Raw genomic sequence first — 288358 nt, 5'->3', positions numbered from 1 at the left:
GAGGGCTGTGGTATAGAGAGGGGACTAGGGTAGAGAGAGAGGGGACTGGGGTAGAGAGAGAGGGCTGAGGTAGAGAGAGAGGGCTGGGGTAGAGAGAGAGGGCTGGGGTAGATTGAGAGGGCAGGGGTAGATTGAGAGGGCTGGGGTAGAGAGAGGGGACTGGGGTAGAGCGAGATAGCTGGGGTAGGGAGAAGGGACTGGGGTAGAGCGAGATGGCTGGGGTAGATTGAGAGGGCTGGGGTAGATTGAGAGGGCTGGGGTAGATTGAGAGGGCTGGGGAGATTGAGAGGGCTGGGGTAGATTGAGAGGGCTGTGGTATAGAGAGGGGACTAGGGTAGAGAGAGGGGACTGGGGTAGAGAGAGAGGGCTGAGGTAGAGAGAGAGAATACTGGGGTAGAGAGACGGCTGGGGTAGAGAGAGAGGGCTGAGGTAGAGAGAGAGGGCTGGGGTAGAGAGAGAGGTCTGGGGTAGATTGAGAGGGCAGGGGTAGATTGAGAGGGCTGGGGTAGAGAGAGAATACTGGGGTAGAGAGAGGGCTGGGGTAGAGAGAGAGGGCTGAGGTAGAGAGAGAGGGCTGGGGTAGAGAGAGAGGTCTGGGGTAGATTGAGAGGGCAGGGGTAGATTGAGAGGGCTGGGGTAGAGAGAGGGGACTGGGGTAGAGAGAGGGGGCTGGGGTAGATTGAGAGAGCTGGGGTAAATTGTGAGGGCTGGGGTAGAGAGATAGGGCTGGGGTAGAGACAGGGGGGTCTGGGGTATAGAGAGATATGTGGTATAGAACGATAGAGGACTGAAGTAGAGAGAGAGAGAGAGAGAGAGAGAGAGGGCTGGGGTAGAGAGAGAGAGAGGGCTGGGGTAGAGAGAGAGAGAGAGGTCTGGGGTAGAGAGAGCGAGGGCTGAGGTAGAGAGAGCGAGGGCTGGGTAAATAGAGAGAGGACTGGGATAGAGAGATAGAGAGATGACTGGGGTAGAGAGAGAGAGAGGGGATTGGGGTGGGGAGAGAGAGAGAGAGAGAGAGAGAGAGAGAGAGAGAGGACTGGGGTGGAGAGAAAGAGGTCTGGGATAGATTGAGAGGTCTGGGGTAAAGAGAGAGGACTGGGGTAGAGGGAGAGGTCTGTGGGATAGAGAGAGAGAGAGAGAAAGAGGACTGAGGTATATAGAGAGCGGGCTGGGGTAGAGATAGAAGGGACAGGGGTGGAGAGAGATAGAGGACTGAAGTAGAGAGAGGACTGGGTAGAGAGAGGGGACTGGGGTAGAGAGAGGGGACTGGGGTAGAGAGAGGGGGCTAGGGTAGAGAGAGAGAGTGCTGGGGTAGAGAGAGGACTGGGGTAGAGAGAGAGGGCTAGGGTTGAGAGAGAGGGCTGGGGTAGAGAGAGTGAGCTGGGGTAGAGGGAGTGGACTGGGGTAGAGAGAGTGAGCTGGGGTAGAGAGAGTGGGCTGGGGTAGAGAGAGTAAGCTGGGGTAGAGAGCGAGAGAGGACTGGGGTAGAGAGAGTGGCTTGGGGTAGAGAGAGTGAGCCGGGGTAAAGAGAGTGGACTGGGGTAGAGAGAGAGGGATGGGATAGAGAGAGAGTACTGGGGTAGAGAGATAGAGATGGGATAGAGAGAGAAGACTGGGGTAGAGAGAGTAGACTGGGGTAGAGAGAGAAGACTGGGGTAGAGAGAGAAGACTGGGGTAGAGAGCGAGGGCTGGGTTAGAGAGAGGGCTGGGGTAGAGAGAGAAGACTGGGGTAGAGAGAGAGAGGGCTGGGGTAGAGAGAGAGGGCTGGGGTAGAGAGAGGGGACTGGGGTAGAGCGAGATCGCTGGGGTAGGGATAGAAGACTGGGGTAGAGAGAGAGGACTGGGGTAGAGAGAGAGGGCTGGGGTAGAGAAAGGGGACTGGGGTAGAGAGAGAAGACTGGGGTAGAGAGAGAAGACTGGGGTAGAGAGAGAAGACTGGGGTAGAGAGCGAGGGCTGGGGTAGAGAGAGGAGATTGGGGTAGAGAGAGAAGACTGGGGTAGAGAGAGAAGACTGGGTTAGAGAGAGGGCTGGGGTAGAGAGAGAAGACTGGGGTAGAGAGAGAGGGCTGGGGTAGAGAGAGAGGGCTGGGGTAGAGAGAGGGGACTGGGGTAGAGCGAGATCGCTGGGGTAGGGATAGAAGACTGGGGTAGAGAGAGAGGACTGGTGTAGAGAGAGAGGGCTGGGGTAGAGAAAGGGGACTGGGGTAGAGAGAGAAGACTGGGGTAGAGAGAGAAGACTGGGGTAGAGAGAGAAGACTGGGGTAGAGAGCGAGGGCTGGGGTAGAGAGGAGATTGGGGTAGAGAGAGAAGACTGGGGTAGAGAGAGAAGACTGGGTTAGAGAGAGGGCTGGGGTAGAGAGAGAAGACTGGGGTAGAGAGAGAGGGCTGGGGTAGAGAGAGAGGGCTGGGGTAGAGAGAGGGGACTGGGGTAGAGCGAGATCGCTGGGGTAGGGATAGAAGACTGGGGTAGAGAGAGAGGACTGGGGTAGAGAGAGAGGGCTGGGGTAGAGAAAGGGGACTGGGGTAGAGAGAGAAGACTGGGGTAGAGAGAGAAGACTGGGGTAGAGAGAGAAGACTGGGGTAGAGAGAGAAGACTGGGGTAGAGAGCGAGGGCTGGGGTAGAGAGAGGAGATTGGGGTAGAGAGAGAAGACTGGGGTAGAGAGAGAAGACTGGGTTAGAGAGAGGGCTGGGGTAGAGAGAGAGGGATGGGATAGAGAGAGAGAGAGTACTGGGGTAGAGAGATAGAGATGGGATGGAGAGAGAAGACTGGGGTAGAGAGAGTAGACTGGGGTAGAGAGAGAAGACTGGGGTAGAGAGAGAAGACTGGGGTAGAGAGCGAGGGCTGGGGTAGAGAGAGGAGATTGGGGTAGAGAGAGAAGACTGGGGTAGAGAGAGAAGACTGGGTTAGAGAGAGGGCTGGGGTAGAGAGAGAAGACTGGGGTAGAGAGAGAGGGCTGGGGTAGAGAGAGAGGGCTGGGGTAGAGAGAGGGGACTGGGGTAGAGCGAGATCGCTGGGGTAGGGATAGAAGACTGGGGTAGAGAGAGAGGACTGGTGTAGAGAGAGAGGGCTGGGGTAGAGAAAGGGGACTGGGGTAGAGAGAGAAGACTGGGGTAGAGAGAGAAGACTGGGGTAGAGAGAGAAGACTGGGGTAGAGAGCGAGGGCTGGGGTAGAGAGGAGATTGGGGTAGAGAGAGAAGACTGGGGTAGAGAGAGAAGACTGGGTTAGAGAGAGCGCTGGGGTAGAGAGAGAAGACTGGGGTAGAGAGAGAGGGCTGGGGTAGAGAGAGACGGCTGGGGTAGAGAGAGAGGGCTGGGGTAGAGAGAGGGGACTGGGGTAGAGAGAGAAGACTGGGGTAGAGAGAGAAGACTGGGGTAGAGAGAGAAGACTGGGGTAGAGAGCGAGGGCTGGGGTAGAGAGAGGAGATTGGGGTAGAGAGAGAAGACTGGGGTAGAGAGCGAGGGCTGGGGTAGAGAGAGGAGATTGGGGTAGAGAGAGAAGACTGGGGTAGAGAGAGAAGACTGGGTTAGAGAGAGGGCTGGGGTAGAGAGAGAAGACTGGGGAAGAGAGAGAGGGCTGGGGTAGAGAGAGACGGCTGGGGTAGAGAGATAGGGCTGGGGTAGAGAGAGGGGACTGGGGTAGAGCGAGATCGCTGGGGTAGGGATAGAAGACTGGGGTAGAGAGAGAGGACAGGGGTAGAGAGAGAGGGCTGGGGTACAGCAGGTCATATTTCCTGTGGCTGAGCCCGAGCTTCAGTAATCCCAGAGGAAATGAATCGGCTCAGGGAAGGACCAGGGGGATCTTATTGTATGGTGCACCTGCATCACTAGCTACATAACTACACTGAATACTGTACATACCAGCTCGTTGAACAATCAAACATTTTCACCCACTTTTTGGGGGGAGAATATAAATATTTGTTTAACCCAAATGCCTTTAGCAGTCATTCAGTGATCTTAACTGCTATGGTAATTACACATACTTTTGGAATTGGGGGTCAATTTGGACAGAGTAAAGGTTTTTTAGTTCAAATGAGTCACAAGCCCTTCATAGTGTGTGTATGTTACATGAAAGGCATTGCCTAATTATTTCATCATGCCTTTTTATTCATATTTAATGTAGATTAATTTTACCCCCCAAAAACAGTCATTTGTGAAAGTTGGCTGGAGATACTATAAACAGTCATTAGTGAGAGTTGGCTAAAGATACCATAAACAGTCATTAGTGAGAGTTGGCTAGAGATACTATAAACAGTCATTAGTGAGAGTTGGCTAGAGATACTATAAACAGTCATTAGTGAGAGTTGGCTAGAGATACTATAAACAGTCATTTGTGAGAGTTGGCTAGAGATACTATAAACAGTCATTAGTGAGAGTTGGCTAGAGATACCATAAACAGTCAGTAGTGGAGTTGGCTGGAGATACTATAAACAGTCAGTAGTGAGAGTTGGCTAGAGATACTATAAACAGTCATTAGTGAGAGTTGGCTGCAGATACTATAAACAGTCATTAGTGAGAGTTGGCTAGAGATACTATAAACAGTCATTAGTGAGAGTTGGCTGGAGATACTATAAACAGTCATTAGTGAGAGTTGGCTGGAGATACTGTAAACAGTCATTAGTGAGAGTTGTCTAGAGATACTATAAACAGTCAGTAGTGAGAGTTGGCTAGAGATACTATAAACAGTCATTAGTGAGAGTTGGCTAGAGATACTATAAACAGTCATTAGTGAGAGTTGGCTAGAGATACTATAAACAGTCATTAGTGAGAGTTGGCTGGAGATACTGTAAACAGTCATTCGTGAGAGTTGGCTAGAGATACTATAAACAGTCATTAGTGAGAGTTGGCTAGAGATACTATAAACAGTCATTAGTGAGAGTTGGCTAGAGATACTATAAACAGTCATTAGTGAGAGTTGGCTAGAGATACTATAAACAGTCATTAGTGAGAGTTGGCTAGAGATACTATAAACAGTCATTTGTGAGAGTTGGCTAGAGATACTATAAACAGTCATTAGTGAGAGTTGGCTAGAGATACCATAAACAGTCAGTAGTGGGAGTTGGCTGGAGATACTATAAACAGTCAGTAGTGAGAGTTGGCTAGAGATACTATAAACAGTCATTAGTGAGAGTTGGCTGGAGATACTATAAACAGTCATTAGTGAGAGTTGGCTAGAGATACTATAAACAGTCATTAGTGAGAGTTGGCTGGAGATACTATAAACAGTCATTAGTGAGAGTTGGCTGGAGATACTGTAAACAGTCATTCGTGAGAGTTGGCTAGAGATACTATAAACAGTCATTAGTGAGAGTTGGCTAGAGATACTATAAACAGTCATTAGTGAGAGTTGGCTAGAGATACTATAAACAGTCATTAGTGAGAGTTGGCTAGAGATACTATAAACAGTCATTAGTGAGAGTTGGCTAGAGATACTATAAACAGTCATTAGTGAGAGTTGGCTAGAGATACTATAAACAGTCATTAGTGAGAGTTGGCTAGAGATACTATAAACAGTCATTAGTGAGAGTTGGCTGGAGATACTAGAAACAGTCAGTAATGAGAGTTGGCTAGAGATACTATAAACAGTCATTAGTGAGAGTTGGCTAGAGATACTAGAAACAGTCATTAGTGAGAGTTGGCTGGAGATACTATAAACAGTCAGTAATGAGAGTTGGCTAGAGATACTATAAACAGTCATTAGTGAGAGTTGGCTGGAGATACTATAAACAGTCATTAGTGAGAGTTGGCTGGAGATACTATAAACAGTCATTAGTGAGAGTTGGCTGGAGATACTATAAACAGTCAGTAATGAGAGTTGGCTAGAGATACTATAAACAGTCATTAGTGAGAGTTGGCTGGAGATACTATAAACAGTCAGTAATGAGAGTTGGCTGGAGATACTATAAACAGTCATTAGTGAGAGTTGGCTAGAGATACTATAAACAGTCATTAGTGAGAGTTGGCTAGAGATACTATAAACAGTCATTAGTGAGAGTTGGCTAGAGATACTATAAACAGTCATTAGTGAGAGTTGGCTAGAGATACTATAAACAGTCATTAGTGAGAGTTGGCTAGAGATACTATAAACAGTCATTAGTGAGAGTTGGCTGGAGATACTGTAAACAGTCAGTAATGAGAGTTGGCTGGAGATACTATAAACAGTCATTAGTGAGAGTTGGCTAGATACACTATAAACAGTCAGTAGTGAGAGTTGGCTGGAGATACTGTAAACAGTCAGTAGTGAGAGTTGGCTGGAGATACTATAAACAGTCAGTAGTGAGAGTTGGCTTTAGATACTGTAAACAGTCATTCGTGAGAGTTGGCTAGAGATACCATAAACAGTCATTAGTGAGAGTTGGCTTGAGATACTATAAACAGTCATTAGTGAGAGTTGGCTAGATATACCATAAACAGTCATTAGTGAGAGTTGGCTAGGTATACTGTAAACAGTCATTTGTGAGAGTTGGCTAGAGATACCATAAACAGTCATTAGTGAGAGTTGGCTAGAAACACTGTAAACAGTCAGTAGTGAGAGTTGGCTGGAGATACTATAAACAGTCATTAGTGAGAGTTGGCTAGAGATACCATAAATAGTCATTAGTGAGAGTTGGCTAGAGATACTAGAAACATTCATTAGTGAAACTAGAGATTAGAAACATTAGTGAGAGTTGGCTAGAGATACTAGAAACAGTCATTAGTGAGAGTTGGCTAGAGATACTAGAAACAGTCAGTAGTGAGAGTTGGCTAGAGATACTAGAAACAGTCAGTAGTGAGAGTTGGCTAGAGATACTAGAAACAGTCATTAGTGAGAGTTGGCTAGAGATACTAGAAACAGTCAGTAGTGAGAGTTGGCTAGAGATACTATAAACAGTCAGTAGTGAGAGTTGGCTAGAGATACTAGAAACAGTCAGTAGTGAGAGTTGGCTAGAGATACTATAAACAGTCAGTAGTGAGAGTTGGCTAGAGATACTAGAAACAGTCAGTGGTGAGAGTTGGCTAGAGATACTAGAAACAGTCATTAGTGAGAGTTGGCTAGAGATACTATAAACATTCAGTAGTGAGAGTTGGCTAGAGATACTAGAAACAGTCATTAGTGAGAGTTGGCTAGAGATACTAGAAACAGTCAGTAGTGAGAGTTGGCTAGAGATACCATAAACAGTCATTAGTGAGAGTTGGCTAGAGATACTATAAACAGTCATTTGTGAGAGTTGGCTAGAGATACTAGAAACAGTCATTAGTGAGAGTTGGCTAGAGATACTAGAAACAGTCAGTAGTGAGAGTTGGCTAGAGATACTATAAACAGTCATTAGTGAGAGTTGGCTAGAGATACTAGAAACAGTCAGTAGTGAGAGTTGGCTAGAGATACCATAAACAGTCATTAGTGAGAGTTGGCTGGAGATACTAGAAACAGTCATTAGTGAGAGTTGGCTAGAGATACCATAAACAGTCATTAGTGAGAGTTGGCTAGAGATACTGTAAACAGTCAGTAGTGAGAGTTGGCTGAGAGATACTATAAACAGTCATTAGTGAGAGTTGGCTAGAGATACCATAAACAGTCATTAGTGAGAGTTGGCTAGAGATACTAGAAACATTCATTAGTGAGAGTTGGCTAGAGATACTATAAACATTCAGTAGTGAGAGTTGGCTAGAGATACCATAAACAGTCATTAGTGAGAGTTGGCTAGAAACACTGTAAACAGTCAGTAGTGAGAGTTGGCTGGAGATACTATAAACAGTCATTAGTGAGAGTTGGCTGGAGATACCATAAACAGTCATTAGTGAGAGTTGGCTGGAGATACTGTAAACAGTCATTCATAAACAGTCATTAGTGAGAGTTGGCTAGAGATACCATAAACAGTCATTAGTGAGAGTTGGCTTGAGATACTATAAACAGTCATTAGTGAGAGTTGGCTAGATATACCATAAACAGTCATTAGTGAGAGTTGGCTAGGTATACTGTAAACAGTCATTTGTGAGAGTTGGCTAGAGATACCATAAACAGTCATTAGTGAGAGTTGGCTAGAAACACTGTAAACAGTCAGTAGTGAGAGTTGGCTAGAGATACTATAAACAGTCATTAGTGAGAGTTGGCTAGAGATACTATAAACAGTCATTAGTGAGAGTTGGCTAGAGATACTAGAAACAGTCAGTCATGAGAGTTGGCTAGAGATACCATAAACAGTCATTAGTGAGAGTTGGCTGGAGATACTATAAACAGTCATTAGTGAGAGTTGGCTAGAGATACTATAAACAGTCATTAGTGAGAGTTGGCTAGAGATACTAGAAACTGTAAACAGTCAGTAGTGAGAGTTGGCTGGAGATACTATAAACAGTCATTAGTGAGAGTTGGCTAGAGATACCATAAACAGTCATTAGTGAGAGTTGGCTGTAAACAGTCAGTAGTGAGAGTTGGCTGGAGATACTATAAACAGTCATTAGTGAGAGTTGGCTAGAGATAAACAGTCAGTAGTGAGAGTTGGCTAGAGATATAAACAGTCATTAGTGAGAGTTGGCTAGAGATACTATAAACAGTCATTAGTGAGAGTTGAGCTAGAAACAGATTATGAGAGTTGGCTGGAGATACTATAAACAGTCATTAGTGAGAGTTGGCTAGAGATACTATAAACAGTCATTAGTGAGAGTTGGCTAGAGATACCATAAACAGTCATTAGTGAGAGTTGGCTAGAAACACTGTAAACAGTCAGTAGTGAGAGTTGGCTGGAGATACTATAAACAGTCATTAGTGAGAGTTGGCTGGAGATACCATAAACAGTCATTAGTGAGAGTTGGCTTTAGATACTGTAAACAGTCATTCGTGAGAGTTGGCTAGAGATACCATAAACAGTCATTAGTGAGAGTTGGCTTGAGATACTATAAACAGTCATTAGTGAGAGTTGGCTAGATATACCATAAACAGTCATTAGTGAGAGTTGGCTAGGTATACTGTAAACAGTCATTTGTGAGAGTTGGCTAGAGATACCATAAACAGTCATTAGTGAGAGTTGGCTAGAAACACTGTAAACAGTCAGTAGTGAGAGTTGGCTGGAGATACTATAAACAGTCATTAGTGAGAGTTGGCTAGAGATACTATAAACAGTCATTAGTGAGAGTTGGCTAGAGATACTAGAAACAGTCAGTAGTGAGAGTTGGCTAGAGATACCATAAACAGTCATTAGTGAGAGTTGGCTGGAGATACTAGAAACAGTCATTAGTGAGAGTTGGCTAGAGATACCATAAACAGTCATTAGTGAGAGTTGGCTAGAAACACTGTAAACAGTCAGTAGTGAGAGTTGGCTGGAGATACTATAAACAGTCATTAGTGAGAGTTGGCTAGAGATACCATAAACAGTCATTAGTGAGAGTTGGCTAGAGATACTAGAAACATTCATTAGTGAGAGTTGGCTAGAGATACTATAAACAGTCATTAGTGAGAGTTTGAGATACTATAAACAGTCAGATGAGAGTTGGCTAGAGATACTATAAACAGTCATTAAGAGTTGGCTAGAGATACTATAAACAGTCATTAGTGAGAGTTGGCTAGAGATACTATAAACAGTCATTATGAGAGTTGGCTAGAGATACTATAAACAGTCATTAGTGAGAGTTGGCTAGAGATACCATAAACAGTCATTAGTGAGAGTTGGCTAGAGATACTATAAACAGTCATTAGTGAGAGTTGGCTGGAGATACTATAAACAGTCATTAGTGAGAGTTGGCTAGAGATACTATAAACAGTCATTAGTGAGAGTTGGCTGGAGATACTATAAACAGTCATTAGTGAGAGTTGGCTAGAGATACTATAAACAGTCATTAGTGAGAGTTGGCTAGAGATACTATAAACAGTCATTAGTGAGAGTTGGCTAGAGTAAACAGTCATTAGTGAGAGTTGGCTAGAGATACTATAAACAGTCATTAGTGAGAGTTGGCTAGAGATACTATAAACAGTCATTAGTGAGAGTTGGCTGAGATACTATAAACAGTCATTAGTGAGAGTTGGCTGGAGATACTGTAAACAGTCATTAGTGAGAGTTGGCTGGAGATACTATAAACAGTCATTAGTGAGAGTTGGCTAGAGATACTATAAACAGTCAGTAGTGAGAGTTGGCTGGAGATACTGTAAACAGTCATTAGTGAGAGTTGGCTGGAGATACTATAAACAGTCTAGTGAAGTTGGCAGATACTGTAAACAGTCATTAGTGAGAGTTGGCTAGAGATACCATAAACAGTCATTAGTGAGAGTTGGCTTGAGATACTATAAACAGTCATTAGTGAGAGTTGGCTAGAGATACCATAAACAGTCATTAGTGAGAGTTGGCTTGTGAGATAGACTATAAACAGTCATTAGTGAGAGTTGGCTAGAGATACTATAAACAGTCATTAGTGAGAGTTGGCTAGAGATACTCATTAAACAGTCATTAGTGAGAGTTGGCTAGAGATACTATAAACAGTCATTAGTGAGAGTTGGCTAGAGATACTATAAACATTCAGTAGTGAGAGTTGGCTAGAGATACTAGAAACAGTCATTAGTGAGAGTTGGCTAGAGATACTATAAACAGTCAGTAGTGAGAGTTGGCTAGAGATACTAGAAACAGTCAGTAGTGAGAGTTGGCTAGAGATACTAGAAACAGTCATTAGTGAGAGTTGGCTAGAGATACTAGAAACAGTCATTAGTGAGAGTTGGCTAGAGATACATAAACAGTCATTAGTGAGAGTTGGCTAGAGATACTAGAAACAGTCATTAGTGAGAGTTGGCTAGAGATACTATAAACAGTCAGTAGTGAGAGTTGGCTAGAGATACTAGAAACAGTCAGTAGTGAGAGTTGGCTAGAGATACTAGAAACAGTCATTAGTGAGAGTTGGCTAGAGATACTATAAACAGTCATAGAGATACTAGAAACAGTCATTAGTGAGAGTTGGCTAGAGATACTATAAACAGTCAGTAGTGAGAGTTGGCTGGAGATACTGTAAACAGTCATTAGTGAGAGTTGGCTAGAGATACCATAAACAGTCATTAGTGAGAGTTGGCTTGAGATACTGTAAACAGTCATTAGTGAGAGTTGGCTAGAGATACCATAAACAGTCATTAGTGAGAGTTGGCTTGAGATACTATAAACAGTCATTAGTGAGAGTTGGCTAGATATACCATAAACAGTCATTAGTGAGAGTTGGCTAGAGATACTGTAAACAGTCATTTGTGAGAGTTGGCTAGAGATACCATAAACAGTCATTAGTGAGAGTTGGCTAGAAACACTGTAAACAGTCAGTAGTGAGAGTTGGCTGGAGATACTATAAACAGTCATTAGTGAGAGTTGGCTAGAGATACTATAAACAGTCATTAGTGAGAGTTCTAGAGATACTAGAAACAGTCATTAGTGAGAGTTGGCTAGAGATACTATAAACAGTCATAGTGAGAGTGAGAGATTAGAAACAGTCTAGTGAGAGTTACTAGAGATACTAGAAACAGTCATTAGTGAGAGTTGGCTAGAGATACCATAAACAGATGAGACTAGAGAAAGTAAACAGTCATTAGTGAGAGTTGGCTAGAGATACTATAAACAGTCATTAGTGAGAGTTGGCTAGAGATACCATAAACAGTCATTAGTGAGAGTTGGCTAGAGATACTAGAAACATTCATTAGTGAGAGTTGGCTAGAGATACTAGAAACAGTCATTAGTGAGAGTTGGCTAGAGATACTAGAAACAGTCAGTAGTGAGAGTTGGCTAGAGATACTAGAAACAGTCATTAGTGAGAGTTGGCTAGAGATACTAGAAACAGTCATTAGTGAGAGTTGGCTAGAGATACTATAAACAGTCATTAGTGAGAGTTGGCTAGAGATACTAGAAACAGTCATTAGTGAGAGTTGGCTAGAGATACTAGAAACAGTCATTAGTGAGAGTTGGCTAGAGATACTAGAAACAGTCATTAGTGAGAGTTGGCTAGAGATACTATAAACAGTCAGTAGTGAGAGTTGGCTAGAGATACTAGAAACAGTCAGTAGTGAGAGTTGGCTAGAGATACTATAAACAGTCATTAGTGAGAGTTGGCTAGAGATACTAGAAACAGTCATTAGTGAGAGTTGGCTAGAGATACTATAAACAGTCATTAGTGAGAGTTGGCTAGAGATACTATAAACAGTCAGTAGTGAGAGTTGGCTAGAGATACTAGAAACAGTCATTAGTGAGAGTTGGCTAGAGATACTAGAAACAGTCATTAGTGAGAGTTGGCTAGAGATACCATAAACAGTCATTAGTGAGAGTTGGCTAGAGATACTATAAACATTCAGTAGTGAGAGTTGGCTAGAGATACTAGAAACAGTCATTAGTGAGAGTTGGCTGGAGATACTAGAAACAGGCATTAGTGAGAGTTGGCTAGAGATACTAGAAACAGTCATTAGTGAGAGTTGGCTAGAGATACTAGAAACAGTCATTAGTGAGAGTTGGCTAGAGATACTATAAACAGTCATTAGTGAGAGTTGGCTAGAGATACTAGTAAACAGTCATTAGTGAGAGTTGGCTAGAGATACTAGAAACAGTCATTAGTGAGAGTTGGCTAGAGATACTAGAAACAGTCAGTAGTGAGAGTTGGCTAGAGATACTATAAACAGTCAGTAGTGAGAGTTGGCTAGAGATACTATAAACAGTCAGTAGTGAGAGTTGGCTAGAGATACTAGAAACAGTCATTAGTGAGAGTTGGCTAGAGATACTATAAACAGTCATTAGTGAGAGTCATTAGTGAGAGTTGGCTAGAGATACTATAAACATTCATTAGTGAGAGTTGGCTAGAGATACTAGAAACAGTCATTAGTGAGAGTTGGCTAGAGATACTAGAAACAGTCATTAGTGAGAGTTGGCTAGAGATACTATAAACAGTCATTAGTGAGAGTTGGCTAGAGATACTATAAACAGTCATTAGTGAGAGTTGGCTGGAGATACTATAAACAGTCATTAGTGAGTTGGCTGGAGTATAAACAGTCATTAGTGAGAGTTGGCTAGAGATACTATAAACAGTCATTAGTGAGAGTTGGCTAGAGATACTATAAACAGTCATTAGTGAGAGTTGGCTAGAGATACTATAAACAGTCATTAGTGAGAGTTGGCTAGAGATACTATAAACAGTCATTAGTTAGTTGAGAGTTAAACAGTCATTAGTGAGAGTTGGCTAGAGATACTATAAACAGTCATTAGTGAGAGTTGGCTAGAGATACTATAAACAGTCATTAGTGAGAGTTGGCTGGAGATACTATAAACAGTCATTAGTGAGAGTTGGCTAGAGATACTATAAACAGTCATTAGTGAGAGTTGGCTAGAGATACTATAAACAGTCATTAGTGAGAGTTGGCTAGAGATACTATAAACAGTCATTAGTGAGAGTTGGCTAGAGATAAACAGTCATTAAAGTTGGCTAGAGATACTATAAACAGTCATTAGTGAGAGTTGGCTAGAGATACTAGAAACAGTCATTAGTGAGAGTTGGCTAGAGATACTATAAACAGTCATTAGTGAGAGTTGGCTAGAGATACTAGAAACAGTCAGTAGTGAGAGTTGGCTAGAGATACCATAAACAGTCATTAGTGAGAGTTGGCTGGAGATACTATAAACAGTCATTAGTGAGAGTTGGCTAGAGATACCATAAACAGTCATTAGTGAGAGTTGGCTAGAAATACTGTAAACAGTCATTAGTGAGAGTTGGCTGGAGATACTATAAACAGTCATTAGTGAGAGTTGGCTAGAGATACAGTCATAAACAGTCATTAGTGAGAGTTGGCTAGAGATACTATAAACATTCATTAGTGAGAGTTGGCTAGAGATACTAGAAACAGTCATTAGTGAGAGTTGGCTAGAGATACTATAAACATTCAGTAGTGAGAGTTGGCTAGAGATACTAGAAACAGTCATTAGTGAGAGTTGGCTGGAGATACTATAAACATTCAGTAGTGAGAGTTGGCTAGAGATACTAGAAACAGTCATTAGTGAGAGTTGGCTAGAGATACTAGAAACAGTCAGTAGTGAGAGTTGGCTAGAGATACCATAAACAGTCATTAGTGAGAGTTGGCTAGAAACACTGTAAACAGTCAGTAGTGAGAGTTGGCTGGAGATACTATAAACAGTCATTAGTGAACTGGAGATACCATAAACAGTCATAGATAGTAAACAGAGAGTTGGCTAGAGATACTATAAACAGTCATTAGTGAGAGTTGGCTAGAGATACTATAAACAGTCATTAGTGAGAGTTGGCTAGAGAGATACTAGAGTATATAAACAGTCATTAGTGAGAGTTGGCTAGAGATACTATAAACAGTCATTAGTGAGAGTTGGCTAGAGATACTGTAAACAGTCAGTAGTGAGAGTTGGCTGGAGATACTATAAACAGTCATTAGTGAGAGTTGGCTAGAGATACTATAAACAGTCATTAGTGAGAGTTGGCTAGAGATACTAGAAACAGTCAGTAGTGAGAGTTGGCTAGAGATACCATAAACAGTCATTAGTGAGAGTTGGCTGGAGATACTATAAACAGTCATTAGTGAGAGTTGGCTAGAGATACCATAAACAGTCATTAGTGAGAAGAAACACTGTAAACAGTCATTAGTGAGAGTTGGCTGGAGATACTATAAACAGTCATTAGTGAGAGTTGGCTAGAGATACCATAAACAGTCATTAGTGAGAGTTGGCTAGAGATACTATAAACAGTCATTAGTGAGAGTTGGCTAGAGATACTATAAACAGTCATTAGTGAGAGTTGGCTAGAGATACTATAAACAGTCATTAGTGAGAGTTGGCTAGAGATACTATAAACAGTCAGTAGTGAGAGTTGGCTAGAGATACTAGAAACAGTCATTAGTGAGAGTTGGCTAGAGATACTAGAAACAGTCATTAGTGAGAGTTGGCTAGAGATACTATAAACAGTCAGTAGTGAGAGTTGGCTAGAGATACTAGAAACAGTCAGTAGTGAGAGTTGGCTAGAGATACTAGAAACAGTCATTAGTGAGAGTAGAGATACCATAAACAGTCATTAGTGAGAGTTGGCTAGAGATACTAGAAACAGTCATTAGTGAGAGTTGGCTAGAGATACTATAAACAGTCATTAGTGAGAGTTGGCTAGAGATACTAGAAACAGTCATTAGTGAGAGTTGGCTAGAGATAGTTGGCTGGAGATACTGTAAACAGTCATTAGTGAGAGTTGGCTAGAGATACTATAAACAGTCAGTAGTGAGAGTTGGCTTTAGATACTGTAAACAGTGAGAGTTGGCTAGAGATACTATAAACAGTCATTAGTGAGAGTTGGCTAGAGATACTATAAACAGTCATTAGTGAGAGTTGGCTAGATATACCATAAACAGTCATTAGTGAGAGTTGGCTAGAGATACTGTAAACAGTCATTTGTGAGAGTTGGCTAGAGATACCATAAACAGTCATTAGTGAGAGTTGGCTAGAAACACTGTAAACAGTCAGTAGTGAGAGTTGGCTGGAGATACTATAAACAGTCATTAGTGAGAGTTTAGAGATACCATAAACAGTCATTAGTGAGAGTTGGCTAGAGATACTAGAAACAGTCATTAGTGAGAGTTGGCTAGAGATACTATAAACAGTCATTAGTGAGAGTTGGCTAGAGATATAAACAGTCATTAGTGAGACTAGAGATACAGAAACAGTCAGTAGTGAGAGTTGGCTAGAGATACTATAAACAGTCATTAGTGAGAGTTGGCTAGAGATACTATAAACAGTCATTTAGTGAGAGTTGGCTAGTGAGAGTTGGCTAGAGATACTATAAACATTCAGTAGTGAGAGTTGGCTAGAGATACTAGAAACAGTCATTAGTGAGAGTTGGCTAGAGATACTATAAACAGTCAGTAGTGAGAGTTGGCTGGAGATACTGTAAACAGTCATTAGTGAGAGTTGGCTGGAGATACTATAAACAGTCATTAGTGAGAGTTGGCTGGAGATACTGTAAACAGTCATTAGTGAGAGTTGGCTAGAGATACTATAAACAGTCATTAGTGAGAGTTGGCTAGAGATACTATAAACAGTCATTAGTGAGAGTTGGCTAGAGATACTATAAACAGTCATTAGTGAGAGTTGGCTAGAGATACTATAAACAGTCATTAGTGAGAGTTGGCTAGAGATACTATAAACAGTCATTCGTGAGAGTTGGCTAGAAACACTGTAAACAGTCATTAGTGAGAGTTGGCTGGAGATACTATAAACAGTCATTAGTGAGAGTTGGCTAGAGATACCATAAACAGTCATTAGTGAGAGTTGGCTAGAGATACTAGAAACAGTCATTAGTGAGAGTTGGCTAGAGATACTATAAACAGTCATTAGTGAGAGTTGGCTAGAGATACTATAAACAGTCATTAGTGAGAGTTGGCTAGAGATACTATAAACAGTCATTAGTGAGAGTTGGCTAGAGATACTAGAAACAGTCAGTAGTGAGAGTTGGCTAGAGATACTAGAAACAGTCAGTAGTGAGAGTTGGCTAGAGATACTATAAACAGTCATTAGTGAGAGTTGGCTAGAGTAAACAGTTAGTGAGAGTTGGCTAGAGATACTATAAACAGTCATTAGTGAGAGTTGGCTAGAGATACCATAAACAGTCATTAGTGAGAGTTGGCTAGAGATACTATAAACATTCATTAGTGAGAGTTGGCTAGAGATACTATAAACATTCATTAGTGAGAGTTGGCTAGAGATACTATAAACATTCATTAGTGAGAGTTGGCTAGAGATACTATAAACAGTCAGTAGTGAACTGGAGTAAACAGTCATTAGTGAGAGTTGGCTGGAGATACTAAACAGTCAAACAGTTGGCTTTAGATACTGTAAACAGTCATTAGTGAGAGTTGGCTAGAGATACCATAAACAGTCATTAGTGAGAGTTGGCTTGAGATACTATAAACAGTCATTAGTGAGAGTTGGCTGGAGATACTATAAACAGTCATTAGTGAGAGTTGGCTGGAGATACTGTAAACAGTCATTAGTGAGAGTTGGCTAGAGATACCATAAACAGTCATTAGTGAGAGTTGGCTAGAAACACTGTAAACAGTCAGTAGTGAGAGTTGGCTGGAGATACTATAAACAGTCATTAGTGAGAGTTGGCTAGAGATACCATAAACAGTCATTAGTGAGAGTTGGCTAGAGATACTAGAAACATTCATTAGTGAGAGTTGGCTAGAGATACTATAAACATTCAGTAGTGAGAGTTGGCTAGAGATACTAGAAACAGTCATTAGTGAGAGTTGGCTAGAGATACTAGAAACAGTCAGTAGTGAGAGTTGGCTAGAGATACTAGAAACAGTCAGTAGTGAGAGTTGGCTAGAGATACTATAAACAGTCAGTAGTGAGAGTTGGCTAGAGATACTAGAAACAGTCAGTAGTGAGAGTTGGCTAGAGATACTAGAAACAGTCATTAGTGAGAGTTGGCATAAACAGTCATTAGTGAGAGTTGGCTAGAGATACTAGAAACAGTCATTAGTGAGAGTTGGCTAGAGATACTATAAACATTCAGTAGTGAGAGTTGGCTAGAGATACTAGAAACAGTCATTAGTGAGAGTTGGCTAGAGATACTAGAAACAGTCAGTAGTGAGAGTTGGCTAGAGATACCATAAACAGTCATTAGTGAGAGTTGGCTGGAGATACTATAAACAGTCATTAGTGAGAGTTGGCTAGAGATACTAGAAACAGTCAGTAGTGAGAGTTGGCTAGAGATACTATAAACAGTCATTAGTGAGAGTTGGCTAGAGATACTAGAAACAGTCATTAGTGAGAGTTGGCTAGAGATACTATAAACAGTCATTAGTGAGAGTTGGCTGGAGATACTAGAAACAGTCATTAGTGAGAGTTGGCTAGAGATACTAGAAACAGTCATTAGTGAGAGTTGGCTAGAGATACTAGAAACAGTCATTAGTGAGAGTTGGCTGGAGATACTATAAACAGTCATTAGTGAGAGTTGGCTAGAGATACTAGAAACAGTCATTAGTGAGAGTTGGCTAGAGATACTAGAAACAGTCATTAGTGAGAGTTGGCTAGAGATACTAGAAACAGTCATTAGTGAGAGTTGGCTAGAGATACTAGAAACAGTCATTAGTGAGAGTTGGCTAGAGATACTAGAAACAGTCATTAGTGAGAGTTGGCTAGAGATACTAGAAACAGTCATTAGTGAGAGTTGGCTAGAGATACTAGAAACAGTCAGTAGTGAGAGTTGGCTAGAGATACTAGAAACAGTCAGTAGTGAGAGTTGGCTAGAGATACTAGAAACAGTCATTAGTGAGAGTTGGCTAGAGATACTAGAAACAGTCATTAGTGAGAGTTGGCTAGAGATATAGAAACAGTCATTAGTGAGAGTTGGCTAGAGAACTAGAAACAGTCATTAGTGAGAGTTGGCTAGAGATACTAGAAACAGTCATTAGTGAGAGTTGGCTAGAGATACTAGAAACAGTCATTAGTGAGAGTTGGCTAGAGATACTAGAAACAGTCAGTAGTGAGAGTTGGCTAGAGATACTAGAAACAGTCAGTAGTGAGAGTTGGCTAGAGATACTATAAACAGTCATTAGTGAGAGTTGGCTAGAGATACTAGAAACAGTCATTAGTGAGAGTTGGCTAGAGATACTAGAAACAGTCATTAGTGAGAGTTGGCTAGAGATACTAGAAACAGTCATTAGTGAGAGTTGGCTAGAGATACTAGAAACAGTCATTAGTGAACTAGAGATACTGTAAACAGTCATTAGTGAGAGTTGGCTAGAGATACTATAAACAGTCATTAGTGAGAGTTGGCTAGAGATACTATAAACAGTCATTAGTGAGAGTTGGCTAGAGATACTAGAAACAGTCAGTAGTGAGAGTTGGCTAGAGATACCATAAACAGTCATTAGTGAGAGTTGGCTGGAGATACTATAAACAGTCATTAGTGAGAGTTGGCTAGAGATACTATAAACAGTCATTAGTGAGAGTTGGCTAGAGATACCATAAACAGTCATTAGTGAACAGAGATACTAGAAACATTCATTAGTGAGAGTTGGCTAGAGATACTATAAACATTCATTAGTGAGAGTTGGCTAGAGATACTATAAACAGTCATTAGTGAGAGTTGGCTAGAGATACTATAAACAGTCATTAGTGAGAGTTGGCTAGAGATACTAGAAACAGTCAGTAGTGAGAGTTGGCTAGAGATACTATAAACAGTCAGTAGTGAGAGTTGGCTAGAGATACTAGAAACAGTCAGTAGTGAGAGTTGGCTAGAGATACTAGAAACAGTCATTAGTGAGAGTTGGCTAGAGATACCATAAACAGTCATTAGTGAGAGTTGGCTAGAGATACTAGAAACATTCATTAGTGAGAGTTGGCTAGAGATACTATAAACAGTCAGTAGTGAGAGTTGGCTAGAGATACTAGAAACAGTCATTAGTGAGAGTTGGCTAGAGATACTAGAAACAGTCAGTAGTGAGAGTTGGCTAGAGATACCATAAACAGTCATTAGTGAGAGTTGGCTGGAGATACTATAAACAGTCATTAGTGAGAGTTGGCTAGAGATACTAGAAACAGTCAGTAGTGAGAGTTGGCTAGAGATACTATAAACAGTCATTAGTGAGAGTTGGCTAGAGATACTATAAACAGTCATTAGTGAGAGTTGGCTAGAGATACCATAAACAGTCATTAGTGAGAGTTGGCTGGAGATACTAGAAACAGTCATTAGTGAGAGTTGGCTAGAGATACTAGAAACAGTCATTAGTGAGAGTTGGCTAGAGATACTAGAAACAGTCATTAGTGAGAGTTGGCTAGAGATACTAGAAACAGTCAGTAGTGAGAGTTGGCTAGAGATACTAGAAACAGTCAGTAGTGAGAGTTGGCTAGAGATACTAGAAACAGTCATTAGTGAGAGTTGGCTAGAGATACTAGAAACAGTCAGTAGTGAGAGTTGGCTAGAGATACTAGAAACAGTCATTAGTGAGAGTTGGCTAGAGATACTGTAAACAGTCATTAGTGAGAGTTGGCTAGAGATACTAGAAACAGTCAGTAGTGAGAGTTGGCTAGAGATACTATAAACAGTCATTAGTGAGAGTTGGCTAGAGATACTAGAAACAGTCAGTAGTGAGAGTTGGCTAGAGATACCATAAACAGTCATTAGTGAGAGTTGGCTGGAGATACTATAAACAGTCATTAGTGAGAGTTGGCTAGAGATACTAGAAACAGTCAGTAGTGAGAGTTGGCTAGAGATACTAGAAACAGTCATTAGTGAGAGTTGGCTAGAGATACTAGAAACAGTCATTAGTGAGAGTTGGCTAGAGATACTGAAACAGTCATTAGTGAGAGTTGGCTAGAGATACTAGAAACAGTCATTAGTGAGAGTTGGCTAGAGATACTAGAAACAGTCATTAGTGAGAGTTGGCTAGAGATACTATAAACAGTCATTAGTGAGAGTTGGCTAGAGATACTATAAACAGTCATTAGTGAGAGTTGGCTAGAGATACCATAAACAGTCATTAGTGAGAGTTGGCTAGAGATACTAGAAACATTCATTAGTGAGAGTTGGCTAGAGATACTATAAACAGTCAGTAGTGAGAGTTGGCTAGAGATACTAGAAACAGTCATTAGTGAGAGTTGGCTAGAGATACTAGAATCAGTCAGTAGTGAGAGTTGGCTAGAGATACCATAAACAGTCATTAGTGAGAGTTGGCTGGAGATACTATAAACAGTCATTAGTGAGAGTTGGCTAGAGATACTAGAAACAGTCAGAGTGAGAGTTGGCTAGAGATACTATAAACAGTCATTAGTGAGAGTTGGCTAGAGATACTATAAACAGTCATTAGTGAGAGTTGGCTAGAGATACCATAAACAGTCATTAGTGAGAGTTGGCTGGAGATACTAGAAACAGTCATTAGTGAGAGTTGGCTAGAGATACTATAAACAGTCATTAGTGAGAGTTGGCTAGAGATATAGAAACAGTCAGTAGTGAACACTAGAAACAGTCATTAGTGAGAGTTGGCTAGAGATACTAGAAACAGTCAGTAGTGAGAGTTGGCTAGAGATACTAGAAACAGTCATTAGTGAGAGTTGGCTAGAGATACTAGAAACAGTCATTAGTGAGAGTTGGCTAGAGATACTAGAAACAGTCATTAGTGAGAGTTGGCTAGAGATACTGTAAACAGTCATTAGTGAGAGTTGGCTAGAGATACTAGAAACAGTCAGTAGTGAGAGTTGGCTAGAGATACTATAAACAGTCATTAGTGAGAGTTGGCTAGAGATACTAGAAACAGTCAGTAGTGAGAGTTGGCTAGAGATACCATAAACAGTCATTAGTGAGAGTTGGCTGGAGATACTATAAACAGTCATTAGTGAGAGTTGGCTAGAGATACTATAAACAGTCATTAGTGAGAGTTGGCTAGAGAGAAACAGTCATTAGTGAGAGTTGGCTAGAGATACTAGAAACAGTCATTAGTGAGAGTTGGCTAGAGATACTAGAAACAGTCATTAGTGAGAGTTGGCTAGAGATACTAGAAACAGTCATTAGTGAGAGTTGGCTAGAGATACTATAAACAGTCATTAGTGAGAGTTGGCTAGAGATACTATAAACAGTCATTAGTGAGAGTTGGCTAGAGATACTAGAAACAGTCAGTAGTGAGAGTTGGCTAGAGATACTAGAAACAGTCAGTAGTGAGAGTTGGCTAGAGATACTAGAAACAGTCATTAGTGAGAGTTGGCTAGAGATACTAGAAACAGTCATTAGTGAGAGTTGGCTAGAGATACTAGAAACAGTCAGTAGTGAGAGTTTGGTAGAGATACTAGAAACAGTCAGTAGTGAGAGTTGGCTAGAGATACCATGAACAGTCATTAGTGAGAGTTGGCTGGAGATACCATAAACAGTCATTAGTGAGAGTTGGCTGGAGATACTAGAAACATTCATTCGTGAGAGTTGGCTAGAGATACCATAAACAGTCATTAGTGAGAGTTGGCTGGAGATACTATAAACATTCATTCGTGAGAGTTGGCTAGAGATACCATAAACAGTCATTAGTGAGAGTTGGCTGGAGATACTATAAACATTAATTAGTGAGAGTTGGCTGGAGATACTATAAACAGTCAGTAGTGAGAGTTGGCTGGAGATACTATAAACAGTCATTCGTGAGAGTTGGCTGGAGATACTATAAACAGTCATTCGTGAGAGTTGGCTTTAGATACTGTAAACAGTCATTCGTGAGAGTTGGCTAGAGATACCATAAACAGTCATTAGTGAGAGTTGGCTTGAGATACTATAAACAGTCATTAGTGAGAGTTGGCTAGAGATACTATAAACAGTCATTAGTGAGAGTTGGCTAGAGATACCATAAACAGTCATTAGTGAGAGTTGGCTAGAGATACTATAAACAGTCATTAGTGAGAGTTGGCTAGAGATACTATAAACAGTCAGTAGTGAGAGTTGGCTAGAGATACTATAAACAGTCATTAGTGAGAGTTGGCTGGAGATACTATAAACAGTCATTAGTGAGAGTTGGCTAGAGATACTATAAACAGTCATTAGTGAGAGTTGGCTAGAGATACCATAAACAGTCATTAGTGAGAGTTGGCTAGAGATACTAGAAACATTCATTAGTGAGAGTTGGCTAGAGATACTATAAACATTCAGTAGTGAGAGTTGGCTAGAGATATAGAAACAGTCATTAAAGTTGGCTAGAGATACTAGAAACAGTCAGTAGTGAGAGTTGGCTAGAGATACTAGAAACAGTCAGTAGTGAGAGTTGGCTAGAGATACTAGAAACAGTCAGTAGTGAGAGTTGGCTAGAGATACTATAAACAGTCAGTAGTGAGAGTTGGCTAGAGATACTAGAAACAGTCAGTAGTGAGAGTTGGCTAGAGATACTAGAAACAGTCATTAGTGAGAGTTGGCTAGAGATACTATAAACAGTCATTAGTGAGAGTTGGCTAGAGATACTAGAAACATTCATTAGTGAGAGTTGGCTAGAGATACTATAAACATTCAGTAGTGAGAGTTGGCTAGAGATATTAGAAACAGTCATTAGTGAGATAGAGATACTAGAAACAGTCAGTAGTGAGAGTTGGCTAGAGATACTATAAACAGTCATTAGTGAGAGTTGGCTGGAGATACTATAAACAGTCATTAGTGAGAGTTGGCTAGAGATACTATAAACAGTCATTAGTGAGAGTTGGCTAGAGATACTATAAACAGTCATTAGTGAGAGTTGGCTAGAGATACTAGAAACAGTCATTAGTGAGAGTTGGCTAGAGATACCATAAACAGTCATTAGTGAGAGTTGGCAGAGATACTATAAACAGTCATTAGTGAGAGTTGGCTAGAGATACTAGAAACAGTCATTAGTGAGAGTTGGCTAGAGATACTAGAAACAGTCAGTAGTGAGAGTTGGCTAGAGATACTAGAAACAGTCAGTAGTGAGAGTTGGCTAGAGATACTAGAAACAGTCATTAGTGAGAGTTGGCTAGAGATACTATAAACAGTCATTAGTGAGAGTTGGCTAGAGATACTAGAAACAGTCATTAGTGAGAGTTGGCTAGAGATACTAGAAACAGTCATTAGTGAGAGTTGGCTAGAGATACTGTAAACAGTCATTAGTGAGAGTTGGCTAGAGATACTAGAAACAGTCAGTAGTGAGAGTTGGCTAGAGATACTATAAACAGTCATTAGTGAGAGTTGGCTAGAGATACTATAAACAGTCATTAGTGAGAGTTGGCTAGAGATACTATAAACAGTCATTAGTGAGAGTTGGCTGGAGATACTATAAACAGTCATTAGTGAGAGTTGGCTAGAGATACTATAAACAGTCATTAGTGAGAGTTGGCTAGAGATACTATAAACAGTCATTAGTGAGAGTTGGCTGGAGATACTATAAACAGTCATTAGTGAGAGTTGGCTAGAGATACTATAAACAGTCATTAGTGAGAGTTGGCTGGAGATACTATAAACAGTCATTAGTGAGAGTTGGCTAGAGATACTATAAACAGTCATTAGTGAGAGTTGGCTAGAGATACTATAAACAGTCATTAGTGAGAGTTGGCTAGAGATACTAGAAACAGTCATTAGTGAGAGTTGGCTAGAGATACTAGAAACAGTCATTAGTGAGAGTTGGCTAGAGATACTATAAACAGTCATTAGTGAGAGTTGGCTAGAGATACTAGAAACAGTCATTAGTGAGAGTTGGCTAGAGATACTATAAACAGTCATTAGTGAGAGTTTTAGAGATACTAGAAACAGTCAGTAGTGAGAGTTGGCTAGAGATACCAAACAGTCATTAGTGAGAGTTGGCTGGAGATACCATAAACAGTCATTAGTGAGAGTTGGCTGGAGATACTAGAAACAAACATTCATTAGTGAGAGTTGGCTAGAGATACCATAAACAGTCATTAGTGAGAGTTGGCTGGAGATACTATAAACAGTCATTAGTGAGAGTTGGCTAGAGATACCATAAACAGTCATTAGTGAGAGTTGGCTGGAATACTATAAACAGTCATTAGTGAGAGTTGGCTGGAGATACTATAAACAGTCAGTAGTGAGAGTTGGCTGGAGATACTATAAACAGTCATTAGTGAGAGTTGGCTGGAGATACTATAAACAGTCATTAGTGAGAGTTGGCTTTAGATACTGTAAACAGTCATTCGTGAGAGTTGGCTAGAGATACCATAAACAGTCATTAGTGAGAGTTGGCTTGAGATACTATAAACAGTCATTAGTGAGAGTTGGCTAGAGATACCATAAACAGTCATTAGTGAGAGTTGGCTTGAGATACCATAAACAGTCATTAGTGAGAGTTGGCTAGAGATACTATAAACCGTCATTAGTGAGAGTTGGCTAAAGATACTATAAACAGTCATAAGTGAGAGTTGGCTAGAGATACTATAAACAGTCATTAGTGAGAGTTGGCTAGAGATACTATAAACAGTCATTAGTGAGAGTTGGCTAGAGATACTATAAACAGTCAGTAGTGAGAGTTGGCTAGAGATACTATAAACAGTCATTAGTGAGAGTTGGCTGGAGATACTATAAACAGTCATTAGTGAGAGTTGGCTAGAGATACTAGAAACAGTCATTAGTGAGAGTTGGCTAGAGATACTATAAACAGTCATTAGTGAGAGTTGGCTAGAGATACTAGAAACAGTCATTAGTGAGAGTTGGCTAGAGATACCATAAACAGTCATTAGTGAGAGTTGGCTGGAGATACTAGAAACAGTCATTAGTGAGAGTTGGCTAGAGATACTAGAAACAGTCATTAGTGAGAGTTGGCTAGAGATACTAGAAACAGTCATTAGTGAGAGTTGGCTGGAGATACTAGAAACAGTCATTAGTGAGAGTTGGCTAGAGATACTAGAAACAGTCATTAGTGAGAGTTGGCTAGAGATACTAGAAACAGTCATTAGTGAGAGTTGGCTAGAGATACTAGAAACAGTCATTAGTGAGAGTTGGCTAGAGATACTAGAAACAGTCATTAGTGAGAGTTGGCTAGAGATACTAGAAACAGTCATTAGTGAGAGTTGGCTAGAGATACTAGAAACAGTCAGTAGTGAGAGTTGGCTAGAGATACTAGAAACAGTCAGTAGTGAGAGTTGGCTAGAGATACTAGAAACAGTCATTAGTGAGAGTTGGCTAGAGATACTATAAACAGTCATTAGTGAGAGTTGGCTAGAGATACCATAAACAGTCATTAGTGAGAGTTGGCTAGAGATACTATAAACAGTCATTAGTGAGAGTTGGCTGGAGATATAAACAGTCATTAGTGAGAGTTGGCTGGAGATACTATAAACAGTCATTAGTGAGAGTTGGCTAGAGATACTATAAACAGTCATTAGTGAGAGTTGGCTGGAGATACTATAAACAGTCATTAGTGAGAGTTGGCTGGAGATACTGTAAACAGTCATTAGTGAGAGTTGGCTAGAGATACTATAAACAGTCATTAGTGAGAGTTGGCTGGAGATAGTGTAAACAGTCATTAGTGAGAGTTGGCTGGAGATACTGTAAACAGTCATTAGTGAGAGTTGGCTAGAGATACTATAAACAGTCATTAGTGAGAGTTGGCTGGAGATAGTGTAAACAGTCATTAGTGAGAGTTGGCTAGAGATACTATAAACAGTCATTAGTGAGAGTTGGCTGGAGATAGTGTAAACAGTCATTAGTGAGAGTTGGCTGGAGATACTGTAAACAGTCATTAGTGAGAGTTGGCTGGAGATACTGTAAACAGTCATTAGTGAGAGTTGGCTAGAGATACTATAAACAGTCATTAGTGAGAGTTGACTGGAGATACTATAAACAGTCATTAGTGAGAGTTGGCTGGAGATAGTGTAAACAGTCATTAGTGAGAGTTGGCTAGAGATACTATAAACAGTCATTAGTGAGAGTTGGCTGGAGATAGTGTAAACAGTCATTAGTGAGAGTTGGCTGGAGATATAAACAGTCATTAGTGAGAGTTGGCTGGAGATACTGTAAACAGTCATTAGTGAGAGTTGGCTAGAGATACTATAAACAGTCATTAGTGAGAGTTGGCTAGAGATACTATAAACAGTCATTAGTGAGAGTTGGCTGGAGATACTGTAAACAGTCATTAGTGAGAGTTGGCTGGAGATACTGTAAACAGTCATTAGTGAGAGTTGGCTAGAGATACTAGAAACAGTCAGTAGTGAGAGTTTGGTAGAGATACTAGAAACAGTCAGTAGTGAGAGTTGGCTAGAGATACCATAAACAGTCATTAGTGAGAGTTGGCTGGAGATACCATAAACAGTCATTAGTGAGAGTTGGCTGGAGATACTAGAAACATTCATTCGTGAGAGTTGGCTAGAGATACCATAAACAGTCATTAGTGAGAGTTGGCTGGAGATACTATAAACATTCATTCGTGAGAGTTGGCTAGAGATACCATAAACAGTCATTAGTGAGAGTTGGCTGGAGATACTATAAACATTAATTAGTGAGAGTTGGCTGGAGATACTATAAACAGTCAGTAGTGAGAGTTGGCTGGAGATACTATAAACAGTCATTCGTGAGAGTTGGCTGGAGATACTATAAACAGTCATTCGTGAGAGTTGGCTTTAGATACTGTAAACAGTCATTCGTGAGAGTTGGCTAGAGATACCATAAACAGTCATTAGTGAGAGTTGGCTTGAGATACTATAAACAGTCATTAGTGAGAGTTGGCTAGGTATACCATAAACAGTCATTAGTGAGAGTTGGCTTGAGATACCATAAACAGTCATTAGTGAGAGGTGGCTAGAGATACTATAAACCGTCATTAGTGAGAGTTGGCTAAAGATACTATAAACCGTCATAAGTGAGAGTTGGCTAGAGATACTATAAACATTCATTAGTGAGAGTTGGCTAGAGATACTATAAACATTCATTAGTGAGAGTTGGCTAGAGATACTATAAACAGTCAGTAGTGAGAGTTGGCTAGAGATACTATAAACAGTCATTAGTGAGAGTTGGCTAGAGATACTAGAAACAGTCAGTAGTGAGAGTTGGCTAGAGATACCATAAACAGTCATTAGTGAGAGTTGGCTGGAGATTCTATAAACAGTCATTAGTGAGAGTTGGCTAGAGATACTAGAAACAGTCAGTAGTGAGAGTTGGCTAGAGATACTATAAACAGTCATTAGTGAGAGTTGGCTAGAGATACTAGAAACAGTCAGTAGTGAGAGTTGGCTAGAGATACCATAAACAGTCATTAGTGAGAGTTTGTCATGCAGGTGAAAGAGGACCCAAAAGCGACTTAACAGAAACAGAGTTTATTCAAGTCCAAACAGGGAATCAGACATCCTCTAGTCTGTAGAGAATAACAGGAGAAGCGGCCACAGACTGCAGGTCGCCTAGGGTATAGGCCGTAGTTGACAGAGACACCTGCTCATAGCATCTGATGAAGGCAAAAAACACGACAGGACAGGGGAAACACAATCACAGCACGGTGAATACTAAACAAGGAACCGAAACAGTCAAAGGAATAAGTAGGGACTCCAATCAGGGGAAAGGATCGGGAACAGGTGTGGGAAGACTAAATGATGATTAGGGGAATGATAGAGAGAAGAGAGAGCGAGAGAGTGAGAGAGGGAGGGGAGAGAGAGGGATAGAAAGAGGGAAAACAGTCATTAGACATGATAATAAATGACAAACATGACAGAGTTGGCTGGAGATACTAGAAACAGTCATTAGTAGAAACAGAGAGTTGGCTAGAGATACTAGAAACAGTCATTAGTGAGAGTTGGCTAGAGATACTAGAAACAGTCATTAGTGAGAGTTGGCTGGAGATACTAGAAACAGTCATTAGTGAGAGTTGGCTAGAGATACTAGTAAACAGTCATTAGTGAGAGTTGGCTAGTGAGATAGTGTAAACAGTCATTAGTGAGAGTTGGCTAGAGATACTATAAACAGTCATTAAACAGTAAACAGTCATTAGTGAGAGTTGGCTGGAGATACTGTAAACAGTCATTAGTGAGAGTTGGCTGGAGATACTGTAAACAGTCATTAGTGAGAGTTGGCTAGAGATACTATAAACAGTCATTAGTGAGAGTTGGCTAGAGATACTATAAACAGTCATTAGTGAGAGTTGGCTGGAGATACTGTAAACAGTCATTAGTGAGAGTTGGCTGGAGATACTGTAAACAGTCATTAGTGAGAGTTGGCTAGAGATACTAGAAACAGTCAGTAGTGAGAGTTTTGAGCTAGAAACAGTCAGTAGTGAGAGTTGGCTAGAGATACCATGAACAGTCATTAGTGAGAGTTGGCTGGAGATACCATAAACAGTCATTAGTGAGAGTTGGCTGGAGAAACTAGAAACATTCATTCGTGAGAGTTGGCTAGAGATAAACAGTCATTAGTGAGAGTTGGCTGGAGATACTATAAACAGTCATTAGTGAGAGTTGGCTAGAGATACCATAAACAGTCATTAGTGAGAGTTGGCTGGAGATACTATAAACAGTCATTAGTGAGAGTTGGCTGGAGATACTATAAACAGTCAGTAGTGAGAGTTGGCTGGAGATACTATAAACAGTCATTCGTGAGAGTTGGCTGGAGATACTATAAACAGTCATTCGTGAGAGTTGGCTTTAGATACTGTAAACAGTCATTAGTGAGAGTTGGCTTGAGATACCATAAACAGTCATTAGTGAGAGGTGGCTAGAGATACTATAAACCGTCATTAGTGAGAGTTGGCTAAAGATACTATAAACCGTCATAAGTGAGAGTTGGCTAGAGATACTATAAACATTCATTAGTGAGAGTTGGCTAGAGATACTATAAACATTCATTAGTGAGAGTTGGCTAGAGATACTAGAAACAGTCAGTAGTGAGAGTTGGCTAGAGATACCATAAACAGTCATTAGTGAGAGTTGGCTGGAGATACTATAAACAGTCATTAGTGAGAGTTGGCTAGAGATACTATAAACATTCATTAGTGAGAGTTGGCTAGAGATACTATAAACATGCATTAGTGAGAGTTGGCTAGAGATACTATAAACAGTCAGTAGTGAGAGTTGGCTAGAGATACCATAAACAGTCATTAGTGAGAGTTGGCTGGAGATACTATAAACAGTCATTAGTGAGAGTTGGCTAGAGATACTAGAAACAGTCAGTAGTGAGAGTTGGCTAGAGATACTATAAACAGTCATTAGTGAGAGTTGGCTAGAGATACTAGAAACAGTCAGTAGTGAGAGTTGGCTAGAGATACCATAAACAGTCATTAGTGAGAGTTGGCTGGAGATACTAGAAACAGTCATTAGTGAGAGTTGGCTAGAGATACTAGAAACAGTCATTAGTGAGAGTTGGCTAGAGATACTAGAAACAGTCATTAGTGAGAGTTGGCTGGAGATACTAGAAACAGTCATTAGTGAGAGTTGGCTAGAGATACTAGAAACAGTCATTAGTGAGAGTTGGCTAGAGATACTAGAAACAGTCATTAGTGAGAGTTGGCTAGAGATACTAGAAACAGTCATTAGTGAGAGTTGGCTAGAGATACTATAAACAGTCATTAGTGAGAGTTGGCTAGAGATACTAGAAACAGTCATTAGTGAGAGTTGGCTAGAGATACTAGAAACAGTCAGTAGTGAGAGTTGGCTAGAGATACTAGAAACAGTCAGTAGTGAGAGTTGGCTAGAGATACTAGAAACAGTCATTAGTGAGAGTTGGCTAGAGATACTATAAACAGTCATTAGTGAGAGTTGGCTAGATATACCATAAACAGTCATTAGTGAGAGTTGGCTAGAGATACTATAAACAGTCATTAGTGAGAGTTGGCTGGAGATAGTGTAAACAGTCATTAGTGAGAGTTGGCTGGAGATACTATAAACAGTCATTAGTGAGAGTTGGCTAGAGATACTATAAACAGTCATTAGTGAGAGTTGGCTGGAGATACTATAAACAGTCATTAGTGAGAGTTGGCTGGAGATACTGTAAACAGTCATTAGTGAGAGTTGGCTAGAGATACTATAAACAGTCATTAGTGAGAGTTGGCTGGAGATAGTGTAAACAGTCATTAGTGAGAGTTGGCTGGAGATACTGTAAACAGTCATTAGTGAGAGTTGGCTAGAGATACTATAAACAGTCATTAGTGAGAGTTGGCTGGAGATAGTGTAAACAGTCATTAGTGAGAGTTGGCTAGAGATACTATAAACAGTCATTAGTGAGAGTTGGCTGGAGATAGTGTAAACAGTCATTAGTGAGAGTTGGCTGGAGATACTGTAAACAGTCATTAGTGAGAGTTGGCTGGAGATACTGTAAACAGTCATTAGTGAGAGTTGGCTAGAGATACTATAAACAGTCATTAGTGAGAGTTGACTGGAGATACTATAAACAGTCATTAGTGAGAGTTGGCTGGAGATAGTGTAAACAGTCATTAGTGAGAGTTGGCTAGAGATACTATAAACAGTCATTAGTGAGAGTTGGCTGGAGATAGTGTAAACAGTCATTAGTGAGAGTTGGCTGGAGATACTGTAAACAGTCATTAGTGAGAGTTGGCTGGAGATACTGTAAACAGTCATTAGTGAGAGTTGGCTAGAGATACTATAAACAGTCATTAGTGAGAGTTGGCTAGAGATACTATAAACAGTCATTAGTGAGAGTTGGCTGGAGATACTGTAAACAGTCATTAGTGAGAGTTGGCTGGAGATACTGTAAACAGTCATTAGTGAGAGTTGGCTAGAGATACTAGAAACAGTCAGTAGTGAGAGTTTGGTAGAGATACTAGAAACAGTCAGTAGTGAGAGTTGGCTAGAGATACCATGAACAGTCATTAGTGAGAGTTGGCTGGAGATACCATAAACAGTCATTAGTGAGAGTTGGCTGGAGATACTAGAAACATTCATTCGTGAGAGTTGGCTAGAGATACCATAACAGTCATTAGTGAGAGTTGGCTGGAGATACTATAAACATTCATTCGTGAGAGTTGGCTAGAGATACCATAAACAGTCATTAGTGAGAGTTGGCTGGAGATACTATAAACAGTCATTAGTGAGAGTTGGCTGGAGATACTATAAACAGTCAGTAGTGAGAGTTGGCTGGAGATACTATAAACAGTCATTCGTGAGAGTTGGCTGGAGATACTATAAACAGTCATTCGTGAGAGTTGGCTTTAGATACTGTAAACAGTCATTCGTGAGAGTTGGCTAGAGATACCATAAACAGTCATTAGTGAGAGTTGGCTTGAGATACTATAAACAGTCATTAGTGAGAGTTGGCTAGGTATACCATAAACAGTCATTAGTGAGAGTTGGCTTGAGATACCATAAACAGTCATTAGTGAGAGGTGGCTAGAGATACTATAAACCGTCATTAGTGAGAGTTGGCTAAAGATACTATAAACCGTCATAAGTGAGAGTTGGCTAGAGATACTATAAACATTCATTAGTGAGAGTTGGCTAGAGATACTATAAACATTCATTAGTGAGAGTTGGCTAGAGATACTATAAACAGTCAGTAGTGAGAGTTGGCTAGAGATACTATAAACAGTCATTAGTGAGAGTTGGCTAGAGATACTATAAACAGTCAGTAGTGAGAGTTGGCTAGAGATACCATAAACAGTCATTAGTGAGAGTTGGCTGGAGATACTATAAACAGTCATTAGTGAGAGTTGGCTAGAGATACTAGAAACAGTCATTAGTGAGAGTTGGCTAGAGATACTATAAACAGTCATTAGTGAGAGTTGGCTAGAGATACTAGAAACAGTCAGTAGTGAGAGTTGGCTAGAGATACCATAAACAGTCATTAGTGAGAGTTTGTCATGCAGGTGGCTAACAGAAACAGAGTTTACTCCAAATAAACAGACATCTCTAGTCTGTAGAGGGGAATAACAGAGAAGCGGCCACAGACTGCAGGTCGCTTCGGGTAGGCGCAGGCCGTAGTTGACAGAGACACCTGCTCACACGCAGCATCTGATAAACAGTCATACTAGGTGAGAACACAAAGAATTGGCTCAGGGGAAAGGATCGGGAACAGGTGTGGGAAACTAAAGTGATTAGGGGAATAGTGAGAGTTGGCTGGAGATAGAAAGAGGGAAAGAACCTAATAAGACCAGCAGAGGGAAACGAATAGAATGGGGAGCACAGGGACGAGACATGATAATAAATGACAAACATGACAGAGTTGGCTGGAGATACTAGAAACAGTCATTAGTGAGAGTTGGCTAGAGATACTAGAAACAGTCATTAGTGAGAGTTGGCTAGAGATACTAGAAACAGTCATTAGTGAGAGTTGGCTGGAGATACTAGAAACAGTCATTAGTGAGAGTTGGCTAGAGATACTAGAAACAGTCATTAGTGAGAGTTGGCTAGAGATACTGTAAACAGTCATTAGTGAGAGTTGGCTGGAGATAGTGTAAACAGTCATTAGTGAGAGTTGGCTAGAGATACTATAAACAGTCATTAGTGAGAGTTGGCTGGAGATAGTGTAAACAGTCATTAGTGAGAGTTGGCTGGAGATACTGTAAACAGTCATTAGTGAGAGTTGGCTGGAGATACTGTAAACAGTCATTAGTGAGAGTTGGCTAGAGATACTATAAACAGTCATTAGTGAGAGTTGGCTAGAGATACTATAAACAGTCATTAGTGAGAGTTGGCTGGAGATACTGTAAACAGTCATTAGTGAGAGTTGGCTGGAGATACTGTAAACAGTCATTAGTGAGAGTTGGCTAGAGATACTAGAAACAGTCAGTAGTGAGAGTTGGCTAGAGATACTATAAACAGTCATTAGTGAGAGTTGGCTAGAGATACCATAAACAGTCATTAGTGAGAGTTGGCTGGAGATACATAAAACAGTTCTGGAGAAACTAGTGAGAGTTGGCTAGAGATACCATAAACAGTCATTAGTGAGAGTTGGCTGGAGATACTATAAACATTCATTCGTGAGAGTTGGCTAGAGATACCATAAACAGTCATTAGTGAGAGTTGGCTGGAGATACTATAAACATTAATTAGTGAGAGTTGGCTGGAGATACTATAAACAGTCAGTAGTGAGAGTTGGCTGGAGATACTATAAACAGTCATTCGTGAGAGTTGGCTGGAGATACTATAAACAGTCATTAGTGAGAGTTGGCTTTAGATACTGTAAACAGTCATTAGTGAGAGTTGGCTTGAGATACCATAAACAGTCATTAGTGAGAGTTGGCTAGAGATACTATAAACCGTCATTAAACAGTCTATAAATTAGTGAGAGTTGGCTAGAGATACTATAAACATTCATTAGTGAGAGTTGGCTAGAGATACTATAAACAGTCATTAGTGAGAGTTGGCTAGAGATACTATAAACAGTCATTAGTGAGAGTTGGCTAGAGATACCATAAACAGTCATTAGTGAGAGTTGGCTGGAGATACTATAAACAGTCATTAGTGAGAGTTGGCTAGAGATACTATAAACAGTCATTAGTGAGAGTTGGCTAGAGATACTATAAACAGTCATTAGTGAGAGTTGGCTAGAGATACTATAAACAGTCAGTAGTGAGAGTTGGCTAGAGATACCATAAACAGTCATTAGTGAGAGTTGGCTGGAGATACTATAAACAGTCATTGAGAGTTGAGAGATTAGAAACAGTCATTAGTGAGAGTTGGCTAGAGATACTAAACAGTCATTAGTGAGAGTTGGCTGGAGATACTAGAAACAGTCATTAGTGAGAGTTGGCTAGAGATACTATAAACAGTCATTAGTGAGAGTTGGCTAGAGATACTATAAACAGTCATTAGTGAGAGTTGGCTAGAGATACTAGAAACAGTCATTAGTGAGAGTTGGCTAGAGATACTAGAAACAGTCATTAGTGAGAGTTGGCTAGAGATACTATAAACAGTCATTAGTGAGAGTTGGCTAGAGATACTATAAACAGTCATTAGTGAGAGTTGGCTAGAGATACTATAAACAGTCATTAGTGAGAGTTGGCTGGAGATACTATAAACAGTCATTAGTGAGAGTTGGCTAGAGATACTATAAACAGTCATTAGTGAGAGTTGGCTAGATATACCATAAACAGTCATTAGTGAGAGTTGGCTAGAGATACTATAAACAGTCATTAGTGAGAGTTGTAAACAGTCATTAGTGAGAGTTGGCTAGAGATACTATAAACAGTCATTAGTGAGAGTTGGCTGGAGATACTATAAACAGTCATTAGTGAGAGTTGGCTAGAGATACTATAAACAGTCATTAGTGAGAGTTGGCTGGAGATACTATAAACAGTCATTAGTGAGAGTTGGCTGGAGATACTATAAACAGTCATTAGTGAGAGTTGGCTGGAGATACTGTAAACAGTCATTAGTGAGATTTGGCTGGAGATACTATAAACAGTCATTAGTGAGAGTTGGCTGGAGATACTATAAACAGTCATTAGTGAGAGTTGGCTGGAGATACTATAAACAGTCATTAGTGAGAGTTGGCTGGAGATACTATAAACAGTCATTAGTGAGAGTTGGCTGGAGATACTATAAACAGTCATTAGTGAGAGTTGGCTAGAGATACTATAAACAGTCATTAGTGAGAGTTGGCTGGAGATACTATAAACAGTCATTAGTGAGAGTTGGCTGGAGATACTGTAAACAGTCATTAGTGAGAGTTGGCTAGAGATACTATAAACAGTCATTAGTGAGAGTTGGCTGGAGATAGTGTAAACAGTCATTAGTGAGAGTTGGCTGGAGATACTGTAAACAGTCATTAGTGAGAGTTGGCTGGAGATACTGTAAACAGTCATTAGTGAGAGTTGGCTGGAGATACTGTAAACAGTCATTAGTGAGAGTTGGCTAGAGATACTATAAACAGTCATTAGTGAGAGTTGGCTGGAGATACTGTAAACAGTCATTAGTGAGAGTTGGCTGGAGATACTGTAAACAGTCATTAGTGAGAGTTGGCTGGAGATACTGTAAAGAGTCATTTGTGAGAGTTGGCTAGAGATACCATAAACAGTCATTAGTGAGAGTTGGCTGGAGCTGTAAACAGTCATTAGTGAGAGTTGGCTAGAGATACTATAAACAGTCATTAGTGAGAGTTGGCTGGAGATACTGTAAACAGTCATTAGTGAGAGTTGGCTGGAGATACTGTAAACAGTCATTAGTGAGAGTTGGCTGGAGATACTATAAACAGTCATTAGTGAGAGTTGGCTAGAGATACTATAAACAGTCATTAGTGAGAGTTGGCTGGAGATACTATAAACAGTCATTAGTGAGAGTTGGCTGGAGATACTGTAAACAGTCATTAGTGAGAGTTGGCTAGAGATACTATAAACAGTCATTAGTGAGAGTTGGCTAGAGATACTATAAACAGTCATTAGTGAGAGTTGGATAGAGATACTATAAACAGTCATTAGTGAGAGTTGGCTAGAGATACTATAAACAGTCATTAGTGAGAGTTGGCTAGAGATACTATAAACAGTCATTAGTGAGAGTTGGCTGGAGATACTATAAACAGTCATTAGTGAGAGTTGGCTGGAGATACTATAAACAGTCATTAGTGAGAGTTGGCTGGAGATACTGTAAACAGTCATTAGTGAGAGTTGGCTGGAGATACTGTAAACAGTCATTAGTGAGAGTTGGCTAGAGATACTATAAACAGTCATTAGTGAGAGTTGGCTAGAGATACTATAAACAGTCATTAGTGAGAGTTGGCTAGAGATACTATAAACAGTCATTAGTGAGAGTTGGCTAGAGATACTATAAACAGTCATTAGTGAGAGTTGGCTGGAGATACTGTAAACAGTCATTAGTGAGAGTTGGCTGGAGATACTGTAAACAGTCATTAGTGAGAGTTGGCTGGAGATACTATAAACAGTCATTAGTGAGAGTTGGCTAGAGATACTATAAACAGTCATTAGTGAGAGTTGGCTAGAGATACTATAAACGGGTAGATTTGTTGTTAGGGTGTTTATACTTCACAAAGAGAATGTATAATGATGATATCTGGAAGTGACTTCAGGCTTACTCTAAGTAGAATTCCTTTTTACACTCTTATTTACACTCTATTCTTCTTCTGCCTGTTTTGTTTACAACAAAGTTTCCTAAAAACAGCCCTCAGAACATAAATAATAAGTCCATTTTCCAACCTAAACATATTAAATATTCTTCCTTTGATCGACCAAATGTTTTAGTTTTATTTTCAGCATGGTTTACAGTGACACATTTCCCTCTAGACCAGTTGGAAAACATTACAAACAAGTACAACATAAAACATGCAATAACAAAATACTACAATGGCTCCAAACTGTAGCATTGAGGACAAGGCTGTGGCTGGGGCTCGGGCCCCCTGGTGCCCAGTAGAATGTTCATCCTCACAGTTGACACTAGGGCCATGAGGTCAGAGGTGGCTACTTAAAAGAAAGATACATGTTAAACATTGCACACATAATCCATTTGCAAATAATATCAGTGTATTTTACAGAATAGATTACTGGAAAATGATGTGACAGAAGCAATCAATACAAAAGTCCCATTAGCTGCATCCTACAGTAAGAACATGGACTGAAATCTACCAATTCTTCAACGTTTGAGAAAATACTGTCAGGTACTTGACAAATATAGAAGACACATGACATTAACAAGAATGACCACGTGTGAATCTCCAAGTGAGATGTTGGATAGGAGACTGTTCTGATTGTTGTTCTTGTTGTACTGAGGGGCACAAGGGGCATTTTATTTTCTGTCCGATAATTGAATTTCTTCCCCTCTGCTCTGCCAACTTGTGTTTTGGTGCGTAACCAGGGGCCTAGTGGTTTTCTGAGCCTCGCGGGAACAATTCCTATTATTTACTTGACTGTGACCCCGTATCGAGACCCCGAAAGTCTCTCATTCTCCAGGAATCCACTCCTGAAGTGAATATCTAATGGTGCCTTGTGTTTTTACTGGACTGTAATGAATGTTCCAATTACACTGAAGGTGATGGAGGCGATTTTCCTATGATATGACTGATTGCATCTGGCACACTCCATTTCACTATCTCCCTGCTATCTCCCTGCTTTCCAGGCACTCTTGCGGTCAGCCGGGGCTACAGGGAGGAAACTGAAGACCCACTTTAGTAATACACCCTCTCAATGCATTGCCAAACCACGATGCCGCCGAGGTGACTACAGAATTACGTGCTCCAAATAAATGGATTCATACTTGCAGAAATGTGTCAAATGACCTTTCCGCCGCTCATTACACACGGTGCACATTACGCCAGAGAAATGCTCCTTGTTTGGGTCCTTTGTCTCACCTGCGCTCTGCCACCTCTAGGGGGAATGGTAATTCATTGAAATCATTTCCATGTGTAAGGTTGTGCAGGTCCCTCTTCGCCGTGTGTCAATGGGTCGATAGGTATTTGGAGCGTACAGTGGAGGTGATAAGACCTGCAGTCACACTGTGTTAAATGATTGCCAAAGCACCGTAGAAAAGCCAACTCAAGGGCAGAGGAGTTTGAGGAGAGGCAGAGGCTCTGTCCTTCGCCGATGACATTCCCACCGCGGTGGCAATGGTCAGTACCCGCAGAAATTGAAATATTTTGGATCATTCAAGGCTGGGCACATTTTTCATTTGGACTTTTTTTTCTCCAATTATTTAAAGGTTGTCTGTGAGAATGGAACAGTCTCCTTGGAGGTGGTATCATCCTGGTTGACTGAATGTAGGGAGGGTATTTTACCCAGCCTGCTCTTTGCAGAAATGGAAAGAACTTTTGAAATGAAGGGTTTATCCTGATCAGAGGCTGGCTGCCAGAGAGAGCTGTGACTTTAAGAGGGGCCCATACATGCTGTTGATTAGTTTTACTGAGTGGATAGGCAGAGACCAATAAATTAAATATGAATAAATTAAAAATGTACTCTAGCAGAAAATTGCTTGGAAAACAACCACCTCCCCATTAAAATATGTATAGTAATGCCTTTTATGTGCTGTAACTTGGGATTAGATATCACTGTAAATTAACACGCCATCCAACCGTAGTCGAGAACCTTTCACTTTTAACAAGGACTTATAAAAAAGGCATTTACTCTAGTGTGTTCACTAATTCATTTGATATTCAAATGAGCGTATGTATTATAATTGCAAATATCCCAAATAAGAGTAGTTTAAAAAAGGAATAGTGTCAACAAAGATTGATGAGGCTTGCTTTGAAATTGCCATCTGTCTCAAATGTTTCCTTGAGGTGTGGTTTTTACGCCTTTCTTCTTTAGAAATCCAACCCACTGCTGTGACATCATGGTTTCCCCTCCTCCTTTGTCATTTTGAATATGTTTGTTTTGGTAAAATGGTTGCGTTGTAACACAGCAAGGGAGGACTCACACAGATGCAAACATTGAAGGGGATCAGGGACCTCAGCATGTGTGATGAGCTCCTACAGATAACGTCTCTGAAATGTTTCCATGACATTGTAGCTGCGTTACCTCATTAGCACAATGTCACGGCAGCAGAGAGGTGTGGTGTGAGGGAGGATGTTGTGTTTGGGGAGTGGATGGGGGGCTCAGCTGCAGGTATCAGGTCTCTGCAGATGAGCTGATTAATTAAAGGGAGCTCTATTAAGGTTATTGAGATGCAGCCCCCACCCCCTCCACCCTCATCTCTGCCTGGCAGTGAATAAAAGGGGTTCTAGCAGGGGGGGGCATCCTCTCCTCCTTTGACATTAGCGGTCCTACCCCCCCCCCCCCCCCCCCAAGAGTCTCACCACAGGTGCCATTTCCTCACCCCACCCTTCCACAGTGACACACTCTCTCCAGGCTGCAAAAGGGGCTGCAGGTTTTAATCCCTCCACTCGGGAGGCTGCTCGCACCCTCCCCCTGCTCCCATCTGTCAGGAGCACCACTGGAGACGGGGGCAGAGGGCGCATCCCTGGTTCCATCCCGCCGAATTTCTAATTTCCTTTGCCTCCATGCCTTGTCGCAAACTCACACCCCTAACCTAGCCCCCATACCTCCCTGTTCTGTGCACTCTCCTTCTCCCTCTCTGTACTTCTGCACAATCTGATAGAAGTTTGGTGCATCAAGAAATAAAAGCTTTTTTAATACATAAATGGATAATACTGATGAAGACATCAGACAACCAGTTTTCCTCCATGTTTTTCAATCTCTTTAAATGTTTTCTTCCCTGAGGTCTGTAGATGCACACACTTACTGCAGGTCACATTCCACAATTCAATTTGGATATTTTTTCCCATCTATATTGAATTAAAAGTCTGGCACAAGAAAATGAGGACCATATGCTGAAATCCCATCTCTGCTTCTGACAACACATTAGCCATACAGGAGGTTGTCTAAACAGACCTTATGCAAATTCAGTTCACAGGTCTAAAGGGAGGAGGGGTTTACAAACTGAATGAATCATTGTTATCTTCAATGCTTTTTTTCTCAGATCAGTGGATTATGCTGGGCGAAAACGTCCCTCTCAACATGCTATTTCCCTTAAATGAATCATCGAGACATCACAGCAAACATGCAGTTATTCACCACTGACAACTTACATACACCATCATAATTATTTAATGGCTCAATCAATCACACACGTATACGGCTGCATTCACACATGAAACCAGATAGCAGGCCATTCTAGCCAGCATCCACCTGTCAATTCTAGAAATTAACTCTGGAATCCACTACGGCTCCATCTGGTGCTTACATAAGTAGTATCAAGTCAATTGCAAATGTAATCCCACAATATATATTACAGTTTGGTGTTTTCCCATTTCCTTTTGCCCTTCAATTGTATTGATAATATACACTGAGTATACAAAACATTAAGGACACCTGCTCTTTCCAAGACACACTGACCAGCTGAAAGCTATGATCCCTTGATGTCACTTGGTAAATCCACTTCAGTGTAGGTAAAGAAGGATTTTTAAGCCTTGCGACATGGATTGTGTGTGTGCCATTCAGAGGGTGAATGGGCAAGACAAAATATTTAAGTGCCTTTGAACGGGGTATGGTAGTAAGCGGCAGGCCCACCGGTTTGTCTCAAGAACTGCAACACTGCTGGGTTTTTCACGCTCAACAGTTTCCTGTGTGTATCAAGAATGGTCCACCACCCAAAGAACATCCAGCCAACTTGACACAACTGTGGGAAGCATTGGAGTCAATATGGGCCAGCATCCCTGTGGAACACTTTCAACACCTTGTGGAGTCCATGCCCCCCAACTCAATATTAGGAAGGTATACTCAGTGAATACTATAAAATATATTTAATTTGTCATTCACTCTGTGCTCCCATGAAAGTTGTGTATCAAAACTAGGCTCTAAAACAACCTTTCCCTCCTGTAGCCAGTCATTCATTGCGGCATGCGGAACCATCCACCAGGCCAGGAAAGGCAAGCATGCCTACCTGGACAAAGCACGGGCAGCCTTTGATTAAAGGGAGCTATTTACAGTTTAAAGGCCGTGAACCAATCGTCAAAAAGGAAAAATGTGCCGTGTGCTTCACTTCAAAAGAGCTAATCCAACCACCACACACACACAGAGAGAAAGCCTCTGCTCAATCCGTGCTCCACTGTCTGCACACATTCACTTCAAGATGCAAATGGGTGGATTTGAAATACAGCCTCTGTGGGTTCTGCTTGACTACTTTAATGTTGTATCTATGCTGGGGATTATTCTCTCTACAGCAGAAAGACCTGTGCTTGAATGGCAGAGCCCTCAAAGTAGCTCCTGCTGCTTTAAATGGCCTCGCAAACGAGATTAGAGCCATGGTTGCCCTCAGTCCCAATCCCCTGCGTTTTGATGGCGTGTAACCAGCCTGTGTGCCACTGGCGGTCTGTATAGACACCAAGAGGGTCAACTGCATTCTGATGGTGTGTAACCAGCCTGTGTGACACTGGCGGTCTGTATAGACACCAAGAGGGTCAACTGCATTCTGATGGTGTGTAACCAGCCTGTGTAACACTGGCAGTCTGTATAGACACCAAGAGGGTCAACTGCATTCTGATGGTGTGTAACCAGCCTGTGTGCCACTGGCGGTCTGTATAGACACCAAGAGGGTCAACTGCAATTTGAGACTTTAGAAAGTGTGAGGTCAAAACAGAATAACAGAAAAGTTATCACAAAATCAGAACAAAAAATATATAATTTCTGATTATGTTTATTGAACACAAAATAATGGAGTTTCTGTACATTAGTTTCTTCTCATAATGCTTGGCAATCATCCTTAAATCATCCTAAGAACAGCTCAATGAAAAGAATAAACAGCAGACAAGCTTGCGCCCCTGGTCGCCACTGACTACTAATGAATGTTGGACTAGTTTTATGTTAATGACATTTGTGGAGAAAAACAAAGCACTTTGAAGATCTTTCATACCAAATTTGCCCGTTAGGATACTAAAAGAAATAGAAAAGTATACTTTTACAGTTCATAGAAAACACTAACAGCTACACAACCCAGTGAACCACTAATAAATCATGAATTAAACCCAACGGATTAAATAAGAGAGATGAACACTCCCTTTGAGTTTCCCCATCTACTTGTTAATGATTGTATTTTGAAACGACTCAGACCGTCAGTCAGTTTGATATGGAATATGCAAACAAAGTATGTAACTAAGCACAACAGAAACTACAGGTAACCTAAGAGGTCAGTAGAGACGCAACAGGGATAGTTTGAACAACAGGAATCAGGTGCTTTACAGTGAAATTGTTGCTAGGTCTTTGTGGGCCTCTGCCTTCCCTGGACCGGCCGCTGGTTTGGGAGCTGGACCCACTGGGGAAGAGGTTGGGCGGGTCTCACTCTTGTCCTGTGGGCTGAGACGATTTGCACTCGACTGCCTGGAGAGTTTGCCACCTGTAAGGGACTGCAAAGATAAGATACTCACATTCATCTCACACAAGGCCAACACAACAGGTTCACCTCTACAGAACAACATCTACTGGATCTGTCACTAGCTCAGCTCACCTTCTAGGTAAATCTGTCACCATCTAGTGGTGGGTGAATATCAACAGCACCAACATGATGGCCAAAAAGCATTAAAACGCCCACACTAGTGGAAATCCACTTTTTTTTAGCTGAAAGACAATTGCCAGAGCTTACTCCTGATGTTGCACAACGCTTGAAGTCAATAATTCATTGTTTTAGGCCAAAGAATAATATATTTGGGCTTGAAGTGACAAACCCAAATTTGCCCACAAATGACATGTCTTTTCCTATGAAATGACATGCATGTTCTTCTTAGCATACGTTTAGTTTCAGAGCTGGGTTTTATTTGAATGGTACCACCCACCAGCATGGCATTGATAATTAATCATAAACACCTGCAAAGTTTGCGAGTTGCGACTGAGCTGAGAAATATAATAGATCATTTATGAAAGATGCCAAAACTGGAGATAACAAGGCTCTACTTGTCTCTTCGCGCTCTAGCATCTCCTTGTGGTGCGCCGTGCACCTGCAGGCAGATTTCACCCGATGATATGATGTGTAGTCCTCCCATTGTGACTCAGGAAACTTTGCAGTTTATTAGGCTACATGATGATCAATGCTTGATTGCCATTTGACAAGTAAAAATATTCTTGCTCTTATCATGTAGACTAGACACTGTATTATTTTCATAGTATACTAGCTAGTATTTTAGTTGCGTCTTTACTATATTTAACTCTTATTTGATTTGTATTTAATGTAATATCTTATGTTGCTCTTGTCTATTACCGTTTTGTACTTTGTCATGCATTTAATTTAATTAATTTTGTGGACCCCAGGAAGAGTAGCTGCTGCTGCATGTGCATTAGCTAATAGGGATCCTAATAAACTAAACTAGACAACCCGCACAGCCTCCCCACACTATCTACAAGCTGTTGGCTTGAGCTCAGGTGCCAAACACAAAGTTGGCACATTTGCTATTTTACACAACGGTTTTTGTGACAAAAGTATTGGTAAAGTTGGAAATGAGATGGAAACACTTCAAAATTTTTGTATTTATTCGGTACATATACATTTAAATGAAAAACTACAGTGCCTTGCGAAAGTATTCGGCCCCCTTGAACTTTGCGACCTTTTGCCACATTTCAGGCTTCAAACATAAAGATATAAAACTGTATTTTTTTGTGAAGAATCAACAACAAGTGGGACACAATCATGAAGTGGAACGACATTTATTGGATATTTCAAACTTTTTTAACAAATCAAAAACTGAAAAATTGGGCGTGCAAAATTATTCAGCCCCTTTACTTTCAGTGCAGCAAACTCTCTCCAGAAGTTCAGTGAGGATCTCTGAATGATCCAATGTTGACCTAAATGACTAATGATGATAAATACAATCCACCTGTGTGTAATCAAGTCTCCGTATAAATGCACCTGCACTGTGATAGTCTCAGAGGTCCGTTAAAAGCGCAGAGAGCATCATGAAGAACAAGGAACACACCAGGCAGGTCCGAGATACTGTTGTGAAGAAGTTTAAAGCCGGATTTGGATACATACAAAAAGATTTCCCAAGCTTTAAACATCCCAAGGAGCACTGTGCAAGCGATAATATTGAAATGGAAGGAGTGTCAGACCACAGCAAATCTACCAAGACCTGGCCGTCCCTCTAAACTTTCAGCTCATACAAGGAGAAGACTGATCAGAGATGCAGCCAAGAGGCCCATGATCACTCTGGATGAACTGCAGAGATCTACAGCTGAGGTGGGACACTCTGTCCATAGGACAACAATCAGTCGTATATTGCACAAATCTGGCTTTTATGGAAGAGTGGCAAGAAGAAAGCCATTTCTTAAAGATATCCATAAAAAGTGTCGTTTGCCACAAGCCACCTGGGAGACACACCAAACATGTGGAAGAAGGTGCTCTGGTCAGATGAAACCAAAATTGAACTTTTTGGCAACAATGCAAAACGTTATGTTTGGCGTAAAAGCAACACAGCCCTGAACAACCCTGAACACACCATCCCCACTGTCAAACATGGTGGTGGCAGCATCATGGTTTGGGCCTGCTTTTCTTCAGCAGGGACAGGGAAGATGGTTAAAATTGATGGGAAGATGGATGGAGCCAAATACAGGACCATTCTGGAAGAAAACCTGATGGAGTCTGCAAAAGACCTGAGACTGGGACAGAGATTTGTCTTCCAACAAGACAATGATCCAAAACATAAAGCAAAATCTACAATGGAATGGTTCAAAAAATAAACATATCCAGGTGTTAGAATGGCCAAGTCAAAGTCCAGACCTGAATCCAATCGAATCTGTGGAAAGAACTGAAAACTGCTGTTCACAAATGCTCTCCATCCAACCTCACTGAGCTCGAGCTGTTTTGCAAGGAGGAATGGGAAAAAATGTCAGTCTCTCGATGTGCAAAACTGATAGACATACCCCAAGCGACTTACAGCTGTAATCTCAGCAAAAGGTGACGCTACAAAGTATTAACTTAAAGGGGCTGAATAATTTTGCACGCCCAATTTTTCAGTTTTTGATTTGTTAAAAAAGTTTGAAATATCCAATAAATGTTGTTCCACTTCATGATTGTGTCCCACTTGTTGTTGATTCTTCACAAAAAAATACAGTTTTATATCTTTATGTTTGAAGCCTGAAATGTGGCAAAAGGTCGCAAAGTTCAAGGAGGGCGAATACTTTCGCAAGGCACTGTATATTATGTGAGCACTATGTCCTCATTTATCTGAAACAAGTACATTTTGTGGATACATAACACAGCTGGTCAAATGTGCATATTTTCATGCAGATTCTAGAATATTCACGTGAAAATCTGTCTCCAATTGAATGGAAACCTACAGTGGCTTGTGAAGGTATTCACCCCAATTACTCTTGAGGTATGTCTCTATAAGCTTGGCGATCTAGCCACTGGGATTTTTTCCCATTATTCAAGGCAAAACTGCTCCAGCTCTTTCAAGTTGGATGGATTCCGCTGGTGTACAGAACTCTTTAAGTCATACCACAGATTCTCAATTAGATTGAGGTCTGGGCTTTGAATAGGCCATTCCAAGACATTTAAATGTTTCCCCTTAAACCACTCAAGTGTTGCTTTAGCAGTATACTTAGGGTCATTGTCCTGCTGGAAGGTGCACCTCCGTCCCAGGCTCAAATCTCTGGAAGACAAAACAGGTTTCCCTCAAGAATTTCCCTGTATTTAGTGCCATACATCATTCCTTCAATTCTGACCAGTACCTCAGTCCCTGACGATGAAAAACATCCCCACAGCATGATGCTGCCACCACGCTTCGCTTCACTGTGTTCTCGGGGTGATGAGGTGTTGGGTTTTTGCCAGACATAGCTTTTTCCTTGATGGCCAAAAAGCTCCATTTTAGCCTCATCTGAGTACCTTTTTCCATATGTTTGGAGAGTCTCCCCTATGCCTTTTGGCGAACACCAAACGTGTTTTGCTTATTGTTTTGTTTAATTAATAAATGCTCTTAAGGATACGCCCCTTTTCCCCCAAAATTGCCTTAAATTACATACCCAAATCTAACTGCCTGTAGCAAGGATATGCATATTCTTGTTACCATTTGAAAGGAAACACTTAAGTTTGTGGAAATGTGAAAGGAATGTAGTAGAATATAACACAATAGATCTGGTAAAAGATAATACAAAGAAGAAGAAAAAAACTGTTATTTTGTTTTTTTTTGTATCATCATCTTTGAAATGCAAGAGAAAAGCCATAATGTATTATTCCAGCCCAGGTGTAATTTAGATGTAGAGTATGTGCAAAGTTTTAGACTGGTCCAATGAACCATTGCATTTCTGTTTTAAAGTATAGCTTCCCAAATGTGCCTAATTTGTTTATTAATAACTTTATGTTCAAAATTGTGCACTCTCCTCAAACAATAGCATGGTATTCTTTCACTATAATAGCCTCCTACCAATATCAGATAAATGTTCTGTGGGAAATGTTCTGGTTACTCACAACCTCATGCTAATCGCATTAGTCTACGTTAGCCCAACCATCCCGTGGAAGGGACACTGATCCCAAAGAAGATTTAAGCAATGGCTTTTTTCTGGCCCCTCTTCCGTAAAGCCCAGCTCTGTGGAGTGTACGGCTTAAAGTGGTCCTATGGACAGATACTCCAATCTCCTCTGTGGAGCTTTGCAGCTCCTTCAGGGTTATCTTTGGTCTCTTTGTTGCCTCCCTGATTAATGCCCTCCTTGTCTTGTCTGTGAGTTTTGGTGGGCGGCCATCTCTTGGCAGGGTTGTTGTGGTGCCATATTCTTTCCATTTTTTAATCATGGATTTAAATGGTACTCAGTGGGATATTCAAAGTTTCTGATATTTTTATAACCCAACCTTGATCTGTACTTCTCCCCAAGTTTGTCCCTGACCTGTTTGGAGAACTCCTTGGTCTTCATGGTGCCACTTGCTTAGGAGTGTCCCAGACTCTGGGGCCTTTCAGAACAGGTGTATAAATATACAGAGATCATTTGACACTTAAATAAAGTACACCTGTGTGCAATCTAACTAATTATGTGACTTCTGAAGGTTATTGGTTGCACCAGATCTTATTTAGGGACTTCATAGCAAAGGGGGTGAACACATATGCATGCACCACTTTTCCATTTTGTAGAATTTTTTGAAAACAAGTCATTTTTTTCATTTCACCAATTTGGACTATTTTGTGTATGTCCATTGCATAAAATCCAAATAAAAATCGATTTAAATTACAGATTGTAATGCAACAAAATAGGAAAATTCCAAGGGGCTTGAATATGTTTGCAAGGCACTGTAGCTAGTGATTGTCAATTAGCCTATGTCAGCAAAACAGTTTCTCTCTGGCCAATGGCAAAATGAGTAGAATTGCATGAAATTAGTTATAAAATTGCAAAATCTTCTCTCCGCTCCATGGCAAAATGTGTTTAATTTAAGCAAACTTGCTTTATGGATGCGAATACATAAACCCACTAACTGCCGCCCCTCATGATGAGTTCAGATTTTTTGTGGCCCCCACCCTCAAAGTTGCCCATCCTTGCCCTACATGCTTATGACAAATCCATCTCCAGAACCAGCCATAGCCTAGCTGGCTAATCTTTTGAACAACAGATAACATTAGCTAGCTAGATAAAGTTAGCATGCTAGCTAGCTAGACTGACAGCCGTCAGAACCCTGCTTGTTGCTTTTCCCCACTCCACGTGGAAATCACCACAATGGTCCCACCCCCAATTCATTCATATGTATTAGCAGCCTATGTTATTTTTCGGAGGTGGAACCTAAACGACAATTTCCGCTATAGGACAGGAATTACGTTGAAATAGGGGTGGCATTGCCCTCTGGTGGGGGCCTTTAAAACTAAAAGCATTTTCTTTAACAAATCAACCCATTTAGAGTCAGATCTTATACATTCCAGGCTGTTTTGTGAAGACAAATAGAGATTTAGCTTGGCTTAATATAAAATACATGAATCAATGGCCCGTGTGACAAATTTGAAAAACAATTGAATGATGAAGAGTTGTAATCATCAGGCTGTCCTGGGAGCAGCTGACAGAGAGCTCGTTCAGCACGTCACTGACCACCTCACTCTCCTTCTCCTCTGGGTCATCCCGGTACAGACGCATCATCTCCAGCACGTTGGTGGGTGTGGCCAAAGTGTTGGTGTCACCCTGTAAGACACAGTACCACTACCTAATGTTAGATCCCCTCTAAAGGGTTAATATCACCACACTGCAATCAAACCCATAAACCAGGCTATGAGATACCAATTCCCAATCCCATCATGCAGCAATACCAGAGAGAGTCCTTCCTGTACTCATTATTGTTAATGTGAAATGTAGCTGTGTAGATCAGCCCCTTACCGTGGGGTTATCCAGCAGGTTATACAGTTATCCAGCATAGATCAGCCCCTTATCCAGGGGTTATCCAGCAGCTCATTGGCTGTGATGCGAAGGGGGGGGTTCAACTTTCAGGAGGCAACTCAACACTTTTTTGGCTGGTGAGATAAAACAATGTGACAGTCAGTACGCTATATTAAAGTCATGTAATAATAACCATTGTAAGAAGGACCTATCAGCTCAACCTGGATGTGGTCAAGTACCATGTGTCCTTAGAGTTCCATATCACCAGAGATGTTACAAATAGAAGTCAGAGAGGTTGAGAAGCAGTACTACTGTATGTCACCTGCATCACTGATAGAGTCCCAGATGGGTCCGACAAAGTGGAATTCTCCCTTCTTGATTATCTCAAAGAGTCTTTCCTCAGAGGTGGCGATGAATGGAGGTTCCCCACACAGCCTACAGGGAGACAGTCCTGTCAGTCACACAGCCTACGGGGAGGCAGACCTGTCAGTCACACAGCCTACGGGGAGGCAGACCTGTCAGTCACACAGCCTACGGGGAGGCAGACCTGTCAGTCACACAGCCTACGGGGAGGCAGACCTGTCAGTCACACAGCCTACGGGGAGGCAGACCTGTCAGTCACACAGCCTACGGGGAGGCAGACCTGTCAGTCACACAGCCTGCGGGGAGGCAGACCTGTCAGTCACACAGCCTGAGGGGAGGCAGACCTGTCAGTCACACAGCCTGCGGGGAGGCAGACCTGTCAGTCACACAGCCTGCGGGGAGGCAGTCCTGTCAGTCACACAGCCTACAGGGAGCCAGTCCTGTCAGTCACACAGCCTACAGGGAGCCAGTCTTGTAAGTCACACAGCCTACTGTCTTTCTGGTCTGTCTGTGTCTCTCCCTCTCACTGTAGCAGCTTTTCCTATACTGTGTACAGTTCGCCCAGTGACCGATCAACTAGTAGTATAGTTTTAGACAGACCTGTCAGTCACACAGCTTACAGTGAGACAGACCTGTCAGTCACACAGCTTACAGTGAGACAGTCTGTCAGTCACACAGCCTACAGTGAGACAGTCCGGTCAGTCACACAGGCTACGAGGAGGCAGACCGGTCAGTCACACAGGCTTCTAAAACTATACTACTAGTTGATCGGTCACAGGGCGAACTGTACACAGTATAGGAAAAGCTGCTACAGTGAGAGGGAGAGACACAGACAGACCAGAAAGACAGGAAGTGATAAAGGAGGGATGAGTGGGCGCATTGCTTACAGCATGTACATGATGACCCCAATACTCCACACATCACACTGCTGAATACTCATGAGCATTGATCACCTCAGGAGCTGAAACAGAGAGGAGAGGACCGGTTTTAACAGGACTACTCTAATATGATGTGATCTTTGTGTGTAGGAGCTGAGCGTGTCAGTCTTACCCATGTAGATAGGAGTCCCACAGGTGGCTTTCAGCAGGTTCTCACTGCCAACACCCCCCTTCTTCACTGACAACCCAAAGTCTGTCACCTGGGAGGAGAGAGGGCCGACAGCAGACACTGAAACACACGCAGGCCTACAGCATGCATCCATCTCATATCAAATCCTTTCTTGTTGGTGTTATTTATCAGACAAAACAAGGTTTACTTGAAGAGCAGCAATAACTGGGTCTCTCTATGTTAGATGAATAACAAATACGAGCTGTACATGCTGTATGGTCTCATGTAGTATATAATGGCAGGCAGGAGAAATACAGCAGGAGACAATATCCAGGAGAGATGACCTCCTCCTGACAGATAAAAGCCTTTTATACCGTGCCAGAACAACCCTGTCTTTCAGCAGTGTGTGTGTGATTTATGCTGCCGCCCTGCCTTGTTTGAGCCCGCGCTCCGGGTATCTGCTTCAGCCTGTGCTCCGTCAATGCACACAGCATGCTGGGCCCAGGCGGTAATTTTTCTTAAAAGATGCTCTTGATTCACCCTTTTGTACGGTGTGATATAAAGGGGAACCAAAGGGGGGTCTGTCATAATGAGGTAGCATTTAAAACCATTTAGGGGGAGAGTGGGAGAAAAAAAACACATCAGCAGCCTGTCCTTAAGTCCCCGCAGACTGGCTGGATGAGAAACAGCAGTGAAAGTTTTCCAGTTTGTGTCGCCGTCTCACCTTGATATTGATCATGTCATTATCATCACCATGATGATAACTCTTCACTAGAATGTTCTCCAGTTTCAGGTCCCGGTGAACTATGTCTGAAATACAAAAATGAAACCACCTTTACTATGTGAAGAACCAACCATAATGGCTTTCAAAAGGCCTTTAGCAGAGAGGACAAGTATGATGGTTAAAAGCAGTTAAATCTACCATGAGTAATTGTCCCCCACGATGAAATCGGGGAAGGGACTGTGGATCTGTCTCAGTCCGTCCGTACACCATCTCAGACAGCACTGGATGATTTTGACTAAACTTGGGTGAATGATTTGTCTTACCATAAAGATCTGGCATTTACGAAATGACACTGATTGGCTCAAGGCGGGAGCTATAGTAATTAACTGAAATGTGTGAGTCATACCAGAGAGGAAGAGGCGAAGCGAGAGGGATAAGTGGACCCAAAATCTGTCTTCTCCAACAGGTGGTGTTTAAAAAAAGAAAATGCTCACCAAGTAACAAGTTTTTGTATGGAGGTCAATTAGTGTCAAATTCTGTGACATAAAATGGAATGACTTTTTTGCTATGTGTGGCTAATTTGATCTAATATAAGTTTTGTTCTGCTTAGGTTGTTGCAAGTGTACTGATATAAGTAGGACACGTGACATCCCTGTATCATTCGTGGGGGACAACATGTTTAGTGTTGTCTTGTTTTCAACAGGTGACATCTCCACAACCTTAATCAATCATGGATGTCATCGAGCATTCCACTGGGAATGAGTTTGATTCACTGAGGAAGAGAGGGGTTCTGCCCCAGCTGAAGTCCCAGAGATTGTGACAAGAACAGCTACTTTATCCTCAGGAAAACCATGAGCGTCTTGCTAAATTCAAGCAATCCCTATGACAAATCTCTAGATATCAACCTACTTTTAAAAATGGTGAGCCACAAAGTATCAGTGGTCATTAAAGGAGATGTGCAGAATGGAGCAGAGGATTCGGAGACGTTTGAGAGAGTTATAACGGTTAGATTAGATGCTGCTGCTAGATTGACTTGATGGGATGGGAAATAAAGTGTCTTTGCACACATATTAGTTTTTGAGTAGTTCTCTCCCCCCTGGAGTCTTAAAGTTCAGCTCGGTTAAAGGGATTTTGTGAGAGGGGCGGAGCATGCTGACCTCTAATATATTGTTTCCTCTGCTCTAATGTTCATGTAGATTGAGCTCAGGAAGATATGGACTGAATAAAGACTCTGGGGTGTACAACAGTGGATGAACCTCTATATTTATATAGTAACAACAGCATGGTGAAGAACTAATAGTACAATGAACAAATGGTTCACAAAATTCATAGTAATATTCCACGGGACCAAATCGTTCTGTGCAAAATAAATGTATCATATCAATGTCTTTACTAAACAATTTGTCATATTTACTGTTCAAGAAGTAATGAATGTAAATGTTCATGCTGCTTATAAGGACAATTCCTCCACATTTTTACCTCATATTGATCATCTCCAGCACCAAACCAGTGTCTACATATCTGAAAACAGAGCGTTTATATTTCTTTCTACAAAACGTAGTGGTGCACCATTTTCAAATATGTACACACTGGTATTGTGCTGGAGACAATGAAAATGTGGTTCAAAAGTGGTGGAATGTCCCTTTAAGGCCACTACCTGTGACAGTCACTGCTAACCTTCAGCACCACATCCCCACTGGTATCATTAGTCGCCATAGAAGTGCGGCACGACAGCGCAGAGGGACTCTTAGTGTGAAAACACACCTATTAATCTGTATTCATCCCCAGCTCGTTGTAAATGAGTCATTAGCCCCATGTAATGGTGTCTCATTGCCAAGCAACGTCCTAAATTACCTCTAACTAGAGATTTCACCATCAGGAGGGGGGAAAACAGCATCTTTATATAAACCCCTCAGACTCAATTAAAAGGGCTACCGTTTTTGCCTGGTAGTTGTTCATTATTATCTCATTATTAGAATAAGCCAGGTTCTATAATGACTGGGAGCCATAACGTGGTATCATCTCCCTGATTATCACACGTCAATGAGGCCAAAGCAATTTGACTCGTTTGAGTATGATGTGACCGTGATATCACCAATTTGCACATTGTCACTGCACACAATTTACTCATACAACACATTGTCTGTACTGTTTGCATTAATGTTGGAATGATTTAATCAGTGCACCTAGATTAGTTTGTTATGTTTCATAAAGGTCAAAGAAGGCATAGTCTGATATTCTGCCTCTTACCCTTCCTTTATTGTTTCTTGAAATAAAGTTTCACTGTGTAAAATGTTCAAATGTAGATCCTTGTAACGATGTGAAACCTATAACTTTAGTCAGTCATATTACCCTTCTTATGCAGGTAGACGATGGCCTCAGCCAGGCTGTTGATGATGTGCCTGGTCTCCTCCTCTGTGAAGCGTGTGCTCTTCTGAAGGAGCTCCTTCAGCTCCCCTCCCTCACACAGCTCAGTAACCAGATACATCCTCTGGACACAAAGCACAGCACACAGACTGATAATGGCCCCCACAAATAGATCTGACCGGCCTCGCTCTCATTCATGGTGCTTACGCAATCGTCTGCACGCACACTACTGAGATATTGACTCCATTACTTCTAAGAAAGCATCCCCTACCTTTTGTGTTTCAAAGACTTCCTCCAGATGTATTATGTGTGCATGGTTCACACGTTTCAGGATGCTCACTTCCCGTACCAACAGTTTGACACCTGAACTTCCAGCCTGCATGGAGGGAAGAAGCTGAGTGAGTGCACTGAGGTGTGGGGCTGTTCTAGTAGCCATTAGACTGACTTTATAGTGTCTCTTTTCATCACTGCAGTCAACAAGCTGCCCATGGGAAACACTAATGTACTCACCTTCTCTTTGTTCACCTTCTTAATAACCCATTTCTTCCTTGTCTCGTTGTGGGTGGCTTCACAGATGACCCCAAAGCTACCTTGACCTAATTTCCTCCCAAATGAGCATATTTGCTATGGGGATAACAGAGGAACCATTAACAGAAAGGCAACCCACATCTGCTCTGTGAACTCAGTAAAACCATTCACAAGGAAATGTACCCTCAGCTTATGGGCTTGTTTAAGTATACGAGCTCGGATTTATTTCCCTGCTTCTATTGCAACATTATCTCAAGACCTGAATCCTAAAGTGGACCTTAATTTTCAAGCACTCAAAAAAGGAAAGTTTGCCCGTCTCTGGAGTTGCAGAATATAGTATTTCTAATCAAGTTACAAATGATTAAGTTGCTGCCGCAGTTCATTCAATCTCAGGTCTAATTAACTTGATCATTATCTCTGCGCATGCAAGGCTGAGCACTGCCTGCTGCAGATTTGGCAGAGAGAGCATCCGAAGCCCCGAGAGAGGGGGTGGAATCAGGAGCAAACTGGTGCAGATGGAGGCAGTATAGAGGTCAGCCGGTGTCACGTTCGTAATAAGGACGGGTGTCACGCCCTGACCTTAGTATTCTTTGTTTGCTTTATTATTTTGGTTAGGTCAGGGTGTGACATGGGTGATGTGTGTTTTTGTCTCATCTAGGGTGTTTGTACTGTCTAGGTTTTTTTGTAGATTTATGGGGTTGTTTCCATCTAGGTGTTTATATAGGTCTATGGTTGCCTAGATTGGTTCTCAATTAGAGGCAGGTGTTTATTGTTGTCTCTGATTGGGAACCATATTTAGGCAGCCATATTCTTTGGGTATTTTGTGGGTGATTGTTTCCGGTGTCAGTGTTTGTGCAACACGGGACTGTTTTGTTTCCATTTCACTTTGTATTTGTGTCATGTTCAGTCTTTTCTATTAAAACATGGACTCTTACCACGCTGCGTATTGGTCTGATCCTTGCTACACCTCTTCAGACGAAGAGGAGGAAATCCGTTACAACGGGACCAAGATGCAGCGTGTGAAGTCCCACATCTTTATTTCGGTGAAACTTCAAAAGAATAACCCAACAACGAAATGTGAAAGTAGTGGTGCACAAACACAGGTGTGAAAAATGGCTATCTAAATATGATCCCCAATTAGAGGCAACGATTACCAGCTGCCTCTAATTGGGAACCATACAAAACACCAACATAGAAATATTGAGCTAGAACACCCCCTAGTCACACTCTGACCTACTACACCATAGAGAACCAAGGGCTCTCTATGGTCTGGGCGTGACAGCCGGGGAGGGGTAGAGGGTGGTACTAGTGCCCCAGGGCAAGGGGGGGTGGTATCTAGGAATAAACATGGATGTGGTCTCTACCTACCTGGAGGTCAGCCTCATCCTCCATACGGGTGTGGGGCACCTTCCTCTCTGCACTGCTCACACGGGCAGTGTTCCACTGAGAAGCCATTTTCATGCCAGCTCCACAAACATCTGCTGGTGTCATCTACAGATGAGGAGCTTTATAGCTGGGTGAAGCACACACACAACACAGGGAAGGAATGGAAGGCAGACTGAGATGACCCCTTCTGGGGGTCATACAACATAAAAATGTACATTTTTACAGGATTATTTTAGCAGAGAAATAGGATTTTGCTCAGTTGATGTCCAACTCTTTAACATCATTATTATGACTGACGGTCAAGGAATTTGGGGTGACGGTTATTGGGCAGCCAAAGGACTGTGGTCACCGTTCCAATAGTGTTTTCCTCCACTCCTGACTGCATGTGTTGCCGTGCTGCAGGGAGGGGGCATTGCCTAGGCAACCAAATAATTGTTTGCTACAACACTTTGCTTGTTTCAGCAAGGAGCAACAAAGTTACATCACATTGTTAAGAATCCATGTTACCGCAGAAACCGACTCAACCGCACGAACGCCCGGCCTTCATTTAGCTGTTCGTTCCACACACAAAAAAAATAAAATGTAAACGGTTATTTTATTTAAATGACGGTTTTCATCCATAACTGTTGGATATGCAGTAATTGTGCCAGCCCTAATCACTATATAGGTCAGGGATGGGCAACTCCTGTCCTCTGGGGCCGGAGTCTGACGTGACGTCTGCTGGTTCTCTTTTGTCTAGCACTTAATTGCACACAGATACACCTGGGCAGTTTAACTCACATGACCTTAGGAGCCAGTCAGTTGGAGGGCGCCTCAGTAGGAGGCCTGACACTGTCACTGTGGTGACAGCTCTGCTACTTAAGGTAACTCAGATTCTTTCTCCCCCACTGTTTAGACCAGAGCAAGCTGCCGCAACACAGAACCCCAAAATGCTAAAGAGCACCTGGCAGCTTTTTTTATTAAGAGGATTAAAGTTGGGAAATACTAAGGTGAGACACTTGACATTGAAGAAAAGTAAAGGATTCAATCCGTTTCCACCTTATAGTACGCAATAAGACTTTTCATTTCAATTGATAGCATTCTAATACTTTCTAGAAGTGAGTTACTGTGGTGTACAATAACAAGCCTACTCTTTTAATCCATCCCAGGTTAATGTAATAGTATTATGAGTCCCCTAATTAGTCATACAATGATACAACTGTAAAATGTATTATTCCCAAATTAACCTTTGTTAATGGTAACAATGTTACAGTTTTCTTCTGGTGAAAGAGAGGCGGACCAAAATGCAGCATGGTTATCTTTATACATCTTTAATGAAAGATGAAAATAGAACAATATACAAAACAAGAAACATGAAAACCTAAAACAGCCCTATCTGGTGCAACAAAGACAGGAAACAATCACCCACGATATACTCAAAGAATATGGCTGCCTAAATATGGTTCACAATCAGAGACAATGATAAACACCTGCCTCTGATTGAGAACCACTCTAGGCAACCATAGAATTACCTAGAATACTATACTAAACACAATCCCACAAACTAAAAGACCCCTAGACAAAACAAACCACATAAATCACCCATGTCACACCCTGGCCTAACCCAAATAATAAAGAGAACACAGAATACTAAGACCAGGGCGTGACAAACAATTATATTCTTTGTTAAATCACAGAACACAACCATGGATATATTTCCCCCTGTCAATTGGTGTTTCCCCCTGTCAATTGGATAAACTACTTTGAAATGGAGACACCATTTAAATTGGCACACTTTGCCTACCTTTGTCTCGTCACCATTGATTTCTGACCAAACCGGTGTCTGAAGACAGGTTCATATTATTAACACTAAGCACAATTTACTTAGCTTGAAAAACGCTCTCCAAAGCCAAATTAAATGTAAAGCAATTATCAAGTGATGACTGGGAGCATTGGAGTGGATCCGCCACACGGACACCAATTAATTATTAACTGGGAAGCGGTGTCTTTAACCTCTTCACTCTGAGGCATTATCTTATCCCTGACAGGGCTCTCATAACAGGCCTGTCTCTCCCATTACCACCCGTCTATTTGCTAGTCAAAACCATTGTGACAGCCTCTGGAAATCCAAATCACCTCAATCACAGCTCATTTGTGGGAGAGGGAGGCATGTGATGAGTGTATCATAGGGAGGGACCAGTGTCTTGCTCTGCAGGTGCCTTAAGGAGGGTGTGCCTGCCGGACAGCCCGCCCAGTGGGGAGGAAATTAGATGTCAGGTCAGGGAGACGTCTGACCTTAAAATGGGTCACTACAGATCCACAGGTCTTGGATTGCTTTAAGCCAGAGGGGTCTTACAGTACTATCACATTCTTGGTTTAGCCAATCTCCCAATCATGTTTGAGTGATCTGCTAATAGTCTCATGAGAAGGATATTACTGTAATGGATTCTAAAAGAAACCTTACATGAGTGATATGTCAGCTTTCAGACTGATTGAACACAATGTACAGTACAGACTGGCTAAATAGAGAACATGCGTTAGATCTATCAGTAAGACCTGCCATAACGGCTCCATAAAAGATAGGCCCAAATATAATTTCATTTGATTGTAAGCATTTCCAAAATATCAGAATTACTGCGCTTGCTGTGGAATTGAGAATCTGAACAAACCATATACATGTATTACTCAGTACTAAAGCCTCTAATGGGGTAGTCAAGCCTGTGAATATTGCTTTAACCATAGGGCTTGACGGACATTCATTAAAATGTGAATTAGCATGACGAATGGTATAGGCAGCAGAGGCATGACTGCACTCAAAACTAATCAACAGCTCACTGAAACACTATTGGCACTTATGAAGCCCCAAATTACATATTTAGAGGCAAAAAAATCTGGATTAGACAAACTACATCTTTGCGTTAGCAGCTGCCTTCCTGCACTGAATCAGCGCCAGCAAAAGTGCCATGTATTGCAAAGGCCTAGCATGTATGTGAATGACAACAAGGCAACGCAGACTGTACTTACCAACCTGGAGCAGCCTCAAAGTGTTCCATGTTTACTGCTTCTCACAGCCCGTCAGACCTGAACACAATAGAGGCTTATTCTGTTATAATACACATTTAATCATCACTGAGTTATTTTACACTTCAAATAAGTTTCATGTTTCTAAGTTTATTCGCCACGTACACAGGATACAACAGGTGTAAAACAGTACAGTGAAATTCTTACCTTGAGAGCTCTTTCCCAACAATGCAGTGATAATAATATCATAGAAAATAAAATAAAAAGTACAAATTTAAAATCACACAAGAACTAAGATGTATTAAAGAAACACGAGAATGCAAGTATATTCAGGTCAGTGCCAGTACATTTTTCAATGTGCAGGTGTGTTTATACATAAGAAGTGACTGGTAGTAGGAATATATAAATACTTATGGTAATATACTAGTGGATGCAATATTAAAGAGCACATATTACAAGTTAGCCTATTAGAAATGGGGTTTTGAATGAGGGAAACAAACTTCTTACATAATTTCCGATGTGATTGATATCCTGCTTTGTGTGTACCCTTTTACGAGTGTACTAGCCTAACAGACTGAATAGAGGTTGGTCTCCACAATCTTCTAAAACAGCATCATCATAGGCTTGGTTCACACACAGAGATACAGTAGAATATATTAACACGTAGGCTATCCTACCAGACAGGAACCATATGCTTCCTCATGCTCGCCAGATCTCAGTAGAAAGTAATTATGGCAGATAGAATGTCATCAATCGATCTCTCTGCTTTTTCAATCCTCTCAAACATAACTGTCAGAACCCCATTAGAGTTTATTTACTGATTGTTTGTGGATGGAAATGCACATTGTTTCCCTTGACTGCAAGGGAGATGCAGTGTTTCAGCTTGGAATGCAAATTAAATGTGACATTGGAATGATGCCTGGACACACAAAGATAATTCCGGACCAGATAGATGTCTCCTCTATCTCGCTCTCCACCCCCTCCATCTATTTCTTCGACATTCACTGCCATCGCACTTTCATGGTCTGTGTGGCAACAGAAAGGTGTAGGCCTAAATAAAATCTATAGTTTTGATTCTTCCACAATTATTACACTGTAATAAACAAGAAAAAATGCCAGTTTTGAAATTAGGCTCCTAATCATTTTCATTCAGATGAAAGGGAAGTAGTGCCTGAACAGTCAGTCCATTTGCTAGGTAATCGTTAGCCTACATGTTGTTTTCTGTATAGGTGTAAATATGCTAAATAACGATGTTTGTTGAAGGTGAAAGTACAGCTCAAAAAGTAGGCAGACTATGAACAGGTGTTGCTTTGTAGCCACACTACAGCTAATTAAAACATTGGATAAGCACACACACACGCACACAACATGTGTGTATGCAATTAAAATGTAGACAGCAATCTTCCTTCCTTCAGCCAAAATATTTCATTCTCCTCATCTGCAACTTAATTATTTATTGACAGCTGGCTTTGATGACAAATGATAAACTTCACAGTACTAATGAAGCATGGAATTACATTACCTGATGAAGGAAGGCTTTGCATGTCTAGAATGACAATACTGAGGCAGTCTAGTTCACTAAATTATGGGATGAATAACATTATATAGACAGATTTAACTGATTGATGAGCAAATCACATTTCCTTTGTCAATGCCATGAGACTGTCAAACTATGGACTTTTAGGTTAATAAAAAAAAGAATAGTCTTGACTCAGCCACAAGCTCTCCTTGGTTACAATTGACTTCCTCTAAAAAGGTATGCCTTTGTGCAGTACAGTATCTGTGCTGAGTGTTGAGTGTGTTTATTGTTAAGAACTGTACCTGGAGGAGCAATCAGTCTGAACTGAAAGAACCATGGACCTGTCTTTGCCAAGCTGAACATTCAGACATCCAATATCTGCTTAAAATCATATACATCATACTGAATTACCTGACAGCTTCAATTGATGGGCACTTGAAAGCAATGTAAGGTGCCTTTAGTTCCTCCCCTCTGCAGCCATAAGTATGTAGCACCCTGTAAACAAGCCACTTAGTGGGCCCTCCATTAATTCCTTCTGTCTTCTCAGGTCATGTCTGATACTTCCTCTCAGTACCGAGCTTCCTCTCAGTACCGAGCTTCCTCTCAGTACCGAGCTTCCTCTCAGTACCGAGCTTCCTCTCAGTACCGAGCTTCCTCTCAGTACCGGGCTTCCTCTCAGTACTGGGCTTCCTCTCAGTACTAGGCTTCCTCTCTGTACTGGGCTTCCCCTCAGTACCGGGCTGCATTTTGTCGGTATTGGGCTGTTCAAGTATTCCCTCTGTCCCGGGCTGCCCCTCTGTCCCGAGATGCCCCTCTGTCCCGAGCTGCCCTGCTGTCCCGAGTTGCCCCTCTGTCCCGAGTTGCCCCTCTGTCCCGAGCTGCCCCTCTGTCCCGAGCTGCCCCTCGGTCCCGAGCTGCCCCATTATCCTAGGACGCGAAGGGGAGGAACTAGGACATTTATGGAGTGGGGTCCACGTCCCGAGCCAGAACCGCCACCATGGACAGACGCCCACCCGGACCCTCCCTATGCTCTTGAGGTGCGTCCCGGAGTCCGCACCTTAGGGGGGGGGGGGGTTCTGTCACGCCTTGGTCATTGTATCTTGTGTTTTTGTTATGTTTGGGTAGGCCAGGGTGTGACATGGGTTTATATGTTGTATTTCGTATTGGGGTTTGTATTAATTGGGAGTGTGTATTATTAGGGGTGTGTCTGATTAAGGGTTGGCTGCCTGAGGCGATTCCTAATTGGAGTCAGCTGATTCTCGTTGTCTCGGATTGGGAACCGTATTTAGGTAGCCTGAGTGCGCGTTGTATTTCGTGGGTGATTGTACCTGTCTCTGTGTTAGTCACCAGATAGGCTGTAATTAGTTTCACTCGTTTGTTGTTTTCTTCTTCAGTTATTTCATGTACCGCATTATCTTCATTAAAAGTCATGAGTAACCTACACGCTGCATTTCGGTCTGACTCTCTTCAAACAACAGACGAACTACGTTACATTTTGACTGTGCTTAGCTCCATTCTGTTAATTTTGTTATCCTGAAAAACAAATTCAGACCTTGACGATTACAAGCATACCCATAACATGATGCAGCCACCACTATGCTTGAAAATATGGAGAGTGGTACTTAGTAATGTGTTGTATTGGATTTGACCGAAACATAACACTTTGTTTTCAGGGCAAAAAGTGAATTGCTTCTCCATATTTTAACAATATTACTTTAGTGCCTTATTGCCCTCTCAGCTGAGGCAATTTTACACACATAAATACACGCAGAACAGGTAGCCTACATTCAATACAATACATGAGTTGAATCAAAACATGTTTTCCACCCTGGTTCATGAGTTAATGCTTGGAGTCTTCACAGATTGTGTGACATAAAACACCACCTTTCTTTCCTTACATTAATGACAGTGTTATTTGTGATTTTTAAGCATTTAACAATTTAATTAGAACATTGAACTTAAACCCTGTATGAATCATGAATCATGAAGAACTCGGAAAATGCAATGCAAGTATGCCTACGTAACATTACATTATGTTTCATCGCGAAGACAGTTATAGGTCTATGCCCTTGCAAAATCGAATGCTTCTAACTGAACTCTTCTAACCAAAAGAGTCACCTTACAGGCCTACTGTCATTAACGTATAGCCAGCCTTTTTGTTGTCTGGATTGGATGTGCATTGGTGTCTAGCTGTAGGCTAGTGATATTGTCGTCCATCAGCAGCTGATCCAGGAAAGAAAACAAATATTGATAAAAAATAAAAGGTAAATAAATGGTCTACTACTTCTGGCCACAGATGGCATGGAGAACACCAGTACCCGCGCGGACCTGAAAAACAACACAATGAGCGCTCTAAACAGCTGACTGACAAAAGCAAACAATGATAAATCAATGTTTAGATCTAATGCATTGGAATAAAGGCATAGGTCATTTTTTAAATTAATGACACATTGGAAAACAAATGGCAAAAATTAGGAAATGCCAGTGAAAATATATGCGTAAAGGAGCTCAGCTAAGGTCGAAATTCAGCAAATAAAATAATAATAATAAGCCATTTAGCAGACGCTTTTATCCAAAGCGACTTACAGTCATGTGTGCATACATTCTACGTATGGGTGGTCCCGGGGATCGAACCCACTACCCTGGCGTTACAAGCGCCATGCTCTACCAACTGAGCTACAGAAGGACCACAGCAGTACTGAGTGGACAGTGCCAAGCACATAGAAATATATTGGTTTAAACCATGGCAGAGAGGTGGGGGTGCTCGTTTAATTTGGAAGCTTTTATTTTCATATTTACCACTATCAAACCTATTTACCACTTAATTTGAAACAAATAGGAGAATGGTTCAATTTGCATTATTTAGAGACCACCCCCAAATTTGACTTTAATGGGAGCTGAGCCACCCCTGGTTCCCCCGTAATTTGCACCTTGTCTGTAACTGTTTTAATGTAACCATTGGCCTCGAGGGGAAATCCCTGAGCGGTTTCCTTCCTCTCTGGCAACTAAGTTAGGAAAGATGCCTGTATCGTTGTAGTGACTGGGTGTATTGATACACCATCAAAAGTGTCATTAATAACTTCACCACCATGCTCAAAGGGATATTCAATGTCTGCTTTTTTATATAAATGTTTTTTGATCTACCAATAGGTGCCTTTCTTTGTGAGGCAGTGGAAAACCTCCCTGGTCTTTGTGGTTGAATCTGTTTGAAATTCACTGCTCGACTGAATTTCGCACACAGAATGAGTCCATGCAACTTATTATGTGACTTAAGCAAATTTTTACTCTTGAAAACATTTAGGCTTGCCATAACAAGGGGGTTGAATACTTATTGAATCAATACATATCAGCTTTCCATTTGATTCATTTGTAAACATCAAAAAAAAAAACATTATTCCACTTTCCCATTATAGGGTATTGTGCATAGGCCAGTGACAAACAACTGAAAGTGTCTACAGGCCGGTGGCACATGCTTTACACAGGGGAACATGAATATCAATTTGCCTTGCATGCTCAGAGAACTCTACATGGTGCTAGGAGATAAGGCTCAACAAATTCAGAAGCAATTCTTGTTGGTTTAATCACAATATTGGCTAACCTCTGTATAACACTAGCCCAAGCTATAGGAACTGAACGAAAGCATCTTGAAAAAGATATATTCCACAGATTCTCAAATGACATCTCAAAGAGAAACATCTCAGAATGTAAACACTGCAAAATAATCTTAGCAAAACACCAACTAGTCTTAATAACCAAGTTTAAACTTCAGTCATTCATAATTTTTAAGTAAGAAAAGATGCCATAAGGCCTCAAACTATCCATGCAATAGGAATCAAAGGATGATAACAAAATGGAAATTAATTAGTTGGCTTTCTGAAGAATTTGGGAGGGATATACTCACCCGCAAGGATGGTGATCTTATCAAAGGTCGTCTGATATCATGTTGGTGCATTTCATTAAACCATACGTTAGAAGAACTCGGCTATGTGCTGTACTGTGTCACAGGCAGTCCTCTACTGGACTTAACATGTTATATTGGACTGTTTGTCTGACAACGCTATCCAGGTCCATCTATCATTATCACTGTATGTGTACAGTATGCAGTGACTTTTTTGACCTGAATGCCAAAACATTCAGGAGATAAAGGTACTCAAAATGACCCATTTTGTATACTCCACCATACCACCATATCACTAGAAAAGATAAAGGGTTGAGTTTGACATCATTTAAAAGCTTACAAAACACGGTTCTCAAACTATTTTATTATTTATTGAAAAAAAAAATAATAATAATAAAAAATAATGTAATGTTTAAGCATTTAACGTCAATTATCAAAAAATGTGTAAACTCTTAGACCTTCTCCTATTTGTTAAAAAAAATGGTAAATAGGTTTGACAGTGGTAAATATTAAAATAAAAGCTTCCAAATTAAACGAACACCCCAACCTCTCTACCATGGTTTAAACCAATATATTTCTATGTGAGTGGCACTGTCCACTCAGTACTGCTGGATTTCGGCCTTAGCTGAGCTCCTTTACGCATAGATTTTCACTGGTTCTTCCTAATTTTTTCCATTTGTTTTCCAATGTGTCACTGATAAAAAAAATATCCTATGCCTTTATTCAAATGGGTGGCAGTGGTTAGAGTGTTGGACTAGTGACCGGAAGGTTGCAAGTTCAAATCCCCGAGCTGACAAGATACAAATCTGTTGTTCTGCCCCTGAACAGGCAGTTAACCCACTGTTCCTAGGCCGTCATTGAAAATAATAATTTGTTCTTAACTGACTTGCCTAGTTAAATTAAAAAATGCATGTAAACTCAGATTTTTTTTAAATATTAGATTTGCATTTGTTATAGCTTGGACCCTACTTCACATCATCTGAGTTGATTGTGTTGTGCCCAGCATTGGTTGAAACACATAATGCTCTTGAATACAGGGTGGGTGTCATTTCAATCTTAGAAATAGAATGGACCTATCCCTTCAGACCATTGCAATTCCGCTGGTACAAAAGGTGAAATTAAAATGTCATTTAAATTTTTACTTTAATTACTATCACAAACATGTCCGCCGGTCCACCAACTGTCGAATGTCAACTTAGATGGTCATTTCTATTCTAAATGTATATGATTTCAATAGGTTTCCTACGGAGGATTGACAGTAAAATTGTAAACATATTCCCATTCAAGTCAACATTCTCTGATGTGTGGACCACCAACAATCTTTGTGGTTGAAATTTTAAATGTATTCCCATTTTAGTACATTTACCCATCATCAAACTTCATCATCAAACTTAGATGTCAAATAGGAGCTTAGCTACAACATATGTGAACATATGTGTTTTTTTGATAATTAACATTTAAAAAAAATAATAAAGAAAAACTTTTTTTTTTACAAGAAATTATCAAATAGTTGAACAACCCTGTTTGTAAGTTTTAAATTATATAAAATCTCAACTGTTTATCTTTTCCAGTGATTAAGACATGGATGTCTCATGGTATGGGGTATGGGGGGGGGTATGTAAAATGGGTCAACTTTGAGCACCTTTATCTTTTGAATGTTATGGCATTCAGGTCGAAAATGTCATATTATGAGCACTTCTACAACGGGCAAATATTTATAGATGGTTTCATTCAAACCAAATGGGGTGCTGTCAAAAGTGACTGAATTCAAATGTATTTACCCTATGGACAGCACCAGTGCCATATATTTACCCTATGGACAGCACCAGTGCCATATATTTACCCTATGGACAGCACCAGTGCCATATATTTACCCTATGGACAGCACCAGTGCCATATATTTACCCTATGGACAGCACCAGTGCCATATATTTACCCTATGGACAGCACCAGTGCCATATATTTACCCTATGGACAGCACCAGTGCCATATATTTACACTATGGACAGCACCAGTGCCATATATTTACACTATGGACAGCACCAGTGCCATATATTTACCCTATGGACAGCACCAGTGCCATATATTTACACTATGGACAGCACCAGTGCCATATATTTACACTATGGACAGCACCAGTGCCATATATTTACCCTATGGACAGCACCAGTGCCATATATTAAGAGAGTTTGGCCAGGTTTTAGAACGGCCGCCACGTTAGCGCCTTTATTCTGAAAATTGGTGATGTACCAATAAGAGAGAGACTCAGATAAATCCCTACGTCATGACCCGCTGTAAAACAAGCAAAACAGAGCAGCGAATTTGACAGACGTTTTTATTGATTAGCATTCGGGAAGTCCGTACTGTGTTGTGGTGTCAACAAATTGCATATACAGTATGCTCTCACTGCACATCTTCATAGGTTTGGAAAACTTTTAGAAAGAAACGGCACAATGCGGAAGCGTCAATTGTCACTTAGCAGCGGCTATGGAGGAGAAAGTGGCGCTTGCTGAACGTTCGGACAGAAACCGCATGCATTGGCCCAACTCTCTATATACAGTATGACTCTGGACAGCACTATCCTCTAGGCGGTGGGCCGAAGCATCGGATCTGCTTTAGTTTTGGAGATGATCGCCTTTTGGCGAGGGAGGAGCTGTTTTTTTTATTTATTTACAGATTGCGTATTTCATCAACACATTTCCGTTTGTTGGCAATGTTAATTCTTGCAATTGTTTTCAAAAAAATATGAACTTTTATATTCGTTAGCTGGACAGGCAAAGGCTGCCAAGTACTAAACAGTAAATCAATCAATACTCTTGCTATCCAAATCAAAATCAAATTTGATTTGTCACACAAATGGTTAGCAGATGTTAATGCGAGTGTAGCGAAATGCTTGTGCTTCTAGTTCCGACAATGCAGTAATAACCAACAAGTAATCTAACTAACAATTCCAAAACTACTGTCTTATACACAGTGTAAGGGGATAAGAAAATGTACATAAAAATATATGAATGAGTGATGGTACAGAGCAGCATAGGCAAGATACAGTAGATGGTATCGAGTACAGTATATACATATGAGATGAGTATGTAAACAAAGTGGCATAGTTAAAGTGGCTAGAGATACGTATTACGGATATGTATTACGTAAGGATGCAGTAGATGATATAGAGTACAGTATATACGTATGCATATGAGATGAATAATGTAGGGTATGTAACATTATATTAGGTAGCATTGTTTAAAGTGGCTAGTGATATATTTTACATAATTTCCCATCAATTCCCATTATTAAAGTGGCTGGAGTTGAGTCAGTGTGTTGGCAGCAGCCACTCAATGTTAGTGGTGGCTGTTTAACAGTCTGATGGCCTTGAGATAGAAGCTGTTTTTCAGTCTCTCGGTCCCAACTTTGATGCACCTGTACTGACCGTGCCTTCTGGATTATAGCGGGGTGAACAGGCAGTGGCTCGGGTGGTTGTTGTCCTTGATGATCTTTATGGCCTTCCTGTAACATCGGGTGGTGTAGGTGTCCTGGAGGGCAGGTAGTTTGCCCCCGGAGATGCGTTGTGCAGACCTCACTACCCTCTGGAGAGCCTTACGGTTGTGGGCGGAGCAGTTGCCGTACCAGGCGGTGATACAGCCTGCCAGGATGCTCTCGATTGTGCATCTGTAGAAGTTTGTGAGTGCTTTTGGTGACGAGCCAAATTTCTTCAGCCTCCTGAGGTTGAAGAGGCCCTGCTGCGCCTTCTTCATGATGCTGTCTGTGTGAGTGGACCAATTCAGTTTGTCTGTGATGTGTATGTCGAGGAACTTAAAACTTACTACCCTCTCCACTACTGTTCCATCGATGTGGATAGGGGGGTGTTCCCTCTGCTGTTTCCTGAAGTCCACAACCATCTGGTACCATCTCTGCTGATCACGCCTGCCAATCATGTTCTCTGTACCTAAGATACATAAACACAGCTGGTGACAGCTCAGAGATCTCTGTCCGACAAACTGCTATCAAGTCTTTTTAATATTTGTAATCTATTTAGTTATAGAAACATGATACCATCAATCTAAAATAACTCCCAACATTACTTAACCTTAGCAGTGTAGCTAGCTAGCTAAAATAAGCAGACCTGTTGCTAGTTGGCAGCAGCACATACTGTAGCGTTATCACTAGCATGCCATTCTGGGACAGGGAGCTTTAGCTATCATTATTCCAAGTAATAATTTAAGACTACAATACTTGTCCCATAGATTTTTGTAAAGCTAATAGAGTCATCAAGGCAGGACTCCCAAAAAATAAATGCCACATTATCCCTAGTCTCGTAAACCCGACCCTAGGCAAAAGCAGTGACTAGGGTCTGGTTTCAAGGGTGGACTCTTTTGACAGAGGAACTAAGTCACAACTATATCCACTTCAACAAAAACAAAACAAATGAGTAGCTAGCAAGATGGAAATCAGATGTTTCTTTTTATGAGTGCATTTCACAAGTGGTTAGTTTGCATCAACAACCACAACGTTCTGGCATGTCTTCCTCGTGATTTGTTGTGAGAGTCCCCAGATATATTTTCTTCCTTTATAGACGTAGGTAGTTACGTAGTTCTTCTATGCCAAAAGAGACCATCATTGAAACCAGACCCTAGTCACTGTGTTGCCTAGGGTTGGGATTTTGAGACTCCAACTAGGCCTATTGACAGGGTTAATGTAATAGGATGCAGAGCACCCTCCCTCTATCCTTACCCTAGTAGCCTAGTTATTGTCCATTTTTTGACTGTCAGGATGTTCATTTCTAGGTCCTAAACTGCTGTGATGATTTCTTTGATTCATTCATGTCTCCCATGACCTATTCAGCTCTCCTCTCCTGTGTCCTGCTCCCAGAGATCAACCAAGTGCTATTCACCAAGCATGGGCTCAGCTGACTCACTCACCTGTGAGGAGAACCATCCTGCTGCAGTTTGAACTAGCCCTGCCATCACTATTAGACATTGAGACCCTATATGCATTTGTCTGTTGTCTTTTCTTTCTGGGTTTTGTCTTACAGTCAATTAGAGTTGAAGAGCACCAACTACAGATACACATGCTTGTTAGGGAATCTCAAATACTCAATTCAATATAGAATCAGTTTGACGAGGTGAAAAACAGAATGTTTTACTATTGTAACATGCAGTGATGAGAACTCCATTGTCCCCGTCATGAACCCAGACTTTTGCCGTAGATGGTACAGTTATCGTCTCTGGACTACACAATCTTGAGATTGCATTCCGCTAAGGCACTTCTCTCTCTCTACATCGGTTGTCTACATTGGTGACCAGGGTGGTATCCTTTCGATACACCTATGGGGCCAGGGCACACAAGTGCTCCTAGAGAGAGGATGGCGGCGGGGGTGGGTGTACTGAAACATGTGTTGATGACAGATACTTCAAATACTGCCTGAGACAACTTTGCTATTTGTCTCCATACTCAAATGGTGAAACACTAAATGGGAAGTTCTTTGTTCTAATGTATAGGCATGAAAGGCATCACACTCAGTCATATTTAGTAGTAGAATAATGGATTGGCAAGCATTTGGTGCTGTGAAGGTTAGTAGGAAAGTAACCATTTAAACCAATCAATTCACATTCAATGGACATTTAGCATTTGAAACTCAAACATTCATTTCCCAACTGCTTTTTCTATAATCCTGGAGGCTCTTTATCATTCTCTAACATTGGGGCGGCAGGGTAGCCTAGTGGTTAGAGCGTTGGGCTAGTAACCGAACGGTTGCAAGTTCAAATCCCCAAGCTGACAAGATCAAAATCTGTCGTTCTGCCCCTGAACAAGGCAGTTAACCCACTGTTTCCTAGGCCGTCATTGAAAATAAGAATTTGTTCTTAACTGACTTGCCTAGTTAAATAAAGGTAATAAATTCTTCATACCTTATATTAAAATGCATTCAACATTATGCAAGGTTGTCTATGTGTAGGATATGCCATGTTGGCTAATATGCAGCTATAGTTTTTAAACCTCTATTCTAGCAGACATGACACACATAGTTCTATCTATACTTTTTGGGGGTTTATGCAAATGATATGACTGAATGTTTATTTAACCCTCAGACTCATGGGATTTGGCCTGTATGTTTCTTACAGAAGAAATATGGAAAGCATATGCATAACCATGGAAGCAATGAAAAGGGAACAGTTTAGAGATTATGGGAAAAGTATGACTAAAGGTGAGGACACAACAGTTCACCTGACAAGACTGAATCCAAACATAAAACTTGATTTTATGTGCATTTTAGATTTACTGTTCATTGCCACAGTTAAATATTCTGGATACATTCAGTAACATAATAATATTACTGGAAAGGTTGGGTTAGGTGCAACATCTATATGTACACAGTTGCTAAGTCATTTCAATGAATTTTAATGAGTTAAAGAAGTCTTCAACTATAAAGGTGTTATTTTGAGCTCTCCTAGCTGTGCCGATGAGGAACTAGAGCAAGCTCACATGTGGTTGTTTTGTTTGTAAAACAGTCCTGCGACCTCGCCTTTACATAATTACTGTTCACGCAATCCAAAAAGAGTCCATTATAAATTGCAACCTGGGTAGGGTGGGCATCATTTGAAAGCTTATTGTATTGCCAACATGACTAGGAAATTTATAAAATATGATCTCACGGTGTTGTGTTTATCACAGTCCAAAATGCATACACCTATGCACAGCAGTGTCCTAGAATATTGGACCATTGGCTTTCATACTTTGAATTCTCAGTGCAGCTCAAGAAATTTCTCTAACTGTCAACACATTCAAATGAAGAGGACCCGTACCAGAACTGCTTTTGTTGAGAATTGTGGGGAGGGAGGTGCTCGATCAGGCTGTGCGTTTCCAGTGTGTGGTGGTCTCAGAGCAGTGTAGCTATGTCACACAGGGCACTGGACTATAGCGCCTCAACATCAGTAGACTATGATTTACGCTTTACGCTTTCTCAAGGCAATTCAGAGAAGCAGATGGTCATTTTGGTGCACATAGAATGCAGTCCTAAGTGTATTTAGATGTGTGAGCCGCTGCAAACTTTCTTCACAATACAACAAACATAGTCTTATTCTGTTCAAGACAAGCCAAGGTACAACACCATGTCATCTTCTAACAGTACATCAAACATAGTGATCATAAACAGTGACACTGTATATTACATGAGTTTTATGATATGGAAATGTGAAGTGCACATTTGGACTCGCGGATATTTGGCTTGCTTGTATGACATCAAAGCAGTATTTATTATAATCCTCGACGTCTCATCTTTCAAAGAAAATAGAGCCCTTGTAATATAAAGCATTTTCCTCACTCAGACAACAAAACATTTGCAAAAGTTGCCCAATCAGTGGGAGGGATAGGGGCAAATTCTTGTTGCAAGTAGAATGTATGCACACATGACTGTAAGTCGCTTTGGATAAAAGCGTCTGCTAAATGGCATATATTATTATTATTATTATTAGTGCTCAAGACAGAACGGTTGTCAGTCAAAACCCATGCAAAGCTATGAAGTGGAAAGTAAAGTAATGTATAGCATGTTATTGTACAGAAGTAATGTATAGCATGTTATTGTACAGCCACTGCGTTCCAATTTAGCCACTTATCAGTGTCCAAATCTGCCATTTTCAACCCGTACAAGTGTAACGGGCTACGCCTGTAGATAGTGAGTTGAAATGAGACATAACCATGCCAAAACATGATTCAAAATTTGAATTCACCGACAGATAGCTATTGAAACACTAGCTTCCTGAGCAGGCAAATTTACATGTGCAGTAGCTGGCTAGGCTAGTCAGACTAACATTGACTAGGTTTCAATAAATTGGCTAAGCGGTCAACGGAATTACCTCTTCAAACGATCAAGACAATTCACATTGCATGCTGCATATTTCAAGTGCACTCAAAACAGATATTGATCTTATTTCAGTCTTCATCAAACATTTGTGCAAGAATTTAATGTGCCAACACATTTTATAGTCATAAGACTGTTTCACTGTCATATACAATAAAATAAAATAAAAATCAGCTCCTCCCTCGACAGAGATCGATCACCGCCTACTGTAGTGAATCTTAGACTGATAAGCCTAGCCATAGAGACCTTATTAAATTACCATTACTATTCTAATTCTATGGGCCTAGCCTATTCAAACGTGTCATTAGAGGAAGCCATGAAACAAGAACGTTACATTCTTAACCAAGAAAGGCATTGTTGCAGGAGGAGCCAATACCCAGCTGCTTAAAATGCATAATTATTTCAACCTCATACAAGCAGCAATTAACTTTCTATGACCTGTTCCAGCTACATATAATTATCTGGCATGAAACCTGCATAGTAGTGTTTTAATGTGTATGATGTTTAAAAACATTCAAAGCGCTCTGAGCTGAAGTGCACTGATTGAATGGAGTTTGAAGGATTCCTTTTAGCAGCTTTCCGTCTGCAAATGAAGTCAAATAGTTAGTTTTCTACTTACAGTGGTGGATGAAGTACCCAATTGTCATACTTGAGTAAAAGTAAAGATGCCTTAATAGGAAATTACTCAACTAAAAGTCAACCAGTAAAATACTACTTGAGTAAAAGTCTAAATGTATTTGGTTTTAAATATACTTAAGTATCAAGAGTAAAAGTATAAATCATTTCAAATTGCTTATATCAAGCAAACCAAACGGCACAATGTTCTTGTTTTTTTAAATCTACAGTTGAAGTCGGAAGTTTACATACACCTTAGCCAAATACATATAAACTCTGTTTTTCACAATTCCTGACATTTAATCCAAGTATAAATGCCCTGTTTTAGGTTAGGATCACCATTTTAAGAATGTGAAATGTCAGAATAATAATAGAGAGAATAATTTATTTCAGCTTTTATTTCTTTCATCACATTCCCAGTGGGTCAGAAGTTTACATACACTCAATTAGTATTTGGTAGCATTGCTTTAAATTGTTTAACTTGGGTCAAATGTTTCAGGTAACCTTCCACGAGCTTCCCACAATAAGTTGGGTGAATTTTGGCCCATTCCTCCTGACAGAGCTGGTGTAACTGAGTCAGGTTTGTAGACCTCCTTGCTTGCACACACTTTTTCAGTTCTGCCCACAAATTGTCTATGGGATTGAGGTCAGGGCTTTGTGATTGCCACTCCAATACCTTGACTTTGTTGTCCTTAAGCCATTTTGTCACAACTTTGGAAGTATGCTTGGGGTCATTGTCCATTTGGAAGACCCATTTGCAACCAAGCTTTAAATTCCTGACTGATGTCTTGAGATGTTTTTTCAATATATCCACATCAATTTCCGTCCTCATGATACCATCTATTTTGTGAAGTGCACCAGTCCCTCCTGCAGCAAAGCACCCCCACAACATGATGTTGCCACCCCCATGCTTCACGGTTGAGATGGTGTTCTTTGGCTTGCAAGCCCCCCCCCTTCTTCCTCCAAACATAATGATGGTCATTATGGCCAAACAGTTCTATTTTTATTTCATCAGTCCAGAGGACATTTCTCATTTGTCCCCTTGTGCAGTTGCAAACCGTAGTCTGGCTTTTTTATGGCGGTTTTGGAGCAGGGGCTTCTTCCTTGCCGCGTGGCCTTTCAGATTATGTCAATATAGGACTCATTTTACTGTGGATATGGATACTTTGTACCTGTTTCTTCCAGCATCTTCACAAGGTCCTTTGCTGTTGTTCTGGGATTGATTTGCACTTTTCGCACCAAAGTACGTCCATCTCAAGGAGACAGAACGCGTCTCCTTCCTGAGCGGTATGACGGCTGCGTGGTCTCATGGTGTTTATACTTGCATACTATTGTTTGTACAGATGAACGTGGTACCTTGGAAACTGCTCCCAAGGATTAAGCAGACTTGTGGAGGTCTACAATTTTATTTCTGAGGTCTTGGCTGATTTCTTTTGATTTACCGACGAGGTCAAGCAGAGGCACTGAGTTTGAAGGTAGGCCTTGAAATACATCCACAGGTACACCTCCAATTGACTCAAATGATGTCAATTAGCCTATCAGAAGCCATGACATAATTTTATGGAATGTTCCAAGCTGTTTAAAGGCAGTCAACTTAGTGTATGTAAACTTCTGACCCACTGGAATTGTAAGTGAAATAATCTATCTGTAAACAAATTGTTGGAAAAATTAAAAGTAGATGTCCTAACTTGCCAAAACTATAGTTTGTTAACAAGAAATTTGTTGAGTGCTTGTAAACTTCTGACTTCAACTGTACAGATAGCCACGGGCAGGAACACTCCAACACTCAGACATAATTTACAAATGAAGCGTTTGTGTTTAGTGAATCCACCAGATCAGAGGCAGTAGGGATGTTCTCTTGATAAGTGTGTGAATTGGACCATGTTCTTGTCCTGCTAAGCATTCAAAATGTAATCAGTACTTTTGGGTGTCAGGGAAAATGTATGGATTAAAAAGTACATTACATTCTTTAGGAATGTAATGAAGTAAAAGTAGTCAAAAGTATAAATAGTAAAGTACAGATACCAAAAAAACCTACTTAAGTAGTACTTTAAAGTAGTTTTACTTAAATACTTTACACCACTGGCTACTTATCTACAATATAATATGTTGGGGAACTAGTTTTAGGCCTATTAGGTCACTTTTTTTCCACAGACAGTTCACTGATGAAAATAGAGCTAACGTTAGCAACAAGCAAGCTAATTTACAGGACTCCTCAAAATAATCATTAACTACATCAGGGATAGGCTACTCCAGTCCTCGGGGGCCTGACTGGTGTCACACGTTAGTCCCAGCAACTGCTAACACACCTGACTCCAATAATTAACTAATCATGATCTTCAGTTTAGAACGCAATTAGTCTAATCAGCTCTATTTGCTAGGAAAAAGTGTGACACCGGCACTCCGGCCCCCAAGGACTGGAGTTGCCCATCCCTGAACTAGATTAACATTAATATCGAATTAATTCAATTATATGTAGCCACCTCCACAAAATGTAATATATAGCTAAATAATTACACATTATTAATGAAGATTACCTAACGTTAGTTATTAGCAAAAAACTGCAGAGGCTAGTCAAAACACACTGCTGCTTTAGCGTGTGTTAAAATGGCAACAGCTAGAAGTACGCTAACTACTTACTTTTCATTCAAGCATAGCTAACGCATAGCTAACTCATTTAAATCCTATTAATCTATTAACATGCATTTGCCGTTTGTTTGTTGATGATAACGGTGAGATTCGTTATTGTACTCATCCAACGTTAGTCTCTTTAATAACCAGGAATCAAGTGGCATCGCATGAGCCACTTTCCCAAACTTGTGTGGTGTACTACTGGTACTAAACAGGGACAAAAAAGCGCAGTAAAATCTGGCGTCATATCATAATCTCTACCAACAGCAACACTTCATTTGAACGCTCTGCTAATGTATATTCTTATAGAAATACGTAATTAATGTATCGCTGTTAAGGTATAGGAATTGTCATACATGTTTTGAATAGTAAACCTATTTCTTTTCATACATTTCATGAAGATAATAATAAAGTCTATGACTATGGTGAATCAAACTGAAAAGCACTATAGTTTACGTCCGCAGACGTCACAGGGTGGCCTATCCGCCTACATGGTGAATAGTCTCCATCTAGTGGAGAAAAGTGATATCTAAATTATTGGCGTCAATATGTTTATTTTGTTGCGATTCCATTTTTGTAAAATGCTAAAATTCATATTTACAATTATTAGCTTTAGGAGGGAACGGTATAGTTTAAATGTGATCGTGGTATTTGGACCTCCTTGCAGTACACATTTTTAGACCTACCTAAATGCCAAGTTGGCAGTTTCTGACTATTATAGCGACATTATTTTTTGACAAAATGCAATCCCTGTTACTGTAGCATTACCACAACTTTTAATGAATCTTAAAAGTAAAGGCAAGATTATCAAACAGATTGTAAGTGTTACTAGATTCCAGAGCTCCTTTGAGTCCCGCACTTTAATAGCTTCCACTGTTTGGGCATTTTGGCCGTTTTTGGACTGTCCATTGTAACCATTAATTATGGTTGCACATTTGAAAGAGTGATGCTTGTATGATATACTTTTGACCACATTTTCTAAATACAACAGAATGGAAAATACAAAATATTATTGTGATATTAAATTCCTTATTAAGAACTGAGCCAAACTGAAACAGCATTTCAAACTTGGGGATAACATTTTGGACAGACATGCTAAAGACAGACATTTTAAAGACATTACAAGCTGAGTTAAATCAATGTTTTCTGCGCTTTTCAAAGATAACGATTACTAGATGAGATGGCTGATCACATACAAACAGTACCCTGAATTCCAAGCACAGCAGTTAAGCCTTGCAGGTCTGAGCTGGGTTGTATACACATTACCCTACCAACAGTCGGTTTTAATGAGACTCCAAAGCAAGGACTGGTATGCTAATTGTGGGTTGTTTTACATTTGATTCATATTCAAAGCACTATTCAACATAATTATTGGATGAAAAAAAGCAAGGTGTTTCACCAGAACAAACTATTGGAGCGTAGCTGAATCATTGACTTTAAACCACATAATACAAATGGGACATTATTTAGTTAATTGAATAATTCACACAATACTCATGCCCCCAAATAGCTCTTTAATTGCAATTTGGTCCACACCAGGCATAATCACCCACAGGGTACACACTGGTTGAATAACGTTGAACCAACGTGGAATAGACATTGAATTTACATCTGTGCTCAGTGGGTAATTTTCAACTAGAATCAAGAATGAGAGGGAATGTTTGATTTTATGCATAACACAATCACAGACATTTGCTCATACTATCCAAAGTAATACAGCAGCACATACATTGAATACAGGAAATCAACAGAATATGTACATGCAAATAAAATAGCTGCACATTCCTTTACTACTATGTAAGGAATGAATATACCAGCTGCTTACGTTCATGTCCACGGAAAAGCAATTTTACCCATTGTTACAGCTTAAAATTAGAAATAGCCCATGTAATACTGCCACAACAGAAATTCAATAGAGATTTATGTGAAGTCATATACCATAAGATGTTGTTCGTGAGCCAATTTACCCGTAGTTCTCACCTTATTACTGCCCCCTCTGAGAGGTGGAATGCACATTAAGACATTGGTGCACATTCCTTGATGCAAGCTCAAATATGTTGTGCTCTTAGATCCACAAAACAACTTTTGGAAAGTAATTTTCCTTAAATAGTTTGGAATTAGAAAGGAACTTTAGCATTGAAGGATACTCTACTGGCAACATGGGATTTAGAATATCAAGAAGGAAAAATAAAACCATAAGAAGATCTGAATGGCAAAGTGACTTAAGTGCTACTTAAGTAGTTTTTTGGGGTATGTGTACTTTACTTTACTATTTATATTTTTGACAACTTTTACTTTTACTTCACTACATCATTCCTAAAGAAAATAATGTACTTTTTACTCCATACATTTTCCCTGATACCTGAAATTAATCATTACATTTAGACAGGAAAATGATCCAATTCACACACTTATCAAGAGAACATTGCTTGTCATCTCTACTGCCTCTGATCTGGCAGACCACCTAAACAGAAATGCCACATTTGTAAATTGAGTGTTGGAGTGTGCCTCTGGCTATCTGTAAATAAAACAATATTTAAATGGTGCCATCTGGTTTGCATAATATAAGGAATTTGACATTTTTAATACTTTTACTTTGATGCTTAAGTGTATTTGAAAACCAAATACTTTTAGACTTTTACTCAAGTAGTATTTTACTGGGTGACTTTTACTTTTCTATTAAGGCATCTTTACTTCTACTCACATTTGAGTACTTTTTCCACCACTGTAATGTCTGTACTAGGACGTATGTCATTCATACTTACGGAGCTGTCTCTGTCCCAAGAAGTGTTCATCAGAATCAACAACCTAGGCGTCCACAACACGTCTATATAAACACAAGTCGTCCCAATCAAACATCCCATCAACGTCCACATGAGCACCCCACCTTCAGACAGATTTCCTCCTCTTGCCGAAGACATTGTTGATGAGCTTGGCCATGGACTTAGAGCCACTGTAGCGGCGGAGGTCGGCCCGGTACTTCAGGTGATCCATGACGTGGCGGATGAGCTTGGTGAAGAGGTTGGATATCTCCAGGTAGTCCTCTGCTGCAGACACCTCCTGGAAGTGGCATCTGTGCTCCTGAGCCAAGGCACGGCCCTCCTCCTCAAACACTTGACGGGAGTGGCACAGGTCCTGCTTGTTCCCCATCAGGCAGATTGGGATGTCCATCTTGTCCATCTCTCTGTCCAAAACAGTCACAGCATGGTCAAAAATCTCCCTTAAACTCCTTAAAATGACCATAAACTTAATCAAAATATGTGTTTCTGCTGAATCATCATGAATTTCATCTGACGTTCATCACATTCATCTGAATTAGTAAGGCTGTATAAACTACTGAAATGTTTATTGAAGCAGCCCACAGTATCAAAGGAAAACGAAACAAGTAGGCCAAGTGGTGGCTTCAGTGAAGTTACAAAGAGTTTATATAATGCAGACAGACCCTCGCCCAAAGTGCTCTTTTGATATACAGTGAGGGTGACATCCATTTCGTGGAGTGTCAAACCATCAGGACCCAGCTGAAGTAAAATCCCGCTACACAACTTAGGCCTGACCACCCATGTCATTTTGTGAGCCATATGTGAGTCTTTATCATCTCAAGCTGTCCCAGCTCACTCTTCCACACAGTGTCCGTCGACTGGCTGCAAACTACTTTCACTTAAAGTCCTGTAACAAATGTCCAGTGGAATCCCAATAGTTCCTCTAGTATTTAATCATGTTTTAATTAACGCCTCGGAGAAAATTGGATACAAGCCATTCTGGGGCAAATTCAATTGAGCATGAGAAATAATTTACTCATATAATTAACTATGGCGAGCCATAAGGTTGTAAATCCTACAAAACATGTTTATTGAGAAGGAAAAGCCTACACTTCTACACAGACAGCTGCCTTTTGTGTTCACTTTTTAAAATCATGTTGGAATCTGCCACTTTAAATGGTGTGTGCCTAAACATCAGTCCAGGAATGGGAATCATTAATTCATCAAAGCCCAATCCCTTCCCTCCGGTAGGCATCAGGCCCTGGGTCGCAGGTCACAGTCACTCACCCCTTGCAGCTCTCTCCGCGGGCATCTTTGATCTGACATAGGATGTTTTGGGCGTTGAGGAAGGACGATCGGTCGCTGATGTTGTACACCACGATAAATCCATCGGCCCACTCCACCGGCTCTTCCAGGATACATCTGCTCTCGCCACTCTTGACAGGGCAGGAGACAGGGGGTGGACAGATCACAAACACATCCTCACATATCCTACATGACTCATGTAAACTAATGGGAAAAATATTATGAATTATGTTTTGGTCACTCAACGGCTATTTTACATGGGAAATTGTCACACCCCCCCCCCCCCCGGCGCTCAAAGGCGCCAGGCTCCCCAACATTACACACTCCTGCCACAATCATTACACACACCTGCCTTCCCCTGTCACAAGCATCAGGGATTATTGGACTCACCTGGACTCAATCACCTCCGTCATTACCTTCCCTATATCTGTCTGGTTCCCCGCTCTGTTCCCGGCTTCAGCATTAATTGTCGTTTGTCATTGTTTACCGGTGTGCTGATGCTGCTCCTGTTGTGTTCCCTGTCTGTTCCTGATTAAATGTTGACTCCCTGTACCTGCTTCTCATCTCCAGCGTCGGTCTTTACAGAATGTTGAAGCCATCATACGAAGCATTGGGGAGTGCTGGTGTTCCGGGTTGGTGGTGACGTCGGGCCCCGGGGGTGTCACCGATGGAACCAGGAGTGCCTAAGCCAGCTTATTCGGCTGTCATGCTCTAGCTTGCTCGAGAGGTTCTTGCCCCGGTTGGCTCGGAAGACGCTCATCCCACAACGGGCCTCCGCTGGATCATTATGCTCCCATGCCTCAGAGGGATCGACAAGTTTTCAGGCCCCAGCCAGATTGTCGGGCTCCTATGCCTCAGCCGGTTCGTTGGGAGTTTACGTCCAGCCGGCTTGTCCAGCACCTGTGGTTCGGCCGGCCTGTCAGTCTCACCCAGGTGGGATGCTGGGTGTCGCCCCTAGATGGGTTGTCTACTGTTACGCCTGCTCCCGCTCCCCCTCCCTGGTGCTTGAAGGCACCAGGCTCCCCAGCATTACGCACTCCTGCCAACATCATCACGCACACCTGCCTTCCCCCCCCTCACACACATCAGTGATTATTGGACTCAATTACCACTGTCATTACCTCCCCTATATCTGTCTGGTTCCCTGCTCTGTTCCCTATTTCAGCATTAATTGTAATTTGTCATTGTTTACCCGTGTGCTGACGCTGGTCCTGTTGTGTTACCTGTCTGTTCCTGATTAAATGTTAACTCCCCGTACCTGCTTCATCTCCAGCGTTGGTCTTTACAGGAAATAGGGTAATTGTGCAAAACCTTTAAACTATTTAATGGAGGTTCATTTTATTAGGTAGCCTCACCCCTCAGAGAACTATGGAATATGAGAAAAGTAGTGGGAGATGAAGCTGTTGAGTATAAGCATGTATTTAAATCATATCAAAGTTTATTGGTCGCGTACACAGACTTGCAGGTGTTATGGCAGGTGCAGCAAAGTGCTTATACAAAGTTGTCTAGGAGCTAGAAACGGGGCAACCGTGTCTGTCAGCGTCAACTTGAAAAAGACTTGCCACAGGAGCTTACAAATTGGTCCATGCTATCTGGAATCCTTGGGATGTCCCCTACGCCATTGAAGATGACATTTTCAAATGGATAAGATTAGGTAAGGGTAAGGGTTATGGGTAAGGGTTATGAGTAAGGGTTATGGGTAAGGGTTATGGGTAAGGGTTATGGGTAAGGGTTATGGGTAAGGGTTATGGGTAAGGGTTATGGGTTATGGGTATGGGTCATGGTTATGGGTCATGGTTATGGTTATGGGTAAGGGCTATGGTTATGGGTAATGGTAGGGGTTAAGTCTGGCTTTAAACTTATTCCTGAAAGTTCTAATAGTAGAATGCACAAGGTGCAATTTCAAAATTGGGTAGTGCATCATCAGTTCCTCTTGTCATGTCAGTCATTGCATATCTTAGAGAGCTATTTATAACTTGTCAGAAATGTCCAGATCAACTAGCCCATGTCTGCTAATGTTTTTTAACCCATAGATATTGTTATTTTTTTTTGTCACTCAAATATCACGAATACACAAGGCATTAGACACATTAGAATTGCAAGAAAATGTGCTTTAACACTGTTACATTTTCTTTGCACCCCATGACGGGGTGGGGGGGGGGTGGTGGTGGTGGTGGTGTGTGTATGTTCCCCAATGCTGGAAGGGGGGTCCGAGTGAAAAAGTTTGGGAACCCCTAATGCAGAGTACCACTCACACAGACCCTAAAAAGTGAATAGATGAAACAAGGCACATCCTGTTCCCTGAGCCTGGGGGAATCATAGTAAAACCCAACGTGTGGGAATAACGGGTACCGTATGCGGCTGCATAAGCAGTTAACATGTTCTAGTGCTGCCTGTCTCGGCTTTCCAAGGGCTGTTCATTGTGTACAGTGTGTTCTGAGCTACAGGGGATTATCATAAATCACATCAGAACACAACATACAATATATTTCATATGCCATCAGATACTACTATGTTAGGCATGAGCTAAAAATATATGAATATATGCAGGGAACCGATCAGATACCTGTGAACACGGATCAAATACTTCCAAGTGTAACAGTCTTCCTTCGATGGAGAGCCTTTTACGGTATAAGGAGTCTGTAACACAAGTTCAAAGCATACTTATTGTAATAGGAAACCTGCAATAGTTCAAATCTGATGTAAATAGTAATGTACAGACGTCTCCCATGAAATAATGATTACTGTAAGCCTCAAACATCCAGGCCATGATTGTTCTGGTGAAGTAGACTGAGTTAATTCATTTAAGGGAAAGGTCTGAAGTACATATGGGTACCTACAAAGGTACAGGGGTACCTGTAACATCAAATGCAGCCATCTTCCAGCATGTTAAACAAGCGATGACTAATGGGAACAAGTCAACATGCCAATGACTTCATTCAGAAATTATAAGTCACCCTCGGCCAAGCATATCACATTAAACCAAAACATGTGGTAACACATAGTGTATGTACTGTATGTGAACTTAAAGAATCATTTGATTAGTCCAATCAGTATAGGATTACTTAAAATTCACTCACAATTCAAATGCCTGTGTGAACTTTGCTGAACTTCCTGGTGGATCTCGTACTGTGCAATATGTGTGTTTCAATTAATGTCAGACTCCCAGGGGTAATAAAGTAATAAAATGTTTTACTTCCTATGTTGATGACATTGGTGAACAGCCAGTAGCAACAGACTGTAACTGTGAATACAACAGATTGCATTTTTATGTCCTGAGAGCATATCTATATGACATTGTAAAAACATTACTACCCTACATTAAATATGGGTGAGAAATCTGTGTACTCACTGGCGTTGGAGGCATACTCTCCAATGAAACGTTTAGTCAGGAACCTTACCAGAACAGCTGGAGAGGGAGAAATGTGACATGGGTAAGACAGGTGTATTAATATACAGGAAACATAAACAACATATAGTTGAATCTAGGCTTGGATACTTTGGTCTTAGTAGTGGAACCCTGAACAGTTGTTTGGTAAGCTAAAACAGGGCTGTTCAGTCATGGTGTTTTCCTATTGTGCACTTCTCCTCCACTCTCCCCTCCACTGCAGTGGGCTTTCTCCTGCATCTACTTTTATTAGTTTCTACCACAGTATCATTTCTCTCTCTCTCAAGAGACCTTGGTTGAACATGTTCCAGTTAGCCTGAGGGATCGCACTTTCCCCTGCCTTACAAGAAAAATAATTCCTCATCAATTAGACGCATGTTCCAACCATCAATCTTCATTTCCTCTCTCCAAAACCTTACATAAATCTAGCAACTTCATTCCTCTTCTAGAGTTATGATCTAAAAACATTGTGCTTGGAGCTCATGCAGCGATCTCTATCTATCTGTCTAGGTGATCATTTCCCTCTGGTCACGGCTACACTGTAGAATGTTACACTGTCTACAGTGAGGGAAATTACACGTTCGTATGCAAAGCATAGAAATAAACAGTTCAATTGTTCTGTTCATTTAGGAGACCTTGCAAGCCCCTACAGTCAAATACAAGAAACTAGGCAGTTAAAGAAATACTTAATGATGCAAATACATACATTATTCAGACACTTACCTGACTTCCCTGCTCCCTCGCTGCCCAGCAGAGCCAACTTGATGTCATTCATATCTGCAGACGAGGTGAGCTGCTGAGAAGGACTATCTGAGCTCTCTTTCTTTCTGCTGTCATGTACGTTAGGCGGTATCAGGATTACAACTGTGCTTGTAAGAACTGCTCAGCCACAACAGATGCCTGTGGAAAAAAGAAAAACATACATAGTGTTTCATGTCCCCTCCCACCCAATGAGGAGAGTGCCAAGTTGGATTACACAGAGGTCACCACAACACTGAATACCTTAATAATCTCTCTTGCTCCTTTCCAGTTAAAACATTAATAGTAACTACGGGGAGAAATGGCACTCAATATAACTTTTTTTAAATTAATACACTGCTCAAAAAATAAAGGGAACACTTAAACAACACAATGTAACTCCAAGTCAATCACACTTCTATGAAATCAAACTGTCCACTTAGGAAGCAACACTGATTGACAATAAATTTCACATGCTGTTGTGCAAATGGAATAGACAGGTGGTGACCACAGACCACTTCTCAGTTCCTATGCTTCCTGGCTGATGTTTTGGTCACTTTTGAATGCTGGCGGTGCTTTCACACTAGTGGTAGCATGAGACAGAGTCTACAACCCACACAAGTGGCTCAGGTATTGCAGCACATCCAGGATGGCACATCAATGCGAGCTGTGGCAAGAAGGTTTGCTGTGTCTGTCAGCGTAGTGTCCAGAGCATGGAGGCGTTACCAGGAGACAGGCCAGTACATCAGGAGACGTGGAGGAGGCCGTAGGAGGGCAACAACCCAGCAGCAGGACCACTACCTCCGCCTTTGTGCATGGAGGAGCAGGAGGAGCACTGCCAGAGCCCTGCAAAATGACCTCCAGCAGGCCACAAATGTGCATGTGTCTGCTCAAATGGTCAGAAACAGACTCCATGAGGGTGGTATGAGGGCCCGACGTCCACAGGTGGGGGTTGTGCTTACAGCCCAACACATTGCAGGACGTTTGGCATTTGCCAGAGAACACCAAGATTGGCAAATTCGCCACTGGCGCCCTGTGCTCTTCACAGATGAAAGCAGGTTCACACTGAGCACATGTGACAGACGTGACAGAGTCTGGAGATGCCGTGGGGGACGTTCTGCTGCCTGCAACATCCTCCAGCATGGGAGTGTTTGGGAGTGGGTCAGTCATGGTGTGGTGTGGCATTTCTTTGGGGGGCCGCACAGCCCTCCATGTGCTCGCCAGAGGTAGCCTGACTGCCATTAGGTACCGAGATGAGATCCTCAGACCCCTTGTGAGACCATATTCTGGTGCGGTTGGCCCTGGGTTCCTCCTAATGCAAGACAATGCTAGCATGTCTCGCTCCATCCACCAACGCCACGTTGCACCACAGACTGTCCAGGACTTGGCGGATGCTTTAGTCCAGGTCTGGGAGGAGATCCCTCGGGAGACCATCTGCCACCTCATCAGGAGCATGCCCAGGCGTTGGAGGGAGGTCATACAGGCACGTGGAGGCCACACACACTACTGAGCCTCATTTTGACTTGTTTTAAGGACATTACATCAAAGTTGGATCAGCCTGTAGTGTGGTTTTCCACTTTAATTTTGTGTGACTCCAAATCCAGACCTCCATGGGTTGATCAATTTGATTTCCATTGATCATTTTTGTGTGATTTTGTTGTCAGCACATTCAACTATGTAAAGAAAAAGTATTTAATAACAATATTTCATTCATTCAGATCGAGGATGTGTTATTTTAGTGTTCCCTTTATTCTTTTGAGCAGTGTATATTTTCCAGATAATTTGATTACTTTCTTTCATTTATTCTTTTCCCCACTCAGGACATGGCAGACAATTGTAATATATTTGACGTGCAATTTACAATGCAGACATCTAACAAGACAAATCTTTGATGCTTTCTATATGGCTCTTTCACATTCACTGTACCAGCCTACAGTCCCACCTATCTGGGGTTTGTCTTTGGCCTCTGGGTACACACTATGTAAGCTGTTGAACATTTGCCGTGTTGTGGGGTTGGACAGGGCTTTAGGGAGACCAGAAACAGTTAATACCGCTGATACCTCCCAATTACCATGGCTAACACATAAGCTCCAACTGCACAGCATTAAATGCCAACATATGTCCAATGTATGAGGCATGGTTTGATTGCCGAGTTCAGTGCCTTTGAAAGGGAGGTACAACAATCCACTTTCCGTTTTTCCCCCCCACAGTTCAAAAAGAACAAAGAAAGTCATTCAATTCTCCAAACTTCAATTTCATGGACTGCTTCACTAGTCAAAAAGTCCTTTCATTTATTTGTATTTTTTACACCGGCTGTTTTTCCCCATGTCTACCACTGTCATTTTTGACTAAAGTTCACAGGGGTGTCGCATAATTATCCTGTTATGTTTCATTTTACGTCTGTTACCTGAAAGGTCGCAGACCCCAGGAATAAAAGGCTTAAAATGTGCCCAGGACCAAAAATGATGCAGCACATTGTTGCCTGATTGTTCCATGAGTAGAATCAAATCAATAAGCTACACTGAGGGAAGCACAGCAGGGAGACAAGACTGAACACTGTACAGAAAAAAGGACACTGGACAAATTCAAAGCAGACAACATCACATTATGACAATCAATGAAGCCAGCACTTTATGGTGTGAGAGTGACAATAAACAGCTAGACTGGAAGATGTGATGCTTTGTTACGCAACTACCTTTATTAGAGGAGGATCAGGTAGAATACAAGACAGAACAAAACGGCTGGGGGAATGTCTATAATGGTGGATGGAGTAAAAACAGGTAACAACAATGCCCTTGTCACTTAGTAGGCCATGTTTCTATATACTGTACCAGCTATTATCTAAGAGCTCTCGTGAGATAACAACCAGATAGTGGTACTCTTGAAAACACGCAAATGAAGACGATTGTCTCTCAACAACAGTATTTAGTGTATTATTTCCGTCTTTCAGGTCCAGTCCCTAGACTGCAGTTTGGGCCCTACCATACCCTAATGGCTCTGGACTTGTGGAAGTGTATCAACCCACAGTCATAGGAGACGTTTAACCTACAGCCAGAAATCCCTCATGTTGTCCGACAGACAAGCGCCGTTCATAACAACTTCTCTCCAGAAACAGCCATGAACTAATCTCAAACTGCCACTTGGGACTATTACCCCAAATGCATCGAGGGGGTCGAACTATTGTTATTCCACAATAACATATGACTTCACCACATACAAAACACTTACCACTGATTGACTGGGGCTCCCCTTAAAAGCAATGCTGCTGATTTACCTAATCAAAAACAAGCATCACAATACCAAATAAAGTAAGGAGGTTGTTCATAAGGTTTGGAACGTTTATGAACTACACCATTCCCCCTAAAGTTGAATAGTAATCACATAATTTTTACAAGCAGAAAAAAGGGGGAAAAAACACCACTAGTCCCGCAAAAATGTTATCCTTTATTGGTAATATTAAGAAATAAGTGGTGTGCTCTTGACATGAGACAGGGGCCAGCAGCAGAGCAGCATTTCCAGAATAAAGGAGAGGTTTACATGCTGCAGGCAGAGTGATGACATCATGTCTGTCTTCATGAGAACCTCCTGGGAACAGCATCTCCCTCCAGCATTGTCAGGACAGCAGGCAGACAATCAGCGTCTTAATCCTGCAGGTATTGAGGGAATTCTCCCAGACAGCACTCTGATCTGATTGAAGACTCATCAGGATACTGTCTATAGAGATGAACCAGAATGAGTCTATTTGAGTGAGAGTGTGCATCCCAAATGGCACCCAATTCCCTGTATAGTGCACTTCTTTTGACCATGGCTCCTATGGCTCTGGTCAAAAGTAATACACTTTGTAGGAAATAAGATGCCATTTGGAATGCATCCGTGGGGTGATGGGGCAGGATTCACTAGAATAATAAGATTTACTAAGAGCAAATGTGTTTCTCTCAGGAAGGAAAGATGATATCATCTCTTGGGATGGAACAAGTAACCCAGCTTGGTTCCTTTCATCAAGGGAGAACTGTAACCGCTTGGAGGGGCAAGGAATTCACTCTTGATCCAGTACATTTTTAGACAGGAATATATGTGAGAGGTCTTTTGATACAAATGAATCCCTGCTGGTCAGCCTCTAGGTGTTAAAGTTGGCACGTTTTAAGTGCTCCTCAGTTTATGCCTTGCTGAAATTCTATTTCTAGTTAGCTTTTTTCATTAGAATTTTGGGCTTAGGATTTCTTAACTTTTGAAAGACTCCTCTTTAGCCTAACTACATGGATTTCAGTGGACATGCAAATCCATTAAATCCATCATGCTTTTCCTTGATTAAAACATTCAAAAGTATGGTTAGAGCGAGGATGAAAGGAGCAAAGATCGTATTCTTTAGTTAATACTTAATGTTGGTGGTTAGTGTAATATGAGATTGTTTTGCCAAGACTACAGTGTGTTTTATCATCTTGTTGCTCACAACTGCTAAAGTATTTTCCAGACTCCCCCACATTAAGATGATCCTATCATTATTAATAGGCTGCCATGATTGCGTCTCGAGAGAAAATGAATTACGGTCAATGATGGAAATGTCTGAGCTGTCCAAAAGACCACTCCCCTCTCTGTGATGCGAAGACCCACCAGTCTGCTGCTAGCTACCCCACAGTCAAGACAGCATCGCTTCTCACTGCTCACCACTCACAGAAGCAGGCTCATTACAGTCCAGCCAGGGCCAGCCCTAGATATAAGCGACATAAGCAACCGCTTAATGCCCCGCAATAGCTAGGGGACCCCCGACCCACTGTTGAGAGTTAGAATAGTAGAAAACACAAGGTGCAATTTCAGAATTTGGTGGTGCATCAGCAGTTTTTCTCTTGTAATTTCAGGTTGGATAAAAACAGAAGGCTAATTTCCATCTTGTATGGACTAATAAAGTATATCTTAATCATGGTCGATTTACCGACCGGGCACACAGGGCACATGCCCAGGGGACCTCAATTGATTTTGTTAGTCATTCTCACTCAGATATCATATTAACATGGTATAAGTCATGTTAAAATTTATAGAATTGCATGAAAGTAGTTGTAAAACCACCCAAATTATGCTTAGGGCCCCCAAAAGGCTAGAGCCAGCCCTGTATCCACCAGTCTGCTCTGTTATTTAACTAGGCAAGTCAGTTAAGAACAAATTCTTATTTATAACGACCTAGGAATAGTTGTTTAACTGCCTTGTTCAGGAACAGAACAACATATTTGTATCTTGTCAGCTCGGGGATTCGCTCTAGCAACCTTTTGGTTACTGGCCCAACGCTCTAACCACTAGGCTACCTGCTGCCCCAACGGCAGGTTATTCTTGTGCCTTTAGTGAAACATTTCAGTGTGGAATGCTTTAATGTCTGCATAATGGTTCAATCAAGACTATCAAGGATAATTGATTTAGAGAATTGGTCTGGGCTAGCCGGTGGTTTTCAAAGGGAGCCGGGATTTATCATACATCATTCACTGCCCTCAACCATAAGCAACCAAAAGGACCCTGTGAATCGCCTTTAATGGAAGATTACACTCAAAGTGAATGATTTGAAGGGTTTCAGGCAACGCATAATGTTCTAACTCATTAAGAGAAAATACTTTTAGGTAGGAAAAGTCTTGGACAAACAGAATCAGGGCTTTGAGGAAAGTCTACATGGTAGGCTGACACAGCAACTTTTAAACATTTTTTATCTCCATGAAATATTTAGTAAGGCATGTTATCTTTCTTGGATATGACAAGCTGCTGTAAATAAAGGAAGATGAAAGAAGTTGTGAAATAGCTTACATCAACATAAATGTGGTTATTTTAAGAGATTATTTTCTTTCATGGTTTGAATAACAAACTCACAATCCTGAGAAGTCTTCTGCATTAATGTCCACTGTTGCTCTTTCTCCATGTCTCCAGTAGGCAACACATCCTGTCTCAAGTCCACAGCAACACCGCCCATATGGAGAAGAGGTGGGAGACTGACTGACACTTGACTGTTGGCAAGTAATCACAACCCCATTCTGTCAAATCCCCCAAAAACTCAGGAAATGACTCAGCATACCTTTAAGCTTATTACATATATTTTAGGTAGTAACTAGCAAGAAGACTATGTTGATACAAAACATGCCGTTGTTGGTTAAAGATATACATTTATTATTTCCATAACCCCATAAAATAACTTCAGACAGGATAGAAATAAGGAAACGTAGAAAAATAGCAAGGACCGTTTCAAATAGAGCACTTTTCTCTTCAACTGTTATTTATTAAATGGACATTTCTTGATACCAGCCAACTCTGAGAGGGTCTTTGTAGCTTTTAGGATTCAATATTAGAGATGGAAGCAGAGATATTCCATATTGAAAAGTCCAAATGAAATACTACAGAGAAAAAATACCTACAATTGTTTTAAGTCCGTTTGTTTATTCAAATAGCAAACTTAGCTTGATCCGACAGTTAATTTCAGCTATTAATTTGCAGCAACCTTTAAAAAAATACAACCAGCTCTACCGTATTGCAGCAGCCATTTTACATAAATGAAAAACTAACATGTACATTCTACATAGAAACTACAGAAAGTTGAAATAACATAACATTACTCTTAAGTCTCTCTTAACTTCTCCAGCTCTTTCTACTTATTCACACAGGATCAAATAGCTTCCACTCCCATTAAGCCTGAGAAATAATCATTATTAATACTGGCCTTATACTAATGAAGTAGGATTTCATTAGGATTGAACAAATGCCAATCTAAAGCAGACGTGCCTTGTAATACTATTGTGGCAATTTCAACTAAAGGTATGTTCATTTTTGTATTTATCTTAATCTTCTTTGAATCCCCCTTGGTTCAATATGAACTTAACCTTTTCCTTTGTTCTCAGTCATTGCTGCTAGGGCGCCCTCTGTCAGTCACTCAAATCATTACCATACATAGGCCATACATAACATTCTATACTGTACTTCAAGTGCATATAGGACAGAGAGATATATATATATATATATATATATATATATATATATATATATATATATATATATATATATATCAAGACAGAAATATTAACATTAATAGTCTGTATTTACTAATTGCCTGCAATCATTTAGCCACTAAAAACATTCAATATTGATATATAAAACAAGATATTGTAGAGTTTAACATTTATAAATATGTTTACCATTTATCAATACTGACCTTGTAGGTTTGGCTGTATATATGATGGAGAATCTACAAATATAGGTAGAATCTCCAAATATATCTGAAACAAAATACAAATACCAGAAACGCAGTTTATAAAGGCATAATAAGTATAAAGATGTATGTCAGATTATAGTTATACAATAATATTTGACACAAATATCAGGCCAAATTAAGAGCAGATAACCTTTATAATGAAGAAGTACAATTCTCAAAATGTAAATATGTACATACAATCCCTTCATAAAAACTCAGCTTCCTCTCTTGGATGGAAACGTCTAGTGCAATATCATGTCATACTGTCCTTCAAAATAGCCAGTGATATGCTCTGCTCCACTGCCTACAACTAGACGTTATGCTTCCTCCAGCTGAGAGAGTGCCTCCTCTTCCTCTTCCTGTGGCACTGCTCTCTCTTCTCTGGCCAGGGGAAGCCTCCCTCGGCTGCTCTGTAAACCTCGTCATACTCATCACTGTCGGAGTCATCCTCGGCTGCAGGGAAGGCCCTGTCTGGGAACACCTCCATGAGTCTGGAGCTGAAAAACATCTCCAGGCTGCGACCTGCCTGGGCCACCTCTGAGTCCGGCTGGAGGACAGACAGAGAAACCACAAATGAAACACAGCTTATCTCAGGTTTTACTACTGTGACCCAGATCAGTACTTACAATTGCATTGTGGGACATTTAATAATGTAAATTATACAATAAAATATGCATTTGCAATATAGCACTGAAAGAGTGGTCAATATATACAGTTTAACCTCTATCACTAAATTATTATTATTCATCTATATAACTTACATAATTGAACTTTGCACAGTTCCTGAACATGAGGGAGACATCAGCCACAAACTCCTCAGGTGAATAGTAGTGGTGAGTGCTCCTCTTGCTGAGTTTGGCCCTGATCACAGACAGATCCATGGGCCTTTTGATTATCTGGTAGTAGTGGCGAGCCTAGGTTTCAAAACATGTTTTATTAAACCAGATCACTGTGTTTTTGGGGAGTATTGGGAATACTAACATGCTGATTAAGAATAAGATTGGGATCACTTACCAGTGGACTGACCGGCTCATGGAAGGGAGCACTTAGCATGTTGCTGCAGATCAACAGAGTCAACCTCTCACATTTCTACAGAGGGGGGACAACATTGATTTCTTACGATAAATAACATTTACTGTAACTAGTAGGTGTGAAACCCCACTTACAGAAGACATTGAGCCCTCCTTGACACTACTGACTGGTCATTACCAGTAATATGTTGAGTCCAGTGTCAGTTGACTTAAATTTTCATAATGTAAGAATAATACTTACTCTCTGGTCACAAGCAGAGAGACCATGAGGTAGTGGCTTTCCTGAACATTCTGCAGCCAGCCTCTGGTTCTCACAGTCATACTCCACCTCTGGCTGCAGGATATCTCTGCAGAAGGTACACACCCAGTCACCCCTGAAGTGGAAGAGGACACAGAGGCAGACATTGGCTATGTTCAACCACAGAGCAGTAGTGTAGACAAGACTGATGGATGAGAGAAGTGAGGCGTCACAAATGGCCCTTATATTACTTTTGACCAGAGCCTTATGAGCCCTATGAGCCTTATGAGCCCTATGAGCCTTATGAGCCCTATGAGCCTTATGAGCCCTATGAGCCTTATGAGCCCTATGAGCCTTATGAGCCCTATGAGCCTTATGAGCCTTATGAGCCCTATGAGCCTTATGAGCCCTATGAGCCTTATGAGCCCTATGAGCCTTATGAGCCCTATGAGCCTTATGAGCCCTATGAGCCTTATGAGCCCTATGAGCCCTATGAGCCTTATGAGCCCTATGAGCCTTATGAGCCCTATGAGCCTTATGAGCCCTATGAGCCTTATGAGCCCTATGAGCCTTATGAGCCCTATGAGCCTTATGAGCCCTATGAGCCTTATGAGCCCTATGAGCCTTATGAGCCCTATGAGCCTTATGAGCCCTATGAGCCTTATGAGCCCTATGAGCCTTATGAGCCCTATGAGCCTTATGAGCTATGAGCCTTATGAGCCCTATGAGCCTTATGAGCCCTATGAGCCTTATGAGCCCTATGAGCCCTATGAGCCTTATGAGCCCTATGAGCCTTATGAGCCCTATGAGCCTTATGAGCCCTATGAGCCTTATGAGCCCTATGAGCCTTATGAGCCCTATGAGCCTTATGAGCCCTATCAGCCTTATGAGCCCTATGAGCCTTATGAGCCTTATAAGCTTTATGAGCCCTATGAGCCCTATGAGCCTTATGAGCCCTATTAGCCCTATGAGCCTTATGAGCCCTATGAGCCTTATGAGAGCCCTATGAGCCTTATGATCCCTATGAGCCCTATGAGCCTTATGAGCCCTATGAGCCTTATTAGCCCTATGAGCCTTATGAGCCCTATGAGCCTTATGAGCCCTATGAGCCTTATGAGCCCTATGAGCCCTATGAGCCTTATGAGCCTTATGAGCCTTATGAGCCCTATGAGCCTTATTAGCCCTATGAGCCTTATGAGCTCTATGAGCCCTATGAGCCTTATGAGCTCTATGAGCCTTATGAGCCTTATGAGCCCTATGAGCCTTATGAGCCCTATGAGCCTTATGAGCCCTATGAACCTTATGTGCCCCATGAGCCCTGTGAGCCCTGGTCAAAAGTAATGCATTATAAAGGGAATTGGATGCGATTTGGGACCCAGTCTATGACTTATGGTGATTAGATGACTTACGTGGGGAAGCTGAGGAGAGCAGGCACATGGCAGGACAGGTGGAAGACTTTGGGACAGCGGTCACAGCATAGAAGGTCTCCTCCGATCAGACACACGGCACAGAAATCTTCACTCTCCATCTCCATGGTCTCTGCCCCAGGCAGGGCCAGCTCAGCTCCTTCACAATGCATCTGTGGACCAGGGTCTGCATGCAGGGACCTCTGGGCTGGAGGGGACTCCACTCCTGGTTCAGGACTTAGAGAGGCTGGGTCAGGAGTGATAGAGGCTGGGTCAGTGGCTGAGTCTGGCTCCGATTCAAGATCTGGTCCAGATTCTGCAGACCCTTGTGATTCAGGGGGTTGTGCACAGTCTGATTCCAGGTCTGAATCTAATCCCGGACGTGTTTCAGATGGAAAGCGGGGGTCTGAACCAGGGTCAGGTTGGAGGTCTGATTCCATATCAGCCTCCGATTCCGCATCAGCATCCAGGTATTCACCATTCTCTGATTCGAAACCATTCTCTGATTCTTCACTACCTTCTGATTCCACTCTAGGTTCTGATTCCACACTAGGTTCTGATTCCACACTAGGTTCTGATTCCACACTAGGTTCAGATTCTGTCGCAGCCTCATCAGGAGATTCCTCATCAGCAACTGATTCCAGACCAGCCTCCGATGCAGACTCAGCTTGTGGGTCAGATTCTGGTTGTGGGTCAGACTCTTGCTGGGGATCCGAGTCCAGTTCCGGGTCAGAAACTATTTCTGAGATTGACCTGGGATCTGAGTCAGAGTCAAGGTCAGGTGCAGAGAAAGGTGGAGGTGATACAAGATCAGTGGCGGGTACTTGCAGTGTGAGCTCTTTGTGAGGACTGTGTCTTCCATGCTCAGGCCAATCATTGATTACCGGAGGTGGGAGAGATTGATTGATAGTGTGTCTCTCTGAGTATTGTTTATCCAGAGACGGGCTGACCGTTGCGACCGTGGCTTCTTTTGATATTCCCTGTAGACAAAGTACAGAGTTTGACATTTAGAACATGCCAGTAGTATTTTACCGTGATCTGCAACACATTGCAATTTAGTTCAGACCTCTTCTCCGTGCTAATTGCTGCCGCTTATAAGAACCAGCTGGCGGACAAAACTAGTTCAGATATAATGTTTATTGTGGTTATGAAACTAGTATAATCTGACATCATAGACTTTCTGGAAGAGAAGAGAGTTCACAATGTTTTAGTGGAGCCTACCTCCGTCATATTGTCCTTCCTTCCCCTCTGTGGAACAAGTTCGGTCCTTTCTGTTGCAGTGTCTGGCAGAGGGTCACTCTGTCGCCGCCCCTGTGGTGGGATCCGAGACACCAGGATCTTCAGCCTTTCCAAACACACCACTGGAACCTTGGAACTGGAACTCCCAGGTTCCTTCTGAACCTCTCTGTCACTGATGCATGAAGAGGGAAGTGGTGAAGCAACATAACTGTAGCTTTTCCCCTTTTGACTTCAACACATTTTTTGAAGATTAGTGTGATGTTTAAATAGAATGTACCTGTTGTCTGGAGTCTTTCTTGGTATTCTGCATTTTCCTTTGACGTCATGCCCAGTCTCATCATATGCATAAACATATTCTGGTAAACAGCAGAAAGAATAATCATTTGATGAATCCATTTAACTGATGTGAAAGCATAATTTGGATATTAGTGATGATGATATTGTATTCATTTCTCAGTGTTCATATGTTTAAATAAGAGAATATTGTTACTACATCTGAGAAATAAATACATCTAAGAAATGTATATTGTATAATAATAAATACAGTGGGGCAAAAAAGTATTTAGTCAGCCACCAATTGTGCAAGTTCTCCGATTTAAAAAGATGAGAGAGGCCTGTAATTTTCATCATAGGTACACTTCAACTATGACAGACAAAATTAGAAAACAAAATACAGAAAATCACATTGTAGGATTTTTAATGACTTTATTTGCAAATTATGGTGGAAAATAAGTATTTGGTCAATAACAAAAGTTTATCTCAATCCTTTGTTATATACCCTTTGTTGGCAATGACAGAGGTCAAACGTTTTCTGTAAGTCTTCACAAGGTTTTCACACACTGTTGCTGGTATTTTGGCCCATTCCTCCATGCAGATCTCCGCTAGAGCAGTGATGTTCTGGGGCTGTTGCTGGGCAACACGGACTTTCAACTCCCTCCAAAGATTTTCTATGGGGTTGAGATCTGGAGACCTTGAAATGCTTCTTACGAAGCCACGTTGCCCGGGCGGTGCGTTTGGTATCATTGTCATGCTGAAAGACCTAGCCACGTTTCATCTTCAATGCCCTTGCTGATGGAAGGAGGTTTTCACTCAAAATCTCACGATACATGGACCCATTCATTCTTCCCCTTACACGGATCAGTCGTCCTGGTCCCTTTGCAGAAAAACAGCCCCAAAGCATGTTTCCACCCCCATGCTTCACAGTAGGTATGGTGTTCTTTGGTGGATGCAACTCAGCATTCTTTGTCCTCCAAACACGACGAGTTGAGTTTTTACCAAAAAGTTATATTTTGGTTTCATCTGACCATATGACATTCTCCCAATCTTCTTCTGGATCATCCAAATGCTCTCTAGCAAACTTCAGACGGGCCTGGACATGTACTGGCTTAAGCAGGGGTACACGTCTGGCACTGCAGGATTTGAGTCCCTGGCGCCGTAGTGTGTTACTGATGATAGGCTTTGTTACTTTGGTACCAGCTCTCTGCAGGTCATTCACTAGGTCCCCCCGTGTGGTTCTGGGATTTTTGCTCACCGTTTTTGTGATCATTTTGACCCCACAGGGTGAGATCTTGCGTGGAGCCCCAGATCGAGGGAGATTATCAGTAGTCTTGTATCTCTTCCATTTCCTAATAATTGTTCCCACAGTTGATTTCTTCAAACCAAGCTGCTTACCTATTGCAGATGCAGTCTTCCCAGCCTGGTGCAGGTCTACAATTTTGTTTCTGGTGTCCTTTGACAGCTCTTTGGTCTTGGCCATAGTGGAGTTTGGAGTGTGACTGTTTGAGGTTGTGGACAGGTGTCTTTTATAATGATAACAAGTTCAAACAGGTGCCATAAATACAGGTGACGAGTGGAGGACAGAGGAGCCTCTTAAAGAAGAAGTTACAGGTCTGTGAGAGCCAGAAATCTTGCTTGTTTGTAGGTGACCAAATACTTATTTTCCACCATAATTTGCAAATAAATTCAGAAAAAATCCTACAATGTGATTTTCTGGATTTGTTCTGTCATAGTGGAAGTGTACCTATGATGAAAATTACAGGCCTCTCTCATATTTTTAAGTGGGAGAACTTGCACAATTGTTGGCTGACTAAATACTTTTTTTTTACCCACTGTAAATAAATGATAAATATATACTATTTGGAAGTAAGTAGCTCAGTACCAGGCTCTGTCTTGTAAATGGTCAAAGGTGACAGGCGTAGGTTGGGCTGGTCTCTGGAGGGAGGAGTGGCTAAGGATCTCTCCAGGGAGGCCACAGATCGTATCACTCCATCAGAAGACAGCCTCCTCTGCCTGAGATCCATAAAACCCTGCTGAGGGAGGGAATCAGTCATAATCAACATCAACTACTATATCAAGCACAGACACCAACCATATTTTACATCCAAAGTCTGTAAGAATAAGGAGGAGGGACACCTTAGTGTTAGCTTTAGGAATGTGTTTAGTAAGATAAACCAGATATCGTTACAAAACATTATGGGTATTGTACTACATCATGCTACAAAGTCAACTGCAGAGACAAAAACAAGAAAAGGCTTTGCCACCAAAAACCTGGAATCTGATTGACCCAAAGAGGTAATTTTGTTAAATATACCTTTAAACAGCAACACTAGCAACTTTGTCCAATTTGTTTGCAATAAAAGCAAATGGACTCATTGCTGTATCAGTTCTATTTTTTGGTGTTTTACCCTCTGCAAATAATTTACATTACCAAGTGTGTAACAAGAACAAGGTTTTAAGTCTGACAGCCAAACCTTTCTGCCACATTTATATGTATCCCTTTAAAATCAAATCCAAAACTGCTGAGACTGTGCCTTAAAATAACTTTTTCATCTGACATATTGTACTAGATACAGTATTTGGAATTTTGTTTTCTTTTACAATGTTCTTTTCTTTGTAGCTATACTGTAATATACCTAATGTATAATGTCCTGTCTCTTATAAAAGCTCTGATCAGAACAACCTTAACAGCTAGACAGCCTTAACAGCTAGACAGCCTTAACAGCTAGACAGCCTTAACAGCTAGACAGCCTTAACAGCTAGACAGCCTTAACAACTAGACAGCCTTAACAGCTAGACAGCCTTAACAGCTAGACAGCCTTAACAACTAGACAGCCTTAACAGCTAGACAGCCTTAACAGCTAGACAGCCTTAACAGCTAGACAGCCTTAACAGCTAGACAGCCTTAACAACTAGACAGCCTTAACAGCTAGACAGCCTCAACAGCTAGACAGCCTTAACAGCCAGACAGCCTTAACAGCTAGACAGCCTTAACAGCTAGACAGCCTTAAGAAGCTGACATGTAATAATGGAAGTTGAAGAGAATAGGCATGACTCTCGATCACAATTAAAATGTCCATTAATTGTCCATTGAAAATTGTATAATAGAATGCCAGTCATTTATTGAGAATTGCTTGTCTCCAGTCAGCAATGACCTTTCACCTGCACTCTCCTTGGTAGCAGTAGGCATAGAATTACATGAATTATAGGATCTCTATGGCAGCAGGTCTCTGTTCATTAATGGGTTAATGGGCTACCTGGTCTGTCATGCGTCCCCGTTCCACGGCTGCTGTTGCTGTTGCTAAGCTGTGGGTGGCCCCCAGGGGCCTGTCTGTGGAAGGGCTGCTGGAGGGGCCTGCCAGTTCTGGTGGGATGCTCTGGGATCGACTCTTCCTCCCACACAGTAAGCTGGGCCTGCTGCTCTGAGCATCAACACTGAACCCATGGGTCGTCACAGACATCTCCAGTGAAGTGGATCTCTGTCAGGACACAAAAACACAAAAGCAGACTGCTTTAGCACACTTTACTGTTGCTGACTGAGCATCATACAACACAGGTGCATCTATTCATGTCATAGCAACAGAGAGACAGTGCGGTGGTGGGAGGTGTGTGGCAGAACCACCTTCAGTATCACACGCACTAAGGACGCCACTCTGTGAGCCCTTCCTGTCTGATTAAAAACAACACAATCGCTGCAAAGTCCATTCATTTCAGCGAGAGATGACCCACACAACTGCTCACAACACCGTTATTCTACTGATAATGAAGGGCTTAGTTACAACACCAATTATCGTATGTAAATCCACCATCAGAAGTGCGTTAGCTAGGCTCCTTTGAATAAGCGGCATTAGCACATCACAGATTAGACTCTCTTTCTGTCTCTCCTCCATTGGTCTCCTCCTCTCGTCATCATTTCATTAATGCGAGTTTTCCAAAAAGCCCCCAGCAACTGTGTCCCTGTGCTAATGCAGCCATACGCCTGACAAAGCTCGAGCACCAGCCTGTGTTTCAGCACCCCTCCTCTTCCTCTCACCCCTCCTCTTCCTCTCACCTCTCCTTCCCTCCCTTTTTTTCTCTGTCTTATTTCTCACAGCGCGCCACACACCATGGAGATTTAGACCAGTTGACACAGAGCATGTGCTCATAATTACCACTAGGTTAAAACACTTACCTGATCCGCGCCCCGAGGAGAGGTGTGAAGGAGTCTAAATGTGGAGAAAAAAGCTATAATCCTCTTCTAGAGGAAGAGGGAGTGAGACAGAAGACAGGGATGTATCTGAGAGAAGTGTACCCAGAGCTGAAATCAACCTCCCAGCTCTACCAATTCCCCAAGTGTCTCATTATTACCAGGTTAAGTACGTATGTGGCTGTGCCCAAGCGCTTTTTCTTCTCACTTTCACTCACTGTGTCTTGGCAAGGCGGAAATCATGTGCCTCTGTTGTTTTAATCATGCAGGAGGAACATTTTTTGATCAGTGATCATTCGGTTGCTCAATCTCTGGTACCAAGGGTACTAATAATAAACAGTAGAATCTTTTTTTAGCTTTACTGCAATGCTGCACTTAAGTTTTTTTAAATATATTTCAGCATAGCTGGTGCTTTGATTGTGTTAGTGTGCCTCTTTCTTAAGCATAGTCCCTTCTTCAAATGGAAGCCAGTCAGGTTTCTGTAGCACCATCTGTTTTCAGGGCAGCTGTCAACCACTGTGACTGATAATTTGGCGTAAACAAAGTTATTGCCCAAATTTTTTCAATATCCGCTGTATGTAGATATTGAGACAGGAAATACTGCTGTTAGCCTGGGTTTAAGACTTGCTATCACGCAAAGCTCCCTGCAGTACAATGTGCTTTGAGCTTCAATTATGACACCATGAAACTAATTTACTGTATCCAGCCTTCCCTCAACCCATTGGCTTTTTATTCTGCCATAATGCACAACCGAAGTGAAACAATGGCTGTACCTTGAACTATTCTCTTCAGGACAGGTGTGTGACCTGTGGTTTGTGTGTGCGTGTATGTGTGCTTGGCCAGAAGCGAGGCAGGGCTGAGGCATGTGTGCTACTGTTAGTCTGAGAGGTGTTTATGAGCAAGACTGTGTGTTTTGACACCTCTGAGCTCAGAGTGTGTGGTGAGGTCTATAAGGCCACAGAGAATGAGGAGGGACAAGTGTGACCACTGGGGAGTCAACAGAGTGAAAGCGAAATGAGGTTGTGGGACCTATACAACTCTCTGGTCAACAGACAACAATGGGGGAACTTCAACGTAGTCCAAAAGTGCACTATCGCTGAGCAAACATGGACAGCTTTACTAGGTTGATATGGTTTAAGCATCTCTGATGTGAAGAAACAATGTTCATTATAGTGTGCTTTGGTCAACTCACCCTGCCATCTCTGCAGTCTCTGGATGGCTGTGTAGTCCTGGCCTCCTGCTGCTCTTCCTCCTGCTGCTCCACTGTCACTAGGGGAGACAGGAGCTGCTGCTGCTGCTGTTGTTGCTGCTGCTGCTGCTGCTGCTGCTGCTGCTGCTGCTGCTGCTGCTGCTGCTGGATCCCATCTGTCAGCACCTCTCTGTCCACCCCTGTCTGTACATGTGTCTTCTCCCTGCTCCCCTCCTGGATCTGCTCTGTCAACACCTCTCTGTTCACAGCTGGCTGCCCAGGAGTCTGCTCTCGCTCACCGCTGGCCTGCTGGCCCTGGCCTTCCCAGGCCCCATCTGTGGCTGGCTGTGCATGAGTGTCGGGAAGCGGCTGAATCTGAGGCTGGTAGAGGGCTGTGGCTGGGGGCTGGAGTCCAAGACCTCCACTGTTGGAGCTGGAGCTGAGCAAGCCTGTGTCAGCAGCCGGGAGATGCGCTGGCTGTTGGGGATGCTGCATGGAGGAGGGCACCACAGCTGGTGGACCTGGAGGACTGTCAGGGCCCCAGCACCTCAGCAGCTGACTCTGGTGCAGGGCCAGGGAGGGAGAGCTGAGGGTGGACTGGGCACACCTGGCGGAGTAGGAGTTGGGTTCCCGCTGGGTCTTGTCCAGCTGCACAGCTGGCTGTGGGGGTATGCAGTGGAGGCAGCACATCTGGGACTGACAGCAGGCCTGGAAGGCACAGCCCTGGTCCCGCCCTCCATGGCACACAGATGGCAGGGACAAGCAGGTGATAGGCTGGGGCCTCAGGATGCTGGGGAAGGCCACACCCTCAGAGTAGGAGCGATTACCCCCCTCTGCAGTGAGCTGACCTAGAACAACAGAGATACTTGTAGTTTAGGAATCAGGCCAGGTCTCCAGTAGGAAGGCATTAAATGCAACACTTTCAATAATTACATACAACCAGTTTACAACCAGTCACTGCAGCCAAGCTACTGCAGCCAAATCATTTAAGCATTAGTTTACCCAAAGTTGAGATCTGCTTAGTCCAGTAGCTGGCATCCCAGTTGAACTTGATCTTCACAGGGAGCCAGGTGTCTGAGTGTAGTGGGGGTTCAAGCAGGCGCTGCATCTGGAGAGAAATCTAAAGGAGGACAGGCATAATGTAAAAGCCCAAATTAACTTTTTTCCATAATCAACTCCAAAAATGTTTTCTTACTCTGTTTTTAAATGAGACAAGAAAATGGCATGGTATTTTACAAGCGGCAAAAAAATGGCCTTGTGTTTGACCCGCAAGCCCACCCTTCTGTCCCTTCAGACCTACCAGCTCCCTGCTGAAGAGAAGTGGGTTCTTGAGGTGGTGGGCCGTTGCCCAGCTGATGAAGTTCTGCACGTGGTCCAGCTGGCTGCACATCTCTATCTCCCCCTGCAGCTGGTCCTCCAGACGCCGCTGGAAGTCCTCCGAGATCTTCTACACACACACACACACACACACACACACACACACACACACACACACACACACACACACACACACACACACACACACACACACACACACACACACACACACACACACACACACACACACACACACACACACACACACAGAAACATGCTCACGTGTAATTGCTGGCACGGAGAGAGTGAATTACAGATGGAAAGAGAGGGGCTAATCAATGGCTTGTTTTTCGCCGGATGTCATTCCTAAGATCCCTGCTTTTTTGACAGATCATTATTGCCTCTCCATTGCGAGCGGTCAGAACTGATTAGATAATGTTGGGAGCGCTCCTGATTAGGAACATGTACTTCATGGTCAGCTAGACACTGGAGATGAATGCCCCTGAAAACACTGAGACTGAGGGGAGGGAGGGAGGGAGGGAGGGAGGGAGGGGAGGGAGGGAGGGAGGGAGAGGGAGGGAGGGAGGGAGGGAGGGAGGGAGGGAGGGAGGGAGGGAGGGAGAGAGAGAGAGAGAGAGAGAGAGAGAGAGAGAGAGAGAGAGAGAGAGAGAGAGAGAGAGAGAGAGAGAGAGAGGGGGAAAGTCATTACCTCCAGTTGCTCTATTAATAGGTTGGCCCGTTTGTTCAGCTCATTCATCATAATCATCTTTGCCATTTTAATCTGGTTCTCAGCCTTCCTCTGCGTGATCTTTACACCGTGCAGCCTGAGAGGAACACAGAGAAAATAAATGACATTCTGATTATTGACAGAGAAACCAAAACAGTTGATGGATTGTGGTGTATACGTGCTTTATTGCACTTGGATGCTTTACATATGTTAGATGGGTATTTCATTCAGAGTTGGAGAGTGTATTGTATATGATCTTTGAGAGGACATTTCCATGTCATCAACATTGCTCTGGTAAATTTGAGCCAGGTTTCTGAGACCACCAGCTGTTGGCTTTACACTTGCTTTATGAGATCAGTGTATACTCCTGATCATTCTACACATCTGTCAGTAATGTATTGTACAAGCGGAGCTTACCTGTCCTCTATCTGTTTGGCTGTGCTCTCCACTGCAGACCTCCTCTCCTCCACCTGAGCCATCAGGCTCTCAAACTGCCACTGTTGGTCCTGCAGGGCCTTTCCTATGTGCACCAGCCTGAGGACAAACAGATATCACAGTGGGTCAAATAATACAATAGAAACACCACTTAACCTCACCACTTTACACCCTTTCATTTCAAGCATCTCCTTGAGGGATAGTTACTGTATGACGTTAGGGACTATTGGGACCACTAATGCGCTGCAAAATCACAGGCAACAGGGCAATGTATCATATGGACTGAATTAGAATTAGGTAGGTTGAAGATATACACCAGACACAACGCAGGAGGTTTTTAACCTGCTGTTAGCCCCTCACTGTAATGCCCTTGTGCCGTGTCTAAGGACTGACCTGTGGTTCTTGTGGGCGGACAGGTGACAGCTGCTGCAGCACATGAGGTCACAGGACTCGCAGAAGAGCTCCAAGGGCTCTTGTCTGTGAGAGTGGCACATGAGGATGGGGCGGCCACACGAGCCAGGGCCTGCCGGGCAGAGAGGGGGAGGGGGGAGAGAAGCATAGCATTACCACAGAGAAGGACTAAACAAGCGATTCACACTACAGCTTAAGCCGTTGGGAGTAATTGGTGCTGTACAAGAAAATAAATGCACATAGACATATCATGCAAACAAATGTTCAAAGACACATCATGTAAACCAAAGTGGCCTACTAAAAGGCAACTGTATAACATTCATGTCTGGCAGCACACAGTTTATGTACATCAATGTTTTATTCTATTGTTATATCAAGCTACAAGACAAACTACTATTTCGCTGAATGTTTCCTGTTTAGTTTTGTTTAATTTTGCTTAAAATATTATCTGCAATCTCATTCTACTCTATTTTAGAGTTGGAAAATACGTTGAATCTGATATTGGCCTCAAGTTAACATGCATTACATGAGTCATTCAGTATCATCATCATTCCAAAACTATTTTAGGTTAGGAAAATATGGCATCCTTTAAATCTAGTAAATATTTCTGGGCTTAAATAATGGGTAGACAGATGGAAAATAGGGCAGAGAGAGAAGGTCTTTGATCGGAGAAATGAAAGACCAGTGCCAATCTAGATTAATAACTTTGTTCGGTTGGCTTTTGAAGAATCAAACAAAACCTTCACACCGCAGGATGTAGACAGTAACAAATGCTGCTAGAGAACAAATGACTTTCATGTGTGCATGCATAAACGGCCATGTTTTAAAAATAAATGCAGCATTAGTCATTTGATTTGCAATGTAATGAGAGTTCCTACTCTATGCAAATTATCTGTATAAATAGCTGGAAATGTGATTCTTATGCAGCACATATGAGACTTCCTGCCCAAAGTTATCACTTCCTCACACTAAGGTTGTATCCCAAATAGCACCTGTTCCCTACAGGGCTCTGGCCAAAAGTAGTGCACTATGTAAGAATAGGGTATCATTTGGGACGGAGTCCAAGCAATCACCAAGTGGCATTAGTTAATTTATTTCAAAACTGGACCCAAATTGACTGAAGCCTTTAATTGACTTTTGAGACCAGTAACAACCAATTGTTGTATCCTGAGGCTGGTGTTGATTTCCCCTCTTGGGTAATGATTGTGTCATGAAACTGTGTGCACTGCACTCGGAGCAGGCCTAAGCATTGTTATGAGCGGTTGACTGAGAAGACTGGGTGATGTTCAGATGGCTATCCACTGTACACATTAAAGTTGGTCCTATGTCTATACTCTGGGGTGATGCAGAAGGTTTTCCCACAGTCACAGACACACACGCAGGCACAAACGCACACACAAACGCACACACACACAAATGCACACACACACACACAAACGCACACATACCACAAGGGGCAGGAAACAGATCACAATGTGATAGAGAGACCACAGGGTCACGATGAGTAAACACAGCCCCCAACAATACACAGTACTGCTGCTGCACACACACACACACACACACACACACACACACACACACACACACACACACACACACACACACACACACACACACACACACACACACACACACACACACACACACACACACACACACACACACACACACACACACACACACACACACACACACTGCTAAGCATGGCCCTAGTTAGTACAGTCAATTAAACACTGACTCAACAGAACATTAAAGCGCTCAACACAACCCTATAACATAACAAGCACATCACTGCAAACTGCTGCACACAGGCCCAGAGAGCCTGACTAAAGTCTCAGCTGAACATAGCTATCCGCTGAACACAACCCTACTGCACTCTGCTGGACACACCACTCCAATGAGCAGTGCCTTTTGCACAATGCTCTCCACAAGGCCTTTTGTGCACTGCATAGCACAGCCCCAGTGCTAAATGCTGAGTGACCACATCCTGCCTGCAGAGCTACGCTTTCTCACCCGCAACACTTCAAACTGACATTCTCACCAAAACACCAAAACAAAACACTGACACAATAAGACAGCAACACTTAGAGGTGGCAATAGAGGTGAGATGTGATCACAGAGTTACAGTATGACTTCGCCTTTTAGCATCCAAGAGTAGAGACCTAGAAATGTACTTTTCAGCATCCACAAATAATATAACACTGTTGCTACAAAAATAGTATCATTTTCAGTGTTCACTCTCTGAATGTGGGCCACATGACAAAAGGAATTGTAATACATAAGGGTCTGCAGGAACCATTACTGTACCACCAACCATTACAGGCTGCATGCAATAATTCATCACAATCATTCCTACTGAGACAGGATTAACAAACAGACATGGGAAAAGTTGAAACAAAGAAACACAAAGAGGTCTGATGACGACCCCGGGGAAACGAAGCCCATCTCCACCCAACCGGTCAGAGACACTCGGATGTGGAGACTGGAGAGGCCGTGAGGGATGGGAGAACCTGTCTGGGACAGAGAGATGCTTGCCTGGTTCGGGTGGAGGCAGGGAGCTGGGGGCCATCTGGTCCCTCTGGTGCAGGTCGACACATTGGGTAGTGGGCTTCTGGTGTTGGTGCAGGTCTGAGCACTGAGGGGTGGCTCTCTGGTGCTGGTGCATGTCTGTGCACTGGTAGCACAGCCACTTGTTGCAGAATGTACACAAGCTCTGGGCTAGCCTGGGCTCTGGGCACTCTGAGCAACGCTGCCACACACAGAGAAGACCTGTCATGTATTGACACACACCAAGCACGCACGCACACAAGCACACACACAAAACAACAAGGTCGTCTGATATAAAGATGGGGTGACATATGTCAGAAGTATTAGTGTTACCTCCCTCTGTACTTTGGGCTAAATCACACTCCTCAGAGCGGTCACTTGTGTCGATGCTCACACATTCTGAGCTATTCCCAGAGAATGTTAGATGCATTCGATCAAGTTCCTCAAAATGAAGCCATGTTGAGTCACAAACACAAGCTGCTCAACCAGCTGATTCATTTCCCTTTTAATGCAGCTTAAAGACAACTAGTGGCACAGAATGAAGTGCACATTCAAATAAAATGTACTGAAATCACATATCAAAATACAGCTGCAACAATATAACAAAACAGGTCATACTGAAGTCATGCCAATTCCACAGGATTATCCTTTCTTCTTTTAGAACGTGTTGTGTACCTCTTCCTCCTCATCACATTACAGTTAACAGTTAACATTATCTCCTCAGAGTTATTTGGAAAAATATTCATATTCACTTCGTTAGAAATACACTGAAGCACATCAAAGACTTGAGAGAGTCTGAATACCCTCGGGCTAAGAAAGCACATAATACGTCCACGCATATACATTCATTCTATTTCTGCAATTGCCTCTACACACAGAGGCACAAACAATAGTAGAATAGAAAATCTACTTGTGGGGAAAAAAAGAGAGTTGAGGTAATGTCAACCGTGTCATAGGAATGTTAATAGAACGTTGAACGCCTTACCTTCTCCATGTCAGCAGTGGGGTAATGTGTCCTCTGGTGAACGGTGGAGCTGGTACCCAGCAGAGCTGCTCTCGCTGTGGGAGGGAGAGGACAGCACAGTCTGACGCTCACACACAGCACAGCAGCACTCACACTGACGCTTTTACCTGCGGCAGGAAGCAACGTGCACCAAGAGGTGGCCCCAGAGAATACGGCTTACATGACAGCCTGCATGCTGAGCTCTCCTCTCCTCTCCTCGCCTGGTTCATCTGTCTGTAGGACTCCTCACAGAACAGAAGTAGAGGAGTGTCAAATTCAAATCCATCCTCTAACACACAAAACATATAATCCTTTTTCTTAAATAAGCCTGTGCATAATAATTGGGAATTAGGGAGATACGATAATTATTTTTTTTCTAGGGCGAAATATCCCCGGAAGCCCTTCCCAAAATGGAAGGAGAGGCCGAATGACCTACAATGTTGGAGGGAATAGTAAGCACTGCAAACAGGAGTGGAGCAGGCTGGGATGGGATGGGATGGGATGGGCTGTAGTGAGCTGGGCTGTGGTGGGCTGGGTTGTGGTGGGCTGCTGGTGACCTCCTTCTACATCCCTGTATCAGCACAAGGAAGGGACAGGTCCCTCTGGAGCCACACATGCTCACGTAGCACACCATAACCGGGTCAGGCTCTGATGAGCACCAGATGGGAGTAGGAAACACTCCTGCTATTCTCTCTAAAATGATGAAATCAATTAAGATCTTTATCACAGTATTGCAGAAGAGAAGGAATGGCACACTGCAAGGAAACAAAACTAACTTAATGGCTGGAAAGACAATCCATATACAGTACTAGAGAGGAAGATCATGTTGTAACTGTCTTAAAATGTATCAGCAAAAAGTGACACTATCAGAAGGGGGATATGACTCCTCCCGTTGCTGTAATGTAGACAGAGTTGTGGCAAAGAGTAGTAAGACACCCTCACTATGTGAAATCAAGATCAAAACACCATCATTGCTGCTGCTCTGAGTCTGCCTAACACCAACCCCTGCAGTCTGACCTACAAATCTGACAACTTTCTCATCCTCTGGTGCTTCACAGGGGAGCTAAAAACCATCCCATTCCCCATTGTGTGCTCAAAGACCCACTTTAAAACACAATTAGTCAAACCTAGCGGACCCCGCCTCTTGTTCACTCAGCTCTCCTGCTTTTTAAACCCCCCTCCTCCCATTTCATACTCCCCATTTTGCTTTTAAACCAGTACTATACTATATGTTATGTTAGCACTATACCTCTCTGTGAGGGACAGCTCTCCTGCCCTGCTAAGTGAGGTTGGTACTGGATAAAAGGCAGCCTGAAAGCATGACATCTCTAGAGATGTCACAATAATAGAAACTTCACTGGTGATGTCTCCCCTGAAAGTACACCTATGTAACATCCATTAACACTGAGGTGATGGGATCCAAGTGAATAACCACTCCAATGTCACTTCCCTGATCAGACAATTATCTACATAGCGGCTGTAAATATTCATGACTTCTCTTCCCAAACCCCTCAACCACTTCCTGTACTGTACACTGTAATGGTAAACTGTAAATTATAAGGTCCTTTTGGGTATTATCAATACTCTGAAACGTTTTACTGCAGCATACTGTAAATTATGGTGCATTGTGGAAAATATTGTGGGCGGGGAAAGAACTGCTGTATTTCTAATGGTACTGTAATTCCACCCCACAGAATACAGTACTATATCTTTGGAGCACAAAAAACCTTTTGACCACTAGTGGGTGCATGGTATTGTTGTTTCTGGCTTGTTAACATACACTATATATACAAAAGTATGTGAACACCCCTTCAAATTAGTGGATTTGGCTATTTCAGCCACACCAGTTGCTGTGAGGTGTATACAATCGAGCACACAGCCATGCAATCTCCATAGACAAATATTGACAGTACAATGGCCGTACTGAAGAGCTCAGTGACTTTTAACGTAGCACCGTCATAGAATGCCACCTTTCCAACAAGTCAGTTCTTCTAATTTCTGCTCTGCTAGAGCTCAACTGTAAGTGCTGTTTTTGTGAATTGGAAATGTCTAGGAGCAACAATGGCACAGCCACGAAGTGATAGGCCACACAAGCTCACAGAATGGGACAGCTGATGCTGAAGCGCGCAGCGCATCTGTCCTGGAAGCAATGTCAGCACAATAACTGTCCGTAGGGAGCTTCGTGAAATGGGTTTCAATGGCCGAGCAGCCGCACACCTAAGATCACCATGCGCAATGCCAACTGGAGTGGGGTAAAGCTTGCTTCCATTGGACTTTGGGGCAGCGGAAACACATTCTCTTAAGTGATGAATCACGCTTCACCACCTGGCAGTGCGGGTTTAGCGGATGCCAGGCGAATGCTACCTGGCTGAATGCATAGTGCCAACTTTAAAGTTTGGTTGGAGGAGGAATCATGGTCTGAGGCTGTTTTTCATGATTCGGGCCCCTTAGTTCCAGTGAAAGGAAATCTTAATACTACAGCATACAATGACATTCTAGACGATTCTGTGCTTCCAACTTTGTGGCAACAGTTTGGGGAAGGTCCTTTCTTGTTTAAGCATGAAAATGCCCCCAAGCACAAAGCGAGGTCCATACAGAAAAGGTTTGTCGAGATCGGTGTGGAAGAACTTGACTAGCTGGCCTGCACAGAGCCCTGACCTCAACCCATCGAACACCTTTCAATGCCCGACCTCACTAATGCTCTTGTGGCTGAATGGAAGCAAGTCCCCGCAGCAATGTTCCAATATCTAGTGGAAAGCCTTCCCAGAAGAGTGGAAGCTGTTCTAGCAGAAAAGGGGGGACCAACTCCATATTAATGCCCATGATTTTGGGATGAGATGTTCGACGAGCAGGTGTCCACATACTTTTGGTCATGTAGTGTATATATCAGTGGAGGCTGAGGAGAGGAGGACGGCTCATTATAATGGCTGGAACGGAGTGAATGTAATGGCATCAGACACATGGAAACCATGTGTTTGATACCATTCCATGAGCTCCTCCGCCCCAATTAAGGCGCCACCGACCTGCTGCGGTACATATAACTGTAGATGAATACCTTCTCATTATCTAGTAACAATAGGCTCTCATATGAACACTGAGAGATTAATACAGTATCATCCTCACTAATATCCAAATTCTGAATTTGCATCAGTTAAATGGATTCATCAAATTATTATTGTTCCCCCTCTGTCCACATACTTTTGGTCATATCGTGTATTTATGGGAACGCTTTGTCATAGGCTATATTGGTTGCACCCGTGAGTGAGAAGGCTGTACTAATTTGCCCCATCAATTTGCATATGGGACAGACTGGAGTGGCAGCAAGTCTAAAACCTTAAATAGTTGAGCATTTTGCCATGTCCTTTTGGTCTGTTTGGCCCAGTAGTCGCTGCCAGTTTGGAAGCCTTTGTTAAGGCCTCTAGAAGTGCAAGTGATATAAAACACAAAATATTCATGAATATACTGTAATGTGTAAACACTTTACCTAGCAGCCAACCTGTTTGCACCAGTCCCTTGTAATTACTGTATAATACTGTGAAATACAAACCACTCCCTATATTGATTTCATTCATCCATTCATTTTTTTTCGATTACGGTAGCATTTACTTTTTTACAGTACATTAGAGCGGTATTGTACTGTGTGTCATTACACAGCTCTTGCTTTGATACCGTATTTATATTACAGTATAAATAATACTGTAATATGAAATACAGAACTTTACTTGCCACCGAGCTGCCTGGAAGCTACTGTCAAGTTCACAGTAACCCATTTTAAGTGTATTTAAGTCCATAACTCATTATATGGCCTACAGGAGAAAAATGTGTTCAATACTCTTCCTTGGAATCTGCCTTGTGGTACAGATGTATCCGTATTGAATTCATGATAATAGCATGTTTTTAGAATTTTTTGCAAATGTATTGAAAATTAAATACAGAAATATCTAATTAACATAAGTATTCACACCCCTGAGTCAATACCTTGTAGAAGCACCTTTAGCAGTGATTACAGCAGTGAGGCTTTCTGGGTGAGTCTTTAAGAGCTTTCCACAACTGGATTGGGCAATATTTTCCCTTTATTCTTAAAAAAATTCTTCAAGCTCTGTCAAATGGGTTGTTGATCATTGCTAGACAGCCATTTTCAGGTCATGCCAAGACTTTCAAGTAGATTTCAGTCAAAACTGTAACTTGGCCACTTAAGAACATTCACTGTCTTCTTGGTAAGCAACTCCAGTGTAGATTTGGCCTTATGTTTTAGGTTATTGTCCTGCTGAAAGGTGAATTAATCTCCCAGTGTCTGATGGAAAGCAGACTGAACCAGGTTTTCCGCTAGAATTTTTCCTGTGCTTAGCTCTGTTCTATTTCTTTTGTAACCCCAGTCCTCAACATTACAAGCATACCCATAACATGATGCAGCCAACACTATGCTAGAAATATGGACAGTGGTCCTCAGTAATGTGTTGCATTGGACTTTCCCCAAACATAACAATTTGCAGTTACTCCACAATACTAACCTAAATTAGAGTGAAAAGAAGGAAGCCTTTACAGAATAATAATATTCAAGAACATGCATCCTGTTTGCAACAAGGCACTAAAGTAATACTGCAAAACATTTGGGAATGCAATTAACGTCATGTCCTGAATCAATGTTGTTGATCCATCCTCAGTTTTCTCTTATTATAGCCATAAACTCTGTAACTGTTTTTCAAAGTCACCATTGACTTCATGGTGAAATCCCTGAGCAGTTTCCTTCCTCTCCAGCAACTGAGTTAGGAAGGACACCAGTATTTTTGTAGTGACTAGGAGTATTGATACACTATCCAAAGTGTAATTAATAATTTCACCATGCTCAAAGGGATATTTAATGTCTGTTTATTTTTTTACCCATCTACCAATAGGTCCCCTTCTTTGCGAGGCATTGGAAAACCTTCCTGGTCTTTATGGTTGAATCTGTGTTTGAAATTCATGTCACGCCCTGACCTTAGTTATCTTTGTTTTCTTTATGATTTTGGTTGGGTCAGGGTGTGACGAGGGTGGTATGTGTGTTTTTGTATTGTCTAGGGTTTTTTGTAATTCTATGGGGTTTTGGTATGTCTAGGTATATGTAGGTCTATGTTGTTTGTAAAAAAAAATTGAAAACCATAATTCCACTATGACATTATAGGGTATTGTGTGTAGGCTACTGACCAAAAAAATGTAAATGTAATACATTTTCAATTCAGGCTGTAACACAAAACAATTAGGAGAAAGTCAATGAGTGTATATATTTTCTGAAGGCACTGTATGTATCTGAATGTGTTTAGGCTACTTTTCTTTACATTATGACCCCTAATCCTGATGCACCATCCATGTATTAGGTCTTTCTATTGAGTGATGATGAGTGCTGAGGGGCTCTCTGAGAGCTGCTATGTGTTTCCTGAAGAGAAGGAATGTGAGCACCACTCCCTGGCTGTCTGTCAATAACAGCTTTATAGCAGTGCAACACCTCCCTGTGTTTCACTAACACCTCCCTGGAATTATTACTATATTTTCTTATTTAACTAGACAAGTCAGTTAAGAACGAATTCTTATTCACAATGATGACCTACTTATAAAGCCCCCCCCGGCCAAACTCTCGCCTAACCCGGACGACGCTGGGCCAGTTCTGCGCCGCCTTATGGGACACCCGATCACAGACGGTTGTAATACAGCCCGGGATCAAACGCGGATCTGTAGTGACACCTCTTGCACTGCGATGCAGTACCGTAGACCGCTGTACCACTTGGGAGGCCCTGTATGCTCGGGGGACTACACACTTCCCAGCTTGTTCATGTTTCTGCCGGCAGTAAGAGCTATATTATGTGGATATGCAATTACTGCATAATTATCTTTTAAACCTCCCAATATGGAATCAATGTGTGGGGAAATGATTGTATTATTGCCCTATTTTATACAGATTGGCCACACTGACACTTAACTGGGGTCAATGTCACTCACTGATAACCTGTCATTGTCATCATGTATATCAATTGTGTACTGAGCCTGAACAATGAACGCAAACGTGGTTGCTGTTGTTTCAACCATTTTTTGTAAAATATCAAGTTGTTAAAAGTAAAACAAGTTATGATACATGGCTGAGCTATCATTCCAGTAGGCTATGATCAAATATCTGATTTTCATCATGATAGACAAGGAGCAGGTGAATGATTGACTTTCAAATTAGACAGATAGATTACGTAACAGAATCTAGTCTAATTATATTGACGCATTCCCTGCTGTAATCAAAATATAATGGTATCCTAACTGGTATCGATTTGTTGTTTATATGACATTGCTGAAATCTTGGCTCACATACAGTATGAGGATGCGCATAATTTGAGCTACTCAATAGTCAACAGAGCCGCACCTAAATCCATTCGATTATTTACGCATGTATTGCTGTCCAATAGATCATGCATTAGAATATCGTTTTTAAGATACAAAACACAATAGTTGCTCATAACATACCTCAAACGCAATAACTTTCGCTTTGGCAGTACGTCCGCAAGGTTCAGTCAGACAATATCAACTACCGTTATGTGATGACAATTGCTTTCAGTGTCAGTGCGCACGTAGTGTACTAGGACAGGCTACATTATTATTATGACCATGTTTACGAATTTGATTTGGACTGTAGGCTACTGGTATATTCACTGCGATACAGAATATACTCACCCAGGCCTACCCTACGATAGCGAAGGGCTGTCACAAGTCAAGTATGACCAAAGCTTGAGGTTTTTACCTTAACCTGATCATCACCATATAGGGCAGGCTGTTCCCTCTCCATCCATTGGATGTCGCTGTTTTGTCAGGCTCAAATATTTTGGAATGACAAAGTCTCGTGTTTGATCGTGAGACTTACATGCGTATATTTCTTCGGGAAAAACGGTATTTCCCATCTGAAATCTCACATCAAACTGCATCCTCTTACACATAAATATTCACACAATACCACATAATAGAAATTAAAAAACAGTTTTTTAGAACGTTTTGCAAATGTATTAAATATAAAAAGTATTCAGACCCTTTACTCAGTTGTTGTTGAAGCACTTTTGGCAGCAATTAAAGCCTTGAGTCTTCTTGGGTTTGACGCTACAAGTTTGGCAAGTTTGTTGCAGTCTTCTCTGCAGACAGCGTAGCGTAGCCTAGTGGTTAGAGCGTTGGACTAGTAACCGGTTAGATCGTTGGACTAGTAACCGGAAGGTTGCGAGTTCAAACCCCTGAGCTGACAAGGTACAAATCTGTCGTTCTGCCCCTGAACAGGCAGTTATTGTTCCCAGGCCGTTATTGAAAATAAGAATGTGTTCTTAACTGACTTGCCTGGTTAAATAAAGGTCAAATAAAAAATAAATAAAAGATCCTCTCAAGCTCTGTTAGGTTGGATGGGGAGTGTCGCTGCACAGCTACTTTCAGGTCTCTCCAGAGATGGTTCAAGTTTGGGCTCTGGCTGGGCCATTCAGAAACTTGTCCTGACGCCACTCCTGCATTGTATTGGCTGTGTGCATAGAGTCATTGTGTGAACCTTCGCCCCATTCTGAGGTCCTGAGCAGGTTGTTATTAAGGATATTTTATTTTTTTACATTTTTATTTCACCTTTATTTAACCAGGTAGGCTAGTTGATAACAAGTTCTCATTCACAGCTGTGATCTGGCCAAGATAAAGCAAAGCAGTTCGACACATACAACAACACAGAGTAACACATGGAATAAACAAAACATAGTCAATAATACAGTAAAAAAAGGTCAATATACAGTGTGTGCAAAGGAGGTAGGATAAGGGAGGTAAGGCAATAAATACACCATTGTGCAGAAATAATTACAGTATAGCAATTAAACACTGGAGTGATAGATGTGCAAAAGATGAATGTCCAAGTTGAGATACTGGGGTGCAAAGGAGCAAGATAAATAAATACAGTACGGGGATGAGGTAGTTGTATGGGCTATTTACAGATGGCTATGTATAGGTGCAGTGATCTGTGAGCTGCTCTGACAGCTGGCGCTTAAAGTTATTGAGGGAGATAGGAGTCTCCACCTTCAGTGGTTTTTGCAGTTCGATCCAGTCATTGGCAGCAGAGAACTGGAAGGAAAGGCAGCCAATGGAGGAATTGGCTTTGGCGGTGACCAGTGAAATATACCTGCTGGAGCGCGTGCTAAGGGAGGATGCTGCTATGGTGACCAGTGAGCTGAGATTTACCTAGAAAAGACTTGTAGATGACCAGGGGCCAGTGGGTTTGGCGACGAGTATGAAGCGAGGGCCAGCCAACGAGAGCGTACAGGTCGCAGTGGTGGGTAGTATATGTGGCTTTGGTGACAAAACGGATGACACTGTGATAGACTGCATCTAGTTTGTTGAGTAGAGTGTTGGAGGCTTTTTTGTAAATGACATCACTGAAATCGAGGGTCGGTAGGATGGTCAGTTTTATGAGGGTATGTTTGGCAGCATGAGTGAAGGACGCTTTGTTGCGAAATGGGAAGCCGATTAAAGAATTAATTTTGGATTGGAGATGCTTAATGTGAGTCTGGAAGGAGAGTTTACAGTCTAACCAGACACCTAGGTATATGTAGTTGTCCACATATTCTAAGTCAGAACCGTCCAGAGTAGTGATGCTGGACAGGCAGGCAGATCGGTTGAAGAGCATGCATTTAGTTTTACTTGCATTTCAGAGCAGTTGGAGGCCACGGAAGGAGAGTTGTATGGCATTGAAACTCGTCTGGAGGTTAGTTAACACAGTGTCCAAAGAAGGGCCAGAAGTATACAGAATGGTGTCGTCTGCGTAGAGGTGGATCAGAGAATCACCAGCAGCAAGATCGACATCATTGATGTATACAGAGAAGAGAGTCGGCCCGAGAATTGAACCCTGTGGCACCCCCATAGAGACTGCCAGAGGTTCGGAGGTACGGTGGGATTCAAAATGGTCGGTAATCTGTTTGTTAACTTGGCTTTCAAAGACCTTAGAAAGGCAGGGTAGGATAGATATAGGTCTGTAGCAGTTTGGGTCTAGAGTGTCTCCCCCTTTGAAGAGGAGGATGACAGTGGCAGCTTCCAATCTTTGGGAATCTCACACGATACGAAAGAGAGGGTGAACAGGCTAGTAATAGGGTTTGCAACCATTTCGGCAGATCATTTTAGAAAGAAAGGGTCCAGATTGTCTAGCCCGGCTGATTTGTAGGGGTCTAGATTTTGAAGCTCTTTTAGAACATCAACTATCTGGATATGGGTGAAGGAGAAATGGGGGAGGCTTGGGTGAGTTGTTGTGGGGGTGCAGGGCTGTTGACCGGGGTAGGGGTAGCCAGGTGGAAAGCATGGCCAGCTGTAGAAAAATGCTTATTGATATTCTCAATTATAGTGTATTTATCGGTGGTGACAGTGTTTCCTAGCCTCAGTGCAGTGGGCAGCTGGGAGGAGGTGCTCTTATTCTCCATGGACTTTACAGTGTCCCAGAACTTTTTTGAGTTTGTGCTACAGCATGCAAATTTCTGTTTGAAAAAGCTATCCTTAGCTTTCCTAACTGTGTATATGTATATTGGCTGTGTATATTGGTATATGTATATATGCCTGTGTATATTGGTTCCTAACTTCCCTGAAAAAATGCATATCACGGGGGCTATCCAATGCTAATGCAGTACCCCACAGGATGTTTTTATGCTGGTCAAGGGCAGTCAGCTCTGGAGTGAACCAAGGGCTATATCTTTTCCTGGTTCTACATTTCTTGAATGGGGCATGCTTATTTAAGATGGTGAGGAAGGCACTTTTAAAGAACGACCAGGCATCCTCTATTGATGGGATGAGGTCAATATCCTGCTCGCTGAAGTGTTTAAGGGAGCGTTTGACAGGGATGGGGGTGGTCATTTGACCGCAGACCCATTACGGATGCAGGCAATGAGGCAGTGATCGCTGAGATCTTGGTTGAAGACAGCAGAGATGTATTTGGAGGGCAAGTTGGTTAGGAGGATATATATGAGGGTGCCCGTGTTTACGGATTTGGGGGTTGTACCTGGTAGGTTCATTGATAATTTGTGAGAGATTGAGGGCATCAAGCTTAGATTATAGAATGGCCGGGGTGTTAAGCATGTCCCAGTTTAGGTCACCTAGCAGCACGAGCTCTGAAGATAGATGGGGGGCAAACAATTCACATATGGTGTCCAGGTCACAGCTGGGGGCAGAAGGTGGTCTATTGCAAGCGGCAACTTGTTTCTGAAAAGGTGGATTTTTAAATGTAAAAGCTTGAATTGTTTGGGTACAGACCTGGATAGTAAGACAGAACTCTGCAGGCTATCTCTGTAGTAGATTGCAACTCCGCCCCCTTTGGCAGTGTTATCTTGTCGGAAATGTTATAGTTAGGGATGGAAATTTCAGGGGTTGTGGTGGTCTTGCAAAGCCAGGATTCAGACACGGCTAGGAAATCCGGGTTGGCAGAGTGTGCTAAAGCAGTGAATAAAACGAACTTAGGGAGGAGGCTTCTAATGTTAACATGCATGAAATCAAGGCTTTTACGGTTACAAATGAGAGCACCTGGGGATTAGAAGTGGAGCTAGGCACTGCAGGGCCTGGATTAACCTCTACATCACCAGAGGAACAGAGGAGGAGTAGGATAAGGGTATGGCTAAAGGCTACAAGAACTGGTCGTCTAATACGTTTGGAACAGAGAGTAAAAGGAGCAGGTTTCTGGGCGCGATAGAATGGATTCAAGGCATAATGTACAGACAAAGTTATGGTTGGATGTGAATACAGTGGAGGTAAACCTAGGCATTGAGTGATGAGATATTTTCTCTAGAAACATCATTTAAACCAGGTGATATCACTGCATATGTGAGGTGGACCTAAAGGATTAGCTAAGGCATATTGAGCAGGGCTTGAAGGCTCTACAATTAAATAAGACAATAATCACTAACCAGAACAGCAATGGACAAGGCATATTGACATTAGGGAGAGGCATGCGTAGCCGAGTGATCATAGGGGTCCAGTGAGTAGTTAGGCTTGCTAGAGACACGGCGATTCAGACAGCTAGCGGGCCGGGGATAGCAAGCTAGCAGAAGGGCCTTAGAGGGACATCGCGATGGAAGAATTCTGTTATAGCCTCCTCGTGTTGAGCCTCCTCGTGCGGTTACGTCGGCAGACCAGTCGTGATGGATTAGTAGGGTTCGGTGTCGTAAAGGGGTCCAGTCCAATTGACAAAATAGGTATGGTGGCCCAATAAATTGACCGATGGATCTTCTGTAGCTCAGTTGGTAGAGCATGGCGCTTGTAACGCCAGGGTAGTGGGTTCGATCCCCGGGACCACCCATATGTAGAATGTATGCACACATGACTGTAAGTCGCTTTGGATAAAAGCGTCTGCTAAATGGCATATATATATATATCTCTTCAGCTAACAGTCCAATATGCTCTAGACAGCTAGCTGGCTGCGGTTAGCAGACTAGCAGATGGGCATTCAGGGGACGTCGCGACGGAGGGGCCTGTTGAAAAAAAAACTCGGAAAGATTACGTCGGTAGTCCAGTCGTGATGGATAAGCAGGGCTCCGTGTAGTAAGAGGGGTCCAGGCTAATTGGCAAAATAAGTATGGGAGATGGGCCTAGCATGGGCTAGCTCCAGCATGGCAAGCATGGTGCTTGATTTGGGACAGAGACATTAGCCAGGAGTAGCCATTCAGATTGCAGCTAGCGAGCTGCGATGATCCAGGTGAAAAGGTTCAGAGCTTGCGGTAGGAATCCGGGGATATGGAGTGAAAATAAGTCCAGTATGCTCTGGTTTGAATTGCATCGTGCAAACTGGTGAGAGTTTTCCGAGCTAAAATGTTAGCTGATTAGCTGTTGACCGCTAGCAGTGGTTAGCTGACTACTAGCTAGTAGCTCCTGTTGGGGTTCCGGTTCAAAAGTAAAGAAAAATACTTTAGAAAAAAGCAGATCCACACGACATTGGGCGAGGCGGGTTGCAGGAGTGTATTCTGAAGTTGAGGTTTAGAAAAATATAAAAAGACATGCAAATAAAAAAAATATAAAAATATATATACATGGAACAAGACGAGGACAAAGGCCCTTTTCCGATTGCTCAGTTCGGCCAGGCAGCCAGCTCTTGGAAGAGTCTTCGTGGTTCCAAACAACTTCTATTTCAGAGTGATGAAGGCCACTGTGTTCTTGGGTACCTTCAAACCTGCAGAAATGTTTTGGTACCCTTCCCCAGATCTGTGCCTCAAGACAATCCTGTCTCGGAGCTCTACGGACAATTCCTTCAGCCTCATGGCTTAATTTTGCTCTGACATGCACTGTCAACTTTGGGACCTTACATAAACAGGTGTGTGCCTTTCTAAATCATGTCCAATGAATGTACCACAAGTGGACTCCAATAAAGTTGTTGAAACATCTCAAGGATGATCAATGGAAACAAGATGCACCTGAGGCACAATTACAATGCTCATAGCAAAGGGTCTGAATACTTATGTACATAAGACTACATTTGTATTATTAATACATTTTCAAAAAATGTCTAAAAAAATGTTTGCTGTCATATGGGGTATTGTGTGTAGATTGAGGAAATAATTTGACACATTTTAGAAGGCTTTAACGTAACAAAGTGTGGAAAAACTCAAGGGGTCTGAGTACTTTCTGTATGCACTGTATACCTAACCTGTTAGTCCCGAGACTATTGTCTCATCCCGACACCCTCTGTTCCTCGGTTGTCGTCGACAGAGAGCTAGAACATAAATATCTTGTTCACTGAATGGCCTTCCTGTACACTGGTCAATTACCCAAATACACACTCAGTGACAGTTACATCTCTGTACACATGTTCTGGGCTAGTATTGACTAATATACTCATGACCCACAAATGCATTTATAGGCACCCGAAATTGACAAGTTACTCACATTATTCAGTTCCAGATTGTTGGTCCATTCCTTGCCAAAACATAAAATCACTTGACATCATGTCTGACAACTCAATGACAAGTCCCCCACAGCACCCAACTGTAGTTGGTGGGGTGGAATCCCAAAAGGCACACATAGCTACCAATAACCTAATTATGTCCCCACACATCACTCCAGTGGCTGTCACTGCCATGCTTTTATCAGCTCTGCTGACTTGGAAGCTTACTTAAATGTGTTTTGAGTGTTTGACTTCTTTAAAAATGTGTGATCTAACACCCGTCTGTACAGAGCCACCTGGGTTCCACCTAAAGAGGAACAATGACCTTGTTCAACGACTGCGCTTCCTGTAATTGCTGATTAAGTTCTGTTTCCTCTGAACAGTAACACATAAAAAAGTTAAAAGAATCCAATCGTTTGAAGTCTGTTTAATGACTGAACTTCACAAAGCAATCCATGTTTTAAACATTTACAATCATTTTCTTCATGTGTTAATGCATGTACAAATCCTCCCAACCAGGTGTGGAATTTCCAGCTCTCATTCAGCAAAAAGACAGGACAACAATGATCTAAACTACAAAACATAGTAACTGTACATCCACCATACATCAGCTTGCATTCACTCAGTCTGATCATGTTCTTCTCAAGCATGCTTTAATGTCAGTGGTTAATCAGAAACAAAGGCACATTTACTCTGTACCGTCCTACTGTAACTAACCTCACAATTAAAAAAGGTACCAGACACCTAACAATCAAGCAACATTGGAGGGTATCACAGCCAGTTTACAGTGAAATATGTACAACATTGACATTTCATTGATGTTTCTGATAGACAAACAAGTGAACAAGTCAATAAAATAGAGTTTTGGGTGTATCAGATCTTCTGTTTGCAGTAGAACAAGCTTTCATGCTCCGGTATTTGGTTATTAAGTAGCAGGTTTCCTCAGTTCTTTTTGTGAAGAAACTTCATTTTATTTCCTAAAAGACAAACAAAATGCTAGTAAGAACTGTTCACGTCATGTAAACCTTCAACATACTTCAGTGACATTTTCCAATTGAGCTGACATCTGCAGTGTTTACTGTGAATGTGATCTCTGTGATTGTCAGGGAAATGATGTAGTGCCTCAGATGGAGTCACAGTTTTAGACTACATCAGGGATCAGCAGCTACATTCAGCTGCGAATGATTTTCTCTTGAGTGGATGGTTAGGTGGCCGGAACATAATTACAAATCATTCGTAGACTGCAAAAATCCCAAACATATATAATATTTGACAAAAACATAATACATTTTGAACATTGTTTACATTTGTATACGATCACATCTCTTTCTAATGCCTGGGAATCCTTTGGAACAGAGCTCCAAAATTAAGATCACTGGTAACCGACTTGCTGGTGTTTTTAACAGTCTTTTATGTCCAACAATAAAACATCTTACAAATTCCACCAGTTGGGGAACCCTGGACAACATGGTGCTCATTACTACATCATGGCCAAATGTGAATATGCTTCTGTTAGAACAAAACTGTGTGTCATCCTACATTTTAAGTCAGGTTACAATTTGTCCTAGCGGTAAAGTGGACAGGTAAGGTCTGTTGAGGGGAGATATTTGTTTTAAGTGCAGATTCTATTTTATTTGAGAACTCACCTAGCCCTTTGAGGAACTTGTTCACTCCACTCTGCTCTGTGTCTGGTAGCTCTTCCAGGTACTGCTCCACCCTCTGCTCAAAGAGTCCTGACAGAAACACAACAAAATGGCAGAATAACATGAGGTAATTACCAGTGGTGTAAAGTACTTAAGTAGTACTGTAAAGTATTTTTACTTAAGTTGTTTTTTTGGGGGTATTTGTACTTTACTATTTCCATTTGACTATTTACTTTACTACATTCCTAAAGAAAATTTACTTTACTCCATACATTTTACCTGACATCCATAAGTACTTGTTACATTTTGAATGCATAGCAGCAGGACAGGAACATTTCTTTAAGCAAAGGCTTTTTTCTGTCCATTCTTCCATAAAGCCAAACTCTGTGGAGTGTACGGCTTAAAGTGGTCCTATGGACAGATACTCCAATCTCCTCTGTGGAGCTTTGCAGCTCCTTCAGGGTTATCTTTGGTCTCTTTGTTGCCTCCTGGCAGGTTTGTTGTGGTACCATATTCTTTAAATTTTTTAATAATGGATTTAATGGTGCTCCGTGGGATGTTCAAAGTTTCTGATTAAAAACAATTATAACCCAACCCTGATCTGTACTTCTCCACAACTTTATCCCTGACCTGTTTGGCGCGCTCCTTGGTCTTCATGGTGCTGCTGACTCTGGAGCTTTTCAGAACAGGTGTATATATACTCAGATCATGTGACAGATCATGTGACACTTAGAATGCACACAGGTGGACTTTATGTACCTAACTATGTGACTTCTGAAGGTAATTGGTTACACCAGATCTTATTTAGGGGCTTCGTAGCAAAGGGGGTGAATACATATGCACACATCACTTTTAATGATTTTTATTTTTTAAGTTATTCTTTTCATTTCACTTCACCAATTTGGACTATTTTGTGTATGTCCACTACATGAAATCCAAATCAAATCTATTTAAATACAGGTTGTAATGCCACAAAATAGGAAAAACACAAAGGGGGATGAATACTTCTGCAAGGCACTCTATTGTGGGGTAATGTTACAGTGCAGTATATCAGAGAAAGCATGTTTTGGTATGGGGGGAAATACCCTTCACTATGTGGCCAGGAGATGGCACTGAATACCCAGCTAGAACCGTTGTCAACGAGAGGGCCTTACCAACACAGATGTGAGAAGTGAGGGGTGACAGAGCCTACCTCTAAAGAGGATTTCTACCAATCATTACAGTTGACATATTATTTGTGTTATGATGAACTACAATGAATCAATTTTAGGAGGACAGGACACACGTAACGTTATTATCTCTTAATGAGTAGACAGGACCATACCATTACAGACTGTTGTGTAGGGTGGACTGACAGTGTCATTGTAGGTTTGCTCTACCTTTGGCCCGGCATTTCCGCAGCTCCCGGTCTTGGATGAACCCAGCGAACATTTGGGACTCCATGAAGACCCCCAGGAAGCGACGGATGCTCTTGGAGACCACAGACTTGCGGAAGGCCTCGCGCTGGAAAATGCGTTCTCCTCGCTCGCTCTGGGTGAGGAACAGGGAGTAGTGGCCGATGGTTTCCAGAAAGAAACGGATGAAGGCCTCCGACACCAGGCTGTTCAAGGAGTTACACTCTACAGAAACAGACAAAATAGGATAGGTTAGTATTATGATGCTGAAACTGAAACACACTTAATACATGTTCAATACATCTAGAAAGAAGCAACACAAACTACAGTGGAACTCTTTTTATGCTTGAGAATTGTGCTTGAGAATCCAGTAGAGCTTATAACATTTGTTGGAATGACAAGAGTTATTTAGAGTTGATGTTTAACTGATATTGTGTATTCATACGTAACATTAAACAAACACTACATTCTGAACACCAGTAACCTTCAATTCAGTGAGGTGAATCACCCATTCCAGGAGTTCTCATCACTCCACAGACAGTATATTGCTCCCAGACATGTGCTGTACATGTTCTTGTTCACAAGGTTGAAACATGGCCAGTGCTCTGTTGTCCTAATGCACACTCGTAACATCTGGTTTAGTAGAGAGTGACGATGTGTCCCTCGTTCACCTTCGTCTGACTCGCTGTCAGAGTCCTGATTGATGATGTCATTCCTCTGCTCCAGAGCTAGCTCAAGAGCAGACTGGAGTTTCCGTGGCAACAGCGAGGCCTCATCATCCATCTATTCACACGCATAACAATTTAATTAGCGACAATAAACAAGAATATCAAAAGATCAGTCCATATTATATTACAATAAACATTCTGGTCTTTTGTTTACGGTGAGGTACTGGAGAATTGAGACCAACCTGTCTGAGAAAGCGGTCAGTTCCCAAGTCCACCATCAAAGCCTGCAAAGGAAACAAACAAGTCACACATTTGTGACTCATTTCAGGAAACTAGGCATATGTCACACATCACTACTTGACAGGAGAGGCATTTGAACATAAACATTCATTGTTTATCAAAATGCGATTTTTGGCAGAAATGCCTTTGGAACATGTGAACGTTCATGTGACTTAATAACAAACTTGTGTTCCATCTGTAAATATGAATAAAATTGTTAAATTATGAGCCGAGTTGGTTTAGCCACGGAAAAAGACAGGAACCATCCTGCTAGTCATGATTGGCTGAGATAATTGATGGGCTGGACATGCCGAGAGATGAGTTTGGTTTGGTCTGACGTGCAGCATGCTTCTGTCTATAACCTGAGCTGTTCAGTATGTGTTGATAGTCCTTTCTACCGCAGATATAAGGTTAGCCATTGAGAACTGCAAAAGTTTTCAACGTTTTCTCAACTACATTGATGCCCTAAATTTAGCAGGTGTTATCAACAGATCAGTTGGAAAAAGTGATGGGCTACTTTCTGCACAGGCCACGGCCAGTGTGGACCGGAATGACTTGACACAATACTGGCCAAACAAGATGTACCTACAAACAAAACAGTGTTAAATGGTTCCAGACTGCCATGAAGCATTCATCCATGTATACAGGTAAGAGTATAGCTACATTTTCATATATTATACATTTCAAATTGTCAGAATGTAATTTCATTGCAAGTTAAAGCATACTGTTCACTAGCTAGCGAGCGTTAGCTTGCTGGTTCGTTATCTAACGTTACATGTATGATATGTGTCGTAATATTATTTGAATCACAAATCCATTTGCATTACTAGTTATAGCCTAATGTTAGCTAGCTAACATTGAACCAAGTTGGTTAACTTCAGCTACCTGCAGATTCATACTACAGCTATGAAAATGTTTGTATTGGTAGTAGTATGAGTTGGGATTATTCCGGTTCATTGTTTAGCTAGCTACATGTCTAAAGAAAAGACTCCACTTCACCAGATGATTACATGACCCATCAAGTTAGCCAGGTGTGTCTGGGGGTGATTGCGGCCATCTATTGTATTTCTAGACAATAGTGACCCATCCACTTAGCTAGATGAGGATGGGGGGAGGTTAAGGCATTTCCTTCACATGACCCATCAATTTAGACAAGTGTGTCGGGTAAGTGTCATCTAATAATTCTAAAATATTTTTATCTGGACACTTTGTGTTTTTGATATTGCTACTATGCAAGTAACCATTTCACTGTATTGTTTACACCTTCTTCTCTATCCTGTGCATGTGACAAATAAACTTAGATTTAGTTTGATATAGTGTGTGTTTACCAGAGACGGTAATGTGAAGAACAACATGACCTGCACCAAAGTCAGGTTAGGAAATAGACCAAGGACTAGATAAAGTGTTTTTTTGTTAGTGTAGGCTAGTACTGTTACCACTTTTAGTCATGAAATCTTTGGTTGTTTACTAAACTAGTCACTCTGTTTAGCACATGGCCTCACATGTGAATCCTTAAAGAGATGGGTGTGGCTAAGGCTTAAGAGGATGTGAACAATGCTGAATGGGTATAGAGAACGGAGAGCTCTCCATTAGGTGTACCAAAACATTTCTAACAAATGGGGTTACAAGTTTATCAACTTTCAAAGCAGAATTACTTTCCCATTGTTCCTCAACTGCAGTGTTTGATATACCATTTTCTACCTCTGAGGCTCTACTGTTATCCAATATTTAAAAAAGAAAAAACATTTAAAATGTTGCTACATGAAACCAAATCAAGGTGGTCGATCACATTTAGGAATCTTCAGGCAAATCCAGGCTTCTTCCATGTGCATATAGCTTAAAGTGAATACCAATGCCCTCTACAAATAAATCAAACTCTCCATCAAGAGAAAGACAAGCTCTTCCAGAAGTTGGAAGTGTTATACCAGTGTTAAAATGAGATCTTTATAAGCAGCAAAGGATACTTGGGGAATTTTAATTGAGTCGATCAGCAACATCAAGACAGATGTAAACAGACAACAGATACTGTTGACAGGCCATTAAAAGCCCTGTGTCAAGTGTGACAGACAGTGTGAGATGGTATTTCACACACACCATGGGCTGAGGGCAGATGCTGCTGACTCGGACTAACTGTGTTATAGCAGAGAGCTGGACTTTACGAGGCCTGATGGCTTCTCCTGCCAGGCTTTTATTGAGAGCCAGAACCTCCCACTCTCCCTCCCTACTGGGGCCAGGACCCCAGAGCTGAGGGCTGAGGCTGCCCTGGCATGGGCCCTGCAGGCTGCAGCAGCTGCCAACTGCCAAGGCCACATTCACTGGGGGGTTTAGGTCAGTGTCAGCCACACTACAGCACGTTGAGGCTGGAGGAGTTGTTGCTACTTTAACGAGGACGGATTCTGGTGATTTCCCCCTCTTTCCACTCTGCCTTGGCAAATCAGCGCTCCGTTCCAAGAATGCCGCAGAACAGAGCAGAACAGGCCAGCTGGGAGAGCAGAGAAACAGACACGTCTTCTTTCCCTCCTTCCTCTGTAATTGGTGACAAAACTGCTGCAGGTCAACGTCCTGTTAGGCTTTGACCACAACGAGACTGCTGGACAGCACTGAACAGGCAATTATAGCTATAGCAGGCCTCACACTGTGTGTGGACTCTGACAGCTCAATACTAGGAAGCTCATGGCTTGAATTCTAATACTGAATACTGGGAGCCTACAGTGTCCATGGAAGCAAAACAGAGGAAACGGGTCATATTACACTCAGCGCTCTGAGAGAATTCAAATTTGAGCAGACCTTTCGAAAACACAATGCTATTGCTCAATGTGTGACTGTGAATTTAACTCGAGACTGATTTAGAACTCTCTCTGGTATGTAGTGCTTGAATGAATAGACGTTGAAAAAAAGTTTGAGGGTAAAAATGCTCTTAATCACTGGAAGGTCCAGCATTGTTTCAAAGAAGCCTGTGACAGTCATCCTGAGAGTGTGGTTTCATCCTGGACCCAGGGGTGGTCCTGGGTCTCTGAGGGAGGTTGGGAGGAGCACCATGATAACTGTCTCGTGAGATGTCCCAGTTACTGTATTTCCGGATGCTTCAGAATCTGTCCCATGGCTGCACCAATCAGCCAAGAGGATCAACATACCTACGCAATTCTCTCCAGAAATATAAGTTCCTCATTGGGTAAATGTTTAATGAAAACAAGCAGGGTAATTGACTGTGTAATATACTGTAGGTTGTTGTGGGCGTTTTACTGCTGACCAGTGACAGGAAGGCCACTCCCCAGGCCAGCGTGATGGAGAGATGGAATGTGACAGTGGAATAGCCTCTAATCTGTAGCCTCAAGCTAACACAATCAGAGGTGCAGAATGAGGAGGAAATTAATAGAGCCAATACATTAAACCTGGTCTAAGAAAAGCAAGGCAGTGGGAGATAAAGATGAAAAGCCAGAGAGAGAGAGAGATGGAGAAAATGAAGTACCAACCTCTTCCACAGGCAGGTCTTTGAGTTTGGGCAGTGAGCTGGACAGGAGCCCCACCAGGAAGGGCGTGGGGCAGCAGACAATGTCCACCATGGAGGCAGGCAGGACGGGGATGAAGGTGTGCTGCCAGGAGAAGGGATAGAGCAGAGCCACCACCGCGTGCATACAGCTGGACAGGGTACTGCAGAGAGGGAGACAGACAACCATAGAATTACATATAGAATCACTATATCTAATCATTTTAAGATCTCTATGGGGACAGTCAACATCAGATACAGCTGGACAGGGTACTACCGGGGAGGGAGACAGACAACATCACTCACAACACAGAACTGCAGGGGGCCCATCAGTAAAACCAGATATGAACATTGTTAGGGGAAAACATGGGGATGCCAGATTTTCCATCAGATTGCCCACATTATCCTGACCTTTGAAAGGGAGTGGTGGATTGTGTTTTGAAGTGAACACTGAGTACTCTTAAAACAACAGCCAGCAGCGGACAAAGAACGACAAACAGATGCAACAAAAATGTGGAATCTCATGTTCCTCTATAAAATTCAAAATAAAAGCTTATTGAGATTTAAAGTTCATCATTATCTGCCTCTAATATCAAGAAGAGAGTCGAATGAGAGCGTATTGCTTAACGTCATAAGTGAACCAGTCTTTCCAACGTCCAAACCAAACAACAACCTGATCCTCTTTTCCTTGAAACAATTACTTTTGTATTTGTGAGGCGAACCAGTGTGGCTATGTACCCTGGCTTAACACCATGTTCCTTCCTCCAGTTGGTCTAAGGGACAGTCTGAAATCCATTCTCAACAAGCTGTTCTTTCTCTCCAACAACAGATGAAAAGAAGAAAAAGACAGGAAAGGATAGAGCAGAAAGAAATCCCTCCTCCTGACACTCAGCTGCCAGGAGAGAGCTCAAGTACAAGACTTCACATTGGAGCAGCCAGTAGCGGGAAAAATACCCAAATGTCACACTTGAAAGATAAGTTAATAGAAAATGACTCAAGTGGGCCTCCCGGGTGGCGCAGTGGTTAAGGGCGCTGTACTGCAGCACTAGCTGTGCCACCAGAGACCCTGGGTTCGCGCCCAGGCTCTGTCGTGACCGGGAGGTCCGTGGGGCGACGCACAATTGGCCTAATGTTGTCCGGGTTAGGGAGGGCATGGCCGGTCTCATCACGCACCAGCGACTCCTGTGGTGGGCCGGGCGCAGTGCACGCTAACCAAGGTTGCCAGGTGTTTCCTCCGACACATTGGTGCTGCTGGCTTCCGGGTTGGATGCACACTGTGTTAAGAAGCAAATGTAAATGGGCATTCATTCCTAAATGTAATTTCTAAAATATACTTAAGTAATTAAGTATCAAAAGTATAAGTAATTTAAAATGACTTATATTAAGCAAACCAGAAGGCACCATTTATTTTCTTGTTTTCAATTTACAGATAGCCAGGGGCACACTCCAACACATAATTTATAAACAAAGCATGTGTTCAGTGAGTTCACCAGTTCAGAGACAGTAGGGATGACCAGGGATGTTCTCTTGAAGTGCGTGAATTGGACCATTTTCCTGTCCTGGTAAACATTCAAAATGTAACGAGTACTTTTGGGTGTCAGGGAAAATGTAACTGTAAAAGTAAAAGTTGTCCAAAATATAAATAGTAAAGTAAGGTACAAAAACTCTAACTATTAAGTAGTACTTTAAAGTATTTTTACTAAAGTACTTTACAGCACTGGGAGCAGCAGACAGGTTCACCCATTGCAACCATTCAAAAGCTTTAATCTGTTACGTTTCCACCTCTTCCACTGACAGTGTAACACCCTTAACTACACAGCCCACAGCTAAGACCTGCTCTATAAACATCTGGCAGGCTGATTACACTAGGCACTGCCACTGTGGCAACACACACAGTAGGTCCACTCCCTCACCCTCAGATGGGTTGGGTGTGTTACAATAGTTTAACATTTGAATCCATTTGATATTACCCAAAACAGCACCCTTACCGCTGGTGAATTCTGACAGCTGTGGCTTAACACAAAATCACAAATAGTATGTCGTCTTTCTCACGGTCCCAAGTTTGTTGACAGTGGCCAACCCTCCTCCCCTCTGTCCCCCTGCACTCCATACAGTCCATGTACACACAGATAGAGAGAGGAAATAAACCATGAGGCCCATCAGAAACACACAGATACCACAACTCTAAATCAGTGGGGATCAAACACGCCACTGAAGATGAATGCACTGTTAATAAGGAATGTTGTCTATAGTTCTCTTCAACAGCAGGGGGCACATCCTACCAAACACACAGTACTCCCACTACATATAAGTGTCCATGCTCTATCACAACGTCAATATTGATGTGCATACAGCCTCTCCTTGACAGAACCTTTATCTTGTTTTGGTACAGTTTACTGTAAATAGAGCTATGAGTATAATGGCAAGTTATTATAGTTAATGAACACTGTAAAGCGAGACCAGTAGCTACATGGCTCAACAACTGCAGCCCCATGGTCTGTTCAGGTTTCTTATTCACCCATCATAACATGGAGCAGAAAGCAGTCTCAGTTTCACTGTCTGAGTTGTATTTGCAGAAGGAGCTGATCCTTTTGAACAGATCCAGTCTCCGGGGTTTGACATGTTCCACCAGGGAGTGATGGGGTGCAGCTCTCAGAACCTCAGCCACAGGCAAGACAGAGCAAGCGCTGCAGAGGAGAGGACTGATACCATGAGTATCACTTACACACTCAGTCCTGAGGGAAACACTCATGGGAAATGATGAACTTGCAATAAAAACACCATCTTGCCCACATCTGCCAGTCAACTCTCTAAGGGTGCATGCCAAATGGCACACTATTCCTTATACACTGCTCAAAAAAATAAAGGGAACTGTCACACCCTGACCATAGTTTGCTTTATATGTTTCTATGCTTTGGTTGGTCAGGGTGTGATCTGAGTGGGCATTCAAATCAAATCAAACCAAATTTATTTATATAGCCCTTCATACATCAGCTGATATCTCAAAGTGCTGTACAGAAACCCAGCCTAAAACCCCAAACAGCAAGCAATGCAGGTGTAGAAGCACGGTGGCTAGGAAAAACTCCCTAGAAAGGCCAAAACCTAGGAAGAAACCTTAAGAGGAACCAGGCTATGTGGGGTGGCCAGTCCTCTTCTGGCTGTGCCGGGTGGAGATTATAACAGAACATGGCCAAGATGTTCAAATGTTCATAAATGACCAGCATGGTCGTATAATAATAAGGCAGAACAGTTGAAACTGGAGTAGCAGCACGGTCAGGTGGACTGGGGACAGCAAGGAGTCATCATGTCAGGTAGTCCTGGGGCATGGTCCTAGGGCTCAGGTCCTCCGAGAGAGAGAAAGAAAGAGCGAAGGAGAGAATTAGAGAACGCACACTTAGATTCACACAGGACACCGAATAGGACAGGAGAGGTACTCCAGATATAACAAACTGACCCTAGCCCCCCGACACATAAACTACTGCAGCATAAATACTGGAGGCTGAGACAGCCTGAGGCATTCTATGTTGGATGTCTTGTTTGTCTATTTCTATGTCTGGCCTGATATGGTTCTCAATCAGAGGCAGGTGTTAGTCATTGTCTCTGATTGGGAACCATATTTAGGTAGCCTGGGTTTCACTGTGTGTTTGTGGGTGATTGTTCCTGTCTCTGTGTTTGCACCAGATAGGACTGTTTAGGTTTTCGCACATTTCTTGTTTTGTTAGTTATTTCATGTCTAGTTCCTTTATTAAAGAACATGAATAACCACCACGCTGCATTTTGGTCCGCTTCTCCTTCACCACAGGAAAACCCTTACAGGAACACTTAAACAACACAATGTAACTCCAAGTCAATCACACTTCTGTGAAATCAAACTGTCCACTTAGGAAGCAACACTGACAATAAATGTCACATGCTGTTGTGCAAATAGAATAGACAACAGGTGGAAATTATAGGCAATTAGCAAGACACCCCCAATAAAGGAGTGGTTCTGCAGGTGGTGACCACAGACCACTTCTCAGTTCCTATGCTTCCTGGCTGATGTTTTGGTCACTTTTGAATGCTGGCGGTGCTTTCACTCTAGTGGTAGCATGAGACGGAGTCTACAACCCACACAAGTGGCTCAGGTAGTGCAGCTCATCCAGGATGGCACATCAATGCGAGCTGTGGCAAGAAGGTTTGCTGTGTCTGTCAGCGTAGTGTCCAGAGCATGGAGGCACTACCAGGAGACAGGCCAGTACATCAGGAGACGTGTAGGAGGGCAACAACCCAGCAGCAGGGCCGCTACCTCCGCCTTTGTGCAAGGAGGAGCAGGAGGAGCACTGCCAGAGCCCTGCAAAATGACCTCCAGCAGGCCACAAATGTGCACGTGTCTGCTCAAACGGTCAGAAACAGACTCCATGAGGGTGGTATGAGGGCCCGACGTCCACAGGTGGGGGTTGTGCTTACAGCCCAACACCGTGCAGGATGTTTGGCATTTGCCAGAGAACACCAAGATTGGCAAATTCGCCACTGGCGCCCTGTGCTCTTCACAGATGAAAGCAGGTTCACACTGAGCACGTGACAGACGTGACAGAGTCTGGAGACGCCGTGGAGAATGTTCTGCTGCCTGCAACATCCTCCAGCATGACCGGTTTGGCGGTGGGTCAGTCATGGTGTGGGGTGGCATTTCTTTGAGGGGCCGCACAGCCCTCCATGTGCTCACCAGAGGTAGCCTGACTACCATTAGGTACCGAGATGCCTAAGGTGCGGTTGGCCCTGGGTTCCTCCTAATGCAAGACAATGCTAGACCTCATGTGGCTGGAGTGTGTCAGCAGTTCCTGCAAGAGGAAGGCATTGATGCTATGGACTGGCCCGCCCGTTCCCCAGACCTGAATCCAATTGAGCATATCTGGGACATCATGTCTCGCTCCATCCACCAACACCACGTTGCACCACAGACTGTCCAGGAGTTGGCGGATGCTTTAGTCCAGGTCTGGGAGGAGATCCCTCAGGAGACCATCCGCCACCTCATCAGGAGCATGCCAAGGCGTTGTAGGGAGGTCATACAGGCACGTGGAGGCCACACACACTACTGAGCCTCATTTTGACTTGTTTTAAGGACATGACATCAAAGTTGGATCAGCCTGTAGTGTGGTTTTCAACTTTAATTTTGAGTGTGACTCCAAATCCAGACCTCCATGGGTTGATAAATTTGATTTCCATTGATAATTTTTGTGTGATTTTGTTGTCAGCACATTCAACTATGACAATAAAAAAGTATTTAATAAAAATATTTCATTCATTCAGATCTAGGATGTGTTATTTTAGTGTTTCCTTTATTTTTTTGAGCAGTGTATATTGCATAACTTTTGACCAGAGCAAATATGGGCAGTAGTGTACTACATATGGAAAGGGGTTCTATTTGGGACATACTCTAAAGCAGAAAGGAATGGCAGACCTTTACAGACCAGGTCATAACAAAACCATATCAGCACCCGCACAACTATCCACTTAAGTTTAGAGGATTCTAACTTTGCTTTGTGATATTTTGCACTTGGGGTTACATAAGCATGTCAGATCAGGAATGGTTGTCCTGGGTCTGTCTGTGGCTGACCATGCAGATTCCCAGGAAACTCTCAGGATAGAGAGGCTTACTCTGTCAGACCCACAGGTGCAGGATGGAGAGTCCCAGTGTCAGCAGCACGGTCCACGAGCCCAGACGGGCCCATTTCAGCCCAGGACAACCACAGGCCCTGGCAGGAGCATCAGTACAGCTGTTGACTAACAGCTCCTCATACTGAAGCACATACATATTTTTCTGGGTGAGAATCGGTGCTTAATTTGTAAATCGGGAGGTGCCGGACCAAAAAGGTGAGGGCGAGAGGGGGATAACCTGGGGAGCTCTGATGTACCAGAACGCATGAGAGAAAAATCCCCTTTAATAAAGCACTGCATACATGTCATTGCATTTGCTTAGTGGCATAGAGAAGTAGAGCAGAGGCACACATGGAGAACATTTTTAGTAACCTAGGGTCCGGGAAAAATTGTTGCCTTTTATAAACGCATTTCATGCAATTCTGCATCATTTTACATGACTGGAGACTTTAGCAGAATTTTTTAAAATACCGTACAAATGGTCAAAATGACAGTATACTTTGACACTGACACACTGAGATCAATAAAAACGACCTTGTCTTAAATCCATCAATAGTCTAGGCATAGTTGTGTGGAGACACACATATTGTGTGCTACAATATGAGGAGCAAATGATAGTCCTAAAAATGCTTTCCAGTTTCACTGACTCACCCAATCATGTGCAGCCCAATCACAGCTGATTCGTGCCAAAAGCCTCTCTCTCTCTCTTGTTTTACTTTGTAAAAAACATTTGGAAGTTGATCAAAAATGTTGGTAGCCTACAGTAAACACATTAGAGTCTTCTCTTTTCAAGCAGGAGCCATTTGCTTTCCACCTTATGTTTTCCCACGATTGTATTTGAAATATTGCCTATTTTATCTGCATGCTGTTCACTGACAGATTTAGGCTATGCCTTGTAATTAGCCACACACAATCCATAGCTAGATAATTTGTTAAAATAAGCTACTGATCTTCTGTGGCTAAATTACAGGCTTTCCCATGGTGTACTAGGCTATTCTGAATTATTTCATTTCTTTCTGAACAGACAGCAGTAACTCTATAACTTTGGCAAATGTATCAGGGGTGATGCAGCTCCTCCAGAACCCTTTGCATGGCTATGATTCTATAAGGAAATAAATGATGAAGTGCAACACTGGAGAAATCAGCGTTGCAGGCTCATTCATGTCTATCAGAGCAGAGAGGGAGAGAGATCATAGAAAGTGAATCTCGTTCCAGTTCTGTGAGAGACACAGGTGCGCTTCTCACACAGCCACAGCCACACGTTGGTATCAAACATAGGTTGCAACGTTGCGCAAACCTAAACCAACTCGAATATCAGGGGGAAAAATCTACTTTTTCACATGAAGCAGGGCCTCAAATGAACTTTGATTGTTTTAGGGCCTCCTGAGTGGCGCAGTGGTCTAAGGCACTGCATCGCAGTGCTAGCTATGCCACTAGAGATTCTGGTTTCGAGTCCAGGCTATGTCGCAGCCTGCCGCGACCGGGAGACCCATGGGACGGCGCACAATTGGCCCAGCGTTGTCCGGGTTAGGGGACGGTCTGGCAGGCAGGGATGTTCTTGTCCCATGGCGCTCTAGCGACTGCTGTGGCGGGCCGAGCGCAGTGCACGCTGACGCGTTCGCCAGGTGTGCGGTGTTCCCTCTGACACATTGATGTGGCTGGCTTCCGGGTTAAGCGGGAATTGTATCAAGAAGCAATAAGGCTTGGTTGGATTGTGTTTCAGAGGATGCATGGCTCTCAACCTTCGCCTCTCCCGAGTCCATATGGGAGTTGCAGAGATGAGACAAGACTGTAACTACCAATTGGATATGACGAAATTGGGGAGAAAAAGGGAGTAAAAAAGTATAACTTTGATCGCTTTTATTAGGATCCAGCTCAAATTAAGAAATGGTGAGAATGATGAATGAAAGTGTCCATACTGCTCATTAGTGCATCTAGTAGAATGTTTAGTATTCACATAGTCTTTTCCCCACTTCCTCTCCATAAGGATCTCAAGTCCCCATCACAGCCTAGGCTTGGACTCCCTGGTATGAACAGTTGTAGTGGAAGCTGTTGAACAGTAAGACCAGGCTTCTCTTGGGCAACCCTACTCATGGTCCTATTTTAGCCTATTGATTCCAATGCTTCTTGTGGGCAGCATTGCAGTGTGTGTGTATATATAATAAGAATAAGAATAATTATGGGAAAGTCAGATGCTTGGCCTCTGTTTTCCATCTTCTGAGTTTCCCTCTTCAGTCTCACAGCAACATTTTAGATACAGTATGTTTCCACTGTGTTCATCCACTCCACCTTTGGGCGTTAGAAATACACACGGGGAAAGTGTTAAGTTGTTGCAGGTTGTTAGGTGCGGTGACAGCATTGCTCTGTGTGATACAACAGTGTTCAGGAGTAATAAGGGACTAAATAAACTGTACAGCTTGTTCCCAGATTAGAGTGGTGCACTGTAGCTACCTACAGTGGCTCACTTTAACAGACTGGGGTTACAGACACACATCATATTATATGGCTGCTGCTGGAGACTGGAGTCTGGAGCAATGGGCTCTACCTGAATCTAATGCAAACCCCAGTCATTTCAACAGGTGGTAGAAGAAGATTATGAATGGGGTTTGAAAGGAGGATTTTAAACTAATAAAAATGCAATACATCTGGTGACTACCATGTGTTAGTTTGAAGTTTTCTGATGTCACAGGGAGCGGTGTAAGGGGAAACGAGGTACAGAAAACAGCTATCAGAAAACAGCCTTCCTTCTCCCCTCAGAAAACAGCCTTCCTTCTCCCCTCAGAAAACAGCCTTCCTTCTCCCCTCAGAAAACAGCCTTCCTTCTCCCCCTCAGAAAACAGCCTTCCTTCTCCCCTCAGAAAACAGCCTTCCTTCTCCCCCTCAGAAAACAGCCTTCCTTCTCCCCCTCAGAAAACAGCCTTCCTTCTCCCCCTCAGAACAAAACAGCCTTCCTTCTCCCCCTCAGAAAACAGCCTTCCTTCTCCCCCTCAGAAAACAGCCTTCCTTCTCCCCCTCAGAAAACAGCCTTCCTTCTACCCTCCCAGAAAACAGCCTTCCTTCTCCCTCTCAGAAAACAAGAGCCTGATTAATTCACCATGACCATGAGAAAAGCTTTCAGAGGCGGTCTTTTGCTCTCGCTCTACACCCCCGCTCTTTCTTTCTCCCTGTTTCTCCCTCTCTTACCCTCCATCTTTCTCCCACTCATACACACACTACCTTCCTCCCAATCCCCTGTATGTTCTACTGTGGGCCGCTCAGCAAATACAATAGAAACATTGACTTATTAAAGCACTTCAGTAATCGGAAACAACCTCCATGTTTTCATTCTGATAAATACAAAGACGCTTGCTTTTGGCAAACGACCCGTTGTGACCTCTTAAACAAGTCATACACAGCCTACAGTACAAATAAAGGGTTAATGCAACAGTCCATTTAACGCCATAGGCTCGGCCCTTATTTACTCGCCGCATGGCAAATGGCCCAAGGCAATGCCGAGCCTTAGGCATTGTCTTATTAATAAATAATTAGCATACATGTTTAGATATTCACTTGTCATGACCATTTCTTGATCTTAGTCGGCTAAGATTGAATCTCGGAGCTGACAATGTAAACATCTGTTGTTCTGCCCCTGAACAAGGCAGTTAACCCACTGTTCCTAGGCCGTCATTGTAAATAAGAATTTGTTCTTAACTGACTTGCCTAGTTAAATAAAGATGAAATAAAGATGAAATAAAATAAAAACACATAATACTTGATTGCACATAATTTGACCATAATATCAAATGGAATCAGATAAACATTTAAAAACCCTAAGGTCTATGTCTAATAAGCTAAATTAAATTAGCATAATACTAACAATAAAAAACATACAAAAGTTTAATCTAGAGATCACTGTTTTTTTGCATTTGTATGCGTCTCAATCCACCGCATCCGTCTATGTTGCACTTCAGCATCTGCAATGAAAGGTGACAGAGCTAGAGCAGGGGGTTTTCAGGCCATGAAAGATCCTTAAAATTAGACATCTGGTCTTCTCACAAAATCGTCTGAACGGTTTGGGCTACAAACCCCTCCGTGGAAAGATGAGACTCTCACGAACATGATGGTGTACTCCGGTTTTCTCTATGACTCCCACAAGCATCTTGGGACTCGTCTGAAGTTGGTACAGCCGATCTGCCAACTTCTGTCTGTAGCGTCCGAACAGTTAGTGCTGCACACTAATACGACCCCTCTGTGAAAAGGTGAAACTTGCCCCCCGGTTGGGACAGGGCTTAGACTCTTATCGGTTAATAGGCTAATTACATAGTCTTGTGTATATTTAAGCAATTAGGCCAGAGGAGGTGTGGCATATGGCTAATACACCAAGGCTAAGAGCTGTTCTTATGCACGATGCAATGCAGAGTGCCTGGATACAGCCCTTAGCCGTGGTATATTGGCCATATACCACAAACCTCCGAGGTGTCCTATTGCTATTATAAACTGTTTACCTACGGAATTAGACCAGTAAATAGTTTTTTTTTGTCATACCCATAGTATACAGTCTGATATACCCCAGCATTCAGCCAATCAGAATTCAGGGCTCGAACCACCTGGTTTAAAGAAGAATACTTATATATAAAATATTACAACAGTACAACCCAGTGGAGACACATTCCCTAACATGGCCTGTTTGGTGTTTTCCCTCCCTCAGATCCTTCTCCGATTAGATATTCATTACACCCAGACATACATCATGTTGTGATGGAAGGGATTTCTGGGATTGGATTGTGTTCTTGGTGTCCCGCGGGACCAGACCCTTTTACCAGGGAAGTCAGTGGAGGGTCTCTCCCTTCTCCCCAACACGGCCCAATGACGCCCAGAGTGACTCCTTGAATCCTGTTTTCAATGGGAACTGAGACACAGGGGGTCTGGTCCGTGTTCTGGGGCACTCTGGCAGCTAGAGCTCTATCTGTTGTGGTTCTGGGTGTGAGCCCTGGAGACTAAGTCCAGTTAGACACACACAGAAAGGACTGGTTGGTTTGTGATGTTAATCCACAATGAAAACTTATTGTTTTGTCTTTATTCAGCACCTGAATAAGACCAGAATGGCGAAGTATGTCATTGTGTTGATACAAAGCAGGTTTTATGAAGTAGTAGTATATGGTTTTCAATGAAGTTCTAACATTGAGCAGGGCTGTAGTCTGTAGTACTGTAGTCTGTGGTACTGTAGTCTGTCAAGACTCATGGTGCTGATTTTCAGTGTTGTTCACTAACAGTACCTCAGACACAGACTATTCGATACAGCTCTCAAGTCTTTGCTCTTGTTCACAAGATTCCTTAGACATGGGTGACTGATTAACAATCTGTGGGTGATGTGCAAACTGACATGTACCCGGGAGTCGTTGTCTCAAACGGCAGAGTGACGACAGAAACAGCTTTCTCTGAGTCCCCCTGGGTGGAGAGAGGGCTGTCGTAAACAGGCCAGGCAGGGACCAGGGAGGGAACATGGCGCCATCAGTCACACAGTGACAGTGAAGCCATAGATCAGAGGGGAGAGTCGCTGCACACAGGAAGTACATTCCTTCCCCTCACAGTCACTGCCCCCACTGATGTTTGTTTAAACTGTCCTCTGATGTGTAGAGATTACCGTTCAACACAAACTGCCCCCCTCTAACAGAGCCCCTCAGCCCAGAGTGCTGTCCTATAGCCAGGGGCAGATTGCTGCCTGGTGGGACTCTGGCTCCTTGGAGACCCCTAGCTCCATGTTATCGGCCCCACCCCACCCTGCCTGCCGTGGTTGGACAGTGGCCTCCGGCAGAGAGATGACCCATTTCTGGAACCACATCAGTTGTGAGTCCATGCAGGGAGAGTTTCATTACTCCATAGTGGTAGGTGCGGTCTGAGATGGCGACACCGATTCATTTAACAGCTCTAACCCTGTCCCCGCATGCTTAACCAGTTAAGCACCAACTGACAAACCCACAGTAGAAGGCTGCTATTTGCTGTGCAGATTGGGTGAATGGCAAGCAGCTCGACTGAGGAATTCAATCTGCCATCAATAGTTAGGGTGAGCCAGAGTGCACTGGCAGAGTGGCAGGGCAATCCCCACTATTGGAACTGTTATACAAGTAAATTCTCTCTTCGAAGTTAGTCCTTCTTTAAAGTTCAGGATATGTCATCTCTGTGAGAGGAAATGCACCAAGACATGTGAAACAGTGTTATGATGACGGTACCATAGTCAGTCTGTACTGTATACAGACTGACACATGTCCAGAAAGATACAGATAGAGGATCCCTGAGCTCAGCAATGTGGGTCTGAGAAAAACAGTCAGGCCTCTGTGTGAACGTAAACAGAAAAGGGAAATTGTACAAGAGCTTGAGATAAAATCCCTCTCATGTAAGGCAGATGTTATTGTAATGGGGTAGGTGGATTCACTGCAGAAAAAGACAGTGGACTTCAGAGATAACTGAGAAGGGATATTATTGCTAACATACACCTTAATCCTAGACAGCAATTGATCTCACTCCTAGCCACCATGTGTGACAAGGATGAAGTATTCTAGGAACTATTTTTACTATTTATAGCCTAATGTTGGAGGGTTAAGATCTTTGTCAGGCGATAACCTTACACTACAATATGAGCAGGCGTTGAGAGCTCTACGTATCAGATTCCTCTGTAAATACTGTAGTTTCAATCATTATCTAACAATGACAACAGCCCTTAGCGTTTCAGAACTACCTTATCAAAACACTGCCACTAAAGGTATTATTGAGCATTTCACTTGGCACAAGTAACCATCATCTAACAACTACAAGTTTCAACAACCCCCACCTGCCTCTAACAGGGCATGACCATTAGTCAGGGACAGCTTCCCATGAGTAGGTGATTCAGTTCTCTCTCCATCTTTACTTATTACTAGAAGGGTTACTAACAATAAGAGTCTTGCTGCTCACCTGAGTTTATCAGCCACAAAGATGACTCTGCGCTCCAGCAGCAGGGAGGCGAAGACCTGCACCACCTGACGCACGCTCAGGCAGCTGAAGAGACTGTCAAAGTCTACATGCTCTAGTCTGGAGTCCATGGGCCGCCTCAGCTCAATGACCTGGGGAGAAGAACACCACCTGGGGTCACAACTTTGGTCACAACCAGTCATACATTCACAGAGGTCACAGGTCATGCTCAATTAAGCATACATCGCATTATCTTCATGCATCATCCTTATTTGATGGAACCTTAGCAACCAAGGGCTGATGTGTCTCCAACCTCATTCCCTGCTCCAGGCAGGAAGGTCTTGACTTTGATGGTCTTCCCCGGCGCTGGGAAGGGTGACTCCATCAGACTCCTCATGAAGGGGTAGACCAGGGCTGCAGAGATCCCCCTCCGCCTCTCCACCTCATCCAGGATCTACACACAGCACAGGACAGGGGGTTGAGAGTTAGACCACACAGCACAGGACAGGGGGTTGAGAGTTAGACCACACAGCACAGGACAGGGGGTTGAGAGTTAGACCACACAGCACAGGACAGGGGGTTGAGAGTTAGACCACACAGCACAGGACAGGGGGTTGAGAGTTAGACCACACAGCACAGGACAGGGGGTTGAGAGTTAGACCACACAGCACAGGACAGGGGGTTGAGAGTTAGACCACACAGCACAGGACAGGAGGTTGAGAGTTAGACCACACAGCACAGGACAGGGGGTTGAGAGTTAGACCACACAGCACAGGACAGGGGGTTGAGAGTTAGACCACACAGCACAGGACAGGGGGTTGAGAGTTAGACCACACAGCACAGGACAGGAGGTTGAGAGTTAGATCACACAGCACAGAACAGGAGGTTGAGAGTTAGACCATACAGCACAGGACAGGGGGTTGAGAGTTAGACCACACAGCACAGGACAGGGGGTTGAGAGTTAGACCACACAGCACAGGACAGGGGGTTGAGAGTTAGACCACACAGCACAGGACAGGGGGTTGAGAGTTAGACCACACAGCACAGGACAGGGGGTTGAGAGTTAGACCATTTCCTTCACAGGACAGGGGGTTGAGAGTTAGACCATACAGCACAGGACAGGGGGTTGAGAGTTATACCCCACTGCAGACACAACACTCAATATTTCAAACAGAAAGTCATAAATTCCCTATATAGTGCCTTATGGACCATGGTCAGACGTAGTGCACTAAATAGGGAATAATGTTTCACTCGGGATGTAGATTGAGATTCTAGTAATAGACCAAGACCAAGAACATTCAGTCAGTATGGCCAGTGTTGATGGAATGGAAATGGTAGTGTGTTGCTGTCTGAAGGAAAGCTCCTGCTATTGTCTGGAACCAGGCTACTTTTGCCCCTTTTGACAAATTCAGTATGTATTTATTTTGTGGCTGTCTGATATATATGGAAAATAGTAAAGGAAAATCCCACCCAATATGCCCATGTGTCTGTCTGTGTCAGACCTGTCTACTCCTGTCTGGAAAGTTTGTTGGAGAGAGACACACTCACATTCAGGGTCATATGATATCCCCTCCACTCCCCACACACCCTCTGTTCCCGGTGAAATCAAATACTCCCATCTTTCTCTCCTTAACTAGAAAAGCATTTCATACTCCTTGGAAAACACTTCCTCTCTCACCTACGCAGGTCTCAAGCCCTCAAAATGGTGCCTTCTGAAACCTAGACCCGCCACCTGTATGAGGGATGTTCAACCCTCACTGTTGAGGTGCCTGTGCTGTCACAAGACAGAAACAATATATTGTATTTATGCATCCTTTTGGCCTTAAATGAATATGAAATGAAACTCACTGACAGTTTTTTGGCACATTTTAGCACTCACAACACAGTAATAAAAAGTTATTTTCATTCATTAGATACGTCTACTACCTCTTAATTGTTTCCCTTAACACAGGCCTTATTCACTTCAAATACACTGTTCATAGAGGATTCATGAGGAGGCAGATAAGGCATGAAGTACTTAAACACAATGAGCACTCTGTTTCATGTTAGATAAACTCAGGAACAAGTGAAGGAAATAATTTAACTGGGAAATCAGAGAGAGAAAAAAGCTGAAAATAAGGTTTATGCTGGACAGGATGCCTTAGAGTGGAAATGCTGGCACAGCCTCAACTAGTTCACTCCTGGGAACACTGGCCTCGGCTCAGAGACAGGTAACCGCGACGACGGCTACACTAGGGTGTGTTTGTGTGTAAGCATGAACTCACCTTGGAGAACAGGTGGAAACAGCCCAGTCGGCTGATGACGCAGTACACCTCAGGCAGGCGAGGCCCTTTCCCACTCGGCTGGAACAAGGGCACAAATTAAGAGTCTCGTCAGTCCCTGGGGAAGAGAGGCTTATAAGGTAACACAGACAGTAATGTGGCAATAGATACTAAGATAAGATACTTAGTTAGGTTTATAATGCAACATCAATGAGAATATACTGAAACACTACCATACACACAAACATTATAAAGCCAACAGCTTAATTTGACCAAAGCTATGTGATGTGCTTGCTTTTATTTAGATAAAGTACCAGGTTAGTTCACAATCGGCTGTGGTTGAAGAAATATTTATAAATCTGGTCTTTCAGCTGCTGGAGGTGGACGTCTTTAATCTGGAGAGACTGAGGCTTCTCCTTGTAAACTAAACACAGGTGCTGCAGTCTCTACACAGTTAATAATCACCTCTACCCTCCACACTAAACAATCACAGACCAGTCTACTCTGGAGCCAACCAGGCCTCCTGGATCTATCCATCTAAAACACACACACATACGCATGTGCACACGTGCACACATGCACACACACACACACAAATTAACACGTGCATACATATAAAGAAATCCCGATCCACTTGTCCATATTAGGTATGCAATTTTCTCCTCTGCTTTCTCCAAATGGATGATTAAATCAAGCATGTGGAACTTGGTTAAAGTCCTTAGGAATGTGTTGTTCATGCCAACTCCATCAGAAGGAAGGAGCTGGGTTACCAGAGAGGGGAAAACTCACCTCTCTCACAGCATCAGGAGTCGTCTGATCTACAGCTACTTAATGTCAGCAACTACTGAGCTCAATACAGTCAAGTAGCAGTCAGAACTGAGTTTAAGAATGGCCCCCATCTCAGTCTACGTGACACACAAATACAGTAGGCTACTAAAACACACTGACAAACCCTACAAAACATAGACACTTTGTGAATGTACACATTATTGGGCATAACAGTGACATTAACAACAAATCACAGCAAGCACAAAATCCCACACAGCCATACTTTCTGAACTTAAGCCAAATGTGGGCTCATCATAAAACATCAAATGACTAGAAACCCTTACTGGCGGGTTGTGCTCTACAATGACAAACCTAGACATTTCATGGTTTGTTTTTCATCATTCTTCCCCTGAGAAACTCTCATGAAACAGAAGGAGTCCAGTTTTACTAAGATTCATCCCGATCGTTTTGAAAGGCAAAAACAACCAAGCTTTGTTACATACGGACATTAAAATTCACTTTATTTACTTTCTCTCCTATTCACACTCAGCGTGGTGACGCAATAACACCTCAATGGTCCCACAGGAAAGAAAGAAACCTTGTCAAAACAAACAGGGGTGGCTCAGCAGGGTGTGAACAGAACAGAGACCAGTGAATTAATGGTGGCTTGCTTACCAGCAGACGCCTGCAGTACCCAAACCTCCTGCTGCCATCCTCTCCAGTCAACATGAACGAGAAGGTCTCACTGTACCGACACACACACACACACACACACACACACACACACACACACACACACACACACACACACACACACACACACACACACACACACACACACACACACACACACACACACACACACACACACACACACACACACACACACACACACACACACACACACACACACACAGAGAGAGAGAGAGAGAGAGAGATTGAACAGTGATCAAAGGAAACGTAGTGTTGGATCTCATTCACACTTTAGGGTTGGTGAAGTAGCACAGTCTTTGTGGCGGAGAGAGAAGGGACCCACGTTGTCAGGAGCAGGAGTAAGAGTCTAACAGGATTTCATGAAGATAATGGCATTACATCTTTGTTTTCTTCCTAATTTTACTTGTTGATATCTAATCATATTATCGATTTGTTCGTTTTTTAACCTTGATCTATATATGGAAGACTTGTGCATCACAACCGATTAGTACCCATCTGGTTCAGGCAAGGAATGGGATTAATAGGCCCCCAGTGTGGTGGTGAGCTTTCTTCCGTGATGCAGTGGGGTTGTACCGGAATCTGTACTGTACCTGCTGTATTCAGACACCGGGGTCCAGTCCTTGGCATCTGGAAAGCAGAACTGGGGGATGGCTTTGAGTCTCTGCTCTGCCTCCCTCATCAGCTTGGTGGGCCTCTCTAGCTGTGAGACGAGACGAGAAAGGAACAGGAAATGTCTCAGTCAGAAACAGACCCAGACGCTTACAGTCTACTAAGTCTGTCCTCTTTACAGGGTCCCCAAAAACGTCCCCTACAGTAAGAATAAATGACCAGCCTAAGCATTCTCCCACACAGGGTTCGCACCTCCTCCCCTTATCACCCCCAACCCCCCTCTCCCCCCCGACGTCATTGGGTCAGGCTTTTCTCTGGCAGAGAACCAACATACTGATATCTCCCAGGGGATTCTATCACTGAACCAAATCTTAAATAACTTAAAAAGAGATCTTTGAGTAAGTAAACACTTAACTACCATAGAAACCGTTTCCTGGTTACACCACTTACTGTCAATAAACTCTGAAAACTCCCTCAACCCGTATGTTACGGCCATGGCCCTACTCTTCAGCAATATCTGCATCTACAGTGCCTTCAGAAAGTATTCACACCACTTTTTCCCCATTTTATTGTGTTACAGCCTGAATTTAAAATGGATTACATTGAGATGTTGTGTCACTGGCCTATACACAATACCTCATAATGTCAAAGTGGAATTATATTTTCAGAAATGTTTACAAATACATTTAAAATTAAAAGCTGAAATGTCTTGAGTCAATAAATATTCAACCCCTTCATTATGGCAAGCCTAAACAAGTTCATGAGTAAACATGTGCTTAACAACTCACATAAGGTTGCATGGACAAAAATAGTGTTTAACATTATTTTTGAATGACTTCCTCATCTCTGTACCCACACACATACAATTATCTGTAAGGTCCTTCAGTCGAACAGTGAATTTCAAACACAGATTCAACCACAAACAACACAGATTCAACCACAAAACCAGGGATGTTTTCCAATGCCTCGTAAAGAAGGGCACCAATTGGTAGATGGGTAAAAATAAATAAACAGACATTAAACATCCCTTTGTGCATGGTGAAGTTATTAATTGGTGTATCAATACACCCAGTCACTACAGTCCTTCCTAACTCAGTTGCCGGAGAGGAAGGAAACGACTCAGGGATTTCGCCATGAGGCCAATGGTGACTTTAAAACAGTTACAGAGTTTAATGCCTGTGATAGGAGAATCAACAACATTGTGGTTACTCCTAAATACTAACCTAAATGACAGAATGAAAATAAGGAAGCCTTTACAGAATAAAAATATTACAAAAAGAAAAACTGCAAAAAATGTGACAAAGAAATTAACTTCATGTCCTGATTACAAAGTGTTATGTTTGAGGCAAATCCAACACAACACATCACTGAGTACCACTCTTCATATTTTCAAGCATGGTGGTTGCATCATGTTATGGGTATAGTTATCATCGGCAAGGACTACACAGGGTTTTTTAAATAAAAATAAATTAAATAGAACTAAGCACAGGTAAAATCCTAGAGGAAAACTTGGTTCAGTCTGCTTTCCAACAGATACTGGGAGACGAATTCACCTTTCAGCAGGACAATAACCTAAAACACAAGGCCAAATTTACACTGGAGTTGCTTACCAAGACAACACTGAATGTTCCTGAGTGGCTTAGTTACAGTTTTGACTTAAATTGTATTGAAAATCTATGGCAATACATGAAAATGGCTCGAAATTATCAATAACCAATTTGACAGAGCTTGAAGAATAATGTGCAAATATTACACAATCCAGGTGTGCAAAGCTCTTAGTAGACTTACCCAGAAAGACTCTGTAATCGCTGCCAAAGGCATTTAAAAGAAATAATTATGAATTCAGGCTGTAACAGAACAACATGTGGAATAAGTCAAGAGGTTCGAATACTTTCTGAAGGAACTGTATGTGCTGAACTGTATGTGCACTGACGTTTTTGACTGCCGAAATCAATATTTTTCTGCATGAAAATAAGCCATTTTCAATTCTATTTCAACATGCAAACAACATTGGTAAGGGTCTCCGACCTCCATATATCACAGCTCTCAGCATACATACTTCTGTAGGTCCCGTGAGTAATGTCTCAGAAGAAACAGTTATCTACCAGGACCCCTTCCTGTTTAAATCCTTTCTCTCACTTAAGGGACTTGATACCGCTGTCTGACCCATGACCAAGGGGAAAGAGGGGCCAGAATACAGTTGGGTTGGTCCCTTACCTTGGGGAACTGGTAGGTGACTTCGGGAGAGAAGGAGTTCTTGGTGGGCTTTTTCTTGAGGGACACCACCACAAAGTACTCAAACAGCTCCCTCTCCTGCCACTCAATCAGCTGCAGCTCCAGTGTGCGGTAGCTAGGGGCCCTCCTCAGCATTGACTGCAGCTTCAGCAGCCTCTGGGTGTGGGCTGGGGAGAGAAGAGAGAGGGATATGGACAGTTCAACCTTCAGTACAGGGTTGTATTGACAAAATGCATATCCCAAACACTGTGTACTACACAGAACTGACAGCACTCACAGCTAATAATGCACTACAAACCATGCAGTCTGACAACTAGCTTACAGTCCAACATTCACTTCCCAGCTAACAAGAAACATTCCCATAACTAATGAAATGTTACCATTGGATTCCCCTTAGGTTGAGAGAGAACATAACAAGAGAATGTTCTCCAAACATTATTGGAACATATTTAGTCAAGCATGATGTTTCCAAAACCATGTTACGATGTAAAAGGAAACCAAACATTCTTGGAACTTCCCCCTGAAAAGTTGCCAGGCGGTTCCTGGGATGATCAACAACAACAAAATCACAAACTGCTTTGAAAACCAAACAAATGGGAGGTTAAATGATTGTTATCTCTAACCTACCAAAAACATTCTGGGAACCAAAACTTAACTGGATTTAAAACGTTAGCTGGGTTTCAACACACTGATTAAACCTCTATACTCACACATGTTTATCCTCACACAGTCCAACACATAACAACCTAAACACAGATTAGAGAGAAGTACAAACCTTATAGTTCACCATAACTGTCATCACAGATGGCTTGTGTTTAAAACAGAGTATGAACAGAATCAGCAATGAGTTCGGACACAGTGCATTTAGTATTTATTCAAAAGAATGACAGTTGTATAGTCTATAGCACATCCATTACATCTTTATTTTGCCTTTCAGTTACATTTCTGTGGTCCCTTTGGTCACAAGTCACTTGATCGATGTCTTGTTCCAAACACTGATTTGTCAAAACTAACAGAGACATGTGCGCTTGTTGTATCTGCTGTGAGTGAGACAAATCCTCTGTCTGTGCAGAAACAGACAGCTATAGACCAAGTGCACCATTGTTCTCCAGGGACTGAGCTTCAACTGTATTCTGTGACCTCTCACCTTTGAACCTGTCATCAGAATCGCTCTCACTCTCGCTGTTGTCATCTGTAAACAGATCGGAGAGAGAAAAAAGTTTTGTTTAGGGTCAGGGGTCATCTCTACAACTGTATGTTTATGCCATAGAGATGAGATGACTGGGACACTATGTGGGTGGGGGAGACAAATATTTACTCCCTGATCCAGACAGTGGATGGAGAGAAGGAAGGGAGGAGCCCCTATGTACCTCTCAGAGATGCCGTCTCAATATTAGACAAGGACAGCTTCTTCAGCCTCTTCTTCCCTCTCTTGGTAGAGTAAATGGAGTTGATTCTCTGGACCATCTGTACACAGTGAGAGGAAAGGGGAAGCTCAGTGTGTGTACAACCTACAGTAAAGGACTATCTGGTCTCTTGTGGTGAAGCTTTTCAAAGTTGGCTCCATTTAGTGCGTGGGAGGAGGACATAAAATCCTTCTCAGTGCTCTCTCGCTCTACATGTCCAGAACTATTCCTGGGATATGGCTTGTGTTTAAAACAGAGTATGAACAGAATCAGCAAAGAGTTTCCGTCACAGTGCATTTAGGAATTATCCAAAAGAATGACATTTGTATAGTCTATAGTAAATCCATCTTCATTTTGCCTTCCAGGTAGATGCATGGCCCCGTAGATACATGGCTTGCAAGAATAGAATAGTCCTTGAGGAGATCATCATGGAGAGAACAGGTTCATTCCTACAGCCTGGAGTGTTTTATATTGTACCTTGGGGATCCTCCGGTGCCTACGGGAGGCCAGAGTTTCGCTGGCGCTGCTCAGGCTGTCATCCAGCAGGCAGCAGGGGGAGGGCGAGACCCCCAGCTGAGGCGGCAGCAGCAGCATGTCATCATGGCTGTGTCGCTTGGACAGGCGGGATGCCCGGTGACTCTTCTTGTCTGTGGGACCAGAGAGGCACAGGGACTGGCTACTGGGCTTAGAGGGCAGCTGTGGAGGGGGAGAGAGAGGACAATACTGAGGCTGTGTCCCAGATGGCAACCTATTCCCTTTATAGTGCACAATTTCTGACCAGGCCCCATAGGATGAAGCAATGGATCCTGGTTTGGTCTGGGATTGACTGAAGTTTTTGTCATGACAATAAGTAACCGTACCCAATAATACAAGATATTTTCCTCACCGCACAGTGACCTCATTCCCAGCTGAACACAAGGAAATTCTAAATCATCTTTCCTACGACGAGACAGTGCCCATCCATATTAAAGCAGCAGAGCCAAACCTACATTTCCAGGCAGACTGACAGTATTTTACTGGAACTCCACCAGGTTTCAACACATCAAAAGGCTTCTGTAGCGCAAATAATGAGAAATCTAGCTGTGAAATAAGATTATTGGAGGATCCTGTCCAGGTTTCAGAGCTCTAACTCCAGTCTGAGGGAGAATTCTACCGTTGGAAAATACCTCAGCTCTGCTAGCTAGCTGGGTTACCTGAGGAGGTGAGTTGAGTTTCTGGGTGGTCCAGGTCCGGTTGCTTTCCGGTACCAAGCGGTTCTTCCGACCCAAACTCCTCCTCTTCGGGTCCACGTCCTCGTACGGGTTCTCCTTCTCTGTGTGACGACATTTAGAAAACAGATTAAGGTCTAAGATAACAGCAGCAGCTGTTCAGAAGGATATGTTAAGGTTCAGGGAGAAGGAAGGTATTTGACTAGACAAGACAAAGCCAGAGGGGCTTCAGGCCAGAGTCTGTGTGAGATGACGGGGGGCAGGAGAGGGAGTTGGGGGGCAGGAGAGAGGCTCCCCGTGGTGTAGCTCAGATCAAATAAGTCATGCAGGGGCCAGGTTAAATGTCACTCTCAGCTGGCTGCTACAATGCCCAAATGTACCGTCTCTTTAAACAGTTACTGTTGACCCAGAGCCCTGGAGGCCCCGCTGGCCCCTGACCGACTGCGCTGTGCCGAGACTCCCGGACACTGGGCTGCTAGTGGTGAGTCATGGCCGGAGTATGCAGGCTGTCTGCTGCGGGAGGCGAAGGGGAGGAGTGGAGCGGGACATCCTCCTCCTCTTCCTCTCAGGTATCACTGAACTTCATTCTCACATCCTTTCAATGAGACTGTTGATGTAGAAATGTTCACTCAACATTTCAGAGGTGTTGCACAAAGAGTTTTGGGTTTTTCCACTGCACACTGACAGGAATCTCACACAGCACTGCTTTCACTGATGTCACTTGGAAAAGGGCCAGCCAGCGTGTATAAAAACTTGTATAACACCACTGCCCATGTCCATCCAGACGTGCTCTGAGAATAGCATTTCAGCTGGGTCTGAAAAGGTTGTGAGAAAACGAAGGAACTGCACTAAAAAGGAAAACAGAGCCAGATGGTGTCGAAAGGCATGAGGGAAAAGACTTGCAGTGAAAGACGAGAATGAATCTTACAACAGAGCTAGTGTCTGGTAAAAGAGACTACACTAAATCTATACTTCAGCATCTCAATGATGGAAGAGAATCCTATAAACGGAGGAACACCTTGAAGGCCAACGTTAAACTGTGATAAATGTATCTGTTAAAGGTATCTGTTTTGTTAAAAGGGGTTCACCATTTATTGCCTATTTATGAACCATCTTAGTGAGATCATCAGAGCATTCTGCCATGTCATACTGAAAATGAAATTCCAGTCAGACTGTGCTTTTGCCTCTTCCCTTCCTATGTATTATCAGAGCTGAGTGTAGCTGGGACCATAAACCGAAAATGCTTGAGACCGAACATATTTATCGCAGACATTTTACTGATATTGTTGATTACGATAAGTAGCCTACTAGAGAAATATGAAGTTTGAAATTAAATAAGTTTACTAACATGTGTGATTGTTAATTGGGCAATTGATGGCTACAGACTAGTAGTAGTTTAAAAAAAAAATTCATGGTATCCAATTGGTAGTAGTTACATTCTTGTCTCATCGCTGCAACTCCCGTACGAACGGGAGAGGCGAAGGTTGAGAGCCATGCATCCTCCGAAACACAACCCAACCTGCTTCTTGACACAATGCACATCCAACCCGGAAGCCAGCCGCACCAATGTGTTGGAGGAAACACCGTACACCAGGCAACCTGGTCAGCGTGCACTGCGTCAAACTCGTCAAACCCGTCGCTAATGCGCCATGAGACAAGGATATCCCTGCCGGCCAAACCCACCCTAACCCGGACGACGCATGGCCAATTGTGCGTCGCCCCATGGACCTCCCGGTCACGGCAGGCTGCGACAGACCCAGAATCTCTGGTGGCACAGCTAACACTGCGCCACCCGGGAGGCCAGTAGTAGTAGTTTTACGGGTAATATGAAAAAATGTACTGTGGTGCTGCACATTAATGTATTAAACTATTAAACTATATATTTATCGTTATCACATCAATTCAGGCAATTTATCGCAATATGGATATTTGCCTGTATGGCCCAGCTCTAGGGCTGGACTGACTGACGTCTCAGTGCTCTGGGACCCCAATCAACTGAAGCAGAGTAATGACAGCCTGCTGGGATGATGATATGTCTCCCTGGCTTCTGACGCACTGGAGGGTACTAATCAACTGCTGTGGTTACTCACATCCAGAGTGGGCACACCACTCCTGACCTGGCTGCACACACACACACATACCTCTCCTGACCTGGCTGCACACACACACACACACACACACACACACACACACACACACACACACACACACACACACACACACACACACACACACACACACACACACACACACACACACACACACACACACACACACACACACACACACACACACACACACACACACACACACACACACACACACACGCACACGCCTCGCCTGACCTGGCTGCACCCACACTGTGACTCGGCATCTGTTTACACAATAGGCTCTCTCTAGAGCGAGACAGAGGACAGACTATCTACACAATGTCAGGATAGGATTACCCCATAAAAGGGCTATGGACAGAATGTCCCTCGCCATCGAGTGGCTGCTACAGTGGCACCAGTCATTCATGTAATAAACAGAGATGTTCACGGGACCAAAACGGGCTTGAGATCTGTCTAAACATTTGGTGGCACCACAAACCATGCTGTAACTGTACCGTGTACATCCTTCAGAGAAGGCTTGTGACCACATGGGCCAAATTATGCTCGGAGATGCACAGTATTTTTGGAATCTAAATTGTTTAACACTCATACCTCACAAATGCTAAAAACTACAGTATACATTCAACTGTAAATTAAAGAGACATGCCATACTGTATTCATCAGCAATTCATAAATCTATGTGAAATGTATGATTACATAGACAAAACAAAGCATCATTATTCCAGTCAGCAGATTCCAATGCAGTGTTAGAGCAGAGATAATCTGGCTCAGACAGACAGGCCAGGGAGGCTATCTTACCTCACCACCACCACTGTTGACATAATGATGTTAGAGAGACTCAGTTCTGCTTGGGGTTGATGCTGCAGACATAATCCATTACTACTGAGTCACTGTTGTGTACATATCCTGATTCACCAGACAGGAAACCTATTCCCAGTGACGCTACGCCAATCAAACTATAGCTTGTCATAATATAACCATTTATACCATAACACCATAATGAATCATGAATTTCATAACACAGGTGGCAGATGACTGATCTTCTCAAAGTACATTTTGACAGTTGCCAATTAGACATAAGAAACGCTGACTTCAGACTGACTTCACTGGTTTCAGAATGAGAAGCCAGTGAATATTGGCAAATGTCCAGTCACTCAAGAATGAATTTGAGAGTATCTCATGAGAGAGACTTGAAAAGCTGCAATATGACTTAATGAAGCGTGGCTGGATGATGACGATACGCACGTAGTACTCAGTGGATTCTCCATGCAGTGGCAGGATCGGACGGCAGCTTCGGGGAAGTCGAAAGGAGGAGTGTGTTTTTTTCATAAATAACAACTGGTGTGCTGCTTCCAGTGTGAAGGAAATATCTAGCTTTTGCTCACCTGATATAGAATACCTCATGGTTAGCTACAGACCCTTTTATCTACCAAGAGAGTTCTCATCTGTAATTATCACAGCTGTCTACATCCATCCACAAGCCAACACCACTCTGGCACTCAACTGTATGGAGCCATAAACAAACAAGTGGTTGGGTGGAGAATTAAAACCGTCCTACCTCACTTCTACCAACACGTCTCCTGTGCCACTAATGGCACTAAAACTATAGACCACTTTTTTCTACCAACAGAAATGCAAACAAGGCCCTCCCTCATCCTCCCTTTGGCAAATCTGACCATGACTCCATTTTCCATTTTCCTGCTCAAACAGGAAGTACCAGTGATGCCCTGAATACGGAAGTGGTTGGATGAAGCAGACGAGAGGCTATAAGACTGTTTTTCTAGTGCAGACTGGAATATGTTCCGTGATTTATCCGATAGCATTGAGGAGTTTACCACAACAGTCACAGGCTTCATCAATAAGTGCATAGCATATCCAAACCAAAAACCATGGATTACAGACAATATCCACGCTGGGCTAAAGGCTAGAGCTACCGCTTATAAGGGACAGGACATGGACATGGATGCATACAAGAAAGGCCGCTCTGACCTCTGACAAGACATCAAACATGCAGAAGGACAATGTAGGAGGGAGGTGGAATGCAATCACAGGGCCGGAATACCAGGGCATGTTCTCAGAACATGCGCAGACCAGCTGGCAAGTGTCTTCACGGACATTTTCAATCTCTCCTTGTCCCAGTCTGTAATCCCAAAATTTTTCAAACTGACCACCATTGTCCCTGTTCCCAAGAGCTCCAATGTAATCTGCCTAATTATGAAGTGCTTTGAAAGGCTGGTCATGAAAAACATCAACACCATCATCCCAGACACCCTACACCCACTCCAATTTGCATACCCCCAGACAGATCCACAGATGAAGCAATCACAATTGCACTTCACACTGGACAGGAGGGAAAATTACTATGTGAGAATGCTGTTCATAGACTAGAGCTCAGCGTTCAACATAACATTCCCCTCCAAGCTCATCACCAAGCTAGGGACCCTGGGACTGAACCACTCCCTCTGCAACTGGATCCTGGTTGACCCTCAACACCTGAGCCCCTCAGGGGTGTGTTCTTAGTCCCCTCCTGTACTCCCTGTTCACCCACGACTGCGTGGTCACGCACAACTCCGACACCGTCACCAAGTTTGCTGACGACGCGACAGTGGTAGGCCTGATCATGGACGGCGATGAGACAGCCTACAGGAAGGAGGTCAGAGACTTAGCAGTGTGGTGCCAGGACAACAACGTCAGTAAAACCAAGGAGCTGATCGTAGACTAAAGGGGAAAGAGGGGAGAGCACACCCATATCCGTGTTGACAGGGCTGTTTTGGAGCGGGTTGAGAGCTTCTAGTTCTTTGGTGTCCACATCACTAAGGACTTAACATGGTTCTCACACGCGCACACAGTTGTGAAGAGGGCATGGCAGCAATTCTTCCCCTCAGGAGGCTGAAAAGATTTGGCATTGGCCCTCGGATCCTCCAAATGTTCTACAGATGTAATATTGAGAGCATCTTGACTGGCTGCATCACTACTCTGTATGGCAAATGCACCACCCTTGAGCTCAAAGCGCTACAGAGGGTGATGCGAACAGCCCAGTACATCACAGAGGCCAAGCTCCCTGCCATCCAGGACCTCTATATCAGGCGGCGTCAGAGGAAGGCCTGAAAAATGACCAAAGACTCCCAAGCCATAGACTGTTCACTCTGCTACCATCCGGCAAACGTACTGGAGCATCGGCTCTCAGACCAACAGGCTCTGAGACAGCTTCTACCTCCAAACCATAAGACTGCTAAATAGCCAGACTTCTAAATAGTAAATGAATGATACCTAAACTATCTGCACTTACTCTATCTTGCACCTACCTGCACTTGCACTAACCCTACATATTAACCCTACGTACACACACACCATATACACACACTCACTAGACTATATATACACACACACTAGACTATATATACACACCATATACACACTCACTAGACTATATATACACACAATCACTAGACTATATATATACACACCATATACACAATGACTAGACTATATATACACACCATATACACACTCACTAGACTATATATACACACATTTACATTTACATTTAAGTCATTTAGACTATATATACACACACACTAGACTACCTTATGACATCCAGTGGAACACCACTTTCAATAGATCTAAATATTTTAAGGGGGGAGGGATGAGAAGGATTACATCCACTAGGTACTAGGTGGGGTTTCAGGTGTCACCGGAAGGTGGTGATTGACACACTGTCCTCACTAGGGAGTTTGTTATTGGGGAGCCAGACACACAGTTTTGACTGAGCTATAACACACTCAGTGGTAGGGAGGCACACTCAGGTGGATAGACTATTTATATACACACACTCAGCCTGGAGACTATATTACACACTCACAAGCACCTATATATATACACACCATATACACAATCACTAGACTATATATACACACCATATACAAACTCACTAGACTATATATACACACCATATACACACTCACTAGACTATATATATACACACCATATACACACTCACTAGACTATATATATACACACCATATACACACTCACTAGACTATATATATACACACCATATACACAATCACTAGACTATATATACACACCATATACAAACTCACTAGACTATATATACACACCATATACACACTCACTAGACTATATATATACACACCATATACACACTCACTAGACTATATATACACACCATATACACACTCACTAGACTATATATACACACCATATACACACTCACTAGACTATATATACACACCATATACACACTCGCTAGACTATATATACACACCATATACACACTCACTAGACTATATATACACACCATATACACACTCACTAGACTATATATACACACAATATACACACTCACTAGACTATATATACACACCATATACACACTCACTAGACTATATATACACACCATATACACACTCACTAGCAGACATATACACACCATATACACACTCACTAGACTATATATACACACAATATACACACTCACTAGACTATATATACACACCATATACACACTCACTAGACTATATATACACACCATATTCACAATCACTAGACTATATATACACACCATATACACACTCACTAGACTATATATACACACAATATACACACTCACTAGACTATATATACACACCATATACACACTCACTAGGCTATATATACACACCATATACGCACTCACTAGACTATATATACACACCATATACACAATCACTAGACTATATATACACACCATATACACAATCACTAGACTATATATACACACCATATACACACTCACTAGCAGACATATACACACCATATACACACTCACTAGACTATATATACACACCATATACACGATCACTAGACTATATATACACACCATATACACACTCACTAGACTATATATACACACCATATACACAATCACTAGACTATATATACACACCATATACACACTCACTAGACTATATATACACACCATATACACAATCACTAGACTATATATACACACCATATACACACTCACTAGACTATATATACACACCATATACACAATCACTAGACTATATATACACACCATATACACACTCACTAGACTATATATACACACCATATACACAATCACTAGACTAGACATATATATACACACCATATTCACAATCACTAGACTATATATACACACCATATACACAATCACTAGACTATATATACACACCATATACACACTCACTAGACTATATATACACACCATATACACAATCACTAGACTATATATACACACCATATACACACTCACTAGACTATATATACACACCATATACACACTCACTAGACTATATATACACACCATATACACAATCACTAGACTATATATACACACCATATACACAATCACTAGACTATATATACACACCATATACACACTCACTAGCAGACATATACACACCATATACACACTCACTAGACTATATATACACACCATATACACACTCACTAGCAGACATATACACACCATATACACACTCACTAGACTATATATACACACCATATACACACTCACTAGACTATATATACACACCATATACACACTCACTAGCAGACATATACACACCATATACACACTCACTAGACTATATATACACACCATATACACACTCACTAGACTATATATACACACCATATACACAATCACTAGACTATATATACACACCATATACACAATCACTAGACTATATATACACACCATATACACACTCACTAGCAGACATATACACACCATATACACACTCACTAGACTATATATACACACCATATACACACTCACTAGACTATATATACACAATCACTAGACTATATATACACACCATATACACAATCACTAGACTATATATACACACCATATACACACTCACTAGACTATATATACACACCATATACACAATCACTAGACTATATATACACACCATATACACACTCACTAGACTATATATACACACCATATACACAATCACTAGACTATATATACACACCATATACACACTCACTAGACTATATATACACACCATATACACACTCACTAGACTATATATACACACCATATACACAATCACTAGACTATATATACACACCATATACACAATCACTAGACTATATATACACACCATATACACAATCACTAGACTATATATACACACCATATACACACTCACTAGACTATATATACACACCATATACACACTCACTAGACTATATATACACACACCATATACACACTCACTAGACTATATATACGCAGACCATATACACACTCACTCATATACACTACATTGACACTCCAACACAAAACCCACACACATTCACACATATACACACACTTTTACACTCATCATATGCTGCTGCTTCTCTGTTTTATATTTTAGTCTTATTATTAAGATCTATCATGATGACTTGTCACTTTACCCTGCCTTCATGTACATATCTACCTCAAATACCTCATAAATCTGCACATTGATCTGGTACTCATACTCCCTGTATATAACTCCATTCTTGTGTAGTTTTTATTTTATTCCTCGTGTTACTATTTTTATTTTATTTTTAAAATTCTGAAACGATGGGAAGGGCTCGTAAGCAATGATTTCACAGTAAAGTCTACACCAGTAGTATCCAGCGCATGTAGCAAATGTTATTTTATTTTGAGAAGAATCTTTATTTAATGTACTCATTGTCAGTGGGCTACTGCCTCAGACAGCTATGATCTCCTCACATAGTTGATTAAATGCTTCGAGGAGGGCTGTGTGTGTCTGAGTCCAAAGTGTCTGGGCTGCTACACGTTGAAATACGAGCGGAGAGGGACTAGAACATGGCTTATCTCCCACTGCTGTAGCTGCTGCCTCCAACAGAACATCTGACCTGTAAACCGCTGCTTAGCGGTGGTGGAGACCGCCATTCCATGCTGTGATCAGAGCCAGCTAAGCCTATTTCAGACTGGAGCAGCCAGGATCACTGGGGAGGAACAGCTCACAGAGGCAATGTATTTCTCTGTAACTAATCATCATTCAGCCAAAATGCCTTCGACCGCATCGCCTATTCCATACTCAAAGTGTTCGACCGGCAAACAATGGACTCTTTGTTGGGGTACGCATGAAAGTCCCCCGGGTCCCCTCGCGGCCACCGATTCATGCTCTGCCTGGAACCAATGGTCATCTTCAGAGACTGAATAAAGCGCCATAGAGGATGAATTGAGGAAGTGAGTCAACCATGTATGAGGGAGAAATATGGCCATTACAGTTCATTTAACCCATGTGCTTGCAAAATAAAATGCTCAAAGGCTACAAACATATGTCAACAAACACTCAATCTCCAATTTCCAACTAAAAACATGTCAGCCCCCATTCTTTTACTGGGTCTCACATTCAAGCCTGATGAGCAGGAAGGAAATTTATAGTGGAGGGGCCGAGAATGGCCAGGCGAAACGTGACAGACATCGCTGCCACATGAAGCACCTCAGGAGAACCAGCCTTTTCACTGTCCACAGTCCTCAGGACGTTTACTACTGGAAAGGAATTTGGCATACATTTGTACTTTGTCACCCTCAATACAGAGAATTTATAGTTGGTCTTGCTTATATTGTAGTTTTCCATGTTACTAAAACTATCAAGAGGTCAAAAGTCCTTGTTGGAGGATAGATATTCCCCCAATTGTGTGAAAACAATTCCTTGTGAGACTGTCGAACACTTGGTTTATGTGAAATTAGCTTTAGTGCTAGGTCTGGGCTTTAGCTGAGGCATATCAAGTTGACACTTTCCCAAGCCACAGAGTAATCTTACAATTTAATCCTTTGTCTCAAGGAATGGCCTGATAATGAAGAGTGAGTGATGATCATATTTTCTTTACATAAACCATACAGGGCTGAATAAACATAAAGCAGGAATATTAAGTATAAATCTAGCATTGATTTTTGAAAAGAGTTTTTCAGTCAACTAATTGGGACTGTCCAATAGAAAGCAGATGGGGTATAAATGTACCCCATGACTGTCAAATTCCTTTTAACCAGGGGAAGGCCAGCTAGCAATATATAACCCATCTGTTGTTGCTGGCTCCCACATAACCATTGTCTGGAGACAGACACACAGAGCTTTCAGCATATAAAGAAATACTTGTTATCAGTCCATAACAATTCGGAGTTGATGGTGAAACCAGAAAGCAGCACACATCTTCATGCCATCCTTCAGAATAAAGACAATCCAGTCTACTTGGCAGCTGAGAGTGTGAGGATATGAGAGAGTGACCAACAATCAGAACTCTCTCGAAATCTACCAAGTGTGTGAAAGGATTTTGGAATTACTACTTGCATCAGCAGTCACTAACAGAGTTTGGCTTTCAACAATCCTGGTTATTCACTGAATTACAATGCATCAGTAAGTGTTGCAGGTCAGGCTGAGTTATCCTCAGCTATCCAGACACAGATGCATTCTTACCCACTATGTCCTCATAGGCGTTCTCCTCTAAAGTGCTTTTGGAGCTGGGCCGGCTGCTGCTACGGGTCTCTGTGGAAACAGTGCCATTCTCTGTGTGAGAGGACGGGTACGAGGAGGCCAGGCTGGCAGCATCCTCCAACTCACATGACTCCCTGGAGAGAGAGAGAGTCAGAAAGAGAGAGAGAGAGAGAGAGAGAGAGAGAGAGAGAGAGAGAGAGAGAGAGAGAGAGAGAGAGAGAGAGAGAGAGAGAGAGAGAGAGAGAGAGAGAGAGAGAGAGAGAGAGAGAGAGAGAGAGAGAGAGAGAGAGAGAGAGAGAGAGAGAGAGAGAGAGAGTAAGGGGATTGATGGATGGAGAAAAGAGAGGAGAGGAGAGGAAAAGAGGGAGGAAAGTGAATGGGAGGAAGGGAAGATGGGAAGAAACAAGAAACAGGAAGGGATGATGAAAAAAGCAGAAAAGAATATGGTATTTAATAATGTATGGCTGTGTGCTGAGACAGTGGAGAGAAGAACTGCAGTCCAGAGAGTCTGGATCATTCCATCCTGACATCCTCTACTGGCTGATTACAATCAATAAGGACCACCTGAGAGGATGAAAGCCACTGTTCCAAGGAGACCCAAATATGCCTCATCCCTCAACAGCCCTCTATGAAGCTGCCAATTAGAGAGAGAGAGAGAGAGAGAGAGAGAGAGAGAGAGAGAGAGAGAGAGAGAGAGAGAGAGAGAGAGAGAGAGAGAGAGAGAGAGAGAGAGAGAGAGAGAGAGAGAGAGAGAGAGAGAGAGAGAGAGAGAGAGAGAGAGAGAGAGAGACCTGGAACACTGGTTCAGAGAACCACTAAACTAATGACAACAACACTACACTGACAGCAACATGTGCTCCAATCACAAAGTCATTTCCTGTATATTTACCACCAACCCCTCTATTAGATCAGTGAGTTCACGCCTGCTGTCCTGCACCATTGGCGGCTCATGGCTTTTAAACATGCTCTGAAATTGCGTCTGCCGCAGGAATGTTAAACACTGACTCCAAGTCAGGGACATTAAAGGATCTCCTCCTCTCCGCTCATCAAGAGGATCTGGCAAGGCCCTGCCCTCAGTCATTGGCCTAAACAAGTTGTGCTCTGAAGGCAATTTAAAGGGGGATAAAGAATGAGGATAATAACAATATTAAGTGTTGCAGAAAGACAACAGGCTCATAGCTGCCTGTACTGCACAGCTCTATAGCAACATAATGAAGAAGGATGAGGAGGCACACTGGGAACCTTGGGATGTCCACTGGCAAGACAACATACTGTAGGCCTTTGCTAAATAACAGGCATGATATAAGAAGAATACAGTCCTGTTTTGATGTAAGAGTGACTTGGAACGTTGTTGAAAAGCTGTTGGATTTCAAGGATAGAACAATTGATGATCTTGGACATGAACAGTTTGGCTGGAGCTGAGCAGTGATATTTAAGGATGTTCTAATTCAACCATTATTACAGTACACTGGGTTATAGACATTTACAGTAATACTTTGTTTCTCACATACAGCAGACGTTCGTTACCTGGCCTTATACTAAGATACACAATGCCCTGTCTAATGTAGTTGACATTTGAAATGTGTTTTATATTGCAATTAGGCTACTTCATGTTTGTTCAATGAAAGACTGACATTATTACAAAAGAACACTGGAAAAACAGCAGAAACTCAATTTAACATATATTCCATTTCAATGGCAACATTCTGGACAAATCAAATGAAAAAAAGAAAAACAAAAGCCATGAACAATATCAATAGAACAATGTGATCCTCTTCATATGAAGCCAAAAATACTGTCTTTCTAACGCAGGAAAACACTGAGACCTTGAGAAAATGAACAGCAGATTCAATGCTTATATGCTTACTATCAAATGCTGAACAGAAATGGCAGACCATTTCAGTGAGCAGCATCACTACAAAGTGAGCGAGGCCACTGACTACAGCCAAAACTGTAGTCAGATAGATACACTTGAACACCAACAAAGTAAAGCTTGGTCTATGATCCTTACCCCCGTAAAAACATTCTCAGGACATGCTAGAGACATTTACAAATCCAAGACAAATAAATGTTCTAGCCGTCCATTTGCAACTCTCAGAAAGGAACTAAACAAATTCACTGCCTCTGTTTTTACTGCAGCCTGCAGGACCTATGCTTTGTTTTGCAGCTCCATAAATCAGCATCTCCTGTTCGCCGTGTTGTTTGATCAGCATGGCTGATTCTGAGGGGGAGGGAGGGCCCGGGGGATGAGATACACATGTTTTACTGTCTGAGAATGCACTAAACACAATACAAAAACATCAGTTCACTGAACCGTGGACTTACTGACACATGCCATAACAACAAAATAGTACACTTAGAACAGAATGTGCTATTTAGAACCTTAAAGAGTTATTCGGCTATCCTCATAGAAGAACACTTTGAAGAACCCTTTTTGGTTGCAGGTAGAACACTTTTGGTTCCAGGTAGAAAGAACCCTTTCTACAGAGGGTTCTACACGGAACCTAAACGGGTTCTAACTGGAACCAAAACAGGTTCTCCTATGGGGACAGCCGGATAACCTATTACAAAGCCTTTTTTCTAAGAGTGTACACGTCTAGAGGTGACGTGACTATTCTCACCTGTCCTGGAGTCTCTTGGGGGAGCTCCAGTCCTTCGTCAGATTTCGCGTCATGTTGGGTGCGGGGGTGGTGGGCAGCAGGGGTGGTGACTCCTCAGAAGCACTGCAAGGAGGTAGTCCGTTGCTTGGCGACGTGCCCTTGTGGTTGCGGTTGGCGTCGTACTCAAAGGTGCGTTTAGGTTTGGGCAGGGGGTTGACTGGCATGCCCTCCGGTGTCTGTTGACAGGGGGGCTCTGGGCTCTCGGTCTCTGACCGGGTTGAGCTCACATTGAACCTCTGTCTGGAGAGTTTATCAGAGGCCGGCAGGGCGTCTGGTTCTGTGACCACAGAACATATACTGCTGCGTTTACTGGTGCCCCTACTGTCCAAGTCCTCGACCCCACCTATCATAACACACTTCTGTTTCGTTTTGTCTGGTGCATAGCAGTTACTAAGATACCGGGGTGGCTGGCTGGGGCTCTCCTTCAGCACCTTCTCAATCTTTTGTATCCGATTGAGTACAGCAGACGTTTCCTTCCGAGTAGACAGGGAGCTCAGGAATAACGCAGAGGAGTCGGTCTTTCCTGGCCTCTTCTGGAAGCGGCCCAGAAACTCACTGTCTGAGGCTGCCTCCTCTTCCTCTGTCTCTGGATAGGAACACTCGGAGAAAGCTTTACTCATCCTCCGGATGCTCTTGAAGTCAAAGGTCTTCTCGCTGCAAGGTGAGGAGAGGAGGCTGGGGCAGCCCTCGCTTCCACCCACACGCTCACCTACAGGCCTCTTCTCCAGACACAGGCTCATCCTAGGCAGAGCCACCCTCCTGCACTCCCATTCTGAGATCTTCTTACGGATGGCCACAGAGGATGCCCCTGACACAGGGCGGCTGAGAGAGAGGGTGCGCTTGTGGCTGTGGTTAGATGAAGGTCCCAAGGAGAGGGTGCTCCAGCTCAGGGGACCACCACTCAGTCCACCCCCCCCAGGAAGGTCCTCCTGTTTCTGGTTCTCTTTCTGCTCCTCTTGGCCCCCCTGGGCCTCCTGACTCACCTGAGCCCCACCAGAGGGCTTGTAGATGGAGAGCTTGTTGTCCAGGCAGCTAATGCTCTTGGACTTGGTAAGTCGGCTCTGGGACAGTAAGTCACAGGAGAGGGAGGCTCCACTGCAGAGGCTAGCGGTCTTGCTGCTCCAGCCGGCCCGGCCCAAGAGTCTGCCGTCTGTTTTGACGTATCTGACGTGCTGCCTGTTGTCCTCGCTGTCACTGAGCGGGGTGTGGTACCGCCCCTGTGTGGCAGAAAGAATGGGGGGTGGGGACGCGGACTGGCACCTGGAATGAGAGTGGGGGGGAGACAGAAACATCATGATACCATTCCTTACAACGTTACTTTATTTGCTCCCAAACACCAAAATAATCATTTAGCTCACTTAACAGCTCGAAAGAGTGTGGCGCTGAGAATTCCTCTCAACACTGTTGACTGCACATTGAGAGAAACTAGGAGGGGAATACCAGTGGTTACCTCAGGTGTGTTCAGCTTACCAGTGGGAGTTTAATCATAGCAGCTAAAGTTTACAGGGCAACAGAAGGAGAAAAAAACTCTCTCTTTAGAGAAGAAAGAAAAGAAAGGAAAACCCTTCAACGCCAGAATGTATTTCTAAGATAATAGGCAACATGAAAACTTTGACCACTCGTGAAATAACCGATGGAAAATACCCAGTAATGTAACATAACTTTGGCAATACGGGATCCCTGTTCGACGCCAAAGCAAATACATATCTACAGTAAAAATGCATGCGTGGATTTTTCCACATAATTAAAATGATTTGGGTAGAATGTATGTAAGTAGACGCCACACACAAAGCCATGGGAATACACCACGCTGAGAGACAGATGAGACGCTCTTAGGTCTTACCTTCATCAGCAGCTTACCACACTACTCCTGGGAGAGTTGTCTGCGTTTCCTGATGCTAACAGCTAACAATCTCACAGAGGACACCGGCCCGGCCCCTGGCTCATTACAGACTGGTCCATTGTTCACCTAACACCGCCACTAACGCGACGCTGCTTCTGCTCAATGCTGAGAAATGTGGATAAAACACCCTGCTGCTGACCTCATTTGTGGTTTTCACAGAGAGAAACACACTCTTTCTCACCCATCTCTGACTCTTCCGTTTCTACCCCACTCAGAAGACTTTGGGAACTTTCTGGACTTGGCTCCTGACTGAGGCTTGCGAAACCCAAGGCGGTGGTGGGGATCTGATGTCACAGCTAGCAACGGTTAGAATAACAAGTGTGAGCTGAGCTGGGCTGGGCTGGGACAAGGAGGTGATGGCTGTGATCCGAGGTGCAGGTTGGGACAGATCTCTTCACACCTCTGGGCTCTGTCTTTCACACGGGGGTGGGGACTACTGGGGAGAGAGCTGTACAGCACCTGATCACCTGCGGGCCAAAGTCAGACTGTCTGACTCACTGTGTCAGTGACCTAACTCCTCCTCAAATCAAATGTTATTGGTCACATACACATGGTTAGCAGATGTTAACGCGAGTGTAGAGAAATGCTTGTGCTTCTAATTCCGACCGTGCAGTAATATCTAACAAGTAATCTAACAATTTCACAACAACTACCTTATACACACACAAGTGTAAAGGAATGAATAAGAATTTGTACATATAAATATATGGATGAGCGATGGCTGTGCGGCATAGGCAAGATGTAGTAGATGGTATAGAATACAGTATATACATATGATACCACACTGCACACTGCCCTAACCCATCTGGACAAGAGGAATACCTATGTGAGAATGCTGTTCATCGACTACAGCTCGGCATTCAACACCATAGTACCCTCCAAGCTCGTCATCAAGCTCGAGACCCTGGGTCTCGACCCCGCCCTGTGCAACTGGGTACTGGACTTCCTGACGGGACACCCCCAGGTGGTGAGGGTAGGCAACAACATCTCCACCCCGCTGATCCTCAACACTGGGGCCCCACAAGGGTGCGTTCTGAGCCCTCTCCTGTACTCCCTGTTCACCCACGACTGCGTGGCCACGCACGGCTCCAACTCAATCATCAAGTTTGCGGACGACACAACAGTGGTAGGCTTGATTACCAACAATGACGAGACGGCCTACAGGGAGGAGGTGAGGGCCCTCGGAGTGTGGTGTCAGGAAAATAACCTCACACTCAACGTCAACAAAACTAAGGAGATGATTGTGGACTTCAGGAAACAGCAGAGGGAACACCCCCCTATCCACATCGATGGAACAGTAGTGGAGAGGGTAGTAAGTTTTAAGTTCCTCGGCATACACATCACAGACAAACTGAATTGGTCCACTCACACAGACAGCATCGTGAAGAAGGCGCAGCAGCGCCTCTTCAAACTCAGGAGGCTGAAGAAATTCGGCTTGTCACCAAAAGCACTCACAAACTTCTACAGATGCACAATAGAGAGCATACTGGCGGGCTGTATCACCGCCTGGTACGGCAACTGCTCCGTCCACAACCGTAAGGCTCTCCAGAGGGTAGTGAGGTCTGCACAACGCATCACCGGGGGCAAACTACCTGCCCTCCAGGACACCTACACCATCCGATGTTACAGGAAGGCCATAAAGATCATCAAGGACAACAACCACCCGAGCCACTGCCTGTTCACCCCGCTATCATCCAGAAGGCGAGGTCAGTACAGGTGCATCAAAGCTGGGACCGAGAGACTGAAAAACAGCTTCTATCTCAAGGCCATCAGACTGTTAAACAGCCACCACTAACATTGAGTGGATGCTGCCAACACACTGACTCAACTCCAGCCACTTTAATAATGGGAATTGATGTAAAATATATCACTAGCCACTTTAAACAATGCTACCTAATATAATGTTTACATACCCTACATTATTCATCTCATATGTATACGTATATACTGTACTCTATATCATCTACTGCATCCTTATGTAATACATGTATCACTAGCCACTTTAACTATGCCACTTTGTTTACATACTCATCTCATATGTATATACTGTACTCGATACCATCTACTGTATCTTGCCTATGCTGCTCTGTACCATCAATCATTCATATATCTTTATGTACATATTCTTTATCCCCTTACACTGTGTATAAGACAGTAGTTTTGGAATTGTTAGTTAGATTACTTGTTGGTTATTACTGCATTGTCGGAACTAGAAGCACAAGCATTTCGCTACACTCGCATGAACATCTGCTAACCATGTGTATGTGACAAATAAAATTTGATTTTGATTTGAATAATGTAAACATTATATAAGGTGGCATTGTTTAAAGTGACTAGTGATACATTTATTACATCCAATTTTTAATTATTAAATTGGCTAGAGATTTGAGTCAATATGTTGTCAGCAGCCACTCATTGTTAGTGATGGCTGTTTAACAGTCTGATGGCCTTGAGATAGAAGCTGTTTTTCAGTCTCTCGGTCCCAGCTTTGATGCACCTGTACTGACCCCGCCTTCTGGATGATAGCAGGGTGAACAGGCAGTGGCTCGGTGGTTGTTGTCCTTGATGATATTTTTGACCTTCCTGTGACATCGGGTGGTGTAGGTGTCCTGGAGGGCAGATAGTTTGCCCCCGGTGATGCGTTGTGCAGACCTCACTACCCTCTGGAGAGCCTTATGGTTGTGGGCGGAGCAGTTGCCGTACCAGGCGGTGATACAGCCCGACAGGATGCTCTCTATTGTGCATCTGTAAAAGTTTGTGAGTGTTTTTGATAACAAGCCAAATTTCTTCAGCCTCCTAAGGTTGAAGAGGTGCTGTTGCGCCTTCTACACCACTCTGTCTGTGTGGGCGGACCATTTCAGTTTGTCCGTGGTGTGTACGCCGAGGAACTTAAAACTTTCCATATTCTCCAATACTGTTCTATCGATGTGGATAGGGGGGTGCTCCCTCTGCTGTTTCCTGAAGTCCACGATCATCTCCTTGACGTTGAGTGTGAGGTTATTTTCCTGACACCACACTCCGAGGACCCTCACCTCCTCTCTGTAGGCCGTCTCGTCATTGTTGGTAATCAAGCCTACCACTGTAGTGTCGTCGGCAAACTTGATGATTCCTGACAAATTGATGATTCCTGACAAACTGCTATGTCCAAGTGGCCTGCCTCCTCTAAATTCTAAACAAGCATTACGGGTTCAAATCCAGTAGAGTTGACAGAACACACCTATTCTTAGGCCCCTAAAGTCTGTTTGGAAAGCAGGAAAGGTTTGAAGAAGTGAAGGAAGCCCAAAGAAGTGAAGGAAGCTGCAAGATAGGTAAAGCTAGGTATTAACTAAAGAACGCCCTTTAAAGCTTGATTAAGCCATAATGTAAATATAATAAATTAAATGGACCAGTTCAATAGCATTACTGAACTGTACACATATGAAGGTAAATGGACCAGTTCAATAGCATTACTGAACTGTACACATATGAAGGTAAATGGGGCCAGTTCAATAGCATTACTGAACTGTACACATATGAAGGTAAATGGACCAGTTCAATAGCATTACTGAACTGTACACATATGAAGGTAAATGGACCAGTTCAATAGCATTACTGAACTGTACACATATGAAGGTAAATGGACCAGTTCAATAGCATTACTGAACTGTACACATATGAAGGTAAATGGGGCCAGTTAAATAGCATTACTGAACTGTACACATATGAAGGGTAAATGGGGCCAGTTCAATAGCATTACTGAACTGTACACATATGAAGGTAAATGGACCAGTTCAATAGCATTACTGAACTGTACACATATGAAGGTAAATGGGGCCAGTTCAATAGCATTACTGAACTGTACACATATTAAGGTTTAGATTTCCCATACTCAACATACACAGAGTTCTTCAGCTGTCCCATAGGAGAACCCTTTTCGGTGCAAGGTAGAACCTTTTTGGTTCCAGGTAAAACCTTTTTGGGTTCCATGTAGTACTCTCTGTGGAAAGGGTTCTAAGAGTGTAGGGTAGGCCTATTGTAGAACAAATAACAATATATATAATAATATAATAGGGCACTGCGTTCATCCACCTCTGGCCTGCTCGCCTCCCTACCACTGAGGAAGTACAGTTCCCGCTCAGCCCAGTCAAAACTGTTCGCTGCTCTGGCTCCCCAATGGTGGAACAAACTCCCTCACGACGCCAGGACAGCGGAGTCAATCACCACCTTCCGGAGACACCTGAAACCCCACCTCTTTAAGGAATACCTAGGATAGGATAAAGTAATCCTTCTCACCCCCCCTCCCCCCCTTAAAATATTTAGATGCACTATTGTAAAGTGGCTGTTCCACTGATGTCATAAGGTGAATGCACCAATTTGTAAGTCGCTCTGGATAAGAGCGTCTGCTAAATGACTTAAATGTAAATGTAAATGTAAACAATATGAGGGACAATACAGTGCCTTCAGAAAGTGTTCATACCCCTTGACTTATTCCACATTTTGTTGTGTTACAGCCTGAATTCCAAATGGGTTACATAGATGTTTTTTCTCACCCACAATACCCTATAATGACAAAGTGAAAACATGTTTTTAGACATTTATGCAAATTTATTGAAATTAAATGCAGAAATGTCTCATTTACATAAGTATTCACACCCCTGAGTCAATACTTTTTTAGAAGCACCTTTAGCAGTGATTACAGCTGCGATTACAGCTTAGAGTCTTTCTGGGTGAGTATCTAAGAGCTTTCCACACTTGGATTGTGCAACATTTGCACATTATTCTTTTCAAAATGCTTCAAGCTCTGTCAAATTGGTTGTTGATCATTGCTAGACAACCATTTTCAGGTATTGCCATAGATTTCAAGTAAATTTAAGTCAAAACTGTAACTCGGTCACTCAGGAACATTCACTGTCTTGGTAAGTAACTCCAGTGTAGATTTGTCCTTGTGTTTTAGGTTGTTGTCCTGCTGAAAGGTGAATTAATTTTCCAGTGTCTGATGGAAAGCAGACTAAACCAGGTTTTCCTCTAGGATTTTGCTTGTACTTAAGCTCCATTCCATTTCTTTTTTTTATCCTGAAGAACTTCCCAGTCCGGAATGATTAAACGCATACCCATAACATGATGCAGCCACCACTATGCTTGAAAATATGGAGAGTGGTACACAGCAATGTGCTGGATTGGATTTGACCCAAACATAATCTGTATTCTGGGCAAAAAGGTCATTGCTTTGCCACATTTTTTTGCAGTATTACTTTAGTGCCTTGTTGCAAACACGATGCATGTTTTGGAATATTTTGATTCTGTACAGGCTTCCTTCTTTTCACTCTGTCAATTAGGTTTGTTTTGTGGAGTAACTACAATGTTGTTGATCAATCCCCAGTTTTCTCATATCACAGCCATTAAACTCTGTAAATGTTTTAAAGTTGGTGAAATCCCTGAGCAGTTTCCTTCCTCTCGGGTAACTGAGTTAGGAAGGAAGGACGCCTGTATCTTTGTATTGACTGGGTGTATTGATACAACATCCAAAGTCCAATTAATAACTTTTCCATGCGCAAAAAAGGGGCATTCAGTGTCTGCTATTTTTATTTGTACCCATCTACCAATAGGTGCCCTTATTTTGCGAAGCATTGGAAAACCTCACTGGTCTTTGTGGTTGAATCTGTTTGAAAATCACTGCTCGACTGAGGGACCTTTCAAATAATTGTATGTGTGGGGTACAGAGATGAGGTAGTCATTAAAAATCATGTTAAACACTATTATTGCAGACAGAGTGAGTCCATGCAACTTATTAAGTGCATTTTTACTCCTGAACTTATTTAAGCTTGCCATAACAAAGTGGTTGAATACTTATTGACTCAAGACATTTCAGCTTTTCATTTTTAAATCATTTGTAAACATTTCTGAAAAGATAATTCCACTTTTGTGTGTAGGCCAGTGACAAAAACAATCTCAATTTGATCCATTTGAAATTCAGGCTGCAACGCAACAAAATGTGAAAAAAGTCAAGGGGTGTGAATACTTTCTGAAGGCAGTGTATGATACTCCACTAAAATGGCTCCTGGTAAGTGAGTTAACCAGTGGAACTTGACAGATTAACACATACCATCAATCAGCATGTGGGAACAATGCCATAGACAGTACAGTATGTATGAGAACCAGATCACTACAGATTAGCTCTGAGGGTCTACTGTATCTAACTTCTCCAGTTGAAACTCCTTAGTTTCTCATAATGAGGTAGAGAGGAGTTAAACTGGCTCCACATGCCCGGTTTGGACCTGGGGGTTGGACTCAGGATTCACTCTCATTAAACCCAGTCCAGAGGCTGGACTCATAGGTTCAGATTCCTGGACACGCTTTAAGTCTAGTCCAGGACCATAATGAGCAGTGTCCTGGATGAAGCTATTCATACATCATCGTTTTACAGAATAGTGCTAGCTAGATCACGTTCCAGTTGACTGTGGTAAAAGTCCAAAGTTATGTCCAATTATCCAGTGTGTCTAAAACGGAAACATATGCGATATGGTTTCAAGGGAAAGCAAATGGATAAAGACCAAACACGGGTGAAAATAGCAAGAGGACGGATGAGTTTTAGTAACCAACATTCTCAAGGTTGAACCCCATTGATCAGTTCTGTAATTAATCTACCTTTAGTTTTGATTTGCCACATTCATTTGTAAGAATATGTCTAGAAAGCATTTTGATGGAGCAATGTTCAACATTAGCTTCTGCTGGGGAAACATTTTTGCAAATGGCCTTTAAATCAAACTGTACGGTATATATCCACAGTATTGCTCCAAATGCACATTATATACTGAACAAAAATCTAAACGCATCATGTAAAGTGTTGGTCCCATGTTTCATGAGCATAAATAAAAGATCCCAGAAATTTTCCATACGCACAAAAAGCTTATTTCGCTCACATTTTGTGCACAAATTTGTTAACATCCCTGTTAGTGAGCATTTCTACTTTGCCAATTTAATCCATCCACCTGACAGGTGTAACATTTAAAGAAGCTGATTAAACAGCATGATCATTACACAGGTGCACCTTGTGCTGGGGACAATAAAAGGCCACTCTAAAATGTGCAGTTTTGTCACACAACAATGCCACATATGTTTTGAAGGAGCATGCATTTGGCATGCTAACTGCAGGAATGTCCACAAGTGTCACACCCTGACCATAGCGAGCCCTTGTTTCTCTATGGTGTAGTAGGTCATGTTGGTGTTTTGTATGATTCCCAATTAGAGGCAGCTGGTTGTCTCTAATCGGGGATCATATTTAAGTAGCTATTTTTCCCACCTGTGTGTTGTGGTATATTGTTTTGTGTTTGTGCCTGTACACCACCTAGTCATGTTTAGCTGTTCGTTTATTTGATTTATTTGTTTTTTGCTTTAGTTTCACTTTTCAATAAATATGTGGAACTCAACATCCGCTGCGCCTTGGTCCCGTTCTTACGACAACTGACAACAAGAGCTGTTGCCAGATAATGTAATGTTCATTTCTCTACCATAAGCTGCCTCCAAACTCATTTAGAGAATTTGGTAGTAAGTCCAACCAACCTCACAACTGCAGACCACATGCAACCATGCCAACCCAGGACCTCCACATCCGAATCCACAGAAAAACACAACCCAATTCACAAATACTGACTTATAAACCATTATGAGATGGAATCAAATGTGAGTGACTGTGCATATCAATAAACACTGTAAAGTGTATAAATGTGGCATATGCTTATGACAGTCCCACTGCAGTGTATGGTGCAATGATGTCTTGCAACAAAGAGTCCTACCAGACCGTTGTATGGCAGTGCAAATTCAGTGTCCTCCAAGGAAAAGGAAAAATAACTCTTCACATGCAAATCTACTTACGGATGTCCTGGGTTCGGGCGGCTCGCCATCCTTGGTAGAACTGAATCCATACTAAAAAAAACTGACTTGTTTTACAAACAGGATCACACAATATATATACCATGAGTACCTTTCATATAAACATTAATATAGCTCTTAGCTTTAATCTCTTACAGGAATGCTTTACAGTTTAACTATAGCACCAGGCTCACATGAACTGAACAATAATCTAGTCTGGGCAAATGGAAAGTACTAGTGCTTACACCTTTACACCATTTCTTATAAAGTAATCTAAAACATAACTGTGTACCAACATGGATTATGATAATAGCTAATCACATTTTATAAAAGTATGAAAACTAAAATTGTTTACCATGAAGGATTAGCATGATCACTAATGTTTGCTATTTAAATTGATCGATAGCTGAGCTAGCCTAAATGTTAACGGGTTGTGCATATGCTTGGTTCAGTATGAACACGCACAAAATGCTAGCAATAGTTTAGCTAGCCTAATCGCTAGCGGCTCGTTCTCCTTATTAAACCTAACCAAATCCCGGGGTCAATCTTTCCCTCAACCCCTTCACAGTACGTTCGGATAGATAAGTGAGTGTTAATATCTGGTTTTGTCTTTTTAGTTAAGTTTTATACAACTTCTCACAACGATTTGAAACTTCTTCCATAGAATATAACTTTTCTTCCATAGAATGGCGGTAGCTCTTCACGTTTCGTTCTAGCTCCTTTTCAACATGTTGGAGCCCACTGGTGTAGAACGTGAGGTTAGGAGAGGGACTAAGAGAGAGTATTGAGTTGTGATTTGCTCAAAATAAACTGCTCGTCATGCAGCTTCTGACAGATGATTTGTAATAGCTGTAAACTTTTAAACATATCACAATATAATATAATATGATTGGTTACTGGAATCTCACTAGTAACAATTGTCACACCCTGATCTGTTTCACATGTCCTTGTGATTGTCTCTACCCCCCTCCAGGTGACGCCCATCTTCCCCATTATCCCCTGTGTATATACAGTGGGGCAAAAAAGTATTTAGTCAGCCACCAATTGTGCAAGTTATCCCACTTAAAAAGATGAGAGAGGCCTGTAATTTTCATCATAGGTACACTTCAACTATGACAGACAGAATGAGAAAATAAATCCAGAAAATCACATTGTAGGATTTTTAATTAATTTCTTTGGAAATTATAGTGGAAAATAAGTATTTGGTCAGCTACAAACAAGCAAGATTTCTGGCTCTCACAGACCTGTAACTTATTCTTTAGGAGGCTCCTCTGTCCTCCACTCGTTACCTGTATTAATGGCACCTGTTTGAACTTGTTATCATTATAAAAGACACCTGTCCACAACCTCAAACAGTCACACTCCAAACTCCACTATGGCCAAGACCAAAGAGCTGTCAAAGGACACCAGAAACAAAATTGTAGACCTGCACCAGACTGGGAAGACTGAATCTGCAATAGGTAAGCAGCTTGGTTTGAAGAAATCAACTGTGGGAGCAATTATTAGGAAATGGAAGACATACAAGACCACTGATAATCTCCCTCGATCTGGGACTCCGCGCAAGATCTCGCCCCGTGGGGTCAAAATGATCACAAGACCGGTGAGCAAAAATCCCAGAACCACACGGGGGGACCTAGTGAATGACCTGCAGAGAGCTGGGACCAAAGTAACAAAGCCTACCATCAGTAACACACTACACCGCCAGGGACTCAAATCCTGCAGTGCCAGACGTGTCCCCTTGCTTAAGCCAGTACATGTCCAGGCCCATCTGAAATTTGCTAGAGAGCATTTGGATGATCCAGAAGAAGATTGGGAGAATGTCATGTGGTCAGATGAAACCAAAATAGAACTTTTTGGTAAAAACTCAACTCGTCGTGTTTGGAGGACAAAGAATGCTGAGTTGCATCCAAAGAACACCATACCTACTGTGAAGCATGGGGGTGGAAACATCATGCTTTGGGGCTGTTTTTCTGCAAAGGGACCAGGACGACTGATCCGTGTAAAGGAAAGAATGAATGGGGCCATGTATCGTGAGATTTTGAGTGAAACCTCCTTCCATCAGCAAGGGCATTGAAGATGAAACGTGGCTGGGTCTTTCAGCATGACAATGATCCCCGTCACACCGCCCTGGCAACGAAGGAGTGGCTTCGTAAGAAGCATTTCAAGGTCCTGGAGTGGCCTAGCCAGTCTCCAGATCTCAACCCCATAGAAAATCTTTGGAGGGAGTTGAAATTATGTGTTGCCCAGCAACAGCCCCAAAACATCACTAGATGAGATCTGCATGGAGGAATGGGCCAAAATACCAGCAGCAATGTGTGAAAACCTTGTGCCTGGACATGTACTGGCTTACAGAAAACGTTTGACCTCTGTCATTGCCAACAAAGGGTATATAACAAAGTAATGAGATAAACTTTTGTTATTGACCAAATACTTATTTTCCACCATAATTTGCAAATAAATTCATTAAAAATCCTACAATGTGATTTTCTGGACTTTTTTCTCTCATTTTGTCTGTCATAGTTGAAGTGTACCTATGATGAAAATTACAGGCCTCTCTCATCTTTTTAAGTGGGAGAACTTGCACAATTGGTTGCTGACTAAATACTTTTTTTGCCCCACTGTATACCTGTGTTCTCTGTTTGCCCGTTGCCAGTTCGTCTTGTTTGTCAAGTCAACCAGCGTTTTTCTCAGCTCCTGCTTTTCCCCAGTCTCTCTTTTTCTCGTCCCCGTGGTTTTGACCCTTGCTTGTCCTGTCTCTGAGCCCGCCTGCCCGACTACACTGCCTGACCTGGCCCTGCCTGCCATCATGTGCCTTTGCCACTACTCTGGATTATCGACCCCTGTCTGCCTTGACCTGTAATTTGCCTGACCCTGTTGCTGTAATAAACATTGTTACTTCAACACAGTCTACATTTGGGTCTTACCTGAAACGTGATAACAATAAGTATTCAACTTTAGTTGACCTGCGCTACACCTGGTTCCCAAATTGGCGGGCCTAATGCCCTCCCAGGCCCAACCATGGCCATGCCCCTGCCCATAGATGAAATCCATAGATTAGGACTAAAACAATATATTTAGATTGACTGATTTCCTTATATGAACTGTAACTCAGTAAAATAATTGGAATTGATGCATGTTGTGTTTATATTTTAGTTTAGTCTAAATTAGGTCTGGTTCTTGTTTGACCTATCAGCAGCCATAACATTCTGTGATACTCAAAACTGCTCCAGTGTAAAATCACTGTAGATGTATTTCAAGTAGCAACAGAACCTGTGTAATATATCGATTTTTAACATATTTTCATATTTTTTTTCATATCCTGCCATCAGACCATTATACCTAAATGTAAGTTGTATCATCCGGTAGATTTACAGCGCAGGTTCAAAAATACCCCCTTAGGCACGCCCTGGCCAAGATTACTCCAGGAGTCATAAAAAGCTGGTTTGACTGCAGTATTAAACCCCTTCACACAAAAGGAAAACATCAAGTGCAGAATTCTCCGGTACGGATAGCTACGTTGTGGTTGGGGTCTGTGAGGGTGTTCTGGTGGTCTGGACTGGGCCAGTTAAAACAAGCCTGCACTGGCGCTGGGCAGCTTCAACTGTGGCGGCCACACATGTACTGAGCTGGGTGCCAGTTAGGGCCTGGGTCCTGGACCCACTGTCCTCCAGCCAGGGCACATCATATCAACCAAAGGTCACTTCCTGTTCGGTTGATAAAACGGGCCACAACAGGAGGGCTTCCAGTAACCCAAATAAATAGATAGATTTTCAAAAAGAAAAGAGAGAGAAGCCATTAACATCTGCTCCATTTCACTTTGAGCTTCACCCTCAAGACACACTCCCTCTTCCTCTCATTAATGTGTTTTATTTCATTTCCTTTTACCTTTTTATAGATTTATATCCAGCTTTTCAGTGACTTAATTTATTTTCTCAGCAATAATATTTTCTATTAAAAGAAGTGCCCATCAAAGCCCTGCTGCACCCCTCCCAGATCTTCTGAGAAGTTGTCTTTGCAGAATTCTTTCCTGCCAAGTGATTTACCGTCAGAATCATTCTTTTTGGGGGGGGGGGGATAGAGAGACTTGAGGGAATGTGGGGGCAAGTATATAACGGTGCTCTCTCTGTGCATAAATTACAGTTTCTTCTCTTAAAATCATCTTAACGTTGTGCAATTTTTAATAAATCAAAAACGATAGAAACATCATGAACTGTGTAGAGTGTTGATGGTAACAGAGTTTGGGAGTGTTATTGTTTCTAGAGAACTTCTTTATCTCGACTGGGGTCGTTAGATGAGCGATGGGGTACAATTATTAGATTCCAACACTTGATGTGACCTTTGTAGATTATCATAAGGAGACCAGGGCTGACTACACTCTTAAAAAAAGGGTTACAAAAAGGTTCTTCGGGTGTCCCCATAGGAGAACCCTTTCTGGTTCCAGGGAGAACACTTTTTGGTTCCAAGTAGAACCCTTTTGGGTTCCATGTAGAACACTCTGTGGAAAGTGTCATGTTTTGTCATTTATTATCTTGTCTTGTCCCTGTGCTTCCCATTCTATTCGTTTCCCTCTGCTGGTCTTATTAGGTTCTTTCCCTCTTTCTATCCCTCTCTCTCCCCCTCCCTCTCTCACTCTCTCGCTCTCTCTTCTCTCTATCGTTCCGTTCCTGCTCCCAGCTGTTCCTATTCCCCTAATCAATCATTTAGTCTTCCCACACCTGTTCCCGATCCTTTCCCCTGATTAGAGTCCCTATTTCTTCCTTTGTGTTCCGTTCCTGTCCTGTCGGTTCCTTGTCTAGAATTCACCGTGCTGTGTTTGTGTATCGCCCTGTCGTGTCGTGTTTTCCTCAGATGCTGCGTGGTGAGCAGGTGTCTGAGTCTGTCTGGTTCAAGTGCCTTCCCGAGGCAACCTGCTGTTCACCTGCTGTTCAAGATCGAGTCTCCAGTTTGTCCTCGTCATTTCGAGTGAAAGTTGTGTTTTTTGTTTGTATTTACTTTACTGGATTAAAGACTCTGTTTTCGCCAAGTCGCTTTTGGGTCCTCTTTCACCTGCATGACAGAAGGAACCGACCAAGGAATGGACCCAGCGACTTCAGACGCTCGTTACACTGCCGTCGAGATCCAAGGAGCCATGCTCGGCAGACACGAGCAGGAATTGTCTGCTGCTCGCCATGCCGTGGAGAACCTGGCCGCTCAGGTTTCCGACCTCTCTGGACAGTTCCAGAGTCTCGTCTCGTGCCACCTGTTACTTCCTGGCCTGCCGAGCCTCCAGAACCTAGGGTTAATAACCCACCTTGCTACTCCGGGCAGCCCACTGAGTGCCGCTCCTTTCTCACGCAGTGTGAGATTGTGTTCTCTCTCCAACCCAACACATACTCTAGAGAGAGAGCTCGGGTTGCTTACGTCATTTCACTCCTTACTGGCCGGGCTCGAGAATGGGGCACAGCTATCTGGGAGGCAAGGGCTGATTGCTCTAACAAGTTCCAGAACTTTAAAGAGGAGATGATTCGGGTTTTTGACCGTTCAGTTTTTGGTAGGGAGGCTTCTAGGGCCCTGGCTTCCTTATGCCAAGGTGAACGGTCCATAACGGATTATTCTATTGAGTTTCGCACTCTTGCTGCCTCTAGTGAGTGGAACGAGCCGGCGCTGCTCGCTCGTTTTCTGGAGGGACTCCACGCAGTGGTTAAGGATGAGATTCTCTCCCGGGAGGTTCCTTCAGATGTGGACTCTTTGATTGCTCTCGCCATCCGCATAGAACGACGGGTAGATCTTCGTCACCGGGCTCGTGGAAGAGAGCTCGCATCAACGGTGTTTCCCTGCTCCGCATCGCAACCATCTCCCTCCTCTGGCTCAGAGTCTGAGCCCATGCAGCTGGGAGGGATTCGCATCTCGACTAAGGAGAGGGAACGGAGGATCACCAACCGCCTGTGCCTCTATTGCGGAGTTGCTGGACATTTTGTTAATTCATGTCCAGTAAAAGCCAGAGCTCATCTGTAAGCGGAGGGCTACAGGTGAGCGCAACTACTCAAGTCTCTCCATCAAAATCCTGTACTACTTTGTCGGTCCATCTACGCTGGACCGGTTCGGGTGCTACATGTAGTGCCTTGATAGACTCTGGGGCTGAGGGTTGTTTCATGGACGAAGCATGGGTTCGGAAACATGACATTCCTTTCAGAGAGTTAGAGAAGCCTACGCCCATGTTCGCCTTAGATGGTAGTCATCTTCCCAGTATCAGATTTGAGACACTACCTTTAACCCTCACAATATCTGGTAACCACAGTGAGACTATTTCTTTTTTGATTTTTCGTTCACCGTTTACACCTGTTGTTTTGGGTCATCCCTGGCTAGTATGTCATAATCCTTCTATTAATTGGTCTAGTAATTCTATCCTATCCTGGAACGTTTCTTGTCATGTGAAGTGTTTAATGTCTGCCATCCCTCCCGTTTCTTCTGTCCCTACTTCTCAGGAGGAACCTGGCGATTTGACAGGAGTGCCGGAGGAATATCATGATCTGCGCACGGTCTTCAGTCGGTCCCGAGCCAACTCCCTTCCTCCTCACCGGTCGTATGATTGTAGTATTGATCTCCTTCCGGGGACCACTCCTCCTCGGGGTAGACTATACTCTCTGTCGGCTCCCGAACGTAAGGCTCTCGAGGATTATTTGTCTGTGTCTCTTGACGCCGGTACCATAGTGCCTTCTTCCTCTCCGGCCGGGGCGGGGTTCTTTTTGTTAAGAAGAAGGACGGTACTCTGCGCCCCTGCGTGGATTATCGAGGGCTGAATGACATAACGGTTAAGAATCGTTATCCGCTTCCCCTTATGTCATCAGCCTTCGAGATTCTGCAGGGAGCCAGGTGCTTTACTAAGTTGGACCTTCACGCTTACCATCTCGTGCGCATCAGAGAGGGGGACGAGTGGAAAACGGCGTTTAACACTCCGTTAGGGATTCTGCAGACATGCTGAGCCAGGTGATTTTACTAAGTTGGACCTTCATGTCTCCTCCGTTACTTTTCTCGGTTCCGTTATTTACGCTTACCATCTCGTGCTTCAGTGACTTTCGCCATGAGTTCAGCAGGGGTCTCTAGTAAAGTCTGGAAAACTTTTCTCGGTTCCGTTATTTTAACATTCCGCTCCGTTAGGGCATTTTGAGTACGCTTTTTAGGGGTTCTGTTTCCGTTTGGTCAAGTTGCTGCCCCTCTCACAGCTCTGACTTCTGTCAAGCTGTTTTTTTTCAGGCATTAGTTAATGATGTTCTGACGTCACTAGACAATTCATGCTGAACATCATTTATTTCCAGTCTATCTTGATAAGGTTCATCCTGATTTTTCTCCTGTCGCCATCTGAGCGCAACTATGATGTGGGTAATGAACTTCGCCATCCGCTTAGCCCTAGGCGAATGGCGACAGTTTGGGGGGCGACCGTTCCTTTTGTCGTTTGGACAGACCATAAGAACCTTGAGTACATCCGTTCTGCCAAACGACTTAATGCCCGAAGCTCGTTGGGCGTTGTTTTTCGCTCGTTTCGAGTTTGTGATTTCTTACCGTCCGGGTAGCAAGAACACCAAGCCTGATGCCTTATCCCGTCTGTTTAGTTCTTCTGTGGCTTCTACTGATCCCGAGGGGATTCTTCCTTATGGGCGTGTTGTCGGGTTAACAGTCTGGGGAATTGAAAGACAGGTTAAGCAAGCACTCACGCACATGGCTTGTCCTAGTAACCTCCTTTTCGTTCCTGTTTCCACTCGTCTGGCTGTTCTTCAGTGGGCTCACTCTGCCAAGTTAGCTGGTCATCCCGGTGTTCGAGGCACTCTTGCGTCTATTCGCCAGCGCTTTTGGTGGCCGACTCAGGAGCGTGACACGCGCCGTTTCGTGGCTGCTTGTTCGGACTGCGCGCAGACTAAGTCGGGTAACTCTCCTCCTGCCGGTCGTCTCAGACCGCTCCCCATTCCTTCTCGACCATGGTCTCACATCGCCCTAGACTTCATTACCGGTCTGCCTTTGTCTGCGGGGAAGACTGTGATTCTTCGGTTGTCGATAGGTTCTCTAAGGCGGCACATTTCATTCCCTCGCTAAACTTCCTTCCGCTAAGGAGACGGCACAAATCATTATCGAGAATGTATTCAGAATTCATGCCTCCCGTTAGAGCGTTTCAGACAGAGGCCAATTCACGTCACTTCAGTCTCTCTTCCGGGTCATCCCCAGTTTCAAGCAGAGAGGGCCAATCAGGAGGGAGTTCTGTCGTTTTTAAGTCCGTCAGTCTCCTCTTGGTTTCATCCCCAAGCAGCACTTTAAACAGGATTAAGAGTCCACTGTGAAAGCAATCAGACGATTGGTCGCATACTACGCAGCCTTTCTTTTCAGAAACGTCTTGGGCAGAACAGCTCCCCTGGGCAGAATACGCTCACAATTCGCTTCCTTCGTCTGCTACCGGGTTATCTCCGTTTCAGAGTAGTCTGGGTTACCAGCCTCCTCTGTTCTCATCCCAGCTTGCCGAGTCCAGCGTTCCCTCCGCTCAAGCGTTTGTCCAACGTTGTGAGCGCACCTGGAGGAGGGTGAGGTCTGCACTTTGCCGTTACAGGGCACAGACTGTGAGAGCCGCCAATAAACGCAGGATTAAGAGTCCAAGGTATTGTTGCGGCTAGTGTGGCTTTCCACTCGCAACCTTCCTCTTACGACAGCTTCTCGTAAGTTGACTCGCGGTTCATTGGTCCGTTCCGTGTCTCCCAGGTCGTCAATCCTGTCGCTGTGCATCTTCTTCCGCGACATCTTCGTCGCGTCCATCCTGTCTTCCATGTCTCCTGTGTCAAGCCCTTTCTTCGCACCCCCTGTCTTCCCTCCCCCTCCCGTCCTTGTCGAGAGCGCACCTATTTACAAGGTACATAAGATCATGGACATGCGTTCTCGGGGACGGGGTCACCAATACTTAGTGGATTGGGAGGGTTACGGTCCTGAGGAGAGGAGTTGGGTTCCGTCTCGGGACGTGCTTTCACTCATTGATGATTTCCTCCGTTGCCGCAGATTCCTCCTCGAGTGCGCCAGGAGGCGCTCGGTGAGTGGGGGGTACTGTCATGTTTTGTCATTTATTATCTTGTCTTGTCCCTGTGCTTCCCATTCTATTCGTTTCCCTCTGCTGGTCTTATTAGGTTCTTTCCCTCTTTCTATCCCTCTCTCTCCCCCTCCCTCTCTCACTCTCTCGCTCTCTCTTCTCTCTATCGTTCCGTTCCTGCTCCCAGCTGTTCCTATTCCCCTAATCAATCATTTAGTCTTCCCACACCTGTTCCCGATCCTTTCCCCTGATTAGAGTCCCTATTTCTTCCTTTGTGTTCCGTTCCTGTCCTGTCGGTTCCTTGTCTAGAATTCACCGTGCTGTGTTTGTGTATCGCCCTGTCGTGTCGTGTTTTCCTCAGATGCTGCGTGGTGAGCAGGTGTCTGAGTCTGTCTGGTTCAAGTGCCTTCCCGAGGCAACCTGCTGTTCACCTGCTGTTCAAGATCGAGTCTCCAGTTTGTCCTCGTCATTTCGAGTGAAAGTTGTGTTTTTTGTTTGTATTTACTTTACTGGATTAAAGACTCTGTTTTCGCCAAGTCGCTTTTGGGTCCTCTTTCACCTGCATGACAGAAAGGGTCCTACATAGAACCCAAAAGGATTCTACCTGGAACCAAAAAGGGTTCTCCTATAGGGACAGCAGAATAACAATATTTTTAGGTTATAGATAGCACCTTTTTTTCTAAGAGTGTATCTAACTCAGGAGACATTGTGAGGTAACAGAAAAACAACTAATCTATTTCTCTTAAAAAAGGTATCTGTCAGTGGTAGTCATGTTAAACTCCTCACAGGCTATGGTGTTTTCACACTGGGTCAATGTACCAGTCAGGGCTGTAGCTAGCTTCCAATTGGCAGTCCTTCTCAAGGTTATTCACATAAGAGATCCAACTAAAACATGTCAGAGCCATTGCCACTGACTGCTGTGTTATATAAGGACATGTAGCACTAGGTAAACTAACATCCTGACAGACTACACACCAAGTAGCAGATGGTGAAGGCTTGCAGTTGCACCCCTGTGAGTCCGATGTAAGCACTCCATGCCAGTTGATGCCAGTTCCTGTAGATCTTAAATCTTCACTCTAAGCCTAGTTTCAGTGGACACAGTGTGTGTATATATATTGTTGAAGGGAAAGACTGATCACAAAACAGAACAGTCTATCGCCAGCACATTCATTACGAGCCCTGTTTGTTTCTCTGTTCCAGGAGGAAGATGTCATCTCTCAACATGGTAACTCAAACAAGCCTCTGCTCAGACCACAAAGAGTTTATAGTTGAATGGGGCCCTATTCCAGAATGTAGAGGATGGCTTACAAAAGCAGATACTAAACTCAGCAAAAAAAGAAACGTCCCTTTTTCAGGACCATGTCTTTCAAAGATCATTTCTAAAATTCCAAATAACTTCAAAAATCTTCATTGTAAAGGGTTTAAACACTGTTTCCAATGCTTGTTCAATGAACCATAAACAATTAATGAACATGAACCTGTGGAACAGTCATTCAGACACTAACAGCTTACAGATGGTAGGCAATTAAGGTCACAGTTATGAAAACTTAGGACACTAAAGAGGTCTTTCTACTGACTCTGAAAAACACCCAAGGAAAGATGCCCAGGGTCATCTGCATGCCCTGCTCATCTGCATGAACATGCTTAGGCATGCTGCAAGGAGGCATGAGGACTGCAAATGTGGCCAGGGCAATAAATTGCAATGTCCGTACTGTGAGACGTGACAGGTAGACAGGACAGACAGCTGATCGTCCTCGCAGTGGCAGACCACGTGTAACAATACCTGCACAGGATCACAAACCCACCGTCGCTGGAACAAACAGGACTGGCAAAAAGTGCTCTTCACTGACGAGTCACGGTTTTGTCTCACCAGGGGTGATGGTCGGATTCACGTTTATCGTTGAAGGAATGAGCGTTACACCGAGGCCTGTACTCTGGAGAGAGATCGATTTGGAGGTGGAGGGTCCTTCATGGTTTGGGGCGTAGTGTCACAGCATCATTGGACTGAACTTGTTGTCATTGCAGGCAATATCAATGCTGTGCGTACAGGGAAGACATCCTCCTCCCTCATGTGGTACCCTTCCTGCAAGCTCATCCTGACATGACCCTCCAGCATGACAATGCCACCAGCCATACTGCTCATTCTGTGCGTGATTTCCTGCAAGACAGGAATGTCAGTATTCTGCCATGGCCAGCGAAGAGCCCGGATCTCAATCCCATGTAGAATGTCTGGGACCTGTTCGATCGGAGGGTGTGGGCTAGGGCTAGTGCTAGGGCCATTCCCCCAAAACAATTCCGGGAACTTGCAGGTGCCTTGGTGGAAGAGTGGGATAACATCTTACAGCAAGAACTGGCAAATCTGTTGCAGTCTATGATGAGAAGATGCACTGCCGTACTTAATGCAGCTGGTGGCCACACCAGATACTGACTGTTACTTTTGATTTTGACCCCCATTTGTTCAGGGACACATGATTCCATTTCTGTTAGTCACATGTCTGTGGAACTTGTTCAGATTATGTCTCAGTTGTTGAATCTTGTTATGTTCATACAAATATTTACACATGTTAAGTTTGCTGAAAATAAACACAATTGACAGTGAGAGGACGTTTCTTTTTTTGCTGAGTTTACTAGTTCTAGCCCTGTAGCTCTAGCGAAAAGGCAGACAGAATACAATCAGTACTTCCTTATTAATAATTGCGTAAAGCTAACAACTGTGAGTTGATGAGCCATGTCACCTAATGTATGCAGTGTATCACTCAACACAGACACATAGTGGGATCCCACGGTACAGATTTACAAAAATAGCTTTACTACCTGAAGAAAATGTCCTCTGAGGCAATAAAGGATATGAGCAGCTGCACTGGTTATTACTGACATCATAGTGCATGTTGAGAGCCATCCCCTTTCCATCCACCCTGTCCCTGTCCCTCTCCCTGGCCTAGAGGCTGGTGGGGATGTCACTGACCTGTCGGGGATGTCCCGGGGCACATTAGCCCCTCTTGCCCGGGTTGCAGCCTTGGAACTTTTGTTGGCAGTCATCGTCACCCTCGGACCGCCCACACGCCTGATAGACAGACAGGATACAACACATGAAACTCCCCAGCCGTAACATGGACAATACATCAGCATCCAACAGATTGAAGTCTTTGTGATTGTTTGGGTGAGGGTATACTTGTAGCCGTGTACATGCTTATAAATCACAACAATTCATTACTTACTGTTAATAAACTGCAGTAATAAGAAAATTAGTTATGTGAAATAAAGTGTTACCCAAAACACTCACACTTGAATTTGAGTCCTTGAGAGTATAAGTGGGTCAATGTGTTCTGTGCATATTTGGCCAAAAACATGACAAATATGGAGCTTAATCTCAGCCATGGGAGTGCCATATCAGATATCAGATGGATGACTTCACTGGATTCCTAACCGTGTGAGTAAACACCAGAGCATAAAGTACAACAACCAAGGAGAGAAAGGGCTGTGCTGTGTGAGGGACTCATCTGTGCTCTGCTCTGTTAATCCAGCACCTCTCTCTTTTCATACAAATGAATGGAAATACAGTAATCATGAGGTCACAGCTCCAAACGAGAATGGTCCCTGAAGTCTCACAACAGAAGACAAATGTCTTTGGTTGCCACAGAAACAGCAGAAATATTTCTGAATCATTCAAGCCAGTTGGACAGGAGATCTTGGATTGTTTAAAAGAAACCTTCAATCTCACTCCATTGTTTTCCCATCAATTTAGAGAGCACAAAACTTTAAAAGGTAGAATTAAAGAAATTACAGAGCACGGTCTCTAGATTGTAATTACGGTGCACCCTTAGAATCGCTATTTGAGATTGAAGTGGGCAAGAATAGCCAGTAATTGCAAACAAAGCATAGAGCCAACTAAAGAGAGGACACACTCCATCCCCTTCTGATTGGAATGTGTGTTTTTATCCGTCTTTGCTTGACTAGAGCAGCCAAGACTAACAGACTTGCCCTCTTCCCATGAACGTGTTCACCTAGAGGGCTAGAAAAAAAAGCCTGGCTGTGTTTTTATTGCAGACTTTAGTTTTAGAGGCGTGTAGTTTGTGTGCTGCTGAAGGCTCTGAGGACTCAGGCTAAACGGGGATCTGACTGACATGTTGACCAAATCGCCTGCGTTACGTGCGTGAGTGTTGCAAAATACATTTACACACACAGTTGAAGTTGGAAGTTTACATACACCTTAGCCAAATACATTTAAACTCAGTTTTTCACAATTCCTGCAATTTAATCCTAGTAAAAAGTCCTTGTCTTGGGTCAGTTAGGATCACCACTTTATTTCAAGAATTTGAAACATCAGAATAACAGTAGAGAGAATAACTTATTTCAGCTTTTATTTCTTTCATCACATTCCCAGTGGGTCAGAAGTTTACATGCACTCAATCAGTATTTGGTAGCATTGCCTTTAAATTGTTTAACTTGGGTCAAATGTTTTGGGTAGCCATCCACAAGCTTCCCACAATAAGTTGGGTGAATTTTGGCCCATTCCTCCTGACAGAGCTGGTGTAAATGAGTCAGGTTTGTCTTCCTTCTTGCTCGCATGCGCCTTTTCAGTTCTGCCCACACATTTTCTATAGGATTGAGGTCAGGGCTTTGTGATGGCCACTCCAATACCTTAACTTTGTTGTCCTTAAGCCATTTTGCCACAACTTTGGAAGTATTCTTGGGGTCATTGTCCATTTGAAAGTCCCATTTGCGACCAAGCTTTAACTTCCTGACTGATGTCTTGAGATGTTGCTTCAATATTTCCACATACTTTTCTTCCTCATGATGCCATCTATTTTGTGAAGTGCACCAGTCCCTCCTGCAGCAAAGCAACCCCACAACATGATGCTGACACCCCCGTGCTTCACGTTTGGGATGGTGTTCTTCAGCTTGCAAGCCTCCCCCTTTTTCCTCCAAACATAATGATGGTCATTATGGCCAAACAGTTCTATTTTTGCTTCAACAGACCAGATGACATTTCATGCTTGTGTGCTTCAACGAGCATCTGCGTAGCCAGGTGCAAAAATAGAACTCCCATCTCCTCATTGGTTTTTAGGAGCATATACCCGTGTGGGTGATTGAAAGATGAACTGAGGTCCACACTCCATTTCAGTTGGTGGTGTTAATGCACCTTAATGTTGGTTGCGAATCGCCATTATAAAGTCTACAGAAAATGAAGACTGAAGGAGGAGAGATTACTAGAAACTAACCATGTTTCCCCTTTCATCTGTGGATTAATTGTCAGAGTAGAGATTCAAAATGGGTCAAAATTCTACAAAGATCCAGAAAAAAAGGACCTAGTGCATTTCAGGTAAAATAAAACCCAATGTTTGTATCCCAGGACAAATTAGCTAGCAACATCAAGCTAGCGAGCTAAATGTCCATGAATGTTTCATGTGTTTCGACCTGTCCCCAAATGAATATAGCTGGTCCAGATTTCATGTTGATATTTCAACCTGATATTTTGATGGCGGGCGGACGCACGCGCATGCTTGGTCTAGTCAGCATGTCAGCCAAACGGGCCATCACATTTACACTACTCTCATCAACATTATATTCAATCAAAGGGTAATGACTTCCAGTCTTGCATATTTCACTGCCTGATAATGTAGTTCATATCATTGCCATTATCATATATTCATGTATTATTGTGTTGAAATGCATGTTCAGATCAAATGTGTTGTTTCTTCAACGCTTCTCTCTATAACGTCACACATTCTGTGGTGTTCGTGACATCGCAGACATCCGCACCCAGAGGAAGCCGTGTCTGTAACCCGTGATCACGTGGCTCAGTTTGTAGAGCATGGTGCTTGTAACGCTAGGGTTGGGAGTTTGATTCCCCCAAGGGACCAGTACCAAAAAAGTAAGAAAATGTGTGCACTCCCTACTGTAAGTCTCTCTGGATAAGAGCGTCTGCTAAATTACGTAAATTAACACCCTGTCATTTCACCATAAACTGTGCAAGGGCCCACATGGCCCTTGCACAGTTTCCTCCCTTCAAATGTCAATCTAATCTAAAATACAGTCTCAGCACTGAAACAACCCCTCTTCCAAAGTGTTTTGGTTTCTATGGAGGTCAACAGAAAACCCAGAGAGATCAGAGGTGTGGAGCTGAGCCCTATAGAGACAGATGAGGAGAGAGACGGCACTGAGCCCTATAGAGACAGATGAGGAGAGAGATGGCACTGAGCCCTATAGAGACAGATGAGGAGAGCGAAGGAATTCCTGCTGTCATCTATTTCCTGTTTTAGTGGACTGAGAGGACAGAGCATACGTCTTCATTTTGATCCAGCTGCACAGGGAATTGCCAGAATATCCTGACAGATCTTAACAACTGCAGTTGTTTTGGTTCATTCGGATCTTCTGCAGGAAGGGAAAGCCAAGCTATTCAGAATGTGAGCCTTGGAGTGCAGTGATGGTGATTAGTCTACACTCAAACACATAGCCATAGGCTCTGTTCTGTATTTATTTCTGTGCACACAACCATAAGTACCCAAAGGTATACTTGGACTTTCATCTGTACATGCTTTCACTTACTACAGTCATCAATGTCACCAACATTAAAAGGCATGTGAGAAAAACAGAACATGAAAGCACATCCGTGGAGGCTCCTCAGAGGAGAAAGGGGAGGACCATCATCTTCAGTGAATTTCATAAAAATAGTGAAACATTAAAAAAAGTCATCCTTTTTAGATAAAACTACACTAAACATATTTACATGTCACCAAATAATTGATTAAAACACACTGATTTGCAATAAAGGTCCACAGTTGCCTCAACAGCACTCTGTGGGGTAGCACCATTATGTAGCCGGAGGACAACTAGTTTCCATCCTCCTCTGGGTACATTGACTGCAATACAAAACCTAGGAGGCATATGGTTCTCACCCCCTTCCATAGACTTACAAAGTAATTATGACAACTTCCAGAGGACGTCAGTTTTTGAACAAATAATTTCTTTAAAAATGAATGAGAGAGAGAGAGAGAGAGAGAGAGAGAGAGAGAGAGAGAGAGAGAGAGACATTAAGATTTAGTTGTATTTTTTCACTTAGCTAGTGAATGCAGCTAGCTAGTTTAGTCTACTCAAGCACCCAGCTCAAACAGAGAGGGATGCTATGTGAGCTAGCTGGCTATGGCTGTCCAACACTGGAACTCTTCCAAGATAAGCTTTTGGTTTTATTAATTTATTGCCACCTGGGCCCACAGGTGTAACTGCTAAACTGCTTGCTGATGGTACACTGTACTGCATGTTAGTAGTGGGTTTACTAACGCTTTAGTTCTAGTAGCTATGTTGACTATGAGACGTTAACTAATATGGTGACAATGATATAGGCTGTGTGTAGCGGTTATGATATGAAGGTTTTTTCACATGGTAACAGACAGCTGATTCTGTAGAGAAAAAAATCTTAAAACTGAAGCAAACAGAACAAAACGGGGAAAAACATAACTGAATTTGTCCAATAGAAACTCTTGTTTGCAACTGTTGGACTAATGATTACACCCTAGATCAGTGAGATGCAAGCAAGAGTGTGCAAGGCAGTATTGAATGTGTCACTGTCACCTTGATTACTCACATTTTTTTCTCGACCTGTAAACTTTAATTCATAGACTAGGTTGCAGCAACCTCATGATGGGTATAGAGAAAATTAGAGTATCATGTAGTAGCCTAAACCTATCGATGGTACATTGAGCTGGGTGAATGGAATATGAATGACAGTTATCCAATATGCTGTAATAGAAATAAGGCCATGTTCATAAAAAATAATAATCCTCCTCCCTCATTTTAAACTTCACCGACCACCACTGAAGCACATTAAATATTAGATTAAATTTGGACAGAATATCAGATGTCTGAAAATATTGCTATTTCCTTTAAATACCTGCTACAGCTTGATGAAATACGTTTTTTCATTGAATTATTGAAAGATGCACAGCTGTAAAAATACTGTTGCCTGTGCGTAAAAACACTTTCAATAGTAACATCTGGAAAGCAAATACAGTATGTTTAGAAAAAATGAGAACTTATAAAGACAGGCATACTGATAAACCACAGCAAATAAAAACACATTTTAAAAGTCTCTCAGCTAATCTTAATGGTTATATCAAAACAAATGTAGAGTACCCCAGAATTTGTCATAGGCCTAGGTATCAATTTTGGAAGTACTTACGACAGTACCTGCGACAGCTGTTACAGTAGGTGGTTTGAGTGTGTCAAGAACTGCAACGCTGCTGGGTTTTTAACGCTCAACTGTTTCAGATGTGTATCAAGAATGGTCCACCACCCAAAGGACATCCAGCCAACTTGACACAACAGTGAGAAGATTTGGAGTCAAAATGAGCCAGCATCCCTGTGGAACACTTTCAACACCTTGTAGAGTCCATGCCCCGGTGAATTGAGGTAGTTCTTAGGACATAAAGAGGTGCAAGTCAATATTAGGAAGGTTTTCCTAATGTTTTGTACACTCAGTGTATATGGAACACTTTGTAATGACAAGGAAATGGCAGTGATTGTAAAATAAACAGGCTACTTGTGCAATGCAAGAACAGTAGGCAGGTGTCAGCGTGTAATTATAAAGAAGCCAAGTTGAGGGCAACAAGTGAATTGGTGATTCATAGGAAATTAAATTCACAAAATTTGCATTTTTTTTATTACCTTTATTTAGCTAGGCAAGTCAGTTAAGAACAAATTCTTATTTACAATAACGGCCTAGGAACAGTGGGCTAACTGCCTTGTTCAGGGGAGGAGCGACATATTTTTACCTTGTCAGCTCGGGGATTCGATCTAGCAACCTTTCGGTTAGTGGCACAACACTAATCACGAGGCTACCTGCCGCCAAAAAGCCTGCTTAATATTTTGTTACTTCAGTTTTGAGTGTTGTGTCTCAACTTTCACTGTAGCAATGTCTCTGCATCTTTCTCATACTCTATGTGCAATCAGCCAATATTTACCATGTGGCAGGTGCTATCTAGAACCAAAAACATTTTTTCGGCTGTCCCAAAAGAGAACCCTTTTAATTACACTTTATGAAGAACCCTTTCCACAGAGGTTTCTACATGGAATCCAAAAAAGTTCTACCTGGAACCAAAAATAGTTATCCTATGGGGACAGCCAAAGTTCCAAAACACTTTTGGATCTCTTTTTTTCTAAAAGTGTAGTGATATAGGTTATATGCACAACCTACTTCACAAGTTCACAACAATGGAGAGATTTGGGTCAGATAAGTCCAAGATGGGGCTTTGGGGAGAAAACAGCAAGGCGTTAACCAGCTGACTTCCTGAGACTGATACCATCTCTTCACATTAAAAAACAAACCATAGGCCTCCCATTTCGATCCCAGGCTGTGTCACAACTTGCCGTTACCGAGAGCCCCATAGCGCGGTGCAGTTGGCCCAGCGTCATCCGGGTTAGGGGAGGGTTTGGCCGGGGGGGGGGCTTTACTTGGCTCATCGCGCTCTAGCGACTCCTTGTGGTGGGCCAGACACCTGCAGGCTGACTTCATTCGTCAGTTAAACGGTGCTTCTGGGTTAAGTGGGCGGGTGTTAAGGAGTGCGGTTTGGCGGGTCATGTTTCAGAGGACGCATGACTCGACCTTCGCCTCTCCCGAGCCTGTTGGGGAGTAGCAGTGATGAGACAAGATTGTAATTGGATATCACGAAATTTGGGAGAAAAATGGGATGAAATACGTAGAGTTTCTCTCCTCGGATGTCAAAGCAGCAGCAAACTGTCAAACCATGTTCAGTAAAAGGTGGTCATGGTTCGTGTCTAGGGCTAGAGTACGGTAATATCTTAAATGGCACCCTATTCCATATATAGTGCACTACTTGTGAAAAGAGGGTCCTGTGAAAACATTTTCTATGATCTCTTATTAATTACTTTAGGCCCAACCTTTGGAACTTTGTCTTTCCTTGTTATTATCACAATGTTATGGTCACTACAGAAAATGGAATCTGATATTGCTTTGGAGCAAAGCTCTGCAGCGTTAGTAAAGATATGATCAATACAAGTGGATGTCACAGATCCAACACTTTTGGTATGCACTCTAGCTGGTTGAATGATAACCTGGTTCATATTACAGGTATTAGTCACAGTTAGAAGCTTCCTATTGAGAGGATTGCTAGATGCTAACCAGTCAATGTTCAGGTCACCCAAAAAATAGACCTCTCTGTTAACATCACACACATAATCAAGCATTGCACACATATGAAAATACTGACTGCTGGCACTTGGTATATGAGATTTAAGAACACTGCATACTAAACTTATATTTTCAGTAATTTATAAATATCAAGGGAGAGATGCTCAGATGAGACCAGTGGTGTAGTGGAGGGTAAACACAAGTAAACACACTTTATTTTTGCTTGACAGTTTACCCACCTTTTGCAGAAAAATGCATTGAAAGTAGACGTTACTTCTTTCACAGACGTCAGCTTTGTTTGACCCACAAGGGTTAACTACCTATGCAGGAATGCACCGCCCTGTCAGATATTGACATGTAATTTGAGTATTGACTTAACATTCAGCGAACGTTATGAACAAGACACAGCCTGGAATTATGACAAAAGGGAGCTAATAACTGTCCTTTCAACAGGCTGTCTGTCCTCCCACCTCTGCATTCTAGTCGAGCCATGCTGCATTCACATGGTCTAAATCCCAAATAGCACCCTATTCCCTACATAGTGCACTACTTTTTACCAGAGCCTTATGGGTCCTGGTCTAAAGTAGTTCACTATAGGAAATAGGGTGCCATATGGGGAATGACTTACACCCACACTGCCCCCCACCCAGGGGTCCAAAGACAACCAGAAGTGAACTGCAGGTTAACCCTGACCCTGCATGACTGAGGCTCATACATAATACATACAGTATTCTGTTGAACTACAGGACACAAGGTGGGAAAACAGATGGATGGATGGAAAACACTCCACATCAAAGGAGATTAGTTCCTCCTCTTACCTACATTCGGGATGCGCACTGGATAAGCACTGACTGAGCAACTGGTTGAGCAAGTAATGTTGTTCCACAGTAGTTACAAGGAATACAAAAACTATCCTGTGATGTGATCTCTCTGAATCATGGGTAAAAACAAAATGGCCTATCAACAACAATGTTCAAGGTATATGTTTATTCTCGTCAGGTTCCACAGAGCCAGTTACAGTTAGGATTTTTTTTGCCTTCTGTCTGGGGATCTAAGACATTTACTCTTTCCCGAACTGTCTACATGACTTACAGTACCTGCCATCCAAACCATGAACTCAAAACTGTCCTGTTGTGTCTTACCATATTCTACAGCAAAGGCACATCCATTATGGGGGGAAATCATGAGGCTAGATAATATCAGTTACTACATGTCCAGTTACTATGTCCTTACTATACCATTAGATCACAAACTATGCTTGCTTGTTGAGGAGGCAAGTCTGTGTGTGTTCCTGAGACAGTCCGGGGTGGAACGGAAAAACTCTTTGTTGTCAACATGTCCTTGAGTGGGCAAACTCATGGTTAAAAAGTAAGCCCTTTATCGGGTGACAGAAACACACAAATACTATGCAAAGCTACTCCCGCTTGTTTGTGTGTATGTGGGTGTGCGTGTGTGTGACGTGCGTGTGACGTGCATGGGCTGTGGAATGTTTAATCTCATAGTGAAGCCATTAGGTCCATGGCCTTGTCAGCCTTGACAGGTCAACAGGCCCACAGGCCAGCCCATCACATAGAGGAATGTGCTAATATTTGTCCTGTCCATCAGGCCTGGTATTCAACACATTAGACTATGTTTTAAAAGGTGGATGAACAGGAGAGGGGCGGGAGCTCGGAGCACCTGGCTTCAATGATAAGAGCTTCTTTATCATCCAACAAAGATTCTCAGACACTCAACTATGCATCTTTGCTCATCAACACCTGGCAGTTACATACCGAATATGAGATGTCAATGTGATTTGGTGAACACAGCACTTTCATAGTCTGGGTTGTGATGATAATAGTACGTTGTTATTTAGTGTTTGTCATCACAATGGATGAACTTAAATGAACCTCCTGAGGAGTAGCCTTGGCTTGATGTAATTTCCATCCAGCACCACCACATCTCTGGTGGAAATCAAGTAATAACAACAGACACAATAGCTTCCAGAAATAGAAGCATTGTTCTAATTTTGTTCTCCAGTCTGCTACTACACCTCTGTCTCGGCCTCTCTGGCAGACATGTCCTCCCGACCATTTCTGCTCATCAGCATACTCCAAGGTTTTCAAACTACTGTTGAGCTGAGCTCACTTACAGCCATGAGCCAGCCAGGGAAAGCAGAGTAAAACCTCTGAAAACTCTTTCCAGACGTCACAACTCACCAGAGGACATGAGGAGTGTATGGGCCCATGTATCCACAGGCATTCTTTATCGTCTTCAAAAGACCATTTCAATTTTCTTCCGTGTGTTCTCAGCGAGGAAAGAGGTTTTGGGACTGCTGTTGGAAATCCGACATCAGACGTGAGTCTGGAGGTTGAATTACTGGGTAAATATGGTAGAGGGGAAGGAGGAGCTACTCCAGCCACTCAGTCCCTAGCATAACATCATATGGTCCTCATAAACCTTTTACATGGAGGAGACACATTGGAACTGTTCATGTGGTGTATGTGCATACAGCCTGTCGTCATGAACCAAGCATGTGTTTAGGTTGAGGAGAACGACTATGAATAACGTCTCCGTTAACATGAAAGCATTATAAAAGGCCTTCCACCTGGACCTCCGTTCCTAATTAACAGTCCATACAAATGTCCTCTCTGCCTCGCTCTAACACATAGGCAGCAAGAGGCTGGCTTTTGTCTCCTTTTAACTTTCAGTGCCAGATTTTCTAAAGAATGGTCCAGTGGACATCTTTTCGTAGAGTGGGCGGCTGTTTGCTGAGCACTGTCGGGCCCCTTAAATATCCATCCCACAGAGCTCCATTCGCCTCTTTATGGGCAGGGGCACCCCAGGTTGACACTGTTCATGGCAGCTGCACACTCCCTACACAATAACCACAAGTCCCTGCCACCGTAGCTCTCTGACTCAATGTGCCAGATGGAACCAATTCTTTCAGTCTTTTTCATTCCTATTTTCTCTCCACCTTTCAGCTGTTTACAGTTCCCTTTTATCTTCAAGGCAATACTAATGGCAGATATGCCCTTTTTGGAAAGCTGGGGGAAAGTGTTCTGGGCAACCTGGAAATGAGCATGCACAGCTGTCGGAGCTGGCATGTGGAAAACAGGCTTATGTCCATTTGAGCTGCTGCAGGGAGCTGAGATGTAGTATATATGTCACTGGGCTGACTTCTGACACACAGGCTTTAACTTCCACTGAAAGAAGGAAAGGAGGACAAAACCTTTTGTGTGCCTCCACTGTTCTCCCTTACTCTGATATGGAAGAGGGTTCATTTATGGATCATGAATCTGAGGGATGAGAGGGGATCTGACTGAACCCTTATGACTGCCTACACTCCGTGGCCGGGCTATTAAGTACACCACCCCATTCTCAAAAATAGTTCACTCCTACTAACAGTGAGTCATGTGGCCATGGCTTGCTATATAAAGCAGGCAGACAGGCATCGAGGCATTCGGTTACTGGTCAATTGAGCGTTAGAATGGGCAAAACAAATGACCTAAGCAACTTTGTGCATGGTATGATCGTCGGTGCCAGGTGCGTCAGCTCCAGTATCTCAGAAATGGCCAGCCTCCTGAGCTTTTCACACACAACAGTGTCTAGGGTTTACCGAAAATTGTGAGACAAACCAAAAACATCCAGTCAGTGGCAATCCTGTGGGCGATAACAACTTGCTGATAAGAGGTCGAATGGGAATGGCAAGAATCGTGCACGCTAACAGGCACGCTACAAACAGGCAAATAACGGCGCCGTACAACAGTGGGGTGCAGAACGGCATCTCGGAATGAACAACTCATTAGTCCTTGTCACGGATGGGCTATTGCAGCAGACGACCACACCGGGTTCCACTCCTATCAGCTAAAAATAAGAAGAAGTGGCTCCAGTGGGCACGCGATCACCAACACTGGACAATTAATGAGTGGAAAAACATTGCCATGTCCGATGAATCCCGATTCCTCTTCTGTCATGCTGATGGCAGAGTCAGGATTTGGCATAAGCAGCATGAGTCCATTGCCCCATCCTGCCTGGTGTCAACAGTACAGGCTGTTGGCGGTGATGTAAGGGTATGGGGAATGTTTTCCTGGCACACGTTAGGTCCCTTGATACCAATTGAGCAACGTTTCCAGGCCCTGAAGAATTCAGGCTGTTCTGGGGGCAAAGGGGGTCCGACCCAGTACTAGATACCTAATAAACTTGCCACTGAGTGTATATCCTACGTAAAAGATAGGATAGATGGATAGCAGAAATGTTTAAGACAAGCTATCAAAGGAGAAGCAGAGAAAATACATCAGCATATCATTCATTTTAAGGCACCGTTGCATGATCAAAACATGAAGATATAATGTATGGTAAAGCAAATGGTATGTAATCCAGGGTGAGAGAGTGGCTACACGTCAAGGTGCACTTACTTCAGGTCACAGGCAGTTTACCTTACCAATAGTTTTTACATGGCAAGTGAGCCTGAAAGAATGCCATGCCCAAACCATTTTGAATATGCCTTGGACAGGTTTAAGAATGTCTATGAAAGGTTGTGCAAACACTCCATATTTGTAATGCCAAACTCCAAAGAGAGAATGGGACTGGTGATATTTGAAAAGGGACAGCATTCCCCATCTGCTAAAACAGAGGGAGTAGATTGCACTACACCCAAAAGTAAATCAAAGGTCTCCGTCATTCAAAACAAAAACAAGAAGTAACAGGAAGTGACAGCCTACTGTACAGGAACTTAGTTACAAAGGCTGGGTGGTGAGCAGAAAGGATAACACAGAATACCTGTGAACAGTGTCAATACTAGGCTTTTTTTATAGTACTACTGATATTAATTACTGCACTGTTGGGAAAGAGCTTGCAAGAAAAGGCTTTTCACTGTACTTGTGCACGTGACAATAAAAACGTTAAACTTGAGTCACTCCATAATGTGTATTGTGCGACAATTTATGCCAAGTTACAAGCTAAGCTTAGCTACATGATTACCTAGGATCCATACACTGGTTGAACTACCACGCTTCCATTCCAGAACCATAGATGGCCCTATGTCTTGACATCTTTATTCCTGCTATGGGCCTAAAGGGCAAATGGCTGAGATGAAATGGAGTAGAAAAGGGAGGACCGGGAGGAAGATGCGGCACATTGAAGGCACTGCATTAAATTGATGCACCATTAACCTTTAACAAGGCTAAGAAAAAATAACTGACATACCTTCTGACACTTGTGGGACAGACTTGTGACTGGATTATCCATTGCTGCATGTATAGCCTAAACCCAGACAAATGATGGTTTAACTGTGACATCCAATACAGTCATTCTCTGTGGGCTATATTCCACTCAGATCCTGTTCACAGTCTATCACATGGTTTCCCCATGAATCTTAAACCATTGAGGGAACAACACAGATCTACAACTCATCATCAAAGTTGGCAAACTGACATTGAATTCCAACAGCTTCAACAGGATAGTGATCATAATATGGTTTATAGACTAATAGTATGCCAAGTATGCCATTTGGATGCCAGTTAATACAATTGTGAAAAGGCACCCTAAAGCTGTGTGGCTCCACTAGACATTGGGTTTCTATTATGGGTGATGTGTGGGCACTGGGCATAACAGCATACATATAGTCTACCAGTCTTACCCAATAACTGGGTGTGTGTATGATATCATACACATTGTCTGATAATGCCAGCCTAAAAAGCATCTGGTGACCTCCCACCCTCACCCCTGTTATGCAAGCCCTGGCCAGAGAACAGAGGGGCCTCCCAATCTAGCTGCTGACAATCCGGTCCAGTGAGAAGGAAAGGTCATTGTTAGATATGCACAATAGACAGTCTGTTCGGGAAAAGTTCAAGAAAAAGAGCTTGCAGCTGCAGCGTCTGCCTAGTCGCAGTGATAGTGATAGCAGGAGGTACCCTTGAAGAAAAACTTCATCTAACAGAGATGCCCCTCAGAGAAAAAAAATATAATCCACATTAGAGCACATACTAAACTATGATTATGGCTATTCTCACTCAACCGCGTTTGTAAATCTGAGTCAGATACAATCTCAGAACGTTTGTAGCTAAATTATCCATAGATCTCAAGAACCAAAGGAGGCCCAAGTGAGTTGACAGTCTTTTGAATTGAATAAATTATCTCGTGCTCCACAATGTAAACTTGAGTTGGCAAAATGTATTTAGCCTCAACTCACTCAGTCCAATGTAATTTAATTGTTTTGACATTCACATTATCAACTTGAAAGAGCTCAGAACAAGGATAGCGTTACATCCCCCAAACTGTTATGTTACCAAATACCGTAAAAATAAAAATAAATCCATTCGGCGAAATATTTGTTGTAGGCTATACGTTATGTTTGCTAATTGATACAATCGCATATAACTGCTCTTCCCGAACTCTGTCTGTACGTCATTCGGATACTTTTGTATGCAACTAGCTATATTCCCGTTAACCCTTTATAAACTATCCCAAATAATGTAAACATTTCAAATGGCGACCGGCTTTACCTCAGAGTAGCGCCTCATTTCCAGAGCCATTCCCCCCCCCCCAAAAAAAAAATTGCCAGCAAATATCAATCCCGTTAGATAAATTGTAGCAAAAAGTAAAACGTTTCGTTTTGCCAGATAGCTGCAGCTTTCCCACTGAACTACGAGTCATGTCTTTCCAACCAAATCCCTCCCTCCTTGAGACCTCTGGAGAGGCGAGGGCTGGACTAGTTTCCATGGAGATGGGTTGTTTGCCCCCCACTTCAATGGATCTGGCCCCTTTCCATTCTCTCTATCCCACACACAAGCTTGCAGCAGTTCTTTGTCTGTTAAACAGTATATTTCATAAGAATGACCAAGAGAGTCAGATAGGCTCTGGAATTATCCTCAGGACATCATTATCATGTTGTCTACATTCCATTCGGATCTTTTTGACACGTTCTTCCTAGCCTTCTAACAGCATATAAAGAGAGTGACAGTTGGGAGTGCACAAGACAACGCTAGAGTGGTCTCAAATACACACATGCCAGAGGGGTAAGACAGTCTTGGAGTTGTAAACTAAAGTCAACAAGTGACTATTACAACATATCAAGTGGACAGCATGATGAGCCAGTACAGTATATTCCCACGTTTGTAGAGAGAGATTTATTCATCAACAACAGCTACGAGAGAACCCTATGTTTAGTTCTGGAAAGAATAACTGCTCGACTCAGCGTGGATATTCTCTCAAGGAAACATTTAGAGAAGATTTCTGTGTAATTGTTTGCTTTTGGTGTATCCAACTATTTATAACACAAACTAGCAAAATCACAATGTAACAAGAACATAATCAATTGGCCTACACACACTTTTCAACTGCAGAATGATACTCTGAGATGCAGAATGAATCCGCTATTCGTCCAGGAGATAGATAAGATGTCAAAACACATCTCAGGAGATAAAGTCAAGGTTGAACCTTTAAAGACCTGTGTCAATTAGTGAAATTGTGTAATTATGAACAGCCTCAAGGGCTTGGTGATGAGGCTATCTCCAGTGGGAAGGGTTTGTCAAGGACATAATTTCAGGTCAAACTGAGTGACGAGCACACAGCTAATCATTTGGAAGACAGTTGCCATGATTAGTTCCAACAGTCATACATATCTTCACAATTAGGAGTATAGACTGTTATCAATTAACATAATACTTAACGAAAAACAAGTTAACAAAATACTTATTTTACAAAACTATTAACAAGATCCATTAAATGTTTTTTTTACATTATATGTAATTATACTTGGACATTATACTGGTTGGAGACATATCCCAAAGTAATAATGCAGATATTCAAAAGAGTGAACTCATGTAAACCCTTATGAGGACAGTTACCAGACTCCGTGTGCATATTAGCAGATGTGATTCCTTGTTGTTGGACTGCAGTGTGGATCCTGTCGCTCTCTTGTTAGTTTTATATAAGAGAGCTCTAGATAAGCTTAAACCTCATGCTCTGCTCTCCCAACATTAAAAAACACTGCAGTCTAAGTCCAGACTAAACAATACCCAAGGGGGAGGATGCCTGCTAGGAAGATCACCATACCCAAAGTTGTGTCTGTTTTTCGCTTTCTTAAAATGTAGGTTACCTCCAAGCAAAACAGCCTTTTTGAACAATCATTGTTATAATTGTTCAGAGATTTTCGTTCTTTGTCATCAAAGAAAAATATGGTCGGTAAACAATATGTGCCCTACATTTACGCTACTGATTTCTGGAACATTTTCGATGCACTCAGGAAAAACATGAAAAAACACAAACAAGCCACTTGAATTCAAAGTATTGGAAACATGCATGAGTTAACACACGAGTCCACTCAACCTTACTCTGGTTAAGGGAACAGCTATTGGGCCACAGCAGAATTTTAAAAGAACTGAGCAGTTCTATCCAAAACAACTGGCACAAAGTCTACAATCAAGAATCAATGTCCCCTTTCACAGGAAAGGATGCAGAAGACTGAAAAGGGTCATTATAAAGCCTGTCTTTCATATCTACTATAATGTAATGTCTAATCATCACAAACAAATGTCAGTTTACAGCTTACCCATAAACCCATTCTCTCATCAAACCCTCTGAGCATCAGCAGTAGAAACATAGATGGGGATCAGATCTAAAGCCACTGGGCCCAGACATCAGCTCAATATCTAGTTCTGATTTCCATTTGGTTGAGTTGTCAACTAATGTGAATTCAGTGTGAAATCAACAAAAAATGTCACCATGTCATTGGATTTAGATTAAAAGTTGGGTGAAAAATAGATGAAATTCCCTTACACAGATAACTTTTTTCAAATCCAAATTTTGTTGAAATGATGTGGAAACAACGTTGATTCAAAATGTGGAGTCGATCTACCTGTCATGAATAGAATCCACACCACAGTTCTACCAAGTCTCCACCTATAATATCATATATTTTACTCAAACTGTGCACTATTTCATACAGCCCCCCCCCCACCATCCTTTCATTCTACTGACTGAGGAACGGAGGAAGTCGTAAGATGCAGACATCCGTCTCATGTCCCATAACGTCTCCAGAAAGTCCACAGCTTTGTCAGTATGTCGTTTTTCTCTGAGCTCTAACTATACTGAACAAAAATATAAACGCAACATCCAACAATTTCAACTATTTTACTGAGTTACAGTTCATATAAGGGAATCAGTCAATTGAAATACATTCATAAGGCCTTAATCTATGGATTTCACATGACTGTGAATACAGATATGCATCTGGTCACAGATACCTTAAAGAAAATGGGACTCAGGATCTCGTCAAGGTATCTCTGTGCATTCAAATTGCCTTCGATAAAATGCAAATGTGTTCATTGTCCGTAGCTTATGCCGGCCCATACCATAACCCCACCGCCACCATGGGGCACTCTGTTCACAACGTTGACATCAGCAAATAGCTCACCCACACGACGCCATACACGTGGTCTGTAGTTGTGAGGCCAGTTGGACGCAATGCCAAATTCTCTTAAACAAAGTTGAAGGTGGCTTATGATAAAGAAATTAACATTCAATTCTTTGGCAACAGCTCTTGTGGACATTCCTGCAGTCAGCATGCCAATTTCACTCTCCCTCAAAACTTGAGACATCTGTAGCATTGTGTTTGGTGACAAAACTGCACATTCTTGAGTGGCATTTTATTGGCCCCAGCACAAGGTGTAATGATCATGCTGTTTAATCAGCTTCTTGATATGCCACACCTGACAGGTGGATGGATTATCTTGGCAAAAGGAGAAAGGCTCACTAACAGGGATTTAACAAATTTGTGAGAAAAATAAGCTTTTTGTGTGTATGGAACATTTCTGGGATCTTTTATTTCAGCTCATGAAACATGGGACCAACACGTTACATGTTGTGTTTATATTTTTGTTCAGTGTAGTTGTCTCTCGGACATGTCAAAGCCTCATAAAGTATAAAGATTACTGAGTGGACTCTGACAGCTTTGTGCTTCAGATTAGCAGAGGTACTAGTGCTGTTTCATACTGGGAAAGGCTGGCTCCAGTAGCATGGATGCACAACGAAGAACAACCTCCTGGAATCCATTGTGGTGTCAAAAAGTCTTGTCTCAGGGTTTCTTCTGTACAATGTAAGCAATACATTACGCTACTTCTCTGTGAATGTAACATTAGAAAATGAAATACAGTACAGACCTAAATAAGCAATACTTAAACATTCATAGAGAAATCACCTCCGCAACCATGACAGAGACTGTTATTGTTTGTATAGGGCTACTTGCACAAGAGAATACCACCTTTTTCAATGCTCGGTCTCAGTAACTTGTCCACAGTTTTGATGGCATAAATCTGTTTTAAAATAATCTCCCTGAGGTCTACAACTCTCCACCTTTGACCTTCCGCTAAAGCCATTCAGGCAAAGGGGAAAAAAACATATGACCAGGCCAGTGTTTTTTGGACCTGTTACAGGTCCAATGTACCTTGCGTAGGATCCATCGGTCATGTTCAGTGAACTCACAAAAGCCTCAGAAATTTGACAGTAAACCTCTCCAGTACACTGTTGAGCTTTCACCACACCCTTACCACAAAATGTTCCTGTGAGAGCCTCTCCTCCGTCATCTGGAGATTTTAAATAGCCAAGGGCCAGTGGGTCAAGGGAGCTATGGAAATGAGAATGGGCCAGTCGCATATGAAAGCCTCCAAGCAGCCAAACAGCATAATGTCTGATTGAATCGCAATTCTAAACTGCTTCTGTTTTAATATAAAGATGATTTTTTTAGGAACAACGTATTCAATTTCAAGACAGGTCATGAGGCACCCTTTAAACTCCAGCAGTCGAGTCCTCTCATGTTGATGATGTCTATCCAATACTACTGCCCTAAGGCCTACAGAGACGACAAGACTCACCCTATAAATACTTCCTCTCCCCTTACAGTACCAATTCGCATCCAAATAAGCTTCAGGGCCTGTAGACTTTTCAGTGGTTCATCTAGTATCATAATGTAATCGTATTAGTTCAATGTGCTAATGGTATTATAGCTGTCAGCCTCACATACTGAAAGTAGAGGAATGTCCTGTACATTGTCTTCATTCTTGCTCCAGATGCTTTCTTAAAGGCCCAGTGCAGTCAAAATGTTGTTGAATCTGTGTTTTGTCTCATATTGTATAACAGGTGATGAAACGAATACTGCAAAAGTGTGAAAACATTTGATTAGTGTCAGTGTTATTTGGTTGAACACACAATCTACACAGGACCTTCTAATCAGCCTGTTTGCATTTGCATGGGCGAAAGTTTCGGCTTGCCTGGCGGTAAATGGCTAAATTGACAAATAACAAAGAGAGTTCCAAACCTCTCTGCCAATAACTGCTAGTTTTCAGTTTTCCCCTCCCAACTCAGACCACTCCCAGACAGTCCAAGCAAAATTCTAGCTTGATAATTTTTTTGCAAAAACGCATTTTTTCCCATTTGAATGAAAATCTATTACAGTAAGGGACTTAATTGTTACTCAGAAATGATTTGATATTGATATAAAACGGCTACATTGGGCCTTTAAGAATGACAGGATAAACACATGCATGGAAGTAGTTGTTCTCCCTTGTGCCCTTCCCTAACCACAGTATTTACTCAAGAGATGTCTAATAATTCATATTCTAAACATCGGAAATCATCGTACTGTTATAGACAGGAATAAATCATACCAAACAGCCCATCGTCAATTTCAAGCACAGAGAGTAACTGCTCAGCAAGGACCTACCTATACACTCTATTATCTTGCATTTCAGTGGCATTGAAAGGTTTTTCCAGACAGCAGACATGTTAGTCTGACCATTGTCAGACTAACCTTGGGAAGGTTCTGACTGAAGCTTGTCCTGCAGGGATGCAGCCTCTATGAGCCTTGAAACAATTCCTACAGTCTGACACTGAGGCACTGAAGAGAGGATTGAGGAGACAGACCCTCTCCGTCTGTCATTAACCAAAGAGGGACAGATAAGAGCCTGGACCTTAAAACACAGGATGGGTCCTATTAAAGGGAAGTACCTTGGAGTATTATTTTACTTGGACATACATTTACTTTCTTCCAGAAGCCTGCATTCCCCCACGCATGAAGCAACATTTTAAGTAATACTTCAATAAAAGCATACTGCAAAGAAAAAAACTAAATTCACCCAAATTGACTAATATTGAAATGGTAAGAATGGTATAAAAGATTCATATATTATTATTTCAGTTACGATGCCAGATTGGGTACTTAGGGTAGTTCCTATGAAAGGCCTAAGGCGCCCCCTAGTTTCTGTTCACAGTACAGCACTTGCTTTTGAGATATTGAATAAAACAATTTGTGGAAACTATTGTTGTTCGTAGGCTATTCTATCAACCCAGCAATTCACTCTCGTAAAAAATCTCAACCTTTTTGTGGCAATTATTTATGATTTTCTGCATTATTGTCCACGCAAGTTTCATTAAACAGAAAATGCAAGAATCAGTTTCATAAAACAGTTAATGCAATATATTAAGTTAAAACTACAATACATGGGTTTACTTTATGAAGAAATTAAAAGGAAAATGTTCCTTACCTTATCCTTTATGAACTTATTGTAGTATTTTTCAACAATCCATTCTTTGACAACGCAAATGTAGCTCTCTTGCAGAGTATCCTTAAATCTGAATTTTCTGCGCGGAGCATAGCCTACTTTTTTTCTGGTTAACGGACTGCAAAAGCATACAAAAAAATAAAAGGGGAGAACAGGAAACGATGACGGCAGCATTGCAAAAGTCCTTGAAAAATGAATAAATTATCACTATTGTATTGTATATCAACATATTGTCATTTGAGATCATTTTTTTTGCCAAACTTATCCTGTAATTTTACTTCGTGTTCTATTGTTAAATGGTGAATTTGCGAAATAGACCGATTACTTTCGTTCAGATTAAGTTTCCTCTCGGTTATATTATGAATGATGGATTTTTAATGCATTAATACAATTTAAATTGGTTATTGAAATGTCTCATCCGTTGTTGCATTGCTGTTTATCGCCCTATGCATAGCAAAGCCCTGTACTAAAATGATCATATTGATATAACTCCGATGGTGTAGTATACCTGCCATTTGGTGCGCATAATTGGAGCGCCTATCAATGTTGGCATTAGTGCAATATGTTTTTGTGCGCTTATCAATTGCGATCATCAATTTAGGCTTATGTATTTTACACTTTGTTGAAGTACGACTCCTGGAGGATGGTCCAGGAATTTGACATTGTCTGCAGTAAACAAAATCATTATAAATATTACAGAAATGTATTTCAAATGTGAAGTTATCACAGATCAGATTTAACACTTTCGTTAGGTCACCTAACAGTAGCATTTTCTACCCACTTTACAATCACCCTGCTATCCCAAATGATCATTGTTTAACATCAGTGTAAGACAGACAGTGGTATCAATACTGTCTAACAGATATTGAAGTTATTTAAAGTTTGAATAAAGGAGGATCTCATTAATGTGAGTCATGTCAAAATAATGTAAATGGAGAGGAGTAGAAGCTGAAAACAAAAGAAGCAAGGTGCAGATGGGGTACATCTACTCTAGCCAGTGACAGCTGTGGGCTCTGACTACAGTAACACACATATATATTCAAAGGAGAGGACTAATGTTTACATTAAATGTTCCATCAGATGATTGGTTAAAAGTCTAAATGTCTCCCAAATGCTACATTATACGTATATATGTATATATGCCATTTAGCAGACGCTTTTATCCAAAGCGACTTACAGTCATGTGTGCATACATTCTACGTATGGGTGGTCCCGGGAATCGAACCCACTAACCTGGCGTTACAAGCGCCATGCTCTACCAACTGAGCTACAGAAGGACCAGACTTACAAGAACATGATACAGGAATGTTAACACCACAGTCAGCACACAATGAAATACATACATCTGTACATCAACTGTTGTTTAGGGTAAAAGGTTGTAAATAAGTTTATACATCATTCTCAAAAAAAATGCTTTTTGACAATTTTACTGTTTCTAACTCATTCCCATCTTCTACAGTTTAGGTAGCAGTTGTTACACATATTGTAGACGTTTTCATTAGCTTGAATGATTCACTTTGGCATGATCTTTTTTGTTTTAATTACTCTACCCTCAAATGTATCACCTAATTTCATTGGTGGCATGGCAAGCATTTACTGTTATCAGAAGCTGCCAACATTACTGTAAAAGAGTGCATACGGTCACACATCGTTTCTACTTTATCAGAAGCCAAAGATTATCATCAGCTTGTGCAAAATGGCACGCATTATCCATTTTTGGGGAGGCTACAAACTGTAACATTTAACTTTCTATTAGTATTATTAAATCAGAAAGTATACAAAGTCATACAGACACTGGCATTATCTTAAGTAAAAGGTCTCAAATGCAACACCCCACTTCAACCTACTGATGTAGAGACCCTTTACGATCACCTCCTGAATACATAGAGCTATATGATCACATTTCATGAAATACAGGTCCAGTTGAGGAACAAAACACCAATAAGGATGAAGCTCCGAAGTCGGGGAAAGAATCCAAAAAAAAAAAAGAAAAAAAAAGGACCACCCAGTCACAGTAATATTTTTTGCTTCACCCAGGGTTTTTGTTTCCTGGGGATGGGTTTAGCTGAGCACCACATGTCGGTCAAACACAGACTTCCTCTGTTCCTGGACCTGCCTCCTCCAGCGCTGCTGAGCGTGTTCCACTTTGTTCAGCATGTTGGGACGAGAGGTCGAACGAGACAATACGTTGTGGGCGTTGGCGAAAGGCTGCTGGTCCTGAACCCAAGAGACAGACGTTACAGTGAAATTGTGACAAGCTAGAGTTGACCTTTTTCAGAAACATTTCCAAACACAATTCTCTATGAGATATTCATCAAATCAATTTATAGCATGAGACAAATCTGAAAACATCACCACATACATTGCCCCAACAAGTCACACAATACGAGATCCACAATCAAACAACAAAAATGTCATGGCTACAACAACTGCTTTGACTTAAAGGCCACCACTATCGTTGGGATGGGCAACATGCACACATACCCCAACATCATCATCATTCTGAAGCTGTGAGTGTCCAAAGAGCCTCCTCTTCAGCATGGGCTCCAACAGGGTCAGGTACACCATGTAGAGGAACAGCAGGCCCAGGATGGACAGGTAGATTATGATAGTCACCTGGAACACAGAGGACACAAATCAAATCAAAATGTTATTTGTCACGTGTGCCAAATACAACAGGTAGACCTTACCAGGAAATGCTTACTTACAATCCCTTATCCAATATGCAGTTTAAGAAACAGTTAATAAAATATTTACTAAATAAAATCAATCAAAAAGTAACATGTACATAACAATAACAAGGCTTTATACAGGGGGTACCGGTAACGACTCAATGTGCAGGTTAGTCGAGGTCATTTGTAAAGTGGCTATGCATAGACAATAAACAGTGAGTAGCAGCAGTGTAAAAACAAAGGGTTGGGTCAATGTAAATAGTCCAGGTGGCCATTTGATTAGTTGTTCAGCAGTCAAACTCATTAACTCATTAGGCCATGGCTGCCTGCAAACGCTCCCTAAAACACTTCTGCGAGCAGGCCTTTCTAATCTGGAAGGATATTGACCTCATCCCGTCAGTCGAGGATGCCTGGTCGTTCTTTAAAAGTAATTTCCTCACCATCTTAAATAAGCATGCCCCTTTCAAAAAATGTAGAACAAAGAACCTATATAGCCCTTGGTTCACTCCAGACCTGACTGCCCTCAACCAGCACAAAAACATCCTGTGGCGGACTGCATTAGCATCGAATAGTCCCCGCAAAATGCAACTGTTCGGGGAAGTCAGGAACCAATACACACAGTCAGTCAAGAAAGCAAAGGCTAGCTTTTTCAAACAGAAACTCCAAAAGGTTTTGGGACACTAAAGTCCATGGAGAACAAGAGCACCTCCTCCCAGCTGCCAACTGCACTGAGGCTTGGCGACGACACAGACACCACCGATAAATCCATGAAAATCACAAATTTCAATAAGCATCTCTCTACGGCTGGCCATGCTTTCCTCCTGGCTACACAAACCCCAGCCAACAGCTCCGCAGCTACTTGCCCAAGCCTCCCCAGCTTCTCCTTCAACCAAATCCAGATCACAGATGTTCTGAAAGAGCTGAAAAACCTGGACCCGTACAAATCAGCTGGGCTAGACAATCTGGACCCTCTCTTTCTACAATTATCCACCGCCATTGTTGCAACCCCTATTACCAGTCTGTCCAACCTCATCCGAGATCCCTAAAGATTGGAAAGCTGCTGTGGTCATCTCCCTCTTCAAAGGGAGTGACACTCTAGACCCAAACTGTTACAGACCTATATCCATCCTGCCCTGCCTTTCTAAAGTCTTTGAAAGCCAAGTTAATAAACAGATCACTGACCATTTCGAATCCCACCGTACTTTCTCCGCTGTGCAATCCGGTTTCCGAGCTGGTCACGGGTGCACCTCAGCCACGCTCAAGGTACTAGATGATATCATAACCGCCATCGATAAAAGACAGTACTGTGCAGCAGTCTTCATCGACCTGGCCAAGGATTTCGACTGTCAATCACCATATTCTTATTGGCAGACTCAACAGCCTTGGTTTCTCAAATGGCTGCCTGGCCTGGTTCACCAACTACTTCGCAGATCAAGTTCAGTGTGTAAAATCGGAGGGCCTGTTGTCCGGACCTCTGACAGTCTATGGGGGTAACACAGGGTTCAATTCTCGGGCCGACTCTTTTCTCTGTATATATCAACGATGTCACTCTACCATGCGGGTGATTCCCTGATCCACCTCTACGCAGACGACACCATTCTGTATACATCTGGCCCTTTGGACACTGTGTTAACTAACCTCCAAACGAGCTTCAATGCCATACAACACTCCTTCCGTGGCCTCCAACTGCTCTTAAATGCTAGCAAAACCAGATGCATGCTTTTACATTTACATTTACATTTAAGTCATTTAGCAGACGCTCTTATCCAGAGCGACTTACAAATTGCCCGCACACGCCCGCCCGACTAGCATCACTACTCTGGACAAATACCTAGGTTTCTGGCTAGACTGTAAACTCTCCTTCCAGACTAATTTCAAACATCTCCAATCCAAAATCAAATCTAGAATCGGCTTTCTATTTCGCAACAAAGCCTCCTTCACTCACGCCGCCAAACTTACCCTAATAAAGCTGACTATCCTACCGATCCTTGACGATGTCATCTACAAATTAGCTTCCAATACTCTACTCAGCAAATTGGATGCAGTCTATCACAGTGCCATCCGTTTTGTTACCAAAATGCCTTATACCACCCACCACTGCGACATGTATGCTCTAGTCGGCTGGCCCTCGCTACATATTCGTCGCCAGACCCACTGGCTCCAGGTCATCAACAAGTCTATGCTAGGTAAAGCTCCGCCTTATCTCAGCTCACTGGTCACGACAACAACACCCACCCATAGCACGCGCTCCAGCAGGTATATTTCACTGGTCATCCCCAAAGCCAACACCTCATTTGGCCGCCTTTCCTTCCAGTTCTCTGCTGCAAGTGACTGGAACGAATTGCAAAAATTGCTGAAGCTGGAGACTTACATTTCCCTCACTAACTTTAAACATCAGCTATCTGAGCAGCTAACCGATCGCTGCAGCTGTACATAGTCCATCTGTAAATAGCCCACCCAATCTACCTACCTCATCCCCATATTGTTTTTATTTACTTTGCTGCTCTTTTGCACACCAGTATCACTACTTACACACCATCATCTGCTCATCTATCACTCCAGTGTTAATCTGCTAAATTGTCATTACTTTGCTACTATGGCCTATTTATTGCCATACCTCCTCATGCCATTTGCACACACTGTATATAGACTTTATTTTTTTTCCTATTGTGTTGACTGTACGCTTGTTTATTCCATGTAACTCTGTGTTGTTGTTTCTGTCGCACTGCTTTGCTTTATCTTGGCCAGGTCGCAGTTGTAAATGAGAACTTGTTCTCAACTAGCTTACCTGGTTAAATAAAGGTGGGGAAAAAATGGACTCCATTTGATTGGATAGTAGCAGAGCACATGCGCCGATGCTATCCCACTTGGGTAACACCGTTGTGTGGTATCCCATCGCCGAAATCGTAAAGTCCCCTGTGTTTCAGGAACACTGAATCAAATTATATTTTAACCTACTTTGCCGGTTGTCCTTCTGCTGTTGGGAATTTAAGCAAAAATGTTCACATGAAAGTATGAAAGAATCATCTCCTCTCTGCTTTCCCACATGGCAGGATAGCAACAGCACATGCGCGGCTAGCTGGTTGGTCAATTTCCCAGACTTACCTTGATAGTTCCAGAACTCCTCTCCTCATATTTGCATTCACAACGCAGACAGTACGCCTCCACATCCTTTCCATCAACTGGCATTGGCTCCACAACATGAAGGCAGTTACTGAAAACAAAAATACAATTAAATCGGAATCTCTTCGAAAGCACAGTGAGGTTGAAGTCTGTAACAGTTCTCCAAATATGATTTGAGATCATTCATATGACCGCGTAAAATTACAGTTAGCCTAATCCATCAGACAACCCATACACTCACCACACCCAGACAGTGGTCACGTTCCACTGTATGCATCAACCAAATGGTTGCATGCCACATCATGGACTGTCATCGAATGACATATTGTTATAACATATGGTATGGTTAGTTGATAGGTAAAACACCTATCCAGATGTTGTACAATCTGGCAACATCTAAGCAGTGGAATGCAACCAGTATGTAATCATCTGTAAATGACATGACAACACAACATACCAATCCTTTAGAGATACATTTTGTTTGTAGATCTGTCCTTCAATGTCTCTGTACGGTGGGCAGGTACATTTACACCGTATATCCTCTGAATTCTATGGGAAAAGTTGGGGAAACGGTCAGGATGTGATATCAGAGAACATTTTATGCCATAAAATGGTGACATAACTAGCTGCCTGTCTTCTAAAATAATCTTACACAGCCAGTGGAATAATCACATTTTCTGTAACTTTACAGAGCAGGTTACCAGCTTGCTAATAACCTAACTTTGTCCTTCCTTGTGACGACAATCAATGGCTTTACTAGCCTAATCCATATTTGGCTAGCTAGCTAACTACAGTAACTAGACAGCTGACTCAACAACAAGCATTAAACTATGTCAACAACTATATTAAACTATGTAAATATAAATAGTTTGGATTTTTTTAAAGCAGAGAACGGTCATGTGAACAACAGAGCCTACTTTAGCATCCGTCATCTGTGTTGACATCAATAACAAACCAACAAGAGCGAGCAGCTTGAAGGCAACGCTTGACATCATATTTATACGTTGAAGTCTCAGAGTACAAGCTACTAAGAAACTATAGAAACGATATCTTGAAATCAGATACACGTTTTTTTAACTGACAACGATCATTCAGCTAGCATCAAACATTTATTTCGACTGATCAGCTGACAACCGCCTGACATCTCTTCCTGTGCGCGTAAATAGCATTCCCCGGGTAAACAGCTGTCGGAACAAAAATATATATCAATGATGGCCTTTCTGTGAGGGGCCTTGCAAACCCCCCTTAGATTATCTCATAGTGTATAAAATCTCCTAAACCTGTGTTGACAGCCAGACCTTATTTTTTTTGGCGTTTATCAAACAACCATACGACGAACCATGGCGGAGTTAGTGCCGACAAAAAGACGTCATTACTATTTATCTTTATAAAGTTGAAATGTAAAAGGTTAAGGCACAGATAGAACAATGAGACAGATATTTCACCGGATTTATACATGTGATGAGATCTGCACATTTTCTCATCGATTAAACATGTTATCTCAATACAGTTTTATGTTCCAAAACTTAAAATATGTTATGCAGACTTTAGCCATTGCCATTGTTGTAAGAACCCGTATCGTTTAGGACTGCAAATGTGAATTGAGTTATTGCGCACTTGCGTTCCCTAACGGAAATATGCAGAGGTCAATATGATCTCCCTAACTCGTGCTTGGCTATGGACAACTCCTTGCTTATTCCCCCCGCTATTACTAATTTGTTCCAATTGGAAACGACAGGCTGTGGTTTTGGTTAAATTATACAAATCTTTGGTTAGGGTAGCCTCATCGCGAACCAGGCTTCCGGCAACGCGAGACTAGGTTAAGTGTAGGGGTAGGGACGTCCCAAGGACGCCGAATAGCACTAACCCTTCTGTTTTCTTACAGTGTCTCTAATTTCCCAATGTCTTTGATACAGCGCTGAAAATATAATCATAAATATAATGAATTTTTAGGAATTACAATAGGTGACAGCGTGGCAGGCAATATATTTGTTTAATTCAAGAGCAAAAACAATTAGAACTAACTGAACACAATAACTCATATTATAGAGCCTATATAAAAAACGAAATAATTAGTGTATTATTTTGATTTGGACAATGTTGTTGCTTATATTGAAAATATCATATCAGAAAGCAAAAGAAATAAAGCAAAAGCACAATATTATGTTTATTTGATTTATTTACAACATGTTATATGTACAAAATTAAATATAGACATACATGTATTTGCTAAGTCATAAGTGAATGGAGCAATTCTATTTCACAGACCTCTCATTCCATATCTGGAATGTATAATCTCACCTGATCCCCCTCATATTGCTCTACATTTCTAGTCACACCACTCAATAATCTCACTTCTATGAGTAGTGAAATGTAGTCTTTGGTATCTGAATGATCATAGTGAAGATCTAGTCTTGATCTATGAGCATTTGTTGTTCTCTCAAAGCCCAGTGGCATGGAATATTCACTGTCTGGTCATTTATTAAGTAAAACCATGTTTTCAGGACAGTGGAAAACGCTAACATTAATTTGAGGCAGCGATAATACAGGTTGTGAGGGGATGTGTCGATACTGCACCCGTGTCAGGAATGCAGTTAACTACAATACGTTAACATTTTCATTTAATACTTTTTACACAATATACAATACATTCATAAGGATCATTTATTTTGTGGTATCACTACATTCTTTGTAGTGCTTTAAAGTTCCCACCATAAGGTCACATTTGTGCTATATTCTTTTCTCATATTCAGGCATATTTCTGTCAACAATTCTGATCTAAATGTGAAACATGACTTTAATAATGTATGTTATAGGTATACACTATGCGGTTGACATTTAGCATAAACCTCAGTTAACTTTTTATACATAATGAGTCTTTTCTCATCCGCTTTCTACACTATTGGTGAAAGTTCCATTTACCATAATTATTTTCAAGATGTTGTTGTTACACCATTATGAAAATCAAAGCTTTCATGAATTTAAATGCTAACAATTAAATCAGCTTACCACTTCAAGCATTATTCCTGAGAATTAAAGTTTAAAATCAAAAGGAAAAGTCTGTCTAAACGTTGCAATGCTCACATACAGGAGTGTATGGAAGAATCAGAGATAGATGTGGTATCGAAGAACAAAAAACTTAGCTCTAGAATGTAGACCAGATGTGATAGCGGGAGCTGCCACTTGTCTGCACCATGACAGTCCACTACCCACCTATTCCCAGAAGGTCCAATTGAAGTCCATTTGAAGAAAGTGTCTGAAGCCATCTCTCTTAGTCAACTCTAGCCTCAGTCAGTCTCTGTACAGACAGGAGAAGTAAAGGACTCTTTTCTCGGGAGTATCCGAGATATCCACGAAGCAACTTGATGATAGTGCCTTCTTAAGGGCGAAGGAATCTCAAGACCTTAGAACGTAGAAATCGGATGAAGGATTTGGGGAACATTTCTCTTGACTCCTGTGCTGTGTAGTTGAAGAAGTTCTGTGGGTGGGCCAATACATCAAACAGTGCCTTCATAAGCTTCTTGTCCTGTGAAGAGAATGTAAACCAAAAATTAGTACAGACTAAAATTCAATCTGAGACAGAGCCAGCAATCATCTGACATTTTTAGTTGGTGCTCAAGTGAAGTTTGCATCCTGAATTTCTTATTGTGTCCACAAGAGGGTAGTATATGGCAGACAAAAGCTTTTTTCACAGGAAATACATGAAATCTTTACCTTGAGAATTTCTTGGTGATTTTCAGAGGCATATAATCTTCCATCTCTGACTATGTCTTCGATGAGTTCCTGGTAGTCCTCTGAAACATATATAATATATGAACATACCCAAGAGTATATTTCTATATTATTTGTGCAATTGGAAGTAGGTGATATATATCCAGACTTAATTCGCCAAAAATTACATTTCACAGACACTTGATCTATTGTATTTAAGCATGTGTAAATGAAATGTCAATATTTCCACCATTAAGGATGTCTCTTACCGTCATAGGTCACATAAGGGACTTGGAAGCCCTTCCCACTGTTCCCTTCATTCGATTTAAACTGTATCCACAGCCTCTTGGAGCGGGAGGTGAAGGCAATAGGCCGTTCATAGGTCTGGCAGGTCTCATAGGTCGTCACAGAGTTGGAGAGAGCTGTGAATTGAGGATATGGTCACATTATGACAAATCAAACACTAGCACCATTCATTACTCTAAAAGTGGCTAGATCTAATGGTCTATTAGAAGCCCATAGTAACCCCCATGATCTCTAAGAGGTGCTATCCTATTATGCAGAACATCCTACCAACACTGCCACCATCTTATAATTCTTTAAGACATTCATCACCAACATCTGGTCACCTGCAGTGAAATCTCATTAATACTGTAGCACCATGATAACACCCAGTCACCTAACAAGCTCTAACCTCCAACACGACACACAGAAAAGACAGACGCATGCATGCACGCACACACAGAAAAACAAACACTCACAGCTCTTTCTCATGACCAGGTAGTCTCCACACTCATCCTCGATGGGGAGGAAGATCTCTGGGACCACGATGAGGATTCTGCGCTTGGGCGGTGGGTTGATGGTCCAGGTGCACTCGATGTTGGCTGGGTAGTTCCCTGGGTAGTTGGGAGACTCGATGTAGCCAGTGAAATCTCCCATCTCTCCACCACAGTGTCTGTCTGTGAGGTGACAGGATAGTGTCAAATAGTTTATGCTGCCTTGGTGCTGCGACGCTAATTATCTACAGTAGCATCCCAAAGCAGGACAGGAGCAATATTTATTTGAGCACAGTAGAGAAACCTGCATGTAGTTTTAGTTTACTCTGTGTGTAGCCATTAAATACATTTAAAGTGTGAAGCCATTAACACACAAATACATACACATTCACGCAAAAACGTACGCACACACAGACAACTATTGTGTGAACATACATACTTTTGCACTGCATGATGTTGGTGGAGCCATCAAAGTCGGTGGTGGTATTTCCTGGGCAGGAGATGCAGTAATTCTGACCAAACTCCATCTGATACGTCGCCATGGGACAACGAATACAGCGGTGTGTGCTGGTGTTGTAGTAATGTCCCGGTGAACACTGGACTACAGGAGCAGAATGGAGTGTACCACAATTTAGCACCTCTCAAACACCAACATACAATAACATAAACCATGTAGTATATTTCCATAAAACAGAAACTCCAGGGGAGTTGCCTTAAAGATCCAGAGTCTTCCAAATGACACCCCATTCCCTATATAGTGCACTACTTTAACCAGGGTCCATAGGGCTCTGGTCAAAAGTAATGAATTATGTAGGAAATAGGGTGCAATTTGGGACGCACCCCCAGACTTTACAGGCATAACTAAATGGGATGGATAAGCTGACCCCTCACCTTTGGTCTCACACTCCTGGAAGGACACGGCACCATTGTGTTTGGTGACCAGGTTTCCTCCACAGTGGAAACAGGAAGTGCGCCCCATCTCTGGCTGGTAGGTACCCAGGGGACAGGGCAGACAAGGGATGAAGCCATCATGGGAGAACTGACCAGGGGGACATTGACCTGGGAAAACAACAGAGGATTGGTCAGAGGGACACTTGTTTCACTCAGTCTGCTCAAAGCAACATTCCCATCGTACATGTGGTCATTTAGCAGACAGACACTCTTATCCAGAGTGACTTGAAGACGAGCACTCTACCACAATAAGACTAAGGCCAGGAGAGCAGATGTCAGTGGAGTGATGTAACGCAAGGACATTATCTACCATGGAACAACCTCTCTCATATCTCCTGACTGACTTGAACAAACTGTCTCTCCCCATAGCTCTTTTTTGTTTAGTCTATTGGTGGGGAAAGCAGGAGATGGGATCTGTGGCTTAGCCACAAATAGGCTGTGATAACAGTGTTTGGGGGGGGTGAAAACATGGTGGCCCCTTCTTCTCTTTATTCAGGAGTGGGCAGGGGCCGGGTGTGGCAGTTTAATTCAAACAGGGCTTGAATGTTCCGAGGCTTACACGACTTTATACAAAGCAGAACATCTGCCTGTGGGGAGATTTTGATCAGGGTATCACTCCTTCCTGTGTATTTCATATATACTCATAACAGGATGTGATTCTGACTGGGAGACTAGATTAAAGATCACTTTTTTAAAAGATCAAACCATGAGGGAAAACTATGCCAAGGTCTTTGATGGAGCTCAGTGTATTTTGCTGCAGTTATCTTTATGATTATGATAGTTGAGTAAGTAAGTATCTAAGGTGACTCACATCTCCTGTCTGGTGCACAGTTAGGATACATATGATTACTCATATCCTCAACTCTTGAGCCTTACCTCCACACTCAGAGATATTCCACGCCCCAACCGACCTGGGGCTTCCTCTCACCTCTGGCCCTGGGCAGGCCTCACAAGAATTCTTCCCCTCTTCATCTTGGTACATTCCAGCTGGACACAGAACACACCTTCCCTGATCCCTGTCATAGTACGTTCCAACAGTGCAGCTCACTGGCAAAAGGTAGAAGAATGAGGCAGATTGGCTAGATAATACACACACACACACACACACACACACACACACACACACACACACACACACACACACACACACACACACACACACACACACACACACACACACACACACACACACACACACACACACACACACACACACACACACACACACACACACACACACACACTCTGGCATTCAAGCCCACCACTGTTAAAAGGGCATTGCAAATCAACCTGATGCACCTATGCAAAAATAAAGTCATAAGAGCACTGAGCTGCTCACCAGATGCCTTTGTGTCCCACATCAAACAAGCTCTTACACTTCACATAACACCGGTGTGCATTGGGGAAAGAACTCTACATACCATCCTAAGCACCCTCACCTCTACCAAAGCACACACAGAGCCAGTCAAAATGAGTGTTTGTCTGTTATCTCACAAGAGCGTGCAAAGCCTGATTACAGGGATGCACACCATCAGCTTTCATTTCCCCTTTTCATGTTTTACTTTGTAGAACAACGTCTCTAATTTATGTTTGAATTATTGTGTGTCTGGTGATGTCAAGAACTTCTTAAAGGGGGAAATGACATCTAATCATCTCACTGAACCGAGAGCAGTGAAGTGAAACCATTTTGCGTTTTCATAAAAAAATATCCCTCAGGACAATCTAAGAAAGAAGAGCTTTTCAGGAGATAACCATCCATAATGAGTTAATGAGGAACACACAAAGCCTTTAACACACATCCATTATATGTGCCTCAGCAGCTTGATTTTCCTTAAGTGAAAGAAAATGTCATTCTCTCAAGAGCAGTTAATTTTTTCTGCCTTTTGTTTATCCTGAATGACCATGAGGAGCCACCGTCTCGTTGTCTCCACCAGCTTTTATTTGATGGAGAGAGCGAGAGAAGAGAAGAGAAGAGTGAGAGAGAGAAAAAACCTTGAAGCCTTTCAAATGCAGAGGCACTTCTATAGAGTCCTCAAAATGATGGCCCCAAAGAGGTTTAAAAGACCTTTCACCTCTATTCAAGTATTTGATGACATAGGCAAACACTATGGTATCACAATGGTAAGGAGCTGAACCCAATAAAAGGGGTCAGAGTTCTGAATCCACCCATCCTGCCTGCCCCAATCACTTCTTGCACCTATCAAGCAGAGGCCCAAACAGCTGATGCTAATTCATTCCCATGGTGTCGCTGAAGTCAATTCTCTGCAGCAGTTTAGTGGCTGGGGTCATGCAGAGTGGCCCTGACTGAGGGGGGATATAAGCACTCAAACTCCCAGCTTGAATCAACAGCACTTCCTAATCATCTCCCATGTTAAAACGAACATGCACTATTTTACGTAACAGAGATCAGGAGAATACGTGTACACTACACACTGGCAGAAACTAAAGTCCAACAGATTCTTATACCGGGTTGAGGCATACGGAAATGTAAATGTTGTTGATCAATCATGAATGACTTAGAATGAAAAGAAAAATCTGATATGGGATATTTCATAGGTTGGTTTATTGGAGTACTGCCGTGTACTTTATAATGTGATTCAAAACTTTCACAATTTGGTTTGAGAGAAAGAGCGCTAGATATTTTAAAAGTCAGGAATAAGAAGGCATTGCTTTTCTCTCAGTATTAGTGAGGCTGAGGCCGTGTTGTTGTGGAGGATTTCTCTCCCCACTGAAGCAGTGAGAACTGAAAGGGTTAAACTGCACTTAGTGAGCTAAGCCAGGGGTGGAGGGAAAAATGTTGCTCCTTTATAGAGCTGGGGGTTACGGCTCCCTTTCAGCCCCACTTCCAAATTACATGTCTACACCCCTGCCTGTCCACTGGTCTGCTTAATGATCATCTGAAACTAACTGCAGTGTGGGAATCCTACACTCTGGTAACTCTACTCTCCTGTTTTTTTTTAAGACTTAAGATTTACTTATGAGGTAAGTAGCTAATTTGAAACATAAAAACAACAAGCAACAAAGCTACAAAGCTAAATCAACATCTAAGGGTCATTTGAATCCAGCACAAAACATTAGTCTCCTGTTATTTGGGGGCAGAAAAAAAAACAGACACCAGTGAGAGTCCTCTTTGCTGGGGATACCTTGGATTAAGAGATGCTTGGTTTGTAAAACAATTAGACATTTCTGCCAAAGATGATTAAGTTTCATGATTTTTGCCTCGTGTGAAAATCAATACATTTAAACAGCTATGGGCAGTCTTTATTCTTAAAATGCTCTAAGAACCAGAATGGATCAAACACCATCCTTCCCCCACTCAACCCCCTCCATCCTCACCCACTCAACCCCCTCCATCCTCACCCCCTCAACTTCCTCCATCCTCACCCACTCAACCTCAATAAGGATGGGGGGAAAGAGAGGAGAGCTCTGGATCAAGACAGAGGCAGGCTAGAACAACTTTGAGAGGTCGGTCGACAATAGTCTTCAGACCCCTTAAATATGGTGGCTTGGGTCAGATTCAAACAGGGCGTTTAGAGGTAGAAGACCAATCATGGACAGAAAACTGACCGTCTTCTACTGACCACACTGAGACAGACAGGCAGAATGCAAATGCAGCAGCAGGCAGTAGGCTTACTATGCTTACTGTGAGGCCCTGAACTGGGGCCACGCAGCTCTCTGCTCCCCTCCCCTCCGCCAGAGAAAACACATGCCAACTCCTTTCCACTGCTGATGTTGACAAGGTGCCATTAAAGCTAATGGAATTTTCCTCCATTATGGCTGTGAAACGAAATAGGACCAGCGGCAACAACAGCAAAAGCTAGCGGCTACCATCACACCTTCTGTTGCACTTTATCCCACGGAGATGCTGGAAGATGTCCTCGCTCTGCAAGGCAGCCAACAACAGGCTCTCTTTTCTCCGCATACCAGCTCATTACAGCATGTCTGCACCCAAATATGGCAGTAATCTGGCCCGACACCTGCTCCAAATCCAATCATTAAACCAACCTGTCTAAATATATCTTACTGGCATGGCTATGACTATGAGCTGCTCTGTGTGGGAGCCAGGACTAGACTCCAGGGGTGGCTCAGAAACAGGCAGAAACAGATACAGGTAGATGCTCAAGATGCGACTAATTTTATACATACATATATACCTATATCTTATGATACTCAGAACACTCAAGATGCTCACTCACCACATTTCCTGTCCACCAGCACTTGTCCTTTCCCACAGTGTTCCGGCAGGTCCACCGGCCGCGCCAGCCTCTTGGCCAGCTCGTAGTTCGAGCCAGCGAAGTGGAGGTGGAACTGCTCCCGGTGGATGGACTTCCTCAGGGTACGGATAGTCTTCCTCAGCCTCTTCTCTGAGCGCCGGCGCACACAGCCCAGGTCACAGTTCTCTGCTGAGAGAAACACCAGATACCAAAACTGTCCTTGCAACGCAATGAGACAACAATAAAAACTCAAACAAAACCACACACACATACCGGTACTAAAATAGACAGACACACACACTTGTGTGCATATCCATTCCAACACACAGACACCAGAACATTTGATCAACCACTTGCTCCCTCAGAATAGAAGAGAAACCTCCAAACCTACACCTTCCCCAAAGATCCCACCACCTCAAAACACCACGTCAAAACAGGAGATACTTTAACATGTTTGGCTTGTTAAGTGATTAAAAGCAAGAGCAGAGAGAGAAACAGGAAGCAGAGTGTCAGCCAGAGGACTGGGGTCACAGCAGGGCAGGGCAGAGAGACCAACCTGTTACCTCCTCTAGGTTCACATCCAACTCAAACTCAGCCGTGATGGAAGAGCCCTCCTCCTCGTAACCCGCCTTCCTGCCGTGGCGGCTCCGCATCCGGGGGCCAGACGAGCTGCAGCGCAAGCGCACATAGCTGAACTGGACGTTCTCCGTGAAGGGGGACCTGCTGTCTGTGGACACGACCAGCCACACAGGACATGGATACGCACAAACACATGCATGCACGGCGACAAACACACATGCATGCACGGCGACAAACACACACACACACACACACATGCATGCACAGAGACAAACACACACAAACACACATGCATGCACGGAGACAAACACACACAAACACACATGCATGCACGGAGACAAACACACACACACATGCATGCACAGAGACAAACACACACACACACGCATGCATGCACGGAGACAAACACACACAAACACACTTGCATGCACGGCGACAAACACACATGCATGCACGGAGACAAACACACACACACACACACATGCATGCACGGAGACAAACACACACAAACACACATGCATGCACGGCGACAAACACACATGCATGCACGGAGACAAACACACACACACACCCACACACACACACATGCATGCACGGAGACAAACACACACAAACACACATGCATGCACGGAGACAAACACACACACACACACACATGCATGCACGGAGACAAACACACACAAACACACATGCATGCACGGCGACAAACACATATGCATGCACGGAGACAAACACACACACACACACACACACACACATGCATGCACGGAGACAAACACACACAAACACACATGCATGCACGGCGACAAACACACATGCATGCACGGAGACAAACACACACACACACATGCATGCACAGAGATAATCACACATGTTCCTGAATAACTATAACTGTAGTAGGATATAACTTAACTGCAATGTCATCACACTTCAATTTAAGGAGATTATATCCTTTGTGTTTTTTTTTACCTTTATTTAAGTAGGTAAGTCAGTTAAGAACAAATTCTTATTTTACAATGACGGCCTACCCTGGCCAAATCCTCCCCTAACCCAGACAACGCTGGGCCAATTGTGCAACGCCATTTTGGACTCCCGATCACGGCTGGTTGTGATACAGCTAGGGATCGAACAAGGGTCTGTAGTGATGCCTCATGCACTGAGATCCAGAGCCTTAGACCGCTGTGCCACTCGGGAGCCAAGTACTGATGTTCAAGTACTGATGTTTCTAATCATTCTTTAAAAAGCAGTGACATCTCTGTGTATCCGGTTAAACATGCACTCTTTCCCCCCTGCTCTTTTTGTTGCCTTTGGACAGGGGGATAACGAGAGGAGAATGGGAAAAGCTCCCTTTTTATTTGAACACCATGCCGGAACCCATTGATGAAAGAAATGCATCCAACAATCGGAACTGCGTTTGATTGATGGCTAGGTAGGGCCCAACTGAAAGGCATGCTATAGCTAATTACATTTCCCCTTGTCACTGCCAGACAATGTGCAGTGCTGAGACAATAAAAACATTTCAGACCGCACCCCCCACGTATTTCTTTCATATTTAGCTCACTCTCCATTTACTTTCATCTAAGCAGCCTCGAGGTCAGGTTCCTGTTATCAAGTTTGTTGCATGATATGTAGGCAGTGCCAGGTTAATCTGCATTGTTTTAATGAATGAGGAGCTGTTGGACTTGTTAGAAGCCTCTGTACCTGAGTGAGCTGCGTTCAGGCTCTCCTTCAGTCTCTCTTGACTACGTTTCAAGTTGCACATTCCTGTGCCAGACTTAAAAGTGGCTGTGGTCTTAATTCGCAGGACACTTGACATTTCTGGTCCTACGGTACAAAGGAAATAATAGCAAATTGTTAACCTTTGATAAAAATGAAAAATCCCTTGACTTCCATATGTCTGTAAATGAAAATGTGAATACTGAAGACTTGATTTGGTATGACGTTGTTTTGTCTTTATATGTTGTGTTTCTGGTTGTTTAGGTCAGGCTGGAGTGACAGAGGCTGATGCAGACCTGTGATGGTGTGTACTTGCCCAAGCAATACGAGCCACTTCCATTCCTTTGTGCTCCAGCCAAGCAGGGCAGAGGCATTCCACAGGTCACTGTATAAGAATCCTCCGTCCCTGTAAACGCACACAGGGGCATGAGACAGGCCACCAAAGACAAAAGGCAGAGCCACAAAAGGCCTGGTCGCCAAAAGCAAACAGATGGGTGCTGGAACATGAGACAGCGCTGCTCTGCAGACTGATAGTAGTAGTAACTCAATTTGTGTCCCAAATTGTACCCTATTTCCTGTATAGGGCACTACCCTTGACCAGAGCCATGTGGGCCCTGGACAAAAGTTGTGTAATTTAAAGCGAATGGGGTGCCATTTGGGATGCAGTCCAATAGTAGTAGTAGTAACTGATAACTCACCACTGGTGATGTGGACCTGGGACTGGCAGGTCAGGTAGCAGCGGTCACCTCCCTCCTGCCTGCTGCAGTTTAAGGTCGGTTTAGAGGGGGGCTTTGTTGCTGGGAAACCCTCTGCCTCTAGATGGAAACCATAACAAACTCACAGGTGAAGAGCAGACTTGGACCGTGGTAGACAGACAGACAGACAGACAGACAGACAGACAGACAGACAGACAGACAGACAGACAGACAGACAGACAGACAGACAGACAGACAGACAGACAGACAGACAGACAGACAGACAGACAGACAGACAGACAGACAGACAGACAGACAGACAGACAGACAGACAGACAGACAGACAGACAGACGGACAGACGGACGGACGGACGGACGGACGGACGGATGGACGGGACGAGGGTAGAAGTTGTGAGAAATTGTGGGAACAGAGTGAAACCTATCCAAGGAGACAAGAAGACAATGGGAACAGCAGCAATTGCCTTAATTCTGTTTTTGTCCTCGGTTTACAACCAAAGACCAGAGAGAAAGACAGAGCAGTAAAGACAAAGAGAAGAAAATAACTCAAAAGTATCTCCTGTTTTAGTCCCCAAAAGTTTCACAACATACATGTGGTATACAACCACTGATTTTATGTCAAACACTCCCTAAGGGACAACTCAGGGAGTACCCACCCCAAACCTTCTAGAGCCCCCCAGGCCTGAAGGGGCACTGTCTTACCGATACAGTCTTTTTTGTTCCAATGTAGCTTATAACCAGGGTGGCAGTCACACTCAAACCCACCCATGGTGTTCTCACAACCCTGCTCACAACCTCCGTTGTTCACACTGCACTCATTTATGTCTGAGAAGAAAACAGGGAAAACATCCATATGTTATTCGCAGCATCTCTCACCTCACCTCATTCACAAAGCATCCATTATTGTTTCTGCAAAAACTACTAAAAACACCACAATGAACTATTCAGAAGGGTGTGAAATGGTATAGATGGTACCAAAGCCCTTTCACCATAAGCATAATACCCTATACACATTAGTTTATAGAAAACCCAAACATGAACTATTCAGAATGGTGTCAAAGCCCTTTCCCCATAAGCATAAAACCCTATACACATTAGTTTATAGAAAACCCAAACATGAACTATTCAGAATGGTGTCAAAGCCCTTTCCCCATAAGCATAAAACCCTATACACATTAGTCTATAGAAAACCCAAACATGAACTATTCAGAATGGTGTCAAAGCCCTTTCCCCATAAGCATAAAACCCTATACACATTAGTCTATAGAAAACCCAAACATGAACTATTCAGAATGGTGTCAAAGCCCTTTCCCCATACCATAAGTATAATACCCCATAAGCATTAGTTTTATAGTCTTACCTCCACAGTGGGCCAGTCCATACAGGGTGTACCCTTTGTTGCAAACACACTCAAAACCACCAGGGGAGTTCACACACGTGTGACCACATGTCCTTTCGAAATAACACTCGTCTATATCTGTCATTAAAAGCAGAGGGATATTCTTTTTCAATTTAAGGTAGTAGAAATTGGGGTTTTAAATGGTACAGCATGGTATCACTAGGTGATGAATTGTGGCATTGTCTTTTGATAATTAATGGTAGAGACAGCAGCATCTTAATGACAGGTTGTTTCAGAGGGATGAAATCAGTTTGTACTAAATGTTAAGCTTTAAACTAGCACATGCTAAGGATCTTCAGAGGAATCCTTCAAGTCAATACTGGCAAACCGTTCAGCCTCCCACCCTCTCTGTCTTATCTTCCAAGCAGCACCTACACAGAACAACAGCTCAGTATACTGTGCTGTCCCAGCCCCTTCCCCAGATGTAGGGTAGACAGGCAGGAGAGTGAAGAGAAGAGGCCTACCCTGGAAGGAGAGTGAAGAGAAGAGGCCTACCCTGGAAGGAGAGTGAAGGGAAGAGGCCTACCCTGACAGGAGAGTGAAGAGAAGAGGACTACCCTGGAAGGAGAGTGAAGGGAAGAGGCCTACCCTGACAGGAGAGTGAAGAGAAGAGGACTACCCTGGCAGGAGAGTGAAGAGAAGAGGCCTACCCTGACAGGAGCGCTCGTCAGTAAGCAGCTTGAAGCCCTTCCAGCAGTTACACTCAAAGCTGCCGATGGTGTTCCTGCAGAAGTGGTCGCAACCGCCGTTGTGCAGCTCACACTCATTATTGTCTGTGAGAGGAAAATTATAAAACTGTTATTATTCAGACAGACATACACTCCCCTCCATATATATTTGGACAGAGAAACCATTTTTAATGTCTCTAGACTTAGGAGACGGTACATAATGTCAGCTTTTATTTGAGAGTATTTCGATACATATCTGTTTCACCGTTTAGAAATGAAAGCTCTTATGTATCTAGTCCCCCCATTTAAATAAGTCATAAGTATATCACTTTTAGTGTGTTAAAGTTATCAAAAGGTTAGCATTTGGTCTCATATTCCTTGCACGCAATGACTACATCAAGTTTTGCAGTTTGTTTTGGTTGTGTTTTAGGTTATGTTTTGGTTGTGTTTTGGGTTATGTTTTGGTTGTGTTTTGGGTTATGTTTTGGTTGTGTTTTGGGTTATGTTTTGGTTGTGTTTTGGGTTATGTTTTGGTTGTGTTTTAGGTTATGTTTTGGTTGTGTTTTGGGTTATGTTTGGGTTGTGTTTTGGGTTATGTTTTGGTTGTGTTTTAGGTTATGTTTTGGTTGTGTTTTAGGTTATGTTTTGGGTGTGTTTTAGGTTATGTTTTGGTTGTGTTTTGGGTTATGTTTTGGTTGTGTTTTAGGTTATGTTTTGGTTGTGTTTTGGGATATGTTTTGGTTGTGTTTTGGGTTATGATTTGGTTGTGTTTTGGGTTATGTTTTGGTTGTGTTTTGGGTTATGTTTTGGTTGTGTTTTAGGTTATGTTTTGGTTGTGTTTTAGGTTATGTTTTGGTTGTGTTTTGGGTTATGTTTGGGTTGTGTTTTGGGTTATGTTTTGGTTGTGTTTTAGGTTATGTTTTGGTTGTATTTTAGGTTATGTTTTGGGTGTGTTTTAGGTTATGTTTTGGTTGTGTTTTAGGTTATGTTTTGGTTGTGTTTTAGGTTATGTTTTGGTTGTGTTTTGGGTTATGTTTTGGTTGTGTTTTAGGTTATGTTTTGGTTGTTTTTTGGGTTATGTTTTGCCCAATAGGAACCGAATGGTGAATAATATCTTCTGCCATTTTGGAGTCACTTTTAATGTAAGTAAGAATAGAAGACGTTTCTGAACACGTCTACATTCATGTGGATACTACCATGATTATGGATGGTTAGGGGTGAGAAGAGTGAGTGAGAAGAGTGAGAAAGTTACAGAGGCAGAAAGAACGATCTCACTCATCGTTATTCATGATTCTTTCATGATTTTTCTTAATCATGGCATTAACAGGATTCATTTAGTATTCAGAAACGTCTTATTTACTCACTTAGAAAGAAAATTACTCCAGTCATCATTCAACCATTCAGTTCCTGTTGGGCAAAACATAACCTAAAACACAACCAAAAGAAACTACAATCGCATCCAACCAGTTTGTGAAGTCACAAGCTTGATGTAGTCATTGCGTGCAAGGAATATGGGACCAAATACTAAACTTTTGACTATTTTTATACACTGTAAGTGTATTCGTCCAAATTCTTCACATGGAGGGCATTTGTTACATAAACCTGACATTCTGTACTGTAGCCTCATATGAAACATTTGATCTCAAAACTAAAATGCTGGAGTATAGAGCCAAATGAAAAATGTTAGCTTTACTGTCCATATACCTATGGAGGGGAGATGTGAAGCTTGTTAAATAAAAGTAAATTGAACTGAATAATAAGAGATGGAGATGAAGATGGCCTGCCTCCAAAATGGCACCTATTCCCTATAAAGTGCATGACTTTTGACCAGAGCCCTATGGGCCCAGGTCAATAGTAGTGCACTAAATAGGAAATAGAGTGCCATTTGTAACTCAGACATAGAGATGGAGTTGAGGTTCTTGGTGGACGGCTGGTCTGACCTTTGCACGTCTTCCCGTCAGGCTGCAGAGTGAAGCCCACGGGGCAGCTGCAGCGTACCCCCGTGGATGTGTCCTTACACGTGGAGTCACACCCCCCGTTATTCACCGCACAGTTCTCTGAAAGGCCAGAGTGAATAGATTCAATGTCAACATGCTGCTGCTGTGTACTATACTGAATGAAAGGTTATAAAATGCCTATACATTATGTACTGTCGTTACAGAGCTATTGCCAAAGTCTGGTTTTTAACCCTACCAACAGACATTGAGTAAACAACAGCAGTGGTCCTAGACACTGAGCTAGCAACCCAGTCACATACATACAGTCAATACAGTGTTTTACTAGGTGTGAACATTGACACAGCACACCATCACTGACAGTGCTATACATTGGGCAACCCAACGCCATCCCCATCCTAAACGGAAGGAAAACATGTGAAATGTACCACACTGTCACAAAAGCATATTTTTCAGGGGAGGAATCGGCGGTGAGAAAGTGAGGGTCCATAGTCATTTCACAGTTTGCTCTAAAGCCTGTGGAATGCCTTGGTTTACTGGGCCTTGCTCTTCTCCCCTCTGAAAAACACCTCTGGCTGATTCCTGGCAGTGTAACCCATGGCAACGAAAGTCATTCAAATAGTCCAACTGACAGAATCCTCTCAGTAGCTGAGTCTGTTTGGTTTTGTTATTTTAGTGTTGTAAAAGTATCAATGGGTAATAACAGTGGAATTTGTGCAATTATACAATTATTACCCATGAGCAGTCTGCGTTTGACACGTTTGTCCACCTCAGTGAAGGACGTGGCGTTGTGATCAGAGCTCTCAGTAGTTGTCTCGTCCCGCTCTGTAATACAGACAGTGGGTGACGTGAGTAACAGTCAGTAACCTAACCAACAGAATACACGTAGATACATACACAGTGTTTTAGTCTAACTAAAATAAACACAGGTCAACATTTAAGAAAATGGTTTGCACCAAGTTGCCTCCTGTTCTGTTCTGTCTGCTGATGCACAGTAGCTGAATTGCCCAGTGCACACCTTGGTGGTCCCCTGGATGTTTTTCTGTGTTCCTCTCTGGAACCAGAAGCATGGTGACACCTGAGACATGCAGTTTGGCTGTCTATGCGTGTGGCAGATAAGACAGGAGATGGAACTGTGAGATGGAGCTGGAGACAACTCAGTGATAATCCTGGACCCCACACACACAGTAGCGCCGCGGGAGAAACAGATACTACCCACAGGCCTACTGTACGTCTCCTTCCTATCTGACGGCTGATGCTTATCATATCCACCGGGTGCAAATGGAAGAAATACACACTCGCTGTCAGGAGAGATGGCAAGCTCCTCAAAAGGATTGCCATTTCATCCACAGGCTCAAGATGTGATCATTTAAACAGGTGAGTTTCGGTGGGGGAGAGTAACAAAAAGGAGAATGAAGAAGTGTACCGATGGAAATATCTAGGAGGATCCAGCCCATTTCACCATTGTTGACTGGGTAATCTGGTTTGCCATATGTGGAGATGCTTAAAGTTAAGTACCAAATCAAATCAAATGTATTTATAAAGCCCTTCTTACATCAGCTGTCACTTAGTGCTGTACAGAAACCCAGCCTAAAGCCCCAAACAGCAAGCAATGCAGGTGTAGAAGCACGGTGTATGTAAGTAGGCCTGGATGTGGTTGGTCAGCACTTACCTACACAGGACCTGCCGTCAGGGTGCAGGGTGTACCTCACATGACACCTGCAGATGGGCCCCTGCTCCATGTCCTCACAGGTGTGCTGGCAGCCCCCGTTACCATGGTTACAAGTCACTAGGCCAATGACACAAAACTTGGGTCACTTCCAAAGTTCAACTCATGTATTATCTAAACAAAACTCTTGGTTGAGCTAGCTATACGATCAATCACAAAACCTCACACATACAGATGCAGCCTCTTTGGTTCTTGGCCAGCTCAAATCCTGGGCGGCACTCGCAGGCCACTCCTCCCTTGGGTGTCTCCTTGCAGATGTGAGCACAGCCATGCTCCTTATTCATACAGCTAAGGCCCTCTGGGAAAGAGAGGTAACACTTTACATTAGGTTGCTGCTATACCTGTGTAATAACACTGTAATTACACTACTCACAACAGTGTATTCACATGTTGTTACATATCGTACATGGTAATGAAATATAGAGGCAAAACAACTGACACGGCACAACACCAATGATGTCTGATGATAGATTATTGAAGCCCGCTGACTAGAAATCTGCCACAACCCTTTGGGGCATGGCCCAACAATAACACTTCCTAGAGAGGTGTACCTGTGGATGTATTTCAAGGCCTACCTTCAAACTCAGTGCCTCTTTGCTTGACATCATGGGAAAATCAAAAGAAATCAGACAAGACCTCAGAAAAAAATTGTAGACCTCCACAAGTCAGGTTCATCCTTGGGAGCAATTTCTAAACGCCTGAAGGTACCACGTTCATCGATACAAACAATAGTACGCAAGTATAAACACAATGGGACCACACAGCCATCATACCGCTCAGGAAGGAGACGTGTTCTGTCTCCTAGAGATGAATGTACTTTGGTGCGAAAAGTGAAAATCAATCCCAGAACAACAGCAAAGGACCTTGTGAAGATGCTGGAGGAAACAGGTACAAAGGTATCTATATCCACAGTAAAACAAGTCCTATATCGACATAACCTGAAAGGCCGCTCAGCAGGGAAGAAGCCACTGCTCAAAAACCGCAATAAAAAAGCCAGACTCCGGTTTGCAACTGCACATGGGGACAAAGATCATACTTTTTGGAGAAATGTCCTCTGGTCTGATGAAACAAAAATAGAACTGTTTGGCCATAATGACCATCATTATGTTTGGAGGAAAAAGGGGGATGCTTGCAAGCCGAAGAACATCATCCCAACCATGAAGCATTGGGGTGGCAGCATCATGTTGTGGGGGTGCTTTGCCACAGGAGGGACTGGTACACTTCACAAAAGAGATAGCATCATGAGAGAGGAAAAGTATGTGGATATATTGAAGCAACATCTCAAGACATCAGTCAGGAAGTTAAAGCTTGATCTCAAATGGGTCTTCCAAATGGACAATGAGCCCAAGACTACTTCCAAAGTTGTGTCAAAATGGCTTAAGGACAACAAAGTCAAGGTATTGGAGTGGCCATCACAAAGCCCTGACCTCAATCCAATAGAACATTTGTGGGCAGAACTGAAAAAGTGTGTGTGAAAAAGGAGGCCTACAAACCCGACTCAATTACACCAGCTCTGTCAGGAGGAATGGGTCAAAAATCACCCAACATATTGTGGGGCGCTTGTGGAATACTACCCAAAATGTTTGACCCAAGTTAAACAATTTAATGGCAATGCTACCAAATACTAATTGAGTCTATGTAAACTTCTGACCCACTGGGAATGTGAAAAGCTGAAATAAATAATTCTCTCTACTAGTATTCTGACATCTCACATTCTTAAAATAAATTGGTGATCCTAACTGACCTAAGACAGTGAATTGTTACTAGGATTAAATGTCAGGAATTGTGAAAAACTGAGTTTAAATACTGTATACACTGAGTTTACAAAACATTAAGGACAGCTTCCTAATGTTGAGTTGCTTTCACCTGGATCATAGGATTCACCTGGTATGTCATGGAAAGAGCAGATATCCATAATGTTTTGTACACTCAGTGTGTATGGGAGTCAGAATCACACTATTATCTTCTATCCTAATACCATCATTGGCCTTTTCCCAGGTCACTGTAGAGAGCAGATCCTTTATTCTTATGCTGTAACGGCTGAGTGGATGTGCTGGTAGGATTCGTAACTTTTCCAAGGGAAACCCAATGTAGTGAAGAACCTTTGGATCTCTTCATTGAATTTAGTGAGAATAAAACAACAATACGTGTGAGAGCTTTATTCTAATGTCAGACACAGGCCACAAAGCCCAAGTGTTGCAGTTATTAACTTGTTTTGTTCTCTGGGACACGGGGCTCCTTTTCCCACAGCATGGGCCCTTTGGAGCCCGACTGCTCTAGATAATGCCCCAGAGAGGGGACCGATCCCTCATTGTGCTGTCAATCACACTCTTGTATGTGAACATTCGAGAATTAGCTCCATTATTCTCTGTCGTGCCCCTGACACGGCTTAGTAGCCTACCTTGACACGAAAAATATACACACACACATAGACTGAGACACAAACATACAGAAACATGCATGGACTGAGACACAACAGACATGTGTACACACACACACGCACGAATACACACACACACACACACACACACACACACACACACACACACACACACACACACACACACACACACACACACACACACACACACACACACACACACACACACACACACACATACATACACACATTTGAAGGTGGGTAGGAAGCCATCACAGGGCAGGTATTCAGGGGTACTCACCCACAGAGCGGTGGATACATGTGTGCTGGTTGTCACTGAGGAAGAAGCCCTCTTTGCAGCTGCACTCATAACTCCCCATGGTGTTGACACATGTATACTGGCACCCTCCATTGTTGAAGACACATTCGTCCACATCTGCAGGCAGAGCCAGGACATGACTTCTCAGAACAATGAAATAACTGGATGATTGTCAGACACTCAATAAATCAAATGTTGTTTACCTTGTAGTTTGAAATGTATCTTACCTAGACAATTATGTCCATCGCGCGCTAAATTGAATCCATCATGGCAAGTGCAACGATAATTGCCTGGTATGTTGTTACATTCGTGTACACAGCCACCATTGTACTCGATGTCGCATTCATCAATGTCTAAGACAGGGGAGTCAAGTCAAGATCGATGAATGTTTGCCATTTGAGCATTTAGCGGAAAAGGGTCCTTTCAAACAATGGACCACATCATTTAAATAAAAGTCATACATTATGCCAAGGTTTATGATATATAATCAAAATGTCATTGAAACTTGTCTTGGTAATCCATGGAACTCTTGGTCCAAAGAATTAAAATATGTCTCATATGATCCCAATACAAACATGAATGATGAAAGGAACAAGGAATTACAGAGGAGATAATAACCTTCACAATGTCTACCGTCGCCTTTAAAGCCTACTTAACACGTGCACTTGGGTATTTTGACAAATAGCATCAATGTGACAGCAATCACGGTCACCTAATAATCTCCAGTTTACAATTGGCTCATTCATCCCCCTTCTCTCCCCTGTAACTATTCCCCAGGTCGTTGCTGCAAATGAGAACGTGTTCTCAGTCAATTTACCTGGTAAAATAACGGATAAATAAAAAAATATAAATAAAAAATCACTTCCTTCTGCGCATGGATCCGGAGTTGAAGTACACATTATGGCATAAAATGTTACCAGAACAACATTTCGCTATGAATCTCAAAAATCTGTATTTTAGTCATATACATTAGGATTGTGGGATTAACGTGTCCCTCATTAAATCCCCAATATTCAATTCAACACTGAATAATTTACGTTAAATTGGTAAAAGTCTAATACACCAGGTTCTGAGTACTAAAGTTAACAAAACATTGATCCGATTGAACCTGATGAATTATTCCCAAAAGTGTTAAAGTTAAGAAAAAAGTCAGGACACATTCCTTATCATCGGTACATTTGTTATTAATTTTACCTGAAAACAAGTTAGTAGGTAGGAAAAAACACAGGACTCCATTAAAAACAAGCAAGCAAACAAACAAAAGAAATCCATCAAGTTCCAATTCCTACAACTGAAGTCAATACTGAGGGGGCAAAATATAATAATGTAAACAAAATAAAGTCTGGAAACTATACATCCTTAGAAAACAACAACATGGGCGCAAACACTCTTATACAGCGTGCGTAAAAACGGTCTTTGAAACTCATAAAACGTACCTGGGTTCTCTAGAAGAGCTGCACTTTGGCGAGTATTTAACAAGAGCAAAAACAAACAAAAGTCTCTTGCAATACAAATAGCTCCCATGGTGATATGATCCAAGTTTAGAGGTGTCCTGAAAAGGACGCGTTTGCTCTGAACTCTTGACCAAGTGTCCGCCTCATTTTCATTCTAGCCTGTCAGTCGGCTTCACGAGTGGCTCTGGAAAGAGAAAGGAGTGTATGTGTGTGTGTGTGTGTGTGTGTGTGTGTGTGTGTGTGTGTGTGTGTGTGTGTGTGTGTGTGTGTGTGTGTGTGTGTGTGTGTGTGTGTGTGTGTGTGTGTGTGTGTGTGTGTGTGTGTGTGTGTGTGTGTGTGTCTGTCTGTGTGTGTGGTGTGTGTGTGTGTGTGTGAGTGTGAGAGAGAGAGAGAGAGAGAGAGAGAGAGAGAGAGAGAGAGAGAGAGAGAGAGAGAGAGAGAGAGAGAGAGAGAGAGAGAGAGAGAGCGAGAGTGAGATGGAGAGAGAGATAGTGTCTGTTTCATTTTTAAACTTTTGTGAGTGTAATGTTTACTGTTGATTTCTGATTGTTTATTTCACATTTGTTTATGATCTATTACACTTGGTTTTGCAATGTAAAAATGTTTCCTATGCCAATAGAGAGAGAGCGGGGAGAGAGAGACTACTGAAAACAGAAGCAATTGAGAATATTAGATTAGGCTGTATAGCTGATTTTATAACCATAAACATATAGCCTACAGTATTTTATGTAGGCCTAGGAAATGTGAAAAGGCTGGTCGAAAAGAGCGGTTCCCGAAATATTCCTTAAAAGCCTGACTTTGTAAAATAAGTTTACCTCCGCAAATCTGCACCGTGCCCTGTTCTATGTTCTTTTTAATCCTCCTGTTGTATAAATCGGACAACTCTGAATGTCCAATCCTCGAAATAATGGTGGCCATAAAACTTGGATGCTCCAGTCTTTGTCGGCGATCAAAGAGCCATCCTTTGAAATCCGTCTGTTTTGTGGAAATAGGAGCGCACGCACAGCTGCGTTGAAGCGCGCTCCTCTGTATCCAAGTGAATATAATTTCATTTACGATCTAGGCCTTGGTTTTTGCAGCGTTCAATTCATGTGGGAAACTCGGGACCGCCGAGTTAAAAAATAATGTAAGTTATTTGCGCAGAGTTTACTGCTGATTGATAATGCGATACTTCTCATGTGGGAAACAATCTTTCTACAACGAGTATGACGCGTTCACGTGCTAGTCGGAACTAGGAACCTCCCGAGTTCAAATGAACGTATGACATGACATGTTTAGAGCTTACTATTGGTTGATTCTGATACTCCCCAAGTGGGAAACTCGGGATCATCCTTATACAACCAGTTAGCAAGTCTTACATTTCCGAGTTCTAACTAGCAAGTAAACGTGGCTTAAGCAAGTTGGATATTTTCCGAGATTCCGACCTGAGATGAACGGGACATTGACTAGGCAATAGACATTGGAATATGGATTTATGCCGCATTCATATCATGTCGGAATATCGGGACCTCCGAGTTCAAATTCAAATAAATGATTTGCGTGGAATTCGTGTTAATTCATTGCGGTACTTTCCGCCTAGGTTAGCATGGCGTGAATACGGCTTTATATTGAAGAAGCCTTCATGCGAGCAACTTCATGCGCATTGTGGTACCTTCCGGATATTTTCCGAGATTCCGACCTGAGATGAACGGGACATTTACTAGGCAATCGACATTGGAATATGGATTTATGCCGCATTCATGTCATGTCGGAATATCGGGACCTCCGAGTTAAAATAAAAATAAATTATTTGCGTGGAGCTTCGTGTTAATTCATTGTGGTACCTTCCGCCTAGGTTAGCATGACGTGAATACGGCTTTATATTGAAGAAGCCTTCATGCGAGCTACTTCATGTGCCTTTGAGTGTTCAACATCAGGGGCATAATGTAATATTGAGCGCCTTACTCGCTTAATATTCGATTATCCAGATGAAAATGAGTTTTGGGCAACAGACATTATATGCCTCGTTGGCCTACCTGTGATCATTGATTCTGCGCACTGCTCCCCTGTGTGAGGCGCTCGGCGTACTTTCACAAGGTGGGTTGGCATTTGTCAGAAATGTCACTACCCAAAAGTACGGGCGACGAAATTAAAATTCTGTAGTTGAGCTATTATACTCAAGTAGTGAAAAAGGCGGCCAAGGGCAACTCATAAAATGCATTATTCATTGCTTTAAATTTAACCAACCCTCTCTCCAATCTACGATGATTAAACAACGTGTTACGGTTTGAGTACCATCTAGCGGTTGAAATGAGATCACGCAGGCCCAAAAATGATATTTTATGTTTTATTACAAGACAGAACTAATGCAGTTGCGGAGATACAGAATAACAATAAAAACAAAACAAAATCGAAAGAAGTGCACAAAATGAAAATGACTTGAAGGTCCTAACGGTTCAATTTACAGCATCAGTTTTACAAATGGATTTGAAATAAATAAATATTAAATGACATTACAGATTGAATTTCATGATGTAAAAGGCATGTTCGTTCTTATAAGGCACACATATGTTCAAATGTGCCATGCAAACACCAATAAAATAGTCATTTCCCTATATACAAAAACAGAAGAAGAATTTCTATCTTGTTAAAAGGAAGCATCAGCTCTCCTTTTAATGACACTATTTAAGAATCACAGAAAGATTTAAAACACTCAACTAACCTGCTACACAAAAGTAACTGTTTTGAAAACCAAGGTTATACAGTATATTGACACAAACCTTTCTACTGATTTCGTTCAGTTATAGCAAATAAATAACTTTGCACAACAGGATACCCTGTCTACTAGCCAGGTGCCAGATCAGTTTGTGCTCTTGCAAACTCCACTGATATCAGTGTCAAGCTATATGTTTGGCATGACAATGAGTAACAAGAAGTTGGCATGACAGAACAGACAGACTGGCACTCAGGCTACCGGTCTGCATGTCTGACAACAAACTGATAATAATTCACGCCACTTACTGCAAAACTGTGCATTATTTAAGAGGTACACACCTGATTGGTTTGACTCGACCACTGACCAGAAATGTATAGAAAACGAACCAGAAACGTGTTGTCGCTTGAGGAAAAGCCGCATTATAATTATGAAATATCGATTTAAAACAATGAAACGCAGAAAAAACAATTTTGCTACGAGGCGGAGATGGACTTACAAATGTTGCACCTTTAACATTTTGGCAATTTCTCACATTCAAAATGTCTGCATAGTCTCAGCTTTGATTTGCTTCTGTAAAATATAAAATACACGTTCAATAACAGAATAACAAGATGCCAACAAACACAGAACATGAATAGTGTAAGTATTGCTTTAGCCTTCAACTCATAGGACAAAGAAATGGGTGGTATTCAGCAGGCACAAACTGTGTTACTGCCGGAAGTTGTCCAACACCACACTGCTAATTTTCATAATTGGTTGCTAAAGCTTTGCTGCACTGTGCCATACCAAACACAACCCCCTGAAGTGTTGTGACAAACTTGGGGATTAGGCTAGCCACTTATTGACCAATGAATAAGTTACAAGTGATGCCATAAAATAATGCCTCAATCTAAATATTTCCACATCTGTACACATTTAGTGGTTTAAAAAGATACATTGTAATTTAAAATAGTTCTCATATCCAAGACACACAAGAACACTTCAACATATGGTTATAAAAATGTGCATTTTCAGCTCATGGAAGACTACAAATAAATAATTGCTGGTTTTCATTCCTAGACAAAGATGAGTTCTGCATGCTTGGTCGAACTCTATCGTGATTCACTTGCATGAAATTGCTGGAAAAGCAATAGATACGCTCATGGTACAGAGTGTTAACACATCTGACAACATACAATACTACTCAGTGCTTGCCAAACCATGCATGTGTGGGAAAGTGTGATAACACATGCATGTATACATTTAAAAGGCCATTCATAATGTATAAATTCACTGAAGACCCCTAAATACTCTTAGCCCATAACCCTTTATATATTAAGATGCTATAAATCGAATTAAATCTGCTTGAGTGTCAGGGGAAAACAAGTACAAGACTTAAAATGTCCATTCCATCAATGCAAATAAGCTGGTTTTAGAAATCTAGCTGGTGGAGTCTTGCAGATCAGCACAAGAATACTTCATTGCCAATTAGACAGCTGTAAAAAATAAAAAAACAAGTCTGGATGCTGGCAAAAAATAACATAATATATACAAATGCTGGTAACCGTAACACAGAAAAGACACTTTAAACGTTGCAAACCAAATTAATCAGACCTGAATAGTGTGCCCTTCAAGGCCAAATAGAATTCTGCCTCATCCTATAAATAGTACAACTAATGCATTTATAAAAACATTTTTTTTTGGTTCTTTTTAGTTTTCTTTAAAAAAAAGACAAGAAAATGAATTATATGTTAAAAAATTACAAATACACATATCAAAGCAAAAATAGGAAAATCATTTAGCCATCTAAATGCACAGTGAACTAATAGGGAATGGTTTTGGGGGGGGGGGGGTAGTCTGCCACTGGAGACAACTTGTAGGGTGTCATGGTCACCCCAAGAGGGTGCTCAAGAGCCATCACCAGTCCTCTTTCAGGGCCTCTGGTAGCGGGAGAGGCGGGGGGTGAATGGCGGGAAGGGGAAGGTGCGTGTCCTGCATGGGAATCAACGTCTCCTGCTTCTTGGAGCTGCAGCAGGGCTTGAAGAGACGCGGGTCAATCATCACCTCACCAAAACGCCCTTTGTACACAATCCCACAGCACACCTTTTGTCTACAGGGAAGAGGATGAAGTATCCATTCAATAGTTTGACAAAAAGCTAATCATTTCTGCAGAATTGTCCCAGATAAATTACAGTACTAAATGAAATTGAGATTATCCAGACAGACTTCAATTTCATATACTTCATTGAGATACCTTTTCCAGTAAGAACGGTCCAGGAAGGAAAAGACAGAAGGAGTGGGGCGCCTCTGTTTGGACTCTATGTCTGAGCCGTCATCTGACTCGTAGCTGGGGGACTGGGATGGAGACATGCTGGAGGTCGTGCTGTGGGCATCCGAGTCTGAAAGGACAAACAGGACCATTTGTGGTGGCATTCTCTCATGGTAAATGTTTGAGGCAACATCTAGGATAGGATAAGTAATCCTTCTCACCCCCCCCCCCTTTAAGATTTAGATGCACTATTGTAAAGTGACTGTTCCACTGGATGCCATAAGGTGAATGCACCAATTTGTAAGTCGCTCTGGATAAGAGCGTCTGCTAAATGACTTAAAAGTAATGTAAATGTAAACATCTGCATGTCTACCTGGATCCTCCAAGTAGGGCCTAGTGACTAAAGTGAAACAAAGACTTACGCAGTATAACTCAGTGGCTTAAAAATGTTTAAGGTGTAGATAATATTCTATAATTTTGTTGATTTAACAAGAGACCTACTTTGTCTTTTGAATTTGTGAAGCCTCTTCAGTTTGCTTTTCTTCTTCCCATCACTGTTCTTCATCTTCTTGGGTTTGGTTAGCTTGAAGCCAGGCCCAGCTCTTGCATCCACAACCTAATGTCATATACCAGTAATACATGTCAATCACTCAACTTCCACACAGCATCAATTACATGAAAAATCACAGTGAATCCTCATTGAACTAAAATAACAAGTTGGTGCATACATGGTTCCAGTTCTTCTTAGAGCCTTTTGGCAGTTTTTTCCATCTTTTTACTAACAGCACACAGGCATTGCAGATGTCTCCCACACGATCCTCTGACAACCTTGATAAATAATCAAGAAAATGAAAACACCTCAAGCAAATCAGTAAACGTCTTTAAATAACAGACAGAACCTTAACTTATATATGAAATCATATTCTGAAGCACTGCAAAGTTAACATCGTTGTTCTTCAGACAGCAAAACAATCTAAATCAGTCCTAGACCAGTTACTAATATCTTCCCAATTCTATCTATTGACCATCACTTGTTTAACCTTGTATGGCATACAATCATTGGGACAAAAACTGGTGCAAACTCTGCATTAACATGAATTAGAATATAGAACACAGAAATAAAAGTGTAGTGTTTAATACTCCATAAAAAAATAAGAATTTGATGAATGCAATGTTATCATGTCATTAACACTTAAAGCTTACCCAAAACATAGCCTGAAGGTTTCTTCATATCTGCTGCTGTCAGTAAAGCGTGAACTGGAGGACTTGGTCTTGCAAATGCAACATCCTTCATGGCTGCGATATATCTTAGACTTGTGAAAACCAAACATGATGATCAATGAGAACCCTACAGAGAAATAACAAATAGATTACCAAAGGATGCCATCCATTGAATGCAGAATAGTAATAGCACTGTAACGTTACTGCTGTAATGCTTTCCCCTGGTGGAAAGGGGCGGGTCACTACATGTGGTCAAAACATTGAGTTAGTTCCATTTAGAAGCCTTATTCTACAATTTTAGCTATCCATGATAGCTTGTCTCCACGCGAAGTTCTTATATTTATTGACGAAAAACTTTCCTTTCTGCATTTAGATACGCCTTTTATCAATCCTGCAAGCTATTATACCGATTAATGACACTTAGCCAACGTCCCCGTTATTATGCACACACAATTAACGTTATAGGCAATGACTCCCATCTCCCTTTTTTGTTTCCTGACTGGAGGAGACTATTTTAAAACAAAGCTCGCGGGACAGGAACCAGATGAAATTGGTTGAATGTTTTTTGAACACAGACTAACACGACTAAATCTAGCCAATTTTTGCAAGCTAGCTATTCCATTTAGTAGATTACAATACACCAACGGTACATTGCCACTTGCAAGTAATCCACTAAAATAGAATGGCAGCATCTGGCAACCGCTAGTAATGACGCCATCGTTAGCTAACTTGGCTACTACAAATATTCGACAAATTACAACAGTGGGTCGTTGGTAATAAATGAACTATGCTTTTCGTGCTGCAATTTTGATCGTTTCTGTGTTTAGAACTGATATGTATTTGTCGGGAAAGTGAATCTCAGTTACTTGGGGAATCCGAAACAAAAAGCGGGGAAGGAAAACTCCTTCCAGTGAAGAAACAAAAAGCGGACGAACAGTCATTACAAAAATGCGGCACAAAAAAGTGAATTGAGCAAAACTGGCTTGTCTTATAATTTAAAATGAAATTGTTGTAAGATTTAACACGCACAATAATTTATATCGTTTCCTTCCCTTTAAATTCAAACATTCGCCCGCTGAGAGCGCCAAATAGCAATCTGACTATTGTTGTTAGCTAGCCTGCTAACGTTAGCTAGCTACCACGCCACGCTCCATATCCATGCTCTCCCATTGTTACAATGACTCCGTTGCAGATATAGTTCGCACGCGACAGACTAGAATTAAATGTAAGAGCTGTAAAACATTAGCATTCACGTTAATTTCTAAACGTAAAGGGTAGACTTACCGAACAAAAACTTTGAATCTTCGCCGTTGTCTTTTTACACACTGCGCATGCCTTACTACTACTGCATACAGCTGGGTATTAGAATGACATTAGCATAAAAAAAGATGATAATAAAGCGTTCCATCGTAGAAACACCATATTAGGAGTGTAACGTGTCCGTTTGAACAGAAGTAGTTCAGCCAATTGGAGCACACTATGCATGGTATTTAACAATATGGGATTCTGGTTGTAGTAGTGAATATGGAAATGCTTTCCGTCTAATCCTATGTATTCAACACCACACTAGACTCCATGTCCCAGCAAGCATCGTATCAGCAACGTATGAATGGACAAGAAAAAAAAGTATTTGAAATGGCGCGAATGAGTTTGTTTACATTTTAAAACTAGCATTTGTTGTTGTTACAAGTGTTGTTATCAGTGTTTGATTTCTCTGCTTGGTAAAGTTCAATAACCATCAATAACCATATAACAATTTATAGTGACACCATTCCAGTCAGTTATAATCCTTCAATAAAAATACAATAAACATATCCATATCCATTACTGCATTTCTGTAATTTTATTCTTTATTTTATTTTTTACACTGTACACATTTCCTCACTTAGTAAACACTACATTATACGGCTATGTCAAATGTACAACAGTATTGAAAAACAAAAATATATCTCCCAAGATGCTCATGTCGATTGTACATGGAATAGTACAACCAACACAATCCAGACATTGGCACAGGAAAGACATCCTTTACACTTACTTCTATCAAACTGCTATTGTTATTCATCATCCTATGCTGCACAGTAAGAAAAATGGAGATTATTTTTTTGTGTGATGTGGATTATATTGCATAGCAGAAACGCCAACAGTTCAGATGAGAATCGTTTGCTCTATTTTGAATCTGGCCTTTTATAGCAACCATATTTACCACACATTATTAATTTAACTGGCAATCAGCTCATACAATTTTCACTACTGAAAAAACATGATGTTGTAAACCTGCCAGGAATGGGCAGAACAGGTGAGGAATAATGAGAAGTTGTTGGAAAGAAGGATGCACTGGTTAGAGGTATTTACACAAAGGCTGTCATTTTATAAATGACTCACTTTCTACCAAGCCATGGTTATGATGAGTACTGTACTGTTGAAGAGTTGTGTGTCAAGTGTGAAGCACTGACATGGCCGTATAGTGATACTTCTCCAACTGAATACATATTGTGCATCACTAGCATACGCTACATTATCTTATTCAGGAGCCTCTTCTTAGGCCAAGTTATTCCATATAAAATAGTTGCATCCTACAGTACTTACAGTGGGATTGATCCAAACTTACACACTGTCATATTGATGTAGGTGAATCAGTTTTCCACCCTACACAAACATCTATACCATGTCATATTCATACTTATAAAGCATACTTCTGCATCATTTGCTTCAAGCTCTACATTATGACAGTTAGAATTAGAACAGAGCAAGCAACTTGACAGACATATCAAAATAATACTGTTCTTCTCCGAAAATATATTAACAGTTTTTGTTCCTTGTTTTTCATTTTAGAATATAGCCATTGTCAGCAGTTCACAATAACAATGAAAATATTTAGCTTTCAATAAAGTAGTATACAACAGGTGGGTTATCTTCTTCAACAAAGTGAAAGTAATGGATCTTAATAGAAAACATATTCTTAACGTCTAACAGCAACATTATTAAGGATAAAAATAACAACACATTTTGAAAGGCTCATTACACTTAATATATGGCAAATGTAACAGTAGCTTTAATATAAGCCAGAAATCGTCCCTTAATTGTTCAAGTCTCTTTCTGCATAAAAAGGTTTAATTGTTCTTTAGTGGTCCCTAACAGTTTTCCTTAGTCAGGTCCAATTGGTGTGAACGAAAGAGGGCCTAGATACCGATCCCTTTGACAAGTGAAGCCTCTAGGGTAATGTTGAACTCCTGCAAAGTCTGTAGCACTCTGATCAGAGAATTGACCAATGAGCGGTCCTTTATCAGTGCTGTGTCTTCGTACATTTGCACTGTGATTGGACAGTCTGCGAGGAGAGCGATCCAGTGGTGTAACAAATGGTCCCTAGGAAGAGCAGAGAGAAACAGGAAGTTTACCAGACTGACTTCAGGGAACTTTTTTAGCAAATCCTCATACCTGCTAAAAGACAGGATAGGAAGGGCTCAAGCTTGGTTATGACTGAGGCATTATTTACGTTGCATTTAGGCATGTCTGGTCTCGCTATGTGCCACTTAAAAATATTTTTGACAAAGAACAAAGAGAAGATATTTCATTAAAGTGGCAGATGCATTTGAGCTACCAAGCCCTGTTCTGCCACAAAGGGTTGAGAGAGAAAGAGGAAGTCTGAGGTGTCATAATTAGTAGGATATATACTGTATGTTTTGAACTAGTGTGTGGAAACTCAAAGTGGGATTATAAACTGGGTGGTTCAAGCTCTGAATGCTGATTGGCTGACAGCAGTGGTATATCAGACCGTATACAACAGGTATGACGGAACATTTCTTTTTACTGCTCTAATTACGTCAGTAACCAGTTTATAATAGCAATAAGGCACCTCGGGAGTTTCTGGTATATGGCCAAGAGGTGTATCCCGAGTGGCAAAGCCGTCTAAGGCACTGCATCTCAGTGCAAGAGGTGTCACTATAGTCCCTGGTTCAAATCCAGGCTGTATCAACTCTGGCTGTGATTGGGAGTCCTATAGGGCAGCGTGCAATTGGCTCAGTGTCTCCCTGAGCCAATGGGGTAGGCCATCATTGTAAATAAGAGTTTGTTCTTAACTGACTTGCATAGTTAAATAAATGTTAAATAAAATATCTGGGCACTCTGCTTTGCGATGTGCATAAAAACACCCCTTAGCTGTAGTATATTGTCCATATGCCTTATTGCTTAACTATACAACCATGAAAAATAGATGTATTTGTATACACAACCTCCACTCATACAATGCCCAACAGGATAGGCAGACACACAGTGTGAGGGAGAATAACTGAAACAGGAGGCGGGGAAGTTCACTGTTATAAGCTAACTTTTAGTTTTTTAATGAATTTAAACAAAATCCCCCAAATTCCAGGGCTTAACTTCATATGGAAAATTTCCCGGAAAGTTTCCGACCCTTCGCAACCCTAGCTGCTATTAGAGAGATAATGAAAACACCTCTCTTTCAGTTGAATTGAAGATGTCTTGTAAAACATCTCAAACAATCTAATTAGCCCTTTTGACCAAGACATTTAGTGCTGTACAATGAATTCCCATTCAAATGTTCCTGATGATAGCTGTTGTTCTGTGTGTGTTTGTGAGGCCACAGAGGAGATATTACCTGGCACCCAGACACACCAGCATCTGGAACTTCCCATCCTTGCCTATGTTCCTAGATGTGCTGTTGATGGCCCGCATGAAGCGGCAGAAGTGGCGTACTCTGGTTTGCCAGTTCTCATCTGGAGTCACCTCCCTCTGCTCAGCACTCTCAAAGTACACTTGTGACTTTTCTATAAGGAGAAATCACAGACAAAAGACATTGATAAGAGAAACCTCATCCATTAGCATGGCACGGAAGACACTGTATACTGTATATTCAGGTGTAATGGTCGTGTTTTGGAGGCTTTACCTAAGAAGTCCCAGATGAAGACATTCTTAAAGAGGCGTGGGGATTTGAAGCCATGCTGGAACACCTGCTCTAAAGCCCAGACTAGACCATACTCCCCACACAACAGAAGGGTCAGACTACCCCTCTATAGAAAAACAGACAGGGAAAGAAAAAAGTGACTAATGTTGTCTCTTTTCAAAGTACCCTGGTCCAACACATCAGTTGTGTCCATATGAAAGTGTTCATTTGGAACACATGTGAGTGAAACTATGATCAGTGTTGCCAACAGTGTACAGACAGTGTACAGGTTGAGGACCCACTGTCTCCTTCACTGTGATAAATAATAGACAATGTGGTGGGGGGTTGTGTCTCTCACCTCCTTCTCTGGCTTGTGGAAGTGCTTCACTATCCCATTGATGGCCTCTCCCACTCCCTCTTGGATCTGACCAGTGTTCAACTCTGGATGATGGGAAAGAGTAAGAAAAAAATCAGTGCATGTCAGCAGACACAAGACCCTCAAAAGTGATCTAAAGGCATGGACACACCGGTAGCGTTTGCCAGCCGAGAGTACTTAGCACCTCTTAACAGTGTGCCGGCCATAACTTGCAAACCGAGGGCAAAATGATTCTACATGTAGAATCGCGCTGATTTTTTTTCAGCCAAACATCAACCAGAGACCAGAGAGAGGGTGGTCCCTAAAACACACCACGGTGAAAAAACTGCAGACAAACGGGAGATCAACATTTGGTGCTGTGTGTGTAGTCCCTTGGTGAAGATTATTGGTTATTATTGATGACGATTTTTGCAGTGTATTTGAATGGTCACTCACTTGGTTTGCTGTTTGGTGAGATGGTGACGAACCTCCTCATCATCCCAGGGGACTGCTGCATGGGGGGCGTACGACACATTCTGTCCTCGTTCTCTGAGTTTGGTGTCACTAGCTCTCCCACCAGGACCCTCTCTAGACTGCCATCGTCCACCCCCTTCCCCAGCCACCGGCCACACGGGAACCTACGCACACACACAACAATATAACAGTTAGCCAAAGCTTCAACAGGGTCTTTCTTGTGAATAAATGCTACTGAAATCTCTAGCATAAGGCAGCTGCTACCAAATATATCACTCACTTGTAAGCATGACCTGTGATCTCATTCCGGACCATAACATACTCCACAAGCCACTTGGCATAAAGACCGGAGTTATCATGGCCCATCTGCACTGTGGTCAGCTTGCCCAGGTTCTGGCACTGCGATAGAGAGAGAAGGCAAAGGGCAAAAGTCATGTTAAGGTGAATATATATTGATATTATTATCAAAATACCAGGAATATTCAATCTTGAGGGGAGCACCAACCTCAAAGGTGATCTCCTGAGTGTGCTTGGGGATCTGGAGAACCCCAGTCTCAGCCAGCTCCCCAGACACACACACCCATGGGTTGGCTGTGAACATGGAGCCTCCTAGTTTCTTACTGGGAATCACCAGCACATGGTATGGGATCACTGTGGGACAGAGAAGAGATGGAAACCTGAAATCACTCAGTTAAGTACAATATGGTAGCAGGTAGCCTAGTGGTTCGGGCATTGGGCCAGAAACCAAAAGGTTGCTAGATCAAATCCCTGAGCTGACAAGGTAAAAATCTGTTGTTCTGCCCCTGAAAAAAGGCAGTTAACCCACTGTTCCTAGGTTGTCATTATAAATAAGAATTTGTTCTTAACTGACTTGCCTAGTTAAATAAAATGGTCACAAGAGCTATCTCTGTCTTCAATATATTTCTCAGTAAGCATCTCAAATTCAGGAAATTGGTTTAGCCAGGAAATAAGTCTTATTACTCTAATTTGCTGGCACTCACTGATGGTTGTGAAGACATTGGTGAAACAGAAGTAGTCCACAGCGTTGAAGGAGAGGAGGTGGTACAGGAACTGCTCTTTCTCATCGTCACAGCGCAGAAAAGCATAACGCTTGTATAGTTTCCTGCAAAAGAAACAAAAAAAATTCACCAAAACAAATCAGTTTAGCATTTCATATGATGTAATGATTATAGATTGAACAATAACAGTCTGAAGCCTAAAAGGCTGAATCAGTAGCTGATGAATGTGTTTTCCTTGATAAACAACTGGAGAATGGTAATGGAATGGTCACAATGCAATACCTCCATAATAAATCATGAACGCGACCCACTTCACCACCATCTCATCAATTATTTAAAAAAACATTGTAAATGTTTAATAGGTGATTGTACTATGACGTTTGGATCTGTCAAAAGAGCTCATGTATTATACATGCATAGTTTTCAGACATCAGGTTGATTCATGTGTGTGAGACTGAGTGGGACATTCCAATAAAAACTAGTGAGGATTTATGAGGAGACTGACTTAAAGGGAATGGGGTATTATCCCAATTACTGAAGCAGAGGCTCTTACAAAAAGTACACATTTTGTGTTTAGCTTGATTTGCCAGTTGTATACTAGGTCCTTGTTGTTTTGCTCACTTTGTAAGTTCATGGTCAGACAGCAGCTTTTTGAGGTGCCTGGACAGCAGCTTCTTCTCCATGGAGAGCCTCACCCAGGCCCTGGCCTTGCCCACGTCTGTCTTGATCTCACCAATGTTCTGGATGTGTCTACCGAGGATATAGTACACAGCACAGAGGTCAGAGAAGAAAAACACACACAAATGCACATATACAAACAGTCATCCTTTCAGCGATGGACTATAATGTTGTAGCATGTTTTGCATCCTTTGGCCAAGGTGAACACAAAACCACAAACCTAATATATGATAAGATGCAAGAGAAGTCCCTCTGAACAAGGTGATAGACCTCTGCTGCATGTTGTTTTCACCACTGTTCTAGATTCCAGAGCATGCAGGGCTGAGAGGGGGTAGCCAGCCCAGCCAGGAAGAAGCCCTGGCCAGCCCCAGACTCCCTAGTGTTTATGCCAGCCTCCTGTCATCGCTCCCAGCCACTATCAAGCCCTCCGTGTCCAGACACATTCCCTTCCACTCCACCTCTGCCAGTAAGAACTGCACTGTCTGTGCTATAAGTGCTCCCCATGCATCCCCCCCCTCTCTCATGCCTCCTTTCCCTCCCCCTCTTCCCTTACTGTCACGAATTAACCCAATTTCCTCCACTCCACTCTGTTCCCCATGGCAACAGAGCAAAATATCAACATTCACAATGAAGATTGTTATTGTATGAATGGTATAGTAAGACAAACAATGGTTATCTGCAGTCTGCAGACTGACTACAGGAATCCACCTCCTGTAGAAGAGGAATTAGATAAATGTCAAATAATAGAGAGCACAGCAAGGTAAATATGAAATGTTGATATGTAGAATGAAGCTACCTGGTCAACATTTATTGGCCATTAAAAGTACAGATACCCAAATATAATATATTTATCAATTAAAATGTGTTCGTATATCAATGTGACAACGCACAAATGAAAAAGCACCAATGGAAAATTCTGGATCCTTGGAAAGAAGACATGACATGTTTGTCTGTGCAGACGTGTGATCAGAGTTCTACAACAGACTACAGCACAGCCATGGGTAGGCTGTCATTGTAAATAAGAATTTGTTCTTAACTGACTTGCCTAGTGAAATAAAAAAAATACAATAAAATAAACAGCTACCTGAGCCAGACCACCCTCTCCCTGGCTTGGTCTGCAGGGGGTCTGCAGGGGAATTAGGCTGGAAGTAACATGCTGTCACACAGATCAGCCCAGCTCTCTTTACCACCTCCTTCACACCACACCAGGAATGACGTCCTGTATGACTCAACACCACTGGCTGTGGTGCACCGTAGACATGACAGTGGTCTGACTGCCTTAACACACAATGCATCCCATAAACTATCGCCAACTTCAGGATTCCTCTCAGCCTGGCTGAGCACTACTGTGTCTGAAAGTGTCTGCTAAATTAACTACTGTGGATAAAAGTGTCTGCTTGATGAACTAGTGTGGTTAAAAGTGTCTGCTATAAATGAAATACTGGGATAAAAGTGTCTGCTAAATTAACTACTGTGGATAAGTGTCTGCTAAATGAACTAGTGTGGATAAAAGTGTCTGCTAAATGAACTAGTGTGGTTAAAAGTGTCTGCTAAATGAACTAGTGTGGTACTGTTTCAGAACAGAGACCCACCTGTTTTGAGCCCCACCTGTAGTCCAACGCTCTAACCACCAGACTACCTGTCTCGCCAAATAACACATATGGAATCATGTAGTAACCAAAGAAGGGTTAAACAAATCAAAAGGCCACCTGTTTTGAGCCCCACCTGTAGTCCAACGCTCTAACCACCAGACTACCTGTCTCCCCAAATAACACATATGGAATCATGTAGTAACCAAAGAAGGGTTAAACAAATCAAAAGGCCACCTGTTTTGAGCCCCACCTGTAGTCCAACGCTCTAACCACCAGACTACCTGTCTCCCCAAATAACACATATGGAATCATGTAGTAACCAAAGAAGGGTTAAACAAATCAAAATGTATTTTAGATTTTAGATTTTCAAAGTAGCCACCCTTTGCCTTGATGAAAGCTTTGCACACTCTTGGCATTCTCTCAACCAGTTTCACCTGGAATGCTTTTTAAACCGTCTTGAAGGAGTTCACACATATGCTGAGCACTTGTTGGCTGCTTTTCCTTCACTCTGCGGTCCAACTCATCTCAAACCATCTCAACTGGGTTGAGGTCAGGTGATTGTGGAGGCCAGGTAATCTGATGCAGCACTCCTTTGTGGTCAAATAGACCTTACAAATCAAATAAAATCTTATTGGTCACATACACATGGTTAGCAGATGTTCATGCGAGTTTAGAGAAATGCTTGTGCTTCTAATCCCGACCATGCAGTAATATCTAACAATTTCTAACAAAATCTAACAATTTCACAACAACTACCTTTTACACACAAGTGTAAAGGAATTAATAAGAATATGTACATATAAATACATGGATGAGCGATGGCCGTGCAGCATAGGCAATATGCAGTAGATGGTGTAGAATACAGTATATACATATGAGATGAGTAATGTAGGGTACGTAAACATTATATAAAGTGACATTGTTTAAAGTGACCAGTGATACATTTATTACATCCAATTTTTTATTATTAATGTGGCTAGAGATTTGAGTTAGTATGTTGGCTGCAGCCACTCAATGTTAGTGATGGCTGTTTAACAGTCTGATGGCCTTGAGATAGAAGCTGTTTTTCAGTCTCTCGGTCCCAGCTTTGATGCACCTGTACTGACCTCGCCTTCTGGATGATAGCAGGGTGAACAGGCAGTGGCTCGGGTGGTTATTGCCCTTGATTATCTTTTTGGCCTTCCTGTGACATGGGGTGGTGTAGGTGTCCTGGAGGGCAGGTAGTTTGCCCCCGGTGATGCGTTCTGCAGACCCTCACTACCCTCTGGAGAGCCTTACGGTTGTGGGCGGAGCAGTTGCCGTACCAGGCGGTGATACAGACCGACAGGATGCTCTCTATTGTGCATCTGTAAAAGTTTGTGAGTGTTTTTGGTGACAAGGCAAATTTCTTCAGTCTCCTGAGGTTGAAGAGGCGCTGCTGTGCCTTCTACACCACTCTGTCTGTGTGGGTGGACCATTTCAGTTTGTCCGTGATGTGTACGCCGAGGAACTTACAACTTTCCATATTCTCCAATACTGTCCCTATCGATGTGGATAGGGGGGTGCTCCCTCTGCTGTTTCCTGAAGTCCATGATCATCTCCTTTGTTTTGTTGATGTTGAGTGTGAGGTTATTTTCCTGACACCACACTCCAAGGGCCCTCAACTCCTCCCTGTAGCCCGTCTCGTCGTTGTTGGTAATCAAGCCTACCACTGTACCACTGTCTGCAAACTTGATGATTGAGTTGGAGGCGTGCATGGCCACGCAGTCATGGGTGAACAGGTTGTACAGGAGAGGGCTGAGAACGCACCCTTGTGGGGCCCCAGTGTTGAAGATCAGCAGGGTGGAGATGTTGTTTCCTACCCTCACCACCTGGGGGAGGCCCGTCAGAAAGTTCAAGACTCAGTTGCACAGGGCGGGGTCAAGACCCAGGGTTTCGAGCTTAATGACAAGTTTGGAGGGTACTATGGTGTTGAATGCTAGGGCAGTGTGTAGTGTGCAGTGTGATTGCGATTGTGTCGTTTGTAGACCTATTGGGGCGGTAAGCAAATTGGAGTGGGTCTAGGGTGTCAGGTAGGGTGGAGGTGATATAATCCTTGACTAGTCTCTCAAAGCACTTCATGATGACGGAAGTGAGTGCTATGGGGCGATAGTCGTTTAACTCAGTTACCTTAGCTTTCTTGGGAACAGGAACAATGGTGGCCCTCTTGAAGCATGTGGGAACAGCAGACTGGGATAGGGATTGATAGAATTTGTCCGTAAACACACCAGCCAGCTGGTCTGCGCATGCTCTGAGGACGCGGCTGGGGATGCCGTCGGGGCCGGCAGCCTTGCGAGGGTTAACACGTTTAAATGTTTTACTCACGTTGGCCGTGGTGAAGGAGAATCCGCAGGTTTTGGTAGCGGGCCGTGTCAGTGGCACTGTATTGTCCTCAAAGCGAGTGAAGAAGTTGTTTAACCTCTTCAACCTATGGGGGCGCTATGTCATTATTGGATTAAAAAACGTGCCCGTTTTAAGCGCAATATTTTGTCACGAAAAGATGCTCGACTAAAGAAAACACTCTGACGTTTTCAAAACTGCAAAGATATTATCTGTGAGTGCCCCAGAACTGATGCTACAGGCGAAACCAAGATAAAACCTCAAACAGGAAATGAGCTGAATTTTTGAAGTTTGTTTTACTATCGTCTCCTTATATGGCTGTGAATGTGCCGTGAACGAGCTTATGCTCTTTGCCGTTCGTCCAAGATGTCTGCAGCATTGTGACGTATTTGTAGGGATATCATTGGAAGATTGGCCATAAGAGACTACATTTGACAGGTGTCCGCCCGGTGTCCTTCGTCTAAATTGGTGCGCAATTGTCAGTGGCACTCATTTTACCACGCGATACAGAGGGAGAAGTACACTTCCAGGAACGATACATCATTGAAGAGGTATGTAGAAAAACACCTTGAGGATTGATTCTAAACAACGTTTGCCATGTTTCAGTCGATATTATGGAGTTATTTTGGAAAAAGTTTGGCGTTTTTATAACTGAATTTTTGCTTTTTTTTGGTAGCCAAACATGACGCAGAAAACGGACCGATTTCTCCTGCACAAATAATCTTTCAGGAAAACTAAACATTTGCTATCTAACTGAGAGTCTCCTCATTGAAAACACCCAAAGTTCTTCAAAGGTAAATGATTTATTGAATGTTTTTGCTGGTTTTTGTGAAAATGTTGCCTGGTGATGCTAACGCTAAATGCTAAATGCTAACTGCTAAATGCTAGTTTTGCTATGGTAGAGAAACATATTTTTGAAAATCTGAGATAAGTGTTGTTAACAAAAGGCTAAGCATGAGAGCTAGCATATTGATTTCATTTCATTTGCGATTTTCATGAATAGTTAACGTTGCGTTATGGTAATGGGCTTGAGGCTGTAGTCATGATCCCGGATCCGGGTTGGCTCGACGCAAGAAGTTAATTTGACAGGGAGCAAGACATCGGTGTCCGCAACGGGGCTGGTTTTCTTTTTGTAATCCGTGAATGACTGTAAACCATGCCACATACGTCTCGTGTCTGAGCCGTTGAACTGTGACTCTACTTTGTCTCTATACTGACGCTTAGCTTGTTTGATTTCTTTGCAGAGGGAAAAGCTACACTGTTTGTATTCAGTAGTGTTTCCGGTCGCCCTGCCATGATTAAAAGCAATGGTACGCGCTTTCAGTTTTGCACGAATGCTGCCATCAATCCACGGTTTCTGGTTGGGGAAGGTTTTAATAGTCAGCGTGGGTACAACATCACCGATGCACTTGCTAATAAACTCGCTCACCAAATCAGCGTATACATCAATGTGGTTGTCTGAGGCTATCCGGAACATATCCCAGTTCACGTGATCGAAGCAATCTTGAAGAGTGGAATCCGATTGGTCGGACCAGCGTTGAACAGACCTGAGCACGGCCATTTTCTGTTTTAGTTTTTGTCTATAGGCTGGGAGCAACAAAATGGGTTCGTGGTCAGATTTGCCGAAAGGAGAGCGAGGGAGGGCTTTGTATGCGTTGCGGAAGTTAGAGTAGCAATGATCCAGAATGCTGCCAGCCCGGATTGCGCATTCGATATGCGGATAAAATTTACAATAAATGTAGCCTCATGACATATGGCGCCGACAGAGATGGTCGCCTCGCTTCGTATTCTTAGGAAACTATGCAGTATTTTGTTTTTTATGTGTTATTTCTGACATTGTTACCCCATGAAATCTTAAGTCTTATTACATACAGCCAGGAAGAACTATTGGATATAAGAGCAACGTCAACTTACCAACATTACGACCAGGAATACGACTTTCCCGAAGCGGATCCTCTGTTTGGATCACCATCCAGGACAATGGATCGAACCCAGTAGGCGACCCAAAACAACGGCGCCGCAGAGGGGCAGACGGAGCGGTCTTCTGGTCAGGCTCCGTAGACAGGCACATCGCTCACCGCTCCCAAGTATACTACTCGCCAATGTCCAGTCTCTTGACAACAAGGTAGACAAATCATTGCGGAGGTGTGTTTTGGGTCATTGTGCTGTTGAAAAACAAATAATAGTCCCCCTAAGCGCAAACCAGATGGGATGGCATAAACGCTGCAGAATTATGTGGTAGCCATGCTGGTTAAGTGTGCCTTGAATTCTAAATAAATCACAGACAGCATCACCAGCAAAGCACCCCCACACCCATCACACCTCCTCCATGCTTTCCGGTGGGAACCACACATGCGGAGATCGTCCGCTCACCTACTCTGCATCTCACAAACACACGCGATTGGAACCAAAAATCTCAAAAGACAGATTTCCACCAGTCTAATGTCCATTGCTCTTGTTTCTTGGCCTAAGCAAGTCTCCTCTTCTTATTGGTGTCCTTTAGTAGTGGTTTCTTTGCAGCAATTTGACCATGAAGGCTTGATTCACTCCGTCTCCTCTGAACAGTTGATGTTAAGATGTGTCTGTTACTTGACCTCTGTGAAGCATTTTTTTGTGCTGCAATTTCTGAGGCTGTTATCTCTAATGAACTTATCCTCTGCAGCAGAGGTAACTCTAGGTCTTCCTTTCTTGTGGCGGTCCTCATTAGAGCCAGTTTCATCATAGCGCTTGATCGTTTTTGGGACTGCATTTGAAGAATCTTTCAAAGTTCTTGAAATATTCCAGATTGACTGACCTTCATGTCTTAAAGTAATGATGGACAGTCATTTCTCTTTGCTTATTTGAGCTGTTCTTGCCATAATATGGAATTGGTCTTTTACCAAATAGGGCTATTGTCTGTATAACCCCCTACCTTGTTACAACACAACTGATTGGCTCAAACACATTAAGGATAGAAATTAAATGCATTCCAGGTGACTACCTCATGAAGCTGGTTGAGAGAATGCCAAGAGTGTAGTAACTGTTTTGGTTACTACATGATTCCATATGTGATATTTGATGTCTTCACTATTATTCTACACTGTCGAAAATTGTAAAAATAAAGAAAAACCCTTGGAATTCTGACTGGTCCTGTATATATATACACTGCTCAAAAAAACAAAGGGAACACTAAAATAACACATCCTAGATATGAATGAATGAAATATTTTTATTAAATACTTTTTTCTTTACACAGTTGAATGTGCTGACAAAAAAAATCACACAAAAATGATCAATGGAAATCAAATTGATCAACTCATGGAGGTCTGGATTTGGAGTCACACTCAAAATTAAAGTGGAAAACCACACTACAGGCTGATCCAACTTTGATGTAATGTCCTTAAAACAAGTCAAAATGAGGCTCAGTAGTGTGTGTGTGGCCTCCACGTGCCTGTATGACCTCCCTACAACGCCTGGGCATGCTCCTGATGAGGTGGCGGATGGTCTCCTGAGGGATCTCCTCCCAGACCTGGACTAAAGCATCCGCCAACTCCTGGACAGTCTGTGGTGCAACGTGGCATTGGTGGATGTAGCGAGACATGATGTCCCAGATGTGCTCAATTGGATTCAGGTCTGGGGAACGGGCGGGCCAGTCCATAGCATCAATGCCTTCCTCTTGCAGGAACTGCTGACACACTCCAGCCACATAAGGTCTAGCATTGTCTTGCATTAGGAGGAACCTAATGGCAGTCAAGCTACCTCTGGCGAGCACATGGAGGGCTGTGCAGCCCCTCAAAGAAATGCCACCCCACACCATGACTGACCCACCGCCAAACCGGTCATGCTGGAGGATGTTGCAGGCAGCAGAACGTTCTCCACGTCGTCTCCAGACTCTGTCACGTCTGTCACATGTGCTCAGTGTGAACCTGCTTTCATCTGTGAAGAGCACAGGGCGCCAGTGGTGAATTTGCCAAACTTGGTGTTCTCTGGCAAATGCCAAACGTCCTGCATGGTGTTGGGCTGTAAGCACAACCCCCACCTGTGGACGTTGGGCCCTCATACCACCCTCATGGAGTCTGTTTCTGACCGTTTGAGCAGACACATGCACATTTGTGGCCTGCTTGAGGTCATTTTGCAGGGCTTTGGCAGTGCTCCTCCTGCTCCTCCTTGCACAAAGGCGGAGGTAGCGGTCCTGCTGCTGGGTTGTTGCCCTCCTACGGCCTCCTCCACATCTCCTGATGTACTGGCCTGTCTCCTGGTAGCGCCTCCATGCTCTGGACACTACGCTGACAGACACAGCAAACCTTCTTGGCACAGCTCGCATTGATGTACCATCCTGGATGAGCTGCACAACCTGAGCCACTTGTGTGGGTTGTGGACTCCGTCTCATGCTACCACTAGAGTGAAAGCACCGCCAGCATTCAAAAGTGACCAAAACATCAGCCAGGAAGCATAGGAACTGAGAAGTGGTCTGTAGTCACCACCTGCAGAACCACTCCGTTATTGGGGGTGTCTTTCTAATTGCCTATAATTTCCACCTGTTGTTTATTCCATTTGCACAACAGCATGTGAAATGTATTGTCAATCAGTGTTGCTTCCTAAGTGGACAGTTTGATTTCACAGAAGTTTGATTGACTTGGAGTTACAGTGTGTTGTATAACTGTTCCCTTTATTTTTTTGAGCAGTGTATATATACTGTATATATATATATATATATAAAATGTTTTTGTTGTTGTTGTTTCCTGTTTTGCATGTTATTTTGGCATTAATACGTGTCACATATCAGTTTGCAAACAATGTAAAAAACAAAATCATTGAGTTAATAAAGCTGCATACAAACATGGTCTCTTTTTGCTTTCTTGAGTAAGGCATCTCCAAAATGCAGGTGTTTCAGGCTAGCTCAGTGTTTTCTGTGGTGGTGGTGGGGCAGCCAGTGAAAAATGCGGAGCATAGGGTTGGTAATGTTCTCTAGTTGTGTCGTGATTGGCTCAGTGTTCTGTCACTCATTGGGACACTGCGTCACTGCAAAATCTACGGGTAGAGCTCGAAAATTAAAGCTACATTAGAAGTGCCCATCCAAGAAGGCTCAACTTCATTGGCCACAGATAAAATTACTTCTACTGTAGCTTTGAATGGACTGATCATGTCAACATCATACTTTCAAAATCTTAGCTAGGAAGCTAGACAAACAGTCATCATCATGAATCACGTCGACAATCTACTGGCAAATCCTTTTCAATCCTTGTCATATGAAGATAAATTATAGATAAAATGTAGCGGTGCTCATCGGCCATTGGACATAAACATTACACAACAAGTTGGAAATCGCAAATTCAACAATGAATTGTTTGGAAGGAATCAGTGGCTAACTGCAAGCTCTGCAAAGCAATCACTAGCCTGCTATTCAGTGGAGTGTGTGTGACATGTCTGGGTTTCAGGGTCTCTTTTCCAAGATTAAAAATATAAACATTCATGCTGTTAATCCAGCATGATTTCCGCCGCGTTCAAAACAACTGGAAACAAGGACATCTCAAACTTCAGTATATTCAAGACAATTAGGAAATCTGAAATAAACGAGCTCCGACTGTGAAAATACGTTTTGATTGGTTATCCAACTTGGAATTCCCCAGTCGGGAACTCTGGCTTCTTTTCAGAGCTTCGACCTGAAGATAACTGATGTCAACCTTGTTTTTGATTCAACCTTGCCCCCCCCCCCCCGAGTTCCCAGTTGTCTTGAAAGTACCATAAATCCAGAGAATGACAGACTTTAATGACAAAGTTTGATGACAAAATTTGCCTACAGGGACCGCCGCACCACCTTCCTGTTCAAGTGAACACAGCACATCAAGGTCAGTCCAAAAATGTATTGCATGCTGCTGCATAAATTATGTAATATGTCAGGAAGATATGTATACTGTAGCTGAGAAAGTAAGACTAAGTGTATGTTGTTTAGTAAGCTGTTAGTAGCCCATGTGCCTTACCCTAAAAATGTGGTCCCTTTCCCCATCATACTTTAGCCTACTGTTCTGACTTGGTGGTACTCATGTAGCCTATAGCCTGTTCAAGAGAAATATAATCATTGAATATTGTAAGCTCTACTAATTGTCAGCTCATATGCCCCCTTTATTTATCCTACGGCTCTGACTTGGTTTACAGGGAGAATACTGTAAGAACAGCCCATGTTCTAAATTCTGTCGCGGTACATTTCAAAAGTGCTAGTTATATTGACTACATCCGTCCTAGCTCGCTCATTAATGTCTTAATCGAAATTACAGATTGCCTCTTATCTACTTGTCGCCCCCTTGTCTGCTGCCAGACAAGGCTCCGCTGATTGCCAGGTGTAGCGGTGGTAAGGATTCACTCCATGGTGCTGAAAAGAAAGCTCTGCTGTCGGGACAGATTTATGTAGGCCCTAACAGTTTGTGGGCAGCGTTTTTCACCGTTATAGTGCAATTCATGTATTGTTTAGTGATGTGTTGTGTAGTGGCTTTGCTGGCATGCATCTAAAAACATTTTGGGGAATTTGCCACCAAGATTTACATGTAAAAATCAAAACTGCTGGTATAGCATTTGGACCAGACATGAGGGGTCAAACATGAAGATCATGAGGAATGTAGGTCAAGTCTAATCAAATAGAACACAAAGACGGAAGGCTAAGCATTGAGTACAGTCATGGCCAAAAGTTTTGAGAATGACACAAATATTAATTTCCACAAAGTTGGCTGCTTCAGTGCTTTTAGATATTTTTGTCAGATGTTACTATGGAATACTGAAGTATAATTACAAGCATTTTATAAGTGTCAAAGGATTTTATTGACAACTACATGAAGTTGATGCAAAGAGTCAATATTTGCAGTGTTGACCCTTCTTTTTCAAGACCTCTGCAATCCACCCTGGCATGCTGTCAATTAACTTCTGGGCCACATCCTGACTGATGGCAGCCCATTTTTGCATAATCAATGCTTGGAGTTTGTCAGAATTTGTGGGTTTTTGTTTGTCCACCCGCCTCTTGAGGATTGACTACAAGTTCTCAATGTGATTAAGGTCTGGGGGAGTTTCCTGGCCATGGACCCAAAATATCAATGTTTTGTTCCCCCGAGCCACTTAGATATCACTTTTGCCTAATGGCAAGGTGTTCCATCATGCTGGAAAAGGCATTGTTTGTCACCAAACTGTTCCTGGATGGGGAGAAGTTGCTCTCGGAGGAGCATGTTGGTACCATTCTTTATTCATGGCTGTGTTCTTAGGCAAAATTGTGAGTGAGCCCACTCCCTTGGCTGAGAAACAACCCCACACATGAATGGTCTCAGGATGCTTTACTGTTGGCATGACACAGGACTGATGGTAGAGCTCACCTTGTCTTCTCTGGACAAACTTTTTTCCGGATGCCCCAAACAATCGGAAAGGGGATTCATCAGAGAAAATGACTTTACCCCAGTCCTCAGCAGTCCAATCCCTGTACATTTAGCAGAATATTAGTCTGTCCTTTATGTTTTTCCTGGAGAGAAGTGGCATCTTTGCTGCCCTTCTTGACACCAGGCCATCCTCCAAAAGTCTTTGCTTCACTGTGTGTACAGATGCACTCACACCTGCCTGCTGCCATTCCTGAGCAAGCTCTGTACTGGTGGTGCCCCAATCCCGCAGCTGAATCAGCTTTAGGAGACGGTCCTGGCGCTTGCTGGACTTTCTTGGGCGCCCTGAAGCCTTCTTCACAGCAATTGAACCGCTCTCCTTGAAGTTCTTGATGATCCGATAAATGGTTGTTTTAGGTGCAATCTTACTGCCAGCAATATACTTGCCTGTAAAGCCCTTTTTGTGCAAAGCATTGATGACGGCACGTGTTTCCTTGCAGGTAAGCATGGTTGACAGAGGAAGAACAATGATTAAAAAGCACCACCCTCCCTTTGAAGCTCCCAGTCTGTTATTCGAACTCAATCAACATGACAGAGTGATCTCCAGCCTTGTCATCGTCAACACTCACGCCTGTGTTAACGAGAGAATCACTGACATGATGTCAGCTGGTCCTTTGTGGCAGGGCTGAAATGCAGTGGAAATGTTTTTGGCGATTCAGTTCATTTGCAATTAATTGCAATTCATCTGATCAGTCTTCCTAACATTCTGGAGTATATGCAAATTGCCATCATACAAACTGAGGCAGCAGACTTTGTGAAAATTAATATTTGTGTCATTCTCAAAACTTTTGGCCACGACTGTATATGCTGTACAGTGTGTGTGTGTATATATATATATATATATATATATTTAAATAATTAAAATAATCATAGCTGGTAATCAAGTGTTTATGCCTGCTGCAAAGCTTGAGATGCATGGCTATGAGGCTGATGTCAGTATTTTCCACTATATATATGGTCCTGAATCATTGATAATATTCTGTTTAGACTGAAAGTGCTTTTTGTCAGTGGGCCACAAGATGTCAGTGAAAACACTTTGAAATCATTGCATTCTGAGGAATGACCAATCAATCATTATCTCACCTTGATTCAAAATTGTTATTTTAAAACTACGTAGAGGTACGAAGGCATACATTTGAACCACTTCTGCTGCTACAGAAGGGACAATCAACACAGGCAGAATAGTATAATATCATGTGCAACATTCCCCTTACAACCATCCATAATTTCAAGACCATAGGACTTTAAATTTATATTCACGAGGATACTTGACAAATAGTTTATAGACGGTAGGTAGAGCATCTGAAGACACTGGTACTGTGGTAGACCTGGTGAATGGATGAGGAGACTCACCTCATGTCCCTGATCAGGGATACCTTTAGAGGGGGCAAGGCAGCGCCAGCATCAGACTTGCGTCTCTCTGTGTTGTGGATGAGTCCTGATGTGGGGAGGAGAGAGAGGGATGTGGCTATGGCTTTACATCACCGTCCATTTATCTCATTTCAACGAGTGGCTTACCTGGGGGACCCAAACCGGCTGGTGCTGCATCCGTCTTCTCTTTGCTCTCCTGATAATGGAGCAGGTGGGACCACAAGGCAGATTTACCCTGGCAGATGAAGATGGAGATGCGGGAATGAATGAATACGCATTGAATGCACCTGAATGCATACATGTGTGTTAGTGTGTATATATACTGTTTTTAAATAACACACTCTGTGTGTGTGTGTGTGTGTGCTGACCTGTTTGACCTGCAGCCCGTGGCTCCAGATCCTCTCCAGCAGGTCACAGAGGGAGGCGATAAGTGTGTTCTCCTCCACGCCTGTAATGCTGACCTCCCCATGACCCAGCTCTACCGCCTCCCTGCCCATCTTCTCAACCAGCATGCGCTTGGTCTGGAGGGACACACACATCACCGTACAGGGAGATTACCATCTCTGGAGGCCAGATGGTTGACACTACAGGTGCCAGATCTCAATATCCAAGTAATAGTCTACTGCAACGGTCATTGACATCAGAATACTTCTGAGTGACATTGAAACTAATGGAGACTCACTGGAGGTGTCGTATTTCAATATCCATGCGATAGTCTACTGCAATAGTCTACTGCAATGGTTATTGCAATCATAATATAGGAAGACTGGTAGTCACCGTACCTTATTCCTGCACTCCTTCAGCAGACCCTCCACAAACTTCCAGTTGGTCTGAGCGATGACGGAGGGGGAGAGGTTGGACAGCTTGGGCTGCCGGATGGTAGTGCCCAGGTTCCTGGCCTCCTGGATGTATTTCTGTAATGAGAAAGAGAGGACAGGGTCAGACAGGACAGGGTCAGACAGGACAGGGTCATGGAAGGACAGGGTCAGAGAGGACACACATGGAGTGGCTCGAAGAGTAGGCTATACACCAAGGGAGAGTAATCAATCTGGCTCAATGTTCATCATCACATAAACACAGAGGGTCACACCACTCAGCAACCAACCACAGAACGTATACAGTGCATACTGTGGATAGAATTCTGGTAACTACTACAGTGAGGGATTGATCATTCCAGAGGAGGGAGAGGGAGGAAGTCAGTTGTATAATGAGCTGAGCTGCCTGTACTGAGGTGATTTCATGATGGACAATGTGTTTCTCTCTTTTACCTTTCTGACCTTAACATCCATCCTGGGAGGCGTGTCAGCGCCATGAGTTTTCTGGGATGCTGTCAAATCAATCTAAATATTGCTTTCTTAATGTGGAGTTAAGTGCACCCTAAAGTGAAACCCTAAACCTGAGAAGAAACCCTGGAAAGTGATCGGGAGTATCAAGTAAAGCTGTGATGCTAGGAGGAGGAGGAGGAGGGAGTGAGGACCACATGGGGGGAGGGGCCATGTGGACGTGGTGTGAGGCTCAGGCCCCACCCACTGCCAACACATACCACATCCACAGTCACAGACTTTAGACAGGGCCTGAAGGACTGCGAGAGCCAGTAGTAGTCTAGAAACAGCAGGAGCTGCAGCTCCGGGAACAGACACTCCACATGCTGGGAGCGTGAGTGTGTGTGAGACGGAGAGAGAGGGAGAGAGAGAGACACCAAAGAGAGAGTGTGTGAGAGAAATAGAGTAGGTAGATGTAAGGGAGACAGTAGGTGTCAGAGGGATAGAAACAGAAACAGAAAGAGAGGTTAGGTCAAGAGAAAATAATTGAGGTATAGAGAGTAAAAGAGAAAATGGACAAACAAGACTTTAATTCAATCGTTCCAGACATTAGATATTTAGAAGTGAACAACGCAAGCCATGAAGAAGAGTGAGGAAGAAATCAACAAGAAATTAACGATAACACAAAAACATGTGAATATGGTTTGGGAATGTTAATCCTGTTTTTCTAGGGCTGCTTAATGTCCTCTCACCTCTCTCTGGTCGTTGTCCAGGTAAAGGTGTTCAGCGTGTTGTTTCTGTCTGTCCTTCCTCCTCCACTGTGCTGGAGCACTCCTCTTCGCCCATCTAACATACAAACAAAACAACTTCACTTAGAAAGACACGAAAGCCAAATAGCAAAGATAGAGACAAAACAAACATATTTTGTCAGTATTATCAATCAAAGTATGAAAATCAGTCTCTCTTGCGGAGGTGTGATACTCACTTGTTGCTGACGGGTCCAGTGGAGAGCACGTCAGACTGCAGCCGGGGGAAGAAGCCGTGTTCGTAGCGACCCTGGCCAATCTTCATATCCAGCAGGTGGGGATGCAGGGCCGTGTGGTCAATCTTAACCACCCGCATCTCTATGGCCTTCTCTGGGGTGACACAGAGAGGGGAGGAGGATGAGGTACTGTCACAGCAGATCCATTAGCACAAACCGTCATGGAGGATTTAACAGTCTTATGTCATTGTTAAGCCACTCTGTGAGTGCCTATGAGTCATAGCACTGAGGAGTCACATAGATTCACCACTCCACATCTCATCTCTGACTCCTCACCGCCACACCTCCATGCTGTGAGTTATCATCACCTGACCTAGGGATGCAAAATTCCTTTAAGCTTATCAAAATGGTCAGGTTTTCCAGAAATCCTGGTTGGAGGATTCATGATATCCTGCTTATTCCGTTCTGTTTCAGGGAATCTTCCAACCTGGATTTATGGAAAAACTTGGAATTTTTGTAAAGTTATTGGAATTCTGCATCCCTAACCTGACCCAACACTCAACATCATCAGCACCAATGACAGCAGGCTACATAGTTAAGACTATTACAACGGTGTAGATAACAGTGTAATGTATTAGGTTAGTACATAACTGGTATGCATTCAATGAATATTCCAGGTGCTACTGAATGTTCCCAAAGACAGAGTAGAAGAAAGACGCTGTAATCATATTGTTCCCACAATGCATTGCAAGCACAAACAATAACCCGCCACCAAGGTGAAATAAGGATGGATTATTACTAAGGTGAGCCTTGTAGATCTCTAACCCAATTGAGTGAGGTTCAGGGGAGACAAAATCAATTTTCTCATATCGCTTTTGAAGGAGTTTGTCTGAAAACGAGAACAGTTACGTCTGTTAGCAAAGAAAGGCTCAAATAAATCAGTGTGGAAGGATTTGAGACATGTGTGTCTTGAAAACATACAAGTATCTTGCACCATCTGAGACAAAGATCCCTTATTAGTACAGGTGTGAAAATGGGTTTCCTCTTTTCTTACCCGCCTCGTCGATATTGGTGCAGGTCTGGTACATGGAGGTGCGCAGGGTGGGCGTGCGTACGTTCAGCATGCGGATTTTGTCCACGCGGGAGTCAAACACCCTCAACGTGTGTTCCTTGTCCTCATCATCATGGCAAAGGATCTTACTATCGATGAAGGAGGCGAACATCTGAGTCTCCAGGAAACGGGACAGGAAGGGCAGGTAGGGCTCAGGCTGGTCAGAAAGGAAGGAGGCCTGGAATCGACAAGAATCACATCACAAAATGAAGTGAGGACTCCCAGGGGCCAATTAATATGAAAAGCTTTAAAGCGCATTGAAGACTTCCACTCAAATGAATGTTTCAGAGTCTGGAGTGGGACTGCATCCCAAATGGCACCCTATTCCCTAAATATTCCCTAGACTTGGCACTCCGGTACCATTTGCCATTCGGTAGTAGAGAGAACAGTCTATGACTGGGGTGGCTGGGGTCTTTGACAATTTTTAAGGCCTTCTTCTGACACCGCCTGGTGTAGAGGTCCTGGATGGCAGGCAGCTTTGCCCCAGTGAAGTACTGGGCCGTACGCACTACCCTCTGAAGTGCCTTGCAGTCGGAGGTCGAGCAATTGCCGTACCAGGCAGTGATGCAACTGGTCAGGATGCTCTCGAAGTTGCAGCTGTAGAACCTTTTGAGGGTCCCATGCCAAATCTTTTTAGTCTCCTGAGGGGGAATAGGCTTTGCCGTGCCCTCTTCACGACTGTCTTGGCGTGTTTGGACCATTCTAGTTTGTTGTTGATGTGGACACCAAGGAACTTGAAGCTCTCAATCTGCTCCACTACAGCCCCGTCGATGAGAATGGGGGCGTGCTCGGTGCTCCTTTTCCTGTAGTCCACAATCATCTCCTTAGTCTTGGTTACGTTGAGGGATTGTTATTCTGGCACCACCCGGCCAGGTCTCTGACCTCCTCCCTATTGGCTGTCTCGTCATTGTCGGTGATCAGGCCTACCATTGTTGTGTCGTCTGCAAACTTAATGATGGTGTTGGAGTCGTGCCTGGCCATGCAGTTGTGGGCGAACAGGGAGTACAGGAGGGGACTGAGCACGCACCCCTGGGGAGCTCCAGTGTGGCAGATGTGTTGCTACCTACCCTCACCACCTGGGGGTGGCCCGTCAGGAGGTCCAGGATCCAGTTGCAGAGGGAGGTTTTTAGTCAAAGCTTCCTTAGCTTAGTGATGAGCTTTGAGGGTACTAAGGTGTTGAACGCTGAGCTGTAGTCAATGAATAACATTCTCACATAGGTGTTCCTTTTGTCCAGGTGGGAAAGGGCAGTGTGGAGTGCAATAGAGATTGCATCATCTGTGGATCTGTTTGGGCAGTATGCAAAATGGAGTGGGGTCTAGGGTTTCTGGGATAACGGTGTTGATGTGAGACATTACTAGCCTTTCAAATCACTTCATGGCTACGGACGTGAATGCTACGGGTCTGTAGTCATTTAGGCAGGTTGTCTTTGTGTTCTTGTGCACAGGGACTATGCTGGTGTGCTTGATAGCAGACTATATAGTGCACTACTTTTGACCATAGCCCTAAGGCCTCAAAAGTAGTGGACTATATAGGGAATCTAGTCTCTGATTTCACCTTGTCAAAGTTCTGCATCTGGTCCCTGTTGCTGAACCAGGACTCCTTGTCCTGACTGGGCTGGATGACAAACACCTCGTAGTCGGCGAACATCTGGGTGAAGCGGTTGGCGAAGACCTCTCGCACCTGGATGTTGAGCTGGTGCATCTTCAGCTCCTCCTCATCACACTGCACCTTCAGGTCCTTGTTGCTGCTGGCATCCTCCCTCACATCCAACTGGAAGAGGGAGAGGAAACACAGCGGCTCAGGAAAACACAGCACAGAAAAATAGAGAGTGAAAAAGAAGAAGAAAAAGAGGGGTTTGATGACAGAAGTTAAGAAAGACATAGAGCAGGGGTCGACAACAGGGGTCACCAATATTCCCACAAATAAAAAATATAGAAATATGTGATCCTGTAATCAAGGTATGAAATTATTGTTATTATCAATTCCAATCCATGTTTGGGCTTAGTTGTGGTCAATTTGCAGTGTTCAAATTATTAGAATTATGTTCCGGCCTCCCGACCATCCGCTGTGATAAAAACCGGCCTGCGGCTGAATCTAGTTGCCTACTCCTGCCATAGAGGGTATGGGTTTCATATCTCCATGTTAGCACAGGCTGCTGGAGCACTGATAGGGGCATGGGGGAAAACGTCTGAGATGTTTTGATTTATTGACAAAAAAAACTGAAAACACACATTTCTCTGTTACAATAAAAGTGTTACACAGTTGCAGATCTCAACATGCAAGAGCAGGACACAAGGACACAATGAGTGAGTCACCTATACATGTCCGCATAGACATTAAGATGAGTAATGGCTACGAAGCCCAGATCAGATGGCAGGGATGTGACCCACTGAGCCCTCCTCTAATTCATTGCTCTAAACCACTGATCCTAAATCAGGAGGTTACCTTAATGTGAGACATGGCCACAATGACCCTACCTGAAGCCTTACCCACGAATTGAGGAGCTAAAAGCAGACTACCAGGGCAGGCAATCTCTCCAGAGAAAGCTAATGATGAGCCCCTACTAGTCCATAAGCTGCTTACTCTGGGCTCCTACAGATATGGAGAGTTGGAGAGACCTCCCCTCGGGAGTTAAAAGCTAATTCATTCATTCACTGGTCTGTAATGTGATTCTGCTGAAACATTACCATCTATTACCAACGGCCCTCTGTGTCGTGTTCAAACCAGATGGCAATTAGGTTCTGTATGGGCGCCAATTTTCTGTTGATGACAATGTAACAGACTTCCTCCGTCACCAGGGCTGAAGCACAGCACACTCGGAGCTAGCCAGCAGCAGCTTACATGGGCAGCTCATAGACTGCCTTTCCCACCACAGTATCTTTGCTCTACAAACCCCTTAGTCATTTTCAAAAGACTGTGACAGACATGCAGTATTAATCTGAATGAATCTACACTGAATATACCAAACATTAGGAACACCTTCCTATTATTGAGTTGACTCTACAAGGTGTCAAAAGTGTTCCACAGGGATGCTGACCCATATTGACTCCAATGCTTCCCACAGTTGTGTCGATTTGGCTGGATGTCCTTTGGGTGGTGGACCATTGTTGATACTTTAACCATCTCCTCCCCTTCATCTACACTGATTGAAGTGGATTTAACAAGTGACATCAATAAGGGATCATGGCTTTTACCTGGATTCACATGGTCAGTCTATGTCATGGAAAGAGCAGGTGCTCTTAATATTTTGTACACTCAGTGTATATGCAGACTATCTAGAATAATATGCTCCAGTCAAATGGATGACTGTGGCCCTGCTCTCACCTTTTCCAGGCTGACCCCAGTCCTCTTGACCAGGGCCTGCAGTCTAGCGATGGTCTCGTTCTCCCTCAGCAGGTAGGAGTTGAGGGGCGAGCTGGCCAGGTTGCCGTTGCGTCTGTCCGTGACCATGTCAGTGGAGCGGAAGCCCCAGTGTTTGGCCTGGCCCTGGCTGTGGAGCAGGTTCCCCTCCGGAGACACGCCAAAGGCCAACAGCACCTCGGAGATCTCCTGGATGAACTCTAGCTTGTTGGGGAACAGAGGGAGGTCCTCTGGCAGCTCAATGAAGTGGTTGTCGATGTCCACGAAACACAAGTTGGCCTGGAATGACAGGTGGTCTTGTTTAGCTGTCATTGTAAACATGTCGGTGAAACAGAGAACACCAGAGAAGCAAACTGAGTGATAGTTATGTTCTTGTTATAGTAGAACCATTCCCACTTTGCTCCACTAGGTGGCTTAACGCAGAGCAGTACCAATTGAGGCATAAGGAGAAAAGATGTGGTTGACTTCATGAGATTAACTGAAGGCAGTAATATAATATCAACAGATACTCTGAATGGGACAAACTACTCTTTTGAAAAAGCCCTCCATTGTTGATCTGCTGCCTTTCATCTTAAGAGTATTAGGATTTAAATATAAAAATGGATGAATAAGGCAATATTGAGATTGACTTAGGTCATCAATTCACAAATTCTTAGGCTCTTTATTCATCATAGCTCTTTCCATTGGACCGGCTCCACATGTGTAAAAGCTTGTTGCACACAGAGCACCCTTCCTCCAGATGTGTAAAAGCTTGTTGCACACACAGCACCCTTCCTCCAGATGTGTAAACGCTTGTTGCACACACAGCACCCTTCCTCCAGATGTGTAAAAGCTTGTTGCACACACAGCACCCTTCCTCCAGATGTGTAAAAGCTTGTTGCACACACAGCACCCTTCCTCCAGATGTGTAAACGCTTGTTGCACACACAGCACCCTTCCTCCAGATGTGTAAAAGCTTGTTGCACACAGAGCACCCTTCCTCCAGATGTGTAAACGCTTGTTGCACACACAGCACCCTTCCTCCAGATGTGTAAAAGCTTGTTGCACACACAGCACCCTTCCTCCAGGCTCTGTGTTGAAGGGCCCTTAGCAGGATTGCTGTGTACAGGAGCAAAGCAACGTGTTTTGATCAACCGTAAAAGCATGGGTAAGCTACAGCATGGTTAACGAGGGCTGTTTGTCCTCACAAAGGAAACACTCGACCCTTTGAAACCATCATTAAGACGTAAACACAAACCCATTTTATTTAAGAACAATCATTAAGCATGAATAATGTTTAACGACAACCATTTAGCGTTTATCAATGGGTTATATAAGTAATTAATCAATCATTTAAGTAAATTGATAATAAATTCACCTCCTTTGTCTAAATCTGGTGGAAAAACGACTGTTAATCAAAACGAAGGACAAAAACAAGCCTGGAGATCTAGGGATCGAGGGATGGTTTGTAATCTGTGTTGTAAGGCCCTGTGATTCTCTCTACAGATTAGCCAATTTCATGCCGTCACGTTGTTGGGTGTATCAGACAGCAGATGGAGATGGGGTTGGCAGGAGTGTCCAGAGGGAAGTCCTTGTTAGTAGTCTCAGCACAAACACCATTCACGCATTGCAATCTGATTAGAAATGACTTGTTATCGCTTTGACAGGCAGCATTTAAGGAGGGCTGGGCTGAGGGCATCCAACTAAATGGTTTCAGCTAGAGCTCAATGTTTCCAATTAAAAAGCCTTTTGGAGAGAAGGAATAGGGAGGATGGGAGAGGAGAGAAATGAGAGAAATGAACAAGGTAAACAACCCTTGAGAAACAATTCCTTGCACAAATCTCAAAAATCTATTTCGATTTGTGTGTGTGCGTGTGTGTATATGAGTAGCTGTGCGTATGTGTGTGCAAACATGCGTGCATGGGTGCATGAGTGTATAGGTTACCTCCTGAGGCAGCTCTAGTTTGGTGCGGTCACCCTCTCCGTTGGAGTGCAGTCCCATCAGGTAGGGCACTGGGGCATCCAGGAAGTGCAGCAGTGAGGCGGGCAGGATGGGCACATAGACATGCTGCCACTGGAAAGGGAACATTAAGGCTGTGATGCTCTCGGCCACAGTCATCAGCCTCTGGTAGTCTGTCACACAAACAACAGAGGAGAGAGTCACAAACTGACTGGTTTTATATGGTCACAAAGGCTAAATGTTTTGACACCTACCGTATGCAATGTTTTGTAATCTACAGGGTTAAACAGTCCACTCCAAGTCAAGTGTTTGGCATCCATGTAAACTTCCATCCAGTCCTGTTTATCTACCTTCCTTCTCTATCAGTCACAACAAGTCTATATTCAGTAGCAGCTCTGCCTTTGCTGTTCTACTGCCAAAATAACTACTAGTTCTTCATTTGGCCTTCTGTTCTCCCCCATTCTCCCCCCAGAAAGGGCCCTCGCCCCTCTCCCCTCAACAGGCTCTCTCCCTTCTCCTTTCTCCCCCTAGAACAGGCCCTCTCCACTCTCCCTCCAGAACAGGCCCTCTTCTCTCTACCCCCAGAACAGCTCTCTCCCCTCTCCTCTTTCCCTCAAGAACAGGCCCCCTTCTCTCTCTCCCCAGAACAGGCCCTCTCCCCTCTCCTCTCTCCCCCCAGAACAGGCCCTCTCCCCTCTGCCCAAAATAGACCCTCTCCCCCCAGAACAGGCACTCTCCCAGGCCGGGTCTCCCCCTCGTTGAGCCACCTCTCCCAGGACCTGGGCCAGGGACTCAGAGACAGGAATACTAATCTAGCCTGTCTGCTAGTGCTCTGACCTTGCCTGGTGAACAACAGGCCTTTTCAGAGCATGATACCACCTTCCTGAGAAAAACCACAAACAGACAGACACACACACACACACACACACGCATGCATGCAAATGCAAGGACGTGTGCACAAACAAACACATGAAAGTACACACACACACAAACACACAAATGCATACACATACACACACACAAACGACACCACAGTATCATACACACACAGGCCTTGCCAACAGCTAATCTGGTCTAAGAGAAAACACACTCTTTAATAGGGTCATTCATCAGATATTCAACTGGGGGAAATCTAATGAGCTTCAGTGTTGGCGTAGTCCTCCACTTGTCCTCCTCTCTGTTACGCTGCTTTCCACAAGGACTTTCCAAGACGAATAAGGTAATCGGAGCCTATTTGAGTGGTTTGCTAACAGAATGAGAGCTCTATATACAGACTACTAACATGCAGGCCAGGTAGGAGAAATGGCAAGCTTCCATTGATCTACTTGAAGACATGGGAAAAACAGCAGCAGATGCTCGTTTCGAGGAGGATTCATGTACTGTATGTGGGAAAGACACTGGCCAGGCCAGGGTATAGGTATCTGAGTTATGAATTATGCCTCTATTTTTAGAACAGACTCTCTCCAGTCAGCTAATTTTTAGTATGGGGCATCACTTGCCTCAGCCTATGCAGCTTTAACTAACGACACCCTGTCCCTGCTCAGTGGAAAGCTCACAGGTTCACACTCCAGAAAACACTCCTCAGCACACATTCTGCAATGAGCCTTCTGGAGAAAAAAAGGGATGATGTCATCTCCAACCAATCATCTTTATCCTGCATCACTGACTGCGTTCTCCTCCTTATCCTCCTGCAAGGGTTGCCTAGCAACACCACAGCATTGCTCCTCTCGCCCCTGGCGTTTTATAAACAATTTGCCTTTTCCCTGTCTCTCCGTAATGGATCCTATCAACACGCCAGCTCTCCAATCCTGAAACAATCTTCCTGCTGCACTCCACTGACTCTGATCAAAGTCAATCCCGGTCTGCTTCCATGGAGGAGGAATACGCCATTCTGTATAAAAAGCTCATTTGCTTTTCAAAACCTCCAACATTGGTCCCTGAACAAAACAATTCCTGATTGGAGCTGATGTATTATGTATAATGCTGTTTCTTTTCACACATAGTGGAAGACCTGTTTCTATCAATTCTGTAGATCACATTTTTCTATGTGCCAAATGACATGTGTCATATCTAAATATCTCTCATTCCTCCCAAAAAAAGTCCTCTTGAATGTGTCCCTATTCACTGTCGATCTCTCTCAGTGTGGGCCTGGGGTTGAACATGAGCAGGGGGAAACAAAGGCCTGATCACAGCACACACACTGCTGCTGCAAAACAGCCTGTTTACCCCAGCAACTCACACCAGCACACACACTGCTGCTGCAAAACAGCCTGTTTATCCCAGCAACTCACACCAGCACACACACTGCTGCTGCAAAACAGCCTGTTTACCCCAGCAACTCACACCAGCACAGCCTGTTTACCCCAGCAACTCACACCAGCACACACACACTGCTGCTGCAAAACAGCCTGTTTACCCCAGCAACTCACACCAGCACACACACTGCTGCTGCAAAACAGCCTGTTTACCCCAGCAACTCACACCAGCACACACACTGCTGCTGTTTGCAAAACAGCCTGTTTACCCCAGCAACTCACACCAGCACACACACTGCTGCTGCAAAACAGCCTGTTTACCCCAGCAACTCACACCAGCACACACACTGCTGCTGCAAAACAGCCTGTTTACCCCAGCAACTCACACCAGCACACACACTGCTGCTGCAAAACAGCCTGTTTACCCCAGCAACTCACACCAGCACACACACTGCTGCTGCAAAACAGCCTGTTTACCCCAGCAACTCACACCAGCACACACACTGCTGCTGCAAAACAGCCTGTTTACCCCAGCAACTCACACCAGCACACACACTGCTGCTGCAAAACAGCCTGTTTACCCCAGCAACTCACACCAGCACACACACTGCTGCTGCAAAACAGCCTGTTTACCCCAGCAACTCAGCCTGTTTACCCCAGCAACCCCAGCACACTCACACCAGCACACACACAAAACACACCAGCACACACACACACACACACACACACACACACACACACACACACACACACACACACACACACACACACACACACACACACACACACACACACACACACACACACACACACACACACACACTGCTGCTGCTGCAAAACAGCCTGTTTACCCCAGCAACTCACACCAGCACACACACAAGCTAGGCCTCACACCAGCACACACACACACACACCACACACACACACACACACACACACACACACACACACACACACACACACACACACACACACACACACACACACACACACACACACACACACACACACACACAGCGGAGAGCCCATGAGGAGAAACTAACATTTACACAAGCTCGGAAGAAAACAGCTTTCCTTAAATGTCCAATACAGCCATTTCTATCTCAATATCAAATAACTTCTGGGTAACAAGGAAGTACCTTACTGTAATTGTTTTCAATTAAAATGGTCAACAATATATATACAAAAATAGCTTCTTAGCAAAGGGTAATGTCTCAAGCAAGAATTTTGCTAGGACCATTATCATTTTCACTATGTCACAGTATTATTACAACCTTATAGTGTGGAAATATATATAAAACACTGGGAAATTGAGTTGTTGACTGCACTGGGCCTTTAATGGAATCGCAGGATAGTTTATTTAATCTGCCTGGATAACAGTTCCAATGAACATACCGAAGATCCTAACCACAACTGTTATTTCTGATTGTTTCTAAAATGTCAGTATTTCTGTTGAAATAACAAATCCCAATCCTTTCTAAAAGCGATGGGGACAATAGACAGAAAACCACAGAAAGCTCAGCAGTTCAGAGAGAAAGATCCTAAGTAAGGACTTACGCTGTGAGTAGAGCAGGATCTGGATCTCCAACAGGGCACAGGTAAACAGCTGGAGGATGTTCTCCACCCCCAGCAGCTCAAACACCTGGCTGATAGGGAAGTCAAAGAGAGGCAGCTCTGCCGTGCTGGGCCTCTGGCACACCACTGGCCCATACACCCCCGAGAACTTCAAGGAGCGCCCGGCGGGAGGCAGGGGCACCTCGTACAGGATGTTGTAGACGTAGCTCTCCAAGGGGAGGGGTGGGGGCTGGGGGGAGGAGACGGCCTGGTGAAGCTGCTGGAGCACCTTCCTGCAGGCCTGGGGGAAGGCCATGGGCGCGATGAGGCAGATGCACTTGGACACGTAGAGCGTGTCGCGGCTGATGTCGTAGGAGTTGAAGCGCTGCAGCCGGGAGATGGAGGGCGTGGGGAGGAGCGTGTGGTGGGGGTGGGGGTTGAGAGGGTGGGGATGGAGGTGGCGCTGGTCCTCAGGGCACCGCAGGGTGGTGGGGGTGTGCAGGATGTCGTATTGTTCGGCATTGTGCATGTGGTACAGGGTCTGCATGGCGCTGCAGATCTGCTTGCTGGTCACCTCCTCGTAGAAAGTGAGGGCGAAGCCGTACGTCCGCGAGCCATCCTCCCGAGTGATGATGAAGGAGTGGAACTGTGGCTCACGTGTGTCCGCCTGCGTGCGGAAGGCCAGACCCTTTGGCATACACAGCTGAGAGATGAGGTAATAGATCAGGTTAGTTGGTCAGCTAAACAATACAGGTTCTAACCCATAATGATATACAGATGTAAACCCTGGAAACAGAAATGGGTATAGCTTCAAATAAAATACACTTTGTGTTAGTTACACATTCCGCAGTTCCCTTACCATGCCAACGGCATCCTGGTCAAAGGGACTCCACTCTACATTCTCTGGGTAGTGCGCTAGAACTTTGGATTTAAAGGTTCTCCGCAGTGGACTCTGCTCAAAATTCTCACCTGAAAGAGAGGGAGAAATAGAGGGACAGAGAAAAAGACAGAAGGAAAAAGAGAGAGCAAAAAATTCAGGACTCCGGGCCCAAAGTGCAACAGAAGCGCAAAAGGATGCAGAGGCCCAATCAGAAGCAGACTTGAGGCACAAGACAACTCTCCTCACAGGAAATAGGAAGTGAGCACAGTGGTCTGGAGAGAAAGGCTGTATTGCATCATGTAAAGCTGTCAACAGCATCCTGTACTGGGTCAGTGAACGAAAGTAACCGCTGCCAAAGAGGTCAAATAGTCAGATAATAATAATGGTTTTGTTTGTATAAATCTATTCAGAAAAAGACAATAATTGTTGCTTGTAAGAAAACAAACTTTGACACATAGGATTACCAGTAAAGTGACAGCTTTTATGGCAATACAGGCAAAGCAACCCACAAAACAATCAATCAATTAAACAAACCAACACAAATTAAATTGATTCAGATCCACAATGAAAGCAGAAGTGATGCACACACCAAGACATGATTGATAAGTCATTCAAAGTGGAAGGGGAGAGAACACATTGGCCAAGCAACACCAGCTCTGGTACATGTAGGTAGAACTGGGTGTGTGAGAGGTAGAGACGCAGTGATTGTCAAACAGATTGGCTTGTTGTTCAGTAGCTAGCTTCAAAAAGAGGAGGTGAAGGTAGAGGAGGAGGAGGGGGATGAGGAGAGGGGAGGAGGGGGACAGAGGGAGGACCGGGAAGGGTGGAAAGAGGGAGGAAGGACATACGGAAAAGTGCTTGCAGAGTTCCCCTCACCTGTACAGAACTGAGTTCTCAGAAACATTACAAATCAACAAAAGGAGAGTGCTGTGAAACAAGGGCGTGTCAAGTTAAAGGAGCAAGCGGAGGTGAGGTCATTCTGAGGAGGGGGGCTGTTGGGGGTTACCTTCATCTGCACTCGCCAATCCTCTGGCCCCATCTCTGAATTTAGTAGCCTCTATATACTGGCATAAAGCTACACAACAGATAAAACAACAGTAATTAATCACATGGCTACCGCTGAGTACCGCATCACTTCTCAATATGTGCACACACAGCAGGAGTTACTCAGGACAGAAGGGTTCTGACAGTGTTCTCCTATAGGTGAGAGAAACACTGAGGGAACAACACATCCTCTTCATGTGTGTATGGAGGAACAGAGGTTTCTGTTAGGTTCAGGGTTCTGTCAAGATTCTGTCTAAACCAGCTGGGTGTGTTTTCAGAGAATGTGTGTTGCTGTAGCAATGCGGTGCTCTCCTCTCCAAAGCCCATGATTAATCCCTGTTGACAGTGCTATGCTGTGGATTATGATATGACAGTGAACACACTTGAAGAACTGTATCTGTGTGTTATAATACATGAGGGAATATGATCAGGCCTGTGCTGGTTCTGAAGGAAGCAACACAGTGTAATTTACGAAGAATGAGACCATTTAAAAACACCTGAGAGGATTGTGGACGATCCAAAAAAACACACATCAACTGTGGTGTTTCAGAACAAGTGGAATGTGGCAGACACATGGCTATAAAAAAGAAACTAGGGTAATGAACAAAGAAAGTATTTGTTAAACAATAAGTTCTTCTGAAAGTATTCAAAAATATGTGCTCGTCTGCCAAAGTTATGAATGACACACATTCTTCCCTATATGGTCATAACAGTACATTGTCCCATGGAGTCTTGTCTTGAAAAAGGCCTGGCAGCCCAGACATCAATAATAAACCGTCTCCATTCTATACTGTTGTCTTTCTCTAGTCAAAGCTATGAACAAACATGTTCTTGATTGCCTGAGGTAGAAGTCGGTAGATCAGCAGCTCTTCGCAAACACAGCGCTGTTTATGACTTCAAGCCTATCAGCCTAATGGCTGGTGTAACCAATGTGAAATGGCTAGCTATTACCTGGGTGTGCGCTAATACTGTTTCAAACGTCACTCGCTTTTAGATTTGGCTTTTGTGGAGCGATGGGTAACGATGCTTCGAGTGTGGCTGTTGTCGATGTGTTCCTGGTTCGAGCCCAGGTAGGGGCGAGGAGAGGGACGGAAGCTATAATGTTACACTGGCAATACTATAGTGCCTATAAGAACATCCAATAGTCAAAGGTATATGAAATACAAATGGTATAGAGAGAAATAGTCCTATAAATACTATATTAACTACAACCTAAAACCTCTTACCTTGGAATATTGAAGTCTCATGTTAAAAGGAACCACCAACTTTCATATGTTCTCATGTTTTGAGCAAGGAACTTAAACGTTAGCTTTTTTACATGGTACATATTTTACATGGCACACATTACTTTCTTCTCCAACACTTTGTTTTTGCATTATTTAAACCAAATTGAATATGTTTCATTATTTATTTGAGGCTAAATTGATTTTATTGATGTTTTATATTAAGTTAAAATAAGTGTTAATTCAGTATTGTTGTAATTGTCATTACAAATACAAATATAAATTTGTTTATTTTTATTTTTATTTTTATAAATCGTTACCGGCTTTTTTGGTCATCCAATAACCGGTATCGGTATCGCCGTTGAAAAACGATCTACCAAATCTATTCATTTTAAAATGTTGATTACCTTTTGCAACAGTTAACAAGTTGTCCCAGATGAATGATGCAGTGCCCCCCCCCCCCTTGGGCCAATAGAGATATCTTGTCTCACTAACACTTCAGTTAATTACTATAGCTCCCACCTTTGACCAATCAATGTAATTTTGTACATGCCGGATCTCTATGGCAAGACGCATCATTCACCCAAGTTTAGTCAAAATCGTCCCAGTGCTGTCTGAGATATTGTGTGACTAACGTACAAACGGACAGACACAGATCCACAGTCCCCTCCCCAATTTCATTGTGGGGGACAATTGTCATTCACCTGATGATAAGGCAAGACGTGATTTAACTTTTTTTTTGCAAACATATGATGGGGGTCCTTGGGGTGCTGGTTTGCCTGGGATGGGGTACCTGGGCAAGAAAATTGTGGCTGTAGAATTAACTGCTTAATCTGCTGTTTACTTTCACGTCCATATCAAAGAATCCTGGGCTGGAAACTAGGCCAAGAATGTGAACAATTAGACTAGCCAAACTATGGAGTGGTATGTCAACAATACTTGGCACAATCAGACAGGAGACAAACAGAGAGCACAAAGAAGACGGCATTCATCATGCTATCTATCCAGTCATGAAAACCTGGCTACTGTACAACGATAAGTCTATTCATATGTTAATATTGAATTTGCATATACCCCACCCACTCCCCTCCCCCATATCCCATTGTGTGCCACCCATGACCGAGAAATTTATATGCCAAATAGAGTCCATATCATTATTTCCTAACGAATCATGGAAAATTTGCTCTTTTAAGTATTTGTCCCGTAGGTTTCCTCAGTGAGGAAGCCCCCAAAACTACATTAAAGAAAAATACTGATAATATTATGCGGAAGTTAGTATAATGCATGTTATATAATGTGCCACAAAACTCTACGCCTATACATCACTGTATAAGTTAACGTTAAGACTGGTTTTCCTTGTTATGTAGTTACCTCTGGATACTGTACAAGGCAGGGCACCTAATAGCCAATAAAAAAGTGATCAATTGACACTCTTGTTTAACAAGCATTTGTGGGTGTTAAAAAGACACTGTCATGGGCCACTGAATTGATTATTTCTCTGCCATGAGGCCTAGTACACATGCCTACGCACACACAGTACTGGGCTCATCCATGGACTTCCCAAAGTTACAAGTACTAGGCCACTGTCCTCGCTTGCAACACTCACTACCGAGTTGCAAACTGACTCTGCAAGCAACACCATTACAATAATTGTTAGTCAGGAGCTTCATAAATGGGTTTCCATGGCAGAGCAGCTACACACAAGCCTAAGATCACCATACGCAATACAAACTGTCGGCTGGAGTGGTGTAAAGCTTGCCGCCATTGGACTCTCCGCTCTCTCTCTCTAGTCCTGCGTGCCAGGGACTGCCTCCAGAACAGACCTAGTGCCATCACGGCCAACTGAGCTGAGGTTGGAATGACTCAGGAGAGCAGAGATGCCTCGTGCCTCTCAGTTATCAGAATGCTTAGCTCGTCGTCATCACAGCAGAACATTCATGCGGACATCGCTAACATATCAAAAACCGATCGCAACAAAGACACCATGACCTTCTCACTGAGTGAGCCTAGCCAAAAATGCAGCAAAGCTATGGGCCATTTGGCTCTTTCACACAGAGGAGAGACAGCTTATTTTTATGTTATTCACAGCCTTCAGAGCAAGGCCTCCCTCTGAAATACCCATGAGTGTTTTTCTACTCCATTAACTGGGCCTGTTGGGATTCCACACACAAATGCCCTATGCCGCGCCACAGCAGAATTCATTATTTACACACGGTCGTGAGAACAAAAAACCTGCACACTGCTGAGAGTGCATAAACAAGAAACAGAGGAAGAAGACAGACACTACTGCATTCTAAGTACTATATCCATATCCCCCAGTACCATGGGCATGAGCATTCCCATCTTTCATCAGGAGAGGAGATGATGGAGAGAGAAGGTGCTTGATTTAACTTTCTGCGACCGCCAGATGGATGGGGTTTGAATGTTAGCAGCGATTCCATTGGTACTTAGCGCAAACTCCACCCACCTGGCGTGCCGTTGAACTCAATCAAGTGCCCAACACGACACCATGTTCTTGAGCATGAGGCGCCTTCAGAACAAACCCACCTCTCAGGAAAATGGATTATCCTATGGGGTATTACTACACCACATCAGACGTCACACTGACATAAAGATGAGGGAGGCCAGCATCCTCGTCTTACAGCGCAATCTGTCCACATGGTGGCTGTATAAGAAAACATGACAGAGCAGAGATGAATGGGATAGGGGTAGAGGATCTAGGGGTTTAATCACTTCCTTGAATGAGAAATAAGAAAGGGCATATTTCTAACATATGGAGCAGAGTTTAGTAAATCAGCCCTGTTGATTAACAGCCACCAGTGACTCTTTACGCCAAGGGGACAAGATGGGTAATGAGTAACTGCTCCATCTATCCAAGACACTTGTATGGATGGGGATTAAAAATCCTCTATATTATACCAGTCACTGTCCATGTATAACTGAGTGGACTGAGATGGATGGGTTCACTCCATGTTGACTCCAGCAGCATAATGGTAGGTGATTAGTAAGACAGACAGGGAGCAGGCGGCAGAGAAGCTTTCCTGTGAGAATGGGATGCGTAGCTAAATACCTGGAGACATGCAGCTGTGGGCAGGAGACCCCTTTGTGAGAGCAGAAAACCATTTGTTTACAAATATCTGAGACAATCGTGGGGAAAACCAGTAGTCCTCTTTTCATACAGCACACCTGACTGATGTCTCAATGTACTGTATCAGTGGAGGAATCTCATACAGAATAATGCAAATTGTTGTTTTGATATCTTTTAAAATGCCTAGGGGGCTTCCTATATCAGGACACCTACTGGACAAACACTAAGAGGTCATCATTTTGACTGTGACCTTTAAGAGAAAGCACAGAGCTTCATGCCCTCTACCCCTTATTCTTCCATTGTCAGTTAATCAGAACAGGATCCTTGCATTTCTTTGAGGACCATTCATTACGGTCTGCTACTTCACTTCAAAAGTACCATGTAAGTATGTACCTTACTGACACTACTTTATTATAGCACTAAGGGTGGTATGCCTATGCTGCACATAGTAAATAGACTACCATGACCCATGTTCCTATGTTGGCTATCTATATAAAAGTTATCAAAATGTACTATCATTCACATTCAAGGATATCATACCCATTTTTCCTTTGAATGTATTTCATTGAATTCACTGTACACTATTCAAAAATGTAATAATAAATGCAGCCATTTCACACCCTCAACGCAACACATCTGGAAAAGGGGACGGCTCTCATAAATTTGTGTAAGGGGGGACATGTTTAATACAGTGGACCACAGAGTTCCAGGAGTATGTAGTATGAATGCTGGACACAGGATAAATGAACAAGTATTCTTTCACAGTGTAAATGGGTGATACCTGTATTAGGAGACTTACTGGACAAATAATAAAATAGCTAATTCTCTCAACCTCAATGTGGCATTAGGGTGGCATGCCTACATAACACATAGGCACATGGGTCATGGTTGTCCATGTTACATGGTGGGGGCGTGTCATATACAAATTAGGTTAAAATGACCCCAACAATACACACACGTAGGGGAGGGAGACTACGCGAGACTAACGCTCGCTCACACAACGCCATGGTCTGCAATTGTGAGGCCGGTTGGACATACTGCCAAATTCTCTAAAACAATTTTGGAAGGGGGTTATGGTAGAGAAATGAACATTAAATTATCTGGCAACAGCTCTGATGGACGTTCCTGCAGTCAGCATGCCAATTCCCCCCTACCTCAAAACTTGAGATGTCTGTGGCATTGTGTTGTGTGACAAAACCGCACATTATAGAACGGCCTTTTATTGTCCCCAGCACAAGGTGCACCTTTGTAATGATCATGCTGTTTAATCAGCTTCTTGATATTCCATACCTGTCATGTGGATGGATTATCTAGGCAAAGGAGAAATGCTCACTAACAGGAATGTAAACAAATTAGTGCACAAAATTTGAGAGAAATTTCTGGGATCATTTATTTCAGCTCATGAAACATGGGACCAACACTTTACATGTTGTGTTTATATTTTTGTTTAGTGTAAGAACATATTCACGTAGCATTCAGATAAAGTTAGTGGCAACGTGAAAGAATCCTCTGCCCCTAAACACCATCTTGTGTCTTGCTAGGCTTTTTCGTAACATTATCTAGGGGTGAACAGAAAAGACTGTCAATCTCACCTGGCTTTTCCAGTCTGGCTGCTGGTAGTGCTTTCAGGGTTTGTAGCTTCCACAGAGAGATGTACTGTATGGACACTGTAACCAGGGGTGACATGTACAGAATGACCTTCTAGGACTAGTCGTAAAGGAGACATGGGTAATGTACTCTTTTTCACTGAACCAACTCACACAGCCTGTAAAAATCTTGCTTAATGGCAAAGGTAGGAAATTCCAAACGCCAAAGGATGAGTAGGACTGAAAGCATGGTTTTCTCTAACTTTATGAAAAGACTGAACTCTTTCCAGTATAGTATATTGTGAAAGTAGAGCCCCAGTGGAAGCCAATCATTGCTTTTCCTTGTTTCCTTGTGGCTCAACATGGCCTGGCCACAGCTTACCTCTGGATGTGACCAACGTTGAAAATGAATTGTCTCCATTTCCTTTCAACAGAAGCGGCGTGAGCCTTTCTTCATGGCAGCCTGCCTCCTCAGCAGCAGAGCTGAGATCAAATGGACAGACAGGCTGAGAGGTAATGAGGGAGTCAGTCTGCATCATCGCTTTCGTAAAAACGCTATCTGCTCCTCTGCCGTGCAGCCGTCTTAACCCTCTTCATAAGAAAGGCTTCCTGTTTCCACAGAGTGGAGCAGAGGAGATAGAGAGAGCCTCAGGGTGCTGAGAGGACAGAGTTAGCTTATTATACAAGCTTTTCTCCAGTCATGAACTCCGCCTGGGATTTAAAGGCAGGTTTCCTTATGTGAAGCATTTATTTCAGTTCTGTATGACTTGAGCTGCAGAGAGGTCTCAAGGCATGTGTGGACCATGCATACCCCATAGTGAATGTAGATATATACTGTATAATGAACAAAAATATAAACCCAACATTCAACAATTTCTAAGACTTTACTTAGTTACAGTTCATATGAGAAAATCAGTCAATTGAAATAAATTCATTAGGCCCCAATCTATGGATTTCACATGACTGGGAATACAGATATGCATCTGTTGGTCACAGATAACTTTTTTTTTAAAAACAGGCCTCACAATGGGCCTAAGGATCCCGCCACGGTATTTTTGTGCATTCATATTGCCATCAATAAGAAATGCTGGTTGTCCGTAGCTTATGCCTGCCCATACCATAAACTCACCACCACCATGGAACAGTCTGTTCACAACATTGATATCAGCAAACCGCTCGCCCACACAACGCCATACACATGGTCGGTGATTGTAAAGCCGGTTGGATGTACTGCCAAATTTTCTAAAATTACGTTGGAGGCGGCTTATGGTAGAGAAATTAAAATTCAATTATCTGGCAACAGCTCTGGTGGACATGCCTGCAGTCAGCATGCCAATTGCACACTCCTTCAAAAAAAATGGACATCTGTGGCATTGTGCTGTGACAGAACTGCACATTTTAGAGTGGCAATTTATTGTCCACAGCACAAGGTGCACCTGTGTAATGATCATGCTGTTGATATCAACTTCTTTATATGCCACACCTGTCAGGTGGATGGATTATCTTGGCAAATGAGAAATGCTTACTATCAGGGATGTAAACACATTTCTGGGATCTTTTATTTCTGCTCATGAAATATGGGACCAACACATTACATGTTACGTTAATATTGTTGTTCAGTGTAGAAATCTGCCTTTTCTAATCTCAAAATATAGAGACATATTATGTGTATTGCTCCATAAAAAATGGCTTCTTCTCAGTATCAACTTCGAGTCGAAAAGTGATTTTGAAATACAAAAAAAGTACAAGTACATGCTTACCCTAATAAAACTGACTATCCTACCGATCCTTGACTTCGGCGATGTCATCTACAAAATTGCTTCCAACACTCTACTCAGCAAACTGGATGCAGTTTATCACAGTGCCATCCGTTTTGTCACTAAAGCACCTTATACCACCCACCACTGCGACTTGTATGCTCTAGTCGGCTGGCCCTCGCTACATATTCGTCGCCAGACCCACTGGCTCCAGGTCATCTACAAGTCCATGCTAGGTAAAGCTCCGCCTTATCTCAGTTCACAGGTCACGATGGCAACACCCATCCGTAGCACACGCTCCAGCAGGTGTTATCTCACTGATCATCCCTAAAGCCAACACCTCATTTGGCCGCCTTTCATTCCAGTACTCTGCTGCCTGTGACTGGAACTAATTGCAAAAATCGCTGAAGTTGGAGACTTTTATCTCCCTCACCAACTTCAAACATCAGCTATCTGAGCAGCTAACCGATCGCTGCAGCTGTACATAGTCTATTGGTAAATAGCCCACCCATTTTCACCTACCTCATCCCCACACTGTTTTTATTTATTTACTTTTCTGCTCTTTTGCACACCAATATCTCTACCTGTACATGACCATCTGATCATTTATCACTCCAGTGTTAACCTGCAAAATTGTAATTATTCGCCTACCTCCTCATGCCTTTTGCACACATTGTATATAGACTCCCCTTTTTTTCTACTGTGTTATTGACTTGTTAATTGTTTACTCCACGTGTAACTCTGTGTTGTCTGTTGAACACTGCTATGCTTTATCTTGGCCAGGTCGCAGTTGCAAATGAGAACTTGTTCTCAACTAGCCTACCTGGTTAAATAAAGGTGAAATAAAAATAATTTAAAAAACAGAAAGGAAAGATCCAGCATGGCCATCCAAAGTGTCTGAAAATCAACAAGTACCAGAGGGCTAGATTTTTCAAGGACACACACACTTGATTCCCCTATTCAATTATACTTCCATGTATATAACACTTCAACAGTCATTATTCAATTCCACAAGGTTACAGATTTGCTTAAACACTATTTAGTTAGACACTGTAAGATGCCTGAGGAAACTTCCTTAGGACTTGAGCTCCTTTAACACACATATGAATTATTAACAGGCAGTGAATATGAGTGCAGACCCACAATGAGCGTGTGTGGGGGGCTTTATAGTGATGTCATTCATTAAGGGATTAAAGAGAGGTGGTGTCTGGGAAACTCAAGGGATGTTAGTGTTTGAATAGTGTGGGGGGCGCTCAGAGTGAGTGCGTGTATGTGTGTGTGCGTGCACGTGTGGGTGGGTTGTGTCAGCTGCCTGTCCCCAACAGGACCAAGTTGTGAGCTAGCCAATCACGTCGGCATGGCAGGAGGGCCCCAAATACATATGCTAATCTGGTCTCACCCTGCACCCTAACACTGTCGCATAAATGAGAGTTTTGTCATCAAGTTTGCCACATTTTGGCTGCTGTAGCCAGTGATATAACTGCCCCCTGATGGAAAAGTCAATGTCAGAAAAAATGACAGCATGTGCATGGCATACTGAGGGAGAGCGATATTAGCTGGTTGGTTATATCAATTTTTCTAAAATACATTGTGATCGTGATCGTGACATGGCATACAATTATGTGACCTCTGTCCATGTTGCTTTGGAACGGATCACATTTAATAAGTACCAGTCTGTCATATTGGATATGAAGAGTACTTACTGGAGATCACACAGCTTTGGACCATAATGACTTCAGCATATTGAAACGAAAAGAAGAGGACAAAAGGAGTTCTATGAAAAAAAAAAAGAAGAGTCATCTTAAGAGGCTTTGTGCACACAAATCAAAGAGAAAATGGGAGAGGGGGCCGAAGACTCTTGTCTCTTTGTGGGTGGGACACAAGGAAATGCAGTGCCCTACAGAGGAAAGCTTCAGGCTATGTTTAGGCAGTGGATAGAGAGAGAGTGGGTTTCTGTTCCCCCGTCAGAGCTCATGATCTGGAGGCGCTAATCATGCACTGGTCACAGCACAGAGGCATTCTGAGACAGACAGCTCATCCTCATTCACCTCAGCCTTATCATTTCTACCCTCAGTCCCCATATTCCTAACGTCAGCACGTTGACAGTCAGAGCCCCCTTATGAAAGTGAAATCTGCTTTATTTCCTGACAGCTTTTTCAATTTCTACATTGGAAGACATTTTTTTATACCTCCCCCAGAAACACTTGAATCATTCTCCTCTAACATGGATGTCCTCAGGCAAGTCACAACGTCTGCTCATTATGGGGGCTTGAACACTTATAAGAGAACCTAGTCAGTACAGTGATACAGTGTTGGGGTCCAACTGTTACAGAACATTCCTAGGCCTATATCTCCAGGCGGACTCCTGTTCCGGTTCTTAAGACAAATAACCCTCTAAAGGACACATCTGTTTTAAGTCCTGGTGGTGTAAGCCAATAAGGGGCAGTGTCTTGGAGAAAGATGACGGAGGCTTCCTGTGAGGATATGTGGGCTCTGTGAACCAATACAAACATACTGTACAGTGTAGCCTCTATACAGATTACAGAAAACTGCCTGAGAAGGACAGGATGAGTGACAGCTGTCAGTTAGGCACAGCTGTTCAATTCACCCCTAAAACCTCCTATCATTGGTGGTGATCAGAGAAAGGGCTATCTGGAAAGCCCCATCCATCCTGACTGCCTGACTTCACCGTTTGAGTCAGAACACAGGCCATGGAAAGACCAGTGTGACTCAAACCACACTGTAAAACTGACAAATCAGCTTGTGTTCACAGGCGACCTGAATTGTGGGGTTTCTTATGATTTCACAAGGCTTCTGCTCACCTGAAGTGAAACTGCCAGATCAGCGTATGGGCAAGCCCCTCTTTCTCCAACAAACATCCCAGCAGATTGTGAGGGGTGATAAGAGCATGCGTCATGGACCACACTACCTTAATTGTGTTTCTTAAGGTCTCAGCACGCTTCAGTTAGGCTACATGCCTAGCCGAACTCGACTAGCCGAACTGAACGAGTGTGCTCGCATACTCCTGTAAAAAACCCTCATTTGAAAAACAAGAAAAAAGCGTCAATAGTTAGTCCATTTTGAGAAGCTGTAGCAAGTATACACTTCGTCAAAATAATCCGAATTAATCTAAAATAACCCAAGAAATCTGTCATTAATTTAGAAGTTTTTACCGAGGAGATGTTAGCCGCATAATTTTACATTCAACTAAGATGTTTGGTGTAGTACTTCTCAATTAAACATTTGCATGAAAACAAGTGGTCGCTCATTGAAAGACAACAAAGACTTTATTGAAGAATCCCTACTGTTGACCAATCACCGACGAAGGGGCGTAGACTTTGGCTTCCTCAAGAAAAAAATGTGTATGCCCGAACAGCTGAAAAACCCTTACCGGTGTCAGAAACTAACAAAAACGTCACAAAATGTTATCATGATATATGCACAAACTCTTCCGAGCTGTTTCGGCTGGAAAGTGTGCGGACGCCTTTAGTAGACACACTCACCAGAGCACAGACTGATTGCATAGACTCTAGAGACTGCAGCTCGCTCAGTCCACTAATCACATGACACCCATAATCTCGTTTGATTGGTCAGAGAGAGCAGTTTGTGCTGGGCTGTCTGTTTGCTGTGTGCACGTGACTCCTCCAGTCTGCCAGGGAGAAGAAGAGCTCTCCCACTCACCGCTGCTACTGTATATGAAGCAGCTCTGCTAGTGCTAACTGGGTCTCAGCAGCCTGAGAACGAGAGAGGGAGCAGGAAGTTCATACTGAGAACACATAGCCTGCACACGGCAGGAACCGTACTGCTTGCAATATCTCCACATTGTATAGTTGTGGTGGAGGGCGTTATCAAGAGATACCAAAATAGCTGCATGAGAAAGCATTCATGTAAACATCCAAAGGCCCTGTTTCTCTAAGAGGATACATACTCCATGGATCTCTACTGTAGAGAGAGGGAGAGGTGCTTTTCCAATGAAACGTATGTGTTTCCATCAGGAATGTGACACAAAAGACTTGTTGCAAGCAGAACCAACAGCCTCTGCATCATCACGACAGTTGCTTTGTGAGAAGATGTTAAAGTCCCCAGTAGCCATTGTTATATAAATTACACTGAAAAGTATCCTGGGCTTGGCCCCAAGTCAGAGCAGGTCTGCAAGAGCCATTTCCAGTGAGACCCGGGTGCCGGCTCGCATAGATGGAAACAGAAAAGTCTGAGTCTTTTTGGTAAAACAGTGACGTAAATCTTCAGTGGAAATGTGCCAATGGTATATTTGTTTGCAGACCATGACAGTGGACTAGTAGGGAGAGGAGAAGGGAAGTAGAGGTCAGGGGAGAGTGACTTAAGGCCCAGAGAGATGGTTGAAAAATCACCATTTGTGGTGAGCAATCGATCCAGAAATAAACTGTAAAGTTTCAGGTTGACAGCAGTGTACGTGTCCACACTCTCTGTCACTAGCCAGTCTCTGCAGTCAGTCAGTGAGCAGTAGGACAGAGGCCAGGCTGTAGGAAGCTTAGACTGAAGCTGGAGATAAACTTTAATTTCAACGTTAAAGTTGTAAATTAAAACTTGTTCTCAACTAGCCTACCTGGTTAATAAAAATAAATAGACACCTTAACTTGGGGCCTTTTTTCTCAATTTCCACCTGAATGACGTGCCCTGTTGCTCAGGCCCTTTATAACATTTATTTAACTAGGCAAGTCAGTTAAGAACAAATTCTTATTTTCAATGACGGCCTAGTGGGTTCAGGGGCAGAACGACAGATTTGTACCTTGTCAGCTCGGGGGTTTGAACTTGCAACCTTCCGGTTATTAGTCCAACACTCTAACCACTAGGCTACCCTGCCGCCAGGATATGCATATAATTGGTACCATTTGAAAGAAAACTCTTTGAAGTTTGTAGAAATGTTAAAATAATGTAGGAGAATATAACACAAAAGATATGGAAGGACAAAATCCAAAGAAAAACCAACCAGAATATTTTTTTAGAGACACCATCCTCTTAGAACGGCAAGTATAAGGTCATATTGAAAATGAGCTCCCTGGTTGCATTTCCTATGGCTTCCACATGGTGTCAGCAGTCTACGTTCAAGGTTTCAGGCGTGTAACTTCAAAAACGAATAAGAAATATCAGTTTTAGTACAGGGACACAGTCTTGGAAATTCGTGTTTGTGTGCGCCATGAAGACAGGACGCAACTGCTAAAATCGGTTTCCTATTGAACATACTTCTTTCCATAAGAAGTATTATAGTTTGATTCTATTTTAGGGTATCTGAGGAGTATATAGAACCGTATTTTGACTTGTTGAAACAAAGATCAGGGCTAGATTTTCAGATTCCTTTCTCTGCATGTTGAACGGGTGGATTACGCAAACCGATGGAGCCAACTAAACAGACCTTTTGTGATATAAAGAATGATTTAATCTAACAAAATGACACTACATGTTATAGCTGGGACCCTTTGGATGACAAATCAGAGGAAGATTTTCAAAAAGTAAGTTAATATTTAATCGCTATTTGTAAATTTATGAAACCTGTGCCAGTGGAAAAATATTTTAATGTGTGGCGCCGTCCTCAAACAATCGCATGGCATGTTTTCACTGTAATAGCTACTGTATATCAGACAGTGCAGTCATATTAACAAGAATGTAAGCTTTCAGCTGATATAAGACACTTATATGTACCTAAATGTTTAATATCCATAATTTTTAGGATTATTTATTTGAATTGCGCACCATCCAGTTTCACTCTCACTAACTAGTCAATCACGACTACCTCACCACATCAGAGCTTATGGAAGGCCAACGCTAACAGCCGTGTGTACAGCTGGAGGAGATTCACAAATATACCCACAGGGATACATTTTCACAGACATTCCCACAATGTCTCAGTGACGTGGCAACACCCCATAGAGAGTAGTACACTCCCAACATTGCTAGCGTATTGTCCTCTTGCTATGACATTGCAGTAACATTGTAATAGCGTTTTTATTTTGTCAGCTAGTAGGATCTAGCTAAAAAGCAGGAGGGTAAATGTGATGTATTGTAATCCTCTATGATTAGACAAGATGCTCCCTAACCATTATAACCTACCCTGTTGATCCTTGACCACAATGAGGAAGGTTACATCAGGGTCTGGCCCAAGGCAGTTTTCACTATTCAGAATCCCCGCCAGGCATGCAGTCACTTCCTATTCCCTGACCCAAACTTACAAGAGGAGGAATCCTGGAAGCATATCATTCAAAACACATTCTACATAAAACACACAGTTTGAGATATCTGGCAGGCCAACAGCTTTAATTCCTTTAGATGTGGCTGACAGACTCAGGAAACAGTCTGTAACAAGCATGTCTAATAACAGCCTATTGTACCATTAGACCAAACAGTGCTATAAGTCTCAGCAGTGCACTCATGGCCCTGGAACTATGCACAGAATGGCAAAGAGGACAAATTCCTCATCCCATATCAACTCAGCCAATAGAACCCTCAGCCTCCAAAAAGGCTTTCCATTGTCTGAGTGAGTCACTGCAGGAGAAAACATGAAGGCCAAGTATGGAACCTACAGGATAACCTCTAGTCTTCTACAGTCTAGTCTCTGGTCAGAGGACCACCATTATTTGTCTAATTCACTCTTCCTAGATTGATGAATTACTGAATGACATGCAATCTCCTGCTGAACACCCCAGTGACTTTAACTTTCACCAGCTGGTCTCTCTCTCATTAGAAAGGCAGGTACTCGAGAAGAGGAGACAATCATGATAAGAATCTGAATAGCATAATTCTCTCTAGATAAACAACAGGGAAGTGAACACATCCTTGACTGATTTCTGTAAAAGATTCTACTTCCACTTTTACACTCAGAGGAAGGAAATGTGTCTTTGCGACAAAGATTTTAAAAATTACTAATGCAAATGCTGTTAATAATTTATCTCATCAGATGTGTTAAGTACATTTGCATAAGATAGATCTTGTGTGTGTTATCTAAAGAGGTTTCCATCCTTCCTGCAAAAAACTGTCCCTTGATAAGTAGAACCTTAGGCTTATGTTAAGTGAAATGAGAGACATGCAAGGTGGTGCCACTCACAAACCAGTGAGTTGTGTGTGTTTTTATTACGGCAGTTCACGGTCTTCTCTTTGCCTACATTATACCTCATTATTTTATACTGTAAAACTAGGATAGTTTATGGGGGGAAACTGTACAGTCAAGGCACAGGATGCATGCTCATTGTGTTTGTTGAAGTATACAAGGGTTTGTTCTTTCCAGAGAGCCTACAGAGGTGGAGAGCAACTAATGACGTCTCACGAGACACAAACAAAATAAAATTGTGCTGATTCATGATTGAGACCACCTGCGAGACTAACAAAAATGTCTCTGCAGTAGAATAAATTATTATTCTGATTTGTACATATTCATAAACAGGTTATGTTTACAGCAGAAAACGTTAGAGCTTGATTGTAAAGTAACAGTTGAGTTTAGGGAAATGCACATACTTACATATCCTTAGACCCTAGGCTACCCAAAAAAATAATGTAGCCTGACTTGTCCTTTGAAAACAATGTACTAGATTCTACAAGTTCCTTCCATAAACATAACTGTTGTTGACAAGAAAACCAAGATCAGCATCTTCAAGTATACTCCCACACCAGTTTCACTTCTTTTCAAACTCGTACACAACTAACCCACCACCCTGAGCTCAGGAAGAGTTCACCCCCCACCCCACTTTATGTATCATACCACCTCATCTCCCCTAGAGACCCATGGCACTCCCAAGAAATAGCAGACCCGGTCTAATAATGACATCATCCTGACATATTCAGTGTTCTGCCCCCCCAGGGAGAACCTTATGGTCCTTGATACCCCCAGTTTCACTCTGTATTCTGCACTCTGCCATGCATTGATCAATGGATTCCCATCGATCACTGAGGGTAGGTGTGTAAGAAGACAGAGGGGAATCAATCAAATTGTTCAGATGCCATAAACAACTAAGAAATCAGATGTGCTTCTTTGACATAGCTATTTTTGGCCTAACCTGCTTGTATGTATATGTTCGTTGACACATGTGTAATTACAATTGACAGTATGGTAATATCAACGTACTACTGATAGGGGAAACATCCCTGTTATTTACAAATTGTAGAAATAGAAACAGGTCTTATTCTGGTATGTTCTGAAACAGCCAATCAAGGTCAGTGATCTACGTATGTAAATGTGTCTGTCCTGCTTTTGACCACTTAATGAGTGCTGGCTATACTCAGGAGGAGATTAATCCATGAACAGCTGTTCGTTGTCTTTAATTACAGCTGGAACATCGACGGCCTACAGTTCTCGAGCATTTCAAGCTAACAACATTTATTGGAATAATCCCTTCTAAACGATTAGACGTAACGTTATAACATAAAATGGAAAGATAGAAAATAGGAACTCGTATGAACAACACTGATGTGCCGTCCTACTTACTGATGTACACAGTATTACCAGTTATCAACCTATTATAAACTGTCATGTTTTTGTTTAAACATGGATATAATACTGTACTCTAAAATCTATATAAAAGAAACAAACTAATACATAAACCATGCAGAATTATTATTATGGTTCCCCAGCCCGTGCACAACACTTACCTGACAGTTCGTCTGGTTCAAGCCCGCTTTCAGTGTCCAGTCCGCAGATAACAAAATAATCTGCGAATCGACATGAATTCGAGCTGAAGCCGGTGGTCATTTTGAGACTGGTCCGGTGGTACCCTTTTCCTCGGCTTTTTCAGCAGGGTGCATATTAAAGGATCGCGTAGTGATTTCGCGTAGCCATTGTGGATGTACTGCAAAGCCTGAAAATCAGAACAGAATGCCAGCCGAAAGGCATTATGGGTCTTCAAGTACAGCTGTTTTCATCTATCTCAGATCTTCTCAAACCCTTGCATTACCTCTGCGTAGAGGGAACACACTGAGCATGTGCAAACTCCTTATAGATTACGTTATGCATTTAACCCTTCAGTTCCTGAGTTAAGTATTTATCCTGTAAAAACCTCTCCTTTATAATAATGCTATAGTAATGTAGCATTACATTAAGCCTTATTCCACCTATAATGAACCTGAGACATAGTATTCTTACTCCACTGTAGCCAAGACCAGTGTACAGTGAATGCAAACTTTAATTTCACCAGTTTAGTCTGAACAATTGTATTCATGAAATACACATGTAATTCCATAGCTGTAATACACATACAGTAATAGGTATTCTACTTGAGTATTCAAGGCACAGATAAAGGTGTCAGTTATAGGAAAAATATGTAAATAAACGTTCTGATGCACAATTTAGAATATATTTCATTAAAATGTTGTCC

At 42.7% G+C, this 288358-nt stretch overlaps 8 protein-coding genes and 1 pseudogene across 28 annotated transcripts; 1 reads left to right on the top strand and 8 right to left on the bottom strand.

Moving 5' to 3' along the window:
* Positions 1 to 47727: 47727 nt before the first annotated feature.
* Positions 47728 to 54652, bottom strand: LOC124035423 (serine/threonine-protein kinase 33-like). Its single transcript, XM_046348871.1, is given in 12 exon segments — positions 47728 to 47930; positions 48170 to 48206; positions 48208 to 48251; positions 48440 to 48552; positions 49368 to 49412; positions 49414 to 49441; positions 49531 to 49618; positions 50252 to 50337; positions 52604 to 52742; positions 52890 to 52994; positions 53129 to 53242; positions 54515 to 54652. Coding segments are annotated over 12 exon segments (1125 nt in total). The 5' UTR covers positions 54638 to 54652.
* Positions 54653 to 75267: 20615 nt separating this feature from the next.
* On the bottom strand, positions 75268 to 82380 carry LOC124035607 (ras-related and estrogen-regulated growth inhibitor-like protein). The gene is made up of 5 exons (XM_046349137.1): positions 82223 to 82380; positions 81464 to 81520; positions 80678 to 80751; positions 78094 to 78242; positions 75268 to 77231 (listed from the first exon to the last, which is right to left on the bottom strand). Exons 1-5 carry the CDS (start codon positions 82272 to 82274, stop codon positions 76937 to 76939), a joined length of 627 nt encoding a protein of 208 aa, XP_046205093.1. The 5' UTR covers positions 82275 to 82380; the 3' UTR covers positions 75268 to 76936.
* A 5812-nt stretch (positions 82381 to 88192) lies between these two features.
* On the bottom strand, positions 88193 to 118549 carry LOC124035605 (tripartite motif-containing protein 66-like). Of its 10 annotated transcripts, none has more exons than XM_046349127.1 (20): positions 118338 to 118548; positions 118099 to 118164; positions 105640 to 105703; positions 105441 to 105514; positions 104444 to 104657; positions 101891 to 102020; positions 101480 to 101596; positions 101045 to 101159; positions 100319 to 100465; positions 100021 to 100138; positions 99022 to 99866; positions 96901 to 97122; positions 95526 to 95676; positions 93645 to 93723; positions 93350 to 93539; positions 92132 to 93108; positions 90726 to 90858; positions 90468 to 90542; positions 90215 to 90367; positions 88200 to 90000 (listed from the first exon to the last, which is right to left on the bottom strand). In XM_046349127.1, the coding sequence occupies exons 3-20, from the start codon at positions 105686 to 105688 to the stop codon at positions 89764 to 89766; spliced, it is 4026 nt and encodes a 1341-aa protein (XP_046205083.1). In that variant the 5' UTR covers positions 105689 to 105703; positions 118099 to 118164; positions 118338 to 118548; the 3' UTR covers positions 88200 to 89763. The 10 variants fall into 10 exon arrangements, with proteins under 10 accessions (XP_046205092.1, XP_046205086.1, XP_046205083.1 ...); XM_046349132.1 differs by having other exon boundaries at positions 88205 to 90000; positions 105587 to 105703; positions 118338 to 118547; XM_046349130.1 differs by lacking the exon at positions 118099 to 118164 and having other exon boundaries at positions 88194 to 90000; positions 95526 to 95673; positions 118338 to 118549.
* Positions 118550 to 118748: 199 nt separating this feature from the next.
* Positions 118749 to 202841, bottom strand: LOC124035602 (DENN domain-containing protein 2B-like). 7 transcript variants are annotated; one of them, XM_046349117.1, is made up of 21 exons: positions 196261 to 196392; positions 194963 to 195019; positions 182594 to 182692; positions 160799 to 162097; positions 158160 to 158311; positions 147554 to 147672; positions 146838 to 147056; positions 146325 to 146421; positions 146102 to 146146; positions 144937 to 145121; positions 142701 to 142810; positions 142072 to 142141; positions 140632 to 140709; positions 138681 to 138821; positions 138371 to 138519; positions 125793 to 125970; positions 122283 to 122324; positions 122044 to 122155; positions 121358 to 121597; positions 119982 to 120068; positions 118749 to 119312 (listed from the first exon to the last, which is right to left on the bottom strand). In XM_046349117.1, the coding sequence occupies exons 2-21, from the start codon at positions 195010 to 195012 to the stop codon at positions 119278 to 119280; spliced, it is 3507 nt and encodes a 1168-aa protein (XP_046205073.1). In that variant the 5' UTR covers positions 195013 to 195019; positions 196261 to 196392; the 3' UTR covers positions 118749 to 119277. The 7 variants fall into 7 exon arrangements, with proteins under 7 accessions (XP_046205073.1, XP_046205076.1, XP_046205074.1 ...); XM_046349120.1 differs by lacking the exons at positions 194963 to 195019; positions 196261 to 196392 and adding an exon at positions 202297 to 202841; XM_046349118.1 differs by lacking the exons at positions 194963 to 195019; positions 196261 to 196392 and adding an exon at positions 201477 to 201514.
* Positions 202842 to 203683: 842 nt separating this feature from the next.
* LOC124035604 (transmembrane protein 9B-like) lies at positions 203684 to 209270 on the bottom strand. Its single transcript, XM_046349125.1, has 5 exons — positions 209027 to 209270; positions 208567 to 208658; positions 208092 to 208200; positions 204799 to 204930; positions 203684 to 204531 (listed from the first exon to the last, which is right to left on the bottom strand). Exons 1-5 carry the CDS (start codon positions 209102 to 209104, stop codon positions 204376 to 204378), a joined length of 567 nt encoding a protein of 188 aa, XP_046205081.1. The 5' UTR covers positions 209105 to 209270; the 3' UTR covers positions 203684 to 204375.
* A 1014-nt stretch (positions 209271 to 210284) lies between these two features.
* LOC124035601 (signal peptide, CUB and EGF-like domain-containing protein 2) lies at positions 210285 to 230830 on the bottom strand. Of its 3 annotated transcripts, none has more exons than XM_046349114.1 (22): positions 230656 to 230830; positions 229447 to 229572; positions 229202 to 229336; positions 226693 to 226818; positions 226464 to 226580; positions 225527 to 225616; positions 224777 to 224893; positions 222819 to 222941; positions 222130 to 222246; positions 221472 to 221594; positions 220755 to 220871; positions 220373 to 220462; positions 220042 to 220164; positions 218318 to 218488; positions 217744 to 217950; positions 214424 to 214594; positions 213488 to 213655; positions 213036 to 213197; positions 212582 to 212779; positions 212090 to 212242; positions 211824 to 211903; positions 210285 to 211635 (listed from the first exon to the last, which is right to left on the bottom strand). In XM_046349114.1, the coding sequence occupies exons 1-22, from the start codon at positions 230741 to 230743 to the stop codon at positions 211489 to 211491; spliced, it is 2949 nt and encodes a 982-aa protein (XP_046205070.1). In that variant the 5' UTR covers positions 230744 to 230830; the 3' UTR covers positions 210285 to 211488. The 3 variants fall into 3 exon arrangements, with proteins under 3 accessions (XP_046205070.1, XP_046205071.1, XP_046205072.1); XM_046349115.1 differs by having other exon boundaries at positions 217744 to 217947; XM_046349116.1 differs by lacking the exons at positions 218318 to 218488; positions 220042 to 220164; positions 220373 to 220462; positions 220755 to 220871.
* A 2155-nt stretch (positions 230831 to 232985) lies between these two features.
* LOC124035022 (SIN3-HDAC complex-associated factor-like) lies at positions 232986 to 238275 on the bottom strand. 2 transcript variants are annotated; one of them, XM_046348419.1, is made up of 6 exons: positions 238122 to 238275; positions 236820 to 236964; positions 236345 to 236444; positions 236118 to 236232; positions 235602 to 235746; positions 232986 to 235457 (listed from the first exon to the last, which is right to left on the bottom strand). In XM_046348419.1, the coding sequence occupies exons 2-6, from the start codon at positions 236945 to 236947 to the stop codon at positions 235265 to 235267; spliced, it is 681 nt and encodes a 226-aa protein (XP_046204375.1). In that variant the 5' UTR covers positions 236948 to 236964; positions 238122 to 238275; the 3' UTR covers positions 232986 to 235264. The 2 variants fall into 2 exon arrangements, with proteins under 2 accessions (XP_046204375.1, XP_046204376.1); XM_046348420.1 differs by lacking the exon at positions 238122 to 238275 and adding an exon at positions 237867 to 238011.
* A 390-nt stretch (positions 238276 to 238665) lies between these two features.
* LOC124035600 (DENN domain-containing protein 5A-like) lies at positions 238666 to 287925 on the bottom strand. Of its 3 annotated transcripts, none has more exons than XM_046349111.1 (23): positions 287637 to 287925; positions 271329 to 271397; positions 270302 to 270411; positions 269446 to 270145; positions 265619 to 265806; positions 263659 to 263973; positions 261889 to 262104; positions 260277 to 260511; positions 259226 to 259376; positions 258993 to 259086; positions 257761 to 257892; positions 257347 to 257499; positions 257126 to 257213; positions 256961 to 257045; positions 244210 to 244338; positions 243571 to 243692; positions 243075 to 243220; positions 242850 to 242968; positions 242552 to 242733; positions 242099 to 242181; positions 241744 to 241867; positions 241456 to 241624; positions 238666 to 240203 (listed from the first exon to the last, which is right to left on the bottom strand). In XM_046349111.1, the coding sequence occupies exons 1-23, from the start codon at positions 287734 to 287736 to the stop codon at positions 240020 to 240022; spliced, it is 3894 nt and encodes a 1297-aa protein (XP_046205067.1). In that variant the 5' UTR covers positions 287737 to 287925; the 3' UTR covers positions 238666 to 240019. The 3 variants fall into 3 exon arrangements, with proteins under 3 accessions (XP_046205067.1, XP_046205069.1, XP_046205068.1); XM_046349113.1 differs by lacking the exon at positions 287637 to 287925 and adding an exon at positions 281843 to 282141; XM_046349112.1 differs by lacking the exon at positions 271329 to 271397.
* Positions 273764 to 273819, top strand: LOC124036781 (annotated as a pseudogene).
* Positions 287926 to 288358: the final 433 nt, after the last annotated feature.

The sequence above is a fragment of the Oncorhynchus gorbuscha genome, linkage group LG05, assembly GCF_021184085.1.
Source record: "Oncorhynchus gorbuscha isolate QuinsamMale2020 ecotype Even-year linkage group LG05, OgorEven_v1.0, whole genome shotgun sequence".
Classification (NCBI taxonomy): domain Eukaryota; kingdom Metazoa; phylum Chordata; class Actinopteri; order Salmoniformes; family Salmonidae; genus Oncorhynchus; species Oncorhynchus gorbuscha.
This window is presented reverse-complemented; position numbering and strand designations above follow the sequence as displayed.

Coding starts and splice junctions, on each gene's coding strand:
- LOC124035607 (XM_046349137.1), bottom strand. CDS start 82,274: ATGAATGACATCAAGTTGGCTCTGCTGGGCAGCGAGGGAGCAGGGAAG. Junction 80,752..81,463: donor AGAGTATGCCTCCAACGCCA/GTGAGTACACAG, acceptor CTTGTGTTACAG/ACTCCTTATACCGTAAAAGG. Junction 77,232..78,093: donor CGCGGAGAGAGCTGCAAGGG/GTGAGTGACTGT, acceptor TGTTTTGGACAG/AGAGATGGACAAGATGGACA.
- LOC124035605 (XM_046349127.1), bottom strand. CDS start 105,688: ATGAACCAGGCGAGGAGAGGAGAGGAGAGCTCAGCATGCAGGCTGTCA. Junction 104,658..105,440: donor CCACTGCTGACATGGAGAAG/GTAAGGCGTTCA, acceptor TGTGTGTGGCAG/CGTTGCTCAGAGTGCCCAGA. Junction 90,001..90,214: donor ACTGTGCAAAGTTCAATTAT/GTAAGTTATATA, acceptor TCTGTCCTCCAG/CCGGACTCAGAGGTGGCCCA.
- LOC124035602 (XM_046349117.1), bottom strand. CDS start 195,012: ATGCAGCAATGGATAATCCAGTCACAAGTCTGTCCCACAAGTGTCAGA. Junction 142,811..144,936: donor TCACCTACCAGTTCCCCAAG/GTAAGGGACCAA, acceptor CTCGTCTCACAG/CTAGAGAGGCCCACCAAGCT. Junction 138,520..138,680: donor TGCCTGGAGCAGGGAATGAG/GTTGGAGACACA, acceptor TCTTCTCCCCAG/GTCATTGAGCTGAGGCGGCC.
- LOC124035604 (XM_046349125.1), bottom strand. CDS start 209,104: ATGATGTCAAGCGTTGCCTTCAAGCTGCTCGCTCTTGTTGGTTTGTTA. Junction 208,659..209,026: donor CACAGATGACGGATGCTAAA/GTAGGCTCTGTT, acceptor CTTTTCCCATAG/AATTCAGAGGATATACGGTG. Junction 204,931..208,091: donor GGAGTTCTGGAACTATCAAG/GTAAGTCTGGGA, acceptor TCTGTGTTCCAG/GTGACTATCATAATCTACCT.
- LOC124035601 (XM_046349114.1), bottom strand. CDS start 230,743: ATGGGAGCTATTTGTATTGCAAGAGACTTTTGTTTGTTTTTGCTCTTG. Junction 214,595..217,743: donor GCTGGTGGACAGGAAATGTG/GTGAGTGAGCAT, acceptor ACCTTTTGCCAG/TGAGCTGCACTGTTGGAACG. Junction 212,243..212,581: donor CCTGGTCATGAGAAAGAGCT/GTGAGTGTTTGT, acceptor CTCAATTCACAG/CTCTCTCCAACTCTGTGACG.
- LOC124035022 (XM_046348419.1), bottom strand. CDS start 236,947: ATGTTTGGTTTTCACAAGTCTAAGATATATCGCAGCCATGAAGGATGT. Junction 235,747..236,117: donor TCACAAATTCAAAAGACAAA/GTAGGTCTCTTG, acceptor TTGTCCTTTCAG/ACTCGGATGCCCACAGCACG. Junction 235,458..235,601: donor GACCGTTCTTACTGGAAAAG/GTATCTCAATGA, acceptor TCTTCCCTGTAG/ACAAAAGGTGTGCTGTGGGA.
- LOC124035600 (XM_046349111.1), bottom strand. CDS start 287,736: ATGACCACCGGCTTCAGCTCGAATTCATGTCGATTCGCAGATTATTTT. Junction 242,182..242,551: donor CTCACCAAACAGCAAACCAA/GTGAGTGACCAT, acceptor CCCATCATCCAG/AGTTGAACACTGGTCAGATC. Junction 240,204..241,455: donor CTGGTGTGTCTGGGTGCCAG/GTAATATCTCCT, acceptor TGCTCTTCCTAG/GGACCATTTGTTACACCACT.